Source organism: Drosophila kikkawai, chromosome X (genome assembly GCF_030179895.1).
Source record: "Drosophila kikkawai strain 14028-0561.14 chromosome X, DkikHiC1v2, whole genome shotgun sequence".
NCBI classification, from domain to species: domain Eukaryota; kingdom Metazoa; phylum Arthropoda; class Insecta; order Diptera; family Drosophilidae; genus Drosophila; species Drosophila kikkawai.
The window spans coordinates 20,440,467-20,689,696 of record NC_091733.1 but is presented as its reverse complement, the minus strand read 5'-3'; the positions used below and the strand labels follow the sequence as shown (position 1 = coordinate 20,689,696).

The window sequence follows — 249,230 nt, the reverse complement described above, 5'->3', positions numbered from 1 at the left end:
TAGAATATAGAAGGGCTATATCTCCCATCGCCGATCAATGCCATCTAAATACAAGATAAATAAATCCTTGAGAGGCGGAGAGAAATGGGTTGAGCCTGCAGGGGGAATGCTAAGGCATAAGGCTTCTTTTTTTATGTGTTTTAAAAGATCCTTTTTTTTATTTAATTTAGAAAATGTACCTAAATCTTTGTTAAATTCTTTTTTAAACTTTTTTTTTTAAGTATGTTTAAATTATATTCTTGATTTATTTTTATTTTTAAATTTGTGGCAAAATATATAATTCTTTTATTTATATAATTGTCTAATACAAGAAAAAGTATTTTTAAAAACTAATATATTTTAATGTTTAAATAACAGGAAAGCCAAAAAACTATTTTATATGTACAATAATCATTTTTATTTATTTTCATTTCTTTATTTTAAAATAATATTTTTGTTAGGGATTTTGAAATAAAACACTTAAGAATAATAGTAAAATAATTACTACATTTTTTTAAGACCTTTTTAGCCTTACACATATTATATTTTAAAATCTTAATAACAAAAAGAAAAGTCTAAAGAAATTTTTTTAAAAATAAACTCTTGCTTTTGATTAAACAATATATGTATGTTTTGTTCCGTATAAATAATATATTTCTTTCATGTTTAATAATAATATATTTGTTTATTAATATTTTTAACAAGATAAACATTTTTTAATATTAAAAACTTTTAAATAACAAAAAAAAAGCCAGAGGAATATTATGTATGCTTACAAAAATACTTTTACTCAGTTAAGAAATATTTCCCTTTTAAAAAGTAATATATTTGTTAAAGTTCCCGAAATAACTAACTTTGAAATAATAATTTTAACAAGATATACCTGAGAACAATAACATTACTCAAAATCTACACCAAATATCCTCTATTTAGAACCCAAAAACAAACTGTATATAAGTTTTGAATCTAGCTAAATTCTAAAAAATTCATATAAAGAATAAAAACATCTGTAGTTATGGTATATATATTTTCCATAACCAAAAATCCATTCATAACTCCCCCAGACTGATTATGAAAATTGCAAGATGCCTGGAAACTGGGTTCCATATTTTTTGGCACATTGATTTTTCACTGTCCAGCGCCAAAGGACAAAAGCCGCCGTTGAGGGTCCTTTTGCAAGATGGAAATGGAAAATTTCATGGCTAATTGCGAGAGCGTGTCCGTTGGTCAGCGCAGCTGCTTCGTCTACGTACTTTTTCTTCTCACTTTTCTTGAAGGACCAACGAAAACTAGAGCTAATCGGGGAGCAAAAACCAAACCCAATTCCGACTTTGATGGAAGATCGAAGCCTGACTGATTTGCATTCTCACGATTTGTTTGATCGCACTGTGACACGACGACCGCAGGACAAAGGATCCTCCTGCAAATGAAGTAATTTCATGTAAATTACGAGACAAGCGCCCTGTTTGCCGATCGCTAAACGAGCCATAAAAAATCCACAAAAAAAATGGGAAGAACAAAAAACCCCAGAGAAAATGGTATTAAAATGTAGGAAAAAAAAAATCACCCATAGAAAATCTCATTTATCTTTAAGGTATTTACATCTCCCAGGAGCTCTGGGGGTAGGAGAGGACCCAGCCAGGTCCAGGCCGGGGTAATATGCAAACTCTCCGTTGAGGGTCGCAGGACAATGATCGGCGGTCGCAGGATCTTGGCATTTCATAAATTTCCCTTTGATTTGGTTTACTTTTCCTATGATTTTCCTTTGATTTTCTCTTTGATTTCCTTTTGATTTCCCATTAAAATCTGTTTGTTCTTGTGGTCAGCTCGGCGCAAAAATTCACGCACCGCTGGTCTTTGAAGGGATCCTTACTGATCCTTAGACTTATGACAGACCAGTTTATGAGGACTTTATTAAAAACGATTTAAGATCGCCGTGGGAAATGGAAATACCTATAATAAGCTATAAGATAAAGTATATAAAGTAGTTATAGAGAGAGTACAGTTGTGGTTTTGCTCAGAGGAAGATTAATGATGCAACTGTCGGTAAAGGTGTTATGTGGTGTTGGTTGCAAGCTGCAGGATAATGCAGGACAACCGCATCCAGTCTGTGGCCAACTAACAGACTTGTCACGCAATGCCACCACCACCAACACCCCCAGCCACATCATTAATCATTCCCATCAATCCGTCAGGAATTGAGTCGGGATTGTTGTGTGCCAGGACCTTAACTGTAGTTAGTCCTGGCCAGTCCTTGACCAAAAACCTGGCCCTGACATTCTAATTAGTGACCGTTGACAGTTCGCCCCCGGAAGCACTGGGAGATCGGTGGCAGCACTTCATTTGAATGATGATTCCCGACTCAGATCCAGGGTTAAGTGAGCCATTAAGCGGAGCTCTCGTAGGCGGCAGATCGATCGATATATGGTTGGATCTATATACCATATATAAACAATACAATCAGTTGATCGATCGTTTGTGTTTTGGACATATTCCATTAACCTCTCGGTCAAGGTGTGGGTTGATCCGCAGATCTTTGACCAAAGAGGAGAGGGAGGAGGAAGATTGACTTGGAAATAAATCATATTTTTGGTTTCTTTTATGCACATAAGGCTGGAGATTCTAGGCTACTTATACTCAAAATTTTGTGAATAAGATCAGAGATCAGAGATCATTATAAGAACAAAATATATATATATATTCATGACCCACATGAATGGTAATAAATTGAATAAAATCATTTAGCCTATATTATTACTATAACCTTTGAGATCTTTTTTAAACCCTTCAAAAATGTTTCATATAATTTCAAATCAATTTTAAATAATTTAAAATAACCTCAAGTCATTTAAAATAATTTCTACATTATTAAAATTAGTTTAAATTATTTTAATTAATTTTAAAATAATTTGAAATGTAAATTTTAATTTCTACATAATTTTTAATATTTTAAAATCAGTTCTACATTATTTTAAATAATTACAAAAAAAAAAAAAATGTAATTTCAAATCAATTTAAAATAATGTGAAATAACTTAAAGTCATTTTAGTTAATCTTAAATAATTTCTACATAATTCTAAATAATGTAAAATCTTTTCATATATTTTAAATCTAAATTTTAATATTTTAAGTAATTGTTCAGCCATTTAAAATTTTTAATTTTTAATTGATAAAGTGTTAACAATTATTTCATATTATTTTATATATTTTCATATAATTTTAAGCCTTCTAAATAAATTAAAAATCTAAATTAATCATAAAAATCAAAAGAACATATTTAATCACTTTAAATTGTTTTAAATCACTTTAAATCCTTTTAAATAATATAAAATCTCATCCAATTATATTTATTATTTTTAAATCATTTTAAATACAATCCCGATTTTATTCCGAATGTGATTTTATCACAGTTTTCCCATCATATAATATCACTTTATTACATTATCTATTATTTTGAAGACCTCAACTTCCCAAAACCTCAATATGACTCCACTGGCAATCCATTATTCAAAGTGATCACGATAAACTCACTTAAGGTTCCCCCTCCTTCCCTATTTGTCAGAGGCAGGACCTCAAGGGGACCCCATGGGTAGTTTGCATAACCCAAGATCATGATCGAGATTCCGATCTCCCATATGGCTAATCACGAAGCAAGATGACGAGCACGAATAAGATTGCATAAATATCTGCCACCGAAAGGACACTAATCACATTCCATTCATTGGCTAAATAAATGAGACTGGACGTCCCGCTGGTCCAAGGTTTCTTCAGCTGGAGATCAGCCAGAGATCAGAGTTGGGACCCTCGACATAATCCCATTCCTCGGGGACATACCGACCCCCTGTGTCGTTGCGCTTGACCAGGGGAATGGGCTTGTTGGTTTTTATCCTTAGAATCTTACTACCATTTTTTATGACCCACGATCCCGATGAAAACCCTCCCAAAATTAAGCAAACACTCTCGTCTCACTTTTTACGAGGCTTTTCCCACTTTTTTGTGGACATTTCGCTGCGGTCAATATATGTATATATATATATATTTTTTTTTTTTGCATAATTCTACGACATTGGTTTGGGGATGGATGGCATCGGGCATTGAAAAGAAATTAATGTGAAATTGAAAAAAGGTAGAGGGAAAATGGTAAGGGTAAGGGAAACCCTAAGCATTGCGAAATGGGAAAAAGGTGACATGCAAAATGCGGATGGGAAATATGCGAATGCGAATGAAAATGAGGCGCAGCTCATAAACTAGCTGGCAAACATTGTTTTGATGACACTCAGGGGCAGTCAGTCGGGCAGATTTCTGTCCCCCTGTCCTGGTATATTAGATGTTCCGTATTTAAATTTTTGCAATCCCTGTCAGTCTGTGACGAATCCTCTTCGGCGGGCCCCGATTCGTTGCACTTAATTGGCCTGGCCAGGAATTCTGTTTCAGAAATATTCAGGGGAGAAAGAGAAAAAAGAGAGAGTAGAAAGTGAGGTAAATTTATGCGCCATAAACGTCAATATCTCTGATGATGCCATGTCCTGATGAAAGCGGAAAATAATATTCATAACAGAGAGTATATTCCCTAGGACACCGCCTGGGGGAAAAGGGTTTCACACGGTTGTAGGTGCTCTGCTCAGCTGGAAACTCACTTAAGGTTCCATTGATGAGTGATAAAATAGCGGGGCATTTTATGACCACTCTAATTTGTTGTGGTTTCTTTAAAATACTCAATGATTTCAGCAGAAAAAGTCCGTAAGAGATATTAAATATAAACAATAAATCTGCATATTCTTATTAGTTTCGCTAAATGTTCAAAAACGGATGCGAAAACAGGCGAATAGCGGACGAGTATCGCGTAGACTACCCGTAATGGTGTCGTAAATCGAAATCTTATTCTGGTTCAGAAAATGATGCCATTCGCTGGCACAAAACCCATATCAAGTGCTTCATTTTTTTATCGTTTATGAGTCTAAATCGGACGTCTGTCATCCGCAAAACTATCGTTTTCCTATACCATAAACAAAACGGTTTTGTGTGCTGGGATGATGAGTGCTTTTTAAAGAGTCATAAAACTATATTTAAAGAATTTTTCTGCCTAAATATGATATGTATTTATTACTTGAAAAATTATCATCCAGCTAATACAGATTTTATAATGAGATTGATATCAGATGAGGCTTTGTATATCAAGATCTAGGCCTCACATTACCCTCATCCTTATTCACACATATCCTGGCGATGATCGCCTCCCTGCTGCCTGTCAGGATACGATGTACGATCTCCGATCTACGACTCCCTGTCGGGCGTGTCAGTTGGTCGATCCTTATCTCAAGTGTCTCCAGGAAGGGGTTCTACTACCACTATGCATATTCCGCGTAGAACTCGTCCTCCGTGGGCGCTGACAGGCGACGCTGCTTGAAAATTTATGCGAGTTTAGGCTCTAACTCATCCACAATTGCTCGCCGATCTTTTGGCCATATGTCGCGCCCACTTACTCGTTACGCTTGTTGGCTCAAACTTTATTCATTGTTTTCTTTGTAAAATTTTTAATTTAATTTACATAAATTTCATTGCTGGCTGATTCTTCTGAAGGAGAGAAATTGAAAGAGTGTAGAGCACTTTCCAAAGAATGCGCAATTGTCGCGGCTGTGTAACTTCTTGAGGGGCTCGCGCTATGCTAATTACGCATGTGGCCCACTGTCCAGGGCACTGGAAGAAAAAAATAGGAGTAATAATAATAAAATATTAAAAATAATAATAGTAATCATTGTGGAAATATTGGACAAAAAGCAAAGTAAAAAAAAGTAAAGGAACATAAAATATATGTATTTACTGTCCAGGGTACTGGGAGAAAAAATAGGTGTAATAAAAATAAAATAGTTTTATTAATAATAGTAATCATTTTGGAAATATCAAACAATAAGGGAAGTAAAGAAGGTAAAGTAACAAAAATATATTTATTAAAGAGGAAAACTTTTTTAAATTTTAGAAAGAGAAATCTTTTTGAGTTTGCACTTAAAATTCCCAAGTGGGGATTGTTAAGCCTCTCAAAAAATATATATTTTAAAAAATAAGTTAATTACTTAATGCCAAACTTGTATTATTAGATTATATATTATAAAACCAATAATGCTCAGCTTCTTGCTAAAAACCTCTTTAAGAAAAACCCCCCAATTTTCTCTCTCTGCACAATTGCACCACGTGCCGAAGGTGGAAATGAAAATTAAAACTCCAGCGAAACGCAAATGTAAATGTAAATGCTAATGCAAATGTGAGGCGAAGGGTGCGACAATAACTGTAATTAAACGCGACCATTGTTGCGGTCACTCGGCCAGCATGTCCTTGCTACCCTTGCCAGTGGCCACCTCCCTCTACCAGGGCGAGCACCAAGGACACGTGGCGTTTGTTTTGCTGAATGCCCACACACAAGCACTAAAAAAAATATAAAAAGGAATAAAAGTGTAACAGGCAACGTTTTAGATTAGCACCGATACGAGAGATGTGTATTATTCCGAAAACCCAAAGACCCGAGAACTGGGCGTGGACTGTCCACTCAATGCAATTAGTCCAGTCCCTATAATCAACCAGCACCAGCAGCTGCTGTCCGGCCGGATGATCTATGGCCAGATCGGGGAGGCTGCTGACCATAATAGCCAATTAATCGATTGTTGGATAATCTCGTGTGGATAGCCGCTCTGATTTTATCTAAAAGGTATTAGTAGAGTGATAGGGGATACATGGTAATCTAGAATATTTCAAGGATCAACAAAAGGAATTATGTGATTGTATATAATTTTGAATATGAAGGGAACTTAGGAAATTATCAGTTACTTTTCATGGATTAAAATGTATATCAGGATCTGCTTAGTTATCTAATCCTTATATAAATAAATAAATGCTTAAATTATTTAATAATTACTAATTAAAGTCAAGGCAAGCTTAAGTGAAGCTTGAAGGCTTTAAAATATATAAATATTTTTATTAATATCAAAATAAATATATATAATATATATATTTTTTTTTAATCCCAAAATTTCAGTGGGAAAATCGTACATTCTCCTGTCTTTTTTTTATTCTTTCTTTATTTTTCTATAAAGAGAGATCTTCCTGTGACCCATCTTCCCACCAAATGAGTGTCATTAAAATCGTATAAATAATTTCGCATTGCACATTTGTTACATGGCTTAAGAACTTTTGACAGCAATTAGCAAATGATCGCAGCCCACAGCTGCTTTCTCTTCGATTTCTCTTCTTTTTCTTTCATTTTTATTTTAAGACAGGGTGGCAAGCCATAGGATCGGATCGGATGATCTATGATCGAATTTCCGCGCATCTTGGGACTTTGCCAAAAAAAAAACAAAAAACAAACGCATTTTATCAACGCTTCATTTGCACACTTTTCGCTTTTCTTTTGTGAAAACTCCGCAGAAATGCACCCAAAAAAGAAAATAGCGAAAAAAAAGGCTGAATCAATGGGAAAATGCTTTGTTTGTCTTGCGAAGAAAGGAAAAACAAACCCTCGACGCGAGCAAGTTTAGCAAGGGGTTTGCTGTGGTTGATTCACACACCCAAAAATCATCATCACTTTTTCTCTCTTTTTTTCTTTTTTTAATTTCCAATGTAAGAAAAATCGTTTTTGTTGCGCCCTTTTGTGTTTGTGGTGCGGCTTTTCAGCAGTTTTTCTGCGTCAGTTTTCACCAGGAAAAGCCAGCCAGGGGGGAAGGCCCTTGGCAGCTCATTAAGCGAGCGCAGTTTAATTTGTCACGGCGGCTAAATCAATCTCGCCACCTCATTAATGGCAAACGAATGGATTACGTTGGAATTTGGCATTCAGAGCGGGGTTACAACTATACTATATATGTACTTGTAATCGAACTATAGAAATCGCTGTAAGAGCTAAAGTATGTGAAGGTTGCAGAATTGCGAGCATTAGCTTTGGAAATTACTGGGGGAATTAATTGTTACAAAGAGAATTTAAAATAATTAAGTTTAGTATATATTTTTAAGGGAATTAATTGTTTTAAAGAGAATTTAAAATAATATAGTTAAAAGTATAATATTAATAATAATAATACAAATATAGGCCTAACAGTTCTATAATTAGTTAGAAAAATATGTAAGGGTTTTACTTGAAACTGATTATCACAACTTTGCACATGGGAATTATAAGGTAAGGGGAGCCAAACCGAGCGCCCTTGCTTAGAGAGAACTTTCGAGTGCTTTAAACTTTGGAAAGTAAACAAAATTTCAGACCAAAAATGGAAAATAATATTAATTAAACATAATTAATTATTGATCAAGTTGATTTAAACATTAAAATATATACAAAAACAAATATTTTTAATATCGTAAACCTAAAAAGAATATATTTCCGTTTCTAATTTTTATATTTTGTTTATATTTAATTTGAATATATTTTATTTGATTTTGTTTTATTTTATTTCATTTTATTTTGTTTTACTTTATTATTATTATTATTTATTTATTTTTTTTTGAAAATTGTTAAATATATTTTGAAAAAACAAATATTTACAATATCGTAAACCCAAAAAACACATATTCCCCTTTTGACTTGAAATATTTATGCATCAAAAACTGCTCCCGTTTTCCTTTAACTACATTTTCAAAATAAAAGCACATTCGTAATATTCAATTTACGTGGCATTTCAAATTAATCCCATTGCCGAGTTAATCCCCGGACGACTCCCTGTGACTCCCCGTCATAAAAGTACAACAGAAATAAAACCACTCGATAACTCGAAATGGGGAAACTACTGAGTTGCTGACAGCTTTGGCCGGCTTAGTTTCGTCCTGGATCCGTTCCGTACCGTTCCAAGATCCTTCGGCGTCCGGCAGCGTCACGTGCGCCCAATCAATGGACACACGACGAGTTGCGTTATCCAGTACAGTGGAACCCTGCGCCCGGGGCAGTGACGAGTTAAGTGCCCCGCGCCGCTTTTAATAGCACATAAATTAACATAAACGACGCCGGGCCTTTGTTTTGCCAATGACGTTGCACGGCCACCAACCCACTTTTTCCCTGTTTCGGGGGGAGGGAGGAGAGTGCCGAGTGCCGAGTGCCTAGTGCTCCGAGTGGTGGTGGTGGTGTGCCTGCACCCACTGCGGTTTTTGTTTGCCCATCAGATAGAAATCTGCATTACCCGCGGCCCGCGGACCACCTTCCTCCGCCTCTTACCCTTCTTTCCCTCTTTCGCGATGCGACAGCTTAGCGCCCAAAGTTGCCTTCGTTACCCTCCGACAGCGTAGCTGGGCTAGAGAGTAACCGAGACAACAGCATAGGAAAATGCGAAAGCAGGAGGGAGAGAGCCTGAGTGGGCTGCACAGTGGGTCATATATATACATGTACTGGGAGCTAATTTTAGTGAAGAAATCATTTCCGACCCGAAAAATCACATATATTCTTGATCAGCATCAACAGCCGAGTCAATCTAGCCATGTTTCTAGGAAGAAATAATATTACATAGTTAAATTACATCGTTAAAATCTGCTGAGTTTTACAAAAAATTTAAAAATGAAATGAAAGTAGATAAACATTTTTTTAGTTATTTATATTTACTTTTTTTATACATAAATTCTTAATTTGTTTTTTTTTTTTTTAGATATGTATATACATTTGCTAATATTGCTTTTATTTAGTAAAATGATTTGCATATATTTTCTCTACATATTTTATTTTAATAAATTGCCCACCCATTGTTTTATCCAAATAAATATACTGAGACCACTGTGCCCACTCGCACCCAAGCCGCATGTACTTAGCCAGCGATAGAAAAGCGAGTAAAGCATAAAAAATGAATAAATAAATAAAAGTGCTTTGGCTTCATTAGGCGATTAGCGCAGCTCAAGGGGAATGGTGATCCTGTTCAGCGACAGGACCCGGTTTCGATTGCAGATTCTGATTTTGGACGAGCTCGGCAGAGGTTTTTTCTTTGGCTTTCTGCTTTTACTAGACTGATTTGCTTTCTGGTCTTGCTTTCTGCTTTTGCTCTTTTTTTTTTGCTGCTTTGGCTGAATGCGCGTCTGTGTAGTAAGTCGGTTTCGAATGCAGATTCAGCTTTTGGACAAGCTGGCAGAGGATTTCTTTTTGGGATTCTGCTTTTATGGGCTGCTTTCTGCTTTCTGCTCCTGCTTTCTGCTTTTGCTCTGCTTTTTGGCAACGTTAGCACTTAATGTGCGCCTTTAGCTTTCTGCTCTTGCTTTAACTTTCTGCTTTTGCTCTGCTTTTTAGCTGCTTTGTCTCTTAATGTGCGCCTGCGCAGCAAGTCGGTTTCGATATCAGCTTTTGGGCGAGCTGAGAAAGGTTTTCTTTCAGGCTTTCTGCTTTTACTGGACTGATTTTGCTTTCTGATTTTGCTTTCTGCTTTTGCTCTGCTTTTTAGCTGCTTTGGCGCTTAATGTGCGCCTGCGCAGCAAGTCAAGTGCGAGTCGTCCTGTCAATCATCGGGCATTGGGATGGCAGACCTGGCAGGGGACCGTTAAAAAATATGTGTCGCACTGCCACGCCCCCTCCCCCTTTTGTGATATATATTCCCTTTTCGGTTTTTTTTTTTTGTTTCTGTTATCCTTTTTGTGACGAAGCGAGTGAGCGAGCGACTGACTGGCTGTCTGGCTGACAAAGTGACAGGCAAATGTCAGCGATTTACAAAACGTTTAAGCTCCGAACGCCGCTTGTCCACTTCACTGCGCAGCGACAACAAATACATCCATGGAGTAGCATTTTCCAGGGACTTTCCCTCCACTCGACTTGCTTGCACATACACATATATTTGTTTTTCATAAGCAACAGCCGCCGGAAAAAATGTAAATTTTCACCCAAATAGAAAGAGGGAAGCGGACGGACTGTGGCACGCGTGTAATCGCCCGGAAGCGTTTCGTTCGCATTCCCGTTCCTCTTCTGCATTTTTTTTTTTTATTGTGTGTCGCACAAGTCACCCCCTTTGGCCGTGTGCAACGTGCAACGTGCAACATTGCAACATCGCGGCATTGCATTGTAACCATTCGTTCATAAAGGAGGGTGGTATGCCTGCCCAAAAAGCTTCCTCCTCCAGTTGCCTCATTAGTTTTGGGCTGCAAAATTTGCATGACTCCGGTGCCGCCGCTGCCTTTTGACCTGCGGCAACACTGGGACATGGCACGTGGCATATGGCAGTAGCACATCGCATAATGCACACACTTGGGCCAACTGTCACTCCGGCGGAACTGCGACGTCATCCGCCGATCGTTCATTCCGCATTCTGTCCACTCATCGGAGCACTGCGAGAAAATAGAGAAACTTTAGCAGAAATTTTGTTTAATTAAAAAAAAAAATAGGATTAATTATAGAGTAACAAAAGTGGAAAAGTATTAATAATAGTAAAAAAAGGGGTCTTAATATTGAAAGTACAAAAAATTAGAAAGTAAAGTAAAGTACATTTATTTAGAATTGCCACAATATACAAACTTGGGACTTAAATTCAAATTCTCTTTGTGGCTATTCTTCTAATATCATAAATAATATTTCATAGACTTTCAAAAAACATATTTTAGTCTTGCTTTTTTGTGAATTTCCATTAATAGTTCTATTTTTAGTAAACAAAACTTGTTTTTCTTTAAAATCTCTTAATATTCCAACTTAAAGCAATCAACTTAAAAACCGTCTGACTGAAGCAAAAGAGCTTATGTATTTTTTTTTTCTTTACTTTACATATTTTAATTAAAAATTTAAAAATAGTAAATAAATTTTAACTTATTAATACTAATTAAATATAATTTTAAAAAATGTAAACATATTTTTAAAAAGTAATTGGTACTTATTCTATTAAAAATATATACTTTTTTTATTTTCTAAGACCTCATCGAACTCTTAAAAATTATGTTTCTCTGGAAGCACTGTTAAGAAAATAATATTTAAAAATAGTAAATATATTTGCATTAATTATTAATATTTGAATATAGTTTAAAAATATATTTATAAATAGTTTTATAAAGAAATTGTAACTTATTTGTACTAAAAATATTTCTTTAAAATATTTCAAGGCCTTGACAAGCCCTTAAAAAAATATATAAATGTGGGAGACAACATCATATACTCAATACCTAGGTATTTATTTTGGCAACAAATCGAATTGATTAACACAGAATATGCTAATTTTTTTGCCGTGCAATGATCCGCTGTCCCGCACTCTTGACTTTCGCACTTCTCGAGCGGCCGGCCACTTCATGGGCTCAGAGATTGGCATCAGATCGGGATGGATGGATGGATGGATGCTAGGCCGATTCCGATTGCGATTGGGATCGGTAAGCTAATTAGGGGACTTGCAAAATTCATTTTCCCCTCTATTTAAACATAATTCGCCGGCGGCGACAGCAGCACAAGCATGCGGCGTTGCAACAAAATGTTGCAACCCTTTCACTTCAGTTTCGATTTTTTTCTTTTTTTTTTTGTATTTGTCGCCGCTGTACAGATTGCAGTGGAAAATTTGTTTATCATTAACAGATTGCAGCAGCTCTAGGGGCTCGCGCTGGAAAATGAATTATAATTATGCGAAGCCACCACCACCCTTGCCGGGATTTAAATATTAATGCCAGCGAGTCCTGTGAGTCCTAGGCGATGCCACACGCGGCGAGGCAAGCGGGGATTTCAATTTGGATGCCCATTGTTTGCATAATATTTGGCAATTATTGGAACACACTCACTGACAGGACACCATGGCAGACAGAGAGAGAGAGAGGCCTCCATCCGGGACGGGGAGTATCCTGCCAGGACACAAATGTGGCCTAAGCCGGCTTACCAGCTTTTGGCGGTCCCTGCTTGATTTTTTTCGGTTTCCTCTTATTTTTTTCCTGCTTGCAGCTTGCCGCAGGATGAAAGAAAGAAAGAAAGTTGCTTGCCCTCGGGGCCAAGTGCGAAATAATTTTGATTCGCGAGTTAAGGACTCCGTCGACGCGACTCCGATTGCGACTCCAAGAAAGTTCCCTCAAATCCCAAAAATTTTGCCCGCGGCGTTGGCAGCAGTCTTGTTTGTCAATCAACCATCCGCAAAAAATAAAAGAAATAAACGAAAATGAAAATGAAAACCAGTAAGCAGGAGAGCCGAACGAGTCGGGAGTCGAAGGATTCGCGAATGCCGATGCATCTGGCAAAAATCTGGTCCTGCCCCCGAGCTCTCGAGATCCGCCAGATCGGTTGTTAATTCTGTATTTCAAAATCCTTTTCAGCCGCAGCACTTCCTCCTTTCTGCGGCCACAGCTGTTGATTAACTAACTGCATAATGAAGGATCAGCCGAAGGGCATGGCAAACTGTCAGGAATCGGGGTTTATTATGCTGCTTATACTCATATATATTCACTAGCCTCGTCTGGTGCTTTGTTTGGGATTAATTTAAAATCTAAATACAGATTATATTTGCTAAAAAAAAATAAAAACGATAAAATGGCAATCGATCCATTAAGGAATTTTTAGTTTAAAAAATACATCAATCGGATTAATATAAATACAAAATATACATATTTACTAAAAAAAATCAATAGTGCAGGAAACATTATGATTTGGAGTCGATAAATCGATTTGAAAGGTCCACGTGGCATATCGATAAATTTATAAATTGTTGGTTTAAATAAATACATTTTTTCATGGATTAAGAGCAAATATTTGTTTTGGAACTTAAAAGAAATTGGTAAAATAGAACATTATAAATCAATCTTTTTGATTTATAACTTAAAGAAATCTAAACAATTAGGTTTGTGTATCGATAAATCAATCAATATTTTATTATTATTATTTATTTATTTATTTTTTATTAGAAAAAACCTATTTTAATTATATTTATAAAGGTACAAATATATTCACTCCAAGAATTATACTATAATCGCATATTTCTCGACAATTTAAAATTGTGTATCGATAAATCAATCGAAATTTATTTATAGTTAGAAAATACTTTAAAAGGGCTTTTTGAATTACATATACATATATTCCCTCCTAGAACTAAATTAAGTAAATCTAATAAATCGCATATTTTTCGATAAAAAGCTTATCGATTTGTCGATATATTTGAACGACCAATAATGAATTTTAAATTTCAAAGCATACTTCAATGATATCTTGTCTGTAGAACGTCTAAAACTTAAATAAACCTTTTTTAAACCACTAAGGAATTCCGGTGCTGTAAGTTTTTCTTCAAAATTTCCATTTCCCAGTAGCCCCCAAGTAACCCCTTTTTTTCCCTGCCCCGTCAGCTGTGACCAGTTTCCACACCCGCTCGAAAGGGAACTCTGAGGGAAGCCCCCATAACTGCTGTCCTCACGTAGCATTTGTTGTAGTTTTTCCTTTGTTTTTTTCTTTTTTTTTATCACTTGTACAAGCAATTAATTAAATTTTTATCGATTAACCAAGTGACACGCAACGCAAGAAGCGGAAGCGTTGCCAAGAAATGCTAATGTAAATGCAGAAAGGTAAAAGGCAAAGACAAAGGGTTAAGACGGGGTGTGACCTAGACTGGCGACATTAGGAAATTGGTCTAACGATGCGGGTGAGCACAGCTGGCGGCGAGGAGATCCCCTTCCCAGCCCAGAGCAAGTGTAGCCAGCGGGGAATACGGGGAAGTTGCCAGGAAATATGAACAATAAAAAATAATTCAATTATCTATCGCATCGCAGTCTAAATGGTCTACAAATTAGGGACAAGCCCACAGGAATGTGCTAGGCGATGACAGGTTGCCTGGCATCGCATCGGATCGGATAGGATCGGATAGGATCGGACAGGATCTCGGGGGGATTAAGAAGCGGGTTCCTTCCGCACTGCTGTCCCTGCCTTTCTGCCCTTTCATACGCAACATATTATATGGTATCCTGCAACGGCCTGTATCCTTTGGAAACCCTTACCGCACTCAAATCGAATTACGGTGCCAAAAGCGTGTGCGAGGGCGTCAAAGTGTTAACAAGTGTCCTGCGACAAGGATCAGTGATGATTTTGGTTTTAAAAACAAGCCAGATTTTTATGGGAATATATACATAAATATATAACCAAATAAATATAAATATATATAAATATAAATAAATATAAATACATAAAAATATAAATATACATATATAAATATAAATATATATAAATATTAATATATATACTTCATAATGCAGTTTATTTATCTTTTTACTTGAAGAAAGCCTGAATATTTACTTGGTTTTTGAAGATTTTTTCAACACTTTTGGGATTTGTTTTGGGTTCTGGAATTTTTTTTATTTAAATAAACCCTTATATATTACATACTTTATCAAGATCGTTTGCTAAATTGAAGTACCAAAAAGCCGCTTATAATTATATTAATAATATAAAAGCCTTGCGCGGTTGGCTTATTTTAAGCTTTAATATTGAAAAAGCAAAAATAAGGGTGAGTTTGATAGTGGGATTTTCAGAAACCTTTTTTATATATATTTTAAGAGATAAAAATATATATCAGAAATTAGTGAATATAGTATATTATATACATCTTGTATAAAATATATTTATAAAATAAAAAATACGAAATAAAACTATACAAAAATTTGTATATAAATATATTATTTATATTTATATAAATTTATTATATCGAAATGTATATATAAAAAAAAGGTATATATATAAATGTATATATAAATATATATTTATTTAATTTATAACAAAATAGATCCACTTTTATATTGTGAAAATAGCTACTCAAGCATCTCTGCTGAGGCTGTGTGTTTTCCTTGCTCTTTGAATCTACGTATCTTTACGTATCCACGAGCTACAATAAGACTGTTGGCCAGCTGTTGTATCTATATCTGTATCTGTAGGTGTATCCCTTTGCTAACTCCGGGGGCGTTGTCACGGGACCGCGCGCTCATCCGCTTGATCCTGACCCGTGTCTACCTGTCCTGCCGTCTATTCAACCTGTCTCTCAGCCGGGGGTTCCCTTGTGTTTTCTTGTTTGTTTTGGTCGCCTGGAAAAGCAAAGCAAATCGGTTGGTCAAGCAACTGTATAAATATATATATATAATATACATATATAAAAATGACCAGGAGACGAGCTAAGCCCAGGAAGAAGACAGCAGATGTTTTGCCTCCAAAGAACATGGTTCTTGTTTACTTTTTTATTGGAACAAGAATAATATTAATATATACCTCAAATATTTGCTAGAATACTTATATTCTATATTTTATACTGTAAATAATGAAAATAAAGGTAAGATAACCTCGAAATTAATCGATTTAAAATCTATTTTTGACTTTAACAAATTTTGGTTTATATTTGGATACAAATTTTACTTCTTTTATTATTATTATTATTTACTAAATTTGAGCCTTTTAAATTAAATAAATTTATGATTTATTTATATATTTTATTTATTATACATTTTTAAAACACAAAATGTTACTTCCTAAAAATATATTTTTCAACTCTTTGAACCAGATCCTTTAATATCTGAATTATTTTATTAATATTTTTGAACTATAACCAAAATAAAGTAGAAAAAAATGAAGAATTTAACAACCGAATTGTAAAAAAAAAAATTGGAAGTTAAATTTTAATATATTTAATATATTAAATGTATTAAATACATATAAAATGTATATAAAATATATATATAAAATATTTTTGGATTATATACATATATAGGTTTTCTATTACAACTTCCAGTAATATCCTTATATTTTCTTGAAGAATTTCCTTGCTATTTTCCCAAAACAAAAAATATATATATAAATTTAAAAATCTCTTGATCCTTATCCCTTATCCCCTTTAAAATAAAATGTAATAAATTTGATTTCTTTGCATTTATTTTGATATAAAAAAAAATTATTTATAATTAAATATTTCGCTTAAACTAGTAATAAATAATTGTTTTAAAATTAAATAATGGAAAAAAAAGTTGAGTACACAAAAACTACATAACAGCAGCATTAAAAAAAAGTGAAATTAAATACTAGAAATAAATAATTTGTTTAACTAAAAGGATATAAATATTTACAGGATTTTTGGGGTTTAGTTAAAGGACTTAGGAACTAGTTAAGCGTCATAGTTAAGCGTTTTCCCCCCGTTTGTCAGCTGGCTTTCAGGCTTTTCCCGCCGTTAGCTTCTTTTTCTCTCCAGGATCTCCTAGCAGGATCTCCCCTCACACATATATGGACGATGGCAGTGCCAGTCCCACCTCAAAATAGTTGCGCTCATCCACCTTGTATCTCTTCAGAGGCGACTCCTTTGCCTCCTCCCTGGCAGCCACTCGGCTCCTCTTCAGACTCCTCACCGGCGTCTCTAGGCAGAAGGTGTTGTCACCCAATTTCTGAGGCCCTGAAGCCTTAGGGGTGGGCAGCTGCACCAGGACCTGATGTGGTATCCTCACCAAAGGTGAGGCCGGTTCGGGTGTGGTCATGGTCAGTGGCATTATCATGCCAAAGCTAAGATCGCTGGCAGGATCATCTCCCGGGGCGTAGGAGGGCGACAAGACCTCTGGGCGACCGCAATCCGCATCCAGCTGCTGCTTGACCAGGGTGCGACGGCGCAGATTGAAGGTGGAGCGGCAGCGACGTGGCTTTTTCTTAGAGCTGGCATCCGCCTTGCAGGCAGAGTCCAGGATGGCGTCTATCAGGCGATCCAGTGTCTGGTCACCCATCTGGGTGGAGGCGGGCTGCGGGGTGCTGGGACGTAGGGGAGCAGAAGCTGGAACTGGTGCTGAAGTTGTCGTGGTAGCTGGTATTGGTGTCTCCTCCATGGTGGCCACCAGATCATCGTCCAGCTTGCGCTTGGTTTCCCTCTGGCTTGCCATGTAGCGTGGCTGTCCCAGGAAGGGATCCAGGGGAGCCAGTCCTCTCAGCGCCAAGTGCTGGCCCGGCATGAGCACCCCATTGGGTGAGTAGTCCTCCGCAAAGCGTGGCAGGGTGGTGGCATAGCGTACACTTTGGACCCGCTGCGTTGCTGGAGACACCGTCGCCGCCGCCGTCTCTGGGGTTATATTACGGATATCGCTGAGTGGCGCCAGGACCAAAGGACTATTGCGCAGGCGCGACACCGCCGGCAGAGGCACTACCAGTGGTGTGGAGGTGTAGCCATAGTCGGGCACGTTCTCCTTATTGGCAATGGTGGCACGTCGATGGCGTCGCTGCTGTCTCCTTCTCTGACGCTGGCCTCCCTCTGCAACGTCCTGCTCCTGCGGCAACTCGTTCAGGCGCTGGGCCGAGGCTGTCCACTTTAGCATATTGGGTTAACACTTCGTTCGTCTTTCGAGGGAAAAAAAAAGGGAATGGCTGTTGGACTCTGTGTCCGCTCTCGACGGCTCTGGCTGACAAACTGAAGCGGTAAGGGGCGGCGGCGCTGTTTTATACCCGCAGGAGTCGGCAGGAGACAGGAGTCGGGAGACACAACCAGGAGCCGGGGGTGGCCGTGGTATTTGCCAGGAGTTAGGGGTTGTTGCGCAAGCGCAGCCCTCAGTGGCAGGCAGGACACTCTCTCGGAGGCTTGTCTCTCTCTCTCTCTCTCTCTCTCTGTCTAGCCCTCTCTCTCCCTGAGAAGCATCTTTGACTAGGAAGTATCTTTTGGTGCATAGTATCTTCTAGATGTGGAGTATCTCTTGGCCTCTAAGATTTAATTAAGGCAAACAAAGTTGTTAAAGTAAAACTATGGTTTTTCATTGGTTTTTTTAATAAATAAAAATATATAAATGATAATTTTTAGTAATTAAATAAAAGCATAATTACTTAAAGTTCTGAAACTAAAATTTATATGATTTTAAATGTGATTTGCCTTAGATTTCATATTTTCTCTTTTTTTCTTTGCTTTTATTTCTCATAATGTGGTCAGGAAATATATATAAATGGGTCTTGGCACAGCCAGCTCATCCTTTCCCACAGTATTCCCCCCTCGGAGCCACTCAGCCAGTGCACCAGCTCACGAAAATGACATATAGATAGCCATCGGGGCTGTCCTGCCTTCCCTCGAGTAAGGAAGTGATCGTGGTTCGCTTCCTTCTGTTTCTCCCTCGCTCCTGTTCTACCTCCTGGTTTCCCCCCCCCCCTCATTTGAATGTCATCAGCAACAGGCTTTGCCCAGCACTTGCTGGCTAGGAAGAGGGGAAAATTATAAGGGAAAAGGACGGGAAACCCGGGCTAATTAGCCAGGTTTGCTCACTTCCTGGCCACTTGTGTCTGGTATCAGTATTAATTGTGGCTCTTTAGCAGCCGCAAAAGCAAATTTTTTTGTTTTAATTGAAAAACTTCGCCACTTCCTGGTGGGAAAAAAGGAAAAAGGCATTAGAAAAACGTTATGTAACGAATATCCTGGCGTCAGTTGTTTGGGAAAAGTTTGTGTAAAGTATGATTATTATCGAGTTAGCAAGTTTTATAGAGTTTTAAATTCATTTCCTTTAGGAAAAATATTATATTGAAAAACTGAGGGGGCGGAAAACCCCCTTTGTAATATTGTAATAGAAGTTGAAAGTAGAGTTTTCCTTTCCCACAAACTCTAGTTCATTTACAGAGATCTCTGCCTCTTCAAGGAGTCTACCAAATATCCTTGAAAATATTGAAAAAATATGAACTGCAGATCGATTTACTGATGACAAGATCAAGGATCAAGGATAACTGCCCACATGTGTGTGTGAGAGGAGCTAGAGGGGCTCTCCCTCTCCTCCCCCATTGACCAGCTGTGTCCTGGTCCTGCTCCTGAGTGATCCTCAAGTGGTGTATGTCTACTAAGTGCTGTTCAAGTGATGGAACTCGTCAGAGGTCCTCGATCACTCAAAGTATCCGTGACCATCATCATCGTTGTGGTTATCTAGTGGATGATCTCGTTGTGGATATACTTTCGATATACTTTAGGATCTTTTTCGGGATCTCCTTTCCAAACTAATGCTTTATCCTTTTTCCTAATCTCTTCATCGTATATTTCGCACGTTATCCTTTCCTAGTTTTCTTTATTTCCTTTTATTTTTTGTTGCGGTGAAAGTTGTTTGGTTTAGCAAGGGTTGCAAGGGGTTAGTTAATTGATTGTCTCGTTCCATTGCGATTTTTTTTTGTAGATTTTTGGGAATTTTTCCCTCAATATTTCAACTCTTTTTTTTTTGCGCACATCCCTTTCTCCTGCGGCGTTGAGTTATCGTTGTTTACATAACCGCACAAAAGGATTAAATGCGTTTTTGAGATAGTTTCCTCAAGAAAGAAAATAGGAAATCGAAGGGTCCGTATAGAACTATGTTGATTAATTTGATTTAACGAGGCATTCAGACAAACAAGGCGTAGCCGGATTTGTCTTCGGGAAAATTACCATAATCCTCGCATTTTCTGCGGTTTACAAGAGGACAAAATAACACACAAAAAAAAAAAAACAAAAATGAAGACAAAAAAACATTAAAGAAACACACAGAAAACACACAGAAAAGCCACAGAAAACATGCATAGTAAATGCATAAAGAACTCCGCTGCAAAAACCACTTAAATTCAATTTGAGTTTACGACGATTTTACGCTTAATTAACGAGCTCAGACCGTGGCACACAGGACCCAGGCACAGGCAGCCAGGATCACCGATCACCGATCAGCGATCCTTGCCATGCAAATTGCATTGTGTTTTTTTTTTACCCTCTCAGAGCGCGTCGCCAAGAGCCACTTGACTTTCACTCTCACTCTCACTCCTTTTCATTTTATTTCATTCCGCATATCCTGCATATCCTGATCTGGAAATTTGCATTGCTCAATGGCCTGTGGCTAAAGGTTGGCCACTTTTTTCACAAATCTGGCGAGAGTTGCTCGATTTTTTGTATTGGCTAGTGTAGAAGGGGGTTTTGCACTGCCAAAAAATAGTTGCTGGTTTTACAATTACTTAACAGTCTTAAGGGGAATATATTTTGGAATATTTTTGAATATTTTATAACACCTTAAATATTCAAAATTAGTAAAAAAATTATAGAAATTTATATTAGACTAGTTTTGAAAGGGGTTTTGCACTGCCAAAAAATAGTTGCTGGTTTTAAAATTATTTCACAGTCTCAAGGGGAATATATTTTAGAATATTTTTGAAAATTTAAGGTTAGGTTTAGCTATTGGAATTGATATATGGTAAAGAACCTAAGTAAAAACCTGGTATTTTGGTAAATTATATACCCTTTTTTCTTCGATAAAGTGAGTTCCTATTGAGTTTTATATTTAAGATAATTATAATAAGAAGCATATTAATTTTCTTTTTGTTTTTTTACCTTTTAAAAAAAATAATATCCCTAATATATTTAAAGCTGGTTTCCTTTAAAATTGATTTAATTTGTAATTTATCTAAGAAAATGGATTTCTATTTTTGCAATTTTTTGTAAAAAGATACAAACTTTTTAAAAGATACAAGCTTTTATATTTTTAAAAGAAAAATTAAATTTTTATATATATATTTTAGAGGATATATATGTACATATATATGTATATTTTTAAAAACAAAGTTTATTTTTCTATTTATTTTTTCTGTTTGTTTGTTAGACGGTCCTTTTTCATTTAATTTAATTTCTTTAATTAAAGAATTTAATATATGGAATATATATATTTTATAAATTTAAAAAAAGAGCAAATTATTTGCATTTTTATAGATTTTAAATTTAAATTACGTATTGTATTTCTTTTTTAAATTGATATGTTTTGAAGAGGATATTATTTTCTTTCCTTTATTTATTAAATGTAATCCCCCAAATTAAAGAATTTAATATATTAAATATATTTTTAAGGAGACCAAATTCTTTTCTCCTTCTATTTGTAATACATTTAAAATTGAAATTATGTTTACTTACTATTTTTGTATATTTAAAATATAAATCCCTAAAACTCCACATTGTGCTTAAATTATCAAGTAAAGTGTTAAGGACCACGACCTGACCCTTCTGAACCTGGGATATTATCATTATATAGCCACTTGATCCTCTCCGAGCCGCTCTTCCCCTTTCCGCAGCCCTGTTTCCCGTGTGTTCCCTGCTCCTAGCCCTTTTCCCAACGCCTTTGCATATATGTTTTTCCACTGTCTATATGCTAACATATATTATAATGAACTGGCATGCAGATATAGGGCTGCTTTATGGCCGCTGCCTGTGATTAATGCCCCCGATGTTGGGTATTGTTTGCGGAATTTATCGATATTTGATTCGGATTCGGGAGTCGGGAGAGAGGAATGCCTAAAGTGTATCAAATGTTTGTCGCGCGGCTTTGTTTGCGTTTTGCATAAAGGCAAGGGGAAAGCATTTTACGTTTTGCAAAAAAGAAAATCAAAAAGGGAAAAGTCGGGGAGAGTTTCGCGACTTCATTAGCGGGCAGGATCATCATTTGCGGAACCCACAAGCCAAAAATGCCATTAAATCATAAATGAAGCGAAAATGATTAATTGTTGTTAAAACTTTTTATGCTCTCATTAGATGTCTGCCGTTTTTTTGTATATACTTTTTTTTTTTGAACTTCTCTTTACTCCTGTAAGAGCCCGAGTGAGTTGGCAGAAACATAAAGGATAAATGGCAAAAATGGCAATAACGGGGGGCCCCCTTTTGGCAAATATCATGTTTATGCTCATAACTTTCCAACTCAAAAGTCGACCAACTGTCAACTGTCAAATACGAGACAATTTCGGAGGAGATTCGCTAGGAACCCAGGACGAGAGGCTCAGAGAGACTCAAAAGTGACCCTGAAAAAATAATAATAATACGAAGAAGCTGAAAAAGGAGGCAGGGGTAGCAGGAGGGCAAGGAGGGAAGCAAACTGGAACACACGAGGCCCAAAGGATGCTGCGCCGAAGAAGGAAACAATGGATGTCATAATGAAGAGCAGATACAGCTACAGATACAGATACAGCTACAGATGCAGTCTGAGATACAGATACAAGGATGCGCGACGGGAGATGTCTGCAGCGTCCAACAAGCAGAAGTAAATTACAACAAAGGAGGCTGGGCTGCCGGGGGAAAGGATGCGCCGGGGGGAGGGAAGTGGAAGTGAACTGAAATTATTGCAAATAATTTAGAGCAGAAATCGCATCCGCAAAAAAAGTAAGGGAACCGATCCTTGAGCGATCCCTTCTTTCGGTTTGTTCGTTTGCCATTTGCAAGGACTCGCCCCGAGCAGTGCGAGCGCCTTCGAACATAAATTTGCAACAATTAAAAATAGAGTTAATTAAAATTTATGTGCGACAGTTTTTTTTGCACACTCGAAGCAAAGGATGCAAGGACGAAAAGGTAGCTGCTGCTGCCCAAGAAAGTGCCAAGAATCGGGCCCATTCTCGACTGCCTAATTGCTGGGTGTGTCCCGGCGAATGGGGAGGCATTCAGCCTCTCAACAGGCCACTTAAAAAATAGGGAGAGCCCCGAGAGAAAGTCCTGTCCAAAATGAAGATGTTCTTTAACAAAAAATATATATATATATATGGGCGGAGGACATGCGATGACCATCGAGATGACCCACACAGGAGGATGACCCACAAGCGAGATGACCACTGACTGACCTCATATATGCGGATTTTTATGGCTTTTCAAAACGATTTTTGCACAAAAGTTTTTACGATTTGGATTGGGAGAATTGAAGGACACGGCATACATTTTCATCTTTTGTGGAAATTATTTTTATTTTTAGGGGATTTCAATTACTTTTCATGGAGAAATTACATATATTTTAAATAGATTTCTTAATTATTTTAGAAAGAGAAACATTTGAGGCACAAGAATATTTATTATATTTATTTATTTATGCTTAATTATTAAGGAGCTAATATTATTTGATGTATTTATATTATATTTTTTTATGTTTTATTAATATTACATTTTTATATTATTTTTTTATTATATTTTGTTATTAATTTTTACTATACTTATATTTTATATTTATAATTCATCTATTCAATATTCCTAAATAAACTCTACAAATATTAAAATTACTTGTTTCCTTTCGTTAATTTTTTTTGTTAATATTTATATTAATTATATTTATAAATTCTATTAATTTTTTATATTAAAAAAGAGATTTCCCAGGAATAATATCACTAAAAACTAAAAGGAAAGGCTAAAAAATCTGCATACTAATTTAATTTTTTAAGAAATCATTCTTTTTTATTAATTTTATTATAAAAAAATGTTAAAAAATGTTTTTATCATTTATTTATATTATTATTTTTTAGGGATAATATCCCTAAAATACCCAATATTCTCCAAAAAGTAGTTTTACTATTTTAGAGGTATATGTACTCCATTATCCTTGGACAAAATCATTTCCCAAAATATACAAATATTTTGCAAGGCACATGTTTCCTTTATCCTTTATTCCTTAACCTTTTCATGGACTGCCAGAGTCGGTGGCTCCTCACTCCCGCTGCTTTCGTGAAGCCTTTGGTGGACCGCAATTGGCGCCTCCGGTTTTATGATCCAATTGCGAGCAATATATATGCATATATATATCCTTTTTTTTCTTGCGCCCCAGGATCCGATTCAAATTGGGACATTTGCCGGCGACTTTGTTCGGCTCACGAGCTCTCGAGGCGGACAAAGGGCGGCCTGTCAGTTTTGATGCGTTGCCGATGCGTGGCCGATCGTTGAGCAGATTTATTGGCCTCTGGCTTTGTTTTGGCTGGGGTCCTTCTCTCGTCCTTGGACAGACCCCACCCCCTGCTCTGCCTCTCTCTCTCTCTATCTCTCTCTCTCTCTGTCACGTTCCACAAGAACTAAGAAGCGTGAAAGTGCCAAAGAACCCTAAAGTCCGGCAGCCGGACCTCAACAAAGGCTGCGTCGTCCACTCAGCGTCCTTCCTTTTCGGCAGGATATGAGCCAATTTCAATTTTCAATTGCAATTTTCAATACCAATTCCGAGTCCTTGTGCAAAAATTACCCAAGTATAAGTCTAAGAAACCAAGAGACGGGTGGGGGGGACTCTAAACTAGAGCAACTCTGGTGTTGCGGTGGTTGGACGCAGGACCCAGGACACGGGACGAAGGCAGCTGCGCCAACCGCTGGCTACCGGGATTAGAGACGCTCGGACTCCTTCGGCTATTATCCTTTTTGCTGGGACTTGAAAGGAAAAAGGAGCAAGAATGTGGAAGTGAAGTTTGGCCAGAATTCGATTCGATTTGAAATCTGCTATTGATGGCTATGACTTAATAATGCAAAGGAAGTTTAGAAGAAAGATCCTACAGGATTTAAGGGTTTATATGTGTATATATATATTTTTTTTTTTAAATTTGAAAAAGAGCTTTATTTTAGGTCTAATCATAATTCATTTCGAATTAACCCTCTAGTGCCCAAGACCGCCTCTAGACGGGCAATGTTAAAAACACCGTTATTTTATTATTTTCATTCCTTTTCACACGGTTTTCCGTTTTTTCTAATTCAGGAAAGTCCAAAAATTAAGTTCGTTGCGTTTGGAATACATACTAGAGCTAGCGCAAGCTGCTGTATTCATTTGAAGTTGAAAATTTGTGCAAATCGGACAAAATAATTATTTTGTAGGAAATACAACATGTAAATACTTTTTTTAAAAATTGGAAAAAAAATTAGAAAAAAAATTTGTACTGTGTTGCTGACAGTCTCAATGACATTTATAATAAACATTTTAACAAAAAAAATTTTTTACCTAATTTTTTGTTGGCCTATCTTCCCAGAACTGCCTTCATGCGGTCCAAGGTTTTAGTCATATAAAACTCGATCCGAGCAAAAGTAAAATTTTTTCCAAAACAAACATTCACTTTTGATACATTCTGAATCCAAAAATAATTTTTATTTTGAAAAAAAAAATTTGGGCACTAGAGGGTTAAGAGTCTTAAAGTTTTCCTTATTATTTTTCTAAGACCCCTTCCTTGCCTTTTTTATATAAAAAACACATCATTATTAAAAACCAAAAGGAAAACCATATAAATTCTGAGTTCAGGAAGTCGAAATGAAGCCTTGGGATGAGCATGCGTGTGCTTGGCCAGCTATGACCCTGAGAAGGGGAAAGGTGACCGCAATCATTACGATTGCTTACGATTACGATTACACCCCCGCTGGAGTGGTGACCCTCCCAGAGGATCCTTTCGCTGGCCAGGTAATTGTCGGAAGTGCAACTACTTAGAGACTCCTTGGACTCCATGCTCGACTGACTTCTCCTCCTTCCGCTGCTCCTCGAAGCCAGTCTTTAGGTTAATTGCTGCATTTAGGGACACTTCGATAGGAAGTTCAGATAATAAAAAACGCAGGAAAGGGGGCCAGCAGATGGCAAAAGAATGAAGATTACCACGTTCCCTAAGAAACCTTAAGCGACTTACTCCAGATTTGCTCGGGTTATGTAAGCCTGGTCAGCTCCTGTAACTCCAACTGTAACCCTCAACCCTTTGTGCTCATAATTGAACTGTCTTTGTGTCCTGGCAAAAGGGATTTCGGATTTCGGTTTTCGGAATTCGGAACTTGGGGTGTCAAAATATTTTTGATCCTTGGACCTATGCTAATTCCGGGACAGGGCAACATGGATTTCCGTGTCCGTAAAATATGATTGCGCCTAATCCCTTTGTCAAGGCGATGACAAATAAATATTTCCACGATGTCATGTCAAAATATCATCGAAAGGATTCTCCTTTTTTTTTCATTATTCAATTTTTCATCTTGGCTTCGGATTTTTTATGCAAATTTTTACGGGGGTAACGCTGTGACGGTGACTGTCAGGACTCTGGCTGAGTCCTGGCTGACGTTAAGTCCATTAAGGTGTTACACGGCAACAACAATCTCGCCGGCGAGTAATTACAGGCTTGTTAGCTATGGTTGCAACAACATTGCTTTCTCCTTTCACCTTTCTTCTCCGGGGGGTGCGAGGTTTTTTTTTCCAGCCATCTTCGGTTACGTGGGAAATGTTTCCTTTTTTTATGAATTCCTTGAGTCCTGCAAACATCATTTATGAGAGGGGATCTTCTGCCAGATCGGATCGAGTGAAGATCGGTTGTCAATCATGGGTAATTTCCATATTCCATATTTCAAATTTTACATGCACATATATAGTGCATGTCCTGGCCAATTACCTGAGCAGGATATATGTATATGCGCCCCTCGACTGACTCCTTGCTCATGTTATTATTATTGTTACTGTTATTGCATAATTTGTATTTAATAAACTTTTGGACATAGAGAGTATATTTGTATATTTTCTGCAATTTAAATAATTGAAATTTAAGGGGGGTTAAAAATGATTTGTTTTTTAAATCTAATTTACGTTTACGTTGATAATAAAATACTAAAATTCTAAATGTATAAGAAAATAAATCTCATACCTGAGGCTTAGTCTAACTTCAGATAACCCATTGTCAATCGTTGTTTATCGATTTAAGTTTCATTGTCGCACGCAAAAATATCGATAAAAATATTGAGATCATTCATTTTATACAAAAAAAAAAAAATAATGTCAAAGACTTTTAAAAAATTACAAATTAAGCTTAAAACCTTAAACCTGAAGCTAAAACCATTTATTCAGTAGTAACCGTAAAAACATGATTGCAAATCGATTAAAGATCGATTTCGGGATGCAAAAACATCGATAGCTTCCATCCAATAGAACTAACAAATATTTTAGCAATAACAACTCAATCATTGACTGAAGAACTGCTGTCCATCAAGTACAGGCTCTTATAAAATTAGCTAAACAGCCGTGACAAAACCCACCCTCGGCAGGACCTATGATAGCACCACCCCCGATCAGGATTGCAGGACTCGAAATTAAGAAATTACAATGCGGTGCTTGTCCAATTAAAATGCATTCGTTTTGGGCCCATCAAAAAGTACAACAACTGAAAACATAGTTGAGACAACTACTCACACGCAGGACTAAGCAAATATCAATAAAAAAAAAGGACATCGGTTCGGTTCGGTTCGGTTCGGTTCGGATGGGATGAGATGATATGGTGTGCTCCCTGGGATGGTGTGGGATGATACGGTATCGGGAGAGCGTCATCTGGCCGCTGTGTTGGACAATTTAATGCAATTAGTGAGCGATACGCGATGGTCAGTGCAGCTATCTATCGGTATATCGGTATCGGTATGGCCCATACCCCATCGCTAATTACGTAATTACAGATGCGGCGGCATAGCGCGTGTCCTTTGGGACTCGGGGGTGTCTGCCGTAAGTACCTCTCTCTAACATTAATGCCTCTCCAAGGATAACACCCTCCTAGACGAGAAGGTGGCACATGTCATATGGCCATCCGATTCCCGATTTCGATTTCGTTTTCGATTTCACTCGGCTGATTAATGATATTATGTAATCCCATTAAGGGTCAGCCTCGGGCACAAAAAAAGAAAATCGAAACGAAACGAAACAAAACGGAATCCAGTCAACCGCAATAATCGCGAAAATCGAAAATCGCTAGCAAAACATTAGCGCCTAATGCGACTTAGCTGGGAAAATGTGAAAATAAGAGGCGGGTCCGGGCTTGGGAAATGCTGACAAAAATTAAAAAAAATAGTAAACGGGAAAACTGGAAAAACCTAGGCTAATCGAAAACGAAACCAGACCAGGTCAGCGCCAAGTACTTACCTTCCTCAATGACGATGTGTTAATTTTATTTGATTGACATCTGTCCGAAAGCGAGATTCGTCCTTAAAAAAGGAAGTAAAATTCCCCAGACTTGTCATGTAAATCTCAAGGATACCAGGGCACATCCTCTAGAGGTTCGTGTTCTTGTTGCGGCTGCCCAGGCATGACGCGACACATTTTCCGGGGGAGACAAGACAATGTCCCGATTGAGCTGTCACCGGCGAATGACAGGACACAAAGTCAGGGGAATCGGGAGAAATCAAAACTACAACTTGAAACAGATACCTCCAGGTCCTGTCAAAACTTTACGTTACTCAAATGACAGCTAAAAAACTTGCAAATAAAAGTGAAGATGCAAAGACACAAAGATACCAGGATTCAGAGATTCAAAGATTCAGGGCTTCACCAATTCAGAGATTCCCAAAAAGACCAACAAAGGGTTGTAACTTAAGACCCATTCATGACCTCTAAATTTCGCAAATTGTCAAAAATTATTACATTCGATATGCGCAGGGAGTGAGGAAAATTGTTGCTCAAATGAAAATTGAAAATATTGAAAATTGTGCAATCAAGCTGATGGGCATTTTGCATGCCTAAAAAAAATAGAAGAATATAAAAATCGAACTCAACCCTTCGAGTGAGCCGAGAGCCTTCGTCTTGAGGAGTGTGTGAAAAATTGATAGACTTGTCAGTCGCCGGACGGGGTAGTATCCTTCTTCCTCTTCCCCTTCCCCTTCCCCTTCGACCGTCCTCCTCATAAAGTTGCATAAATGTCAGGCGACTGTCACGACAACCTCTTGTGAACGCCCCATAATTTCTATTATTAATGGGCGGACTTCCTCCGCGTCATAATCGATGATATATCCAATGGCCCAGCCCCAGAGTGTCCGTAGCCTCGCCGCCGATGCCAGCGATTAGCCACGCTGAAAAGAGTTGCAATTTACGAGTAAAAAGGAGTTGAGGCTGCAGATTGCAGATTGCAGACGCCTTGATAAGTTCGCATTAATATTGATTTCTAAATTATTGTTTCGCGAGGAACAGGCAAAAGAAATTACTTTAAATTTAATGTTGTACAAGATTTACAAATTAATAATTTATTTCGATTTTAATCACTTTAATTTAAATCTAAGTAAAATTTTCAAAATATTTATTTGAAACTTTTAAAGTTCAAACAATAATAACTCGTGATCATTTTATATTATTTTTTATAAAAATGTATAATTTTTCATTTAATAATTAATATACATTAATTATACATTTTATTTGATATTTTATATTAAATTTTAAATAATTCCTAAATTATTCTCTGTGTAAGTCTAAATAATCTTTAAATTCTTCTACCAAATATATATATTTTTTCATTTTTATCTTATTATTTTAATTAATTTTTAAAAGTATCTAAAGTCTCTTAAATAATTTGGTTTGTTTTGAATTATATAAATCTAAAACATATAATTTTTTTTTTTAATAAATTTAAATTTAAAGTTAAATATTATAACTTACAACATTTTCAAAGTAATTTTCTAATCAGAATTGTAAACGGAAAAAGTCGATGTTCAAACCATTTAAATTGAACCAAGTTCATCTTCAGGTTGTTGCATTTGCTAGCTTCAGCTGCTTTTCGAAAAAAGTTTCTGGCGGGACACTGCAACTAGGTCTGCTTACTGCAACGTTGTCTGCTTGCCTTTTTTCTTGCGAGCTTTTTTTCTCCGCTTAACAAAACTGCTTACTCAGTTTTACTGAAATTTCTACCTGTAATTTTTAAAGAATTTTTTAAACAATAAATGCCAAGGGACTTTAACACTTTATAAAAAAAAAAAAACCTTAAATGGAGTATGCAGAATTATTAACCTTATTGAAACTAAAACAAAAACGCTTTCAGAATTGAATTTTGTACATTTTTATAATTAGATTTATAGATTTTTTAAGATTTAATTCTCCCAAAAATTATATAAAATTATGGATAAATATTTAAGTTATATTTAATATGGAGATTTATTAACAATTTAATATAACTCAAAACTACGTTAAATTTTTTAAATTTATATATTAATTTTTTTAATTTTTTTTCCAAAAATAATCAATATAAATTGCACAATTTTTTCAATATTTTATAAGCGGTTACATCGTTAAAATTGGCAAAAAATGAAATTAGAAGATTTATTAGCCTTATAAAAACCAAATAAGTTATTGATTTTTTTTAGTTTTTGAGTTTGCCAAACAAATTGAATCACCAATCAGCATCAATAACATACACCCGATCCTATAAATCGGTCGGAAATGACTCATTCTACCTTCCGACTGAAATTATACAATACCCTAAAGGAGGTATTGAAATTTAAAACACAACAAAACTGTTGTACAACAACCCACTTTTACAAAAATCGCCTGAAGGGTCCAATTTGAGTGTCTACGGAATGTAAATTGAAAATAAAGTGTGCGCTCAGTCAGGCTCAAGCAGAAAATGTACGACTCGATGTGATGTAAATGCAAAAGGTTTTATTTCAGCTCGCTAGCTGGGAGTTGGGGCTTATATATGTACAGAAATTAGGACTTTTTTGCTTTACTGTATACAATCAGTCTCGTTTTTATGTTTTATTTACTTCAATTATGTATATACCCATGTGTGTGTGTGTGTGTTTTGTTTATCTACCAGTAATTTACATATATATTCATATATACGCATTCTTATTAACCATAGGATGGGATGGGTGAATAATGTAACCGTTTCAAGGTCGACAATTAATTACAGTGTATCGTTAAAGAATAAAAAAAGAATTCGCATTGGTAAATCCTTCATAGAAAGTAAAAAAAAAGCTGGTAAATCTATTTCATTAAAAATTAAATGACTTTGTAAAAACTAGCTTAGTGAAATATCGTTTGATTTAGCAAAAGCGTTGGCATCGCCGCTCAAAATGTCACATCCTTAAGTTCGTTCTGAGCCTGCGCCTGCATTTTGCACGTTTGTGTTCTTCGGGAGGACAGGGCATTCCTGAGGCAGTGCTGCTGATGCTGATGCTGGTGTTGGTGCTGGTGCTGCTGTTCCACGGAGTCGGATGCCATTACAATTTTGGGTGGCCTTTCCTGCTGCTGGTACTGATGCGCTTCGTGTATCTTCAAACGTCCTTGATAGTATAGTGCTGCTGATGTCTGTTGGGGCGGCGTCGGCGGCGGGGGAGGGGGCGGCTCTATGCTCACAATAAACGGCTGCAAGTTTTGGCTGTGCTCCTTGAAAATGGCCTCCATATGCAGCATGCAATCCTGCAGCTGATCCTAAACGTATATGCATTATTAATCACAGTTATTTCCCCCTAAATCTGTACACTTACCTGCTCCACGCTGGTCAAGTCCGTCATCAGGCTCAAGAGAAAGTGCAAGTTGTGTCCGGAGCACAGATGCCATTTGAGGCCATTCATGGAGGCCGCTATGCTTGATGCAGCTATAGTGCTGGCCGAGTACTTGGCAAATTTATGTTCTTTCGGAATACAAAGGGAATGTGAATATTTAAAGAACACAAAGCACAAGGTTCTTACCTTTTGCTGCCAGCGAAATAAATGCCTGGGCATGTCCCCGTATCTTGCCAATATTTATCTCTGGGAAGTTTTTCCGTTTTATGGGCAAACGCATTAACAAGAGCTCAAGGAAGTCTAGGGGAGTCACCGAGGAGAGGTCCCAGCCCAAGCGGCTCAGCACATACAGCTCCCACTTCTGAAAGGCAAAAATAACGTCGAATGTAAATATATTATAATTACAATTAAAAATGCATTAACCGACATCTCAGGTGAAGTACTTACGATCAAATCATCCTTGTATATACTGTTGTCCGTATAAACAACCAGCAGGTCCACGGACAGGGCGTACGAGCTGGGCTCGCGCAGCTTTGAAGCAAGTAAGAGGCAGGCGGCAGCTAGAATCTGAAGATGGGTTTTGCGCACCGATTTGCTGGACAGGAATCGGTCCATGTAATTTATAGCCAATAGGACCACTTCCTCCTGGCATTTCTCCTCTGCACATACCTGAAAAACAATACATATAAGCGTTAAATATGTATTTGTAATGCATTTTGATGTTATAGACCCCCACCTCCATCATCCACTCGGCAACAATTTTTCGCATGGCCGGCGTTATATCCTTTTGGACCGTTAAGAAATACGTATCGACAATTTGGTTATGCTTCTCCTCAGCCTTCAGCGCATTTTCCAGACATCGATCGGTGAAAAATGTGGGATCCCCGATGGCCATATTAACGCTGACTGTTGCGGGAGTCGCTTTGCCCAGATGATGTTGCTGTGATGCTGTTCTTTCCTGTGTGGAATGGGTAACTCTTTGCAGAGATGGTGTCATTGCAGCAGGTTCATATTGTTGTTGTTGCTGCTGTTGAGGAGGGGGAGGAGGAGGAGGCGGCAACAGCGATTGAGTTTTTGGTGTGGTGGCTGAGGAGTCTACGTCCACGGATGCATAAATATACACATAGTCCTTCATCTGGCACAAAACTGCATTGGGGGACAAGTTATCAGGACTTTCCACAGCGTCGACGTCTGTATCTACATCGGCGTCCACATCACTATTTGTTGGAGCACCGAAGGAGGAGCACTTGGAGGTGGGTTCACTTCGCGCCCCCAAACCCATATTTTGTTGATGTGTGTTCAAGCGATACAAGGTCGAATCAGATTCATAAACTATGCTCTCAGAACACAAAAGATCCATTGTCCTTGGAGACAATTGGGGCCGGCGTTTAACCTTGAATTTTAGATTAGATTGCATTAGACTAAACATTAACTTGAAAATGAAATTAATTTTAAAACTTGAAGGCGTCATGTTGAGAGCTAAAACTACAAGACATAGGGATCCCCAACCGTCCATAATTTTACACAAACTTATGCTGTCTACGGGCACTAGTAATACGTTTCTATGCAAGATCGATCAAATCAAATGCAAGGATTTGCCAGAAATCGCATGTCCATATGTGAATAACCCTGTGAACTTCAACCTGAAATCGATCGTTTCTTTTGGCAATGCACACCATTTATTGACGCACTGTGTTTACTCTTGATCTTGTACAATATCTCTACTATCCTTTGGGGTTTCGCACAATCGATGAGGTCCACGAAGAGCATTCGGTGTGCCAACTGTAAGTGCTCCTTTGTTTTGGCTGGATCACAGTTCTTTTATTATTGCTGTTATGACAAGTGCGTATGTACACACGCATGTAAGTGTGTGTGTGTGTGTGTGTGTGTGTGCAAGCCTTTTCTGTTGATCGTGCATCAAATGAAAAACGTAAACTAAACCCGAAGACTAGGCTTTTTCGTGTTTTCACAGATCAAAATGTGATCCAAGCATTTGCGATCGTCTCTTTTCTTTTTCACAAGCATATAAATGCGACTATTATACATTAAATGTGTAAAAGAAAAAACGGAATTTACACATACGTATATGTTTTGATCAGTTAGATTTGCGATTCGTACTCTGCATGGTAGGGCGACATTCAGGCCAAATCAGTGCAATGTAAAAATACCGGCCAACATACGTTAGGCTATTATCATGTTATTGTAACGGCAACTAGCACAATCTGGATAAAAGCAATATTTTTACAATTAAATAATTAAAAAGACTTTGAGTCGCACACGTTTAATAACCGGCGTGGATAATCGATATGAGCTGCCGATTAATAGGGCTGTTGATAATATATCGATATTTTTTCCGGAAATTATATATTTATATCATGAAACTTTTTTGCCCAAATATCGTAATCACTATATTTTATTTATTATTATTATTATATTTTTTAAGTGATTTTTGTAGCTGAGTTTAATGGATAAAGCATCGATATGAGCTCTGTCGATTAACCTACTGAAATATCAGTTTAGAACCGCTGTCGGCCGCGTTATACACCTTGCGCACTGGACGTTGTGGAAAAGGAAGATAATTGCGATCATTTTAGATTTAGACTTGAAAAATTAAGGCTTTCAATCAATGAGTACCATTAAATTATTGGTTATTTTTTCAAAGCAATTCGAAAGAAATTTAAAAATTAGGTATTTTTACTACTATGATAATTATGTCAAACAGCTGTTGGGTGTAGGAAATATAATGTGTTTACATTGAGAGGCTTTTCATATTATTACGTTATTACGTTTTTGATGATTTTTAAACACCTGTGTACAATCAAGTGTATTCCTTCAGTAATAAAAAATAAGATAAAAACACAAAACAAAAAAATGTTGTAATATACATTAAAAATATATATACTTATACGAAATATGATTACGTGATCACTGCCAAAGATGAACGGTATTTTTAATGTACACTATAAATAATAAAAATACAAAGTAAACAAATTATGCAGTATAGAACATATATTATATCGTATATTATATTATTATATTCTTTTTGTATACTTAATTCGCTAAAAGGGCTGTCATCCCAATCTTCAGCAACACACAAAAACACAAACCAGCTGTTTACGGTGGAATCGGTGGAATTTCACATTCTCCAAAAATCCCAGTCGTTCCACCGTGACGGTGTCGCATTTGGTACTAAACGTACGCGGCTGCTGGCCACACTGATTTTGTAACTGCAATGAGTATGTATATCTATTTACCAATTAATGAGTGTAAATCGTGTCGTTATAAAAAACCTATTTTCGTGTCACCACGGGCAAGAATAAATGCACAAATATAGTAGAATACACAGTTGAATGCAGTTAAACCTCTGTGTGTGCGAAAAACCTATGGACCCACGAACTGAACTCGAAAATATATTGGCAATCTAATATGTAACATATGTACATATGTACGTACGTGCATATATATATGTGTGAATTTGTCCTTTTTTATTTATGTAGCTCGGGGAAAAATAGATATTGAGAGAACATTTTGATGTGCAGTATTCAGCAGAAAATATTGACGTTTTCCCTGCCAGCGAACACAGCAAGGACAAGCCAAATGTAGTGCAAACGTCAGAGGAATCCATAATTGATTTAAAAACAATAAAAGTCCTTGAAAAGAAGAAAAACCATCTGAGCCCTCTGTGGTTGTAGGTGTCCAATAAGGTTTTTCTGCCTCTCTTGCAAAAGAACTTGAGCGGAAAACAATCAAAATCCAATCGGAATTACCAGAAGATGGCTTTTGGCCGTAAGGGATCAGATAATTGCAAACCGAGGAACTTGGCTATTATGAAATACGATACTGCGCAGTCAGAAGAATATTAACTAAAAGCGAACTTCACTACAACTGGTGTCAAATGCTACATATACTCTAGAGAAACGCAAGCAACTCGGAGGATTCTAGGTAATTTCGATACAGCACTTCAAACTGGATGCCATGTCGTCTACATCATCGATTGATACACCAACAACTCCAACGACTCCACCTCAGCAGCATCAGCATGAACAAACTACCACGGCTATTGTAGCTAGTCAACAGCAGAAGCAGCAGCGAAAGTCGCAAAATGCCAAAGGTTCTTCTTCTAATGCACAGTCGTCGGCGACGTCACCATTAGTAACTGAGAATAGTTTTGTCATTGCTCAAGCCCAAGCGCTTTTGCCGTCCTCATCGTCATCTACCAACTGCACGGACACCATTGCAGCCGTGCACCAGCAAAGGAAGTCGTACTCGTTGGTGAAGAAGCAACCATCTTTGCGATATCAGGGGAAACAGATTCAGCTCCTGCCAAACTCACCAACAACAATGACATCTTCGGAGCCTGCGGCGGGGCCATCGTTAGCCAATGACGCCTCCGCGTCCATCCTCAGTCCACCAGATGTTTCATCGCACTGCTGTAGCAATATAAAGGCTAACATAACTCCATTAACATCACAGAAGATGCACCGAACGATTCCATCTGATAAAGTGAGTTTCTCAATATTAAGATTTGATTAGGTTTTATTTGAATTAACTATTAAGCGAGTCCTTAAGTCCAATTATGGATTACGGATTGAGAGTGAGGTTTGAGCATCCCAGCAGACAAAGAAGGGGGCTTTAAGCGGGTGGATTTGAAAAATATCCGCTAAAGATATTAAATACGGAAAAAGAGTCTGACTTTAAGCATTAGTTTCGCTAAACGTTCAAAAACGGACGCGCAAACGGGCGAACAGCGGACGAGAATAGTGAATGATGTCGTAAAAGGTCCGCAACTTAAATCTTATTCGGATTCCGAAAAATATAGCATTTTCTGCTACAAAACTGATGACAGGTGATACACTTTATTATCGTTTATGAGTCTAAATTGGACCTTTTGTCCGCTTTTAATTCGTTTTCAACCCTAAACGAACGTTTTTGTCTGCTGGGCAAGTACTCTAGTATTAGTAAGACTTTTGGGCATTTCGTTAATAATTTTGCAACATTTAAACTATTTTTCATTTCAATAACATACAATACTCATACTCTATTTACAGATTAACCTACGCCTAATTCTCGTTAGTGGTAAAACAAAAGAATTTATATTTAACCCATCAGATTCCGCAGGTGATATTGCACAAACAGTATTCGATAATTGGCCCGAAGGTGAGGAAATCTAGTGAAAGTTTTAATTGAATTGAATTATAAAACTAATTATATGGTGTTAAATGAGTACTAATGCACGTATACATACATCTTTAGATTGGACCCGAGAAGCTGTATCAAAAGCGGACATCTTGCGTTTGATTTACCAAGGGCGATTTCTTCATTGCAATGTAACCTTAGGAGCACTGGGACTTCCATTGGGCAAAACGACTGTTATGCATTTAGTGCCACGTGATAATTTGCCAGAACCCAATTCACAAGGTATGTTTAAATCAAACCAAATGCTTATATTTAATGTGTGTTGAAAAGTTGCGTGAATTGAGGAACGATTAATTAAATTAATTTATTCATTTATAAAGAATTGTCGGGTGCCCAAACACCTTTATTCCCAAAAATAGCGTTGGAATGAGAATGGTTTTTTTTTTTTTTTTTGTTGTGGAAGAAGGAGTTTTGTACATGAAAGTAACTTGAGTTTGCTCCAAGAAAGTCAAAAATTGTCCAAAAATTGAATTTATAAAAATTTAAGTATGCAAATTTATAAACCTTATTAAAACTAAAACAAATGCGCTTTACGAATCGAATTTAGTGCGTTTTTGTCTTAGTTATATATTTTTTAAGTTTTGATTTTCCCCACAATTTATATGCATCATTAAAATAGTTAAAAATTAAAGAACAGTATATATTTACATTCGAAACTCAAAATTAAAACATACGCTGGACATTGTTCCGAATTAAAATGAATGGAGTTGAAACCTAGTTATGACCTTAGTTCGTCTAGAAAATTGCCATGTGAAAATACCAAGTTTTAGTGCGAGAGAGAGATAGGGATAGAGAATCTCGAGGATGGGATTTGTAGAACTTTATCACACGTCAACGTCATCAACTGAACTGAACTCTTGCTTTTAGTATCTATAAAATCTAAAAATATAATATTTGTAAATTCCTCTTTCACAGATCAAAGACAAAACAGTAAAGGCGGTTCGGGACGATGCTGTTCAACCAATTGCTGTATTTTGTAACTAAATTACTATTATCTACTAGCGTAATATTTAAATAAATTTAAAATAAAACCAACTAAAGTTACATTTTTTGTGCAGTTAAATGTATATTTAAACTATGAACATGAATGTCTCGATGAACACAAGGCTTCTCGCTTTACCTAATTATGTATATACAATATGTATTTTAAATATGTACACAGACAGGAATTTAAAGGCGTCATCGAAATGCGTATACTCTATGTTGTATTAAAGTTGCTAGACTGCAAAATTATACCTTGTAATATACAAAATATAACTTACGAATAAAACGCTACATATTTTTAGAAATCAGACTTGAGAAGCTAATTAGAAAAACAATATGTATTCACGAATGTAAAAAAAAATACAAAAAAAAGGAAACAAACAGCAAAACGTAAAAAATAGAAGGAAAAACTAATTAACCGCACAAAAGAGATACTTTTTCCGTTTGCTTTGCTGATTTCAAGCGTACGTTCAACAGAATAATTAAATCCGGTAATACTTATTATGTACACCAGCCAGATCGATTTTCGTTCACACAATTTAGATATTCAAGACCTTATTTTTTGTACATACACACATATTTAATTAGACCCTAAGTGTTTTCTTCTGTTAAGTTTTAAAATATTCTCTGTAAAGTCTAACTTAAAGCCAATACTAAATAAATAATCCCATATACCCTCAAAGTTTGTTTGTGGTCCTGAGATTATTGGTTTCTTCTCAATGTTTTCTTCAAACAAAAAAATCATCCACTTGGAAAAGTGGCTGCAACTTGGACGGTATTTCAAGATAATCTAGATTTGTATGTATTTAACCAATTTTAATTATTGTTTTTTTGAGTTTTATTTAATCGCCCAAAGAATATATATTATTGTTTTTAGCGAAAAAATAATCATTGTTTTTTTTAACGTTATTTCTTTTGGTGAAAATAATAATTATTCTTTGAGCGATTAAGTAAATATGAAATTATAATTATTAATGGTAATCAAAATATACTAAAATCAATAGATAATCATTAAACAATTATTTTCATTTTTTCACTTCAAATGATTACGTGCCCTGGTTTGCAGCTCACAACCAAATCAGGGCGTGCTCCTCGAGTTATTCAGAGAAGTGGAAAAGGCATGAGTAGCTGCTGCTATCCCATTAATGTTGAATATCTTAAGAAAATGTTGTCAAAATTCCACATCGATAGAAGCAAAATTGACACAATGTATGAGTATTAAAAGGTTAAATTCGCTCTCCTGAAAAGTTCAATTTTGAAAGTCTCAAAATCTACTGGACCAATTTGTATTCAAATTCGGCAGATAACTTGTTTAATATTAATTTTTATAATATTTTTTGTTTAACAAACTAACTTAATTTTTTAGTCGAAATTCGGGGTTTTGACTTCCAATTTAAATAAATAATCGGTACAAAATATTAAAAATAAAAACGCCACGTATGTAAGTACCTCGGGACACTTACCTTTTAACGAATGCATTATATTTCTTTGATATCGGATAATTCTGTGGACAGTTTGAACAGAACACCAACCAGATTCATTATAATTTTTATACCTCTAAACATTTTTTAAATACAAAATTAAACAAAAAACTGTTTTAAAGTTGTGTAATTATATGGCATTTAAAAAAAAGAACCAACACTTTGCCGTCTTGCCTCGACAAAAGTTTTTAAAAAGTGTCTCGTTTGCTTCGCATATTCCCGCTGTATTTAGTTTCGAAAACATTCTTCACGAGGTCATTGGTAAAATCAGATGATATTACTTACTAGATCACACCTGGAGAGAGATATGATATATTCATATCCAGGCATCGTCAGGAAAGAAGGTAGATAGGTATAAGTAGAACCTGTGATGGCTTCGCTGTCTGCCTAACCATCCAGTACTCTCCAGTTCCCATCTTCCCTGATGAAATACCCCTGAAACACCCATGAATCTTTGGAATCCTTGGCTCCCAGGTTATTTCTTCTTTTTTTGCATAGAATAAAAGCACTTGTTATATGATATATAGTACTTATTTATTAAGTTATTCGCGTAATGCTAAAATTAATATATATTTTTTCGGGGTTACATAGAAAGAATTTGTTCATGTATTTAGCATGTAAGTTTTACAAATTAGACCAATTATTTATTTGTTGTTTATTGTTTATATGAAACTGGGAACCTTTTCACTTTTCTGTTGTTGTATGTAGTTTAAGAAATTCATTTAATTTGTTTTAAAAGCGCAACAAAAAGTATGACACACCTATTCGAAGTTTTATCGTTTGCTTGATTATACAAATAAAAAGAAATACTCGTGACTGAATACAGCATTGGAAATGAAGGAAAAATGCACCATCAATCGCCTTAAATGTTTTTACTGAATAATTATAATTGATTTTTTGACTCTGCTGACATGTTGTTGTTCCGTTAAACTTCATATACATCGTATACATTGGATAAATTTCATAATGTTCAAGTTTCAAATTTCATACAGATTTTAGTAAACATTGTCGTATACATGCTGTACTGTGTTGCCACAAATAAACATCATGGTTTGTTCATTTTTTGTTTTTTTTTTCTTATTTTTTGTTGTTTTTTTTATATTTTTTTGAATAGTTTAGGTCATTCAAGCCAGGTGGTGCAAATGTTTCCCTGCTTAAAGGTCAACATCTGATCAAAAATACTCGTTTTATGTCAAATATAATACTACAAACATGCTGAAACGGGTAAACTAATATGAAGCTGTTAATACCAGGGACCGTAAATAATGAAAATCATCCACTTGGAAAAGCCGCAATTTGGATGCTCTTTCAAGATAATCAGAAATCTAGATTTATATACCACTTTTATTTATTAATTTTTCAGTTTTATTTGATCGCTCAAAAAATAATTAACATTATTTTGAGTGAGAAAAATATCGGTCAAAAATTAATGCTTACTTTTTGAGCGATATTTTTTTGTTCAAAATAATAATAGTTATTTTTGGAGCGATTAAGTAAATATAAAATTATAATTATTAGTGGCAAGTAATATATATGAAACATTAAATATTGATTTTATTATTTATACTGAATTTCTTACTGATGAATCGGACATAATTTATAGTTACTGCTGTTGGGCTTTCAAAGTAGCTCGCCAGGAAGACCTGTTCGCTGCCAAAGGAATGTCTCGGCTACAATTTCAAAATACAAAAAAAAAAACAAGTGACTGTTTTAATAATAAAAACGAAAAAAAGATAGGTCTACATTTGCACCACGCCCTGAATTACTCTACGTTTATATAGGTATATGCAATTTACGTATATATCCACAAATATAGGTAAATATAGAAATCGATTTGAATGTAAGCGGGATGCATGTACCAATGCTCAAGAGGTGCGCATTTAATTATTATTATATATTTTAGTCGTATACATTATTGGATAGACTGCCAACCTGGTCGTCAATACAGACTCACACCATACACGCACGGACGTAGCACAACAACACCACAAGCAGTCATTAGAAAATATGTATGTATGTACGTATGCATATTGTTATATGGTGCTATCCTCAGGGACTTAGGTCCTGGTGGAGATTGGGATCGTAGCCGCCCATGCTGTTGTCGTACGGCTGCTGCTGATCGTAGCCGCCGGATCCCATCGGGTAGCCCATTGAGTCCTGCGGTGGGGCGGGTGACATCATTGGTGTGGTGGTACCACTCGGCGGCCCGGCCATTGAGTATGGCGAGGCGCCTGCAGCCTTCTTGGCAGCATACAAGTTGGCCTCCTCCTGGGCCTTGCCGATGTTCTTCTTGTAGCGAATTCGCTTGTTGCCAAACCAATTTGACACTTGAGAGACCTGCGATTGGGATTGGGATGTGTGATGATCATTGCCATAAGTGAATTACTTTTCTTTAACACTAACTGTTATTCCGCACTTTCGTGCCAGTTCCTCTTTGGCCTCCTCGGATGGATAGGGGTTGCTCAAGTGACTGTAGAAGTACTCGTTGAGGATCTCCGACGCCTGCTTGCTAAAGTTGCGGCGCTTGCGACGCGCGTCCAGGAAGCGCGATCGAAGGATCATGACTGCCTCGCAGGTCGACTGCTTCAGCTGCATTTGTATGGAGCTGAACTTTTTGTGTATGATCTGCACCATGCGTTCGATCTCCTTCGGTGTAATGGGTCTACAAAAAAAAACGACTTGTATGCACTAACCTTTCGATTTCCTTGGCTCGGGGGAATCTCTTACCTGGTGCGACTCTGTTCGCGCAAGAGGTTCATAACGTGAGTGGTAAACTCGTTGCATGCCTGCTCGTACTTTTCCAATTCCTGATGGTATATCTGGCGAATCTGCGCCAGCTTGGCACGGTAGTCGGAATGCTCTATGGCATTATCAGCCCCATCTATTGACAGAGATCCGCCCTGACTAGCCGCCGCAGCAGAAGCTGCTGCTGCGCCACCGCCGCCCTTTTCTGGTCCTGCCACGCCCTCGGCAATCAGCATGTTGTCCAAGCGCATGAGTTGCGGATCTGGTGGCTCCTCCTCCTGGGTGTTGCGAATTGAAAGGACTGTAAATAAAATCGGGTAATATGTAAGTATTTTGTATGAAAACGATAAGCAAATTCTAATTTCGAATTTCTAAGCAATAAGTACATACCGGTCTTCTCTTTAATTTCGCACAGCACCGAGAACAGGGCCGGCTTCATGCGATGACAGTTGAGCGTATGCTTTCTAGCCTGCGCCTCGTCCAGCGACTGCTCCGAAATGCTCATGATTTGCTGCAATATCTCGCCAATATCCTTTTGCTTGCGCACCTCGTTCTCGCTGCCAGTGTTTTGACCATCATCCTGACCGGACAGACCATAGCCCTGTGGTGCCATCATGCCACCAGTGTGGGCCAACATCCGATTGGGATCCTCCATGCCGCTGTAAATAATAATTTCTATTAAATTATATAGTTAGTCAGGAAAGAATCATAAAAGCTTGTTTTCTATGATTTCTTCATTTTCTAATGTTGCATGTATAATTATTAAAAAACACAACATAACAAAATGAACTGAATTTAACTATTATTGAGCAGTTACAATCCGTTTTTTAATTGTATTTCACTTTTTAATGCAAGAAAATACTGCTCTTTCGACTATTATTACTAGGAAGCACTAGAAATATGTGTATCTAAACCTTTTCATGTGTGTATTTCAAGGGGCTAAGATATGAAACACACTTGTCCCTTGTACAATTTCTATCTGCAGAAATCCATCTCCTTTAGACTAAATATTAAATTTACAAAAATTGACTGCGACTGCACCACATACATACATATTCAGTTATGTACGAACATGCATACACCTGCACATGTGTATATACATGCATACACACGTCAATTAATAAACACATGTACCACACATGTACATTTCAATACATGTGGGTCTGCCGATGCCTTAAATATATTTCTTTTAGTCCAAAGACTGAGCATGAAACGCCACTACCTTTGTTGTTTGTATTTTGTTGTACATACATATATACATTCACAGGTACATCAATATTTTCATCTTAAAATATGTATATCAGTAATTGTGTGCGCTTCAATTGCGGACTTACACCTTTTTCCAATGCGATCCGGGTTTTAAGTGTTCGCGTAATAACCCAATAAAGCTATTGGCACTGTTTAAGTTTAGTTTAAGCCTTTGTCGCTGGTATTTCAATCTTTTTTCGGATGCAACTAAAAACTGTGTTATGTATACGCAGAAAAAAAATCGATATGAAAGCAGGGTTGATATCAAAATATCGCGATATTATTTGACATTTTTTGATATTTTTCCATTGGTCATTCTGAATTTCAAAACGATGCCAGATCAGATAACTTTGTCAGATCTGGCAGCGCCAAATCTCACTCGCCTCGCCGAGCGGCGGTTTTTTTCAAACGCGCATTTTCGAAAAATCAGCTCGTCTTTAACGCCTTGATCGAAGTAGATGAGACGGAAACGGAGGAGCAGGAGGAACCACCCAAGCCACCAAAAGTGCAAGCTGCCATAGGAACGATCAGTAGATTAAAGAAACTTGACATGAGTGGCTCTAGTGAAAAATTGTACATTTTTTATTCAACAGATTAAAAAATAGTGTTAAAAAATTATTAAAATTATGAAATTAAAAAAATTAAATTATTAAAATTACCGTCGTAACTTCAAAAGGGCCTAAAACATCCGACAGTTAGTTGCCGCGTACGGTCACACTCGTGTGTAAGTTCGTGAAAATATATTTGCGATATATTTGGTTGAGTTTGTTAGTAGTTTTCCCAATATTTCGCTTTTTACGCACAAGACACATTTTTCCTTGGCTTGCTAATTGGCACTACATATGTATTAAGCTTCGAAACTGTTAAAAATAAGATTCAAGAATATATATAAAAAAAATACAAATCAATTGAAATCAATTTTTTGTACCGATACACATTAATACCGTTATTACTCTACTAGAACTTTTAAGGTGAGTGCGATTTTGTCCTTAGATGCCAGCAGATTTTTATATTTGAGGAGTTGGCTCTTGGCTATCCTCCCGGATAATCAAGTGCTCTGCTGCCGTAAGGCTGCGCAGACATTCATATGTATAAACGTCGCATATCCTGTTGCCAACCAGATAATCGACCAGCCCACCTTTGAAGGAAGCTCACACATACACATACGTACGTAACGATTACTCAGTAGGTATTTCTTTTTCATTTTTAGGTCAAATGCACTGCAGGCGAAGATTCGTCCTGCTGAGCAAAAAGCCACAATGATTGCCAGTTAGATGCTATTACATGAAACATAATTCCCAAATTCCCTATTGGCTTGGGGGAAAAAGGAAAAAGGAAAAAGGAAAGCTCCCACAATGACAACTACCAGTGTGTGCCGAAGGATTTCCTCGGCAACCGCATCGCTGCCTCTGGAGGCAAAGGAAGCAGGAATGACCAAAGCGGCCTCAACCACCAAGTGTTTAGAGTACTCATCTCCGGCCACATCGGTTATTTGTGAGGAAGTATTTGACGAAGCCTGTTTTCCTTCGCAAGAGGGTAAGTTACATATATTTGCCGATAAGTACGTGTACATACATACATTGAAGGGGCAGTTTTAAATTTACATTCACACTTACATTTACTTTCTATGGGAATCCTGTCCAAAAATCGTTTACAAGAGCTTTAATTGTTGTTGAATTTGTATCAAAGTAAATCAATTTAAAATTTAATCTTATTAAGGAAACCTCTTTTATTTGGATACAATTTTACGGTGGGCAATTTTTCTTGAATTTAGAAAATGTTACTATTTTAGGTAATTCTTTTTTTCCGAAATACGGGAAAACCTTTTTAAAATTAAAGTTGCATTTTTCATACTTTTTAAAAAAGATTTTTTTTTTAGTTTTAAGCCTATTTGACCTTTAAAAAATATATACATTTTCTAAATTTAAAGGGTATTTTTTAGAATTAAGAAAAAATTAAAATACTTTTAGGGTATGTAACTATGTAAATAGCACATGTAATATCACATATTTAGTAGCACATATTTAATAGCACATAATAGCACCATATCTTCCAAACATGTATCCACCGTGTGCTCCGCACTGTGAGATGTTAGAACCAGTTAGGAATTATACTGCCATTTTTTGCCGTGAGATTTTTAGAGCAATTTTTCCATGGTTTTAATGAAAAATTGACCAGTGAAATTCGCCTTTATTAAAAAAAAAAATGAAACTAAACAAAGCAAATCGTCCTGTATTTGAGGAAAATATAATTAAATCTACAAATTTGTCCTAAATTCAGTGGAACTTTTCCTAATTTTAGAAAAATGTTCTTAGCTTTTAGGCGATTTTTCTCAAATATAGTCAAATATTTGAATTGTACTCTTGTTCATTTATAACTCTACAAGATACGATTGATTCCAAATAATAATGAGATTTTTCTATGGATTTCAATTAATTGAAGCGGGTGTCTAATAAGAGTAGTGGTGGGTGGCGTTGTAACTTAATTTGTTTCTTTTTGTCAAGGCACCCCTAACCATAAACACACCCCCTACTTTAAGGGTTGAAGACATTTTGTTCGCTTATAAAACATTTTTGAAGGCGCATAATTTGGGATATAAAATAAATATTGTTTTTTTGACAAGTTTTAATGAGTAATATTAAGTAAAATCTATTAGTTTCGACTCTGCCATGCCTTGCCAGAATGATCTTTAATCTTTAATTATTTATTTTAATTTACTTATATAAATATCATATTTATTTTAACATTCGAATTATCTCTTATTCAATTTCCCATTTTCGTTGGGTAGAAATTAATGACTATGCAACTCTAATTGGAATCGAACCTCAAGGGGAACAGCACTTGCTTTACCTGGCCAAGGAAGGCCTGATGGCCGCCTTGCCTTCGGACTGGAAGATATGGTAAGACGATTAAGGGGTTCACATTGCATTTCACGTTATTCACGTGCCCATTGACAGCTACTCGGAGGAGAAGAATGGCCATTACTATCACAATACGCGCACAAAGGAGTCGCAGTGGGATCATCCTCTCGATGCCATATATCGCGGTCTGGTGGAGCAGACGCGTCAGAAGTTGGCAGCCGAGGGAGGAGCCCTGCCGCCTTGCATTGACAACTCGGACGATCTGTCGCTGTTAGATTCCGGCATACGCAGCATGCAGGGCATCGACGAGATCCCGTCGCCGTCTCCCCTGCCATCGCCCCTGGGCAATCTAGGCAAACAGCTGTCTCTGGCCAAACTGGTGCCAGCAGCAACGAATGCGACCACGCCACGTAAGCTTGGAGGTGTCTCCAGTCGGTTCTTGGACCTGGCCAAGTCTAGGGTCCAAAGCGGCAGTGGTGGCGGGGGGTTGTTTAAAAAGACAACGGAGTCGTCGTCATTGAGCAAGAAACTTGAATACTTCGAGGGCAACGCCGAGTCTCTGGGAAAGCTGCGCAAGGGATTCGGGCCAGTGTCGTATCAGAAAGCGGCTACTGGCCGGCCATTTGATTTTGATGGAGATGTCGCCGTGGCACCAGCAAGTGTCAAGGGTATTCTCCGCGACTCTAGCATAACCGACATAAACCGGCGACTAGAGGGTCGCGATGACCCAATATCCGACATATCGGAGGATAAAAAGAGCGTACGCTTCAATCTGCAGGAGATTTCGCAGGCGCAGCAGAGCGCTCAGGATTCCCCGGAAGAGGAGGAGGAGGACAACGTTGACCTGGATGTCGTGGTGGTGAAGGACCAAGATGAGGAGGAGGAGGGCGATGATTGGAATGAAAATGGCACCGATTCGCCTGTTATAGAGAGCATGCCATACAGCCTAAATCCCTTCTTGTGCGACTCCATTCTAAGGAGCTCCAAGGACTTCCCCCCGGGCGAAGCATCGAAAATGAAAGGCGCCGGGTCTGCGCTCTATCACGATGACACCGACTCCGACTCCAAGGGCAGCTCTGTCCGCAGCTTTATTATAAACAAGTCGGAACAGGGTTCGCTGCAGCTGCCAGAGAACAAGACCTTTGACCTGGACGAGCTGGGTCGGAAGCACAGCTACGAGCTGGAGCAGCTGCAGCTCAAGTCTACCCAGGACTCGGCCAGTGTGGCGGTCGGCGAGAGCCCTCAGAAGTTCACAGAACACAGCCTAAGTGATGGCCAGGCACAAAAGGATCTGGAGACCATCAAGCGTGAGCACGAGGCAAAGGTCAAGGCACTGAGGCATGAGTACGACCTTCGGCTGACGTCCCACCAGCATCAGCTGGAGGAATCATTCGAGCTCCAGCTGGAGGAGTATCGTGAGCACCTGGAAAGCGAGCTGCTGGACAAGCGCGCCCTCGTTGTGACCGAGCACAAGAGTCGCATGGCCACGCTGCAGAGCAACCACGACGAGATCCTCCGTGAGCTGGAGCGGGACTTGCACAGCGAGGAGGAAATTGTGCGGCGCGAGCATGCCGCCAGGCTGGCCCAAGTGCAGGCCAAGCTCAGCCGGGAGCTGGACATCGAGAAGCAACGGTTCCGGGACAAGGGCGAGGACAGACTCTACGAAAAGGTGCGGTGCGAGAAGCGCCTGCTCGAGGACAAGTACCGGTGCCTCAAGGAGAAATATGTGCGGCTCAAAACGGACGTCAAGCTGTCCTTAGAGCGACGCAACCGGCGACGCGAAGCGCAGCTGGCCATCTCGCAGCACAACACCAAATCCACCACCGGATCCGAAACGGAGCGCTCGATCTCGTACAAGCCTTCCATTGGCAACAGTGACAATCGCTCGCTCAGCTACTCGGAGCATGCGGTGGCTGGCGAGGCCAAGGGGAAGCCGCCAGTGCCGCCCAAGGGGCAACTCGCCAAGCCGAGCATCGCCACCAAGTACATAAAGCAATTGCAGCAGCAGCAGCGGCACGACGACAACACCTCGATCAGTCAGTCGGACACAACGATTTCGAACACCTTCAACAACGGTGGCTATCATCGGCCAACCCTCAAGTCTGCCAGCGGTGGCGGTGGCGGCGGCGGTGGCGGCGGACTACTGGCCATTACCCTACTAAGCGACAATGGCAACTCGACTGGCGAGGAACCGACGCCACAGTCCTCCAATCAGGAGAACAACAACAACAGCAACAGCAGCAGGATCAAAGAAACGGCAGCCACTGCCACAGCAGGACTACGGAACGTCGTGTTCTCGCGCACCAAATCGGCTTCAACGTCGCGCCTAAATTCGGACACAAGCTATAACAAGGTGGAGCGACCGTGCACTCCGGTGGAAAACTTGCGACATCAGCTTCAGAAGCTCGAGGACCTGGAGGATCAGTTTCCGGAGCACACACTGGACGCCACCGCCACCTATCACCTGCGCTACCCCTTCACAGACATCTCCATCGAGCACGATGTCATGGGGGTGGGGTCGTCGGAGCTGGAGTTCTTCAAGCATCGCATACACCTGGAACGGGACTCGGTGCGCCGGGCAAAGGAATCATTGCGGACGCAGCGCACCAATTTCAGGCTGCGACAGCGGGAGCTGAGGCAGCGACACAAGGCCACCACCACGACGGTGACGCCAAAGCACTCGCTCGGACAGCTCATACAGGACGAGAAGGAGCTAACCGAAATGGAAGTGAATCTGCACCGCACTCGCTCCCTCCTGGGCGAGAAGGTGATACGATTACGGCACTTGGAACAGAGTCTGTTGCGCATATACGATAAGGAATCGAATCCGGAGGCCAAGGATGACTCGGCAACGCTTAGCGATCTGTCGTCTCACTCCAGCTCTGGCTTCAGCAGCACAGACTTTGCCAGCGCTGCCGGCGGGGACTTGCACAAGCGCAAAGAGTTCTACTTTCAGCAGGAGTCAAACGAATGCATACAAAACCTGGAAATTCTAAATGCCGAAATCCGTGAAATCCTGGATATATTTGGCCAGAAGCAGCAGCAACACCACAGTCTACAGTTCCAGCAGTCTGTTGCGGCTCTACCCATGGTATCGCCACCAATCGTAACCGATCTCAATTGGACGCACATGCTCAACAAGCAGCAGCAGCAGCAGCAGCAGCACTCTTCGATTATGGCCTCTGTGGAGCAGCAGCTTCAGACCAACAGCAGTTCCATGCAAAACTGTCAGATTGCTGTCGATGATGTGGCCGGGGGACTGGCGTTGGCTCACGCCCATGTACCACACTCGATTCCCACTCTGGCGGACCGTTTGGAGACCTATCGTCAGCTGGCTGCTGGGCGCATGCAGAGTTCAATGGGCGGGGCGATTCTCACCGCCAACACCATCGTTTCGCAGAATCCCCGGGCTGTGAACTACACAACCTCGCTGGTGGAGCGCACCCGGGACCTGCGCAACTGGCTGCGGCAGGCTAAGAACGAACATGACCTGCTAGTGGGCGGGCTGGGTGGATCATCAGTTGGGGGTGCTACCATAATAAGCTCTGCCAGCACCTCGGCTATCAACACTGTGGCCGGAGGAGCTGGTGCTGGCGGTGTTGGCGGCTCCTCAGACGAAAAGAAGCATATTTAAATATTGTAATTTACATAAATGATACATATATGTAGTTACTATTTGGGTGTTCTTTTGTTTCACTAACAAAGTGTATTAAAAACTAGAACATAAAAAGGACATACAGTAATTGTATTCTCGTATTAGCCTATTACAGAGCACTGATTGCAGCCCTTGACTGTCGTGATTTAAAGTGGATAGTTTCCCGGTCCTGTCGTGATTTATTTTTCAGGATACTCTTGTCATATCTTTGAAATCCGAAATGATTTTTCCAGACTCATTGACTGCGTTAAGCCTTTTCCGCGTGGTTCCTATTCCTGATTTATAATTTAAACGTGTTGATTCCAACTAATATGAGATCTTTATTAAATATTTATAATTATACATAAATAGGAATACGTAAATAAAGTGCAACACTATATTGAATGTCTTTAAACTGTCTGGAGACTATAGAAGTAAGTATAAATTTATAAATTCAGTTGTCTTTGCTTTGAAGCTTGTGTGAAAACCTTTTTGCAAGCAAGAGTTTATCTTAGAGCCACCTGGTACTCACAATAATTGATTGCAAACTTACAAAAACTAATTAATCTGGTTCCATTATTTGTTTTCCCCTCGGTAAAGCAAACTGTTATATTTTTTGAAAATAACAGTCGGCTGGTTATGACAGTTGGTGGAAATCGATATCAAAGATATACCATTCTAGTATTTTTTGTAAATTATGAAAAATGCAAATGCATTTTTTAAGACAAGTTTTTACACAAGAAGACTCTAGTTTTTTGCAAAAAAAAAACCATTTGTTTAATGTCTATTAACTTATCAAAAGTAAATCGCACTTATAACTCATTTTCGGATGTCCGTCAAATTAGCGTCGGTGAGTTAGCGTCGAAATGGAACGGTGGGAAAATGGAACACTGAGGGATTTTTTATTTTTTATTTATTTCGTTAATAAGGCACCAATTTGAACAAAATAAAGTTTATAAATGCTTAAAAATTAATTTACTATTGATTTTTACTGGGTTTGAGGAAATTTGACCTTTGGGTCTATTAAAAAAAAGCATTTGAAAAATCGTGCTTTCGCAATTTTGATTATATCTCGGCTCACAGAGGATATGCAGCTATACCCGATATGCCAGGATAAAGGATATTTATTGTAGTTTTACTCTGCAAAGTTTCATTTTCTTTTGACCGTCAGTTTTTGAGAAAATCGCATAACAGTTAACCAACCTCGGGTCGGCTCCATACAAAATATGGCAGAAAATTTTTAAAGTCTTATAACTCCAGTTTAAGAGGATATGCCAACATGCACGGTATATGGGCTTATTAGGAGAAGTTTAAAGAATATTTGGTGAAAATTTCAATGGATTTTAACCGGCAGATTTTGAGAAAATCGAATAGCAGTGGGTGGTGTAATTGGGCTGATAACAGAGGCGCGAAGTATGAAAATGGAACCAGCTGTGAACTGGGAACTGTGAGCAGAGAACTAGTTGCTGATCCAAGGAACGGAACCATGTTAAAAAAATACTAGATTTAAAAACGTTAGCCTTTTAAGCAATTTAAAATTAAATTAAATAACTGCCTATTAAACGACATCAGCATTTTGAGCAATTTGGTAGCTCTTTCATCAAAATCGGTTGAGTCGATTAAGAGAAAACGGCAATTTTTCATTTATATACTTATATGTACCAGCAAAAAAACCCACCGACCGCCAGACGTGTGACGTCACACGAGCCGTGTTTCTAACCAATTGAATGCGCCAACCTTGTTTTCGACGCTAACTTTCAATAAATTATTTCTAGCTTAAATGAGGATATGCAGATTTGCACGGTATATCAAAAGAAAGGGAATTCTATTCTTAAATTTCTATAAAAATCTTAGGTCGATCTGACCGACAGATTTTGAGGAGATCCTATTTTTCTTTTCCGACCTTATTATTAACTAACACTGGCTGCATATTGAGCCTAACGCCACGTGCTCCATACGATGTTTTTCGACGCTAACTTTCAACCAAATATTTCTAGCTTAAATGAGGATATGCAGATTTGCACGGTATCTCAAACGAACGGGAAATCATTTCTCTAGTTTCTATAAAAATCTTAGGTCGATCTGACCGACAGATTTTGAGGAGATCCTATTTTTCTTTTCCGACCTTATTATTAACTAACACTGGCTGCATATTGAGCCTAACGCCACGTGCTCCATACGATGTTTTTCGACGCTAACTTTCAACCAAATATTTCTAGCTTAAATGAGGATATGCAGATTTGCACGGTATCTCAAACGAACGGGAAATCATTTCTCTAATTTCTATAAAAATCTTAGGTCGATCTGACCGACAGATTTTGAGGAGTTCCTATTTTCCTTTTCCGACCTCATTATTAACTAACACTGGCTGCATATCGATACGAGCGTCACACGCGCTATCCATGTATTCCCCGCCAAAACATAAGCTCCTAATGGGAACTTAAACAATTATGCCCAATAAACGGAATCGCCATTCTAAGCATTTTGGTACATGTTTCATTAAAATCTGTTTAGCCGATCAAGAGAAAACGGCAATTTTGCATTTATTTACTTTTATATATGTATCAGCAAAGAAAACCACCGATCGCCAAACGTGTGACGTCACACAACCCATGTTTTTCACCAATTGAATGCGCCAACCTTGTTTTCGACGCTAACTTTCAACATAATATTTCTAGCTTAAATGAGGATATGCAGATTTGCACGGTATATCAAAAGAAAGGGAATTCTATTCTTAAATTTCTATACAAATCTTAGGTCGATCTGACCGACAGATTTTGAGGAGATCCTATTTTCCTTTTCCGACCTTATTATTAACTAACACTGGCTGCATATTGAGCCTAACGCCACGTGCTCCATACGATGTTTTTGACGCTAACTTTCAACCAAATATTTCCAGCTTAAATGAGGATATGCAGATATGCACGGTATATCAAATGAAAGGGAATTCTATTCTCTAATTTCGAATTAAATCTTATTGAGTTCTAACCGGCAGATTTTGAGAAAATCAAGTTTTTCTCTTTTCCGACCTCATTAATAACACTGGTTTGATATCGATAGAAGCGGCTCCCAAGCCCTATCGATGAATCCCCGCCAGCTTAAATTCTATTGACAATTTAAAACTTCTACAAAATTGCATAACTCATAACCGGCATCGCCTTTCGAAGTAATTTGGTAGATGTTACATCAAAATTCGTTCAGTAGTTCAAGAGAAAACCTCATACATGCATGTATATTAGAGGTTTACGCCGATGGTTAAAGGCATCGGCGGCGGCGTAGAGGTCAAAATGACTCGGCGGCGGCGGCGTAGTAGTCAGAAAGAACCGGCGGCGGCGGCGCGTCAAATAAGGCAAAAAGGCCATTTTNATGAGTTATTTATTTTTTTTAAAGTTTTATAAAGAACAATGACACTGAAGGCCGCGCTGAAGCTGCGCCGATGCCGCACCAGCGGCGCGCCGCGGCGCGCCGTTATTTTCCTAATTTGGCGGCGGTGCGCCAAATAAGGCAAAAATCGGCGGCGGCGGCGGCGTGGCGCGGCGGCGTATATGTCTAATGTATATGTACGTGTTGAAATACGTATGGAAATAAATGAAAGAATGAGGTTTTCTCTTGAACTACTGAACGAATTTTGATGTAACATCTACCAAATTACTTCGAAAGGCGATGCCGGTTATGAGTTATGCAATTTTGTAGAAGTTTTAAATTGTCAATAGAATTTAAGCTGGCGGGGATTCATCGATAGGGCTTGGGAGCCGCTTCTATCGATATCAAACCAGTGTTATTAATGAGGTCGGAAAAGAGAAAAACTTGATTTTCTCAAAATCTGCCGGTTAGAACTCAATAAGATTTAATTCGAAATTAGAGAATAGAATTCCCTTTCATTTGATATACCGTGCATATCTGCATATCCTCATTTAAGCTGGAAATATTTGGTTGAAAGTTAGCGTCAAAAACATCGTATGGAGCACGTGGCGTTAGGCTCAATATGCAGCCAGTGTTAGTTAATAATAAGGTCGGAAAAGGAAAATAGGATCTCCTCAAAATCTGTCGGTCAGATCGACCTAAGATTTGTATAGAAATTTAAGAATAGAATTCCCTTTCTTTTGATATACCGTGCAAATCTGCATATCCTCATTTAAGCTAGAAATATTATGTTGAAAGTTAGCGTCGAAAACAAGGTTGGCGCATTCAATTGGTGAAAAACATGGGTTGTGTGACGTCACACGTTTGGCGATCGGTGGTTTTCTTTGCTGATACATATATAAAAGTAAATAAATGCAAAATTGCCGTTTTCTCTTGATCGGCTAAACAGATTTTAATGAAACATGTACCAAAATGCTTAGAATGGCGATTCCGTTTATTGGGCATAATTGTTTAAGTTCCCATTAGGAGCTTATGTTTTGGCGGGGAATACATGGATAGCGCGTGTGACGCTCGTATCGATATGCAGCCAGTGTTAGTTAATAATGAGGTCGGAAAAGGAAAATAGGAACTCCTCAAAATCTGTCGGTCAGATCGACCTAAGATTTTTATAGAAATTAGAGAAATGATTTCCCGTTCGTTTGAGATACCGTGCAAATCTGCATATCCTCATTTAAGCTAGAAATATTTGGTTGAAAGTTAGCGTCGAAAAACATCGTATGGAGCACGTGGCGTTAGGCTCAATATGCAGCCAGTGTTAGTTAATAATAAGGTCGGAAAAGAAAAATAGGATCTCCTCAAAATCTGTCGGTCAGATCGACCTAAGATTTTTATAGAAACTAGAGAAATGATTTCCCGTTCGTTTGAGATACCGTGCAAATCTGCATATCCTCATTTAAGCTAGAAATATTTGGTTGAAAGTTAGCGTCGAAAAACATCGTATGGAGCACGTGGCGTTAGGCTCAATATGCAGCCAGTGTTAGTTAATAATAAGGTCGGAAAAGAAAAATAGGATCTCCTCAAAATCTGTCGGTCAGATCGACCTAAGATTTTTATAGAAATTTAAGAATAGAATTCCCTTTCTTTTGATATACCGTGCAAATCTGCATATCCTCATTTAAGCTAGAAATAATTTATTGAAAGTTAGCGTCGAAAACAAGGTTGGCGCATTCAATTGGTTAGAAACACGGCTCGTGTGACGTCACACGTCTGGCGGTCGGTGGGTTTTTTTGCTGGTACATATAAGTATATAAATGAAAAATTGCCGTTTTCTCTTAATCGACTCAACCGATTTTGATGAAAGAGCTACCAAATTGCTCAAAATGCTGATGTCGTTTAATAGGCAGTTATTTAATTTAATTTTAAATTGCTTAAAAGGCTAACGTTTTTAAATCTAGTATTTTTTTAACATGGTTCCGTTCCTTGGATCAGCAACTAGTTCTCTGCTCACAGTTCCCAGTTCACAGCTGGTTCCATTTTCATACTTCGCGCCTCTGTTATCAGCCCAATTACACCACCCACTGCTATTCGATTTTCTCAAAATCTGCCGGTTAAAATCCATTGAAATTTTCACCAAATATTCTTTAAACTTCTCCTAATAAGCCCATATACCGTGCATGTTGGCATATCCTCTTAAACTGGAGTTATAAGACTTTAAAAATTTTCTGCCATATTTTGTATGGAGCCGACCCGAGGTTGGTTAACTGTTATGCGATTTTCTCAAAAACTGACGGTCAAAAGAAAATGAAACTTTGCAGAGTAAAACTACAATAAATATCCTTTATCCTGGCATATCGGGTATAGCTGCATATCCTCTGTGAGCCGAGATATAATCAAAATTGCGAAAGCACGATTTTTCAAATGCTTTTTTTTAATAGACCCAAAGGTCAAATCCCCTCAAACCCAGTAAAAATCAATAGTAAATTAATTTTTAAGCATTTATAAACTTTATTTTGTTCAAATTGGTGCCTTATTAACGAAATAAATAAAAAATAAAAAATCCCTCAGTGTTCCATTTTCCCACCGTTCCATTTCGACGCTAACTCACCGACGCTAATTTGACGGACATCATTTTCGGTACATTTCTAGGTAGGTATTTTAAATTAGCTCATTTTAAACACTGGGCTTCGGTCACACTGCCGCACTACCACGTGCGGTTTGATTTTGATTTGCTTTCTGTTTTCTGTTGATTTGGATTTCCATTGTCCGCAAAGATGGGCAAAAAGAGTAAAGTAGGAAAAACCAGAAAGGATAAATTCTACCAGCTAGCCAAGGAGACCGGCTTCCGATCACGCGCTGCCTTCAAATTGATCCAACTGAATCGGCGCTATGGCTTCCTCCAACAGTCGCAGGTGTGCCTCGATCTGTGCGCCGCTCCCGGTGGCTGGATGCAGGTGGCCAAGCAGAACATGCCGGTGTCCAGCATCGTCATTGGCGTGGATCTCTTTCCCATCAAGGCAATAGCCGGCTGCATTGGCTTGGTGGAGGACATAACAACGGAAAAGTGTCGCCAGTCGCTGACCAAGGAGCTACAGTCATGGAAGGCCGATGTTGTTTTGCACGACGGTGCCCCCAATGTGGGTCGCAACTGGTTGTTCGATGCCTACCAGCAGATTTGCCTCACTCTCAATGCCCTGAAGTTGGCCACCCAGTTCCTGCGGGGCGGCGGTTGGTTTGTGACCAAAGTTTTCCGCTCCAAGGACTACAACGCGCTGCTGTGGGTGCTGAAGCAGCTGTTCAAGAAGGTGCATGCCACCAAGCCCAGTGCCTCCCGCAAGGAGTCGGCCGAGATATTTGTGGTGTGCGAGGGCTACATAGCACCCGACCGCATCGATCCCCGTCTGCTGGACTCCAAATACGTGTTCGAGGAACTCGACCTGGACGCCAAGAAGCCCAACAGCCTGCTCCACCCGGAGAAGCAGAAGCGCATCAAGGCCGAGGGCTACACGGCCCAGGACATTGCGCTGCGCAACGACTTGGCCGTCACCGAGTTCATCAAAGCCGAAAATGCCCTGTCAGCCCTGCAAGGTGTGGGCTCGATCCGCATCGATAGCCAGGAAGTCGCCAGTCACAAGAAGACCACGCCAGAGATTCTCGAGTGCTGCAAAGATCTTAAAGTGCTGGGCCGCAAGGATATCAAGGGACTGGTGCTGTGGTGGAAGGCCCTTAGGGATAGTTTTGTGAAGCCGGAAAAGACGGCGGACGATGAGGCTGCTGGTGACGAGAAGCCAGAGGCTGCGAAACCCCTGACCCAAGAGGAAATCGAGGACATGGAGGAGGTCGAATTCCAAAAGGAAATCGATGCACTCGCATCCGAGGAGCAAAAGGAGCTCAAGCGCAAACGCAAGAAGACCCTGAAGACCAAGGCCAAGTTGCACGAGAAAATGAACCTGAATATGGTGATCAAGGGCGACGAAGGGCCCGTCGAGGAGACAGAGCACGAAATCTTTGACCTGAAGACCATCAACTCTGCTGCCGAGCTGGACGACATGCTCGATGTCCAGCCCGATATAACCGTGGAGGAGTCCACCGACGAGGTGAACAACCTACCCAAATACAAGTGGTACGACAAGGAGGAGAGCCGACTGGACGATGATGCCAACTACGAGGACTGTGATGACGCAGAGGAGAGCGCTGACGAGGGCGAGGAGGAGGAACAGCTGGGCAATCGGGGTCTGGGCCTCAGCGACGACGACGATGATGTTGTTAGGGGCAAAGGCAAGAAGAGAAAGCGCGATGACAATCCGCTGATCAAGTCGGCCGACTTTCGCGACAAGAACACCAAGCGACAGCAGCGGGTTCAGCTCTGGTACGAGAAGGACAACCTCCAGAATCTAAAGTCCGACGACGACGACGAGGAGAACTTTGATCTGGACAACCTGGCCAAGGAGTACAATGCCAAGGGCGTCACCGTATTGGGCGAGAGCACGAGCACTCTTACCCCGGATGCCACCAAGGGCAGGAAAGCGAAGCGTCGCGCACGACACCAGGAAACAGAAAGGGACAGCAGTAGCTCGGAGTCGTCCGACTCCGAGGAGGAAGCAGAGCCGAAGGATAATGAAGGTATGCAATAGTCAATATGTGCTTGTATATCCCCCCTTAACCTTAACCTCATAAATATTGCATATTTTAGCTGCGGGAACCGCGAAGAAGGTACGCCTGTCCGAAAACGAGCTGGCATTGGGCTCTTTGCTGGTCAGCAGCAAGAAGAATCGCCGCGACCTGATTGACGCCTCCTGGAACCGCTATGCCTTCAACGATGAGAACCTGCCCGCCTGGTTTGTGCAGGACGAGGACGAGAACATGAGGCGGCCAGTGCCAGTGCCCCACGAGCTGACCGCCGAGTACCAGCGCAAGGTGCAGGAGCTGAATGTCCGTCCCATTAAGAAGGTGATGGAGGCCAAGGCGCGCAAGCATCGTCGCACTACAAAACGTCTGGCCAAGGCCAAGAAAATGGCCGAGAAGATAATGGAGAACGCGGATGCCAGCAGCCACGAGAAGTCCAAGCAGCTCAAGAAGGTGTACAAGAAGGCCCAGGAGAAGAAGAAGGAGATCACCTATGTGGTGGCCAAGAAGCAGTCGGCGGCCCGTCGAGCACGTCGTCCGGCCGGGGTCAAGGGTCGCTATAAGGTAGTCGATCCGCGAGAGAAGAAGGACAAGCGCTCCTTGGTGGCCAAAAAGAAGCGCGAGAAGGGCGGCAAGGGTGGCGGCAGGGGAGGCAAGGGAAAGCGTAAATAAAAATTCAGAATAGGTCCTAAATATATGTAAAAAAGAAATGTTTTATTACCAAACATATTAAATATATGGAAAAATTAATTACAGCTGTTTATTTTTTACTTATATCTCCTGTGGAGGATGGATCGACCAAAGTTAGCTTCCTCTCTTCTTATTTATTATGTTAAATCACAGAACAGTTTACTTTTAAAGCACTCCCTTTAGATACTCGAGGAATACATGCGGGGATCACTAGCACTTCCAGAGCAAAAGGAGTCTCATGCCACGCAGGCAGAGAGCCATATTGTTGCTTATAGTTCCACAATTTCAAAACCGCTGCCGTAGAAATACATTTGCCGCCGCTGTTTATCGATCAGCATGCCCTTGATGTCAGCTATGCTGCTGTGTCCGACCCGTTTGTGCTCATGTGTCCTCAGATCTATCCTGAAGATCTGCTTGTCTATGCCGCAGGTGAAGGCAAACATTGCGGATTCCGCTTCCGATTCTCCCTCGGAGCAGTGTATGGACAAGGCATTCACCTGGGCATTGTGCAGGTCCAAGAACTCCCTTTTGTATGCCACCGTCATGCTATCTAAGTCGAGGACCGTGTACTTGATATTCTCATCATCCCCGCCGGACAGGATGTGCAGGCGCTGCGGCTGCCTAGCATCCAGGCAGGTGTCTATCGTGTTTATGCCAGTCACGTGCAGCCGGAGTTGCAGGTACTTTGTGGTCAGGGTTCGATCGAACCCGTACACTTCTCCGCCCGTGGTTGTGATCAGCACAATTCCCCTGCTCTTGATCCACTGCAAGGTGAGCGGGCATCCCTCGATATCCACCGCAGATTGCAAAAGGGGCTCGGAGGGTGTGTCCAAGTGCCAGCGATAGTGGCGTATCTCGCCATCTGCCACAGCCACGTACAGGGAGAAGTAAGCAGCTGCCTCCTCCTGGGCCACGTCGATGGCCATCAGTCTGGCCTCCACAGAGCTGGACTTTTGCAGAGCCTGCGTGCACAGCTCGGTCACCAGGCACTGGTTGTCTCCTGCGTTTACGGTCAGTTGGTTGATGCACAGCAGCGATCGTCCGCCGACTGAGAAAATCAGCCACGTTGTGGAGTTCCGGGAGGAGGCTAGCCTAAGGGCCTGCAGGCAACGCACTGTGGAGACATGAGAGTGCACTTCGGCACAGTGGAGCAGGGTGTCGGCCACCACCTTCGTCACCTTGATGACATTATCATCGCCAGCCGACACAATCAGGGGTTGTGACTCCTCCCCGTGGGCGAGCAGACGAGCGGAGTTGCAGTTCCGCGTGTGCCAGCTGTTGAGCTCCAGTTTGGCCATGTCTCTGGCTATCCTATGGTACAGGGGCTGGCGATAAAGGAACACACGTTTCCTCTTTACGAACAATATGGCCAGGCCATCGTCATCGGCTAGGCGGTAGTCCCAGCAACGGTGGCCTCCGCCGCAGGCCAGCTGCGCAAGCACATCGTATCGGCGGGACCAGGCCACAATGTGATCGTCGTTGAAGCCCAGTACGACGTCTCGACGGGGAGAGGCCTCCACCCAGGACAGGGGGACACTCTCGCGCTGCCCGACAGCCAGGGTGCACTCGGCCAAACCCAAATGCAGGTATTTCAGAAGGGGTTCGTGACCCCCGCTCAGCACATAGGCAGTGGCCTCGTCTGCCCTAAGAAGCTTGAAGAAGTTTGTGCCCATTTTGCCATGCAAGTGCTTCAAAGTGGCCTTCAGCGAGAAGGTGTTCTGGTGGCTGCACCGACAGTAGAGCATCACGTGGCCCCGGCGATCGCCCAGCAGGAGATACCTTTCCGATATAAGCAACGCAGCTGTTAGCCAGGCCTCGCGGTACTTCCCAAGCTCAACGGGGGAATCCAGGCTGAGGTCGTGTGCCTTCAGAGACTGGCAGTTGCCCAGGTCGTCCGATGCGAGGTAGAGGTCCTTGCTTAGGAAGTGAAACGAGCGAATCGTTCCCGTTAATCCCGTCTCGCCGTCGAAAACCCTGTCGAAGGCATTATCCCGAGCATTGTGCCTGTAGATTGTCATTCGCCGTTGTCCGCAGGTGGCTATAATGTGGCCAGACACCTCCAAAACCGTCCGTTCGTAGGTGGGAAAGTCACGGTCCACTTGCTGCCACTTATCCTGCGACACTCGCATGTAATACAGACGATTCAGGCTGGTCAGGCCCACGATTAGCTGATCACCGAGAAACTTGACACTTCTAATGAACTCATCTGTGGCGGCACCGTCTATGTGGCTCAGCATATGGGCGGCACTTTTGTGGCCGCCAAAGAGCTCCTCCAGGCTTTCAGCTGCCAAATTACCAGACGAGCTGGTACTATAAAGGGTATAGTCCTCCTCCCTGAAGCCCAGGCGCCATATGGGCAGGCCAGAGTGTTGGCGACGCTTCAACAGCAAGTCACCGCAGAGACTCCACACGCAGACATAGGAATCCTCGCCGCCACTAGCCACATATGCTTGGCCACCTGAAAACACAAGCAGAATTAACAACGAGCCAAGTGGAGTGGAAAATATAAGAATCTTACCAGCTTCAAAGATGACGGCACACATAACCCTTGAGCTGTGCCCGAAGCAGCTAAACAGCGGCTTTATTTTGGCCGTCTGCCAGCCTTCCACTTTTTGGATTTGCCAAAACTTGACTGAGCGATCGTCAGAAGTTGTGACCAACAACTGGGAGGTCATGTGAAAGTCAATGGAAAAAATGACACCGTTATGGGCCTGCAGGCGAAGCAGTAAGGGATACGTCTTGACAAACGCTCCCGCCTTGGCATCGATGGGACTCTGCGTCTGCCATACCAGCAGTTCGCCGAACGCATTGCCACTTATTATGGCCAGATCCTGAAAGCGCTCGCCGTGCAGCCGAGTGCAGTAGAGAATGGAACTCTCGGAGCATCGGGCCAACTCCAGTGGGCGGCAATCGGCATGGGAGGTCAGATCAAATTCCAAGTATAGGAGTGCACTGTGGGCCAGGTGCAACACAAATGTTTTCTTATCCTTGGCATTGTCGCCCAGGAGGAACTTGGCAGCATTGATCCAGTCTTTGGTTTCGCCCTCAAAAACTAGCTGGAACTGATCGTTGGCTTTGCTCCGACTATGCAGTATTATGGAGTATTCATTCTCGCTAAAGATCAGCACTAGATCTTGCAGGTGATTTACAGGACTCAAAGCAAATCCATGTACTTTTCCCTTGCGGAGTCCAGTGGGTAGCTTCACCTTCTTATTCGAGCTGTATAGCACCGCCTGGTTTCCGTGACCTATTGAAGAGTTTTATTTGATTGTATGCTGGTGAATTATACTACAAGTGCATACCTGCCAGCACACAATTGGGGGACACATATAAGCCCAGAGAATCAGATATCAAAACCATTATTTTTGTTTTGAAAACACGTGAACTGTTTGAGCCGGACCTATCGATAGCGCGATTGCCAGACCAGTGCTATCGAAACTTGAGGCACGTTCTGGAGGAACGGCTGGACGTTCAGCTTAAATTTCGTTCATATTAATGTCTATGAACGGGAATGATCTTCAATATAGGAATTACCTAAAAAGTTATCATATCAATCATCAATCATATTTTGCCGCCACCTTTTGAACAACAGTGTGAATATGGTATTTGTAAAATAACTGTTCCATATTCAGTTCTGTGGTATTTTCCCATATACTTATTCAGTATTTCTGCGCGGAACAGATGGTAGAGGGGCGCTGCTGCCACACTGGCCAACACACTGTTATTTAGTTGAAGTTACATAAATAAGGTATTAAATATTTAACTATGACATTTAAAGGCTACTTTTCATTCGTTTTCCAGAGCCAACATGTTGCGTTCAGCTATCACGACCTCGACCTCGACCCTAAGCAAGTGTTTGCAGAGAGCGACCCTCAATTCGAATACAATATATTCAGTGCCTGCCCTGAATGCCACCTTCGTCCGCAAACAACAAACTCTTCCGGTGATTGAGTCGTCGCCGAGTTTGCCGAAGAAGGGCTACTCTCCGTTCGGAACCAAACAAACATCCGTGGCGGAATGGTCACTGGCCAGACTGGATGATCTCCTCAACTGGGGTCGCAAGGGCTCAATTTGGCCCCTGACTTTTGGGCTGGCCTGTTGCGCCGTCGAGATGATGCACATTGCAGCTCCCCGATATGACATGGATCGCTACGGCGTAGTTTTCCGTGCCTCTCCCCGGCAGGCGGATGTCATCATTGTGGCCGGCACTTTGACCAACAAAATGGCACCGGCCTTGAGGAAGGTGTACGACCAGATGCCCGAGCCCCGTTGGGTCATCTCCATGGGAAGCTGTGCCAACGGCGGCGGCTACTACCACTATTCGTACTCGGTGGTCCGTGGCTGCGACCGGATAATCCCCGTTGACATCTATGTGCCCGGCTGCCCACCAACGGCCGAGGCCCTGATGTACGGCGTGCTGCAGCTGCAGAAGAAGGTGAAGCGCATGAAGACCCTGCAGATGTGGTACAGAAAGTAGATAAATTACAGCAAATAAACGTCTAATGTCAAACATAAAAACTACTAGCAGTCTTCAAAGATGTATATGAGCTAAAACCACTTACGTACATATGTTTTATTTGTTGGGCATACAACTGATTGTTGTCGGATTTCGATACAAATAAACGCTTGGCCACTTATGGGCACTTCTAGCTTTTCATTTCGATTCCGTTTCCGGTGCACCTCTCAGAGAGAGAGAAAGTAAAGTAAGGAATCCTTAGAACTTGGGAAAATACCTTTACATTTTGGCATGATACAGACGTAGTCGAAAGTATTTACAGATCCCAACAATTTTTAATTGTTATTCTTGTTGTTGTTGAATCTTGATCTATGCAGAAGCTACCTAAAGAGGTAGGACAATGCTAAAAGCTAAAGAAAATATGCCTCTTTATTTTGGTCAAAGCTTAATAAGCTCAATTCCAGCCAATGGAAAGCCTTCATCAATGCCAAAGCTAAATTTTCTAATTATTAATCAAGTAAATTACGAGATTATGGCTTAAAACATGCATAAAATTGAATAGAATTAAATTTTGAATGAAAACAATTTATGTGTAAATACGAAACTTTACATTCACCTTTTCTTTTGCCTTTAGCAATGTCCTATGAACCCTGGCACTCGTTTTTGGGTTGCTTCTGCATAGATCCAGCAACGCGATAAGAACAAGATTAACAACTACAAGAAGTTGATAGGTGCAAATAGCTCTGTAAACTGGACCAAGTTAGGGGATATAGCCAATCAATTATGGCCAGCACAACAGTACAACAAAAGCCTATTTCCTTAAGGTTACTATTAAAGCCAAAGGGTTCAATATCATATAATTAATACAGAAAAATCACATTGTTTGCTATTGCATTTTATATTTTATTTGAATTTATTGTTGAAATATATAAGGGTTGGTGTAATTAAGTTCAATTAACGTCTATTGTTACAGCAGCTTGGTTAAATGTAATGCTCACAATTGAATGATAAAGCGAAAAATCAAACTAAAGCAAAGTTGGAGCAACATGGCGTAACATGTGACATGACGATGATCCTTACTACGCTGCGAACCGAACTTGACTTGAAAGAAAACTAAACCAGCAGGCGGAGATACCGATTCTGTTCCTTCCTTCTGCTTACGCTCAGCTCTAAGGATTATGTCGCTGCCGCCGTCGCCACAGCTTAGCTCGCTTTAAATATCATCAATATCAATGTCATCAGCTCCATCTCCGTCATCGCCGCCGTCTTGTTGCTGTTGTTTATTATTCTTATTCCTATAGCGGTAGCCATCGTCCTCCTCTTCGGAATCCTCTGGCTGAACGATGTCGTCGTCTTCTTCGCTATCGGAGGACTCCTCTTCGGCGTTCTTAAGCCACTGGACAAACGGCATCACCTTCTCGTGTATCTCCGTGGCAATTTTCTTCGAGACATGACGCTTGCTCACCTTTTGTGCCCAGTCTAGAATGACCTTCTCATCGAGTATGTCCTGGTCATAGAACATCTTGAAGATGCCGGCCACCTTGGACATCAGTGCGCTCGTGTGCAACTCAACGGTCTGCTCGACCCCGCCAATTAGATAGCGTTGTGCCTTCGGATTGTTGAAGGTGAAGCGAAGCAGCAAGTGGCGATTCTTCTGCACCTCCTTGATGATGTTCTCGCTGAAAAGGAGCTCGGCGAGGACCATGGGCGCCTTGTTGAGAATATCCAGACGCTCCGCCTCGATGAACAGCTCCTTGTGCGTGGCCAGATCGTCCAGTTGCTTCTTGTCGCGCTTGTCCTTGACCAGCTCATAGAAGATGTCGATGCGCTCCTTTTCGGTCTTGTCATAGTCATCCGAAATGGTCATGCCCTTGGCCCCGTCGGTTAGATCCTGCAAGCGGGCACGTATGGCCTCCTGCAACGACGGAAACGGAAAGGTGGATACGGCAATAAAACACCATTATTTTTGTTAACTTTCAGCAACTAATTACCTTTGACACATCCACGCTCCAGCCCTCATCATCGTCCTCGGCTATGCTCTTCTCCGGAATGGCAGCACTTATCTCGGCCTCCGTCTGGCTAGCCTGGTTCGAGCCATTGCCGCCGTCCGACTCACCGCCAGAGTTGTTGGCCATCGAGTTGTTGGACATGGAGCCGTCAGAGTTCTCGTTCTTCTGCTTCTGCTTCTTCGAGCGCTTGCCCTCGGTGAGCGAGGAGCCCTGGGCGGCCGGGTTCAACGAAGGCGGATTCTTTACAATAAACGTGTTCACCTTGTGGTTGACCTTCAGCAGTCCATGGAAGCCACAGGCCTTGCAGGACTGCGAAATGGTCTGATTCTTGGCCGAAACAGTCAAATTGGTCTCCGGATTGTCACACTCGGGGCACAGAACAAATTTGCGAATGAAGCCGTCCAACAGATCCTGCAGCTTGTTCACATCGTGAGAGCCATTTACAATAAAACGTTCATTCTGTAAATAAAAAAAATAATTAATAAGTAATTAAGAAGTATATAAAGAAATAAAATTAATAATTAATAAGTAAATAATAAATATGTGAGGAATAAGCAAAGTAAATAAAAAATTAATAAATATGTAAACAATAAATAAAACAAATATGTAATAACTAATAATAAAATAATAAATATGTGAATAATAAATAAAATAAAAAATGAATAAGTAATCAATAAATATGTGAAAAATACATAAAATAAATATTTAATAAATTTAAGAATTAAGAAAATAAATTAATAATGAAATAAAAGAATAAATTAGTATTTAAATTAAATTAAATTAAATATGTGATCAATAAATTAAACAAAAAATTAAAAATTTGAAATTAATTAAATATGTAAACAATGAATATTTAATAAGTAATTAATAAATATATTAAGAATAAATAAGATAAAAATATAAATTATAAATATATGAACAATAAATAAAATAAATAAATAAATATGTGAACAATAAATAATAATTTAATAAGGTATTATTATGGAAACAATAAAAAAAATAAATAAATAACTAAAAAGTAATTTTAATAAATATGTCAACAATTAATAGAATTAATAAGTAATCAATAAATATGTGAAAAATAAATAATTAAATAATAAATGTTAAAATTTAATAAAATAAATAATTAATAAGTATTTAAATAATATATAAACAATAAATAAACTAATAAAACATAATGAATTTGTAATAAATAAATATGTAAACAATACATAAAATAATTAATCAATTAATAAGTAATACATAAATAGGTGAAAAATATAAAAAAAATGGTAATTAATTCGTGAGCACCAAATAAACTCAAAATTAATAAGTAATTAATAATGTTAACAATAAAATAAATAATAATTAAGCTCACCTTATGATCAAACAAGGTTTGGGCGCCCAACTCGCATCCAAAATACTTGGTTGGATACGTGGCCGGTCGTCCGATGGCCCGTGCCACCTCGGCCATGTTGACCAGAACGGTCTTAATGCCATTTCCCTTGCCCTCGACCTTTGCCTGCAGGCGTGGCATCTTGTAGCGGTAGAAGATGTCCGTCACGCTGCGGTTAACGTTCACGGTCGCCATTTTGATTGAAGCTGCTGCTGCTGCTGCTGTTTTTTATACGGAACAACCAACAAAGATAACGCAAATTTTGGCTAACAACAACGTGTCCAGGTTGTAAATGATACTAAATGGAAAATAGAATTGGGGGGGATCGCCGTCGGCCGTTTAAACTAATGCCAATTGTCTAGTAGAAAATTGATTATTGACCTTAGCTTTTTGGCTATTTTTTGATTTTTCCAACTTTCGTTTCCGTTCATTAAATTTGATTTTATTTTTTGGTGCTGCTGCTGTTGCCGGTGCTTTTGCTATTGCTTGATTGTTGCTGCTGCTGTTGGTGCTGCTGCTGCTGCTGCTGCTGCCTCTGTTTGGTTGGTCACACTTAAAAACTGTTCCGAGAATAAACGAGGAGAATTTTGCATATATATATTTGTATTTCCAGAAATATATGGGAGCACTCGAGCTTGAGCCTTTGGAGCTGCTTATTAAAATGGTGCCTCACTTAAACAACTTTCTTTTCTATAATCAATTTTGCATTGAAATTCGGATAGCATATCCCCCAGAGAATGAAAGGATCTGGTTTAGGTTTATTATTCGTTATGTTTGTTTTGCTCTGCTCTGTTTAAAGGTGCTGTTGCCTTCGCTTTCGCTTTCGCGTTCGCCTTCTCGGTGAATATTTGCTTTTTCAGCGCTCCTAATCGGTGCTTTTTGAATGAATAATTAAATATATACATATATGCATATGGGCATACATATATGTGTATATATATTTTACGTTTTCCAATTAATTATTCCGGATATATTTGGTGGCTTTTTTTAATTTACCAATTTGCTGTTGTTGTTGCTGCTGTTGTTGTTAAATATAACAAAATAACAGGCTCATGTGTACCTGAATGGCTGTAACTTCCGATGTCTGTTACTCGAAGTCCTGAAATATAGAAATATAAAAAATCAAATTAATAATTATTGCTATCGCGATCGAGCCTTGATCGATAAAGGTGCAACCGCTAACTGAGCTTCAGACTTGGCTGCCTCAACAAATGAAACTTGAAAACTGATTAGCTGGCAGAAATATGATTCCAGTTTTAGGGAAGAAGAGCCCTGAGGCACATAGAAAAACGTAAACTGTAAATTTCACTTGAAAACACTAGTTGTTTATTAACTAATCTGGCGAAGTGAGAGCTTTCCGAAAAGTGTTCCTTAGCACATATACTTATAGAGTGTATTATACCAGGGTATTACAATTTCGGTTAGTAAGGGAGTCATTTCCGACCTTGTAAAACATATATTTTTTGGTTGGCATCAACAGCCGAGTCGATCTAGCCATGTCTGATGAAAATAAATAGTTAGTTTTCAAAATTTTATAAGGAGTTACATCGTTAAAATTGACAAAAATTTAACAAAGTTTTAATTAAATTAAATTTTAATTAACATTAAATTCAGTATTCAGATTTGTTAATTACAATTATTAATTAAAAGTACCTCTGAACATTTTTTCGAATTGAAATTAATGCCTTTTTAGCCTAATTATTATATAATATTTTCAACTTGTACTTTCCCCACAAAATTATCATATAAAGTTATGGATAAATATTAATATTATTAAATTTAATTAAGTATAAACTGTTTATTAACCTTATAAAAGCTCATAACAGTTTTTCAAATTCAATTTGATATTTTTTTACCACGTTTTTAAACTTAATTTAAAAAAAAAAAACTATTAATATCACTGTGAAGAATCCGAATATCTTAGGGCTTTTCGGGGTCATGAGGTGGCCAAAAAGCTAGTAATTCTAGCTTAAACAAGTTAATAAATAAATATTAAAAAATTCTAAATTAAACCTGGAACATGTAACTAAGCAAGCGCGTATATATAATGTATATTTCCAGTTGTTGTTCTACTACTGCTGAACATAGCAGGCTTTATAAGGACGAGATGTAGTTGTTGACTTACCGGTGACTTATGGTTCGCCCTTTTGAATTCATGCACAGTTCGAACCCTTTACTCCGTTTTTGTGGAATGAGAGGTGCTGCTTTTTTTGCTGGTGTTTCTACAAACAATAACGAATAGTTAAAATTTGATTAGGATCAATAGCTATGATTGAGTATTAAAAATATATACAACTAAAAATGGTAAGTTTTAAATATTCTTCTTACCACCACAATGCTATCACATAAAGACATAAGGAGGTGTTGAGATGCTACTGTTAACACGACAACGTCAAAAATCTATAACGGATGTCTGATTTTTGTATATACCAAATCTTTGGCCAACAACTTGCAACTTAAACTGAGCACGGCCATTTAATGCAAAGCCATATTGACTCGTCAATTGAACAAAATTTAGACCACATGAAAAATATATGCTGAAGATCCAGTGTCCTTGATGCGACCAATTAGAACTCTTTAATAGCTAGCCAAAATGGTCCTGCCCAGGTGATTAACTTTAGAACTTTCGAAAATTAGAGTAGAATATCCAGTTTTTGAGCACAGAGAATTTTCGGGCAGATATTATGTGTAATTTGTCTTTAATTGACACCTGGATTCTGGGGAAACGGATTCAACTGACATAAAGCTCAGTGCCGTTCATTGGATTTCAGTTTCTATTAAAGATCTATGGCCATATGTTCGGCTGTTACTAACTTTTCCTTTCTTTTTATAAATGCCTATTAGTGTGGGGAAATGCAAGATCATGATCATGTATCCACAGCTGTTCGCTGATCCTAACCTTATACGATGGAACCAAATGGGGCCTCGATCGAGATCGGTGTAGTTGCTAACTGAGCTTTGGCTTTTCTTAAAATGAAATTAATAAACTCGCACTGGCTGACAGAAATCGGGTTCCCATGAAACTAAGAAGCTCAGGCCATGATGATGAATAAAAAAGTAAATAAACAAACCTACCAGAAATCGATACTTGTATACATTAGAACTCAATAGCACTAATTCCTCTGATCTGTTTATATTTGTGTTCCCTTTTCAAGTATTATTATTATTTCAAAAAGTTAATGAATTTGACTAATCAGATTTAATATTTTTATCTTTATATTTGCGGCGATGAATTGAATTGGATGGGCAAAACTCGAAATATAACCAACCAAATATAACCAATATATATTTTAAAAAGTGTAAACTCCATTTGCTGGATTGTTAAGCTAATAAAAAACTAGCATATAAAAACTTTTCTGATTTAAATTAATGAATTTTTCACCTTTAAGGCCTTAATTAAAGGAAAACCTTTCTTGAACAATTACGAAAATATATATATGTAAATATATGCCCACTTGTATTTCCCCTGAACAGGCAATTGTGAAATTGTGAATTTCTATAAAAATATGTCAAGAAAGGGACAAGGCCCTTCTTTTTTAACCTTTTGTTCAGCGTCTCTACCAAGTATGTGCATATTATTAGCTTCAACCTATTTTAATGTTAATTACACCCACAAATTGCATAAGGCATTATTAAGACCGATATTAGGCAATAAAACCCGATACTTACCAAATAATCTTTCAAAAGTCATATAAGATTTTGTTTCCCCTCCTTGGGGTGCGCACTGCCAGTTCGCAAATTAGACAAAGATAAAGCACAATCGGGTTTTCTAAAGTCAATTGCAAGTCGACTCGAAAATATAAAGCGAAAACAAAACTATGTAATTACACTGCCAACAGAAATTGCCAAGTTAAAGCAGTGATCCCGTGCCAGATGGTATATGGACGCTTAATGCGCTATCTCTGGAATTTTGCAGTCAACTCTATTCTGAAAATAATAAAATACGAGCGTTTTAATAAAATGAATGCGCATGTACAAGCTTACATTTCGACGATGAAAACGAAGAAAAAAGAAACAGTAATGTACATATGTATGTATTCACAGGCAGGTAGCACCACGCACATACATAGATACATACGTATGTATGTTTATGAACAAAAATACTGCATAATTCGATACGTGTCATATCATTTGGGGAATACATTAACTTGCAAATGGCTTTATCGAAAACAAGACATAGTTTTTTTTCTCGAATTTACTGTGCACGCACGCATGTACACACGAGTGGATAAAAAAGCCACGCCATTAAAACTTTTGAGGTTGTGTTCGTTCATACACATTATGACAACGTCTACCTTTTTTCCTCAATACAAAACGAACGCACTACTGGGAATTTGCAAATCAAATCAATATATTTTTAAAAAACCCTTCAGGACGATATATTTTCGCAAAAATGTACTACTGTTTCTCACTGCTCAGTATGACCATAGTTCACAACCACAAAAAATATAAGTAGTAGCAGGGCTGCAAAAAAAAATCGACCAATAATACATATACTATCGATTCCCGAAGAAACCCGATGAACGATAAAGGCATTATGTGGTGTTCACACAGCACATCTCGGGTAATGGAATTTTTGAAATGTATACATATTCAACCTGATTATCAGGATAATTTGGATGGATTTGAATTTATTTTCTATACTTTATGTGTGTGTGGTGTTTTCCTTTATATTCTTGCTCCAAAATGTCCCCAATTGCTGTTATTTAATATAAAACGCCACCTTCTTATTTTTTTTTATAGATTTTGGGAGCCTATACCATCATACACACTCTTCGGGGCATTTGCTCTTGGATAGAGAAAAATTATTTAAAAAATGAAATAAAATTCCTCTTCATCTAATTTTTTTTAATTTAGTGCGGCTAAAATCTGACCCAATCTGTGGTTTTGCTGTTGGAAAACACCCCAAATAGTTGATAAACTATTCGCGATAAGGGCGAGTGGTGTGTTTTAAATATTTTGAAATTGTAACGGTATAACGGTTTACGTTACGTTTTTGTTGCTGTTTTAACAGAAAATTCATTTAATTAAAAAAAATATCGCGATTTCGGTAATATTTAGGAAAAATATATTGATATTTTGGTATATATCAACAACCCTACTACGAACGATATTTTACTTATTAGCATTCTACATGAGAATTCGACCCCAAGCATGTAAAACTTTGTTTTAACATTTTACTTTGAAATTCAGAGTGAGCAAGGAAAATATCAAAAAAATCAAATATCTCCACCTCTAGGAGAGCTCTGTTTTAACAGAAAATTCTGTTGCTCTCATTCTGCGGAATTCCATTGACAGAATTCTGTTAAAGAGCCAAATTCTGTGATCGAGAGCATTTCTATGTTAACAACTTTCATTTTGAAATTCAGAGTGACCAGGAGAAAATATCAAAAAATTTCGCATGTAATATCGTGATTGCGATATTTGGGAAAAAATGTCACGATATATCAACAACCCTACTACGAACGATATTATACTTACATTTGACATTCTACATGAGAATTCGACCCCAAGCATGTAAAACATTGTTTTGACATTTTTTGCCTTGAAATCAGAGTGACCAGGGAGAAAATACCAAATATTGCGATTTCGGTATGTTGATATACTTAGATTTTTACACTCTACATGAGAATTCGACCCCAAGCATGTAAAACATTGTTTTGACATTTTACTTTGAAACTCAGAGTGACCAAGGAGAAAATACCAAACATCGCGATTTCGGTATTTTGATATACTTACATTTTTACACTCTACATGAGAATTCGACCCAAAGCGTGTAAAACTTTGTTTTGACATTTTACTTTGAAACTCAGAGTGACCAAGGAGAAAATACCAAACATCGCGATTTCGGTATTTTGATATACTTTCATTTTTACACTCTACATGAGAATTCGACCCCAAAAACGAGAATTCGACCCCAAGCATGTAAACTTACATTTTGCTTTGATTCAGAGTGACCAAGGGGAAAATATCACGAAATATCACAAAAACATCGCGATTTCGGGCAAAATGCCGCGATACTTTCAGAAACCACCTTTCGTCATTCGTATTATTTAATTACAGCGAACGGCTCATGGGACGAGAAGTTTTATTAATTTAATGTTTTTGTATATTGTACTCTGCACTCTATGAGCGCTGCAGAATCAGAGAGAGAGGAAGGGAGAGAGATGTACTGAGGCCAGGGCCGCAGGCAGAGAAACAGAGAAAGAGGGATTGCCGCGCTGTCTCGCTCGCTCTCACTCGCACATATGTACATATATTATTAAAAATCAGATTGCGAATATTCGACGACTTTTTCAAACCTATATGTATATGTACCCACACCGCTGAGTCATCGACGAACATAATACTCAGATCAGATGTATGTCACTAATAGCATAGCCGAAACTGAACGTTCATAAGCGTGCCATATATATGCACGTATATATATCTTTCCTACTGTACCACTTCCACATTATGTAAGCGACGCCAACGTAAATTCTAAGGAAAACAACAAAGTACAAACAACAAAACGCTAAAAATCAAGAAAAAGAGAAAAGTTAACCGAGAACGAAAAGCAATGTTATAATCGAATGCCGAAAGTTGTTAATGATGTTCCACAAACAAATCAAAATGCGCACAAACGTAAGATCGAGTAAAGGAAAAATGTTTATTTTTGCTTTTGGGGCTGCAAAGTTCCGAAATATAAATGTATGTATGTCCGTACATGTACCGCGCAGGCTGTATGTACACATGTACGTGCCAGGGCCACGCCCCTAGGTCGGTAGACAGCCGCAGAGGCTCAAATATTTGAGTTTGGTATGAAAGAAAACGGCGTACATATGTTTGTTTGGAAAACATGCAGTTGCCCCGCACCCCGTAGCAATGACAGCCAGAAACAAGCACTTTTCTTTCAATTTACATATAAACGTTTGCTTGTATGCCCGTGTGTGCTTGCTGCGAACTGCGCAGATGTATTCACGCACACACTTGCACGCAACATACAGTCGCATTCAAAGAAATTCGCACAGCAAAGAAATAATAGCGAAGACTTTCGCCTCATTAACGGGTTTTTATTTGTGGAACAGCAGGAACAACTTAACAAAGTGTAAAAAAATGTAATTGAGATTTAGCAAAGCTATATTCCTTGTACTTTGCAATTCTCAAGCAAACCCCAAAAATATGCATACATACACACGCTTGTTTGCATGTGTATTTATGTATGCTTGTATGTACGAGTAGCTGCGCTCCACGCTTTGCTCATGGCGGTGCAAGGGAGACGACATGATAAACAAGCCCAAGTCAGAATGAAACGCGCTCCATACAATTTACGTGTGTGTGCGTAAGAGTTGGAGCTATCAGTTAATTGTAGCTTTCTATTAACTGGAGATCGCATATATTTTGTAAGCGGATTAAATGTACCGTTCCAGATACACGCCCACACATGCGCATCCGCGTGAGGCTTTGCTGCTTTTTCATACGGTTCTTCTTTTCTCTTTCGCACGATAGCGAAAACAAACTCAAAATATCTCAAGTTGTGGAAAACTTTGTTGTTTTTGCCGACTATTTTTTATGGAAACTTTTTACATTTCAAGCATAAGATCTGAATTTTTGTAACTTTGTAACTTGTAACTAAATGCAAGATACAATTTATTGCGGAAGGGTTTACATCTTTAGTTTAATATAATTTTTAAAGAGATTCAAGATTTTAAAACATATTCGTATATGAATTCTAATGAATATAGAATAATTTGAGGGCTGATATCTCTAAAAATGATAACAGTGACGTCGAAACTGAACTTTAATCATTATTTTAATTAATTAAATTCCTGCAAAATTGTATTTTTCATTTTTTCCTTAATTTTTTGTATAAATCCAGTGTCTAGTTTTAGAAAGTATTTTAATATCTGGTAAATATCATTCTCACAGTAATTTTTTCAAGTATTCTAAGATATTCCATTCGTTCATCTAGAAGGCTAAGCCTTCAGTTACAAGTTCATTTTGAGCTTGAGCCTTTCACTATTTATTGAGATTTCAGCATTTGCGCAGCATATATGTTTGTTTTCTTGGTCAGGTAGAAATCGCCACACATATCTGAACAATTCGAGATATATCCGAGATATATATACATTATTGGACGCTATATATATAGGGCTACGACTTATGTAACCTTGTCCAGGCAGCGTCTTTAGCAAATGATCTTTTTCTGTTCTGTTCGCCAGCTAACACATAGTCCTTGCCCGAATTGGTTGCCCTCTGAGGTGCGTAATATATAGGAAAACAGCAAAATGTCCTCCGTTGTGGCGGATGTACCAGTAATTGATTTGGCGGAGGATCTCGAGGATGGCGAGATCGATGACGAGGAGGACGAGGAGGAGGCGCACCTGCAAGCTCAGCAGGCAATGAAGCCCCAGCAACAAACGCTCCAGCTGGCTTCCCCAGCGGAAGAAGATGTCCAATTTGTGGGCGTCGTTGAAGTCAAGAACAAAGTAGCCGTAGCCAACGAGGATGTCTTCGTTGTGGGATTACCACCACCGGGGTCCGATTCCGGTGGCCAACAACAACATCAACACAACCACAATAGTAGCAGCGGCGGCGGCGGAAAGTCAAAGAAACCGCGGCCATTGGAAGGTAGAACTCCCAGCCCCGGCCACATTAAGATTCCTATTCTAAACGCCCTCTTGTCTCATTTGGCTTTCCCTGCAATTCTTTCCTATAGATGATCACGCCTCTAGCATTGAGAACGCCATTGCGAATGCTTTGAAGAAGAAGGGCATCGAGCCGCCAATGCCACGGATGCGTTCCCTTAACCAGGACATGGGCGATGGCGGCCACACGGAGGGATTGGGAATGGCAATGGGACAGGGATCGAGTGAGCCAACCACTGGCGGCGTCCTGCAGCCCAGTCGCAACAGCAGGCGAAGGAAGCGCAAAAAAACACGTGAACGCGAGCAGAAGAAGGACAAAGACAACAGCCAGGTGAGGTCAACTCCAAATTAACACAAGATACTAATCGAAAAAAGCCGATATTATGAGAAAAGCAACTGTAATATCCTCTGAATATGAGAACTGCTTTATTTATAACCTATACCTTTGTATGCCATAGCTTTGACAAATCTCCATATCCTAGGATCCCGTGAAACCCAATCTGGGAACATGGTTAGGCATTGCCAATCAGTCGGTAAATGTGCCTAATCTGCCGTGACTAAGTAACAACGACCAATAAGCTTGTGCCAGCTAAAAGTCAGTCCCTGACTGGCAATCGAGTGGATTGCTTGGCTTGGCAAAACAGTGGCTTCATTGGGACTCAGTCGGGAAGCTTTTAGGGAGGCCCAGAACATGCCTTAAATCCAGCATTCCCCATATAGTGTGATCTCGATCGTTTAGTCCCAAATGATTCTAGTAATTTTCATATCAATTCTATTGTCTGAATCTGAATGTGATCGCTACCCAGCAGACAGAAACTTTGTTTATGATATTCAAAACGATAGTTTTGCGGATTTCAAGCGGACAAAACTTCAGATTCAGACTCAAACGATAATAAAGTTAATCAGCTATCATGGGTTTTTCCATGTATGTATATAATTTTCGGAATCCGAATAAGATTTCGATTGCGGGCCTTTTACGACATTATTAAGCGGATATAATCCTGAGAATTCGAGATTCTCGTCCGTTTTTGAGCATTTAGCGAAACTAATGCGGAAAATCTGATTATTTGTCCGCTTCTTTGCCTGCTGGGCATAGCCGGGGCCCGATAGTGTTTATGGGTATAAAGCTCAGTGGGCCCAGAAAATATAGGAAAGATCAGCGACACAGCTCTGACCCCCTGAAGTATACATACCAATATACCGAGATTAATTCGAGCTGTGAATTCCGTACTTCTTGTTTCTTTTTTCTGAAAGAATGCCTGAAGGGGGAGGGAAGAATTTGTATATTTCCTTTAGCATCCATCCTTTTTAATTACCCGAATCTTTTTTTCAAATCTCCCTTAGAAACGGGCACGTCGCGCTGAAGAGGACGAGACTTCCGGCACGGCGGCCGCTGCCGACGTTAGCGATGACGACATGGACGAATACGAGATGATGAACGTCCGCGGCGGCAGTCCACCGCCCGCTGGTGCAGCAGCGCCGCCCTCAGCCCAAGCCAGCCAACGTTTCGGCGGTCCCGATTGGGATATTATGGGCGACGGGCCGTCGGGCGGCGGTGCAGGCGGTGGCTACGACTCACAGCAGGATCCCTACAGCAGCTACGATTCGTATTCCGAGGACGAGGCGGCTGCAGCCGGCGGCGGACTCAACAGTCAGCAACGGCGGCGCATGCGGCGTGACAAGGAGCAGCGTAACAATCGAAAGCGCAGGGATCGGGATCGCAATGACACCGGCATGGGCGGAGCAAAGCGCAATCGTCGCGACTCCGCTGATGGCGGTGGCAACGGCGGTGGTGGTGGAATGGACAAGATGAGCGGTCGCATCGATCCTCGCAAACTAGAGCTGTGCAAGTTCTATTTGATGGACTGCTGTGCCAAGCGGGAGAAATGCTCTTACATGCACAAGGAGTTCCCATGCAAATACTATTATTTGGGCATGGATTGCTACGCCGGCGACGATTGCCTCTTCCATCATGGCGAGCCGCTGTCCGAGCAGTTGCGCAACGTCCTGCTGAAGCACATGGAAACGGCGCCCAAGGAGATCCTCGGCGACTTCAAGCGCAAGTCTAGGGACGTTGCTCTGGGCCAGATGACGCGGCGGCACGAACAGCTATGCGAGCAGTTCAAGAAGGAGAATACCTGGAGCACAGTGGTGAGCGGTGGAATGGGCAGGCGCCAGGACCAGCATCAACAGCAACATCAGATGCAGCAGCAGCAACAGCAACAACAGCAGCAGCATCAGCAGCAGCAGCAGCAGGCGCAAATGCAGGTAGCGGAGGTGGGCGGGTGCATTCCGTCTCTTTTAGATATTGTGATTAACCCACCTCATCAGGAGAAAAAGCGCAAGTCCCGATGGGAAGGAAAGACCACAGCAAAGGCAACTGGAGGAGGAGCAGAGTCGGACAACGCATCCCTAGCAGCGGCCGAGCCCAGCAAGCCATCGTTGCCGGCCCATCTGGAGCTGGCCAATCTCAGTCACGTCCTAAGTCCCGAGCACATGGCCAAGCTGAACAAACTGGGCATCAGCAATCTGGAGCAGATGATGCAGGTGCCCTTTGGCCAGCTGAAGGAGGTGGGTCTGACGCTGGTCGAGATCGGTGAGATTCAGCGAATGGCCGAGGAAGCAAAGCCCCCGACGCAGCCGGAACAAGCAGACAGGTAAGTGGATTAGCTGAACTGGGATTCCGTAAGCTTAATACTCATCCTCCTTTGCTTTCCAATGCTGGTCATCCCCTTGCATAGCAATCACCCGGCGAAGGCGGCGGAAACGGAAACCAACAGCAACTCAAACAGCAATGGCTTCATCATGGTGGATTACACGCAGTATTTGAAGGATGCCCATGTCAGCTTCTCGACCAACGATCCGCGTGAGTACTGGGGGAACGCTTCCTGGGATATGGGGATACTGGGATACAATGGTGCCACTTTACATTTGTCAAATATTGGGGCGCTCCGGCGAGAAAAGCCTGCTGTTTTTCATTACAAAAAAAATCACGGCACGTAATTATTAAAGTGAAAAAATACAAATCAATGTTTAATGTTAATTTGCTTGCCATTAATAATTATAATCTTATGTATACTTAATAGCTCAAAGAATAATTATTATTTTTTTCGCTCAATGAGTAATATCTTCTTTCTAAGAGGTTTCTTTAAAACAAATTTTACAAGATTTCTGGGATTACCCTTGAAATGTTTGATCAATGTCTCATCTGTCTTACCTTTTAGTGGACGACGATCGGGACGATGACGAGCAGCTGGTAATCGATGATGGCAACGAGTCGGCCGCCGACGAGGAGGAGCAAAAGGCCAGCAGTCCTTCAAAGCCGGTGTCAGCGGGTCGCCAGAATTCCGCATCCGAGGAGGCGCCTCTGCCGTCCGTGTTCGATTTGCCAAGCTTCATGAGCAATATGCTCGGCAAGGGCTCATCGGCGACGCAAGTTTTGCCGGCTAGCGCCACCTCGCCCAGCCAGGAGATGTCGCCATCGGTTCAAGCGGGCGGCGATCTCGCCGGGCTACGACCAGTGCCCGGCGGCAGCAACAGCTCGAATGTGTTCAGCCGCCTTTTGTTCGGCGACAGGCAACCTGATGCGGAGGCCAGAGCGGCTTTCTACCGCGACATCATACGCAATCCGTTCAAGGCGCACAGCGGCGACGGGGAGTCCAGCAATGAGAACTCAAACCACTCGAATTCACGCTCGGTGACACCGACGCCAACGCCGGAGCCGGGATCGCAGTCACCCAAACAGGAGGATGCAGAGACGTCGCAACAGCCTCGAGCCACGTCCTCGCTGTATACCCGCTCTTCCATGTACGACTTCGATCCCAGCCGGGCGGAGAAGCTGCCACTGGGCCGGAATAGCCGACTGGGCGAGGATGAGGATAATTCGCAGTCGCAGGATAGGGACATCGACATGAGGCTGCCGTTTGAGCCAATGAAACACTATATGCCTGCCACGGAAATAGATGCGGCAATCTTCTCCCATACTCCGCTTCGCTGGCAGCTGGTTGAGGTGGCTGTGGAACTGCCGGACTACCGCCAGCAGCGGACCAATGCACGGCACAAGGAGCAACGCGATCTGCGAGATCCGCGAGTTCGTCGCATTCTCGGATTGCCCGAGTTACCAGACATGGTTGGGTCCTTGGGCTCCTCCGCAACTTCCACCGCGAGCAGCACTCAATCGGGGGCAGGCGATAGCTTTGGACGTGCCGCAGCTGCCGGTATAGCATCGCCTGAATCGGAGACTAGTGCACGCGATGCCACGCCCGTGTCGCCGCCGCCAGTGCTGAGTATTCTGCCCCCGATGAATACCCCTCCGCCGTTAATAACTATCCCGCCGCCAAATGTGAAGATGGAGAAGCCCGCTGCTCGAGCCGATCCACGCCGCGATCCCAGGAGAGCACATCTTCAGGCACAGGCCCAGGCCCAGGCTCAAGCTCAAACACCGGCCCAAAGCCAAACGCGTGCCACAAATGTCTCTGGTGGCAGCAAGCAAATCTCCGAGATCCGCAACATAATGCAGAGCTCGCCCTGGTACAAGGATCTTGGCAGCAACAACAAGATCATGGTCAACCAACAGCTCGCGTTGGTGTTCACCGAACTGAAGAAGTACCACCAGCTGCCGGAGGATGCGCCCAAGATTTTCGATGTCAGCTTCATTGTTAACAATGCGACGCTACAGCAGATCTTCGCCAAGCTGTTCATCTTTGTCGACGACAATGGCCAGGTGGTGCAGCTTCCCGAAGAGAGCAGCAATAGCGGCGGATCACGATCAGGCATGGGAGTTGGAGCCGGAACTGGAGCTGGAGCTGGTGGAGGCGTAGTCCTCCCGAACATGTCGCAGCCGCCGCCAAATCTGGCGCAAATGCTGCGCCAGCCGCCGCCGAATGTCATGCAAATGTCCGGCATGATGATGCAGATGGGTAACTATATACCGCCTTTTAACCAGCCGCCGCCTTGTCTTATGCCAGGAGCTGGAGGAGGAGGCGGACCTCCCGTGGGAGTGCCGAACGGCAATCCCTTTAATCCCTTTGCCAACAACAACAACAATGGTGGAGGAGGAAACGGAAACGGAAATGGCGGAGGCGGAAATGGAAATGGAGGAGGCATGGGCAACATGAATTCCATGGGCAACATGGGCGTGGGTATGCCCTTTAACAACGGCATGCCCTTCAAGAATTTCAACAACGGAAACGGAAACAACGGTGGTGGTGGTGGCGGAAGACACTTTGCGGGCGGAAATAATGGCGGAAACAAACGCAATCACCGCGGCGGTAACCAGCGGAATCGCAATAACATCTGAGGATGCACCTCCTCATGCAAAGAGAAGTAGGAGGAACACGAAAAGACTTTGTTATGCCAAAATTATGATGATTATCCCCAAACCCCCGCCTCCGGCCACTGCCCACTGACCCCATGTTATGCCCCATGTTATAATGACCCCTCCCCCTTTTCAGCCTGTCCACAGTTCTTCCCCCACTCCACTCCCCCACCCCACACAAAAGAAATCCGGGCTTCGTTGACTGCTTTGTATATTGTATTCCTTATTCCTATATATATAACGCTGTCACTTTATATATTTTTTGGCTAGGTATATGTGAGGAACTCGAGAGATATAAGCCCTACTTACCAACTACGTACTGATAACGTGTAGTCTTAACAAACGAAACTTAAAAGTTTAAAAAAGTCGCTTAGAAAATGAGCAAAAAGGAGAAAAGTGAAAGAGTAAAAAATAATAAGTCGAAGTGCGACAATTTTTTACGATATTTCATTATTTAATTTTTTTTTTTTATTGTAGGCTAAACAGTTTTATTTGTAACACCTTTGTACACACTTGATAAATCTAGACATACAAGAACTACAAATAAATGACAAGTTGTAATAATAATGCGGTTCAAAATGTAGGATTAGTGCCTAAAAAGGGGGCCGTGCCCTAAAAAGTGAATAATTTTTTATCCCATTTTAAATGAAATTAGCTCGAGACTGAAAAACATTTTTGACTGGCGATTATTGTATCCAATAATATCGATCAACACGTAAGTGAGAAGTTCAGAATTGGCGCGAAATACTAGTTCCTCGCTAGTTAACGATTGTTTGCGCATGAAGTCCTAAGTCATTTTTATTGTATATCCATTTCCTAATATTGGTGTTTTATTGCTTACGGCTGGTACTAACGAGATAAATTTGCTTTCGAAAAGTTGCGAGCGAAATTGCTATACATTTCGTTCGGTAAACAGTGTGACCAAATAATTTAAAGAAAATGTGGAAATGGGGTCACCCTGGCACTTATGTCCTGCTGTTTCCTATAAACAAACTTTCTGAAATCAGCAGAACTTTACAATTCAAACTTTTTAACGCAAAATGAAACCAAATTTTTGAATATATTTATTGATGCATTCGCCGCTATGATGCTGAAGGATAATATCCGGAAGCACCAACGCCGTCGCCGCCCAATAACTGATTATTTTCTTTTGTAAACTAAATATCATATAATAGACCTTATCGTTACGGCATTTATTGTATTAACCCTTGGCTGCCGGCTAGAAAAGCGGTCAATGCGAGACATTTTTTTTTTTTTTTTATTTATGAATTTTCCTCCTGATTGATTTAAAAAAAAAATCAATTCGTTTATTTAGAAAGCAAAATAAGCAAAGCATAGATTTTTAGTTATGTTGCAACATTTCGAAGCATTTTCGCGAAAGTATGTGGAAAAATCAAATTTTACAGGAGAAGCTTTTTTCTGATTTAATCTCTTAGGAAGCACTAGAGAAAAGACAAAATTGAAACTTAATTTTTATCTGAACTATAGGGCTTTCAGTTATAATATTTCACAGGGTGGTGAGACTTTAGATGCCTAACAATTTTGCATTAAAATCTCAATTTCGAAAAAAGCGACATACGATACTTTCGCAGAAATGCGTCGATTTAGTTCGTTCGCAATATTTATCTTATGTTAGTACCCGCGAAAGCGAAAAGTTAGAAAGTTCTTCTCCTGTCCCTTTTTTGCTGTCTTTTTTTATGCGGAGTTTTGCTGCTTTCAGAAAATATAACTCATTTTAGAATAAATAAGCTTGTAGGGATTTGAATCGAGGGAGTTTATTAAAAGAACTGCAAAGAAGTTAACGCTTTTGATTATTCGGATGTGGTTAATATCTAACTGGCTTCCTTACTAGCGTAACAAATATAATTTTAGTAACTTATCATAATATATTTTTTTTATTTTTTAAATGCAGCCACAGTGGATACGGGGCGCTACGATCGAAAGTGCGACCAAAGCACAATGAATGAGATAAGCAACCCTCGTTTCGTGTGTGGGTTTTAGTAGCCGGCGATGTTGGTCACACTGCTTTGTTGTTGCTGAACTGAAGGAAGTCGCGCAGTGCATTTTTTTCTGGTAATTTTTTTCTCCACCTTGTTATGCTCCCGATTCGGTGTCCTCGAGTTTGTAAAATGTAATTAATATCCGCACCGTATGTGAATTGTCGAAGAAAGTTAAAGTAAAACAAGACAAAGACTAAATTTGTGTGCCGACGACGTTGTGAAGAGACCAACAAAAAACAATACACACATAAACACCGCCACCACAACTACATGTACATACAGGGTTTCTAGCGTGACGTGAAGTGTATATAATAATTATGAACGAAAAGAGAAAATCCAAAGAATGATAATGGAAAACACGCAGACATTGTGAAAATGCGCAAAAATCATTTTGCTAATACATGCGTAGTTGTAGTATATATTTATTGCATATAGTACAGAAAGCTTTGGAGTCTTTTTTTCTTTTTCTTATATTTTTTTTATGTGGTTTGAATCCACACACACACACACCCATTTACTTTACTACAACGAGTAAGACGGGAGAGAGAGGTGAAAACCACTCGCTGTATTTGTTTTTTTTTTCCTTTTTTTTTTTTTGTATGCTTGTGAACCGAAAAAGCATAGCCAAAATATAGAGTGCAAAAAAGTAGCGAGCCATGTTGTAAAATTCCATTCAGCCTTTGGCTGGCTCTGCTTTTTCCACCACTAACAGTACTGCCGTAAAATGGCAACGTCGACGCGCTCTCTCTCTCTCCCATACACACACGTACGCACGAATACTCACGTCCTCGTCCGCCACTCGCTAGTGTTTTTGTTGTTTTTCTTTCCTGTGTTTGCGGCTTTGCTGCGATGACGAATATGCGTGTTAGTGAAACGTACGTACACATGCATGTGTGTGTGTGCTAGCGACGCTGGCTGTTTTGAAACCGCCACTCCGTCGCCCTCTCTCTACGTCTTAACATCGTTTTCCGATTCATCCGTTTTTGTATTTTTTTTCTTTAACCGTTGTTATACGTGAAAACAACAATAATACAGCAGCATAATAGTTAAATCGAGCGGTACGGTTTTAAACTGTGTGTGAGTGTTTAATTTGTTTAATCCCAAACCAAATAAGGCATTAACTAGGTAAGTTTTGTGTACTTGAAATAGCTTTTTGGCCGTTCGGTCGCATTGTGTTATACACAAACTACCATTTTGTGCAGGCAAACGGAGCCAATAACAAAAGCAGCAAAAAAATTATTAACACAAAAAAAAACGAAAGAAGGGAAACGACGAGGAAACACACTTGCAACAACACATGCATACAGTCGCATCCAGCAATAAATGGCCGCCTACCTGAATTCGCCTCTTGTAGGTCCTTTAGTTCCGCTGCCGTTCCAGCCGAGTACATATGTATATATTTACCTATCCTGCACTTGTACTTCCTGTTTCTTAATATCTATTTTAGTCACGCGTTTAGAATTGCGTTTTTTTTTTAGAAGCAAAAAACTACTTCGAATTAAAAGGAACAAGAATACAGTTATTATATATCTTCTCAGCTTTACTAAATTCAAATACGTATACATTGCGCTGGTTTTTGTTACCAACGTCCAGCAAATCTCCGAGTGAAAATACTATATTTGTATTATTATTCCCCTTTGTTTCGAGGTGTAGCTAGTTTGCGATACACGACTGTTGCGACCTCATGACGTCGGCGTCGACGTCGACAGCATTGCCAGCTGTTATCGTGGACGGCAACGTGTTTTTGTGTTTTGGTTTTCGATTTATCTTTTCGGATAAGATATGCCAATATATTTGTGCATCAGCCATTATAATAATTGCAATCTTCGATGGGAACGGTTTCGTCAGGATAGGTTACCAATGATATTATGACTTGATTTGATCCCGATTAAGGGACACGCGCCTGTTTTCTTTTATGGCTGTCCGAAGGAAATATATTTTTTCGAGCAGGTAGCGCGCATGGAAGAACAGTGTCCTTGTGTAGGTCTGCACTCTGTTCCTTTTTTGGCTCTCTCAGCTGTCGCTTGTTTTACTTTCCAGCTGCAGCTAGCGTGAAGGGGGGTAGCTGCATTTCAAACCGCCTCTGCCTGTTCTCTCCTTCTCTTGCGGTCATTCCCCTTGGTGTTGGCAATGACATGAATTGCTCGACTCGATCGAGCTTGGCTTATTACATTGGAACGGTAATGCCAGCCGGTGGCGGCTCCCCTCATTCAGCGAAGGTCGTTCCCTGGTGCGAATTACAAAATAACACACTTCCCATGCTCGTTTTGTACCAGTTGCGAATCTTTTTTGGTCAGCGATCAATGTAATTCAATGTACAGTGATCTCCACTGATAAACTCCAAACCCAATTTATAATTGTTATATTATTTTACAACACAAAAGTGTAATGCATTATATTACGGGGGTTGTTTGCCCTGGGGACTACAATATACTGAATAAAAAGTTTTACTTTGTGCTTAGAAGTTGTCTTTCATTTTTAGTAAGCCCTGTACTAGTGCGCCCGCTAAACTTTTCGTGTTTTGTTTTGGCACAAGCACAAATACATATATCCAGCACACACACACTGGAGCCACTTGAGAGTGCAACAACATTTTAGCAAAAACAATAATCATGCGAGCGATCAGCTGGAATGTTCGATGGGATCGTTGATTGCATCTGGCAATGCTCTTCCATCCATGGGATTTCATTCACGCATGTCATATGCAGCAGTCCAACCACCCGCATGACTCACGCAGCTGTAAGCGTTAGAAAGAGATCTATGGGCACCATCCCACTTGCCCTCTCTGTCCCATTACGCTCTTATCAACAGCTGTTCTACACACACATGCGAAATGCGTGTGCATAATATAGGCTGCTCTATTTACACAAGTGTGCTCCAAATTAGTCGATTTCTGTTATCAATTGTAAAGTTTTGCTTACGGCGTTCTCTTTCTCTTGTACACAAAGAGAAAAAAATCAGTGTAATGACTCAATGTTATTTCCATTAAAATCAATATACATGTCAACAGGGGGTTAGGCATTTAATTTTTGTTTCGTTATGTTTTTGTTTATAATAAATAAATATTGTGTCAAAGTTTAACATCGATCATATCAGTTCTTTAACTAATTCTGCAACTACTCACGTCCTTTTTTTAATTGAAATTTTATTATATTTTTTATTTAACAGAGTAACTTACATTTTTAGTCGAACTTTGGGATTTTGGCTTTAAACAAAAGCATTATATTATTATATTAAATTTATGAGTATAAAGGTGTTTTTAAATATTTCCCCCTAAAAATAAATCTGGAATTTTCACTGAAACATATTTGTTTTTTAAATATGCACGTTTTCTGGAGGATTTTTAACACTTTTTTTTCTAAAAAGTTATAAATTTAATTGAAGCTGAAATTACATTTGTTGTTGATATTGTCCATGATATTTTCCATGAGAGCTTGTACACACGTGAGGGACTTTCTATTTTTGTTATGAGGAGGGTTTTGATTTCTCAGTGATTTTGCTTTCACCTCTCTGAATACGAAACCCAAGGCTACTTTCGGTACTCTGCTTTTTGGGTTCTCTATTTCTAAAGAGACCTTCAGGTTACCCTTCTAGTTTGTTTCCCTTATTTTTTTCGCTTTTCTTTGTTTTCCCTTCCCTGTGACGATTTTCTTCCTCCATTTACGCCTGGTCTTTCTCATGCTGTGGATTTTCACGCTGGAAAGTGAGGTACACACGCTCTTTTATATATTCTCTGTACATATTTCCCTCTTTCGTATATATGTACGTATTTTTTTTTGGGCAATCTGATGTATATGGGGAAAAGCAGCCCTCGAAATGGTCACCATCCCATCCACCTCCCATTTCCATTGCACGCTTTTCCTCTCGAGCAACATTGTTCTTGTTGTTGTACGATTTAGGCCGCCCCGCTCCCTCTGCTGCCGCCCCTCTGAAGCTGCTTCCCTCGTTTTCAATTTAGCAACGCTTTCTGGCTCCCGACTTTCTTCTCTTCCTTTTCCCCTACCCTCACCCTTTTCCTCGTCCTGTCTCTCTTCGCACAAAGTTTTGGATAGAAGTTTCCTTGCTCTTTTCAAGTCGGGGGGATCCTGAGATGTACATATGTATACATGTGTATCTTTCGATTTTTTCCTGAAGATATAGCATAAAGCCCATTTAAAATTCATAGAGCTGAAATTTGATTGCAGTATTTTTAATATTATTCTTATTTATTATTCTATTGTTTGTGTTTGAATTCTGATTTATGTTTTACTTATACCAATATTAATATTCAACTTACTTGATTTTATTTTAAAACACAGTCCACTTAAACATAATTTCTTTGAACTGTTATCTGACTTCGTTAGTAACAATGTATATTTGTTGACTCTTGAAATAGTAGTGAACCACACATATTGACTGACTCAATGCTTCTGATGAAAACTGGCTAAGAATTTTCCCTTGCTCTCTATTCTTGGTAATTCGACATTTTGGGCTGCAAGAATTTTTTCCAGCCGGCGTTTTTATAAGCGGGAAGGTCAATTTGCATCTTCACCTGCCACTGCCTAAAATCCGAGCAAAAAGTAGGCAGCTGGAACTGCTGGCTGTAGGATTCTGTAATGGGTTATTTATGGTGGGGATTATATTTATGGCGATTAAGGATAAATATGAATGATTATCGTAGTGAAAGTATGCATCTATGCATACCATTAACGTATATATTTTTTAACAATATGTAAAAAACAAAATGTCAAAAATCTTTCTGCATATTACTTAAAATGAAAAGGCTGATTAAAATATTTAATTTGAATTATTTTTAAATAACTTCCTGCATATTAAATATTTAAATCCAAATTAAATTTAAATTCCAAATTCTCTTTTGAGTAATTTGATTGTCTTAGGTAATTATTTTTGGCTTTGAATACAAAAATCAATCAAGTATCAATCTTGTATCCATATGCAAATTATATGGCTTTTGGATCAACTGCAATTGGTCTTGGGATCTTCATTAGAAAAAACATTCCGATCTTCTGACGAAGCCGGTCAAAAAGTTGCAGCTTGCTGCTTTTCCTAGTAACCAATTTGCAGCTTGCCAATTTCCACATTTCGATATTTTCCACCCAAGTTAGCACCTTGCCGGCATCAGCATCCAGCTTCCGAGAATGCGGAACATCTGCCTGCCTGTCTTCGATCTGGGATTCGGGGATCCGCGAGATGCAGCCGGCCACCCAAGAAAGTACGCCTGGCACGCTTCCTTGCAGGATCATAATATCGGTGGGATGTTGGGATAACTTAGGTAGCCCACGCGACTGGCACGCGCACCTTGCCTCCCTCGATTCTACCTGCGCCTCCCACCGCCCATCGCCCACTAGCCCGAACCCCTCTCCGATCCTTAAATACCTCGGTGGCTGACAGGACATCTTCAGTTGAGTTCCACTCGTGACAAGTCTAACTTGTGTCCTGTGATCTTGTGATTCCGTTGTGTCTTAAATTCAATTTGCCTAAAAAGTATTACCTTGTGATTTAACCATGATGGACTTTACTTTTGATACTGTGACACCCCAATCGACCATGTCGTGTTTCTATAATTTTAAAATGGCCAGGTATGTCCAGAATAGTTTCACTTGATCCGTACCACTAAATTTATGTATACAAGCGCAATTGGTTTAAATAAATTTTGTTTAAGAAATTGTTGATTTCAAATGATGATATGGGAAGTCTGGTCGAGTCTTTGTTGCTAGGAAGGCAGGCGACTGTATGCAATGTGATAAGTGTTAAGCATTTAAGATGTTTGTAAGCACAAAAATATTTTCAAATAATGTCCTAGTGTAGGCAAATTATTAATACTAACATAGGGTGTATTATTACACATATTTATCAAATTTTTACCGCAAAATAAAGACATTTTTGTAGAATGATAAGAAAATTGGTTGAGCAGGCTGTGATATTAATGTTAATGGGAATAATATATCAAAACTTTTAAAGTTAATGTGTTCGTTTTAGGAAACAATTATTTAATTTTTAATCGCGAAGGCAACTCTAGCTTTCAATAACCTTACATACAGGACCACACACATGGCATGAATTTCCTCGATAAGTAATACGATTTATTTGTTCATTTATTTTTGTATTCATAATATGTCTCGTTCACAACTTCGCGTTGCACACAATTTCACGACGTTGTAATGTTTTTTTTTTTGTTATTCGTATATCAATGTAGAGCCCTTCCTTGTCCCTCCCAATAATAATAAAATAAAAAATACAAATAAATTAAAATAAAATCCAAACTCTACAACCACTTAGTACCAACAACAATATCATCTCTTCAACTACTAAAACTACAACACAAAGCTGAGAGCGCGCCACCAACAACAACAGCAAAATAAATAACTGCAAATGAGCATACACTAAGAGAAAAAGAATAACAGAACTAAGAGAGTGTCCATGCTAAAAAGAGAAAGGAAGAATCTGCTACTTAATTCTAAGAGCAATCTTAAGTACAACTACACGTCAAAAAAGCAATAAACAATTGAAGAGAGGAAGAACGAGCAGAATAACAACAACAAACAACAGCAGCAGGCCAGCTGAGAGCGCTGAGCGCCAAAAGTCGAGGAGAGCGCGCGAGATCGAAGCTTTCTCCTCAACTCAACTCACCACTCACCTCTACTCACCACGACTCACCTCATCCCTTAGCACCTTCGGTGTATTTTCGAGGGTGTAATTTTTTGTTGATTCGAAAACAAACACACTCGCAACTCTCAGGATATGTACGGCAATAATAATCCGGGTAGTAACAATAATAACGGTGGTTATCCCCCATATGGTTACAACAACAAGTCGAGGTAAATTTTTAAACCTGAGTTCTCTTATGTTTGATATTCATTTATACGTTAAACTCCTGTTTTTTTTCTCCTTAAAACATTTGCAATTTAAAAAGACAGTTGAATTTCTTCCCATGATTAAAATGTTATAATAATGTAATTCTAAAATACAAATTTAATACACATTTAGTTTGCCTGAAAGTGTAGAAAAGAAAATGTATAAAAGAACAATAAATATTCAAGATACAAGTGGAGAAATTCGACTGTTGATTTCCTTTCCCCTTCCCATCCACTCCCTTTTACCCCACACATAACACACAAACACACATACGAATGAGAAAGTGTACCTAATTTTTTTTTACCCAGATCTCCCAGATGCAGATAATTCTAGCATATTTGTTTGTATAGTTTATACGAAACAGAAATTCCATGTTTGCTAGCAAAGTTCATTTGCGGCCAACGCCTTTTTTTTTGTCAGGTTCTTCGAAGTCTTTCCGTTGGCAAATTTTTGGAGGCTTATATATGCATTGGTATGTGTGTGTGCAGGGAGCATGTCGATGGTCAATCGATAAACTAAGAAACTTATCGATTTGCTGTCGTCGTCACTGTGGCACAAACGAAATTGTCTCTCATCTCATTTTGCGCAGCACACATACACACAGCTTAGTTTTTAGTTTATTTCGGATTTCGTTCATTGTTTTATTTTCTGATATAATCAGAGAGAGTGTGAGAAACAAAAAGAAACGATGATGGATAACCATAACCACCGCAACAACCACAGCTATGGCAAGGAGAAGGATTTCAATAGCGGCGGCATTGTTTATAAGTATAATTAACTGTTACATGCACCAGATGGTGTGCAGCCACTGATAGATGCAAAATCAATAATCAATTAAATACAGCTAAGACATATATACATACATATACAGACACAGGCATATAGATTGACCGAGAAGCAGAGCAGCAGAAAACAGTCAAGCGTTTTTAAGGGAATCCCCCTATATATATATATCCCTTAAAGAATCTTTAGAAAAAAAAAACTCCGCTCCCAATTGTAATGTTTTTTTATTTTACTTTTAGATTCTAAGTTTTTTGTATTACATATCCCCCTTTCATTAGATGTACATAAGTTGCCATCTCGTTCGCTCTAGTTTGGCATTTATCATAGCATACATTCATGCGATCACACATACTGCGTACACCTACACATCCGCTGATTGATGATAGTCTGCGTGTTTTTCGTAACGGCAACCATGCCATGTGTTCTTTATTTTTGTCCTATATTTACAGTTGAATGTGATAAAAGATAAGCAATATGCAAAAATGATACCCGCGAAAACGTAAAGCAACGTAAAGCAACGTAAAGTAATCGCAATCTTCCACAACATATATAGTGTATATATTTATTGCATTTAAACACAAAACTTAATAAGAAGACGAAGAAGAAGAAAACAACAAGCGCCATGTTCGATTTCCGGTGGGAATCGGAACTGTTAAATCTGTTCCCCTCACTCACAACACAACACTGTACTACACACGCGTAGACCAAAGCAGATACATGTATCCGTATCTGTGCAATTCGTTTGTGGCAAGAGGATTATAGAAACGGCCTAAAAACGTTCTCATCGTGCGGCCTGTGCAACTTAAGCAGCCTCACAATGTACCGGTAAATGTTGCTTCACTCTCCTCTGTTTCTTTGTCTCTTTTCCATACTTGCTGCTTGGTGTGACTGTACTAAAACTATTTTCTTTGTTGCCTTAATTGCCTTGAGTTTACTTGATTCTTTTTTCTTTTAATTTTTGTGACATTTTCTTTTCTCTCGCCTAGCATTGTCCATTTATATTCCATCGTCAGATCTTCAGTAGAACGTAAGCTTTAAGTTTTGCCTAAGAAATCACACTTGACTGTTTTTTGCTGCCAAAAAAATAAAGAACAAAAACCTATAAAGAGAGGGGTCAAGTGGTAGTCTGATTTGTATAAAGCTCCTAGGAATCCCCAGGGGGCCGTGACATATAAAGTAAGAATAAGCAGCTGCCGTTGAACTTTTGCATTTAAAACTAGAAAATATGGCGTCATTGGCTCCACTGCAGCTGCTGCTTCTTTTTTCCCTATTTGGGGGGTTCATATAATTTATGGCAAAATATTCGGCGGCAGTCCATCGAAACGTAAATAGTGCAACCACAGCTTTATGCACCACATGCTCTGCGGAAATTGTGTCAGGACCTTGACATGCGATAGCCTTAAGTTATGTATGTAGGGTCGTCCCTTTTACACAGCTACGTATGTATGTGGGGAAACTAGACTTAAGCGTACCGGTTGTTGTTGTGGTTATTGGGTCGCCATCTCGCTTGCTCGCTCACTCATGATGTACACGCACTCCCACACATACATATCCCAAATGCATAGCCAACAAATTGCCCTTACCCCCCAACCTCTCTCTCAATCACTCCGTCTCTATCTCTCTATTGGGAGAGAAGCGGCAGGAAATGAATAAAAGCCAAAAGGCAAAATGCTAAAGCGCAACATTTGCTTAAGGTCATCAAAAGCTAGTAACTACAGCAACTACAACTACAAAGTCCGCAGCAGCAGCAGCAGCAGCATCACATCAATCAACAATTGTCAACAATCAACAGTCAACAGAGGAGCAGTGTGACCTTGCCTTCGAATATTTGAGAATTTTTGTCACACTGCCTTTATTTTTTTTTTGCATCTTTTTTTTACTGTGCTCCAAAATAAAAAATGAAAAACTTAATCAAAAAAGTCAAATATCCGTCCCACACACAAACTCACAACCATGACACACAAAAAAAAATCCCCTCCAGCCAAATTACGTAACCCGCCATCATCGTCGTCGTACCGCAGCTGAATTTAATCGTGTGCAGACATCTTTTTCCACAGCCCAGAAAGAAGCAGCCGCCACCACAAGCGATATCGGCGAAAAGCGAAATCGAAAGACACTGACTCCTTAGATAGTATGTAGTTCATTTTTTTTGCACGGGGGGCAATCGCGCCCCCTCCGCCCCCCAAAAATGTTCTTGAATCGAGGACGCCTTCAATGCCCGTAAGTAAGACTATAATCACCCAAAAATAAAACCATAAGAAAATACAAAAAAATGGGGAGAATCACGCATTGTATTAGCCCTAACGTAGACATAGTAATCCAGAGTCGACGTGGGAAGATGCCGAGTTTATAAAAGAAAACGTCTGCATTATCTTGTTTTTTTTTTTACATTTTTTTCAAGTGCCCTACAAGTGATACATCAAATACATTTTTTTTTAAGTGAAAAAGTGTTGCATACAAAATGGTGTCCGATTATTCGATTTGAGAATTGGGCTTAACAGCACCATGCAAATGCATAATTTTTTGTCTTTTTTTTTCGGTGAATCGAAAGTGCATGAAAAAAGGATATTCAAAATTTGTTTAAGTGACTATTTTTTTAAGTGTTTATTTTTTTGAAGTGAAATTTGATTATTTTTTTTTTTACATTTTCTATGCAAGGGATTTGCGCCAGTCCTTAACGGTGTATATAACCGGGATCTTCTCAATTCAGAGTAGATAAGCCGAGTTGTGTTACCTGAGAATAAGCCAAATCCCTAATCACTTTTCCAAAACTTCTATTTGAGTTAGCAAGTATTAATAAGTTTAGGTCGAATAAGAATATGCGGGTCAGGTTAGTTAACAGCGTGCTGTTAGCCAGCTAACAGTATGCCTTGTGACTGTACCTCTGCCGCGTTTTTATTCAAATTAAGTTAGCTCTAAGCCTAAGTTAGTGATATTCGTCAGATCATCCAACGCCAAAACATTTCTTAATCATTTTAAAGATAATTATAAATATAAAACGTAAATTGCGCTTTATACATTTAATTTTGATAATTTTAAATAGTATTTTCTTCAATAAAAATACCAACAACATCATCATATTCCCGTGTACTAATCGATGTTTTCTCTTTCCCAAATGAAATCGATTGGATCGACGAACAGCGGTGGGCGTGGCTTTGGCATGTCCCATTCACTGCCATCTGGAATGGTTAGTATCACTCACGTTATCTCTCTTTTCACGCCTGAAATTTATAATTATTGTTAGCGATCAAATTCTATTGCATGAGCAAACCAAACGGAGAAAAACACAAAAGAAAAAATAAAATAAAAAAAATAAAAATAAAAAAAGCAATGCATTTGATATTGACTGATTTTGTACTTTGTTTTGTTCGGTTCCGTTTTTAATAATAATTATCAACAATGACAATAATAATATAAATTTTATGCCTTTTCCTATCAATAGTTGTATGATATTGAGTTTGTCTCATGAACGCTCTGGGGACACACGCTTTTGATTACAATTTTCGAGCAAAAAAAAAAAAAAACAACAAATAAAAAAATACCAAAACCTAACTCAATTTTTTTATGGATGCTGATAAATTTCATTTTGGTTTATAATAACAATAAAAATCAACAACTTAAAGTTTGCATTTTAAACAACAAAACCTAAACAAACAAGAACAAAAACAGAAACGAAAACAACAACCCTAACAAACTAACCAACCAACCAACCAGCAACAACAACACAAAAAACTTTTTAATAATACAAAACCCTTAAATAGAAATAACTAAACAATCAAACACACAGAGACTAAGCTATAAAACACACACACACATCTAACCTGCATGAGACATCAACAGCAAATGGCGTACCTTAAGGTATCGCCCTGCCACCTTGTGCGTCCTCCTACTTCCGTTCCTCCGTTTCCATTTCCGTTTCCGCCTCAGCTTTGGTTTCCGTTCGGCATTCTGCCCTCCTTCGCCTGTACAGTGCTTGGCATAACGATAGCAACAGTTGTACAGATGCGATAATGCCCGTCACTTTAAATTATGGTTTTAAAGTTTTGGAAAAATCATAAACTTTTCTTTATTTGGGATATTCAACAAAGAGAGTTTCAATTCATATTATAAATATGAACAAGTAAAATATAATATGTATACAATATTATATAATATCAACGTTTTATATTTTCAAAGATATTAATATCTTGAAATATATCGATCGATACCTTGCTGTTTTGTTACGCACTGTATTCCCCCCCATCGCACACCCACTACAAAGCGTATACACACCCACACAAAACACTTGAGAATTTCAGAAAACTACAAAAAAGAGACTAAACTTTATGCATTTCTTGCAATTCGATTTTCTTTTGTCTTTCGTTTTTGCAACCCTGTGAATGCCGTTTAGCTCACACAAGACAAATGCCATCACCACAAAATACTTACACGGATGTACAGCGATTATACAAGGGAATGTTTCAATTCAGAGCTTGAATCCAAATAAATTCAAATACCAATTGCTGCACTGGAGTTTCTCAAGCACGCCTTTAAGAACGCCTCAACTAGCCACACAAAATCAATTCGAGAGCAAAAGAGTTTAAACTACGGTTTAGGTTTTCGATTTTGAATGCATTTGGAATTGCCGTTGCCGTTTCCATTTCGTTTTGTCCATAGGTTTCTACGTTTTAATATCCAGTTTTTGTACCTTGTGTGTGTCACCTCATCATTAACAGTTTAACAGTTAACAATTTAAACTTAACAGTTAACAATTAACAGTTGTGTGTTGTTGTTGTTGCCCGTTGTTCGAGCCAACTAACTGAACAAGTGAGCAACGTTCAATCAGCTAAAGTGAAAGAATCAAGCAGCAGCAAACCATCCAATCTAACCAACTAATACCCAAACTAATCAATCAATCAATCAACCCCAAGACAGCGATATGAGGCCTTCTCTCAACACTAGAATACCCTTTGTACAATCTGATTACAGTCACGTTATGCGTTCTCGCCACAGGATACAGAATTCTCATTTCCAAGTTCCTCGTCGCGTCGCGGTTACAATGATTTCCCCGGATGCGGCGGTGGCGGCGGTAATGGCGGTAGTGCCAACTCCCTTGGCGGCAACATTATCAACCTGCCGCCGATAACCAGCAACAATTCGCTGAACAATCTCTGCGGCCTGTCGTTAGGCAGCGGCGGCAGCGACGATCACCTAAACGATCCCAGGGCGAGCAACACCAACCTGATTGTCAACTACTTGCCGCAGGATATGACTGATCGCGAACTGTATGCCCTGTTCAGAGCCATCGGACCCATTAACACGTGCAGAATCATGAGAGACTATAAGGTAGGTCTAAGCGCCCAACCGTGCCAGGGGAAGAGTTCCTGTGAATCTCTGCCAACGAACTAATCATTGACCATGATCTTTCAGACTGGCTACAGTTTTGGATACGCTTTCGTGGACTTCACGTCCGAAATGGATTCGCAGCGTGCGATCAAAGTGCTTAACGGCATCACAGTGCGAAACAAGCGGCTAAAGGTGAGTTTTTTTTTTGTTTTTGTAAATCAAAATGTACAGGTCCAGAGACGTAACACATCTATCTCTGTTCTCTGTTCTCGGTTCATTTTCAGGTTTCCTATGCTCGTCCAGGCGGTGAATCGATCAAGGACACCAATCTATATGTAACCAATCTGCCGCGCACCATAACCGACGATCAGCTAGACACCATCTTTGGCAAGTACGGTTCCATTGTGCAGAAGAATATCTTGCGTGACAAGCTCACGGGTCGACCGCGGGGCGTGGCGTTTGTTCGGTGAGTGCCAAGTTCTGTTTGTAATCCTACATTTAAGTAATCAGAACGCTTGAGAGAAACTATTCTTACAAACAGTCGATGTTCTTTGAGTCGAGCGATCGCTCTGTATCTCTTAGAATATTCAAGTTGTACTTGAAATCAAAGATGCATTTATAATAGTAAAAGAGGATTCATCCCGAAGAACTTTGACTGAATTTTCTCTTTGACAAATTTGATATGATTTTTTGCTTTTATTTTTGACACTCCCGGCTCATATGTTTTCTTTCTTTCTCTCACATTTTCCATTGCTCATTTCTATCGCAAACCATCAATGTACTTACGTACGACGTGTGGTGTACACCCGATAATTAAAATAATAACGAAATATAGCTACAACAAGCGCGAGGAGGCACAGGAAGCCATATCGGCGCTGAACAACGTAATACCCGAGGGCGGATCGCAGCCGCTGTCCGTTCGGCTGGCGGAGGAGCATGGCAAGGCGAAGGCGGCGCACTTTATGTCCCAGATGGGCGTGGTCCCACCCAACGCCCCTCAGCTGCCGCCACCACCACTTATTGCTCCTGGACATAACAATATGGTGCACAGAGGTAGATCAATAAAATCACAACAACGCTTCCAAAAAACGCATCCCTATATGGATGCGAAAAAGTTAATTTAAACAGAAAATAATGATAATACAAAACAAAACAGAATACAAAAAACAAAACAAACAAAAAAAAGAACAGAAACGAACAAAGGCCACAAGATGAAACACACAAGAAAAGCCAGACACTAACTGAAATATATGGAATATATACCTTATGTATATGATTTTTACATCTGATCCCTTTTAAGGATTCCTTTTTTTTTTCGTTTTCCTTTTTGTATTCGACTATAAACAACAACAACAAAACAAACAGCAACAACAACAAACAAAACAACAACTCTAACTAACAACACACAACAAATGCATATTTAGTTTAAATTTTCTATTTTAACTTCGTAATTTTCCTCGTAACACCAAAACAAATTCAATTAATTGTTGCAATTTATAAACAAGCATATATATTATAATAATATATATCTTGTATTTTGAAACAAAACATAAAAAAGAAACAAAAATTGAATTGTACATTTTTTTTCTTTTAGTGTAATTACATATTAACTTGTATAAAAAGATCTTTCAAAACAAAAAACAATATATTTTTAGAAACACAACCACCCCCCTGACCCTTAAAACGTACATTTTTTATACTAACTTAAATACGGGAATTTCCATCAACTTGAGATTTTATTTTGTGCAGTGTCCACAACAACAGCAAACACACATACATACACACACACACACACTCACACCCACAGAAATGGTAACGAACAAACTAGTTCTTCAAGGATTTTGGGTCCTAGTTCAAAAGTGTAATTTTTTTTACAATTTTTTTTTAAGTGTGTGTGTCGGAACTTAAAGCGGAACCAGTTCGTTTTAGGAAATAATTTTTTTCTCCGATTTGTAGATGGTTTTATTAGGCTAAAACAACAACAAACAAACACAGCACAACACAAAAAATATTTTTTTTTTTATATAAAACATAAAAAGTAATACACCATGAAAAAGCACCTAAATTGAGAAATATTAATCACAACAAATGGAATCGCAACTAATGTGAATATACCACCACCCACGGACTGAATCGATACCTACTAATTAAAAAAAAAAAAATAATATACAAAAAAAAGAGTAACAACACAAAGAGTAAACAAATATTTCTACAAAGGAGAGTTTATGCATAACCCACATAAACCCAAGCATAACCAGCTCCAGTTTTTTTTTTAATTTTTTTCCCCGTTCACAAAAGACTGTGCGAAACAAACGATGATAAAAATAAACATTGCCGCAATGCAAACAGAACTGAAATAAAAAAATCAACAAAATATAAAAATTTAAAGGAGTAAAAAATTAAAAAGCGTTGCCCGTTCAAAACTACCTAACCCACTTAGCTCTTCCCCTCTCTTCAGTCTCTTCAAATCGCATCAATATATATTATATCAGCTATCAAATATCAAATTTTTGAATCACGTCCTGTTCCTTTAAGTTTTAATTTCTCATCGTCACCAGCTAAAAAAATACAACAACAACTACAGCTTCTACAATCCACAGCAAGAAAAACAACAGAAATAATCTACAAAAATCGACAAAATAACGCAATTGTTTCCAATTATTTTAACCCTTCATCCAGTTTTTAAAGGAAAAGAAAAAAAATTTACTTATATAGAGATACGTATAATATACATATATATTTAACTATATACAATCTATTCTATAAAATAGCGTTAAATTTTAATAATTATTTAGTTTGTAGTGCGTTAAAAGCAGCGTAAAACAAGGAAAAACCAAGTAAAAAAGCCGAAAAAGTGTGACCAGAGAAAACGAATATAATAAAAAGGCGAAACGCAAAACGAACTTAAAAACCAAAACCAACCAACAACTTTTTTTTATTTTTTTTCAAGTTCCAAGCAAATTTGAAAATCAATCAGTGTTGGAAAACAACACGTGGCCGTCAATACTTTGCAACGGGAAGTTTTTCTCCCATTGTTCTGATAGTTTTTCCTATTTACATTTTTTGTTGTTTTTGTTTTTTATTTTTGAACTTGCTTATCTGCCTTACCGTGCGTGTGTGTGTATATGTGGGAGTGAGAGAAAGAGATAAGAGTGAAAGAGGTAAAGAGAGATAGCGAGTATTGACAGGATCCCAGTGCCCATGCCCCCATCCCATCGCTTATGCGCGTGAGTGCGAGCGAGTACGAACGAGAGCGCGAGTGCAGTATTTCTGTTTACAGCTCTTGTCCCCAGGCGAAAGAGACAGAGAGAGGCGGACGGCTGTTTGACAGACAGAGACAATGAGAGAGACACTATGAAATTGAATAGAAAGAAGTGAAAATGGCGCATGGTAAGTATGCGCGCACTCAACCGAAACGATAACGGGGTGCTGCCAAAAGATCACACCAAAAACCACCCTCTATAAACCTTCAGAAATATGATACCAACTCCCCCTTCATCAATCATATTGTTTTTTTTACTCTTTTTTTTACTGTGAAAAATTTATTGATGTTTTTTTTTTAATCGCCGAAAAAAAAAATAAAAACAATATGACCGTATTGTTGACTCTCTTCTCCCCACACCCCTTTATCGGTTCCAGTGCAAAAAACTATCAAATAATAAAGGAAAACGAACCTTAAACATCGCTACTTATTTTTTTTTAACTTTTTTTGCCAGTGTATTTCATGCATACGACGATACCATTCTCTTCCAAGTGATACTGTGTGCAGAGCTGTATTTTTTTTATATTTTTTTTTTGTAAATCATCTATGGCTAGTGCTAAAAAAAAATTTAAAAAAAAATTAAAAATCGCATAATCATATCTAAAATAACCATATTTATTTCAACATTTTTTTGTATACGTTTTTTTTCTGTGCCTGTCAGTGTTCAGTGTGGATTCGAGAAATCAAATCATAGAACTACTATAAGAGTAATATTTATAATTGTTTCTACCGAAGCCAAGCAGCAAATGTGCAAAAACTCTATCGAACTTTCTTGTAGATTTTGCCTAACCGACTTTAAGTTTGACATTTTATTACAATATATTTATTTGCTTTTTTGTTGTTGTTGTTTTGCATTCCCAATCAAAAAATATACATAAAAAACACTTAAGAACGAACTATTATTTGATATTTTATTTCTTATATTTATTTCCATTGAGTATCATTTGCATAATTTAGTTGACCCATTCAACAAGATAATAGACATAGACATGTTCGATATTTAAGCTTGTCGAAATACGTTGTTTAATTTTTATATGGGAACATAAAAAATTTAAAAAACAAAAGAAAATAAAGCCAGAGGGTATGCAACGTTTTTGAAAAGCTATTAAAGCGAACTTGTAAACGATATCATTGCTAAAGCATATGATGCCCAAGATCAATTTCAAGGCAATCGACTTCGGATCTTTCGAAGACAGTATTGGAAATTCGCTTAATTTTTAGTTTGATTTAATTTGTCATAGCCTTTATTTAGTTGCTGGACTGCCATTCCAGTTTAAAAGTTGAACCCGTTGCCAAGTTAAACAAGTAGTTTGTGTTCCCCATTGTATTTCGCATTTGTTGTTTCCATGCCGTAGACACTCTACTGTATTCTGTAATCTACTCAAAGCACTAACCCGAGTCGGTCGCTTTTCCTTTATCAACGTCAGTGTTGTAAAGAAAAAAAGATCGATTCAACTCATTTTCATTGATTGTTGTTGAAAAAAGATCTTAATAATTGAAAAAAACTTTTAAAACAAATCGATCTTTTATATTCCCCCCATCAAAAATCAAGCAAATCAACCCTACAACAAAAAAAAAAAACTTTTTGCGCCGCAACTAATCCAAGTTGTACAATTTTTTTTTCGTTTTGTTCCTTTTTTTTATTATAGACGGAGCTATGGAAAAATTACGCTCATTATTCGATGCTATATGCGATGCTATCTTCGGTCTCGATAGTAATTATTCCTTTTTTATATATATACATATTTCTAATTAATTACTCCTAGTCGTAATCTATCATAGATTATTTGCTTTTCCGCCTGAGGGAGAGCTTAAAGGTTAAGCAGGGCTACCACGAAAATGGCATGGCTGATGGGCTCAAATACGTCGAAATGTTACCTAAAAGTATGCAACAACTTGGAATGCTCAACTGCAAATTGCCTCGGCATGTGGTGAATTTTTCTAAAGCACACTTTTAGACAGCATTTTAATTGATTTCCAACCCGTAGCGGTTTTCTGTGGCATCCCTGAGTAATTTTAAATTCTTTTTTTTTTGTTTTTAAGAGCCCTTAAGAATGAGATCTAGTTGAGAGATCGAATAGCGCTATATAATCGTTATAAGTAGTCTATCAATCTATCAAGAAGAGAGCACACACACACATATATACACCAGCAGTCACACAGAAACACGCACACTCATGCGCTCCCACATAATTGAGAAGGCAGAACAAAAATTCAAATTTCAGTTTTAAAATTCTTCATAATCTATAAAAGCATAAAATTAACACAAAAAAAAAAAAGAAAAGAAAAAAAAAGACAAGATTTTTCTTTTCAAAGCGTGCCATGTTTTTCTTTATTACTCTTTCATATGCCATAATTCAGCTAGTATACCCATATTATCTCTCTCTTAAAAAAAATCGATTTAGTTATAAAAATATGTGGCCTTTTTGGCAGTCGCTCCACTGATTTCTGATTATTTTTATTATTATTTCTGAGCGAGTGCCAAGGGCGTAGAGCGTTATTTGAAAAAGTTCCAATTGAGTAATTGCCAAAAAAAAAAAATTGTACTTCTTTATGGAAACCACCCAATTCGAACTCCAAATTTAATTGGAAAAGAAGAAATAAAATAATAAATCGGAATGAAATTTGTTGCTGGCCCTTAATAACTATTTGTGCTAACTAAAAACCTTGTTTGCTTGCGCTTCATATTTTCACCCCCTTTAAAAATAAACAATTAACAAAACCAAGTTCTTTTAGACTTCCTCTTTGGAAAGATGTTTTTAGTGTTCTACAATAGCAACATTTTTTTTTTGTTCAATATTCCCATCCATGGTCTGCTTTGTCTGCTCTGCGAACGAAGAATCACTATCAAAGACCCCAAGATTCCTCTGATTTATAAAACGAACTAGATGCTTACCATTAACCAATATATACCGACTTGTTTTGCTTGCTAATGTTCCTTGAACGCACTTGACTTTGACTTTTCTTCGTGTATGTGAGTGTTTTATATACGCAACAGTTCAGTCACATCATATACTTTACTATATATACACACATATATAGAGCCATCAAAGAATCAGTCATCAATCTGTTCAATGACACTCCAATCCAAGTCCCCATCCCATCCCAAAGTTCCAAGAAAAAATAAAAAAGAAAACATGGCACGTTAAATGAAAATTATGAAAACCCTGCAATCGTGTTAAAGGAACAACCGAATCGAAAGTGGGAAAAAACCTCTGTGATTAAAGAAACGCTAACAATGAAATTTGTAGACACAGCGACATCGAACCGCTAACAACCAAACTTCTGCTTGATTTATAACTACAACTACAAATCCCGAAAGTAAACAAAAATTAACAAAGCAAAATCAAAAGAAAAATTAAAGAAACAACAATAAACACTAACCCAACACCATCTAAACAAGAAAAAGGCAAACGAAACTCTCTAAACGAAATACTAAACATAATTAGTCTCTCACCTAGGCTAGTTAAGTCAGGGCTCAAGCAGCATTCAGGGCCAAAGGATATTTAGAGATTTAGAATACGTTTTTTTTTTTTTAAATTATATATATAACTTTTTTTTTTTTAGAGGCATGACTAAGTAACTAAAAAGATATAAATTGATAAACTTACTAATTAAATATATTTTCTTAACCGTCTTTGTCTCTCCCTCCTGAATTGCTCCCATAGGTGAAAACTTTGCCGAGTTGCTTGACGGACTGTACCGCAGGAAGTACCATTATCCCTACTTATAATTGTCACCGCAACAGCAGCAGCAACTTCTCCAACAACAGCAGCAGGCGTTGGGATTCACCGGTAGTACCAACACTAGCAATGCCATTGGTAATGGCACTGGTAGCAACAACAACATGCTACTGTATCATCAGCACTACTATCAACAACAACAACAACAATCGCAAATGCCACGCCTGGGCAATGTTGCTGCTCACAGCTCGAGTCCGAATGGAAGCAATAACAACATTAATCACAATAATACCCACACCAACACCAACACCGCTAGCAGCAATGCCAACGCCAACGGCAACACCAACAGCTTAGGCTTTAATACAATACGCCAGAATGGAGTGGCTGCCCTGCATTATCTGCAGGAGCAGTTGCAGCTACAGCAGCCGCCGGAACCGCCGCAGCAACCGTTACAGCCATTGCAAATGCAATCACCGCCGCCCTTTCAACAACAACAATCGCAGGCGTCCGGACATTATGGCAGCAGTGGCAGCTTAAGCAATAATTTGCTTTCGATTGGAAACAGCTTCAATTCCAATGCCTACGGTGGTAATTACAACAATGCCCATGATGCCAGCAGCAGCAGCAATAACTTCGAAAACCATCCCAGCCTCAGAGTTAACCATTTTGCCACCAGCGGCATTTACCCCAGTAGCAGCAGTGGCTTCACCAACAATCCCCCTAGCAACAACAACAGCTTCTCCAATAGCCGCAGCAACAACACTGGTGGCAATCCGCAGCCACGCACTAGCAGTACCAACAATTCTAACAGTCAGAACAACAATAACCACAAGAATTCGCTGCAGAACGACTTTAGTTTTCCCATGTCAGCAAGTGAAATGGAACTGCATCAGCAAACTCTGAAGCTGCAGCAGCTACACCTCAGTAATAGTTTCAACAACACCACACCAACGGCAACAACATCAGCGGCAGCATCAACAGTGGCAACAACGGCAGCCACATCCACTCCAACGACATCTACGGCGACAACCACAAATCAATTTTTATGGCGGACATAACCTGAGAGTTGAGAATCAATCTTCAAATTATAACTTATATATAACAAACGTATATATTTATATAAAACTAAGAAACTCTTCGATTGATCATCGTAGTAGCAGCAAAAGCAGCAGCATTCATCGAAACCCAAATTTTTATGTTCTCAAATCCCCAAGAATTACCTTATTTTTTTTGTTCCTCACTCTAACCCTTATGTTTTAGTCGGTTTTTTTTTTCTTTTTTGTGCTTTTTTTATATATGGGAGGAAACTTTTTTTTATAATTGTAATTATCTGTAAGACAAGACACGTAGTATATATATATGTAATGATTGATGAGCCTGCGAAGGAGGTATTTTTTTTTGGCTACACTTAGAGAAAAACAAAATATGAGAAGTTTTTTTTGTCACATATTTATAACGTATAATCATAAAAAAATATATACAAATATATATATACAACATACACATAAATATAAACACATTTATATATCTACTACTACTATATAGCTATAGACGTGAATACATAAGCTTTGATTGTTTTTTTTTCTGTGTCTGAAACTGATTTTTTTGGCGCGAACTATGCCGCAAAAACGTACACGGGGCCCGCTCGTGTATGTTTATAGCTGAAGTGAAACCAGATATATATATGAGTATATTATCTCTTTTTTTTCATAATTTATAAACCCAATTTTTTTTGTCTAAATATACATCTATATATATTATGTGTAACGAACGATGGAAATGGCTTAAACAATGTGTGGCTGGGCATGCTCAAGTTTTCAGGCTGTTTATGGATAAATGAAAAACAAAAGAAAAACACTTGGCCAGAAATGTGCTTGAGTGGCATGGACAGGAAGGAGGAAGGACGATAGGAGAAAGAGAACCCAGACAAAATTACACTACACATACAATTTTTTGCATAGCTATAATGGAATGATACGTGTTTTTTTTTTTACTAAATATAAATACATTTTATGAAAACATTTTTTTTGTTTAGTTTATTATACGAAATAACTAGAGCATGTTGCAGCAAGAAACAAAAAGAAAAACAAGGAAACGTGTAAGAAATAACCGTGATAGAGAGCCTGAAAATCAGAGGAGACAGCTAACAGTACGGAAGAAAAATTGGAAAAAGGATAGGAAATGAAAGGATAATAAAAACAAGAAAGATAGCACGCAAAATCCAAGGCACCTGGAGTCGACCTGAGTTTATTATTTTTGTTTCAAAACAGCACCCGCCCCGCTTAAATATTTTATTTTTGTATTTTATTTCGATGTTATTGTTTTTTATATTTCATTTGTGTTCTTTGCCGGTCACTCCTAGGGCCTAATCAATTTTTTCGGTGTTGGTGCATTAACTTATAATGGAACAGAAACAAAACAAGAAGAAAAACGACTATTTGATGATACTTTTGTTAGTTCTATATAAACCCACATTTATTAATTATGTTTTCATGAAAATTGTGAACAATTTTTATTCGTTCGAGGAACCGCCGCCTACTTTTCTGAATTACAACTTTATTTTATTATTTAATTACCCTGTCTCTGGCCTACAAAGAAAACTTACAAAAAAAAAAAAGAAGAAAAAATCAGTTATTTAAGGCAACCTAATAAACATTTTCACTACAAACAAACCCACATTTACCTTGAGTTTTATTTTTATTTGAACCACATGACGTTTTCCAATTTCCAAAAACGTTTCGACGGCACATTGAGTCAACGAATTACGGATAAAAACTGAAAAACCAAACTAGATTTAAGTGAGACTAGACACACAGTAAACACTCGATATAACTTACAGCTTGGTTGTGCTGAATACTAAATATTACGATTCAAAAGAAGAAAAATATAATTCCAAATATACACAAGTGCGAGGACGAGAAGCGTTCGTTAAAACAATATGCAAGAAGACACTCATTCTAAAGCCTCTGTCCCATCCAGAGGACTGGGGCGCCCGGTCACTTAAATCGAAGAAAATACTCTCAACCAATGTAGCCTTAGTCTGTAAGTGAATTTACATAAAAAATAATCGGTTAATTGGAAGAAGAACTCATATATATGTATACATAGCACCTAGAATGCGGTCTCGTGTAACTTAGGACGACTTTGCCAAGGCAACCCAAAAATCGAATAATTGAATATTCATTTTTTTTTGTCTAGAGAAGAGCATCATTTTTGTCAACTTTTTTTGAGCATGTGACAAAAACAACAAAACCAAAATCATAAATTTTTTTTCTCGAACGTCAGAGTATAGATATTTACTTTACTTTTTTTGTGCGTAATTCTTTAGAGAATTTTTTCTTTACTCATAAGCAGCCAAGCTAATTTTGTTGTAATACCGAGAGATCGCAACTTAAGATATTTTTTGAATAACTAACGTTGTAGAACATGAGAACCTCACAGAAGAAAACCTAATCGCAAATACATTTAAAATGTTGTTCAATAAATTAATGCAAGAAAGTAATTATGTAACGGAAATATACATTATACATTATACATTTTTTTATATCAACGTAAATGTGTCTAGAAGGTAAAGATCTTTTATAAAAACAACAACATAAAACCAAAATACCAGAAATATGCATACAATTTTTTTTCTAGCCTAAGAGAAAGCGTTTTTATATAAACATATTATACAAAGAAAAATTAAAAAAAAAAAAACATAAAAATTCAAGCAAACAACCAACAAACGACTTGAAAAGAACCTCAACACAGCGGAAAGTAGTGAATCGGTGCTTCTAGGGATCCCAAAACCCAGTTAGGATTGCAGATCCACATCCGCGAGAGGATGGAGATCATGGTTAGACAGAATTATAGACGCTTTATCTATCCTATGGAACTTTTGGTATTATTTCGTGGTTTCAACTTCGACCATCTCTCAAATCTATCTCCGCCTTTTTCGTCTTTCTCCCTTTCCCTATATAGCATAGCGTTCGTTCATCTTTCATCTCCAGAGACAAAAACACCGACAAATTATATAGAATTCGGAGAATATAGCGATATGTAAACATAGATTTAGACAAGCCAGGAAAGGTACCAGGAAAGTTACGATATTACCGTAGATCAAGAAGGTGAAGGAGGAGTGTTTTTTTTTGCAAGCAAAGTACGAGTAAGGTCGAACGATCGGCGTTGGCGAAGATTGATGTGAAACGTGAACTGCCCTATGAAAGATTTTCTAAAAAAAAAACAAAACAAAACCAAACACCAACAAAGAGCAGCTAAGACGACAGATGAAAAAATTTAAAAAAAAAAGGAAATCAAGTTAGAATACTGAGAATGCCTACAAATAAATGCATCATATACCTAAAAGCAATATACATTCATACATAGAACAAGATTAGTGGAACAAATAAGAGAAATAAAAACATAAAACCGTTTAAATAGCAAGCAACAAAGCAAACAAAGGGAATATATTCGACAAATGCAAAACAATTATATTAACTATACCGTATACAAGGCGTATATACTATATATACTATATATATATATATACACATACAAACAAACATATATAGAGATTATAACGATTAAGTCCCGAGCGGAAATTTTTTTGAAATAACTAAACATTTAAATAATAATTATGATAATAACGTAATGTACCCCGTAATCGTAATATACCGAATAAACGACACACACACACACATAAGCAGAAACACAGAGAAGACGCAGAAGATACACAGGACTCGTGGGATGTTCGTGGTCAAAGGAGTCGCAAATGCAAATGCAAATACGAAGAAAACTTGAATTTTAATTCGTTTATACAAAAAAAAAACAAAAAAAAAACAAAATTAAGAAAAACACATATATACATATATTGAAATAGCGCTAATTGTTGTACTTAAGATGTCACATTACGAAAAGAACAAATAATAAACGAAATCATTTAAAATTCAAACAGCAGAATGGAAAAGTAACGGCTCTTCTCTTAGGGGTGGCACACATGTGCGCTCAACAGCACGCGGGCGCCGATAACCGATAGGCAACGCTTCGATCGTTTTCAGTTAATTTACTTGATTTTAAAATGGTTCGTTTTTTTATAATTGTTTTTATTTTCGCTTTTATTGCAGATAATAAATATGGGGCATTCTATGATGTCTGAAGACTGAAAACTGAAGAACCTCATGTCCCAAGACTTTATTTTAATTTTACAAATTCTAAAACGTATAGCTGCTGGCGATCACTACCGTTATTAAAACAAAACATCCTCTTCTTATGATGTTTTTCACCAAAATAATAAAATAAAGAGTTGGCTTGAATTTGCATTCGAATATTTTGAAACTTGTTTTAGAATTTGATCAATTCTTTCAATTCGATCAGTTCGAGCATTTCTTAATGCAATTTTTTTCCGCGGTTGCTGTTTCTGTCTTTTTTTTTCAAGGCACAAATAATTATTAATCTATGAGTAACTCTTAGTACTTTAAACGTAGATATCAACGATTTTAACTCAAGGTTGTCTACTTGAAAAATCGGAAAACCACGAATAGTTACTCGTAATTCCGCAACCCAACTAATTGAGTAATAAACTATAATTGTTTAGAATGAAGCTGGTGATGTTAACAAGTAAAGCTATCGGTTTCTATTGTCCAATTCGCAAAATCTTACAAAATGGCATACATGTAATATACCTCTTTATCGGTCACCACGAAATACACACAAAAATGAAGGACTTATCACTTTGAGCTGTTCCACAACAAGCCACTTGAGGTCGCCTTGCGGTAACATATTTCGCACTTTGCTCGAGGATGTCTTACCTGGCCAATTATATCACCGGAGCAGGAGGCGATCTCCTGCCTATAGCCCAAGTGCCAAACAAATCACGACAAGTGCCTACCCGTCCAATTTTGGCCGCATTACAAGTGTATCGATACGGGCAAATACGGCTACGTATGGCATACATAACATACGAGTACTATATAGAAATATTATATGGGCATTGCTATCGGTTCGAGTGGTAAACAAAGCGCTCGACTGACACTCCCCTTGGATGTGATGGGACTTTTTTCCGGATCGTTGCCTGCTGATAGCTGGCGACACGTTTCCCCCAACCGAATCCAATTAGTGGGTTCCAGAATTACGTCAGAGCACGCAATGCCAGGCTAGATAGGGGCCGACCTTTTCACGCGTCTTGCGATCCTTCGCCCCGTGATCCGCGATCCGCGATCATCCATCAACGTGTCACGATCGCACCTCCCGGAGACTGCGATAGTATATGGTGTATATGTTTATATAGGGGCTTAATGAACTATCAGGTGGCGATAATGGCCATGTTTCGAGTGGCTTTTGGCCAGTTATTGTTTGTATTGCCGCCTGGGCAGCTTGAAGGTTGAATCTTCCCTTGGAGTTGCATAATTCCCGGGCCAGAAAGTGGGCCCGACTGGGGGAATAGGCACGCGCCAACGATACCGAGACCGATCTGAGGTTGAGTATTGGAAAAGCGGTCGCCTTAATAGGTTCTCATTTCGTTGTTACATCTATTTTTATATATTCTCCATTTGATGACCTGATTTTCAGATGCATGTCGCGTCCATTTCAAATCTGTGTTATCTGGCACGGACGCCTCCATTGCAAATAAACACTGAAATCGCTGAGTAATATTCTGTGTAATCAATAACTCACTCGTCATCGAGGTTTGAAGGCAACATTCGATGGCGATTCCTTGGGGATCGATGGTTGCCTGCCGTTCAATGACCTTGAAATTCCTGACTTTGGATATCAATTTTTTCCAGGGCACAAAATTAAAATTAATGTTTAATGATTATCTAATGATTTTAATATATTTTGTTTGTCATTAATAATTATAATTTTATGGGTGTTTTTTTTTCTTTAAAGAAAACATTGATAATCATTATTCAAGGTCCCTGATTTCTTCTTTTTTTTTTCTCATGTAACTTGTCTGATTTATTTCTTTAATAATGCAAAAAATGTATAAATATATAGAGAAAAGATATATAATATATATAGAGATTGTGCATTGTTTCTATACTTTACCCGCCGCAACAGCTGCACCCTGCACTTCAATTGACTTTGTTTACTTGGTAAATGGTTTTTATTGTTCATCAAATTGTCTACACGCCGCATTCCATGGCCGCCAAGGCTGCTAAGTACTTAACACATCACAGATTGAATACCCCGGGACCCGTTTCAAAACTCTATAGCCAGATTCCACTGATTCCATAGCATCCTTCTTGGTTTTTAAATTAAACTTTTAAGGAAAAAAAAAAAAAAAAAAAAAAGGGAACCTATTTTTCTATCCAATTATTTCGGAAGAATTTAACTTAAGATTAATAAATAATAATGAGGCGTGTCACTGGAATCGAGCTATAACCCCTTCTCTCCCGGGACTTGTCCTTGCTTCTCGATTAATTGGAATCTACACATTCGTTGATTACTTCTTCAGGAAGACCTCATGCAATTCCACATCCTTCAGGTTGTTCACTGTGAGGCGTCGCGAGAACTTGCCCGTCTGCCAGCGCTCCTCCAGCTCCTCGAGCGTCCGACCTCTTGTCTCCGGCACAAAGACGCCAATGAAGGCGGCCGCCAGGAAGGATATGCCGGCATAGAAGGCAAACAGGTTGGCGGTGCCGAGGGCCGCCTCCATATTGGGATAGATCTTCAGCATGACAAAGGCCAGGATCATGCCAAAGAAGACGGCAATGCCGGAGGCACTGCCTCTCGCTCGCTGCGGGAACACCTCCGAGATCATGAAGAAGGGCAGCGTGAGCATGCCCATGGTGGAGAACACGATGTGGGCCACGATGCACAAGACGGGCAGCCAGTGGATCATGCCCACCGACTGCGGGAACCAGCTGCCGGCGGCCAGCAGAAGCATGCAGAAGCCCATGCCAGTGGCCGAGAATATGCCGGACGGCTTCCTGCCCCACTTCTCAAAGATGCCGCTCATAAAGAAGGTGGTAATGATCCGGGCCACGCCCAGCATCACGGCCACCAGGACCGGATCGATGGTTACGCCCGCCTGCTGGGCAATCTGCACGGCGTACACAATGATCACCACAACGCCGCAGGCTTGCTGGAAGCCAAAGAAGGTGGTCATCATCAGCACGGGCTTGTAGACCTCCGGTCGGTGGATCATCTGGCTGAGGGACTCGCTGGCTGCGGTGCTCATGCTGGCATCCGCCACCTCCTTCATGTGCGCCAGCTCAGCCTCGAATTCCGGCACGTAGTCCGCCTCTGCAAGGTTAAGATTGGGACTAAGTAAGGCTATCTTGTTGTGGAAATAGGTAAAAGGGCTATAGTTTTATGAGGTTAAATAGATGAGGATGCTTGGGCTCTAAAACAACTTCATATACCGACTAGACTCCTTGATTTTAACCCACTTAGCAACCAATCAGGCAGGTCGCCCGTAGTAATTTCCTCCCAAGCACTTGCTTGGTGTCGCAACCCAGCAGACAAAAACTTTGTTTATAATATTGGAAACGATAGTTTTGTGGATTTCAAGCGGACATCACCTGTCATGGGTTTCGTGGCAGAAAATGCTATAATTTTAGGAATTTGAATAAGATTTCGATTGCGGATCTTTTACGACAATATCAAACGGGTATAATCCTGAGAATTCACAATTCTAATCCGTTTGCGCATCAGTTTTTGAGCATTTAGCGTAACTAATGCGGAAAGTCTTATTATTTGTCCGTATTTAATATCTTTAGTGGACATTTTAAGGATCTATCCGCACTAAGTCTACGCCTTTATGTCTGCTAGGAAGGGCCATAATTGTTGAGGTGTCTACATCAGAATCTTGTTAAATAAAAAGTAAATAAATTAACAAGTTATTGCTGTTATTTCTGACCTGACTAACATCACCATAAATATATTTTAGGCTTCTGATATTAAAACGAATTAATACTGGCAAATGAATTAATCACTTACAGTGCTTGACATTCGTATAATCACTTGGCTTAAATGGCACATCAAAATCACTTGAATTTCCTTCACCATTATTGTTATTGTAAAGCCACCCACTTAAAAAGTCTCTATTCGATGGCCACAAATTGCTGACCACACTGAGAGAAATGAAAAATGAGTCACCCATTGATTACTATGCATTAGTATTGCTCGCCCCCCCCCCTGGTTTTCCAATCTAAATGTAAATGAATTGACCTGCATGGCGATTATCGCTCACTCACCCTTCTTTGGCAGCCCTCGGAAGTATCTGAGCGATGTCCTGGCCCGCTCTTCGCGCCCCTTGGTCAGCAGCCAGCTGGGCGACTCCGGCATGGGGAAGACGAGCAGGGTGGCCATCAGCTGGTAGCCACAGCTTATGGCAAAGATCAGCACAATGTTGTGGCGTATGAAGTAGCCCAGGCAGTACATCAGCAGGATGCCACTGGCCAGGCCCAGCGAAGTGCCCAGAATGAGCCGGCCCCGGATCCGCGGCAGGCTGATTTCCGCCGAATAAACGCCCACCGGCGACACAAACATCCCGATCATAATGCCGCCAAAGGCGCGACCCAGGAGCATCTGGTAGTAGATCATGTCCCGATTGTCGTGCATGAAGCTGGTGACCAGCAGGATCCAGCCAATGAGTCCAATCAGGTTCGTGAGCAGGATGGTGTATTTGCGTCCGATGCGGTCCAGGAAGTAGCTAACCAGGAGTCCGCCCAAGGGACAGGCCATGTTCTGGATGGAGGCTGTGAAAGGGGGACACCATAATTCCTCTATTAATTACGGGGCACTGACAGGGTAATCCTAAGTTAACTCATAGTAGATGGCGCATCTAGGAGGCTTACCGAACCAACTGGACTCGTCCTTGTTGAGCCAAAAGGGCTGCGTCTCGTCGTGCAGCTGATTGAGAGTGACGGCCGGCATGCTGACCACCATGCCGGAGCCGAGGACACCACTGTTGCCCAAGAAGACCATTAGCTCCTGCCGCAGCACGGCCAGCTTGCTCTCGCCGAGCGGCTTGTCCTTGTCCAGCGGATCCTTCTCCTTGGCCACATCCTTGACGATGACTGTTGGCTTGTACGGCGGCACCAGCTGCTCCTCCTGCGCCTCCTGTTGCCCCTTCATGGCTGTGTCCGGTGTCCTTGGTGCTGGTTGCTGGTTGCTGGTTGCTGGTTACTGGGTACTCCTAGGTACTAAGTACTGTGTGCTGCTTTCCCAGGAACGTTTCTTTAATTATTGAATTACTTGTGTCCGTGTCCCGCTGAGGGGGCGTGTCTGGAGCTGGTGGCCGTCAATCAATTAATGGCCCACAATTAGCTATAGTGGCAACGTCGTCGACTCAGTACACCGGGTTTCCCTGCGGCTCTGATAGCTGTGGCTCGACAAGTGGAAACTTCCGCGCATTTCAATCAAGGGCTCGCGCTCCAGTATCAATTTCACCAGTTACCAATGACTTATCAGTGCCTTCCAGAGCCGTCGGGAGAGCTGTCGCTGCCTAGTCTGCCAGTTCTGGCTGTTCTTCTTCTCTGGCTTGCCAGCAACAGAAAATGCATAGTCTTTTGGGATTCGGTGGGATTTTCCAACTCAACTGCCAGTGTGTGGTATGGCCACGAGGCACGTCCGTGTGGCTCAGCGATTCGCAGGCAACTGAACTGAGTTTCTCGATTCTGAAACCGAAACTGAAACTGAGCAGCAGCCAGACACCATAATTTGCAAATTAAAATTATTATTGTTTGCATTTAATGCGACGCGTATGCGGGGCGTATGCGCGATTAGACGATTTCGAGTTCGATTTCGATTTCGGCGATTACGTATACGCCACCGTTAGCACCAGCTAGCGTGCTGTGAGCGGCTTTTAAACGCAATTAGCCATCTAATCGATCCACCAACACCCGTAGCTGACCCCTCTCATTCACCCGCCATTCTCTCGCGAATCTCCCCATTTCCATCTCTCGTTTTCTGTCTCTCGTGTCTCTCTCTCTCTCTCTCGATGCTCTCAATCGAACGACATTGGCAACGAACTTGACATTGGCGCGGGGTCAGGTGAAAAGAAGGGGGCTTTGTCATCGGTAGCTGCTCGTACACCCTGAACCAACTCGGGAAATCTCTCTATTAATAAAAAAAAAGAGCACAAAAAATACCACAGGGCGTAAACAGTTTAATTTGTTTTTATTTTATTTATGACTCCACTAATCTGCTGATAATTGCCACTCACGTTTTAGGAGTCCACTCTTTGGATTTACGATATTATTTCTGATTGAGCCATAATGTTGGCGCTTTTCCAACTTTTCAGAGAGTCAGAGGAACACACTAATTTGATAACTTACTATTGAAATAATAATATTATGTAAACTGTTTGAAAAGGTTATACCTCTTATAGAACCTTTTCCCCACCTTTTATTATACAAAGTTATTATTTAAATTTATGTTATATTTTATTTTGTAATACCTTTTTCATTGCCATTTCAATGTCCACCAGACACAAGAAAAATCCGCTAGACTCTTCGCCTGAATTCAGGGTATGTCTCTGGGGGTAAACACAAATGTTTCGTTAATGAAATTTCTGTTTTGTTTACGTAGCAAGCGATCACAATCGGGCCGAGTGTTGCCTGCAGTTGGCCAAGAGCCAAAAGCCAAAAAAAAAGAGCGGTCAAAATACTTGGCTTATCAGGGCCTCCTCTCTCTCCCTGTCACCTGTCTTTTTTGCCACTTTTTGTTCTGCGGAAGAGGTGCATAAATTATGCGAGATATCGAGCGGAATGTGTTAATTCTAATGCCGGCGCTTCGGGTTGGACAGCGTTTGGACAGCTGCGGACGGTTTTTGGACCCCCAAGCTTATCGGGAACGATGCACGCCGCCGCCACGCGGCCGTATCGGGTCTAGAGTAAATAATACTATAAGGATCGCATTCGATCGCGATGCTTTAATTAACGAAATCCGAGCCACAAATTGTGGTAGCCCAGGGGCTGCGTATGAGACCACAGGTTCGTGTATACAATACATATATTGTAATCACGAGTTCAGAGCCCAAAACTTTGTTTAGCGGCAAATATTTAAATTATGATTGTCCCAATTTGGACAATTTGACAGGTTCAAATATTTATGGCTTAATATTTAAACAAATCAACCCATTTACACAAAGGCCCTGGGCCAAAAAAAAAAAAAAAAAAACCCAGACAGCGAAAAAAACCGGAGACAAATTGGATTGCCATTATTAACAATTAAAATTAGTATAAAAACTGCTCTATTAAATGTATAAAAATGAATATATGTCTATACGTTATATTATTAAAATAGTAAAAAACAAGAAAAAAAGCTTACTCAGGGAAGTCGAAGCTTGTTTACCCTTGCAGTTAGGAATAGTACTATGGGATTGAATTGGAAATCGAGCACAACTAAACCATAAATTTTATATTTTACATTTAGAAATTTTGTTCTGTGTTGATTTTTAATTGGGTTAATAAATAAATTTAAATTATAATAAGTAATACATTGAATATGCAATTATTTTAGAATTATATATTTTTATGACCGCTCGCTCATTGTCCACAGATGCTTTTAAAGACTCAATGTTTTTACATTTTCTTTGTTTTTTGATAGTTTTGTTTACAAATCAAAGCTTAAAAATTACATAACAAAGCCTAAATGAACTAAATTTTTGTTCAATTTTAATCCTATTTTTTTCATTTAATTTATGACATGTTTTATGATAGATTTTGAAAAAAAAAAAATGAGAAAAACGCTCATCTTCTGGCCGATCATGTCTAGATCGGCTCCGCTGTTGATGCTAATCACAAGCTTCTGACAATGGTATAAAAAATCCTCCCAATTAGCCATATTTAGATCAGACAATATGGCCAACTGAAATCGCAAAAACAACTTAAATATCCCTTAGAACAATCGAGTTGTTAGCTCCACATAATACAATGGCCATTAAAAAACACAAGGTTCCTATAATTTTTAATAAACAACCTATAATTATCTTAATTTTTTTCTGTGCACTAAAAGTAAATATGCAGGGTCTGTGTGAAATTTAAGCCGAGCGAATCGATAAGTAATTTATGGCAAGCAACTAGCGACAAGGGCCAAATGATAATTTGATTTTTGGTTTCGCATTTCGACTGATTTATCGCTGCCGCAGGCAATTTTGGTTGCCGACTCACGTCATTCCCTGGCCGATAATTGTAGTGCCCTTTCTCCCAAACGGGTTTTTCCCCTAAAAAAAACTGCCTAGTTCTTGCCAAAACCAATCAATCAACCCAACCGAAGTTTCACTGTAAGCGGACATATTTAAATCAATTATTCGCGGGGATCTCTCAGCCACAGCCCAAATAGTAATAAATAAAAAATGAAACCTTTCGAGTTCAATTTAAAAATGTTGTACACATTCTCTCGAGTCGTGGCAGACAGCTGATAAAACAATCAACACCGAAAACGTGAGATTGTCTGCCAAGAACAGCTTTCGCAAAAGAAATACCACCTCGTGGCTGAGGTCAACATGATAGCACTTTTAATGGCTTTCAAAAATAGTATTTTAAATATATATCAAAACAAACTAATGATTATCTGGCAATAAAAAATACACAAACATCAGAATAAACTATATAATATTCCCACTATTTAAAGTTATTTTTCAATACTATTATTTTGACGCCACCTGTTCGACAGATAACAGGCTTTGGGTATGCCAAATCTATTTCTTGATCGGATAATGGCGCTACGTAGGCGTCTGACCGATTACGCATTGTGTTTAGAACAAAAGAAAAAAATTCTCAAGGCAACTCCTATCTTGAGTTATTGCGAAACGAGTCAAGAGAGCCCTATACTAACATAAATAATATTATTTTCACCATGAATGGGTGTTAACTTCAAATAATTTATTCAGATTTTGGCATGTTCTTTACAGTATTATGTGAAATTCGTCCAGTGAAATTATAAATTCTTTCTTAATAAGCAAAATAAATAAATGTTCACTGAAATTTTCAAGTATCTCTTACCTAAAATCCGCAAGGAACTGTTCAAAACTGGTTATCGGAACCCCGTGTCTACGTAAGCAAAACTTAGAAGCTCAGAAGTTCAAATTCCAGCCTAGCAACGAGAATCTATTTACAGCTTTTCGGTCTAGACTTCCCCGAACATCACATTTGTGTTAGTTTTAGAATGCAAAATTATTCTGTAATTTCATGTAAATTCGAATTAATGATCTTGCTCTCGTTGTATACACAAGCTGTTATAGGAATAAAAGGAACGAAGATGCGCTGATATGATCTCTGGAGATGGAAAATTGGTAAAATAATGGTTTGCACTTAAGTTAATCCGTACTCAGCTGTCTGCTGTTTGTTACTGGTACTGGAATCCGAACAGTTGATGAACTTGTACTGCAAATGTCAAGATTGAAAGTATGCTAGACTTAGTGGATAATTACTTGGTGCTTTCGAAGATACCCAGTTTATTAAAAATATTTTCATTACAACATGAAATTTGAGATATATACATATATAGTAGGATATATTTCGATTTATTGACGATTTCAAACATATACTTAAAATTTCTCGCATTTAATTACACTAACTAAGTACAATACACTGCCCCCTCCGACCACGAAATGTGGACGATGGTGTAGGAAATAAGTACCAGAGCGTTTTCGTCAAATGCAGTTATCTGTTGTTTTTTGTTGATTGTATTAAATACCCGCCCAATTTTTAAATCAAAGTTGTCAGCAAACTTTTTTACTATGGTGAAATTATCGATAGGCCGATTGATGTCCTCTAGTAGCTTTAAAAACATCGATACAGTTGACGCAAAAACACTCGATATACAGTCAAAGCTCGAACCATCGATGTCATCGATTCTGTTTCATCTCTAATGCTCACTCGAACATCTTTTTGTTTTCTATTAAATTTTTAATTAGACCCGATTCCCGAGATGGTGTTCTACTTCAAGAGCAACCTGGTGCAGCCGGCGGCAATGCTATACATGGGACGCGACAAGTACGAGAACGAGGAGCTGATCCGCTGGGGCTGGCCAGAGGACGTCTGGTTCCATGTGAACAACCTGTCGTCGGCGCACGTTTATCTGCGCCTGCACCGCGGCCAGACGATCGACGACATTCCCAGCGACGTGCTGGTGGACGCCGCCCAGCTGTGCAAGGCCAACAGCATCCAGGGCAACAAGGTGAACAACCTGGAGGTGGTCTATACCATGTGGGAGAATTTGAAGAAAACGCCGGACATGGAGCCCGGCCAGGTGGCCTATCATGACGAGAAGGCGGTGCGCAAGATCAAGCTGGAGAAGCGCGTCAACGAGATTGTCAACCGTCTGAACAAGACCAAGACGGAGGAGGAGCATCCCGATTTCCGTGGGCAGCGCGAGGCGCGCGATGCCGCCGAGCGCCAGGACCAGAAGAAGCTGCAACGCGAGCGTCGCGAACAGGAGAAGGAGGCGGCCAAGCAGCGTGAACTGGAGGCGGAGCTGCGTAGCTACGCCTCGCTCCAGAAGACTGAGAATATGCGCACAAACTATGATGCCGGCAACGAGTCGGACGACTTCATGTAGTGTCCCTCATCCTCATCTCGCTCTCTCTCAAAAGCTCTCCACTCCCCAGCTCACCGCTGTCCCATTATTCTTATTGTTTTTGTATTAAATTATACGAAACTAGTTTCTGTAAATAATCCAAATTGTACTTTATTTGTTGTGTTATGCAGTGTGTGCCAAGGAAATAACATATTTTTCATGGCAACATTGAAGGATATGGTTTCATCCCTGCTCCTACCACTCCCACAAATACTTGAAGGTAATTTTATACAAATTGTTATTTGTACAAGTCCGCCAGCAAGCTTTCGTTTTTGTTTATTTAACAAGAGATTTGTAAGCAGATTGTTTTAGATTTATTTAGGGATATCATAAACGGAGATTAAGGGAGAACAAGGTATCATTTGCTTTTCATTTTAATTAACTAAATGTGACAGACAAAAAAATTCTGCTAATAACTTTATTTAACTAAACATTACATGGAATTTAAAAGCAGTTAAAATTCTGCAAATAATTGTATATAACTAACTAATTACATGGATTCTAAAAGCAGATAAAATTGTCCTAATAATACGTACCTGACCATTTCACAGGTCGACCAAATCTGCAAAAAATTGCAGAACCAAAAACCTGAATGTACCTTTCTGGAAGGTTTTTGATGTGCTGAACTTGAATCCGGCCTCAGAAAGTTTCCTATACTTATATCAGGTTTTTAAGATATTTCATCTTAAAAGTGCATCAAATACGGTTTTTTAAAATCTGTAAATTCAATACTATTTATTTTTTCAAGATACATGCATATATGGTCAAAAGATAGGGTACAGGGTTACAAACAAAACATAAAGATTCACAGCTTGCCCCGCATCATGGGCAACAGGTGGCTGTGGAAGGAGGCATTGACCGGCTCCTGGTTCAGCGGATTCCTTCGCGCCTCCGCCATGAGGCGCTCGTACACACGGCCATCGTGGCAGCCCAGCGTGGAGCCCAGGACGCGATCGTGGAAATCGAAGCCATCGACCAGAGCGACCGCATTCGGGCGCAGCTGGGACAGCAGCTCCTCGTAGCGACTCTCCACGAATCGCAGCTGGGTGCCTGTGATGCTGTTCCAGCGCAAAACAGAGCCCGACTGCCGCAGGAATGTGTCCAGCACGAACAGCTCTACCAGTTCTCCCAGCACAGAGGAAACACCTTTCGAAAGCCCTGTCTTCCGCAGGCGTTCCAGCTCCTCGAGAGCGTTGCGTGTGAAGAAGGCGTGGGCGTGGGCAACGGCGGCCGCGGTTAGCTGCCTGCCAGCCAGGTTACTAGCCATTTGGGCACTAACCTTGCTCCGCTGGTGGGTGCTCTGGGTCTGCCACGCCTGCCGCACCTGCTCCAGGGCGGCGATCTCCAAGGCACGGACACAGTTGGCGCTGAGACTCTTGCTCCAGACGAGCCGGGCCGTGTCCCTCAAATATGAGACGCTGGGCGGCAGGACCTTTCGCTTTAGACTGTCCACATACTGGCGGATCAGGAAGCGAGCCGTCTGGAGCAGAAGGACTGTGTACTCGCCCTCGTACGTGTAGGCGGCCGCCGTCAGGCCGTGAATGCTGTCAAAGTTGGCCGAGGAGAGATAGCCGTGACCGCCGCAGCTCTTCCGTAGTCGATCCACGCCCTCGGTGGCTTCGTCGGTGGCCACCGCCTTGAGGCAGCAGCTCAGAGCGTGCAGTTCCGGCAGCGAGTTGCGAGGGTTATTCGCCTCCAATTGCTGCAGCACGCGCTCGTAAAAGCGCCATAGCCAGTCGGCCACCAAGCGGTAGGACACACCGCGCGCTATCTGCGGCAGGATCTTGGCCTGCTGCGTGATGTGGTCCAGCACGGAAACCTCCGGTTGATTCTCCTCAATGGGACTCTGGCGACGCACAACGGAATATCTGGGCGAGAGGAGGGGAAAGTCTTATAAGAACCGTGGAGGATGGAGCCGCAATCTGGCCAGCTCACCTTGTAGCGATGGTGGCCGCCTGCAGCAGGCCAAAGAGGACATCCCTCAGGGTAATGACCCGCACGTAGACCATGGTCCCGTAAAGAAGCAGTGGCGGGCGTCCTTGGACAAAGGTTCCATCCTCCAGCACTTGGGCGTTCTTCATCAGCATTTGATTGCGCGGAATCCTAACGTCACGGAGCCCCAGAAACCCATTGTTGACCCCATTGCCGCCCATCCGAGGTCCTATGTCCCCCACATCGACACCGGGAAGTGGTTCGTGGGTCCTTTCGTCCCGGATTCGCACCAAAAACGACTGCAATCCATGGTGCTTGCCCTTCACATAGAGTTGGGCCAACACGATGATGAGATTGGCCGTGTTACCCAACCCGCCGGGCCACCACTTGTACGAGCTCTGCGTCGGTGTATTTAGAACGAACTCCTGCCGTTCCGGATCGTAATCTGCCCGGGTCTCCAGGCCACGGACAAAGGTACCGTGGCCCAGCTCCGTCTGTGCATAGGTTCCGATCACGCCGTCCATGTGCCAGGCCCGATTCAGCCACTGGGCCTGCTGTTCCTCGGTGCCCTGGCTCAGCAGCGTGGTCATGAACATGGAGAAGTGCAGCCGGAGGGGAAAGCTCTGCTGAAAAAGTCCGGTGCCCAGGGGCCCGGAGAGGAGCAGCCTAAAGTCGCGAAGGAGATTGACGCTAAGATTCAGCTGCGGCTGCTTCTCCCGCTGCCACTGACGCAGCTTGGCCAGGAAGCGCGTGGACCGGGCCACCGTCTGTTCGTAGCGCTCCTTGTAGGACAGGCAGCTGGGATGCACTGACTCCTCCAGCTCGGGGTCCTCGTAGAAACGGTGCTCCAGGGCGCGGCGCTCGGCGAGCTCCGAGGCTCCGCCGGCCCACCAGAGGGCAAAGTCCTCGCTGTCCAAGCTGGCCGCCGCCCGCTCCCTCTGCAGATCGCAGTTCACTGACATGGCGATAGCTCGCTTTCCCGCAAATAATCTGATCTGACGTTTCTATGTATATTTTTCCGCAACCTCCCCTGCCGAGCAACTGGCTTGCACTGATCAACATTCGTGTTCACCAATTGTGGTTTCGCAGCAAATCCAAGAGCAGTGCCACAAGGCAGAGAGCGGAGACTGTCAAGGGCGCTACGCAAAGGGGATCCATTCATCCTGAAGACCCACAAAACTTGCAGGCGAACAAGGAAAATGACGTCAGTGAATCTGGTTTTTATGACAGTGGGCGGCTTCAGAGAACTTGTAATTACATTTTATTTATTCAGTACAAGAATAAAAAACAAGAGCTTTAAATTCAAAAATCCCTTTAATGCAAACCCCTTTTCGGCCTTGGTACACTGGGTGCCAGCACCACTGCCTCGCTTGGCTCTTTGCCACTCCTGAGTTCAGTTGCTCAGCAAGCATCGAAATATGCTTCAGGGTGGACCAATTAAGTTTAAATTATTATTTAAAAGTACAAACAAATTTCAAGTTTTAAACATGTAAACTTGTAAATTCAAAACCAAAATACAAAAATCTATGTAAAAAAAAGTTTTAAATATGATTTAATTTTATATTAAGAATATTTTTTCAGTTTTTGCTGGTTATATTAAAAAACAAAAAACATAAATAAGTTATAAACTTGTTTAATCTTTTACGAGGAAAATAAGGCAAAACTTTGCAAAGCAATCAGGGAGTCATTTCCATATAATTTCTTAATCAGCATCAACAGCCGAGTTGATCTAGCCATGTCTGGCAAACAAATTACCTTTTCTCTCATTGTTTTATTTTAATTAAAATTAAGCTTTGTATGCCTTACCACCGATTTAACTAAGAACAGTAAGGTTATACAAAATTCGGTTTTCCCGAAGTTGGCTTTCTATCTTGTTTTTATTAATTTTGTTACAGTTTATATTCAAAAATTGCCAAAAATGAATATGATTTGATATGTACATATATAAAGAATATCTTTCATATTATATAACAAGAAAGGAAGCTAACTTCGACACGCCGAAGTTTGTATACCCTTGCAGATTGCAATTGGATCACTAAGAATCGAGCCATTCTGGTTAAATAATTAAAATTATTCGAATTGAATTTCAGGAACTTTTGACTGAGTTATGAACCTTTGAAAACCAGTTTCTTGCTCATATTTGTTTAAATAATTATTAAAAAATTACAGGTAAGTAGGTAAGTAGGTAGGTAAACTAAGTAGGCAGTTTTGTTAAGCTTAGAATAACCAACTTAGAACAGCTTTCCGAATTAAATTTCATGCGTTTTTGGCCGAGTTATGAGGGTTTTTGTAATTTTTTGTTGATATTTTTTATAAATTATAGGTAAGTATTTTAGCAAAACTGAGTATGCAGTTTTGTTAAGCATAGAAAGGGCAACTCAAAACAGTTTTCCGAATTGGATTTCATGCGTTTTTGGCCGAGTTATGAGCTATTTAGCAAAATAGCTAGATGAGCATCACTGGCAGCTAGTGAGATGCCTATAATTTATAAAAAAGCCCCATAACTCGGCCAAATATGCATGAAATTCAATTTTGAAAGCTGTTCTATGCTGCCTTTTCCAAGCTTAACAAAACTGCATACTCAGTTTTGCTAAAATACTTGCCTATCAAAATGTGAACCAACACAACTCGGCCAAAAATGCATGAAATTCAAAACCTAGTATGCAGTTTTGTTAAGCTTAGAAAGGGCAACTCAGAACAGCTTTCCAAATTGTATTTCATGCGTTTTTGACCGAGTTATGACGGTTTTTGTAATTTTTTGCTTATATTTTTAATAAATTATAGGTAAGTATTTTAGCAAAACTGAGTATGCAGTTTTGTTAAGCTTAGAAAGGGCAACTCAGAACAGCTTTCCGAATTGAATTTCATGCGTTTTTGGCCGAGTTATGAGCTAAATAGCAAAATAGCTAGATGAGCATCACTGGCAGCTAGTGAGATGCCTATAATTTATAAAAAAAGCCCCATAACTCGGCCAAATATGCATGAAATTCAATTTTGAAAGCTGTTCTAAGTTCCCTTTTCCAAGCTTAACAAAACTGCATACTCAGTTTTGCTAAAATACTTACCTATCAAAATGTGAACCAACACAACTCGGCCAAAAATGCATGAAATTCAAAACCTAGTATGCAGTTTTGTTAAGCTTAGAAAGGGCAACTCAGAACAGCTTTCCAAATTGTATTTCATGCGTTTTTGGCCGAGTTATGACGGTTTTTGTAATTTTTTGCTTATATTTTTAATAAATTATAGGTAAGTATTTTAGCAAAACTGAGTATGCAGTTTTGTTAAGCTTAGAAAGGGCAACTCAGAACAGCTTTCCGAATTGAATTTCATGCGTTTTTGGCCGAGTTATGAGCTAAATAGCAAAATAGCTAGATGAGCGTCACTGGCAGCTAGTGAGATGCCTATAATTTATAAAAAAGCCCCATAACTCGGCCAAATATGCATGAAATTCAATTTTGAAAGCTGTTCTATGCTGCCTTTTCCAAGCTTAACAAAACTGCATACTCAGTTTTACTAAAATACTTACCTATAATTTATAAAAAATATCAACAAAAAATTAGAAAAACCCTCATAACTCGGCCAAAAACGCATGAAATTCAATTTGGAAAGCTGTTCTGAGTTGCCTTTTCTGTGCTTAACAAAACTGCATACTCAGATTTCCTAAAATACTTACCTATAATTTATAAAAAATATCAACAAAAAATTAGAAAAACCCTCATAACTCGGCCAAAAACGCATGAAATTCAATTTGGAAAGCTGTTCTGAGTTGCCTTTTCTGTGCTTAACAAAACTGCATACTCAGATTTCCTAAAATACTTACCTATAAAAATGTGAACTTCACAACTCGGCCAAAAATGCACGAAATTCAAAACTTAGTATGCAGTTTTGTTAAGCTTAGAAAGAGCAACTCAGAACAGTTTTCCGAATTGAATTTCATGCGTTTTTGGCCGAGTTATGAGGGTTTTTCTCATTTTTTGTTGATATTTTTTATAAATTATAGGTAAGTATTTTAGTAAAACTGAGTATGCAGTTTTGTTAAGCTTGGAAAAGGCAGCATAGAACAGCTTTCAAAATTAAGCTTAGAAAGAGCAACTCAGAACAGTTTTCCGAATTGAATTTCATGCGTTTTTGGCCGAGTTATGAGGGTTTTTTATAAATTATAGGCATCTCACTAACTGCCAGTGATGCTCATCTAGCTATTTTGCTATATAGCTCATAACTCGGCCAAAAACGCATGAAATTGAATTCGGAAAGCTGTTCTGAGTTGCCCTTTCTAAGCTTAACAAAACTGCATACTCAGATTTCCTAAAATACTTACCTATAATTTATAAAAAATATCAACAAAAAATTAGAAAAACCCTCATAACTCGGCCAAAAACGCATGAAATTCAATTCGGAAAACTGTTCTGAGTTGCTCTTTCTAAGCTTAACAAAACTGCATACTCAGTTTTGCTAAAATACTTACCTATAATTTATAAAAAATATCAACAAAAAATGAGAAAAACCCTCATAACTCGGCCAAAAACGCATGAAATTCAATTCGGAAAACTGTTCTGAGTTGCTCCTTCTAAGCTTAACAAAACTGCACACTCAGTTTTGCTAAAATACTTACCTATAATTTATAAAAAATATCAACAAAAAATGAGAAAAACCCTCATAACTCGGCCAAAAACGCATGAAATTCAATTCGGAAAACTGTTCTGAGTTGCTCCTTCTAAGCTTAACAAAACTGCATACTCAGTTTTGCTAAAATACTTAAAATAATGCAAAATAGCTAGATGAGCATCTCTGGCAGTTAGTGAGATGCCATTTTGTCCCAATAATGCAAAATAGCTAGATGAGCATCTCTGGCAGTTAGTGAGATGCCATTTTGTCCCAATAATGCAAAATAGCTAGATGAGCATCACTGGCATTTAGTGAGATGCCATTTTGTCCCAATAATGCAAAATAGCTAGATGAGCATCTCTGGCAGTTAGTGAGATGCCATTTTGTCCCAATAATGCAAAATAGCTAGATGAGCATCTCTGGCAGTTAGTGAGATGCCATTTTGTCCCAATAATGCAAAATAGCTAGATGAGCATCTCTGGCAGTTAGTGAGATGCCATTTTGTCCCAATAATGCAAAATAGCTAGATGAGCATCACTGGCATTTAGTGAGATTCCATTTTGTCCCAATAATGCAAAATAGCTAGATGAGCATCACTGGCATTTAGTGAGATGCCATTTTGTCCCAATAATGCAAAATAGCTAGATGAGCATCACTGCCATATAGCCCGATTTTATTGCCCCCAATATTGCAAAATATAGCCAGATGAGCATCACTGATGCACATGAGCATCACTGATGCAAGTGACCAAAATTTCTAAAATTTGGCCGCTTTCCAAACTGGGGTAACAGGCGAACAGAAACCAGCAGCAAGCAACTGAAAACTGGTATAAACTGTTATAAAAACTTTTGGGCAAAAATAATAATTGGTATAAACTGTTATATTTCATTTTATGCATTTATACCTATTTGTTGTCGACAACAACAGCTTGATGGCAACAACAACCTTTTTACAACAACATCCCTACAGCAGCCCATCCAAATTTCTGAAATTTTCCATACAAATTGGCCGTTTCCCAAACTGGGATACCAGGCGAACAGAAACCAGCAGCAAGCAACTGAAAACTGGTATAAACTGTTATAAAAACTTTGGGCCACGAAAAACGTGCCAGTGTGACCATATTGTAAATTTTGTCCAAGTTTCAAACCATTGATCTTGGAGTAAGCACAGACTCAAACCAGATGTGACCATATTGTTAATTTCATTTAATGCATTTATACCTATTTGTTGTCGACAACAACAGCTTGATGGCAACAACAACCTTTTTACAACAACATCCCTACAGCAGCCCATCCAAATTTCTGAAATTTTCCATACAAATTGGCCGTTTCCCAAACTGGGATACCAGGCGAACAGAAACCAGCAGCAAGCAACTGAAAACTGGTATAAACTGTTATAAAAAGTCCAAGTTTCGAACCATTGATCTTGGAGTAAGCACAGACTCAAACCAGATGTGACCATATTGTTAATTTCATTTTATGCATTTATACCTATTTGTTGTCGACAACAACAGCTTGATGGCAACAACAACCTTTTTACAACAACATCCCTACAGCAGCCCATCCAAATTTCCGAACATTTCCATGCAAATTGCCCGTTTCCCGAATTGGGGTAACAGGCGAACAGAAATCAGCAGAAAGCAACTGAAAACTGGTATAAACTGTTATAAAAAGTCCAAGTTTCAAACCATTTAGGAGCCGGCACAAGTTAGCGGAGACTCAAACCTTTTGAATCCAAATTTAGGTGTTATTTTACAACTGCACCTGGGCACTCTGAAACTGATCGTCGTTAAATTCAAATTTGGCAGTTAAATTCAAATTCAAATTTGGCAGTTAAAATATTTAAAAAAATTTTAAAAATTATAAAAAAAAATCTCAAATAAGTATAAAAAATCTGAAAAAAATGTTAAAAATTCAGAAAAAAAATTTTAAAAATTTAGAAAAAAATTTAAAAATTTTGAAAAAAATTTAAAAATTTTGAAAAATTGTAAAACATCCGAAGAAAATGTTTAAAATTTAGAAAAAAATTTTGCTTTCAAAATAATTAGGTTTTTCCCCAAACAATCCCAAATAAATGCCGCCTTTACCAAAAAATTGCCATTGATTTCGCCATCTTTTATTGATTCATATTTGTGTGTTCCATCAATTACATTTACATATTTAAATTTCATTTATAAATATAAATAAATAAATTATCTACGCCTGCTGCAGGCTTTCATATAGCCCGGAGCCAAGATCCGATCACCGTCCTCTACTGCCATCCGGTTGAGGTCTGTCCTGCCAGCTGCTCGCTCCTCCAGCTTCATCTCTGGCGATCCTAAAATTATTTAAAATTATTGGTAGGTATTTAAATTAATTTAAGTATGCAGTTTTTTTAAGCTTAGAAAAACTAACTCGGAATTATGAACCTTTAAAAATCAGTTTCTTGCTCATTTTTGTTAAAAAAAAATTATTTTAAAATTACAAAAATTATCAACTACCATTTTGTTTAAAAAAATAAAAAAATAATATATATATATAAGTTATATATTTATTCATAACATAAATAAAATGCTGAAAACACACACAAGGGAAATAAATGCGTACATACCGAGTATAGGTCCACCTCATATCACCTCATAGAGGGAACAAAGTGCGATCCAGCTCCAGGGGGGCCTATGTCTATCCACCGGCCGATCCGGCTCTGCCGGTTAAGTTATCTGGGTCAGTGGCGATAAGGAGCGAGCGTAAACATAAACAAAATAAAACAATAAAAAAACATTCTCTTGACGATTTCTTTCGTTTTATTTCGTTTAGAAAAAGCGACACACATTAGTTTACTCTTAATTGTTTCTGTTTCATGGACTTGTTTGTGCAATATTAAACAAAATATAAATATTTGATTTTGTTTTCATTCGCTAAAACCGTTTTCTTTTGCGATATTCCTTAGCAAATGTGGAATATCCAATATATTTTCTTATTTTGTTTTGTTTCTTTCGCAGTGCGCAACAACAATATTTATCATTAGCTCGCTTTTATCTTTATTATTTGTAGAACATCATTTCTTTGGGTTTCTTTTTTGTCACCTTGACTTGTGTCGAAACAAGTATTTCTTATAATCAAAGATAACCTTGGAGAGGGGTCTTGAAAAAATAAAAATAAACAAAAGATTGATTATAAAGGGACAAGTTTTCTTCTGGCAATGGCAACTGTCGTTATTCGCTTAGCATAATAGTTACATTTTCTGCGGTATCTCTTAGTTATCATCTTTTGTTTAGTTTTAAGTTTTAAGTTGCTATTTTCTGTTTTTGTTTCGATTTGTTAACAATGGTTCTTCCAGTTGGATCGCATCCGTATCCGTCTCTCGTTGTTCTTCTTCTCCTTCTCCCCAGTCTTCTGCGTGTTCCTGCCGGGTTCCTGGCTCCATCGTCCTTTAAAAGTGATTTTCCGTGGTACAGGTAGCAAGTTAGAGAGAGATGGTCTTAGACAGCTAAAGGTACACGAGTACAAACACAATTACAGCGGCTAACACCTTGATAAACGTTTGTTTTTTGTTTGTTTTTTTTTTTAGATTTTCTTTTTGCATTTCAACAGATATTTCTTTCAATATTTCCCCATTCTCGCGCCTTTTCGGGACCTGCCCAGGCTGTATTTGAGCGTGAGTGTGTGTAATGTGTGTTTGCTTTTGTTTTTTATTAAAATGGTTCACGTTGCTCCGTGTTTTATTTACATATAATAATAGTTTTACTTCATTTCAGACATTTGTTGAACATCGTTATCGTTAATTTACGGCCACATACATACATATGTGCATTTATTATAATATTGGGTATTATTGTAACAATTATTAGGTATACATACGTATATAAGATCTCGGCAACATTTAACAACAATTCTTTACTTATTCGTTTTAGCTTTTTGTGTTTAGTGTTTAAGTTTTAGTTTTAGTTTCAGTTTTTTTACGTTTACGTTTAGGTATAGGTTTATGTTTTTAGCTTTCACTTATTTTGTGGCTTTTTGCGTTTCCGCCTTTGCTCCGCACTCACATTTATTGCACAATATATATATATTTAGATATATATAGACTGGTTTAATTAAATAATATTATGTTGTACTTGAAACTTGCACTAAACTATAAATTGTACAAAAAAGATTTCTGAGTTTCCGCTTGTCAGAACTTGTCCTATTCATGTTGCTACTTGTTCAGCTCAGCTCTCCCCCCGTTCTTCTCTCCTCTTGTATTCTCTTATATTCTTCGTTTATCAGCTAAAGCGTTCTACAAAACATGTAATCCTCTATCGCTTGAGTTCTCGCTCTCGCTGTCTCCCTGTCTGTTTCTGTGTGGGCGCGATATCCTTTGGGGAGGGGATACTGTAGAAGAAACACACAGGATCTTTGTGTGTGTGGGGGGGGGGTTATCCTCTTCAAAAAGAAAATGATAATATTAACAAAACGAATCTCAAAGAATTCTACAAGCTAAATTCTCAACATACATAGATATTCTACATATAATAATCATATATCATAGATCATATATATATATATCTTATATATTCATATAAAACTCTTAAGACTTTATTGGTTTTCTAATTATTATTATTATTCTTTTTTATTATAAGATTTCTTTTTTTGGAGGCACAGCCACCAATTTGAACTTTAGGCCCTGTTCTGCTTCTTGTTTTCCTTGTTTACCCCTTCGATGTTTCCCAGCAAAATATATATTTATAAAATAAAGGATCTTAGGGTTCAAGAGAGAGAGCGAGAGCGAGCGCCAGCGTGAGGAGGCATGGCTATAAACGATGATTGACAACGACAACAAATTTGCAAGCGAGCGCCACAACAACAACAGCAACAACAATCAATTCAACTACAACAAATATAACTAAATATGTGCATTGAGCAGCTATTCCCTATCCCCATCCCTCCCTCCCTCCCTTTGCCTGCCTCGTCTCCACATCCTCTGCCTCCATCGCCGTCTATTTGGTTTCGTCCTGATCCATCGGCTCCTCGGAATCATCGCGTGACAGGGTTCTGCATGATAATATAGGCAGTTTATATATATATATCGGAATATATAGCCAAAACCCACCTGTGCATCGACTGCATCGAGAGGCCGGCCATGGCGTTGATCGTCTCGGACTCGTCATGCTCAACCTTGAGCGTTTCCAGAGCGGACAGACCCACCGTGTGCTCCAGCATCCGCACACACGGCCAGTGCGTTTGCTGCGGATCAGATAGAGAGGATGGAGAGTTAGAGTGAGACAGGGAGAACGGTCAGATGCTGGCGAAACACACACACCTGAATGGCTATCGTCTTCTGGAGCGTGTTGATGGCATTCTGGCAGGGCGGCCGCTCCAGCTCGGCCTTGGCTATCGGAGCGGCTGGATCGCCGAGCAATGCGCGGACACACTCCTGGGCGGAATCACAGATGGCGGCCAGATCATAGCCGCCCTCGAGCGCAAGCACCACCTTGCCGCTGGCCAGCTGGAGGAGTTCGCGGGTCATAAAACCAAAGCAGGCCGGCGAAACGTGGTAGCCGCCCAGCGGAGCCGGATGGCCGGTGGCCGCATCGAAGCCGGAGGAGACCAGCACAATGTCCGGATTGAAGCTCCGCGCGATGGGCATCACAACGGTACGGAATGCAGCGATATATTCGGCGTCGCCCAGGGGTGGATTCAGTGCCCCAGACCACGAGATGTTCACGTTGAAGCCGAGACCGGCACCGGATCCGCACTGTGGACATGACATTCAAAATCAACGTATCCGGACGACGGGCAATCGTAATCGCAAAAACTTACCTCTGTGGGTCCGCCTGTGCCGGGGAAAAAGTTGCCGTCATCGTGTCGATGTATGGAAAGATATAGAATGTCGGGACTTTGGTAGAATGCTTGCTGTGTGCCATTGCCATGGTGCACATCCTGTAAAGACAGAAGATCGTGAAGCCTTTGGTTATGGCTTAGTTCTCACACATAATCCTCGGGTTTTCTGTGGCAGAGGAAAAGCCAAGGGAATAATCTGGATACTCACCCAATCGACGATGAGAATTCGCCGCATCTCGGGCATCCGCTGACGCAGCAACTTGGCCGCAATGGCGATCGAGTTGAAGAAGCAGAAGCCCATGGCCAGGTTCGCCTCCGCATGATGACCCGGTGGCCGGACCACTGCGAAGCCATTCCGTAGATCCCCCTTGGCCGTCTTGAAGGCCAGATCGATCACGCAGCCGGCAGCCATTCGGGCGGCGGTGGCCGTGTGGTTCTCGTTCCACGTCGTATCCAGATCGACGCCCAAGCCGCCGCACGATAGGCGAACGAAGCTCGCAGAGAGCGTGTTCTCCAGCTTGGGCCTGCTCAACTGGCACTGGTTGGACCCGAAGAGCATGGCATGCGCCTCCGTGTGCACCGTCTGCAGCTCCTCCTGCGTGGCCTTGCGGGCGCGCAGGCGATCGCAACGCTTCACCAGATCCGTCTCGATTAGCCGCGCCCACACGCTCTGCAGCCGGCCGCTGTGCTCCGGATGCTGGGCGTTGTCGCCGCAGATGCACGAGTGCTTCATCATCAGGGGATCGTAGGCCAGGCCCGTGGTGACCTTATGCGGCGGCGACCCGCTGGCCAGCGGCTGTTGATGTTGCCGCAGATGCGAGGCATACAGGGTGCTCATCAGCTGTCGGTGCTGGCGATGCGGCAGCGAGAGGTTCACGGGCGGTATGTGGTCGGCCGACGAGGAGGTGGCTATTGGCGCCGGCTGCTGGCCAGTGTCCGGGATCTGACTGAGACCGTGCGGCCCCAGCGGCACCAGCGGACTACTGAGCGTCCGCGAGAGCGGTCGCAACAGGCCCTTGGCCAGCTCCTCCTCCTGCTGCAGAAGCAGGAGCTGCTCCCTCTGCTGCTGCAGGTATTCCTGGTCGCGCAGCTTAATCCCCGTCTTCGTGGAGCTGCTGGCGGATGAGGCGGCCACGACGGACGTGGAGGGCGGGGTGCGATAGGCGGCAGCTGCCGCCGCCAACGCCTCGGGCAGATTCTGGGACGTGCTGGTCGCTATAGTGCTCGTCAGCACCGTCTTGGGCGGCTTTTTCTTGTCAGTAAGGTCCATTACCTCGGCGGCCGAGTCGTCGTCCTCCTCCTTCAGCTGCGCCTCCCGCACCACGCCCACTCCGGCAGCAGCGGCCGCGGCAGCCGCTGCCCCGCTGCGGGTGAGAACGGTCTGGCGAAGTTTCTGGTTCAGCACCTGGTGCTCGTAGGCCTGCCGCTCCGCCTGGGGGATAACGAGACGGGGAAACTGTGTCAAGCAAGGTTCAACTTCATCGTAGCTACTCTGGCACTCACCTCGCTGTTCTCGTAGTGCGTCTGCACCAAGTTCAGCTGCCCGGCGCCCGTGAGCATCGGATGACCCAGAGGCAACGGCGCCGACTGCGTCCTTCCCAGCGGCCGGTGTCCCTGCTTGTGGAGATGCACCTGCGCCACCTGGGCATCCGTGATGGGTACATTGTGCTGGTGGCCTCCGTACAGAGCATGGCCATGTCCGTGAGCGTGGGCATGGGCATGGGCATGACCGTGTCCGTGCCCATGGGCGTGACCGTGGCCATGGCCATGACCGTGACTATTGGTGGGCGCCAGTGAGCCAGCAGCCGCCGCAGCCGCCGCTGCAGCCACGGCATGGAGATTAACCGCCGATCCGGCCACGCCGCCCAGCTGCTGAATGTAGGACGAGGATGAGGGCAGAATGGTGGAGGCGGCATGCGCCTGCGGCGGCGCCACATCGCCCACAAGAGAGGCCTGTGACGAGGACGTGGAGGTGGCCGAGGCGCTGCGCACCACCGGCGACGGTTGCTGTGGCGCTATCCCAGTTGCCGGGATCATGGCCAGCGGAGCTGGCTGTCGGCCTACGAACGACATACCTAGTGGGCTGTAGTAGCCGCCCGGCTGTCCGCCGCCTCCGGTTGCGGCCACATGATGCAGGGCCGCGAACATCGCATAGTTGACCTGGGCGGCCTGCGCCTGAGCCTGGGCCTGGGCCTGCGCCTGCGCCTGGGCACTAACCTGGGCGTGCGCCTGCGCCGAGTTGGGTAAATGCGGTCTGCCCAGCGAGATGTTCGGCAGCGACGGCGAACTGAACAGCGGCAGGTCATTGATGCTGCTCCTCTGGCCCGGCTGGTATTGGCTGCCCTCCTCATTCTCCTCCTGGATTGGCGCACTGGTGGGCGAGCCGCGGCTCCCCACCACGCCCACAGTGAGGGCAGCGGCCGAGGGCGGTGAGTTGGGTCCCGAGTCCGGAGTGCTGTTGCAGTCTGGGCGAGGTGGGAGGTCCAAGAAGACAAAGCGATTAGTTGGAGTCACAGAATCAGTGGATAATACGATCAGTGGGGCATATAAGGCAGTTGGTCGTGGTAATGTTATTTGAAACAGCAGTAAAACAACAGCCATAAAAGCGGAAACAACGATTAAACAAAAAAGACAACAACGTTAAAAAATTTAAAAACGAATTTTAAATCTAAAGTTTTACCAATATAAGTGTTTTATATAAAAAAAAAAATAAACATGAATATACACTTTCTCTGCTAATACTTATCCCCATTTGGGAAAATATCGAATTATCGATATTTTATACCAAAATTCGATATGACAATTGAAACTCTAACGTTGCGATTAATCGATGTTGAGTGTAATATATCGGATCAATAAATTTGGCTAATCAAATAAATACAATTATGTGGATATTTTTAGATAAAATCGATAAGGCGTTTTTTTTTTTCAATAACTAAAATTTGATTTGATTTATTTATTTTAATATCCTGATGCTACAAATGATAAATATTAAAATTAAAAAGTCATTTATGTACAAGTTCTATGTTTAAACTTATTCCCGTTTAGGAAGATTTCGAATAAACGATATTTTATCGATAATTATTTCAAGCTTCGATATGGAATTTGAAATTCTAACGTTGCAATTAATCAATATGTATATTTATTTTAACATTTAGGCAATAAATCAGTTTTTAAGATCAATTTTTATAGGGCTACAAGGTAAGCCTATTTTCCATTTTACGCAACATCAGGATATTACACTCTACCCAATGATAGATATGCCCGATCCCAGCAGAAAACCCTTTCGGTTCCTTTCGATACGTACTTGTGAGAACAGAGTTCTTCTGCTGCCTGCGCTGCGCCGCTTGGAGGAGGCGCTCATGGCGCCTCGCACCCGCCGGTCCGCCGATGCGGGCCTTGCGGTCGATGACGCTCTGCTTGAGCCGGATCTTCAGCAGGTTCGGTTCGGATGCTGTGTCGAGAGCGGTGCATACAAGGATGGTGGTCAGGGGTTAGTTTTGACGGGGTTAGAGTTAAGATTTAGTTAAGATTTAAGCGAGACTAGTTAATAATCTTGCAGTTATTATTTAGTAGACTTTTTTAGCTGTGAATGTTCATGCCTTTGTAGCTACTGTCTACCATCCTAGTCTTTCTCCCCATAATCAATCTTAATCCTGTTTGCCACCGAAGAAATTTAGTTATATATATACAAACTTCGGAGTGCCTAAGTTAGCTTCCTATCTTGCTTTTTGCTATTTTACGTTCAGTTCATTTAAGAAATTTATAAATGTAAGCCTACAAATGCCTTAAATAACCATTCATTCCTTGTCTATCTATCTGTATTTGTCGTTAAGTAACATCCCAAATCGAGAGTTTCGTAAGTGACCCTAACCTGAACGAAAGTCTTGCCAAAAAAAAAAACCCCATTATACAATGTATATATATCGGAGTGCTTACTTAAGCACCTTACGAACAGTACAACTTATCTAACACCAAAATTCATGATAATAACTCTCTGTTTCCCTTCCCCCGTAACATTTTTCTACATTTTAGTGCATTCACAGTCTGTGGTTAGGCAATAAATCGGGAGTAACATCCGAACGTGGCAGGCAAAAAGGCGCAAAAATGCGAAATGTACAAGAACTCGGGCGGCAGGAGTCCATGGCCATGGCCACCTGCTGGCAATCAGCATCACGTTTGCTATTCAAGGGCGAAAGGCCGGTCACAAGCGCACTCACCTGTCTTCCTCAGCGGAAAATCAGATTCATATTTCAGCAGTGAGGAGGGTGGCTGAGGTATTTTGTACGGATGCGCACTGGTCACGGTTCCGGCTGGGAGCGATTCGCCCGAGGAGCTCTTCACCACGCCGCTGCAAGTGCGAAAAGTACCAAAAGGAAGTCAATAAGCAGGGAAGTCGGTAAACAATTTAAAAGTACAACTATTTCCTCCCTTAAAGACACCTTAAATATTGCATTCTTACCGGTTCCTATAGGGGGAAGTTGTCGTTGTGCCATTGGATGCCGCCGCCTGCGACTTGCGGCTCATGATGAAGCACTGCCAAAGGAATACGAGAATTGGAGCTGTGTAATTGGGTCTTCACGGGAGATGGGGGGACATGTGGTCTGGGCTTACGTTGAGAATCTGTTTGACCTCGGGACTGGCATTGGCGCTGCAGTTCTCCTTGCGCTTCATCACCTCCCGTTCCCTGCGATCGCGCTGTTGCTGCTGCTCGCGTTGCTGCTGCTGCTGCTGCTGATGTTGTTGTTGCTGCTGCTGGTGTTGCTGATGGCGATGCTGCTCTTCGGCCACTGCAGCAGCGGCGGCGGCGGCGGTTACCATGCTCTGATCCCGCAATTCCTGGAAAGCGCCATGTGAATTCACCGCAAACTGAATAATTACAATAAATTCGAGAGATATTCGTTTGTTTGTTTGTTTTTTAAGCTTTTCGTGGTGAAGGAGGGAATTAAAAGAGATTAAATGCACAATTGTCTGTTTAGTTCTGGTTGTTTCTGCTGCTGCTGCCAAAGAGTTGAGCGTTTCTCCTCTCATAAACCGAAGAGGAACCGGATACCAAGTGTCTATTGAAACGCCTTTATTCTGCCAGAATTATGAGTGCCAACGACGCTTGGCCTTAGTCATTGGGCATCGGACAGTTTAATGCTCAGTTCCGACACTTCCGGCACGATAATATTATATTATATTATATATACGTACATATTTATAATTTCATTCCATTTCAATTCTCTTTTACTTCTTGGCTGTGTGTTCGGTTTGTTTTTATTTTCGATTTCGATTTCTGTCTGCCCACACACAGCCGTCAAACACATCGTCGTCTCGCCGTCATTATTATTATTATTGTTGAAAGAGTTTTAAAAGCAGCAACAACAACCAGAACCTAAAATATGTACAAGAGGCCCGGCCTGTGTCCTCTACTCACTTGATACTTGTGCTCCAGCTGGAGTTTGTGCTCCAGTTCCATCTGTTTCGATTGCTCCTGAAAAGTGTGGAAAAGCCGCTGCTTCTGAAGCTCCTGGCTCTTCTTGAGCTGCAAATAACCGGAAAAATTGGTTAGAAATAAATTAATTTGGGTGAAATGAATAGAAATAGAAGCACTTGTAGCTCGCAATAAGTAAAACTTATCGGTTATCAATTTCCATTATCCAACAAACGAACGAACGAATTCAATAGTACAAAACTGGGAACCCCCTTGAGTTGAAGTTTAAATTAAGTTGTATAAACTTGGAATAATATTCCACAAACACACCTGCCCAGAATTAAAACGACATCCCGAAAACTGTACTTTCGACCCTCGTAGGAAAGTCGGGAAGCATATTACAACAAAATCAAGTATGCAGAACTAAAGCTTAATGAATTCTGTTTAAAATCTGATTTTCTTATCTCAGATGGGATCTCGCGTTTTTAAGTAGCGTTAACAAAAAGCACAAAAGCCTGTTTTTTGGCATGCCTAAAACTGTAGCAATGTTTTGGGGAGAGCTCTTCATGCTTCTGGAACGCATCACCGCATCAAGATGAACAGTGGAGAATTAAAAAAAGTATTGCAGGATCATATTTAAACATTTTTTGAACAAAATATGGCAAGAGATCTTGTTTTTATTTAAGATAATAAACATATTCACCATGTTAAAAAGACCCAGCGCTTCAAAAATGATCACCATTTAAGTGTTTTGAATTGGTCAGCTTACTCAGCTGACCTAAATTTAATTGAAAAATGTTGGGGGTTTAAGTCAGACGAATTTAGGCCAAAACAAGAAATTTGAGAAGGTCGAAAGCCTCAAAAGTGAAGTGTTGGGGTACAAGTTTCCTTTACAACAATTGTTACCCAAACATTTAGTGAATTCAATGCCTAAAAGATAGGCTTTTAAGATTTTTAGAGCTACTCAAAATCTAAAATAAAAAAATCAGATGTTAAGCAGGATTTATAAATGTAATTCAAATTTGCCTATTTGATTTTGTTGTAATATGCCTTCCGGTTTTCCTAAAAGTGACGAAACTAAAATTTTCTGGGTGTCGAATAATTGTGGTTAGGGTAATAACTCCAATGGTCACCATTTTGCTGTTGTTATTTCTATATTGCAGCATATAAAAACAATCTTGATATCATTTAACCTTAAAGTATGTCTATCCCAAAATTGGTACCTCTAGATCTTATAGTGTCTGAGATTGCCCTGTTTATACTGTAGGTATATAATCAGAGCTACCTCCTCTTAAGCGAGAATAACAAATTTTATATAATGTAACTACATTTTCAAGATTTCATTAATGAGGCGGTACAAGAATGTTGCTATCACGCTGATACATTTCAAAACTAAGATTATCTTTTATATATGAAAGCAGAGATCGAATTAGTTGGTAGAATCTGTAGTAGAATCAGAATCTACGCACAAGATTTTGTTTGACTTGATCTTTCAGTTCAAATTGAATGTAATTTTTGAGTAATCGAATTTCCCCAATAATGTATAACTTATATATATTATGCATACAAATAAACACAGAATCTGGCGGCAATTGACAATAAATTAAATACTTTAATTTAATATTATTGTCTGGTCTGGGTTTGGTTCTTATTCGTATTCATATTTTCTAATTGTCATCTTCGCGAATTTCCCCATGACCTTCCCCTCTCAGGTGACTGTATGTGTGTGTTTGTGTCACCACCCCCCACACGCTCATTTATATTTACATATATTACATTATTTACACACAACTTGTTTATATTCTGATTTGTCTTCGTCGTTTTAGGATCCGATTTGAAGATACTTCCTTTGTTCCATCACTCACTTCACTCAATGCTCAGCAATGCTTCAGATTTCTTTGTTCTCTGGATGTTAGTTTCTGCCGTGTGTGATTTTGGTATTTGTATTTTCTTTTATAGACGCTTGCCCAGGCAGGCACACTTTCGTGGATTTTCGCGTGGAATTTTCGAAAAACTGCGTGTTTGGTTTTCGTTGAATGGTGTTATGGTTTTCAGTTGTCCGTTGTTGTTTTGTTTCCCATTTCCTATTTGTTATCCGCTATTCCGTTTTGGGCTCGACGTTCGCTGCTGGGAAATGAGGAGAATGGGGGAAATGTGGCGCTTTCATTTCAGTTTCACTCGGCCGACTGGCCCAACTGGCGAAAAAATCAAATATAAACACGAATTTCGAAACAGTTACGACGGCGCGGCGGAAAATCTGAGAAAGAGCGACCAAAGCGGAAGAAAGGTGGAGAAAAATAGAACTTGGCGAGAGAGTAGCCGAGGATTTGGGCAGACAAATGGGCGGTCGTCGTGAGATAGAGAATCATCCATCTTCAACCTCATCAGCGATCGCATCTTGCACGGGTTCGAAATGAGCTGATTGTTCGAGTCCAGATTTATGTGGATTATCGAAAGCTAAAGCTCAAATTTTCCTTCCATTAAAATAAAACATAATTACAAAATCATTAAACTACGTTTTTCGATTTCGATCGATTTCTATTTCAATATCATATCGATATTATGATCTGTGAAACTTTCGATAGTTTCGATTGCTTGTAAAGAAGTAATCGTTTGTAACGAAATTAAATATCGATCTACTCAACTAAGGCCAATTTGGCGCAGTGCAATGTAAAAAGAACCTTATGCCATATGGCATACATCGCACCGATTCCTAGAAAACTGCAATCCACACCCCACCCCAGCCAGTCCCACCCAGCAACACCCACAACCCCCTGCAGCTTGCACCACAGCATACATTCATATATTCGCCAGTTGCTATGGCAAGTGTGATAATTATAAATACCTGCGCTATAATTATAGCGGGGCAGAAGACAACACACAGGCACGCCCATAAAAATAGAAGCAGTGCGCCGCGGAGCGGGTAAAAAATACACAAAAAGGGAGTGGGGGCGTGAGCCACAAACAAATGAAATTAATAGCGGAAAAATGCAGTCCACCTTGCCCAATGGTGACGAGGAGCGAGCGATGTATTTCCGGAAATTGTAAAGAAAATAAGCTCATCGAATCGATCAGTAATCGATGTCAGCTTAATTTATTTGATGACCGTGTTAGCGCTTGTTTTCTAATTATATATTCTTGAAACAAAAATTAAATGCTCATGTTAGATGATATATAATTAAAGGAGTTTTGAAGAATTTTACCCAAATTCATCTAAGATTTAGATATTTACAGTTGCTGTCATATTACAACGTTTACAAATAAAACTTACATTACACACATATTCTAAAAACCTTAAGATTTATCTTAAACATCAACACCAAAGCCAATAAACGTACATATATATTCCCTAGCTTTCAACATAACATGGAAGGAAATCTGATCAAAGATCCATGGATAATACTTATACTGGTATATAAAGTCTTTTTCATCTACCAACCAAATTCCATTCTTTGCCATTCGCTATTCTTGCCTAATTTGTGGACGAAGATCAAAGATCAATGATCATCTTCATTAAGATCTTGTCAACCCACCCTCTCTCCCACCACCGCCGCCCACTCTACCATCAATGTTTGCTAATTTGCATTTTGCTCGTGCCACGAAACCACAAAAATAAAATACAGAAAAAAAAACAAAAATTATAAAATAGAAAATAGAAAAGACAAAAAAAAAAAGAGAACACAAAATACTGAAAGAAAAAGGATGGCGGAATTCTATAAAACATTTTCACTGATTGGCAATTGTTGTTATTGTATGCGTGACCTAACCAGCCAAGTGTGTGCGCCGCCTCTGTATGTGTGTTTTAAAAATATAACCCGCAGAGTTTATAAAAGAACAAAAATAAATTCAAAGGAAAAACTGAAAATAACAAAAACGGCAAACGCGTTGATGATGAAAAACGAAGGCAACTCAAATGGGATGTAAATGGAAAATGGGCAAGCTACACAGAACAAAAATAATAGTCATTGTTTTCTGCTTCATTTTCTTAAACAAGAGTTTTATTTTTTATTTAATTATAATGGAGCATACGCATTTCTGTATAGCTTTTGCTTTGCGTATACAGTTTTCTGACAGAATAAAACAAGTGAGAAAGCTACTGCCAATATAACTGCTATTAAGAAAGGATATACAATTATTTAAAATTTTTAAAGAATAAAAATATATATATTTATGTATATAAAAATAGCCCGGAAAGTATCTTCAGGTTTATCTTATTCAATTATTTATAAAAACCTTATAGCAGATTAAATTATTCAATTCATTTCTCTCAGTGTAGCCCGCCGGGCTGATGGGTGGGACAGTGGGCGACGGCAAAAAATAGGAGGAACAAGAAGACCATTGGGTCGCATATAAAACACTCTTTAACCCTAAAAATAAAGATTTCAAACGAAAACAAAACAAACGAAATGCGACGAACAGCATCCAAGAACAAGAAGGGAAGCTAACTTCGGCACACCGAAGTTTGTATACCCTTGCAGATTGGTTTTGATGTTTATATTATAAATTAAAATGCTGAAAACACTCACAAAACAGAGTTTCATTACATTTTACTTTTACTTATTATGTTTACAGTTTGACAGTTAAGGTTTTACATTCCCAGCTTTACATTTTCTCCACATTTACAGATCGTTTATATGACAGCTATATGATATAGTTGACCGATTTTCATAAAATTTTTACCAAAATTCTGAAATAATAAAAGAAGCTTATATCTAAAAGTAGATAAGAATATGTTGAAAAACAACAAAGTTATAATTTTTTTCCAATTCTTTTTCCGATCGTTCCTATGGCAGCTATAAGATATAGTCGTCCGATTTTCATAAAATTTTTACCAAAATTCTGTAATAATATAAAATGGCTATATCTCAAAAATGATGCAAAAATATTGAAAAACAGCCAAGTTATAATTTTTTTTCTAAAAATTTATCGAACATTTGTATGACAGCTATATGATATAGTCGTCCGATCCGGCCCGTTCCGACATATATAGCAGTGAGAGTATATAGAAGACTATATGCAAAGTTTCATTCAGATAGCTTTAAAACTGAGGGACTAGTTTGCGTAGAAACAGACAGACGGACAGACGGACAGACGGACAGATGGACAGACGGACATGGCTAGATCGACTCGGCTGTTGATGCTGATCAAGAATATATATACTTTATAGGGTCGGAAACGTCTCCTTCACTGCGTTGCAAACTTCTGACTGAAATTATAATACCCTGCAAGGGTATAAAAATCGAAGAAGAAGCAGAGAAGAGAGGAAAAGTCGACAAAAATAAGAAGGCAAACTGCAGCCAAAAATCGAGGCATAAATAAATTCTCGAGACTATAAATTGAATGCAAGCAGCACCAGAAATACGGGGAAGAACAAGAGCAAAAAGTTGCACAAGGAGCAGGGGCGTCGTTGGAGAAAGGGGGCGTCTCTCAAGCAGGTGGGCCAAATGCACATGCTGGCAATTATATGCCCCAGCTACAGTGGGCTCAAAGAGAAAGAGATAGGGAAAACTAAGAGATGACTTTAAAACTATACAGAAGAAAGGAAACCTACTTTGGGAAGCCGAAGGTTGTATACCCTTTTCAATTTCCTTTTTTATTTATGCCCTGCAAATGTTATAAAAAGGGTTCAAAAACAGAATGTAACTAAGGCCTACATTTTTGTAGTAATATTTTTACAGAATATATGGCTTTGAAAATCCACAGCGATTTCTACTTTCCTTTCTTTTTTTACCATTTTAAATAAATTTCCAAGCCGGTACACAATTAATTATTAAATTAATATCACTATCATTCATATAGTTTTTGCAACATCATCTTTCGAGAATGTCCATCATAGGCAGCGGCGCCTTCGCATCCCACCGCTCAAACTTTTCTCGCTCACTGTGCAGCTCTCTTGACTCGGTTTCCGTCTATTTATAGCGGATTTTATTTAAAAAATGCGCAAAAACTCATACATATTTTCGTAGTGAAAACAATAAATATAGAATCATTGAGTTGTACACGCGTTTAAATTTAGACTCTCAACGAGAGGAGCCGCAGCATCGGCATCGGACGCACACAGGCGGCTATGGAGGAGAGTATGGGCATGGGCTTGTTCAGGGGGCATGAGAACATGGCTAGAGCAAGAGCCAGAAGAACCAGGCAAATAAAGTATAAATAAAGCGGAAAGCAAAAAGCTCAATAAAAATAAAACAACAGCGGAGCATCAGCAGCAGTCGCAGCAGCCACAAAAACAGACCAGAATCGGGGAAAAAATGCCAGCCAGCTGGAGGAACTGGACCCAAAACTGTTGCAACGAGGTGGAGGAAAGTGGTCCCATTATGCAGAAGCTGAGCATTAAAAACTAAACTTTACGCAAAGTTTAGCGGAAACTAATAAACCTTACACTTTCTGTAAAAAATGTAATTTTAGATTGCGACTTGGTGGTTATCTTAATTTGATTTGATGTATAAGTATAACAGTAAGACAGATTTGAATTTTCAGTGGAAATGGGATACCTAAGCCTGATTTTCGGTTTTCTACCACTCTCGAGCAACTTCTTTATATTAACTATATTGGGTATTTCCCAAATATATCGTTCAAAATCGATCTGAAAATAATTTTGTTTGAATTGACCCGTCGTTCCTATAACAGCTAAAGATAAACAAAAGGTTTTTTGGACCAGTAATATATCTGCTAGAAATATCATTCTTTAGTAAATAATAGGGATTTACAAAATATGATCGACTAAGTCAAAATAGTCGCTACATTTGTGTCCAATGCTACTCTTTTCATCTGATGTAATATTCTAATAAAATGTGATCTCTTAAAGAATATGACAATCCCAATAATAATTGTCGTATTTCATCACGGATCAAAGGCGTATAGAAGAAAATAAAACGGAAGGAAAGGGGGGACACCAGCGCGATTGGATTCGAGACTTACCTCCATGATCTGCTGATCGATATCCACCGCTGGATGGGGCTTCAAGTCCAATGTCAGTGTGCCCGGCGTTATGTGCAGCAATCGCTCATCGCTTCCGGCTTCTGATGGCAGATCTGCGAATTGACAATGTAAACACAAAACTGAGCGAGCGAAATTGAATCGTTTCAGAGCGGGATATCTCTGCATATATTATATGTTTATATACATATATATCAGTATGTATTTTTATATAGACACATACATACGTATATGTAGACCGGAATCAAGATATAGACAGTGATATCATTCCCGCTTTTTTCCCGTCAAAATATGCTTTTTAAAAGTATGATTGCTAGAAAATTGTGAAAACAGCTTGCAGCGGGAATTCCTTCCCATTAAAAGTCAGCACCTGGCGTCGTCCACCCCAAAAGGGACTTAGAAACAAAAGACATTTTATTTTCAATTTATAAAATAAAAGTTATTCGTCAACTTTTATTTTCATAATTGAAAAATATTTTATGTTATTTCTTAATTTGTATTTTACTCATAACTCTTATTTGCGATCCCTGTTTTTAATATAATTTAATATAATATATTTAAAATTTAAAAAACAAACAAGAAATCGTTTTCCAAATATCAGCTTTTTTGTTAGCCTTTTCCACCTGGATTTCAGTTTTTTAGCCTTTTTTTTTTTTAATCCAGCTTTTTTTTTTGGTCAGATTTAAATTACATCACTGGCTATAGAGTGAGCACGAGTGAGCATTGAGGAGGTGTGACACGGGCCACACACCTTCGTTACCGCTACCTCTACCTCTCTCGCTCACGGCTCTCGCTCTCGCACTTGCCTGATTATGTAGATAAGGCCGCGCTTATCAGACGCTTTTAAAAATAAATCTAAAACGTATTTAGTCGACAGTTGGACCTCAATGGTCTGTTATTTGTGTGCGAGTATGTGCACTGAGAGAAAACACACATACATTCATATGTATATATGTAATTTTTAAGTGTATGTATGCTGTTAAAAAAGGATAAAATTGCTTGGATTCTCTTTAAACCCAATTGGCCAAATTAAATGTACATACAGCTGCGGCAAAAAAAATAGCACTATGACATATATTTTTCTTCATTGATTATTTGTTTTATAACTATTCATATATTTAACTTGTTTAAGGCTTTTATTTTTACTTTAGGCTCTAATTTATCGAAATACACTGCAAGTGTCGTCGATAATAACATTAAATTGAAATATTTACATTAAGAATGTGAACGTTGAACATTTTAGGCGGCAACAAAAATAGCACTATTTCAAAAATAACTTAAGAAAACGAAAAAAAACGAAAAAAAATACGGGAAGTTCTGGAATATTTGTATTCATTTGTATTCCTTATCGATATAGTGTATTAATATTTCGTTGTAAAAGCTTTGGCAGCAATGACAGCAACACAACGTCTCGGCATAGAATTGACCAAGTTTTGACACCTTTCCCGTGGAATACTGCTCCATGATTCTTGAATGGTGGCCCAGAGCTCCTGATTAATCCTTGGTTTTGCATTGGAAACATATTTTTTTACATCAGACAAAAGATTCTCTATCGGGTTTAAGTCTGGAGACTGAGCAGGCCAATCCATTAGGTGAAGGGATCTGTCTTGAAACCACTTAGGAGCTTTCTTGCTGGTATGTTTAGGGTCGTTATCCTGTTGGAAGACCCACAACAACGGTATTTCGTATTCTGCATAAGACAGCATCACTGTTAGCAAAATATCGCAATAGACATGTTGATCCATAATACCTTTTATCCAATGTATTGGACCCACTCCGTAATAAGAAAAGCATGCCCAAACCATGATACTCGTTCCACCGTGTTTTATGGTCTTGCAGGTGAAACTTGGGCGGTATTCCGAATTGGGGGGTCGCCGTACATAGGATCGAGATCCTCTTCCTCCAAATAGCACGATTTTGCTTTCATCCGACCATAGGATGTTTGGGCATGCTTTTCTTATTACGGAGTGGGTCCAATACATTGGATAAAAGGTATTATGGATCAACATGTCTATTGCGATATTTTGCTAACAGTGATGCTGTCTTATGCAGAATACGAAATACCGTTGTTGTGGGTCTTCCAACAGGATAACGACCCTAAACATACCAGCAAGAAAGCTCCTAAGTGGTTTCAAGACAGATCCCTTCACCTAATGGATTGGCCTGCTCAGTCTCCAGACTTAAACCCGATAGAGAATCTTTTGTCTGATGTAAAAAAATATGTTTCTAATGCAAAACCAAGGATTAATCAGGAGCTCTGGGCCACCATTCAAGAATCATGGAGCAGTATTCCACGGGAAAGGTGTCAAAACTTGGTCAATTCTATGCCGAGACGTTGTGTTGCTGTCATTGCTGCCAAAGCTTTTACAACGAAATATTAATACACTATATCGATAAGGAATACAAATGAATACAAATATTCCAGAACTTCCCGTATTTTTTTTCGTTTTTTTTCGTTTTCTTAAGTTATTTTTGAAATAGTGCTATTTTTGTTGCCGCCTAAAATGTTCAACGTTCACATTCTTAATGTAAATATTTCAATTTCATGTTATTATCGACGACACTTGCAGTGTATTTCGATAAATTAGAGCCTAAAGTAAAAATAAAAGCCTTAAACAAGTTAAATATATGAATAGTTATAAAACAATTAATCAATAATGAAAAATATATGTCATGGTGCTATTTTTTTTGCCGCAACTGTACATATGATCAAAAAATAGTCAAGAATTAAAAAAGTTTAATTATGACACACAAGTTAATTCTTTTACTTTAGACTGCCTGCCTGTGTGTTTTAAATATTTTCAGTAACCTTGTGCAGTACAAGTCAACAGCGATTACAACGATTTTCTCATCAGTTGTCGCACGTGACGTCCGATCAACTTGTCTTCTCTTCTCCCTCGGTCACTTACTTTATTACTCTTTACTCTATGTATATTTCATTCACTTGCTGTCCCTTCCCTTTCGCGCTTTGTATTTTAGCACCGCTCAATTTATTTGATTTGCTGCCAAAAAGAAAAATGTTGATGAAAATTCCGCCATAATACAGGCTAGCGGAAAATCGGTTAAAAAATGTTTCATTGATAAATATTTTGAGGCTCTCTCCTTCTCTTTGCTCTCCCATTTTTCCCTGGAATAATTGTCCGCCAATAAAATGCAGAGCAACGAGAACAGCAACAACAACACGACAGTATGACTAACCAAAAAGTCCAATTAGTAATGATGTCTCTTGCTCTCACGCGCTCTCTCTCTCTCTCTCTCAATATTATTTCTTGTGGCCTCTCTCTGTCCCGCGCTGATCTAATCAGCAAAGTCGAGTTTTTCGTCTAGAATTGATTCCAATTGAATATTGGGCCATGTGGCTATGAGGCTAAAAATAGAACAAGGAGCAAAGCCCAAAGCAGCAATAAAATAAAAGCACAAAAGCATGTACATATGTACATATAAGCATTTCTGTAGGTATGTACATATACATACATAAATACATACGGTCAAAATTATAGGATAGTTAATTTACTAGTTTTACTAATGAACATGCAAGGGACCAACTACACTACTGGTCGATAATAAAAAATACTGTCAAAAGGATTTTTCATTTCAAATTTAAAGACAAGGATAGATTTTATACAAAAAGCATGAAAGTTGATTGGTCGAAATAATAAGTACAGACATTCCTTGGAACTTGGATTAAATTGTCGAATTTATTTACTTACATCATTTATTCATAGAAGTATTATTCTTTTGTACATAACTGAACCCCGCACATGTGTGCATATCTAACTGAACAGGCCATGACCTGCTGCGCTGCTTGCCGCTCTGCTTTGTCGTTCTATTTTTAGACGCATTTATAAATCGTGCATGGCTTTGGAAGTATATTTAGAAGTGGCAACGCACTGCTACAAAAGCGGCAACAGAAACACATAATTGCATCGCATATTGCAAAAAAAAAAAAACACGGAAAACGGCTAAGCGAGGGAAAAAAGATAAAATGTGTTCATATCATTACCCAGCGTATTGCGTAGTATTGTGTGAATTTAAGACGTGAAGCCGAAATCCCAATTGAAATTTCATGCAAATGCAACTGGGAAATGTAGGGCGAAGTAGAATTTCGGATACCCTTCCGAAAAAGGTATAGCAAATCAAATGCAAAATTAAATAAAAATTTATTAATTAGAACATATTTTTATTGCAACTTTTACTCTTTTTATATACTTTATAACAGAAAATTTAAGTTTTATTTTGATCTCCATATATGAATACAATTCTAAACTTTCCGGGAGGCAAGTGTAAGTGATCGCCAAAAAATAAGAGAAAACCATTTTGCTCTTAAACCCTTCCTCTCTCTTTCTTGAAGTGCACTCAAATTGCAGGTGTCACAAAGAGATTGGAAAGAGTTGCTTGCAATCAGCTGTTATTTTCATTGTTATTCGGCGTCAAGGTTTTTAATAGAAGTATAGAAATGAGTATCAACCAGGCTCCCCTGTTCTTTCCCGCTCATTCTATCTCCTTCTAACCAACAGTTTCCCTTTCCACCTTCCTTCTGCTGGCTTTTTCAACTTCAAGGTCAATTTCTGTGTTGACATAGAAACCGAGCAACCAAATGGCACAACAAAAACAAAAGCACGTGTATGTGTGTGAAGGCAGAGAGGAAAAGGTGGAAGGACAGAAAGAGAACATGAAAAGCACAAAAACGTTATAAAATTTTATGAGAGGGGCGCTGGTGTCATTGAAATTGAAACTGAAATTCAATTGGAAATTGATACGACAAAAACAGAAAAACAGAGAGCGAGAGAACAGCTTGAAACGCTCCTTCTTCTCCTCTCTCACCCTGTTCCTACCTATCACTCTCTTTCGTCGTCCCTCTGTGTTTCCTTCCTCAATAAGTTTGTTTTGAGTGATAGCACCGTTTCTATGTACATGTGTATGTGTCTGCGCTGCCTGCGATTGTACGCGTACTGTATGGGTAAATTTCCAGCGCGCGCATTCTAAAAATAGAAACGACAACAGCAAAAACAAAACTTTTGGGCCAGGCCAAAACAAAAAAGAGCGCCGGCAAACTGATGTTTTTTTTGTTAAATGGTTGTTGTTTCGGAAAATGGGCGATGAGGTAAAGGGCGTGGCATTTGATAAAGTTTTAGGCTAAAAAAGTAACTTTATTACATTGCATACATATGTACATACATACATATATGTATGTATTTAAAACTGGACTGTTAAGGAAGTTATTTGATCTACGTAAAAATTTATACTATTTCTAGAAATTTTGCAGATCATTTCTATGGCAAGCTATATGATATTAGCTTTCGATCCGGCCCGTTCCACTGAGAGAAGACTATATGAAGTTTCATTCAGACAGCTTCAAAACTGGAAAACGGACGGCTGGACAGACGGATATGGTTAGATCGACTCGGCAGTTGATGCTAATCAAGAATATACATATGTATGTACATATATACTTTATTAAAGGGTCGGAAGTGTCTTCTTCCAGGCGTTGCAAACTTCTGACTAAACCTATAAGGGTATAAAATCTAGTAAAATGGCAAAACTGATAAGCCAGATTTAAAAAACAACAGTTTTTCCAATCATTTAAAATATCATCGCACTTGTGTCAAAGACCAAGCTGGACACATTTTAGGAAATAAGTTAATATGCTGACTAAACTTTTCCTGACTAATTCGATTGGTTTAATTTGTTAAAATAGCTTAAATAAAAAACATTAAAGTACACAATATGTATGTATTAATTTTAATTAATTGCAATGGGTTCTATATGTTTTTTTTTGAGCTGGCACTGTAAGTAAATGAAATGAATAAATAAACACAGCGGCGGCGATGCCGCTCTCGATATGATTACCCCCACGAAGACAGTGGTGTGTTGTGGGGTTCTTAGGTGGGTTTTGGGGGCTCTACACGGGTAAATTTCATACATACATACATAAAGCCCTAACGATTTTATATAACAGCACAAACGAAACACAACACACAACCAAACCGAACCAACCAACACCGAGCCAAGTTTTATTCTTGGAATGCCATTACAATAAATGCTCCACTGGCACCGGAGAAATCGCAGGGGCGGCGACTACAGGGGGCATAATGGCCTAATGGAGGGGGAGAGGGGATAGGCAGGCTAAGGCTAAGGGGACTCAGTCAGTCGACCTTCTTCTTGCAGGTGCTGCGTGTTTCACAATGAAAACACAAAAGTAGCAACAAACCAGGGAAAAAACTTTTCACTTATTGCGTCTTAGACAATCAATTTCACTCAACTACGAATGGGGAGGGGATGTATGCAGCAATTAATTTCTATATATAAATATTTCTTCCAAAAAGGAATGCTGGTAGCAACACATAATGAAAATATTCAATTTTAAAAGGCAATTTTATGGCAAAACTGCCGATAACTACGATCACTCCCAATATATCAATTCACAAAATGCTTGATTACAAGTTTGAGTGTTTTAAGGGAGAAGAGGAAACTTTTGCACATTGTTCGGCAATGCAAACAATTTAACAATTAAAAGTTGTTAAGGAGACTTTGTAAATAGTTTTCATTAGCAAATCGTTGATGCAAGCTAAAGTTTGCTTGCGTTTTTAATGAGTTTTGTTGTTGTCAGTCATTCAAAAAGACCGTTGTCAATTGACCATTTAAAATTTGCAACCAAAGTTTTAATTACAGTTCTAGTTCAACAATAATTGACTCATTGAGAAGTTTTGAATAATAATGGAAAAGTACAATTTTTTAATTGAATATCTTTAGCAATATAATAGTCTAATTAATTATTGAATAATTGAATACAAAATAACTTTCCTTTACATTGAAGATACAAGCTTTATTCAGAAAGATAAGTTTTTGTACGATTTTTGATTACTGTATAAGAATTGTTAAACCATATTCTAAGACAACTTCAAAGTGCATAACTCTTCAATGGAGTTTTTGTAATATTTTTTATGTCTTACATGAGTGCCATACAAGTGGTATATTATAAATAAGGATATCGATGGGAAGAGAATTTTATTATTATTACATGGCGCCAAACGAGTATTTTTGAGGCTCCGCAAGCTCAAACAATTAGGCTTGGGCATTGTCCGTGGTAAGATGGAGGAGAGCCTCGGTTTTTCCGGGACCTCCGGACGCGTCTGCGGATTGCACGTGGCCCAAAAAAGAGCCAAGAAGCTCTGGCCCGGGTCTCCGGGTCCGGCCGTCAGTCAACATTGCCTTTACATTACACACACCCAGTACACACACACACTCATACACATTTACACCACTCATTTGAAAGGCAAGTAAATTTTGTTGCTGTTGCTTTGTGTCTAAAAATAGACGAAAATCGATAAGCGAATGTTTTTCTTTTTGGCTGCAAACAGACACAGAAAGAGAGAGCGAAAGCGAGCTCAGAGGGAACGGGAAGAGCGCTGAGCACGAAGCGAAGATTACGGGGCTCCAAACCATCTCCCACCCCCAAAATCCCACCCATCCATCCACGTGCTTGGCATTGGCAGTGGTTTCGATGGATGGCCAAAAGAAAAAGCGCTCAGGGAACCAGTGCTGTCAGCTGAGCTAGTTTTTCGGCAAATCTGGCTTGATAAGTAAAAGATAAAGCTTTCCAAAAAATGTACATACATATATACATATTTTCTGTTTAAAGTCAATTTATATCGTAACTTTAACTTACAGCCATTTTAAATTAAAAATTGTATTTGAGCTTTAGAACGAATAAAACATGTTTTACAAAAAAAAAGGCTACTTGTCTACACAATAACCAATTTCTGTAAATAAGCGAATAACTTTAAGAAATGTCATGCCTAATATTATATATATATATTTTTATTGCTTTATATTTAATTTTAGAAGCCTACTTCGCGGCAAATATTTTTCCCACTTAATAACAAGTAACTGAAACCCTTTGCAGGCTAGAAAAACCACTAAATATCTATCCCTGACTTAAACGTTTTTTGTTTGTTGGTTAGCTTAATTTCTAGGAGAGAAAACCAGGGCAGCACTGGCCAATATGAAGACGACAAACCACCTCAGCCAAGAAGCCTCCCATTTTTCCCCCTGCCCATCTAGATATATCTATATCTATCTGCGTGCCACGAAGAAGACGAAAGAGACGTTGACGACCCGACCATGGACAATGTTCTTGTTGTTGTTCTCGGCCAGCCCGGGACAAAAAGTTAGTAGGCAGCACTGTCCCAGTCTACACCACCAAACAGGAGCAACAAACGCACAGTGGTCCAAGCTGTACTAATATTTAATTGATTTGATTGACAGCCGCAAAAATGGTGCGAAAGAAAAACAGTAAAATTCGTAGTATTCTTTATCACTACAGAACAACATCTGTCACATAAAACAATCGCAACTGGAGTTAGTTACTTAGGGAATAGTTTCAACCATTGTGCTCCACGCTATTCTGTCAATTTGACATCGACTTCGGCCTATATAGGGGCTTGAACATTTGCTTAAATGGCCATAGACAGAATAGATTAAATCAACAAAATCGTAAGGCATAAAGACAGTAATAACTATACTCCATGCTCCAAGCAGATTTGGCTAGAGCAGCTAAGCGTGCCATTTGAAAGTAAGTACAAAGTTCAGCAAGTTTAGCAAGTTCAGCTTTCTAATGGAAGTCGTGTTTTGTTTATAATTGACAGTTCAAAATATGATATACTAAAATTTAAAAATACTAATTTAGTTTTTTATAATCTATTTTTAATAGCATTATAGATGGTTTCAATAGACTTATGCTTTGCGTTCCAAAATTGTTGTTTGCACAGGGCGATACAGAAAGAATTTAATCAATAGAGACTTTAATTTCGCGGGCAGTTTTATCTTATTTCCATTACAATTTCCAAGTTGTTTTTGCCAACTTTGGACCAGTGTGCATCATCATTGACAGCGCAGTTATGGCCCGCTTTTGTGTATGTGCTTATTACAGTTATTTTTGGAAGCCAACAAACACACACACAAGCACACGTGCTGTGTAAGCTTTTGTTTAGGCATGTGTATGTCTGTGTGTTATGCGCGGTCTGTGTACATTTTGAGTTATGTACTTCGAATGTTTTCAATGCTATATATGCAGGATACATACGAACATCTAACAATGGAGGAGGAGGAGGATATAACATAATAACCGCCCAGCACTGCCCTGAACTAAAGCCCAGTTTATCTAGGGTTGGATTGCAGGGACCTTCGTTCCCACTTACCGTGTATTGGTATTCTATCGTCGGGACTAGACATTTTGCATATGGAATTGGGGGAGGGCGGAACCTGCAACAAATCAGAAAATCAAATTAAACAATATTCGACAAAAATCATGTTAAAATTTGAATTCTTAAAAGGATTTTTTGATTAATTTCATGGTTCATGGTTTTACTAAGATTGCACCAATCTACAATTTACAATTGAAGCTCCCTCTTACACCCAAACATAGATCACTAAAGAGTATTAGGATTACAGAAATAGGGGTTACCCCTATTGCCTTTAACTTTTTTATAAAATAATTATCAGGCCTGTTCTAATTTCCATTTCCACAAAATCTACTTGGATTCGGATTTCCCTGACCTGTTATAATTTTCACATAAAAAAAATCCCAATGAATTCGTATTTCCCTCTGTTAAGCCTCTGTTAACTTAAGACCTAAACCGCTCGGAAACTTTTCGACTTTTGCCTGGCGGATTCCAGAAATTAATTTCAATTTTTATTCTTTGATGTTTTCGGAACATTATTGAATAACTGAATTAGCTAATACCAGGCAAATTAATCTACTAACTGAACTAATGTTATGCGAAGGGAACTTTTTCTACAACCTCGGCAACTCTACTCTCCAGCATTTTACCACCAGAACAGCTGATTGCAATTTAAAATATTTCAAAAATGCTTATTTGCAGCTGTATAGCTGTGATCCATTACCATACATGATTTGAAGACTACAGCGGGCCAAAATTTAATCAGCCCTTTATTAGAAAATCTCAGACAAAGCAAACCCATTCGTGAGAGGGGCTGAAAATATTTGAGAATTTAAGGGAAATTTACCAAAATTTCCTTAAATCAAAAAGGGAAATCCGCCAATGTTATGAAATTCACTTCCGTGTGGAATCTAAAACAGGCCTGAATGGTGTTGTTCTCTTATATTTTATACATTAAAAACCACGGTACTTAAACTATAAGCTGTATCCCTAAAAATATAAATTAGCAAGTAGTCAGCAGATTTGACAAAGTGTTCTTGCTGCTTATTTCTACCGAGAGCCTCTTGCTAACTGAAAGATTAACACTATCTGGACCCTGGGTCTCTTCTGACTCATTCCACCAAGAATCACAATCATAGGAAATACCCAACATCCTCCAACAAAACAAAAAATATATAAAAAATTGCACATCATTATATGCATATTCTTAATAAAGCGAAATTTCATTCAAAATAAAATCACAATAACAGATAAACGACATACAAAACCAACCCCAAAAACAAGTGCGTTTCACTTGCTGCTGATAAGAGAAGAATTTTTGGAAAATTTTTGTTGTCATTTTCAGAATTCCGATAATGATATATGCAGCACAAACTCTTGTTTGTTTCTCTTTCGGTTTGTTTACAGTGTGGAGAATATGATGATGGAAAGAGGATTTACTGATCGGAAATAATTTGAATATTTTTTGTAAATTTTTTTTTTGTTGGTTGTTGCTCTGACTCAGGTAAGCCTTTGCGGAGGGAGGAGTGGCTGTAAAACGATAACGAGTTGCCCCATTGACCTTCACACACACACACATGAGACGCAAAAAACAATTTCCGTTCACTAATTACACGAGCAAATAGAATAAAAGCAGCCGAACCCAAATCAAAAAAATTAGGACAGGCGGGACAAAACAGGGATGGCTGAAATTGCATTGTAAATAAATTACCGTTAAATCGTTTCCAATTAAGGCCAAATCCGATCGGTCGAACTCATAAATAATTATAGCAATTAAATCCATACGGACCTTTTGCAATAGGTGAAAGGTTCGAATAAGGGCAAGGGGGAGAATTCAAAGGACATTTGAACTATCAAGAACATGGGAATTAAAATGGGAAATTCACACTGGAAATGTAAATTTCTTTTTGTCAAGATCACTCTGTAGATATAAAATTGAAACAAATAACACTCTTAAATGCACTTAAGTAATACAAAAACAATATGATAATATGAAATTTAAATTTAAAGTCGGTGTAAAAAGCAAGTGATATTAGACAAGGATCTATACACTATTCAATAACTATATTAGTAGCAGATCTAAAATGTAGCAACCGAGATGACAAAAAAAAAAATTTCTCTGCTTTCTATACAAATCGGTGCCAAATAAAGAAGTAGCCAATATTTTGGGATCTTAGGAAATCATACTTCATACTGGCTACTATTTTAGCATTGCTGTGTACTAGTCCTTAACTTATTAAATTATTGCTAAAGATAAATAGGTCACTCTGGAAAGACGAGTGAATCATGATCAGAAAAATGAAACATAAACAATTTGTCATTGTTCAAAATGAGTTTTCTCTAGATGTTTCAAATTTAAAAATAGCATTCTTTTGGTACAATATCATACCGGACCCTTTATAATAGAAATTAAAATGTAGTTTGGTCTTAACTTGTTTAGGCAAAATTGGAAAAATTAGGTCTGGCAGAGAAAGAGAGTCGGCTCTGCTCATATGTACATACATACATACATATGTATGTATGTGCAAATGTATGTATTTCGTGCCAAGTCGGATTAATTATAGGCATCAGTGGGCTGCATTATGAGCCGTAGTGCATGTTTTTGACTGAGGAAAAACTTTGCTAAAGAAACTATTTTCAATATACATACATATATGTAGTTTAAAAACAAACCAAAATTACGATCCTGGTTGTACTTTTCCATTTTAGGATTTTAATCCCAAAAGGTTCTTTCTTATCTGAACCATTTTCAATGTAATTAACCAAAACGTGGAACTTCTCAATGTGAAACTTCCTACGCGTATTAAAAGGCATTATGTTTTCCTAATTTTTTACTGTAAAATTATGAATAAAGAAGAACAACATAATTTATTTTATAAGAAAAACATAAGTATTCGTGTAAATATAACTATACGATAAAATTAATTTATAATTTAATCAACATTGTGAGATAAAAAAAATAAACATAAATAAATATGTAGAACTAGACTTTATTTTTAAATTATTCTTTGGTATTAGTTATTACAATAATATTATAACACAAAAGATATTGACAGTATATTTCAGAGTAACCACTGTAGTTGAATGGATGGATAAAAGTGGTGACAGAAACGGGGAGCGAAGAGTGTGGAGTGCAGAAGAGAAATCCCATCCCAAAGAATGAGAAGTTCGGCTTAAAAGATCCGCAAATTTCGCTCTGCTGCTGCGCTGCCACGCCGCTGCTTTTGTCGATGTTTCTTCTTCTGGCATCATTGTCAATGTTGATAACCAAGCGTAAGAGCGAGACAGGTACAAAAAAGAGACAGAAGAGGAGAGGAGAAAAAGAGCGGAGCAGAAAAGAAGCGAGCACAACATAAACCAGTTCAATGCGCTTTGCGGTGGAGCTTTTATTATTTTTATTTCTTTTTTTTTTTTTTGATGGCAGCCACATTTACAGCGGACAACAATAAAAAAAGCAACTTTACTAAGTGAACAAAATCAAATCATCAAATACAGCGAACGAAAGAGAGAAGAGGGGGGAAGGGGCAGGGGAGGCAGCGGCAGTGGAAAGAGAGCAAATGAGCGAGCGAGAGCACTTCATTTAGCACGCACACACTTGTTACATAAATAACGGCGAATCGAGTGAGAAGCAACAGAAGTAGCAAAACAGACGAAAAAGAAGTCGCTGCTGCGGGCTGATCTAATAAGAATATTTCTGCTCTTAGTGGACAAAATGGGGAATTGGAATGGATTGAAAGCAAACGAAAAAAAAAACAAACATAAATACCTCTTCCAAGTGGTGCAAACTGCTTGGCGCTGCTTTCTCTGTTCTGATGTGTGCTCTGCTTTTCCGTTGTATTTATATTGTAGTTTTATTGTCGCTTTTCCACCTTATTCGCTAAATGCGAAAAATGATTAACGAAAAATAAAATAAATAACGCACAGCAGCAAACACAGAGCGCTCGCTCACACCACTAGACAAGCTCACACATGTGCAGCGCGTCTATGTACGTGTGTGTTTGCATTGAGTGTGTTTGTGTCAGTGCTTATGTGGATGTACTGTACGATGAATTCACGACTTTTGAAGTTAATTTTTTGTGTTATTATTTATTTACGTTTCTTTTTTGGTTGGTACGGATTGTTGTTGTTATTATTATTATTATGATTGTTGTTGTCACTTCACAAGCAGTTTTCGCGGTTTCTTTTTTGTACTAGTGCTACGACAACTGCCTCTGCTTTTGCCTCTTCTCCTCATCATCGCTCATTCTCTTTTGCTTGTTGATTCGCCCACAATTTCTTCTTTTTTCTGCACGCGCACGCACTTTCTTGTTGTTGTTGTTGTGGCTGTCGTTTCTTTTGCTGTGTGTGTGTGTGTTAACTATATTTCAATCCCAATAGCAGAACCACGAAAAATTAAGTACAGGTGTACAAACAGAAAAAAAACAAGAAAAAGCTGTTGAATTTTTCGGGTTTTAATTCGCCACACGCGGCCGGAGCGACGCAAAAAAATTCGAGTAATTGTTATCGTAGCTTTTAATTTCAGATTAGACTGACCGCAGGGAGTTGAAACCTCAAAATATCGAATATCGATATTTTTAAAAACATTTTTTTATATTTCCTTACTGGTCACACTAATCTCAATTTGTGGTTCAGAAAATAGCTGGAAAAACGAAGAAAAATGGGTCTAAATTCTTGACGGTATTTCTTCTTATTGCCGAGAACACTTTTATTGGAGCTGAAATATAAAATAAAATAAAAATGTACCTATAATAAAATTAAAAATATTTTATAAGAAAATGTAATAAAGACATGGACGATTGATGTCATTATTAATTCCATTTTCATAATAAATAATAAATACCACCAATCCCGGAGGGTGGGCGTGGCAAAATATTTCCATTCCAATTTGACCAATTCACTAGTCGAATGTTTTTCCAATTAGCGCCTTGAGCGCTTTCCATTTAGAAAAAAGACAGTGTGACCGCCGGCGTGATCGACTGATAATGCTAAAAATCCAAGAAAAGGCGCAAAAACCCCTAGAACTGCTTTCTCAGAAATCGGTTACAGTATTACCGACCGTTTTAATTTGCGAATTTATTTATCTATGTTTCGGTCACACCGGCGACTTTAGCTCAGACCCGAACCGTTTGTTATTGTTTACTGCCCCGCTCTTGGTTCAATTCTTTTTTGTTGGTGCCCAAAACGCACGACGTGGACGAGACAGAGAGGGAGAACAGAACGGAGATCAGAAGAGACCGAAGCTCTCTCCCCGCCTGACCCCCGTCAGCACACCACTACCAGTTTGCTCCAGGTGTTTTCACAGCTTACCTGTACAGTGTACACTGTTCTGGCTCTTCTGTTCGCCGCCAGCCCGCTGCTTACACAGCATCTGGATCTGGATCTAGCGGTCTGCGATCAGAATCCGATCTGATCTGGTGACCTGGCAAACTGACAACGAGGCGAAACGAGGCGCTCTGACCCTTTCCCAGGCCCGCCGCAATCTAGTTTCCCATGAGCGCGGAAACGATGAACGGACGCTCTATACGCATCAACCGGCTGCCGGCCACCATTGTGGCCATTCTGCTGACCATCGTGCTGGTCTACTTCCTCAATTTCCACCAAGAGGAGCGGCCGGCCATCTATGGCATGCTGCGCAGCGACAATCCCAATCGCGTCAATCTCCGCAAGATGCTGATCGCTGCCATCCAGGCGGCGCAGCGCGGCGGTCTGGAGGTGCTGGACGTGGCGCGATCCCGGCAACTGAAGGAGCGTAGCAAAGGCAAGACAGACGAGGGCGTCAACGATCCATTCACCGATGCAGATGGTCGGTCGCACTGCGTGATGAAGCTGGGTCTGCAGCGCATTTTCCCGCGAGTCCGCATCTTCTCGGAGGAGGACAAGGAGCACTGTCGGCAGTCGCACGGCTACGACCTGGATCCCACGGTGCTGCACGAGACCGCCCAAGTGCCGGATGTGAGCGTCAATGCCCAGGATGTAACCGTCTGGGTGGATCCGCTGGACGCCACCAAGGAGTTCACAGGTGAGCATACAGGCTCTTGCCTTTGAATGTTCATATTTGAAAAAGACCTTTTTTTGTGATGCAACTCGCAGAGGAGCTGTACGAGTACGTGACGACTATGGTCTGCGTGGCGGTGGCTGGGAGACCCATCATCGGTGTGATCCACAGTCCCTTCAACGGACAGACGGCTTGGGCCTGGGTTGGCAACTCCATGTCTGAGTACCTGGCCAATCTGCATCCGCAGCACGCGTCGGACAGCCAGGCGCCCATCATCACGGTGTCCCGATCCCACACCGCCGGGGCCAAGGATCTGGCGCGGGGCATTTTCGGGGAGGATGTTAGCCTGCTGACGGCGGCGGGTGCCGGCTACAAGGTGCTCCAGGTGGTGGCCAACAATGCCACCGCCTACCTGCACACCTCCAAAATCAAAAAGTGGGACATTTGCGCCGGCGATGCCATTCTGCACGCCCTGGGCGGCACCATGACCACGCTGACTGACCAGTTGATCGATTACGGGCCGGAGGAGTCGCCGGTGAACACGGAGGGACTGCTGGCGACGCTTGAGCGGCACGACGAGTACATGGACAAGCTGTCCAGGTACCGGACGGCACACAACGGCAAGCTGGCGTAGGAGCCCTCGCCCCCTCTCACTGATCGTTTAGGCAGCATTCAAAAATAGCTCTAGGTTCTAAAGATGCAAACCTGTTTTCCGCAATCTCAATCTTTGTTAGTGTGCTTCTCTTTTTCCTTGTTTGTGTTTTTTCTCTTTCTTTTTTTTTTTTGCATAATTACGTTGGTTGTGCGGCGGCGGCAATGGCGATCGGCGGGGTCATGAACCCCGGAGCCAAAAGGCGCCCAGTTAGCTCAAAAAATAAACCTATTTTAAATGATAAGCATTCGCTAGGTATTTTCTTTTTGGGACTCAAAACAGGGATCGCAAATAAGAGTTATGAGTAAAATGAAAGTTACTACCAAAACATTTACATGGAAAGATGAAACATTTGCCAGTCACATTCACTGTCCACCACGATAATATGGCTCGTTATGTGCGTTTGTGGGCTGGCAAACCTTGAGAAATATACTTTTCTGCATCCACCCCAATCTCCAAATCGAATCCCCATCGAAAAATGTTGGGAAGAATTGGACAGAGAATTGGGTGACTTAAAATGGGAATGGGAACCACCAAAAAGTTTGGTTTCTTTGATCCCAAGCGGTCATAAAAAATAAGAGCTTAGCCACAAAATATTAATTTATATTAAAAAGGGGTTAATTTTGATCATACAAGAATAAAATTTATCAATATATTTAAATAAAATTTGTTTCATTTAAATATGGCTATATTTACGGGAGAAAAACTGTGTCAAAGTCAGACATGTCAACTGTGCCAATAATTAAGTTCGTCACTGTTCACCGAAAACCATTTTTTTAAGGGACTCGGAAGATTCCCTATTACTTGTAGACCTCTAAATATATTTTAATGAAAAAGTAAAATTTTCAAATGTTGTGTCAATATGTGGTATTTAATTCGTTAAGCTAACTTTAGCCATTTCGCCACAAAATATTTTTGAAATGTGGGCAGTTTTGCCCCGAAATTATTAAGAATCAAAGTAAATTTCTGAAAATGATTTTTATAAATTTTTTATTGTGTGATTTGGTGATTTGCAATTGTGGTTAAATAGTTAAATAGTGAACGAATTAACGTTTCCAGCCATCTTTAAAAATGATAACATAAATATCGATAAAGCTACGAGTATCGATATCGCCAGTTGCAGCCGCACTTATCGCTCACCGACCGTCTCTAGTTCTAAAAAATAAATAATTAGAACATTCGAACAGTAGGGCAACACTGGCTCCAGTCTTTTTTTTGTTGTAAACTATTTGCTGTGTGTGTGTTTTCTGTTGTTGTTTATCATGCATTGGTTTGGAAATTGTTAATTAAATGCGCGCCACCCGCGCCCGGCATGTAATCAATCGAATCCATGAATATGGACGGCCAAAAGAACGCGGGGCGTGGAGATCGTAGCAGCAGCAGCACCCGCCCCCCTCTGCTGGCGTCGCTGTCGCTGCTTTTGCTCCTTGCGCTGACTTCGACGGCGACAGAGACTGGTGGAGCAGGAGACGGAGCAGCCGCAGCAGCAGCAGCAGCAGCAGCGGGTCAGGTGCAGAATCCGGATGGCCAAGTTCCGGAAAGTGGAATCTCAGCGTCCTCAGCCGCCGGATGCCCGCGCAAGTGTAGCTGCAGGAACATCTCGGAGAACATACACAGCCTGCGTGTGCGCTGCGACGAGCAGCAGATAGCCAGCTGGCGGGAACTGGACTTTGGCGAGGATGTCGCCAGCAGCATTGTGGGAATGTAAGTGTGCCCCCTCTCCCGGTTGAATCCCCAACAAGACCATCAATCAAATCGTCGTGTGTTTGTGTTTTTAGCAACGCCAGCAAGAACGCCATTGCGCACATAGGCGTCGAGGACTTTAGGAACTTTACGGAGCTGAAACGCTTGGATCTCTCCTTCAATCTGCTAACCGAGCTGGACCGGGAGACCTTCGGCGACAGCCTGGCCCATGTGGAGAAGCTGAAGCTGGCGGGGAACGCCATCAGCCACATATACGAGGGCACCTTCGATCAAATGCCCAAGCTTAAGCAGCTGTAAGTTGTCTGCTTTTGCCTTTGCCGAGTGCAGGTTCGCAGATATCACGGTCCTTTCTTCCGCTTTCCTTTGCAGCGATCTGAGCGGAAATCCGCTGGCCTGCGACTGCGGCCTAATCTGGCTGATTGCCTGGTCGAGCGGCCGGGATGTGCGCCTACAGCCGCCCCCCAAGTGCGATTCACCGGTCAACTTTCGCGGGATGCCGCTGAAGAAGCTGCGCGTGGGCAAGGACTTCCACTGCGAGACTCTGCTGCAGCCACTGCTGGAGCTGATACCCAGCCAGAACCAGGTGGCTTTCGAGGGCGACGAGCTGCAGCTGAAGTGCTATGCGCCGCGGGTGGCCATCGGAGTGCCGCGGGAGAGCGAGGACCTGCCCACACGGGCCTATGTCTTCTGGGGCTGGTCCGAGAAGATTCGGGCCAGGAACTCCACCGAGGACATTGTGTACCAGGATCCCAGCAAGGTGTTCGAGGACGTTAGCCTGGAGACGCGCCACTCCACGGACTCGGGCATCCTGCAGTCGATCCTGCGCATCGGCAGCCTGACGCAGAACCATACGGGCATGTGGGACTGCACGCTGCGCAGCCAGCAGGCGAACCTCTCGCAGGCCATCGTCCTGCATGTGGTGGCCAAGGGGACGCTGTACTGCGAGGCGCGGGTGGTGCACACCAACAAGGGCACCTACCACTGGCCGCGGACGATGCGCGGCGAAACGGTGCTGCAGGAGTGCGTGGAGGAGCCCAGCGACGCCACCCAGGCCCGGCGAGCGTCCCACGAGTGCGGGCCGTCGGGGGACTGGCTCAATCTAGACACCGAGAGCTGCGTGTATGTCAGCGAGACGACGCGCATCCTGGAGCAGTTCGCCAAGGTGAATCTCACGCTGACCAAGGGCCAGAATGCCCTGGAGATAGCCCGCCGCCTGCACAACTTTACGCAGGCGCAGACGCAGCTGAACCGCATCCGGGACCCCATGGATCTGGAGTACATTGCCCGCACGCTGGTCAAGTACCTGGACCAGCTGGAGCAGCCGCAGCAGCAGCACGAGATCAGCCACCTGCTGATGGACATCGTTTCGCAGCTGCTCAACCTTCCGTATCACCTCTTCAGCGCCGCCCAGTCGGAGCAGGGCACGGGCCAGCGGCTGCTCCACGTGGTGGAATCCTCCGCCATGCGCCTGGCCCTGGCCAGCACCCAGGCGGAGCTGCTTCCGGCAGAATTGGTCCCGTGGCGGGGCTCCCTCGCCCAGCAGCGCAATCTCTTCGTCGAGTTCTTCAACATCAGCGTGGAGGCCTTCGTGAGCCTGTCCTGCGTCTGGCTGGAGCAGAGTCCGCGGGGCTTCCAGTGCAACAGCGCCAACGACACGATACCCATGTACGAGCACGGCGACGTCGACGCCGCCATCCAGCTGCCCTACAGCGTCATCGGCAACAGCTCCCTCAGTGCCTCACGAAGCCTTCGCCTGCTCATCTCGCTGCACAGGAACGGAAAGCTCCTGCCCAACCTGAGGGGCAGCCACAACGAGTCCCTGTCGTCGGCTGTGATCGGCGTGCTGGCCTACAGCAGCGAGGGAGAACCGCTGCACTTGCGGTCAGTTGGCGACCTGGACCCGGAGGAGGATGTGTACCAGCAGCGGGTCACGGTGATGCTGCGGGCGCATCCGTACCACAACCAGCTGAGTGCCCCGCAGCCGGCGTGGTGGGATGCGGAAGAGCAGCGCTGGGAGTCGGGCGTTTGCCAGCAGCACTACCAGCACCGCACGCTCGTCATGTTCAGCTGCAGCCGGACAGGCTACTTCGGCCTGCTGCAGCGGAGCCGCTATCTCAACGATTTTCGCAGCGAGGAGGCGGGCGCCAGGTTCCGCCACCCGCCGGCGGCCGTCTATGCCGGCTGTGGCCTGCTCTTCGCGTGCTGCGCCTTCAACGCGGTCACCTTCGCCGTCTTTGGCCGGGCGGTGAGGATCAACAGGGTGCAGCGGCATGCGCTGGTCAACACCTGGCTGGCCCTGGGAGCTCTGGCGCTCGCCTTCTCGCTGGGCATCTACCAGACGGCCAGCCAGCCGCAGTGCCGCCTGCTGGGCCTACTGATGCACTACCTCGGCTTGTGCGTCCTGCTCTGGGTGTGCGTCAGCCTCAGTAGCATGTATAAACGGCTGACCAAGACGACGACGACGACGGCATCGGGCCAGGGACAGGGCCAGGAGCTGGAGCCCCAGCGGGAGAGGGAGCGAAAGCCCATCCTTGGCATTTACCTGGTCGGCTGGGGTATCGCCTTCCTGATCTGCGGCATCAGCAGCGCCGTGAACCTGGCCGAGTACGCCGCCTACGACTTCTGCTTCCTGCACAGCGCCACCACGCTGAACGCCCTCCTCGTCCCGGCCGTCATCCTCGTGATCTTCTGCGGCATCCTGGCCCTATGCATCTACTACCAGCTGAGCCAGCAGGCGGTGAACGTGCTCCAACTGCAGCAGCACCAGCAGCACCATCATCATCGTCAGTACTCGGACAACAATACGCAGGCCACGGAGCACATCGATTTGGACTGGCTGGACGCGAATGGCAGTGCCACGACGGCGGCCATTGGCCATCCCGGCGGCCGCAAGGAGCACGATCACATGCAAGAGCAGTATAGCACGCTGAGCAATCCGCTGAGCAGCATAGTGGACGACTTCGAGCGCTCAAATCTCTCCCACTTGCGCGGCCACTTCATCTTCCTGGTGCTGTACGCCGGCGCCTGGCTATCGGCCGCCGGCTACGTCAGCAGTGGCCAGGACCTGTACGTGATCTCCTTCGCCGGCTGCTGCTCCTGCCTGGGCATTTTCCTGCTGATCTTCTACAACCTCAGCCGGAACGATGCCCGACAGGCCTGGTCGCAGGGCAGAGACGGCCGGAGCGGCGCCAGCTGCAGGCCCATTAAACTGGTGACCTACAACAATGGCAGCCAGGCAAGGAGCAGCCATCCCGGACCCGGCACAGCCATGATCAGTAACTCGATAGTGGCCTACAAGGCGAATCCCGGACCCGGGAGCCTCTACGAGGCCAATAACTCGGCGGGCTCGCGCTCGAACAGTCAGTGCTCGCGGAGCATGCGCAGCCAGGCCCGCAGCCAGACGAGGAGCCAGCAGGAGCAGCTGCTGCAGGCCAACGGTGCGGGCGGCATGACCATCATCAACAACACCAGCGCCCACGGCGGCCAGCAGGGAGCGCAGGGCGGAGTCGCAGCAGCAGCAGCACCTGCCACAGCATCCGGCTCGGGCAGCGTGGTGCCGCCGCACAGCCTGAACGCGCTGCTCCATGGCTCCAGCCACGACCTAATACCCTCGGCGGAGATTTTCTACAACCCCAACCAAATCAACGTGGCGCGCAAGTTCTTTAAGAAGCAGAAGCGCTTGGCCAAGCGCAACAACTTCGAGCTGCAGCGCCAGACGATGCCGCAGATGCAGCTCCAGATGCAGATGCAAATGCAGCTCCACAGCCAGCACAGCCTGAGCGACGCCAGCTCGGAGCAGCTGTACAGCAGGCACCACAACGCCATGACCCTGCTGGCCGGTGGCAGTAAGGTGAACAACACCAATCTCCACTACAAGAACCATGGATCGCCGACGGCGATGACGCCCAAGGAGAGCGGCGCCGAATCGCTGCAGTTTAAGCGCTTTGTCCCCGCCAGTGCCTCGTCGGCCACGAAGATCATGCAGGCGAACATTTACACCAACATCCCGGAGACGCTGACGCCGCAGCACGAGGTGATCAAGCTGAGGGCGAATGGACGCACCAGGACGCCTTCGCTGCTCGACGAAACGCTGCACGAGCAGGATGACGACGACGAGGAGGAGGAGGAGGAGCAGGAACAGGCGGCAGCTGCAGCCACGGCCGAGGAGCCAGAGCAGGAGATGGAAGAGGAGGATGCCAGCTCCCTGGACGAGCACGCTCCACTGTATGCCAACACCTTGCCGCCGGCCAGCGGAATGAGCAGCCTGTTCCGCAGCCGAGGCCCAACGTCCACCCACCAGCAACCCATCAGTTCCACGCCCGTGAAGCAGCCCAGCCTGGAGGCCATGAACAGCCTGGGCTTGCCGGAAGTCAGCCTCGAGGAGCCGTTGCTTCAGGTGCACGAGATATACGTGTCCAACTCATTGCAGGTGACCACCAACAACAGCATCGAGCTGGACGACGACTTTCCCAGTGTCCTCATCCGCTTCAGCCAGCAGCAGCAGTCCAAGTCCCTGAACAACATCAGCGAAATGCTGGCAGGCGGCGCAGCCAGCGGAGAAGCCAGTGGCAAGTCGCCGGAACTGGACGATGCGGTTGTCCCTGAGGAGTCCAGTCAGGAGGCCAGCACCCTAGAGGAGCAGCAGCTGCGGCAAGCCTACTCCTGCTCCAGCAACAATCTCTGCCCGTTAAAGACGTCGACGCACCATCCATCGGCGATGGCGGAAACGGAAACAGAAACGGAGGACGACGGCCGCCTTCTGTCCGGCAGCCCCACCAATGAGAGCGATCTGAACTACCAGAACTCGGAGATTAGCATTCGCAGCCACGGCCTGTACGCTCCTCAGGCGGACAACGACCTAAACTTGACCCTGACCGACGACTTTCGCTGCTACCAATCCTCGAATGCCAGCGACGCCGATGTGGACGTCCTGAACGAGTTTGACGATGAGTTTGTGGCCGCCACGAGTGGCGACAGGGTCGCCGGGGATGCGGAGCAGGAGCATCACCACCATGAGCACGACCAGGACACCTCCATCGATGAGCTATACGAGGCCATCAAGTGTCGCAGTCCGCTGCGGAGCAAGCAGGATCAGGTCGCTGAGCGCTTCGAAAGGGAACGGGAGCGAGAAAGAGAGAGGGAGCGGGAGAGGGAGAGGGACAGGGAGAAAGAAGCCAAGCCGCTGAGCAACTCTCACATCGAGAATCTCAACGAGACAATCGAGGACGATAGCAGCCAGAGCAGCGTGATCTCGTACATCGATCCAAGGGCCGCCAACGACCCGCAGCGTCCCTTTCCCAGCTAGCTCATGCACACCTTAGTTGTATATAGAACATATACAGCAGCAGATCGGTCCACACCCAATGTATTCCCCTGCCCACCAATATGTATACTTATAGTATATATGTGGAGTGCACACTTGTAGGTTCGCCCACTCAGAGCTCCCCACATAAACAGAACTTGTAATTATAGTAAGGCCCCTCTATTTATTATGATTAGTATTATCCCATTGAGAGCTCGCCCAGTCGTCGCAGGATATTAACCACCAGGGACGCAGACGCAAAAGATAGAGAGCTGGTCACTAGGCTAGAATCGTTTCCCATTTCATCACAACGCATAAGCATAACGCATAGGAGTAGACACCTACCCAACCCCCTGAGCACATTTGGATAAGTTTTTATTTTCGGAACAGCAAACTGCATTTAAATGTAGGCTAAGTTTATAATTAGATATAAATAAATTAAATGTTCACATAAATAAGTTGGTTTTTACTCTAATTTAAACGGGAGTTTTAGCTATTTCTTAGCTATTATTACGACCCAAGTTCAAAGTCCTACGTCCTTCATACAAATATGAAAGAATTTGCTTATGATATGAAGTTTGTCTGAGCATCATCAGGCGAGTCAGTTTGTTGAGTGTGAAAGGAAGATGACGACGATAGTAAGTCTAAAAAAGCGTCCAGTGAGTCCGAAAGATTCATTGTGAATCAATATAATGACATTTAACTGAAGATCTCAATTCCCTCGATATATGTTATATGTTTATTTCCCAACCAAAGTCCGAGCTCATCTATTTTGAGCTCATCTCGAGGCTTTTCAAGAACTATTTGACTCCCCCTGAAGACTGTTGGGCATTTTTTAGCATCATAAACGAAGATTTTGTCAATATATGTACATACACCCGCCCTTTTGAGGTCATCTTAAGCTATTTGACCCCTCCTCAAAGTGCAAACCAATTAAACAAGCGCGTTAAAGTTTATAAAGAGATTACAAATGTTGCACTTTATTTCGAGGACAGACACTGAACACACATTCAACAAGCTACTTGTAAAGTAGATACAGTTTCTAATAGCAATTCTTTGCCGTAATAATACAATAATATGATATCCGTTCAACGTCGTCAATGTCAATGGAGTGTGTGAGTGGGCGATGGATGCATGAATGCTGCTGATCCGTGCCCGGGTGACGTGGTGGAGCACACTCCACCACCTTCCCCGGGCTATAGCCATCGATGGCTTGATTAGCTTCAAGGGTTCAATCTTAAATTGGTAACAATAACAAGAAATTGGTGTGTAAACTATAATAGATAATACGATATTGCTGATGCCCGGAGAGCAGGCTGCTACCCCGGGGCTGTTGTGCGTGTTTCTCATGGCAAATGCTTCTCTCACTCCGAATCCGATTCCGATTCAAGCAGCTGATTATCGCTGGCGGGAGATTCACAGGCTGCGTATGGACTTCCAGCGTCGCAGCAGCAGGCATGAGGACGTCAGTCCACTGGAATATTGGCTAAATTCGCTAATGTTTATGTTGCGTGTTGGAATGTCGATTTTCTCTTTTAGAGTCTGCGAAGAAGAGCGACCAATTAGCATTTCGGCAGACTCAATTAGTCGGGGTGCTGCCCCCGCACTAACCTTGTAGGCTTCTGGAATTTCCGTCGGCGATCTGTGGACAATCGTCCCGTTGATGTACAGCATGTTGGCCGCGCTCTCCTCGGGCAGCGTCAGCTTCTGGTAGGTGAAGCTGGCCTCCCTTTCCATCCGCTTCACGATCTCCTGGCAGGTGGGGCTGCTGCTCACGCACAGCACGTCCGGTCCGGCCATTGTCACATAGTATTTCAGGCGCTTCGCCCCGTTGACCTACAATAGCAGCGGAGGATTCACAAGTGACCTTAATTACAACCAAAGGAAAACTCACTCGAATCGGCGTTACTGGATATTCGGGATAGGCCATGGCCACCGCCCGGGCGCCCTCCTCGTTGGTGTACCCCGAGATGCCAATGAAGAACTCTCGACCTGAAAGGACCGGCAGATTAACACACCGCCAGCGAAGGGGCTTCCAGCCACGCCGTACCCGTGAAGAGCACATCCCCGCCATCGAGCTGGGCGTGCGGATCCTCGATCTCGATGACGGGAATGTCCAGCTCCTTCTTCAGTATGATGGCCATGCTCTCCGCCTCGCGTCGCCGTTTGGCGTTCTCCGATCGCCCGATCAGAGCCACACCATTGCATATGACTGCGCTGTTCTCCACAAACACGCCCTCCGGCAGTTGGTCGTCCGGCGGCAGCTCGATCACGTCCAGGCCAATGGTCCGCAGCAAAGTGCAGTACTGTTCGTGCTGCTGCTTGGCCAGTTGCACATCGAACTCTCCGTTCTCCAGCAGGGCGTCCGAGATTCTGCATAATGAGGAGTTGAAGGCGATTAACAGCCGTACAATGGATTCATTAATGGAAGTGAGGATTGTGTGTGAAATGTATATTCGAATACAAACACTGCACAAATTTGTGTTGATAGCCCCAAGAATGGTTAAGGAATTCTGAACTTTAAATTTGATTATTTTTTATTAATTTATTTGGATTAAATCATTAAAGCCCTAAATCCGAGTGAACATTTTCTTAAGATTTAGCCTCAAATACCTACCAGTCATGAAACTGGAATAACTAATGCAATTAAAAACTGAAATGTAAATATTAAAAGCATTCTCCCTTACAATTATTTTCATTAGCCCAAGAACAATCAGGTAAGATTTCAGGATAATTAAAACAAGAAAAATGTCTAGGCGCTGTAGATGCATCCTGATCCTTCGCAGTCCCTCCAGCCCCGAGCTGCCCCACCCACACCCTGGCATGTGTACACCCACGAAGAATTGGCTGGGTGACCTAATTCCCTGCCACTGGGGGGACATGACACTCCCTCCTCCGTTTGCTCCACATGCGCGCCTAAATTCGGGAAGATCCAGACTCCTCGCCTTCACTCACCTGGCCACAATCGCGTGCGTGTATTTGGGCGACATGATGGGCGGGTTGGCCACTGGCTGCTGTGGTTCCTCGGTTGCGGATGCAGATTTGGTTTGGGATTCAGATTTGGTTAGCCCAGTGTCCAGTGTGACCAGGCCACAGATGCTCAAAAATGCTCTTGGTATCTGGCCACACTGGGTGACTGTCACTGTAAAAATACCGAGCTCTAACGAAAGCGATAGGCCGGTGCGATAACGATAGCTGTAACGATAGCCAATGCATACACATCGCCAATTTTGGCATTTTCTCGCACGTAAATTGTAAATTCTGGGCCACTTTTCGCGCGCACAAACCGACGGCAGCTGTGAAATTGATGCTCGCAAGTGTGGAGCAGCAGTAGGCATGGACGAAGGTGAGTGTGCATCACGGCCGTCTGGCCAAGATCCGTTCATTCACGGCGGCGTCTCGCTTCCTCCCTCTCGCATTCTTCCGGACGCAGAGTATTCGGCGTCATCTTCGGCCGGCGGCGGCGGTGGCAAAAAAGCCGGCGTGGGCAAGCAGCACAACACGCTGCCCTTCTGGGGCAACGAGACCTCGATGAACCTGAATCCGCTAATCCTGGCCAACATCCAGAGCTCCAGTTACTTTAAAGGTAGGTAGCCCGTGTCCAGCGTGCTATTTCACAACTTGACCGCCTTTCGTTCTTGGGACGCTGCAGTTCACTTGTTCAAACTGAAAACCTACCACGAGGTGGTCGACGAGATCTACTACCAGGTGAAGCACATGGAGCCATGGGAGCGCGGATCCCGCAAGACCTCCGGCCAGACGGGCATGTGCGGCGGTGTGAGTGGTTTATGAAATGTAGCGCTAATCGTTGGCGATGCTCTGCGTAGCAATTGGGGAACAGCGAAATATATTAATCTTGACTGTCCCTTCCAGGTGCGAGGCGTCGGCGCCGGCGGTATCGTGTCCACAGCGTACTGTTTGCTCTACAAGCTGTACACGCTCCGTCTGACCCGCAAGCAGATCAACGGACTGCTCAACCACACAGACTCGGCCTACATCCGGGCACTAGGTAGGTGTTGGTAAGTCGCATGAGTGCAGCCGTCACATGCCGTCGCTTGCTCCTGCTCCTTCAGCACACCACAGCCCCTCCCCTTTTCCCACAAAACCAAAAAAACAATATAAAAAAAGTGAACCAGGGTGGGTCGAAACACACTGGTGAACAAGAAAAGGCCTGTTCTGCAGGAAGACTGCAATCTGGTAATCTGGTTTCCCTTGAAACCAAGTTGCGTGGTGCACTCTTTGTGAAGAGGAAGATACGCGAGGCATCCTATTCACATCTGCCTGCTACCGAGAGGCTTTCTATTCCCGTTAATAAATTCGAATAGTTACCAGTCTAGCCCCCTTGCCAAATACACCCAAAACACACACTCCTCCCCATCCGCAGTTCATTTAATCATTAACCCCAACAAAATGTGATGTCTTGCTTCCGTTGCTTACCCGCAGGATTCATGTACTTGAGATACACGCAGCCGCCCGGTGACTTGTACGATTGGTACGAAGACTATCTGCAGGACGAGGAGGAGATCGACGTCAAGGCGGGCGGCGGCCAGGTGAGTCAACTGTATGAGCCACCAATCACACGTACCCAGCAGCACCCTGTGAAGCGAACGTTGGCCACTAACTGACACACTTGCAGGTCCTCACCATCGGCCAGATGGTTTACCAGTTTATGACCAAGCTGGACTGGTTCTCAACGCTCTTTCCGCGCATCCCTGTGCCCATCCAGAAGCAGATCGAGAAGAAGATTGAGCAATACTGCAGGGAGCAGGGCATCACCATCAACCAGCTAAGCTCTGGACGCTCAGCAACGGGCCCGGGTGCTGGCAGTGGCCCTGGAGCTGGAGATGGCCAGGACGGAGATTACCAAGAGTATGAAGGAGGAGGAGGAGGAGGCTCCTCTGATCGTGGAGGTGGTGGCGGACGTGGCGGAGGGCACGCTATGATGGGTTCTGGCTCAAGAGCTAGCGCCTATCCACCGCCGATGAACTATCGCAACGATCATGATGATCGCGCCTACTACCCACCCGCCTCGGGATCCTCCTATGGCCGCGGGCGCGGTGGCTACGATGATTACCCACCGGCCCCGCCGCCGCCACAAATGCCATATGGCGGTGTCAGTGGCGTTGACCGGGAAAGGGGGAGAGAACGGGATAATGACTACGACCGCCATCGCAGCAAGCACAAGAAGAAGCACAAGCATAGACAACACTCACGCAGCCGTAGCAGAAGCCGCAGTCGAAGTCGCCACCGTTCCGATCGGTACGATCACAAGCGAGAGGCCGGTGGCCACGAGCGGAGCAGTAAGAGCCGCCACTACGACGACCGGGAGCGACGCCACCGGTGAAAGTTGTCGATCCTGCGTCCCGCCAACCAACGACTCCAGGCTACGTTGTGCTGCTTCTAACTGACATTGTTTCACCCTAACATTATACATTTTTTTTTTATTGTAAAACTCTACTCTACACTTTTGAGGCCACGGACGCGTGCCCCAGCCTCTTACTCAGGTTAAACACTTCCCGAGCCCACGACATGTTTTACAAATCTAGACACAATCACACACTCTGACACCCCCGGCGCAAGCAGGCAGCAGCAAGGCTACAGTGGCTCATGTCTCATTGGAAGCAGAGTTACAATTTAACTTTAAAGCTGTTTAGCGTACTATAGATGAGATATAAAGAATATGTTAATGCCGTTTTAATTGCAGTGTTTTCTTTTTTACGGATCCCTGGTTTGGTTGCCTTTATAATATCACATAAGATAACATTTAAGACCAAAAACTACATCAATTAAGGCAATAACTTTCAGAGATTTCGTCAATTACCAAAACATTTATCATCGTGTATTCTATTGATTGCTGCACACATTTTGCAGCATTTCAGGGCTTTACAACATCTATTGTTAGGTATACAGGAGGTAATGTCAAGGTCTTTAGGCATACGAATCCTAGTCTGCATTGAAACGCCTATTAACAATGGAGATTTTACCTAGTTAACGAACATAAGACATGTGCATACGGAGTATATATTGTGAAGTTTTGGTTAATTTAGAGCTCTCTTTATATATATTTTCGAATATTTTCGCATTTATTGGTTAAGAAGAGATCAATAGCCAATAGAATTGAAAAAAACACTAACATACCTAGGAAATTCAAGCAAATCACATTTTAATAATGGGATACAAAAACAAAGGAAAGTGGTAACATGGAAACGTTCAATCATTTTAGTTTTGTTAAGTATTAAGTGATATTTTTTGCAAAAATTTTAAAGCAATGTAACACCTTTACGTATGTACATATGTATTACAAACTTTTCTTGGATATCTTGCACAGTATATGCGCTGAACTAAACGGATTTTTGAGTTTGTACCTCAGCTGTAAGCCAATGTATATTACGTTTTGTTTTTACACTTTTTCAAGTTGTGTTTTATGCAAATAAAGTAGAAAAATAGTTTTTTATAAATCTTTAATTACCTTGATATATAAAATTTGTATATAGAAAGATCTATATAAAGCAGGGTATTCTGTGAGTCGTAAGCCGAATTCCTTGTTCGGGCGCCGCTTGGATATACAAAACTTAAAGCTTTCGAGAGTTATTGTTTTATGTCCTAAATAACAATTTTCGGGCAATTGAACAGCTAGCTAGCTAGTAAATGTGTTTAGTTTGATACTGTACTTTTAAAAACTGTACCTACATATAAAGGATGCGATAGATGCTACAGCATCAAAGGTCCTTAAATGTTAGTGTTTCATTCCTTAAATCTGTTGGATACAAAAAAAAAAAGTATTAAAGGTTCGTTCCACTTGGTAACAGTCTACCACCACCAAATGGGTGATGTGGGGGGAGGCTTGGGGGCTCGGAAGCTTCGAAGCGAGCGCTGAATTTGTAATCAACAGTGCTGAGCAGATTATCAGTTGGTTGCCGCGACAGGTGGGGCGAAGTCAAGCCAAGCCTTGCCTCCTGGCCCCTGGGAGTCGCCGGTGTCCGAATTTCGAATTTCAGTCAGTGTGCAACGCCTGCGCCGTGTTGTCGCCTCTCTCGCCGACCGTTACGAACCGCGTCGGGGCGCACAAGCGAGTAACCGAGAGCCAAGAGCCGAAAGTAAATGTAATTAGCATGGCCAGCACTTAACTAACAGCGCCACCAATTCACCAGAGCCTCCAAATTCGTACCAAAATCCCATCCACTTCCAGTCTCAACTATCCCCATCCCCCCCAGCAGCCGCCACACATCAGACAAAGGCAAAATACACAGACACAGACGTGAACACGATGGCATATCAATGTCAGCCAGTCGGAGTGAATGAGACGGCCATAGAGAGAGAGAAGAACAGTAAAACGGCACACAATTCACGCGTTTGCGAATGCGCGCGTCAATCGGCCCGTTTTGACCATTTTCGAAAAACCAAAAGTTCTGTGTGTATGTGCGTGTGTGTGCGATTATGGCCATAAAAAATGGATACCTCGTAAACAAATGTGCAAAGTTTATGGTTGGGCCAGCACCTTTTCATCACCCTCCTCCGCTCCATCTCTCCCTTTAGCTCTTGTTATGTGTAAGCTCGGTTTAAAGCAGTGCAGGCAGGTTTTAGTCGCCAATAAAGCTAGCTTTTGAGGGAAGTGATCTAAAAATAGCTAAATTGAGCATATAATAATAAATTTCTAATGCGTAGAGTCTAGTTTTGACTTAATATTATATATGTACATATGTGTATTAATTACCATATACCATATATATCGAAAAGTGATAAAAAAAAATAGCTAAATTGAGTATATAATTAATAATTACCCATTCCCAGAGTCCAGTATTTGTTCTTTTTTATTTTTGTTATAAAATTTACTGGTTCATATAATAACAAAAGCACTTATAACTTTCTCTAGCCCCCAAACTCAGCTCTTTTTCTTCAGTTTTAGGGCCATATAACTCATACGTCATGTTGCCTTTTGTGTAGTGTAATATGTTCAGTGGCCTACGTGCCGAATGAGTAATTTTGGGGAAAACTTTTAAAGGCCTTGCTAATGTTAAACCTTTTGTAACACAGATAATGAAGCATTTCCGATTAAATTAAAAATATTCTTTGTTAAGAGAGTCTATAAAGTTTTGAAAACTATAAAAACAAACTTTTTATACGTGCACAGATTAGGCATCGGACTATTATATATATTATATACAGTCCTGAAGAAGCAAGCGTTTGAGGATTAAAATAAAATTGGTCCAGAAATATAAATTGATCCGTTGCTTAAATTTAAATCTGAAATATAAAAAGCGAAACGCTGGACTGGTAGAGCTGGTCTCTGAAAGGCTTTGTTGAGCTTTCCAAAGCTTTAACGCCGATTTCGGTCAGTGGGGCAGAAGCGGTAGCCGTACCTGCCGCCGGCGGAAGGGGAGGAAAAGAGTGTGCGAGCGAGCGAGAATGCGAATGCAACTGGTCATTATCCTTCACTATTTAATTTTTTTTTTCGATTTTTTTTCTGTTCTCTCTGTTTTTTTTCTGCCTATTTTTGATTCGGTTTAATCTGACTTCTCCGTTTCGTCAAATGCATTGACGTAATTGCCCGAGCGCGAAACTTGGCCGTATATCGATCTCGATCGCAGGTGTGTAAACCCAAAGTGGTTTTGATTTCACAACTACCGACGGCGACGCATCGGGGGAGGGGGTGGGTGGCCGGGGGGTGGCGTACTTTGAGCTGTTACCACGTCATTCTGGCGGATGGACGCCCAATCAACGTCAGCAGAGTCAGCAACTAGCGTCCGTGCGTCTTGTCAGTCAAACAACACAAAAAACATACATACTTAAAACAAAAAATAAAAACAGAATCAGAAAAAACAACAATGAAAATGAAATAATCACATAAAACAATAAAAAATCGCATTTTTTAATTGCCCCTTGTTATTTATACATATAACGCATACGACGTGGGGGATAGCGATGGCGGGGCCTGGTCGCGGCGTTGAGTAATCACACCGCGCCCTTGCGTACTCCACGGATAACTCACCCCCCTCCATCCGTCTGTCTCGCAGCTCAGAGCTCGGAGCTCGGTGCTCGGAGCTGTTGCGTCTGCGTTGTTCACCGCCTCCACTGACGTCATGGCGTTGGACAAAGTGCGATGCCGCACCGTGGTCACCATCATCGTCATTGTCAGCATCATTATAGTCATCATTCCATCACCATTAACATCGTGCGACTGTCGCGCACCGTGGACCTGTTGCGGGGATTTCGCAACTCGTGAATCACGTGCTATCATAGATTCCGGGCACCTGTCAAGATAATATATTGATATTGGTATGTCAATACACGGGTCGTTGGGGCAGTGGCGTTATTGGTTGGGTATTGGTAAAGCAACAAAAAAGAGTATTATCTGAATATTGTGGCTTTAATTTAATAAAATAGCGTTAAAAAAATTTGATTTTTATATTTAAGTATTTCTTTTACCTATAAAGTTTATCTGGAAATATCAATGACCGCTTTAAAGTCCTTCGTTGGTTACGGTTTTTATTAAATTAAATTAAATTCTATAATAATTTGTACATTGTTAATGCAATCGCTAGGCATATTGAGCACTTAATATAAGTACATATAATGTTACTCGTAACCATTTCAATAATTGCATTGTAATTTTTGCTGGTACAATCTGCTTTTGACGTCAGATTGCTTGAGGGGCGATGAGTGCTTTGGACACTTTATAGGTGATTGTTGGCTAAAAGGGCAGGCGGGAATGTATTTTTAAATTTAGTTTTAAGAATAATAACTATAAATTGTTTTCAAAGCTATTGTTGTAGTCAGACAGTGTAGTTAATCTTCTTTTTAATGGGAATAGCAAAGGTGTGAATTTGAAACTAAAAATAGTTGTTCTCCTCATTTGTTTTTATTTTTTTTTTTAAACAATAAATCACCTAGTTGTCCCATTGTGCGTCAATCGATGTGTGTGTGTCTGTGTGCACTCTGCATCATGCATCGCCTGTCAGTCTGTCACTGTGTGTGCTGGTGTGCGTGCGTGCGTCTGCTTTGCCACCGTGTGTGTTTTTGTGTTTGTAAGTTCTGTGCTCAAATGCAATTTACAATTACGCGCTCAGTTTAAAAAATACGAGCATACGGGCAGCAATTGGAGCACTTACGTCTAAATAGCGGTTGCCCGCGTATGTGTGCGTGTGTACGTGCGGGATCATTGCACATTGCGACAGCGTTTCAAGATCACAACAACAATTCCCCCGCAGCTACCGCTACAGCAGTAGCAGCAGCAGCAGCGCCTGTAAATTACGAAAACGGCGCAACCAACTTAAAAAAAAAAAAACTATCAACAGCGTACGCCCGCAACAGCTGCTCTGCTCTGCTCCTCCCTCTTCCTCTCTTCCACAACGTCTGCTCCTCCCCCCGCCTTGACTCTCCGGGGAAACGAGCAGAGCTGCAGAGCCGCAGAAAGCGATTTCAGTTCAGCGACAGCAGCGCACAGGTGCCATTCGGAAAGTGCGGACGTATAATGCTTACCGGCGTTTCCACATCCATATCCATATCCATTTCCAGCCACCATTGCCCTACCATCCGTAGCACTTACCTTTCCACTACTACTTGTCGTCCCTCATCCACTGGCACTACCGCTTATCATTATCACACTCGTACCCATTCCCTTTCCAACCGTACATTTCACATTCCACATTCTACATTCCACACTCTTCCACACTCCTTTTAACCAGACCACATCCATGTGAGATGAGTGCGTGCGAAGCGTCGGGTATGGAACCGTTAGTTTCGCGAACGTCTGCCGCCCCCGCTTTCCAATTCGATGTCATGCCAAAGATAACGACAGCGACGCCCGCCGCGACAGCGACAGAGACAAAAACGCCGGCGCTGGTGCGGGCAGCGACAACGGTTAAAATTGAAAATAAATGGCCGGCGGCAGAGGCAGCGGCTTTCAGTTATCAGAGAGCAGCGAAGCAGATTGGAGCTATAGCACCCACAAGGCACTCCCTGGAAACTGGAAAGGAAAAGATAGCGTTGCCATTGCCGTTACCGTTACCATCTACCTCCCTTGCAACTCGCGAACCGATATCGACACCGATAACGCCTACCCTCATACCGCTTACTGGTGATAATCCATGTGAAAAGCTCTCCAGAAATTTGGCCCTTCGCAAGGCTCAACTGAAGGCGGCCTTTTTCGGCAGCAAACAGCCAGAAAGAGCTGTGATCCAGGCACCATCCACTAGTTACCGCACCCCCTACCGACGCACCCGTGTTAGAACGGAGGCAAGGAAGCCGGTCCAACAGCTGATTGATCAGTACGAGGCCATGATTGTCCAACAGCAGCAACAGGAGCAGCAGCAGCAGCAGCAGCAGATGCTGGGCGAAACGAAGTCTGCGCCGGGAGCCATTGCCTCCAACTCGGATGAAGGCTGCAATGTGACTGGAAGCGGTCTAAGCCCCTACAGCAGCGATGGCGAGGAAATGACGACTAGCTCCTCCGGCAAGCTATCGCCCGGCCAGCGGAAGCTCAAGGTCACTCGCTGTGCCAGCAGCGACTCCGCCCTGGGCCTGGAGGTGGACGATGCCAGCATGGAAGTGAGCCCGTCCAGTTTGCCCGCCCAGCGAAGGATGACTCTGACGGTGACGGATTTACCACTGAGACCAGCTCTCCTGCCGCTGGCAGAGCCCACAGCCCTGCCAGATTCGCCGCTAACCTCGCCCACCGGCAGTGCCGCCGCCGCCGGGGCAGCCATTGGTAGCAGCAGTGTGCCCACGAAGGTGCTGCTGGAGGAACGAGTGGTTGCCGCACCGGGATCTCGACGCGAGTCTACCCAAAGCTCCTACAGTGAACTGGGCAGCAGCGGTTTCCCCTTGGGCGTTCGCTACGTCCGCACACCGTCGGTGGTGGTCAGCGACTACTCCGATGATATCACCGCCTGCGGCATCAGCATGGAGGAGATGGAGTACTTTCGCCTGCAGCGGGCACGCTGTCAACGCCGCTGCTCCCTGGAAGCGGGACATGGCCATGGCCATGGAGCGGGCGGGACGGGATCGGGAGCGTGCGGAATGTCGCCGGGATGCGCCAAGGACGAAGGCCAGTCGGATGTCAGTGCCGCGAGCAGCTGCAGCAACTTGTACTATTGTGGCTCCACCATTTCCGCCCTGGATGGGGGCGAGTGCATTGTGAACGGCATAAGGGTGGCTCTGGCCAGAAAAAACAGCACGCAGAGCAGCAGCCTGAGCGGCGAGGAGGAGGACGACGACGACGAGGAGGAGGAGCGTGACTTGGAGCTAGAGCTGGAGCAGGAGGAGGAGTACGGTCGGGGGGATCGCGATCGGGAGCGGGAACGTGAACGTGAGCGGGAGCACCAGCTCAGTGAACTCCTGGCAGCCACGCAGCTGGGCGACCGCCAGATCAGGGATCGCTCCAAGAAGGTAGGCGCCCGCGATGACGTCACAAACCAGGGAAATCTCAAACTAGACTAAAAGAAGGAAAAGGCCTAGGTCGCCAAGAAGATTTAATTTTTTTTTTTTTTAATTACAAACACACCGTACCTTTTTTTTCGGTGCAAATCGGTGCATATATACACACGGGAAAAAATCAGAGCCAGCAGAGCGACAGAATTTTCAAAAAATCTAAAAATTATAATAAGAAAGTCTCAGTATGGAAGTGCTATATCATCGCTAAAGACTCCAGAGAGTAGGGTTTCTATATATTAGAAAAATCGTATGAATAATTTCAATTAATAACGTATAATATTTTAATTAAAAGTCAGCTCCATCTTGTTTTAAAGGTGGACTTTAGGACGAGTGTATTAAAATCAACAGACAGAGATCGTCGGGTCTTTGCTTTAAGATTTTCCACTTTATTATTTGCCGACTTTAGCTGACGTTTTTTCCCAGCGTGTACGTGCGTGTGTGGTGTGTGTGTGTGTGTGTGTGTGTGAGTGTGTGTGTTAGCTTAAAAGGCTGTTAATTAATTTGATTTTTATCTTATCACAAAAATGAGGTTTTGCTGTGCGGAGAAGTCTTTGTTTTTTTTTTTTTTGTTCCGCTTGCTGTTGTTATTATTATTATTATTTTTGTGTTTCGCGTGAATGGGAACGATATGGCCGATGTTGTTGAAAATTAGGGGGTGCCTATTGATAAAAAAAAACTAAAAAACAAAAACAAAACTCAAGCTGAACAAAAAATTCAAACAGCAAAAGGGAAAACCTCGACTCTGCTCTTCTGATTTTGTTTTTGTACTTTTTATCGAGAAGTGGAACAGCAACGGCGACGACGACGACGACAGAGCTTATCTTAGTTTAACTGTATATTGTGTACTATATAGATAAATATATTATGTACGTATTAAGCCAGCACATATTTACTATACATTTATATAAACTGTACAATGATGGCATATTTTTTGTAGCGCAGCAAGGCTGCAAAAGTCAAGTCTGTAATGCAAATAAAAGTATTAGAAACCGAATATTCGGAGTTCAACAACGACGACGATGATAATAATAAAGCAATCCACATGGATATGTCCCCTGTATACACACATACGTATATGTAAATATGTATATGTGAAAGATATGAGCCTCTATCTGTGGGCTGTGTGTCTGTGTTTGGTTAATAATGTTACGCTCTTATCAAGCGGGGTTTATCTCTAGCTTTATAGTACTATATATGTCCGTGCATACAACCGCCGTGGTCGCCGACAAAAGCAATAATCGGAGGGATCCCAGAAATGTGGCCGCCTGCTGCTGCTGCTGCTGCTCTTCCTCACTTCACGAGGGCGGCGTGTGCTAAATATATACATATATACATACATACATGATGGGGTTATATCTATGATTATCCCATCCGAAAACCTAGTCAATTATATAACCGCTCAATTAGAGCCTACCTCTTATTTTTGATTCTTTTCTTGACGGATGAGCGATATTGCGCATACGTCACCGTTCCCATTACAATCTGCCAGAATGTAAATGACACACGAGCCCTCAAGGGGATTACTCCATAGGTATACACATGTCACGGGAATCGTGTTTACCAGAACCCCTGCTCTGTTGACAAACAGTCTCAGATGGCGAAACTTTTGCTCCCGATAAACATAGCCACATATTTCACATTTAATTACGCCTTACATGTCATATCTCTTTACTGAAATTCAGTTTAGCTTTAATTCTATGTCAAGTTTCAAGCTGATTCCAAAAATTCTGGCTTAGCAATTCGGTTTGTTTTGATCTTAAAATACAGAAATCGCTCTAAAAAAAAGGCTTTTGTAAACTCTAGGGTGGTGTTATTCTTAGGGGTATAGACTTTCCATATCATATATCTCAATAACATTTAATCCAACTCAACAAACTATTAATAATTTGAAAGCTAAAAGCTACAAATCGAGTTTTCCTTAGGTATCTATGGAGCTCAATATCCAGCCAGATTGATTTGGTTTCTTTTCAGGTTTTTAAAAACCCTAGTAAGTTAATTTAGTTTTTGGTTAGTTTCATGTTCAATATTATTAGAGTTTATGGAGACGCAAATGAAACTCCCATTCAATGGGACTTCTCAAGTTGAATTTATTCTTACAGTTGTAGCAAGTCACGGATTTATCTGAATTGGCTATATATCATTATTTACAGAGCCAGAGCCATGACCATAGGCCCACATGGTGCTCGGAGAGCATCTCTGAGCACTGGTATCTGGGATCTGCTGGGTGTTTGTAAATTTCGACTCGATATCGCCAGTGTGTTTGACATTCTCGGGACCCCCGTTTCCTGGTATCCTACTCACCCGGCCTGTCACCGGGCCTTATCACGGTTGTCATTACGGCGACAGGGGGCGGAGGAGCTTGTTTAGTTGTTCTTTGCATTCCATTTCGGTACTGGATACTGGGAACTGGGAGCTGGGTACTGGGACTGAGACCGGGTTCCGTCACTCTCTGCGATCTGCTGTATTGTTTTGTATTTAGTGGGCACTCCAGAGTCCGGACACTGCGGCGTGGGCTTCATAGGAATAGTTAGTGAATGCCTTTTTGCTTGCTTTCAGATAAAGCCCCAGTGCCGTCGTCGTCTGTCGTTTGTCGTCTGTCGTGTGTGTGGGTGCCCCAAAGTCGCCGACAAATCGCCTTTTGACGTCACTAGAGGGCCTTTGTTTACGATTCGGGTCCGAGTCATGATCATTAATAATATCAGCTCAGCCAGCAGGGACTTGCGGGAGAGGGGGTGGGGCCAAGTCAGCGACAGAGTGTCTTCATGTTGGCGGGAATATCTTCTACGGGCTTTATGGCTGGAAGATATTGATACAAATTAGACCGTAATAAACAGGAAATATGACGCAGATGGGAGCATAAATAAGTTTAAAGGAACACAAATTACAATTGGGCCATTTTATTTATTTACATTTCCCAATACAAGCCCATAAAGTCATTGTATTCATGTGTGCAAATAGAATTAAATACGTAATGGTGTCAATATACAGATGATTTATCACGAAACGGGGTATACTTACTTTTATATAAATAATAAAATAATTATTTTTACAATAAATAAATTTTAAATAAATGAGATGTTCAAGTTTAACATGGTTTTCAGACAGAGTTCGCAGCTATTTATGTTCTATATCAAACTGTGATTTTAATAATTTAATTGGTTTAAAGCAGGATAGGCATTTCGGTTCGGTGTCAAAATCGTATGTACATATATCTCTCGGTTAAAGGTAATATCCCTGGGGATCTAGGGTTTATTATAGAAGCCACCTGAATCATACGTTCCGATATCACTTGTCAGCGGAAAGCGTAGCTGATCTTTGCCTGTCATCCGACAGAGTTTACCATTATGATTGAAACGTGTGCTGCTATTTTTTATATACGTTTGTATTGTTTGTTGTTCTTTTTAATAGCCTTTATGGCCTCCGTGGGTCGTGCACATCCGTCACAGCCCGATCAGCCCGTCCCAGTCCCAGTCCCATGCGCAGTTCCATTCCCAGACCCATTCCCAGCGTCATATCTAATCAACACATCGCGACGCTGACTGGCGTTCGGGGGATTCGTCAGAAGAATTGAAATTGAAATGGGTATGGGATTGGGAATGGGAATGGGAATGGGAATTATGACGCCCACTAATTGTGTGAGAAATCGATTTAGCCGCGTAACCCCTCTGTAAGTCGGATCTGGGAGCACTTCTTGGCAAAATCCGTTGACCTTCGCGCAAGCGACCACTTCCGTTGACGTCAGCAGCTGCCGCCGCCGCCGCCCATCAGCGATCGCGGTGAAGATCGTCGCAAGTAAATTATATTGCCACAGCCATACCACCCGTCCCACAAGGTCCCCTACTTGCCCGCTTGCTACTCAAAAGCCACAAATAAAAAAACACTCATAGGAATTAAAGACCCAGCTTGGGTTACCCTAGAGATGAGAGTCAAGCTCGGGGCTGAACGGTTATCGATTGTATCGAACTAAAATGTTATACTGGAAGATAAAATTATCGACTTTATCGGTATAAAAACTTTATACCCGAATTGGGAATTTTTTTTGTTACTAATAACTTAAAATTGTTTGTGCTTATGGCACATGTTATCGAAAAAATCGATAATTTTAAAACTTTATTAACTAAAATCGGTTACTATGTCATCACATGTCGGGTTATTTACCTTCTGGAAACTTGAAAAAACTAGTTAACCTATCAGTTTTATAAGCCTCCTGCTGATGTCACCATTTATCGATTTCTTTATCTGCTGAATTTAGTGTCCCTGTCGATTAGAATGGCCTATCGAAATTATTGGTAATTTAAGTCAATTATGGCAATGAGTGATCGATGCAGGTGAACTGACGCCACAAATGAAACGTCGCATGCATCTAGATTCTAGAAAGATAATACTATTATTAAACACACACTTATGTGCAATTATTTAACTATCGATTGTTATATAATATTCTACAATATTAATTTAATTATTAATGTTATTTTAATCCAAACAAATCTGTAATAAAGACACAATGTTTTAGGCAAGACAAAGTTAATGATTCAAATATTTTTAGTTATTTTAAGAAATAAATTTGACGAGGGCTTTGCTTTGGTGATAGCTAATTTTCAGCTCCCAGCTTCCAGGCCTCAGGTCCAATCCGAATCGCAATCTTAGACCGAAGGCCCTTTGGAGGCGTATCTCGGGTGTGCACAATTTGCGTCATTTCTCTTGTCGAAGTGGTTGTTGTTGTTGTTTGGGTATCTGTTTTAATGTTTTTTTATATACTTTCTGCTGGTTTACTGATTAAATTTCCACTGAATTGAATCTGAGCCGCCGATCTCTGGAGATCCAGTCAGAATAATAAAATGAGATTTTTCTTTGGAAAAATTGTTAGTGATTTAAAAGTTTATATTCTGTGATAGTTCTGGGTAGTTTTAAATGCTTTTTTTTATGATTTATGTATGATGATTTATGATTTTGTATGAAGTTTTAAAACAACGTGTTGTATTAGGTAGATTTTACTTATATTGGGGTTACTTTTTTAATGACATTACGTCTGTAGAAGGTTCTTCTTTTGAAGTTTACTTATTTAGTATTTTCTCCCAGTGCACGGCAGATTGCGTGCCAACATATTTGTCATTCCTGTAAGTGTAGGCAGTAGTTGCCCCGCCGCGGCGATGGCCTTAAAGGTTATGTACGTTGCTGTGCTGTTGCATGTCTCCGCCAAGCGACACACGCGCCACCAGCAACATGCAACATGCAACACGTGGGATGAGTACTGCGTATACTGGCCTGCCAGGGTTTCGGCCTCTGCGCGAAACCAAATCGGTGTGGCGATAACCAGAATTTCCTGGTTTTACGATTAGACGCAATCGTAACGCCAAAACAAACCGAAAATGTTTGCATTATTCGATTCCAGTTACTTGCAGTTGCTCTACATATGTATATACCGAGATCAGGTGCAGTTTACAATATATTTGATAATAACAGAACAAAACAGTTCCAAATAGATACCTTGCAAGAGTATAAAATTGAAATAATGGAAGTCCATCATATCTCATGAACTTGACTACTACTTTATTTCGCAGTGCCAAAAATAGATACTCGAAACTTTTCCATGTTATTCAATTTCAATGAATTACCATAGCAATAAAAAACCGACTGTAAATTAACAGATATCGCCCGACAATGCCCGAGAATCTACCAGTACGGTGAGGCATCAACTCCGAAAGACTTTCCCAAAAATTCCTGCCTGCTGTCGATAAGGCAAAAAAATACAATGCAAGTGTACTTCTACAAGGCAATAGATATCGCTTTCTAATATTAGATGGCCCCAGTGGAGATAACCGAAGAGGAGATAATGAAATTGGATAGGTTGCTCTTCGATCAGAAGGAGGAGCAAACGTGGGGGAGGGCAATGTAACTACCCTTGGCGAATATTGATATTTTATAGATCATCTTAAAATATTCAGTTGTTTGCTTTATATGACCAAATTTACAAAGTCGTGAAGCGATTTATATTGTTATTTTTTTGTAAATATGTATTTATACAACTTATTTAAGTTAAACATATTATTGAAGAAATAAAAATGCTGGAAGTTTTACTTTTTTTTATATTTTAAAACAGATTTTTAAGGAACCTAAACTTTTTCAAGAGACGAAATACATATGGGAAACCTTTTATTTTATACATAGAGCATTTTAAATACTTAAATTAGAGAACTAAAATTCATTATCAATAACTTAATCTTTCTGCAATGCATATTTGTTGCCTTTTGATTAGTTAAAAGTAAAACAGAAAGCGTCATAATTTTGTATACCAATAGTCCGATTCCGATTCTCATTCCTATACCCCCATTCCCATTCCAATTTCCTGCCTCATTCCGTATGTATCTTTTCATCTTGGCGGCCTTTTCACTCGGTTATGAGTCTCGGAATGGGTCTGGGTCTTGGGATTGGATTTGGGACTCCGTCTCCACATCCATGTCCAGCTGCATGCAGCAGCCTGAGCCTGCCTGCTGCCTGCTTATCGGGCTGAACCATCACAGCGACTCCATAAAACACTTAGTTTAGCCCAATTGGGGGCGTGGCAATTGAGGGGCGGGCGTCAAGTGGTCAATTAATAGTATACAAATATACAAATATTGTGACAGCCGCCGATCTCGCGATCTCGTCATAAAGCCGGGTTTCCCATCGAAGGCAACTTGGTGTTCCAGGGCGGGACGACGCACAGTGGCGATATTTCTAATTTTTCGTTGCAAAAATCATAACTTTTGAACTAAGTAAGATAATCATATAATTTAGGCAGCATTTGAAAGGTAATTGTTGTAAAATGTATATGTATATGTACACTGATAAAAAAAAACAAGAATTTTGGTCATAAAAACGAGATTTTTCGGTCACGAAAATGGCTTAAGCATATTTTGGTCTTCTTTGGATATTTTCGGTCATCTTTTAAGTACTTTTTCATTCTACATTTGAGATTTTTCAAATATTATTTCAATCCTTAAAAAAGTTTAAAATAAGAACGATAAACGACCGAAAATCTTAAAAAATGACCATAACAAGGCTTAAATTAAGAAAAAAAAAAAAATTTGTTTGAATCCTAACGAGACCGGCCTTAGTTAATACTACTAAACATTCGTAATACCAAACATTTTAAATTAAACATTATTGTGAAAGAATTTTTATAATCTGTAATTATAGAGCTAGAAATGATTATTGTAAATTAAATTAGTATTAGAAATTTTATTAAAAGCTACTTACATTTTTTTTCCCGGCTGGGATCCGAACCCATGTCTCAAAATTCACAGACCGACCGCTTACCAACTGGGCCACTGAGGCAAATCAAACACTAATGTCGGGAACGTGAATACATACAGTTCCAAGGACAGAGAAAACAAAAAAAAAATGTATCTCCCCTCTGAGCTAAAAATAGATTTTTTAAGAATGGTCGTAAGAGCGAGACGGCACTATGACTTCCATTTTTGTGTGAGAAAAAAAGAGACAACACTAGAAGCCGTCTCTTCTGAATTTTTAAGATTAACAAAAATCTTAATTTACGATTTTTATTTCTTAAAATGAATCATTTTCGGTATTACTTTATGATTTTATCTTCTTCTTATTAGAATATTTGGTCTTTTTTTAAGATTTTTTTTTTAAGAATGCCAAAAAATGTGCAAATCTTAAAAGTAGATTATTTTGTTCGTAAATACACCCTGAAAAATCTCCTTTCTAGAATTTTTGGTCTTATAGTAAGATTTTAAATTAAGAATGCGCAAAATCTCAAAAGAAGATTTTATTTTTTTTATCAGTGTACTGCACAATGTGTCACGCCCACTAATTTGCCTTTTCATAGGATGTCAAAGTGAAAAAGTTAATTTTTTCCTAAGAAAAAGAATTTTTAAAAACAAAGTTGAATAATTGTTTAGCTTTATTTTTCTTGATTTGATAAAAAACAATATTTTGAACACTGTAAAAAAACAATTTATTATCTATTTTTTTATTTTCTTTTGCCATTTTGACTACTTACTGCCAAAAATAAGCTTATTTTTGGGAAATATTTAATAGACTGACCATTTCTGGACTATAATCACTTCATTCTATTTTTTTTCGTGACATTACATGCCGCAGAGATGCAATAAATGGGTCAAATGATGCAGCCAACATAGTCAACTATGTCCTCCTGCAGTTGCAAATTTATGTATATATATTATATATTATATGTATATATAACTTATGGGCATAGTGTAGTTGGTGGATTTCATCGGCTTCATCTTTTAAAGACTACTTTAGGTAGAAACAGGTGAAAAAATAGACACCTGGCAGGTAGCAATTTACCATTAACAATTTACTATGAATAAATCTACCATATCAAGTAAAAACCATGACCATTGGTGTTATGGTTTTTGTGTAGTATTACCTGAAAGTCGATCAATTTACCCATTTTTAGTGTGATGAAAAAACGAAACAAAGTTCAACTTTGAATGCTCATATCTTTTAGAGAAAAAATCCTAAAAATTTTTATTTACATTCGGAATCCTTGGAATATTCTCTGTTGGATTTGTAGGTAATTGACTTTTCCTATTTTTCCAACGGTATTTGTTCGATAGACTCTACTGTGCGACGACGGAGTGGGGACGTTGGAGCGCTACCGATTAGAGATGAAGGTAAATTTGCATTATGCAAATCAAATGCCAGCGGCAATTTGCCGACGCAATTAGTAGCCATGTCAGAGGATCGGCGACAAGGAGTCGGCTTTGGTTTAAGGAGTCTTGGGTCTAGCTCGGTTTTACACACGGCGAAATGAAAAATGAATAAAAAACAAAACTAATACAATTTTTTCTTTTAATATAATATAGAATATAATTAAACAGGTGAAATCAGACGTTTGGGTATTGTAGATTCCCTTGAAATGTGTCTGAAACTGTCTTACGAAATGTTTCTATCCCCATTGTCAAAATATCTAATAGTATTTTGTCCCGAAAAGAGGGATAAACTTATTGTTAAGAAAGTTTTATACTTGCTTAAATTTATCTATATGTTAAATAATAATATAGTGATGTTAACGAGTGTTGCTGTCTGGCTATCAGATATCAACTGTTTTATTTTTCGCGACGGTAAACTTTTGACAGCGAGTCTGGGTCCCTGTCAAAATTAACTCCCACATTTACACGACCTTTACTAGAGCCTTTTGAGTACAGCAGAGCTTTTTTTTTTTGGTACACGATTAACAACCGAATTTCCTTGGCAGGCACTTAATCTGACCGTTAAATTTTGACAGGGAGGCTAGAAAGGGGTCTTAAATTATAAAAGAAAATATATTTACACTACAATTTGCGAACTCCAAAATTTGAAAGCTCTCTTTTTAACACCTTTATATCGGATTAATGTAAAATATAAATTTCAAATAAAATTTAAAACTGAAACAAATTTAAATTTAATGTGCGGAACCCATTTCTCTGAGTGCATCAAAGGAAGTGTGGAGCCAAACTGGCAAAGGGACTTCGCATCTTCGCATCGAACACCCGAGCCTTGGGCTGGGCCTTAGGATGCTTCAATCAGCGTCATTATTCCATCATGTTGTCGGTGCTGGGATTTATATTTGGAGCTGGTTAGTGGTGGCCCAGGATTAGTGGGAGTTCAGCATGACCGGGTCCGGAGGGGCTCCCAGTTCGAGTCCCCAACAGAAATGCGAAGTGCGATCGTCTGGCCGCCGCTTCGATCACTTCGGTTCGGTTTTCAACTTCGTCCGCCGCTTCGTTCGGTGCTGGCGGGCCTGGGAGCTTTGCTTGCGGTCACATCGACATCGGTGCCTCAGTTGCCCGAACGCCGTGCCAAAGTCAACAAGCAGCGGCCCGATCGCTGCTCCCAACCTAACCGATCCGCTTCGATTCGATCCGATACCGTACCCATTTCGATACCTTACTGCGATCCGACGCGAAAACAATTTTTGTTTGGTGATTTTTTTTATTGACTTTTTTCCGTGTCGTGAAACTTGGATTTCCCAGTGAGGCGAGAGCAGTGAGTGTGCCTTTTCGGGTTTATCCGTCTGCCAGAAACTATATATTTTATAAGCTGACCCTAGGGGCCTTAGCCACTGGACACTGGACGCACACTGCGGACATGCAACTACCATAAACAGCAGTTGCAGTTGCAGTTGCTGTCTGCCATGGCAGCTGCGCTTTAATGCACTCAAAGAAATTGATTTTTCTATGGTTTCTAAAGGGAATTCTAGGGTTTATTAATGTTACATTTCTCAGGTGATATGAAGCCAGCGAGAAAACCTTTTATTTAGTCAAGTTTAAGAGAAATGAATGTCTTGAGACCCATTATTTAGTTTTGAAATGAAGCGATCTTCATAAATCACAGCGGCTACCAAGCCATAGCCATATTGCCAAAGGTGTATAGGCTAAAGCCAGGGGGGTTTCTGTGGGGGGGGGGGCTTTGGTTGGATAAAACAGGTGCACTAACTGGGGACTCATTTGATTTATGGGATTTATGGAGCTGCGGCTGCCCGCCGCCAACAAGTTAATTGAAAACGAGGCGTGACAGTGAAATTTGCCACCGCACGCCAGCTGGGAAATATATGGCCAAAGATGTCCCGCGATCGCAACTGGATCGCTAAATACACCGACAAAAAAAAATAATAAATTTGAAGTAAAGATATTTTCTTTTAAATTTGTTGATAAACTTGGTTTGCTGCTAAACTTTGAGTTTCTGTCGATAACAAATTCTTCTATTTTATAACTGAACATTTTATAAATCCTTTAATTTAATATTAGTTTTGGTTGCGTGTAGACGGGAGTTAAGGGGACCTTCCTCTGGATTTTCTTTTTTCCCCTTACTTTTTTTTTATTAAGCACTTTTCCAAATGTGCCACTAAACTGACAGATTTGGCCATAATAAAAAATTTAAAAGCCAAATACAAACCGCCGCACACACCAATAGACAAACGGACGGACAGACGGACGTGGTTTGCGGAGTTGTGTGGAGTCTGGAAAATAAGTTGCCAACTTTAATTTATTGTGACATAACGGTATAATCTGACATAAATTATTGATAAGACGAGCGCCCATAAAAGTACAAGACAGTTGGCTTAAGCAATACAACACAACACAACACAACACACAAGCACAAGGCACACACGAACACAATGCACACACATATGCGAAGCGGAAAAGCTGGAAAACTAAAGCTAAGCGGGAAAATCGAAAAGAGGGAGCCAACTTCAAGGAGAACCCAACACGAATGGCGCTTGCTCTTTTCATTTAAAGAATATATTAATTACTTTTAAAGGAATTTTTAATTCATTAAGTTTGCAAAAAGATTTTCTAATGAGTTATAATATAAAAATATAGTTAATAGAATTTAAAAGGATTTATAATTATATTTTTTTTTTTAATTAAAATAAAATTAATCTAATTTAATTTAATTTTTTCCGCAAATATTCTATTAACCTGAATTATTAACTTATTAAACAAGGTATTACTATCACATTTGAGTTAAGTAAAGATACTGTAGATACATTAAAGATATATCTTTGAACCAAAGGACTTGTTCTAGACATTGGTCACAGCCAATAATAAATATTTTAATACCTAGCAGATAAAGAGCGTACTTAGTGAGGATGGATCCGTAAAATGTCCGCTAAAAATATTAAATTCGGACAAAGAATCGGACTTTCCGATTAGTTTCGCTAAATGCTCAAAAACGGAAGCATAAACGGACGAATAGCGAACGAGTATCGAGAATTCTCAGGATCAGTTGAAAACTTATTCGGATTTCGAAAATTATAACATTTTCTGCCACACAATCCATGACATTTGATTAATTTTATTATTGTCCGGAAAACTTTCTTTTGCAATATCACAAACGAACGTTTTTGTCTGCTGGTTAGTTAAGAAAGTAATTTCCAGAATTTATACATTATCTTTTGTAGAATTCAATAGTCAAGAGTGTATTTTGTTTTAAAATAAATTACTATCTTTTAAGCAAAGATGCTATTACATTTAAATTCAGTAGTTACGATAGATTAAAACTACTTCCATAATAGTACTTTCGCGATCATTCTTTCTTTCCAAGACTCTTTTCCGGGCTTTTCTTGATCATTAATTGGGGAGAGCTGTAGCCGGGGAGGGTATAACAACGGGCAAAGGCACCTCGAGCATCGAGCATCGAGCAACAACAGCAACAGATACCAGAGCCGCTTATAAATCATTTGGCTAACAACAACAACTGGCGGGGCAGCAACTGGTCGGAGCTGCAATTGGAGTTGGAGTTGCAGTCCATCGTCCGCTGTCCGCTGTCCGCTGTCCGCAGTCCAGCTCCGCAAAAGTATCTTTTGGATCTATTATTTAACTTTTATGTGCGCATAAATGCGGCGATATGATGCCGATGACGACTGGAAAACTGGCTAAGGAGGCAGAGCCAGTTTACCCCACTCCCCCATGCCCCATGCCCCATGCCCCACACGCCACACGGTCGCAGCATTTCAGGCAAAAATCCCGGCCGTGTCTGCTGCACTTTCAAGTTAATTAACAAGAGACTTTTATCAGCTGTGCGATTAAGCGAATGCCACTTCTGACGCCCAAACTCCCAATTCCCAACTTCCAGCTCCGAATCCTCCTCCAGGGGCCGTTCCCCCTGGCCAGGCGATCATCCACTCAGATAAGCGCCGACACACAACAAATTGTGGTCCATAAATTTGCGAATTTTGCGGATAGAAGCCGAGCGGAGATAAGATTCGGATTCGAATTCAGATTCGGACGCCGATTCGGCCTGGGTGTGGAGGAGATCGCAGCGGATCAGAGACCGAGTGGCGGAATGCCAAATGCTCAATATTGATACTGCTAATGTCAGCCGGGAAATGGATGGCTATGATTAATTAAGTCTGGCGGATATATTCAAGATACGCAATCGAATCTCGGCCAAATATTGATACCACCTGTCATCTCGGCCAGATTGAGGTGATGCATTTTGTTTTCTGGGTGTGGAGTTGAAACTAGAGCTCGAATAGTTTGAATATATGGCAACATATTCATAGGTGCTCTTCCTACTATTTGTGTTAATTATAGCCAGCATTTTGATATGGGGAAGTAATGTGGTTAATGGTATGGGCTTGTCAGCTGAAATTCTGGCTGATTCATTTTGTTTTGTAAACATTTCGAGGCGGATTTTTACTGGAATATTTATTTATGATGAATGGGCTTGTAACAAATACCAAACATATATGGCGGTAATTTATAATGAAAGACGGATGACTATTCCACGAATGAACAAAGTTAAAACTACATTCTTATTGTTACGACATTTAAAATTAATAGTTTCTGTTTGCGAGTTCTTAAGGGGTTTCCCGTAATGTCTTAATTTATGATCTTATTTGTGTTTAAGTTAAGCGGAAAAGTATGCTTCGAAAATGGTAATGAGTTTCCGCTTTTAGCCTACTTTTTGGAGTGCTTTTTTATTAGAATTTGAAAACACCAGCGATTTTTCTTTCCACAATATTAAATATTTTTGTGAGATTTATATGAGTTTGTGTTTTTGAAATCAATAAAAATTAAGCAAAAAGGTGTGTGGAAGAATTCTTATTAATTTTCCACTGGATATACAATTTGGAAACCTTTGAATATAATCAAAAAACCCCCAACAATTTACTTTTTAAAATTATACAATTATTTAAATTTAAGCTATGTCAAAATAAGGAACTTACTAACTAAAAAATATTCTCTTTTTATTTTCAGGTATGTTGCAACTTCCATGTAAACTACGAAAATCGCGTTCCGAATAAAAGATCAAAAGTTTTATTAAGTGGCAAGGGAAGAGCAAACGAAAGACTTAGGCAAAGAACTCTGCTGCAGCGGCGGTGGACGGAGGACCAGGAGCGCCAGGGGGGGCAGGGGCAGGAGCTGGAGCAGGGGGGGCATCGGGAGTGGGAGTGGTAACTGCTCGGCCAACAGACATGGCCCTGTTTCCTTCCTCCTCGCGGCCGCGGACGCTTATGGAGCAGCTGCTGGCCCGCAAAATCGAGGCGGCCGCCGCATCGGGCGGTGCTCCCGCTCCCGCTACTGTTTCCGCTTCCTCATCCGCTTCAGGCGCCGCCACCGGCTCAGCCACAACCTCACCCATGTCACCCACATCACCGATGCTGCCGCCAGTGGTCGGCAGCAGCGGCGGTACGGGTATCGGGGCAGTGGGACTCGGTTTGGGCCTGGGTCTGGGCATGGGCGTGGTCAGTCGGCTGAGACGCACCGACTCCCTGGACTCCACCAGTAGCTTGGGTTCGCTGGCCTTTGGCGAGGATGTGTGCCGCTGCGACGACTGCCTCCTGGGCATTGTCGATCTCTACGTTATAAGTGCCGCCGAGGCGGCCAAGAAGAAGGTAAGCGCCCCTCCAAAGTTGGCTAGAATATTTTAGATTACTTTGTCTAAAAGTAAGTTATTTAAGCCCGAAGATTTCTGTGTTTGGTTATAGGAACATGTTCCAAAAATTAATTAAATTATATGTAATCTATCATCGTCTTGTAATCATCGAGAGCGTTGGAAATGCCTTAAAACGCTGCCGACAAGGCAACAGAAACTGCACTCTTCTACATATCGTTCAGAAGAATTCTCTCAAAAGCTCTTCCTGGGTTCAGGTCTTAGCTAAAACTAATCTGAAAAAGCTTTCCGCTTCAAATGGTGAGTTTCGATCAGTCATGCCAAAATGTTGGCTTAAAAATAGCTTAATCCAAAGATTTCAACTGATTTAGTGGGTAAAGATATGGGGTTTGTAGTTCCTAAACTTATGTATGCTTGGGGTTTCTTTGTTGTTTTGTTTTTTCTTATTTTTCTAAGTTAGGAAAGCGCCAGAAAACCGCCAGGATTCGAAATCTAGTTGACTCGAAACTAAGAAAGTTAAAAAAAGCATAACTTTCATTCAAAAAGTCATTCGGTGTTGTAAATAAATCTGTAAATACTTTTTTTTATTAAAAAAAAATGTAGTAACTAATATGTTATGATTTTAATTGCGAATTTGGCAATTATAATCTTTAAAATCTATAAAATCGATTTTAACCTTCAAATTTTGTATGGGAAAATCATACTTATAAATACCTATAAGTCAGTCAAAAGCATTAATTTTAAATAGCAATCTTTTTCGGTGTTAGTTGTTATTTAACTAACAAATCTGCAGATTGAATTTAAAATTTATTAAAATTCACATTTTTGACCATTTTTAAGAACAACCCTTTTTAAAATAGGGCTAAAAACATTCGTAATGTCGGAAATGGCTGAATTGACACGCCTGTTGATGCTCAAAAAAATATATATGTATGTTATAAGTTCGCAAATGACTCCCTTGCTCCTTTGAAACCTTCTGACTAAAAGTTTAGGTTAATATTATAATAATTTATAACCTGAAGTAAACCTCATATAAAATTAAAGACTCAAGTACTTTTGAAATTACAAAATTGTTGGATAGACTTTAATGCCTAAAATATCAAGTTTTTATATTGAACGTTCAAGAATCTAGGTATTACTAGCTAACACTTAAATTATATACAGTTGATTTTTAAAAAGATAAAATAAAAGACAAAAAACTAGCCAGAGGTACAACACTAATGCAAACTGTTAGACCGGTCCAGCCGGAAAGCTCTGCTCCCGCGATGCGGGCCATTGACGTCACTGTGAATCCGTGAGTTCGCGAATCCGTGAGTGCGGCGAAGAGCAGCCGCTCATGCGTAAAAGCGTGGATCGTGTGAAAATGAGATCGTTCAACTGATAAGCCCCAGAGCCAGCCAGAGAGGGGCCTGAGAATTATGCGGGTGGTGGGGGGGGTAGCGAGCGGATCTCGGAAGAGATTGCTCTCTCTCGGAAGATCGTTCTGCCGACGAACTGCCTGCGGAGATTCATGTGACGCAATACCAAGGATTCCCACGTAACTTAATTTTGTTGTAATTTTTTACATTTAATAAAGGCCCACAGCTTTCTCCTGGAGAAAGTTCGAATACTGTGACTCATATTTAATAAGGATCTTGTTGGTGTTATTCAAAAAGTTTTTCGCTTTTGGCCTTTTATCACTGTGACTTTGCGTTTCTCTGAACTTTTGAGCTTGTGTTCACTGATTCGCTTCCCATAGGTAAACAATGATGTACAATTATTTGAACAACAGGTTATTCTTTGTTTTTACCACTCGAGGAGTTTACTAGCCCTAGTAAATGGAACAACAACCAATACATTTTGTATAGGTAAATGATATTCTGATGTAAGGAGATTTTTACAGGTTCTATTGTTATACATTTTGTTAATATATATTTTGTATCGCTTAAGACTTGCGTTAAAATTTTGTTTTAATTTCGGGAGTAAGTTTTTAATTGCTAAACATTTATATGAAATGAAAACAAGCATTGTTTTTATGTAAAAAATGTTTAGGAATGCCACAAAATAGCTCGAATTGAATGAGTTTAAATAACAAATATTATATTAGTGTATTTTATATTTAGAAATACTAATATAAATATATAAAAGCAATAGCACGCACAAAGATCTTTTGGCTAGTGATTTCAATATCACTTATTGAATATTATGAATTACAGTTATAGTTGTTCCCTGCGATCACTGATCAATGATCTTTGAACACAGACTTTTATATGATTTTTGTTTCACATTTGAATGTATATATTTGGTGACACATTATTTTGATCTTTGAGCCTTTCAAAGGATCTTCGACAGTGGCGTTTGTCGTTTGGCATTTTCCACTGATCTCTGTTGTAGGATCATTAGCATTGACGTCACGAAGCCCGTTGGCGGCCTTGGCTTCGATCATTAAACAACGTCACCGCGGGTGAGTCTAGGCCAACTAATGAGCTTTGTTCCCCGGGGCCCCAGGTTGGCCGCCCTGCGTCGCCTCGGTCTCCCTGGTGATCTTCGCTTTGGTGATAATTTTGAACCTCGCCCCCCCCCCCCCCCCCCCCCCCTCCGACGCCCCTAAATCCCCGCCAATTATTTAGGTGTTATCAGGAGAGCACTCCTGCTCTGTGTCTCTCTCTGTCTTTCTCTGGGACTTTGATTGGATTTCGATTTTGATTTGGATTGGGACTTGGACTGGGACCTGGGCGGTGGACTCGTGTGAGGACCAAGCTGCAAGCTGAGTGTGATGATAGTGATGATGCCTCCGCATTAAAGACTACTCATTGCCGTGGAGCTCTTGCCAGCTGAGAGTTGAGTTGAGTTGAGTTGAGATTCGGTGTCGGTGTGTGGTTTTCGGTGTCTCGGCCGCGGTGTCGGTGTCGGTGCTGGTGCTGGTGCTGGTGCTGGTGTCGCTTTCGGTCTCGGTTCGTTTGGGTTCCGTTTCCAGAGCAGAGTCTCGACCAGTTGAGCTTTTGCTGCGATCGCGTGCGGCTGGCTCCCGGGGTCTCTCGTCGCGTCTGCTCCCTGCCCGTCTGCCGTTTGTTATTGTTGCTACTATATCATTGTTATTGTTATTGTTATTATTTAGTGGTATTTCCATCGGTATTGTGCGCTCTCCAAGCGCTGCGAGCAGTGCGAGCTGGTGGAATCTCTCCGGGCGCCAAACCCAATGCCAGGGCATCAACAAAATATTATTAAACAGAGCTGCTGTTTATCATATTTTCGGCATTTTTTGTTTAATTTTCCTTTTTTTTTTTCGTTTCGTTACATTTTTGATAAATTGAAATTTCACCGCTGCGTTTGCGTGTGGCTAATATAATTATTAATTAAAGATACCAAAGGCGTTTAATTATTCTTAATTAAATGTTAATTACTGCTATATATATGTGTGTGTGTGTGTGTGTGTGACTGATCAATTAATTCTTAATTGAAGATTTACTTGGACTGTGAAGCGTGTTTCAAGGAAGAACCCTAAAAAATATATATTTAAAATATATGTATATATAATTAGGCCTTGTTGCGTGATTTAAATGTTTTTATTTATTCATTTTTAGCAAACAAAGTTGTACTTTAGTTTATTTTTCTTCAAAAAACCACAAGGCCACAATTTTATAATTAAATTAATTTTTTTGTCTGCTTGTTGGTAAGTTTTTCTTTGAAGTTTATCCCAAAAAAGCAATAGAAAGAACTTTTAAATGTGTGTTTTTTTTTTATTTATTTTATTATACAATTTAAACTCTTAAATTCCGTTTCTTATTATACATTATAAAACATTTGTATTCAACTTTTCCCTTACATTTTCAAAGTGAATTTTGTATGTGCTTTTCCTTAGCGCGTTGCTTAATTTTATTTGATGCATTTAACTAAGAAAAATAACACGGTTTGGTGTTAAACGAATTTGTTATTTATATTTACAATTAATTAATTACAAGTCTCCAGTGGCAGCTCTCTGGAATCTGCAGTATGCTGTTGCTGTTGTAAAAGTGTGTTAATTAAAGCACGCGCCAAATTCTCCCACCGTGGAAAGAGATAGTGCGATCTACAGAGAGAGAGAGAGAGAGAGAGAGAGATCGAGAGAGAGAGGGAGGGAGAGAGGGAGGGACCCAAAGAGAAAAGGGGCAACTCTTATACTAGGTGAGGGAAATAGAGAACTGACTTTTGCACCGAAAATCCGAGTGCTCAGGTTTATGTAAACATTTACACGCCAGCGGCAGCAACAATAAACGACGACGTCAATGAGAATGAACCCCTCTTTGAACCCCTTCTGGAACCCCCCCTCCCCTCTTGTTCGCAGCCCTAAATAAGGTGCTACGCAATTTGGGAGCAACCTCCACATACCACCCACCACCACCCACTGCCCACCTCCTCACCGAAAGGTGAATTATATAATTGAACAGGCATCAAAAGCACCAGCAGCATTTGCGTACGAACAGCAAATTCGGCAATTGAGGCTCATTAAGTTGCTGAAAATGGAACTGAACGCCGCCTTAATTGGCGCTTGATCGTTTCGATAACATCCGCCCCAAAAAGCCACCCACAATTCCATCCCCATTCACATTCACATCCACCTCTCGAGGGTCCCAAAAAACACATCCAAAACCAAAGCCAAAATCCATTCTGTGCGTCAATGGTACACGGCAAAAAATTACAATGTATATTAGGATCGCAATATAGAATTATTTTATATGAAGAGAGATCTTAAAATATTGATGGAAAAAAAAGATTTACTTACGAAATTAAAACATTTTTTTTTTAATTTTTTAACATTATGTGGCTTGCCTTACGGAAATATATTTTAAAGTATATGAAATATAAAATAGTCACTAAGATTTGTGGGATATATGTAGGATCTAGATAGACGATTTCTGGTTTGGTTCGATTGATATCAAAAGAATCGTCGTCAATCGACTAACCTCACTTAATAATTTAATATTTTTTTAGAACTCTTGATTTAAGATAAAAGAAGAAAATTGTGAAATGCAGATTCTAGATCTATATTCAATTTGTTTTAAATTTTCAAATTAAGTTTTAATCGATATTAAAAGAAATCGAAGTCCATCGATAACCATTAAAGATATATGTATGTTCTCAATTATTTTGAGATCTCTAAACCTAAAATATATATATTTTTTTTTATGTAGATTAAAAATCTATATACTTTACAAATAAAATTGCATTCTCGGAAGTTTTTATAAAAACAAAAACAGAGAAAACATCCATTTGGTGTTTGTTTATTGATAGTAATCGATAAGTATTTAAGATGTATCTATGTATTAAGAAGATAAAATCAATATTGGCCTGGTTCTCGCTACTGATTAATATATTCTTCGCATTCAAGTTGAATGAATATTGATGATGATAACAGAAAGGAACATTACAAATTGTTTTCAGTGCAATCAGAGAAACAAAAACTGGCATTCAGAGAAACAGAGGCTGTTGAAAGATGGCAGTGGGGAACGGACACGGGCATGGGGGCAACAGGGGCTTGACAACAAACTCTGTTTACTTTATTAATTTTAAGCTTTTGGCAGTTAAAAAAAAAAACAAAACAAAAAAAAAAAGAAATACTGAGAGAAATTGTTATGCGAATGTGAATGGCGGGCATTAAGCGCGTAGTGTCCATTATGGAGAGTGGGTGGCGTTGTGAGTTTTGGGGGATTTCTAGGGGGATTTCAGAGGGGATTGGTTGCCAATTATTACGTATGTTATAAGTAAAACTCACACACACACTCACTATATCTATATGCACAGTACATGCCGCAGTATATCTAGTCGTTATCACCATTGTTGTAGTTGTGGCTAGTGTTGACGGCATCGAAGATTGTACAATTGTTATTATTAGATAACGAATACAGCAAATTTGTATTTAAGGACGGATCGGTCGACGAAGCCAAGCCCTAGCTACATAGCTACTTAGATTGGGAATATAATGAATAGATAATAGAAGACAGCCAAAGCTATAGATATAGGTCTACCAAAATGTAAAATTAAATGTAATCGATAGATATAATATGCTGCGTTTTAATTTATATACAAAATCAATTCATTTATCTAAGTAGAAAGAATGGTACATAGAGCATATATGTATACATAAACAAAATGCTCTTAACTATATCTAAACCTAGGCTTACAGCAACCCTATAAAGTGGTTAACTCTATAGATCATTTGAAAGATTTGATCCCACTTGACAGTATCTATGGTTAGTTTAGAACTAAAATTCTTAAAAAGAACTTGGAATCTTGCAAATCCTTTGTTTACCATCATAAGATTTAGAACATTATTTGATGTCCTGGAAACGATATTGAGCTTGGCTGTAAAATCTCCCCTATAACACTGGATCCTAACTGAACCGTCCGATCTAAAGTACATACATAGGTGGAGAAGAGCACCACAATGCACTCCCTAGAAATCGTAAAATGGTATAATCCGATGCTAGGCATTAACTGCCTGTAACTGTAAGATCTATTGTAGATGTGGAAGAACCGATGTTCTCCAAGGTTTCCGTGGGCTGTCGCGTGGTTGCTGCTGTTGCTTCGTTATCGCCTTGCTGGGCAACGCCGTCAACGTTTGCTAATGACGTCAAATGTTATAAAGAAATTTCAGTTGGTATATAATATGGCTGTAGATATACCTATATAGTGGCTGGCTGGTGTATGTACATACATACATACATATGTACAACAATCGGCTTTGTGCAGTGGCGTAACTGGATAGCCGCGCTCGCTGCCATTTCCATTATTATCATAATGTGCTGTTCGATTTTGGTTTCTGTTCGCATTGGCTCGGCGCGGGTTGGATTGGCTTGGATCCGATGGATCGCCTTGGCTGCCCGACTCTGGGCGGTTTTCGGTATTGCGGTGGTGGCCACCATCTCTGTCCGTCTCCGGCTTGAGATGCCGCAGATGGAGCTGCGGTGCTACCCAGATGCCAACACGCTCCGACAATGCCTACTTAGTCCCGTCCGCCGTCCGCCGTTCGTGTGCCGTGTGTTACATGGCACATACACATGTATTCAATTTAATCAATTTTGATTGATGTGTGCGCATTACAGCGAGCTGTAGCAGTGCAACCAAAAGCAGTAGCAGCCGAAAGGCCAAAGGCCCCAGCAGCAACGAAGCGATAATACCCTGATCGAGGGTATCATCACCATCCAAAGCAGGTGTTCGGGCTTATCTCTTTGCTAGATGATCTATCCAAAAACTGTATGGAAATTAGGTAGTTTAAACAAATAGAACAATAACTTAAAGTTTAACTATTTGATGGAAGATTTCTCGAAGAACTTTAGGGAAATAAACAAAATGTTAAACCCGATGTTAAAGCTAATATTAATAATATTAATATTAAAACGTCTCAGAACTTGAGAGATAGAATAAACAGTATTTTGAGCTGCTAAACCAGATGTTAAATTCTATATATAGAAATATCCCCCAAGATTTCTAGGGGAATATACCGAATTTTAAAGATAGTTCTTTTAATAATAAAACCCTTCAGGACCTCTAAAAGAATAGGTCTAATGTTACATTTGAAAGCTCTGGGAAAAATTGATTGAATGATATGAAAAATGATTGAAGAATGGAACATATATATTTGGGATAATATATATCTAAATTAAATTCAAAACTGATTAAATATTAAAGTAAGGAAAGTAGATATTTTAATGTTAAAGCTTCCTAGGTACTTCGGAAATCTCTCTCTCTCTGTCTCGCTCTCTGGCATATCTCTTTGACTTAATATGAGCTTTTAAATAAATAATATTGTAACTACCAAATTGAAACCTTTACAAATGCAACACTTTAATGCTTTTTAAATTAAAGAAGTGACATTCATGCATATCATTTAAGATTATAATTATCACTTGTCACGACAAATTGTTATAATAGAAGTTGCACCGCCCTCACGACCTCCCAGGCCGGGTCTTGACATAACACATCAAGCATCAAGCATTTCAAATGATGTAATCATAACTATACTTAATTATCCTTCATAACACAACTAGGGACACATTATAAACTTAAAATTGATTTCGAATTAGGTTAAGTTACCAAAAACTTAATTATTAAATAACAGAAGTTGAAAATTACCTTGAAAGAGTATTCGGCTGCCCGGGAGTCCCATCAGCTCGTAGGAGGAGATCCAACCGCTCGTTATGATCACTCAACTCGGGCCTGTCAGTGGCAGAGGGAGACCCAATAGGATGGAGAAGGACAGAGGAGGAGACTGGTGTGGTTTTAGGCGCGAACGGGCTCGCAAATGTGCGCAAAAATCAAAATGCAGCGTCAGCTCCGTCTCTGATTCCTTCTCCGTCTGCGACTTCCTCCGCTATCTCCTCCTTCAACTCCATATCCATTTGTGTTTCCCAGCTGCAGACTTAGTTACATTCGCCATCAGTTCGACGCGAGACCGCTCCCCGGATGCACTGAGCCGAGTGCCGCGGGGCCAGATTCCATGTAAGATGTCCGTGTGCGCCCTCAGCCAGCCACAGAATCCGAGTTCGAGTCCCAATCCGAATCCAAATTCAAATCAAAAGCAGAAGCCACCGCCCCAGCGACCCGCTGGCATCACTCTCAACGGCAACGGCAACGGCCACGGCAAGGGAAAGGGCTCTGTGACGCCGCCAACGCCGCCACCCTCGCCGCAGGTCCGCATCTACGAGGACTTTGACAGGATGAGCGCCAAGGAGGTCTACTACAACGAGGCTGGCAAGAAAGTGACCGTGAAGCTGCTCCACTTTCCTGACGTGCCGCCCGAGGAGATCGCCAAGCTGAAGTTTGACGACGACGACGACGACGACGATGAGGACGTTGAGGATGATGAGGACAGCGATATCGAGCGGAAACCCACCTCGGCGGACAGCGAGGATGCCGGCAGTGAGGCGGAAACCCAGAAGGGTCAGCCGGAAGCCGAAAATGCAGCTACCAATTCCAGCGGCCCGGGCACCGTTAGGAAGATATTCCGACGCAAGCTATCTGGCAACAATATGCAGCCCAGGAAGTGCAGCCTGGCGTTTGCCCAGGCCCACGGCATCCGGCAGCGGGCGGAGAAGAAGCTATCGATGCCCACCATTAGCATAACGGCCAACTCCGGCGACCATGTGGCCACCCATAACTGTGGCCTCCGTCTGGGCCTTGGCCGGAAGCTGTCGCAACAGCACTCCCTGCCCTTGAGCTCGCCGGGATCCCCACCGACTCTTCTGGGGCCGCGGCGCTCGCATTCACCGCTGGGACAGAGCCTCTGTCCCGGCTATATCCAGTACTCCAAGTCGCTGCTGGAGGTACCGATGCCCAGGGATTATGGCTATGCCAGCAGCGATGATCTCAGCTCCGAATGGGACTCGGATGTGTCCACTTCGGCGGCGGGGTCAGCATCGGGATCGGGTTCCTCCTCTCAGGCTGCATCGGGCAGCAGCAGCAAGAAGGTACGATTGGTTCTAGGAAATGTTTTTATATTTATTTTACATTCTGTTTGCTTAAAGTTAAGAAACTAAAGCTAGTCATAGCTACTAAGGCTTCAGGGTGGATTTTTTTTATATAGACATCTTTAGTTCCTTAAGTTAGGTTAGTTACATATAAGTATGTATATCGATTCAACATAATGTTGGTCGCGGGAACTATATTGCGCTTGGGCCTACCTGTCGTTTTAGTAATATTCTCATAAGTTCTATATTACTCATACGACATGTATGCCCCATACAAATTTTGCTTTGTACCATTTGAAAAATTGTTCTGCATTATTAGATTGATGATAGATACAAATTAACCTTTACTTTTTATAATCCTTGTTATAAGGAGCAGATCCTAGATAGTGTGTTTATTTTCCTAGGATAACTCTCACCGATTTCTTATTTATTTCGTTTTCTTCCTAGGCCTACAGTATTTGTATTGTATTATTATGAAACATGTAGTAAACACCAGTCTGAAATTATATCTGTACTACAGTTTTTCGTTGAACCCCAGATCAGAGTGATAAAATACGTCCGGCACTCACCTGATTTATCAGTCTGGCTGACTTAAGATTAGGTGATGACAACTCGGCTGAAAAGACAGCTGTCAGCTGCATTGTGCCCTAAAAACCCTTAAGCTAGACAGATTAATAAGTGGGTAATTAGGTTGCTTTGCCTTTTTCCAAGTCGTATCTTTAAAATCAAGATAAAATGGATTTGCCCATCTGTTCCATCTTCAATTGAACTTGAACACAATTTAAGGGGAAAGGAAACTCGCCGGATGGGTTGTAAACAATTCGCCGGGCTCTTGCGTATACAAAATAGCGTAAATAATCAAATCACAGAGCAACAGGCCAGCAATTTGCGATGATTAACTTAAATGAATGTTAATTAAAAGTCTGCGTTCAGCTTTAATTCAATTCCAGCGGGTAGTGCGAGTTATTTTTAGGGAAAATTCGAGCAATTGTTACTGCAAAATAATAATAAATGTATTAATTAACTACATAGGATCTGTGTTCCTGAAATTAATCCCTGTTGTATCTTGAATCTTTGTAGAGCTCCGGCTGGCGAAAGATCCGCAACATTGTCCAGTGGACGCCCTTCTTCCAGACGTACAAGAAGCAGCGCTATCCATGGGTCCAGCTGGCCGGACACCAGGGCAACTTCAAGGCGGGTCCCGAGCCGGGTACCGTGCTCAAGAAGCTTTGTCCCAAGGAGGAGGAGTGCTTCCAAATCCTCATGCAGGACCTCCTCAGGCCCTATGTGCCCGTCTACAAGGGTCAAGTGACCAGCGAAGATGGCGAACGTGAGTATTGCATACAATGGTTTCCCGGGGATCCCACTAATCCTTGGCATTCTCTGGCAGTTTATCTCCAACTGCAGGACCTACTAAGCGACTTTGTGCAGCCCTGCGTAATGGACTGCAAGGTGGGCGTGCGCACCTACCTCGAGGAGGAGCTGTCCAAGGCCAAGGAGAAGCCAAAACTGCGCAAGGACATGTACGACAAGATGATCCAGATCGATGCCCATGCCCCCACCGCCGAGGAGCATGCCGCCAAGGCGGTGACCAAGCCGCGCTACATGGTCTGGCGGGAGACCATCTCCAGCACAGCGACGCTGGGCTTCCGCATCGAGGTAAATTTCCTTGAGCTCTTGAAATATACATTGAAGCTTCCTCAAATTGGAATGCCAAGGTCCTTATCCTTTCTATTCTTTGCAGGAAATTCCCAATTAGCGTTTTTATTAGTGGAAAATTGTAGATTGCAGAGAAAATCGTATAATTGCATGAAATATTTATATCATTCGCAGGGCATCAAGAAGAGCGATGGCACCAGTTCCAAAGATTTCAAAACGACCAAGTCACGCGAACAAATCAAGTTGGCCTTTGTCGAGTTCCTTAACGGTCATCCCCATATTCTGGTGCGTATTAAATCGATTTCAGTTCGAGTTCATGCCATAAGAAGGTCATTATCTCATGAATTATCCAAGGATTGGGTGGTAAAAAAGGCAGAAAGAATATCTCAATGAATCCCTACCGCCATTGCCAATTTAAAGTTATTAAATCTTGATTGTTTTTTACTTTGTTTATTAATTTATTAAACAGCCCCGCTATATTCAACGTCTGCGCGCCATCCGTGCCACCTTGGCGGTCTCGGAGTTCTTTCAGAGCCACGAGGTCATCGGCAGCTCGCTGCTCTTCGTCCACGACCAGAGTCATGCCAGCATCTGGCTGATTGACTTTGCCAAGACGGTGGAGCTACCGCCGCAGCTGCGCATCGATCACTACTCCGCCTGGAAAGTGGGCAATCACGAGGACGGCTATCTCATCGGGATTAACAATCTCATCGACATCTTTGTGGAAATGCAGGCCGCCATGGAGGCGGAGGCGGAAGCGGAAGTCGCCGTTTCTGGCCTAGATGGGGAAAGGGACCACGACGACAACGACGACAGCAAGCCCTGATCGGTTTTCACACGGGGTTTGGGGCTGGGCCCCAATTCAAGGACATTTCCATATCCCCGCATCGCGCAATTAATCCCAAAAAAAAAAAAATTCTAGGCTAAGCTTCCTAGTTCTTCTGACCCTATTTTTTTTTTTTGTTTTTTTTTCATAACTATTTGTCAGCGTACATTTAACCCATTAAGTTTAAAATCAAAGACTGAAAACACAATTTACGCATATGTATGGGAACTATAGTCCTGTATATCCTAGCATAGATGTGCTGCTGCTGCTGCTGGACCGCTCCCTGTCGCTGTTTTGTAGTTAATTTATTTATCCAGAGAAAGTCGAATGAATTCCCGAGAGAACTGACAAAATAGTTGGAGCCGAAGCCGCTGACAGTGGGAACACGCGACCCGCAACAAAAGCTTAGCTTAAGTTTATAATATTATATATTAATGCGACTACCTACTAAATACTACTAATTTGTGCACTATTAAATTCAGTTAAACCAGAAACTCAAAGCCTTCTTTATTTAATGGTAAAGGATATTTAATTGCAAACCTCCAATATTACAAATTTTTCAAATTTTTTACGAAACAATCTTGTTTTTTTGTTCTTTAAATTCACAATTAAATAAAATTAAAATTAAACTTATTACAAGACCTTTTGAAATTCGCGCGAAAATATCCCTCTTTCGCAGTTGGTCACTCTTAAAATCAGTAAGCAATTAATCGATTTAAATATGCGATATATCGATATACATTTTCAGAATCGATTTAATCTAAAAAATTATATTAAATTACTTTATTGATTTAATTTATTGAGTCGTATACGGATCCACGGATTAAATGTATAAAAAGAAAAATTCAAGCGGCACCGCCACCTTTTTTTATGAGTTTTTTTTATCGGTGCTTCCTAACGATATTTCGATAGATATTTTGCACATCCCTAAATGGAAAAGCAAAATTCTGTCAAAAACAAGAAGAAAACAGAAGCTGTACTTCAAATACGCCGGCGCCCTTCGAGCAGAGTATCCTCTAATTGCGGCCAGACCCCAAATATCCCGGAGAATGATGAGCGGCAAGTCGGGCGGAGGCGCCAGTGCGGTGGTGGTGCTCAACTGCAGGACATGTACGCGTGCCTGCAAGCAGCACAAGCCGCTGCAGGAGGAGATCGAGCTGGGCGCGGAGGGCAGCACCACTCTGGCCCGAATGCTTATGTACTGCTCCGGCCTGTCCTTCGAGCCGCAGGACGGCGCCGCAATGCCCCAGCACATCTGCCTCAACTGCCTGCAGCTGCTGGAGCAGGCTTTCAACTTTAAGCGCATGGTGATTGACTCCGACGAGCTGCTGCGCATCGGTCTGGACGAGGCCCATGGAACCAGCCATCACCAGGCACAGCAGCAGCAGCGTCATCAACAGCGACCTCAGCAGCAGCGGTGTGGCGATCCCAACGAGGAGTACGTGATGATTGAGATGCTCAACGAGGAGCAGGAGCCAGGCACTGTAAATAGAGATTGATTTATTATTTATTTCATCGAGACAATAATGGATTTTCTTTGTCCCTCATACCTTTTGTCCAGGTCTCGGAGCAAGATGGTGAAACAGAACAGGAGCATGGACACGGGAAGCTGGAAATGGTGGAGATCGCCAGCGGCGTCGCGGAAGAGTTCGTCATCGAGGAAGTGGCCGAGCAGGATGAGGAGGAGGTGCTCCCGGATGACGAGGAGGGGCAGCAGCACACACTAGAGGGTAGCGCTGATGAGGAGCACATCACCATGGAGGGTGTCCATGAGTTCCAGCCCGCCGAAGTGGAATATGTGACGATTAAGAACGAATACGAAGCATTGGTTGCCGAGGAGGACGAGATCGAAGTCATGGACGAATCGGGCGCCCATGGCGAGATCATCGAAGGACAGATGATTGTGATACCCGCCGAGGGGGCCATAGACGAGGTCATTGGCGAGGAGACCCTCGAAATGGACGAGGAGGAGCACGAGGAGCATTTGGTAGGTGGACCTTCGAACATTCTCACTTGGAGATCACATTTGTCACAAATTACTTATACATTCCACACAGCTGGCCGAAACGGACGATGTCTGCACCGAGGAGGACTTCCTGGAGGAGTCATTGGACTCTACGCAGATAACCACGGGAGAGGTCATGCCGTTCATATGCCACATTTGCCAAAAGCCGTTTCGCCAGCAGTGCCGCCTCAACCAGCACATGCGCTCCCATGTGGTCGAGAAGCACTTCGAGTGCGAGGAGTGCGGTAAGCGGCTGAAGCACCTGCGCAACTACAAGGAGCACATGCTGACCCATACCAACGTCAAGCCGCACCAGTGCAACATCTGTGCGCGCTTCTACCGCACAACGTCGAGTCTGGCGGCGCACAAGCGGACCCATGCCGAGGAGAAGCGCTACAGCTGCGACCAATGCGGGCGGGGCTATGCGGCCCTGGATCACCTGCGCCGCCACAAGCTGACGCACACGGGCGAGCGCCCATTTGCCTGTGATCTGTGCGACAAGGCCTACTACGATTCCTCCTCGCTGCGCCAACACAAAATAAGCCACACCGGCGAAAAGGCCTTCACCTGCGAGATCTGCGGCGTTGGCCTCTCGCAGAAGTCCGGCTACAAGAAGCACATGCTGGTGCACTCCGGCGAAAAGCCGCACAAATGCCCCATCTGCGGCCGGGCCTTCACCTTTACCAGCAACCTCAATGCCCATGTGCGCCTGCACTCGGGCGAAAAGCCCTTCAAGTGTGACATCTGCACAAAGGCCTTTCCAACCAAGAAGCGTCTCAACAGCCATTTGAGAGTCCACAACAAGGAGACGCCCGTGACCGCGATCACGCCGCTGGCCATTGATAATCGCAGAAAAGCAGCAGCGGCATCCAGCGGCGTCAGTGGCCGTGCAGGAGTAGCCACTCTTCATTTGCCCGATGTACCTGAAGTACCGATTTCCACCTCCAAAGTTGTTGTGGTGCTCTGAGGGGCTATTATGCTTATGGGGCTGAGGATGCTGTTCTAGAAGTCTAAGACTAGCCTTAGGACATTATGATAATAATTGCACGTACATTATATATATAAATATATTGTTTATATATTTTATACAGAGCGCGCTTGAGAATCAAATAATTAATATGACACTGTACTATGTACAAGTACTGTTTTACACTACACTACAAAGTGCCTGTTTTCATTTATTAGGGGGTTTCAATCGGTAAACTGCATATGTACATATGTATAATACGGATGATTCTGTCTGATCAATGACTTTTACGATGTTACCGAGCCAAAGTTGTTTAAAATGTTTTAAAATTTAAATAATTTTTAATTTGAAACGATTGTCTCTTTAATGATTTGTGAAAAGCATATTGTTGCAGCAATATTGTTTATTACCATTTACTAATTGCAAGAACTCGGCATTTTAACTGATTTAAAGAGAGATAGAAACATGCAAGCAAAGGGTTGAACCAAAGACATTAGAGTCATCTTGAACCATCTGACCCATGTGAACCCCTTTTTTTTGGACCGTCTTTGGAAAATTGTTCATGAAAAGCGCTTAAGACTCGGCAATTAAGTAAAGTATAAAGTATTTTTCAAAATTGTTTGTATGTCGAAATATTGCCAAATTTTCGAGATACAGGAGCGGAAGTACTACACTGGAAAAAAAGGGACTGCCATGGTAAACACGATTCTGGCGAACTGGAAAAGTCAATTTAAAAAATATACATATATTCAATTATGATTTGAATGAATGCGGACACGGAATAGACTGAGATATTTTGAAAATATTGAAAATACAAATTTAGCGCAACTTTGATTTTTTTAACGCACTTTTTTTTTTTGTCTATTTGCAGTGTAAAAGAAATTAATTTTTTTGTTATAATTTCTTTTAAATTTTTTAGGTTTAAATATATGTAAGATAAACGTATACCATTGGCTTGGACTTGGTCTGTTCGATGCGTTGCGCCTGCTCCATTTGCTCGGCCAGCTTGCGCTGATTCTCCCTGAACTAGTAGATTGGAAGACTGTGAAGCTGCCAGTGGGAAAATGGTTTAATACCCTGCCCTATAATGGCTCACGACCTACCCCAGCTTCATGAGCTGCCAGGCGCGCTCATTCTCCTCTTCCTCCTCCTCCTCTTCGCGCCTCTTGCGCTCCTGCTCCGGCGAGGTCTGTGGATACAGCTTGGACAATAGTTGGCCATTGGTATTTGTCTCTTTCGATCCATATGCTGCTCCTGTTGCAGCGGTGGTGGCGTCTCCCGACCCTGTTTAGGATGGAGAAGGCTGCGGATGCGAAGAGGCCTTGATGGCACAATGCGGAATCGTTGAAAACTCACTGCGGCTTGAGCTACAGCTGCGAGTTGTTGGGAGCGGAGGAGGAGGGTTCAGAGGCGATGTGAATTTTGTACGGCGCGAAGGACCGTTGTAGCGGATAACTTTGTGGACTCGCGCCGTTCCTAGGCTGCGCAGCATTTTGAGAATACTGGACGGGGGCGCCATAGTTATGTTTCTTTTTTAGCTTGTCGTTGTGTTGGTCTATCTTGAGTATCCTGCTTACTGGAGCGGTGAGTTAAGTTTTATACAAAAGTTCTAATACAAATTTCTATAGGCGGAGAATCATATGTAGATTCTGGAAGCAGGAAATAAATAAATATATAAAACTAATATAAAAAAACCCCGTTTGCAGGTAACTTTTAATTGATGTTTATTCCATTTCCTGTCTGCTTGGATTAGATCAGTCGTTCATGTTCATATTCAGGTTTAGGTCGTTGGCGCCCATTGCAGGGTCAAGCATGTCCTTGCCGCCCGCGGCCAGGACGCCCAGCATCAGTTCGCCCTTGTCCTTCCGCTTGCTGGGACGCACTTTCCTCTGCTGCTGCAGGGCGGCCACCTGGGCGGCGTGCATCTGGCGACGGTGCTTGTGCATGTTCCCAGAATTTTTGAAGGTGCGCTCGCAGAAGGCGCACTCGTACAGATCCTGGCCGGTATGCGTTGCAGTGTGCTCCTCGAGACCGCGGCTGCTCTTGAACTCCTTGCCACAGTGCGAGCACTTGTGGTACTCCTTCGGATGGTGGTACCGGATGTGGGCCGCCAGCTTCGCCCGCGAGCCCTTCTCCAGGCCACACTGCTCGCACTTCCACTGGCGCAGCGAGGTGGCGTCCAGATGCATGTACATGTGCTTGCGCAGGCTGTTCTCGTCGGACAGCCACACCTGGCACTCCTGGCACTGCACCTCCGGCAGCTGGGAGCCCTCGCGGTGCACGGTGCGCTTGTGCACCAGCAGGTTCTGCTTCGTCTTGAACTTGGCGCCGCACGAGTCGCAGATGAAGGGCACGAAGGCGGGATCATGGGTGCGTCTCATGTGCAGTCGCAGGTCCACGGCAGTGCGGAAGCTGTGGGATGGACATGGGTGAGCTCTGCCGCTGCTACTCATGTGTATGCTACTCACGATCTGTCGCAGTGCTTGCACTGCTCCTTTCGCTCCTGCTGGTGCACCCGCGAGTGAATGGTGAGCAGAAACTGCTTGGAAAACCGCTTGGAGCACTGGTCGCAGGCGAAGCTCAGCTCGTCCTCGTTGGAGTGGAAGCGTAGCATGTGCACGTCGTAGCTGATCCGGCTGACCAGCTGCTTTGCGCAGATCTTGCACCTGCAACGGATGGATTAGCATCAGGAAAGCCCTTGGGTTGCAATATAGCGTATAGCGAAGGTAATCCCCCACCTGAAGTAGTCCGGATCGTTGTGCATGCGCAGGTGGTCGACGTAGAGCGCGCGCTTCTTGTAGCGCCGCTGGCAACACACCACGTAGCCGGCGGACTGATGCTGGTTGCGGAAGTGCCGTTTCATCTCGGCAAAGTTTTGAAACTGGTCCTCGTCTCCGCCGCACAGACAGCACTCCAGGCGTCCGTGCACCGCTATGTAACTGTCCATTTCGCGGCTGTGGCTGCTCCGGCTCTCGGGATCCCCCTCGCCATCGCCGTCGCCATCCGCGTCCTCATCCTCGTCCGCATCGTTTAGCTGGTGTTTCGTCTTGGCCTTGGTCTTCACGACCCTGGGTTTTGGCAATGCCCGAGGACGCATGCTGCGTCTGATGGGCGACGGAAGCCGTGCCTTTCGCCGCGTTGTCGTCCGTCCACTGATGATACTATTGCAGGTGGCGTCCACATCGATCTCGTTGTACTCCTCGTTTTCCGCCGCCGAGGGACTCACATCGATTTCCGGCTCGCAAAGGATGTGCGCCTTTGTATCCGTGTCCTCGGCCTCTCCGTCGTCGTCGGAGAAGGGCTCCAGCTTGAGGTGCTGAAGCCCCAGCTGCTTCTTCATCACCATGGTGCAGAACTGCTCAAAGTCGGCCAATTGCTGCCAGCACTGGGTGCACAGGCATCTGGACACCGCGTCGTTCGGCTGCAGCTGTGGAGGCACATAAAGATAACCAAATTGGAGCGGAGCCGGAAATCTAAAATGGTTATGCTAGCCACGACTTACGACCAACTGCAAGTGCTTCTCAATCAGTTCCGCCAGGTTGGAGGGCGGCGGCTGGTCGTCGGCCTCCTCCTGGTCGAAGATCGGGATGCTGTGCACCGCGTCATCCAGGCAAAGTCGGCAAATCATTTTATATGGCTGTGGCGGGGTGAGTTGCTGGAAGCGTGGCGCTAAGCTGGCGTTCTCGCCCGATCCTCCCCAGCGTCACTCCAATTGGTTGTTCTAATATATTATTTTTCTTTATTTTCTTTTGGTTTAATTTTTTTCTGGAATTATACGAGAAATCCCGTTGCACCGGAAAGTTTCAATTGGTGTGCCTGGTCACACTACGGCGATCAGCTGTTCTGTTCAGCGGCGCCACGATAACTATTCGATAATTAAACGGTTTAACGGTTTTTTTTTTTTAAAGGGGTTTTATTCTGCCATTGCTTGAGTCATTCCATTTCGCTGTAAAACCTTTTTCTATTGAAATCACAGGCCTAGCAGCCAATCGTATTGGCATTGATGAACTGGACAAACAGCTGCGGCACCTGCTCCACCGGCGTAGGCGCTGTCTGGCTTGCGCGACACGTGCTCGTTATGAACTTCTGGCGGAGTCGGTTCAGCTGAAGGGCGTTCATCGATGTGGTCACCTTTACGGGAGTGCTGCTACCCGGGACACGAAGCTGGCCAAAGGCCTTGATCTTGACGGCGCCGAGAATCTCTTTGATGATTGACTGCATGATGTTGTCCAGCTCGAATAGGTAGTTGGTGGCTCCCAAAGGGGCCTGAAAGAAGCGGGTATTCAATGTACGGTGCCACGGTAAGGGTGTCGGAGCCTAGAAACGCTTACATTCTGGGTACTCAGGTTGGGTGGCAGGGGCTGCGTCTCATACAGAGCCTTGTAGATCGCCTCGAAGTCGAGCGTGTCCTCTGGCAGAACCACCACCAGGGGGCTGTCCCAGCGGTTGTTGCTCTGTGGCTCCTCGTAACGCATACACAGGGCATCAAAGATCTCGCGGGTGTACGGCACATTCGAATTGTCCAGCGTCTGTCCGGTTGCCTCGGCTTCCGTTTCCTGTGGCACCTCGTCCGGCGCAGTCCTCAGGGCGTTGAACGTCCAGGCCTGCTCCTGGGGAATGCAGCAAAACAGCGTGCACTGTGTGGTCCTGGCAGCCTTGGTGGCGCAGTAGAGCTCATAGCGATAACCTGAGATGGGATTTCCGTCGTTGGATCTTAGAAGATTGCTTTAGGCCAGGATTTCCAGACATCGACTCACCCTTAATGTAATTGCCGGCGTCTAGGATGACCAGATCCTCCCTGTTGGTGTGACGCGAAGCCTCCGACTTGAGATCACTGCGCACCACCTTTTCCTTTTGGGAGTCGCTTGCGTGCAGGTTCTTGCCAAAGAGCGCCTTCGGCACAGCCTCGTTTTCGCTGATCAGATGGACCTTCTTGCCCCGTTTGGAGAAGTAATCCCGCAGCTGTCGGCTTCGTGTGGACTTGCCGCTGGCAGGCAGACCCGTAACCACCACGATCGGCATGGCAAAAATAAATTAATAAAAGTAAATAAACAAAGGCAGTGTTGGAAAAGAGTTGCCGACAGTGCCGCTGATTTGGTTTATTCCAAACTAGCTTTTTAGCTAGTTCTAGCTATTTTTTTTAGAATTTCTAGTGTTGATTGAACTTTTAATTTACCGTTCCGGCCTTTATTCTTACATTTATTTTTCTTAGGGCTACAAGTTATTATTAACCTAATTCTTTAGGAGTTAATATTTAGCTTACTTTTAGCAACATTAAGCGACAGCTCTGCTGATAGCTGCTGGCGTGGCGCGGCGCCACTGGCGACAGTGTTGTAAACGCACCGAAGACGGAGCTTCTCCAAACGTGTAGAACTAAAAACAATAAAAATACATTTTCTAAACGCCGCCAATGGCCGACTTTCGCCGCCGAAACCGAAATAAAAAGCGGGATGACCAATCCTCTGCCGTTCTGACGCCCGTCATTATAGCCCGACGCGAGGATCCTAGGATTGTGCAGCCAAAGATTCTCCTAAACAAGGATCGGGACAGGGACAAGGAACGCGAGCGCGACCGGACTACGGGACGGGACAGGACTAGGGAGAAGGATAGGGAGACGGAGCCGAGCCCCAACAGCACTCAGAGAACGCCCTCGACCATTAAAACCCTCTACATCAATCGCACGAGCGATGCCGTGCAGGCAGATAAATGTTACCTGGCCTTGAATGGCCCAGCAGCTGGCGGATCCCCTGTCAAGGGTAGCCATCTAGCGTCAGTCCCGTCGCCCACATCCGTTTGCTCAGCTCTCGTCAGCGCTGCACCAAATGGCCGTGATAAGAACAACTGCAGCCCGGCTAGTGGAGCTGGTACGGCCGCGGCCGGGACAGCAGCCGCTCTTCAGGATCCGCCACGCATGAACCGTGCCACACCTCTCCTCCTAGCAAATGGCATTTTCAACGTCAATGCCCGCCGGCTGTTTCACAAAACCAACACGGATTTCACCGTCATCGGTGTGTTGGGCGCCCAGTGTTCGGGCAAGAGCACTCTGCTTAATCTGTTGTCCGCCGAGCGATCGCTGGACTACGACTACTACCAACACCTGCTCTCCCCGGAGGCAGATGGCTGCATCTTTGCCACGCGACACAAGGTCAAGCCAAAGGAAGCCCAAAAGAGTGTCTTGCGTCCGCGCACGGAATCATTGCAGTTCTTTATCACAAGGGAACGCCACATATTGCTGGACACGCCCCCGCTTCTGACGGTAGCCAACGAGCCGGACTATCTGGATCTGCATTCCGTGGCCGAAGTGGCGCAGCTCTTGAGTGTGTGCCACATCCTCATCTTGGCCATTGATGGCTTGGCCGTTGAGCAGTTGCGCCTTATAAACGCTGCGCTAAGATTGCGACCGAGATTTCCCTGTAAAGGGTACGTGCAGGATCACCTGCCGCAAGTGCTGTTCGTGCGCACCCGTGCCCAGCGCCAGGACTTCGAGCCGCAACAGCGAGAACGACTGGACAAGAAACTGGCTCATCTATATGGAGTTACTGGACTGCCCATTTACCGCGGTCGCGGTGAGGCCCGCGCCGTGAACACCTTCCTGCTCCCGGAGGTGAGCGCTAACGGAGCTACCGCTTACCATGCTCCCTTCGGTGAGCTGGTGCGTCAGTTTCGGGAGCGAGTTCTTGGATCCACACGAGTCTCCATGTGCCACACCAGCACGGAGCTCAGCGAAGCCATCTGGTTCGAAATCCTGGCAGAGGGTACTCGCAAATCAGCGCCGAATTTTGAAAAGATCTACGCGGACCTCAAGCTGCGTCACCTGGACATGCGCCAGTGGCGCCCGGATAACTGGCGCGCCACAGAGAGCTGATCTGGGGACTGGAGTTAAACTAGTGGAACACTGCATAGTACGTGTGATGGGGTGGGGTTTCTATTTTATAAAAGGCAAGTTTCCTGTGCAAAATTCGATCTAAAATAGGTGATGTTCAATGTTCAAATGCAAACAGTACGTGTTGAACAAATAAAAAGTATTTATTTAAGTTTAACGTCTTTGTTTGGTAAATGTTTCCACTCCTGTAATTGCAAGGTCCAGGTCCAGGTCAAGCCTGGTGTTACTTTTGAGAATTGCGACCGAGGTGTAAGCATGCCATTACAAAGGTCTATACATATTGAATACATATGTACGAAACGTTTATTTTACATTGGCGAATCCTTGGCGTGTTGATTCGAGCTCTGTGATGGCATCTGTAGGTGGGCTTGGGGTTTGGTGTTACATGACTATCACGTTGGCTGGGCCAGCAGCTCCATTTCAGTCTCATCGTCGGCCGTGATCGGCTGCTTTAGCTGCTCCTCCTCCTTCTTGCGCCCGTCCTCCTCTTCCTCCTCGCTATCCTCGCGCACAATGAGATCATGGGGCTCCCGGGAGGCCTTGCGCTTGCCGCGCTGCTCCTCAAACGGATCTGGCTTGCGGCAGACCCAGAAGAGGCTCTGGTACTCGCTCTGCTTCATTGAGGCCGGATTCTGGGCATACTTGGTGTGGATGCCCGTGCGCGACTTCTCGATAACGAAGCCCACGCTCTCCATGATGATGCACAGGTCCTCGAACGTCGGCTCGATGCTGTTCTGTCCACTGACGTCGCTGTAGTGGTACAGCAGCGGTCCGAGATTCACCCAGATGCCCCCAGGCACTAAGATCCTGGAAGAGGCAAGTATATTTGAATTATAGCTTATGGAATAACTGATGCCCTCCTCGGCTCACTTGTAAATGGTGCGGATGAAATCAATGACGTTATTGGCACAGTCGATAAAGAAGCACGTGGCGACACAGTTGTAGCTGTGCGCAGTCTTGTAGATCTCCAGGAAGTCGCCAGCTGCTATTTCAAAGTGCCCCTTGGGTGGATTCTTGCGCGGACAGACGTCGGGAAAGCGAACGGCGGCCACCTGGTCCTCGCGTCGCAGGTTGTTTACATATTGGTGCACCCAGGGATACAGTGCGTATTTGTTTTCGTAGTCACACCTGTTGGCAGATAGAGGGAAATGGATAGTGGGAGGCATTTCTCCTTCTCAGTTTTCGATCAGTTGTCTTACAGATTTAGCACAAAGTTCGAGGCGATCAGCATGAAGTAGGAGAACTCGTTGCCCTCGCAGGAGTACCCCAAACATGCAAGCTCGTATGTAAGACGCCCCAGTCCAGCTCCTGGCACTAGAATCTTGATCTCCTTCAGCTCGCTGCGTGACGCAAGAGTATTAATCGGGCGGGAGTATAAGCGTATGTAGTTACTCACTAATCACTGGGCTTGTAGTACTCCACTATGCTGTCGATGATCGGCTTGTAGGACTGCTCCCGCTCCAGGGCACCGTCGGTGCTCCAGTCGCGCGCAATCAACTTTAGCGTCGACTGGGCCTTTAAAATTTTTAGAGGTTCAATGTCAGTATCCTCAAGTCGAATATCAGTCTACGATTTTGTTGGGTTAGGGCGGGTGCGAGATACGAGATACAGGGTGTGCGAGTTTGTTTGAAAAAAATTTAGATACAGAAAAAGGTCTTGTGAATGCCAATTGGGTAGTAAGAAGTTAATGAAGAACACTCTTAGTTTTTGTTAGTAGAAATTTAGTTAGAAAGTCCAGAAGAATTTGTGGGTAAGAATGTTACTTTACATGTGTAATAATGAAATACTGATAATAATATGCCCTTGCGGAGACAAGATACATATATATGTATGTATGTATGTACCAAAAATGTGCGCTATACAGAGGACTTTCCCTACCTGGTCCATATCGCCGTGCCTTACGTTTGGCGGCGGCTCGTCGAACTCCCAACTGTCCGTCGATGGATTGACGGTGGACTCCTCTGGTGGATAGAGGACACGCTCGCGCAGAATCTCTCGGATGACGGCTTGGTTGCGATCAATGCACGTGCGGACACACTCCAAATGCGCCCGGTACTTGGCCAGCATGTGTTGATCCTCGCCGGACAGGCTGTTCAGGTAATCCATGGAACGCTTCAGACGCTGGCAGGCATACGGACTTATAGGGGGATAAGTACATAAGTTAATTGATTTCCATTATCAGTCAATGCCACTTAAGGCCAACAACAAGCAGGCTTATCGCCAACGATGACACCCCATTCGAAAGCGGCTAAATAAGGCATTCTGGGTTTTGAAATCTATTAAAAGAGCGACCAAAGAAAGGCTGCAAATAAAGGTTATAGTAAAAGAGCTAAACCTTTTAACCTTTAAATTGATTTCACAACATATTAAGCCAAAAGAATTGCAAAATTAAAGAAATTTGAATTGTGTAGTATTAATAGATTTCTTACTACATTTCACAAAATATAAGCAGTTGCTTTTTTAATAAAAATTATTATTAAGAAAACCAATATCAAATAATCGGACAGATTTGATCGAACTGGGCATCACTGACATGCACGCACAGGCAGTGACGAAACGGGAGTTTGTTGACAGCTTGTCTGCACATGTCGCTTCTCTTGTTTCCCCTGCATCCCCCACCATACTCTTGGCTCCAGCGCCAACGAACGCCATTCACCGTTAGCCGGTGGGCCGTTCATTCAGCATGTGCGTAGACCAACAACAACAACGGCCCCCAATCACTTACCCGTAGTAGAGGAAGGCGTTCTGCACTTTCTGGATGTGCTTCTCCTCCTCGTCCTCGTTTGCAGCGTAAGCCTGGGCCTGCTGCTCGTCCATTTTGGGGTGCATGGGGAACATGGCGTCCACGGTTTAATTTTTCGCGGCGTGCCACCAGCTACAGTCTGAGGTAAATTCCAGGAAGTCTAGGTCTAGTTCTATCCAAAATAAAGTGTCTTTAGGCGGGACCAATGCGACTGTCGCCGGTCGCTGGATAAAAACCACACACGAGGCAAAGGTGGCTTTTCTCCTTCATTGTGATTTGGTCACACTTTCGATCGTAGCCGGACGCCCCGTATCCACTACGGCAGAATTTCTCAGTGGTAACATTGCATTTCTCTGTTTTCAAGTGGGGCTTTGATTTTATTTTAATTTTATTATACTTTTTATTTAAGAAAGTAACTTACATTTTTAGTCAAAACTCGAGGTTTTGACTTTTAATTTTTATAAAAAAAAAAAATAAATAAACAATAGAAACGCCACTTGAGTATCTCGGCGTATTTATACTTTAACGAATGCGATATATATGTATTTTTGAAATCGGATGATTCTGTGGACAGTTAGAACTTTTTTTGGAGTCGCCATCAAATAAAATTAAAACAAAGTTAAGTTAGAAAAAAATAATAATTCCAAATATGAATTTGATGTATTGAAAACTTTATGAAATGAAATAATTTACTTTTCATTCAGTTATAAGGAAACATAATAATAATAATATAAATTATTAGCAGTTTTCTTTTTTGTATTGGGTGTTGAAAAACATTTTTGTTTTTCGAATTTCATTGGATTTTCACTTTTACCTAGTATATATACATATATACCATATATACTAGGTAAAAAAATATACGAGATTTCTTTGTTTTTTCAAAATTTCACATACACATTCGTCTGATCCATCTGCTCCGACTGTTATATATCGCTCGAAAAAATTTAAGAATAACAAAAAATAATAACAGGATACTATAATCGATACACTAATGGCTTCAATAATAGGTCAATAGTAGGACTCTATATAATAAGATGGGCATTTGAGAGTTGAAGACAATAAATTTGAATTTTTAACGAAGATATCCTATAATGCAGTTTAATATTTATAATATTTGGTTGTTTTTTGTTTTTTTTTTTTGTTTTTATACAATTCTAACTTTGTAAATGATTTAGTATGTAAGTAAATTTATCACTGAGATGCATACGCGGCATGCTCGTGGTCCTACCCTAGCTTTTTTTCAAGTCTTTTGAATGGGAGATACAGCTGCGATAGAGGGTTGAGCACCCCCAATCACCACGATTCCATTTTGTATAAGTAGGGGTAACAGCTAGGAACTAAGACGACTCAAAGTATCCAACACTGGAGCCTGAGGTGCTTCCGATTCTCTATTATATGTCCTCCTCCTCCTCGTCTCCGCTTATATATTCCTCACTACTGTCTGGCGGCGGCGACTTGATGGCGCTATCGTCGCCCAGGTCCAGCAAGGGCTGAACGTCCACGTTGGGAGCAAACTGTTGCAGGAGGCGTCCCACTACGGTGCACAGACCCATGAGGCGCTTTTCCATGCGCTGCTCATAGCCGAGGCGGTGTCTGTAATGGAATTTAATGTTAGGATTAGTGTATTATGTACTCTGCCTTCAGAGCTAGTGGACTTATCTTACTTGTAATACTTGTCCTTCGCACTGAGCCCTTTGCGTTTGGCTTTCTTTGCTGTTTTGGCCATTGGCTTTGGCTTTTGCGTTGACGGTGACGATGGCGTCGACGGTGGGGAATCGTCAAATTGATTGTAGCGACTGTTGGACAGCGATACCTCGCCGCCGATCATCACTGGACCGCACTCCATCTCCTCCAGCAGGCACATATCTTCCCCGCCGCTGTCTGCCTCTTTTCGCGCGGTTGCTTCGGCCAGCAATCTGTTTAGCTCATCGTTATTATTATTGTTGTTGTTGTGCTGTGTTGACGGGGAATCGTCCACGTCGTCGGTGGCGTCGCCCGCATTCGGCGGTGAGCGCTCGCAAAAGTTGTGGTCGTTGAGGACGCCTAGCATCAGCGGCGAGAGTTCCTCGCAGGAGTAGACACTGGCGATGGCCAGGTTGTGGCTCGGCGGCTCCACATTCGGCTCCTTGAGCGCGTACGAGTGCAGGTCGGCCGTTTTCTGGTTCATGTATGCGTGTATGAGGCCGAAGAACTCCCACTCCTTGTTCATGTCATCGATCTTCTGCTTATTCAGCGTACCGGACACTGTGTTGGCCTTGTGGACGCGGTAGCGCTGCACCATGGAGAACCACTGCTTGCGGAGTGCAATCTCGCTGAAGTCGCCAATCTTGGCCATGTCCTTGAATTTTCTGTGAGGAAAATAAGGTTCAAATTGAAGCCTCACGTGGCCAATCCGCACTTAACCAAGAAACTCACTTCCACGGCTCGGCATGCTTCGGAGAGTACTTGGAGAACAGTTCGTCCGCCGCTATGCGCTGTACCACTAGCTGCCGCTTCTCCTCAGCGGACCCTTGCAATGCCAAATTACCAAGAAAGAAATATAATCAGAAGACCGGCGCCCACGTGTTGTTGTAACGGGCTTACATTTTTTGGATCCACTCTTGGCGTATGTGTGGTGATCCATGCTCGCTTCGCTTGCCCTTCCTTTCCTGTTGCACGATGATGAGCACGCGGCCCGGAGCTACGTAAAAAAAATTCAACTTTATTAGTTCAGTGTCGGCCAGTGTGGCGGATGAAAAGTTGGCTCTCCCCCTAAAAAATCCACACCTAATATTCGAACCATACCTGAAACTCGAATCACATCTGATACTACAACCCCTGGTAAGAGCTGGGAAACTATCGATTGTACTATCGAGGTATCGAATATTGATAAAAAAAACTATCGATGGTCAATCGATCATCGATCAATCAAATCTACTTTGCGCAATTTGAATTTCAAATTTATAAAGCGAATAATCAAAATAAAGTTATTCGCAGATATGAAGTGCAAATACTGAATCAGATATATTCGAAATGTATCGTGAAATAAGAAGTCTCCCAAATGAAAAGGACATCATCATCAGCTAACTTGTTCTTTCATCGTTATTTTTATTTGAATTCAATTTGTAAATCCATCTTCGTTGCGTGTGTCTCTATAATTAAGTACACTTTTTGCCGGGTTGTTTTTCGTTTAAGTACATTTTTATAAACGTTAAATACATAGTTTAATTTGTTCAGTAGTTTCTGTCGTTGCTGCTCCTGCCTGCATTCACATTAAAAGTATTACTTATACATTTGATAAAATATATATTTATATGTACGTATAGGCATGCAATGGTTAGTTAAATTTAATTTCGTTTATTTTCCGTTTATTTTTAGCTTAAACAACGCTACATACGCGAAATGCTTTGGTTATTGCTGTAAGAAGTCCACTAAATTGTAATTATGCTCTTGTATGCTGTATATTTAAATAGCTATAATATTTAATGTGTGTGGAATATGTGGTAGGTTTGTGGGTGCCGTGAATGAGTTTCGTTAAATATATAAGATCCTAAACAAGAAAGGCCTAGAGTCTAGAGAGCTTACAAAATACTTGTCTTTCCTCTTGACTAAACACTTGCTTGTGTTTTCCTTTTTCTTAAATTATAAAGTTTAAGCCACGCTGCGGTTTCTCAAGTCCACTATTTTTAATGTACATATTATTTTTATTTTATTTTGTATTTTCTATTTTAGCCGTGTGTTTTTTTCTCTATTTTTGTGTTTGGTGTCAAGTCTTTGTTGTTCTTGTTGTCATGATGCAAAATGTTCGTTGTATTTTTCGTACTTAATGCTTTGTCTTTTGTTTTTAAGCTACTTAACCCTATGTAGTTGTAAATTAAATATATTTTGTATTAAGGCTAGAAAAAAAAAGTTGGTAAAAAAAATGTGTATTGGTTTGTCTCTAAGGATTTTGATTAGCTTTTAAGTTGTTTGTTTTGGTTGAACCGCTTAAAATAAAGGTTGGCATAAATCAAGGTCTACAAAAAAAAAATGGGAATGTTTAAAAACTTGGTTTCGTTTTTGTTTTTTTTTTTTAAGACTACACATTACTGAAATTTAAGCTTTGGTATACATAAGTAAGGCGGTAAAACTGCTTCGTCTGCGTCTCGCTCGCGTCCTTCCCCAGGATATATGGCTCTTGATATTGACTCCTTGCTCCTCACTTGTTTTCCACGCCCAGGAGCTTGGCCGCCTCATCGGCGGAGGACAGCAACTTGTTGAGTATGCCCTGATCGCTGATCCCCAGAAGGTTCCCAATCAGATCCGAACCAGCTGCCGCCGCTCCCGAGGGCGTTGCCTCGCCCAGGTTCTCCTTGTGCTCGCCCAGCCGGCTCGCTCGCCACTCGTTCGCCTTGTCCAGCAGCTCGTGCAGCTTGGGCAGCTTCAGGCCCAGCTTGTTGTTGTTATTGTTATTATTATTGCTATTATTGTTGTTGTTGTTGTTATTATTATTCTGGCAGCTGTTGTTGTTGTTGGTGCTGGAGGGGAGGGGCATGGGAGAGGGGGCTGGTGTCCCGGGCGGACTGCTCATCGCCTGCTCATCGTCGGAGCAATCGGAGCCGGGCGTATCCCCATTATGGGCCCGTCCACTATGCTTCTTCATGTGGCGCAGCATGCTGTGCTTGAGGGTGAACTTGCGCAGGCAGATGTCGCACTGGAAGGGACGTTCGCCGGAATGGGTGCGCATGTGGCGCCGAAGATCCTCGGTGGACCAGAAGCGGCGCACACAAAAGGCGCAGATCACCTTTCGGTTGCTATAATCCGGATACTTGCCACGTCCCAGGCCATTGGTGGCCTCGTCGTCCGAGTGCTGATGTTGTTGTGACTGCTGCTGGGGATTCAATGAGTCGGCGGAGTGCAACGACTCATTCTCGATCGCCCCCTTGGCGAGGAGCAGGGCGAACTCGTGGGCATGGGTCTGCTTGATGTGCTCCAGGCATTGCAGGCGCTCGGCAAAGGAGCCCTCGCACAGGTGGCACTTGTAGGGCAGATCACCGCCGGCCGAAAGATCGCCTCCGGCTCCGGCAGATGACCCATTGCCCGGCGAGGCACACGAGACAGCAGCAGCGGCAGCGGCAGCTGCCGCGGCGGCACTCATCTGGGCGGCCAGCTTATGAATGAGCTGCTGACGTTCGTGCTCCTTTTCCTTCTCCAGTTCGCGCTCCCGCTCCAGCTCACGCTCGCGCTCAAGCTCCCGCTCGCGCTCTAGTTCGCGCTCCCTTTCCCGCTCCGCCTCCTGGCGGCGACGCTGCTCCTCCAGCTCGATCTCCTCCACAGACTTGGGCACCGGAATGGGCTCGCTCACATCCTCGGTGGGCACATAGACCGACATGGCGGACTCGACGTTGCCGTGCTTGCGCAGCAGATGGCGATCGCAGTTGCTCTTGGTGGTGAAGAGCAGTGGGCAGTGGGAGCACTTGAAGGGCTTCTGACCGGTGTGGGTGAGGATGTGGCGGCGCAGGGAGCTGCTCCACGGGAACATGCGCTGGCAGTATGGGCAGGAGACGCGATTCGGGGCCAGGCTGTAGGCGGACTTCTTCTTCGGCTCGCTGCTCGAACTGGAGCTGGTGACGTCCTCCGTGCCGCTGTTGTTGCTCTCGCTGGCACTGCCGGAGGCCACCAGGCCCTCCTCGTCGCTTTGCTCCATGTGATTGGCCACATCGCTGGGTCGGAAGTAGCTGTTGAAGCTCATGTTTTGGCTGGTGGCGTTGTCCACCAGCTTGGCCACCGGCACCAGGTCCTGGGATTCGTCCTTGAACGGCGAACTAGCCACCTCCTTCAGCGACTTGCCGACGGACTCGGCCTGGGCTATCATGGTCTTCAGGCTGCTGGGATTACTGCTGGGCTCCTGCATGGCAGCCGGTGGTGTTACGGCAGTTGGGGGATTCTCTTCCTGGACAGAGGATGCCGCGACGGACGGCGGAGTCGTTGCAGATGGCTGCTTGCCAGCCTTGATGGCCTGCTCCAAGATGGTCTCCGCCATCTTTTGGGCAGCCTCGTTCTGGCTGGGGCTGGACTTTGACATCGAGCTTTGCTGCTCCAGGGGCTTGGGAAGCTGCTCCTCCTCCGGCGCCTCCTCCTTCTCGACGCCCGCGGCAACATAGGGCTCGTCCAGAATCACCTCCGGCTCATCCTCCGGCTCGTCCTCCTCCTCATCTTCCTCGTCCTCGTAGTCATCCACATCTTCCGGCTCCACCTCATGGTCGTGCTCGTTCTCATCCTCATCGATGACCAGCTTGGGCTCATCGTCGTCCATGGCCATGGGCGTCTGGCCGTTTCCCTGACCGCTCACATGCGGAGCACCGGGCGCGGGACCCAGTGGGTAGCCGAAGTGCAGAAGGGGATTGCCTGCCACACTGCTGGAGCCGTGAGCCAAGGCCTGCTGCAGCAGATCGGTGTTCTTGTGCGCCTTCAGCTGCTGCGCCAAAATGGCGTACTTCACCTGCTCCGATATCGGAGCATGCCCATGTCCATGGCCATGGTTGTGGCTGTGGGCGTGGGCATGATGATGGGACGATCCCCCCGCCGGACCAATAGCAGCCGCTGCAGCGGCAGCGGCAGCAGCAGCAGCAGCGGCATTCGAGGCGCCCCTGCCCCTCATCACATGGTGACCGCTGCGCTGTCGCTGGGCATAGAACTGCGGATGCTGTTGCTTCACGTGTCGCTCCATGTTGGAGCGCAGCGTGAACCGGGCGGAGCAGTGCTCGCAGGCGAAGGGACGTTCGGTGCGGTAGCGACGCTGCTTTTGCTTCGGCATGAGGACGCCGTTTTTGATAACCATTTTGACCGGTCCGCCGGGCGGCACTGGCACACCAACGCCCACGCCCACGGGCAGTGGGTTCATCCGCGATGGCGGACTAACCAGAGGCACCTTCTCCTGGCTCACCTCCGGCGGCGGTGGCGCCATGAACGGGAAGAAGGAGAAGCCCGGCGTCTGCGACTGGAACACCAGGCTGCGGAACAGCTGCTGCATATACTGGGAGGCAGCGTCGCTGGCACCGCCGAAGAGCTGCTGCTGTGCCAGGAGCAACTGTTGCTGCTCCAAAGCGGCGGCCAGATCGGCAGCCGGAGCAGCCACTGCAGCCGCACCAAGGGGCGCCGGCGTGAGCGAGGGCGTGGGTGTGGGCGTGGGGGTCGTCGCTGCACCCGTTGGCTTCTTACTGAGATCCAACACATCCATGCTAAAGTCCAAGGCGGAGCTCTTCTCCGGCTGTTGGACTGTCGCTGGTTTCTTGTCAACCAGCTGGTCCAGGCTCTTCACCTGAATCTTTAGTGGCGGCTGAGCTGGCGCCACCGGATGATGATGATTATGATGGGGATGGGTCTGGGAGTGATGCTGCTGCTCGCCCATGAGCATGTGCTTTAGCTGGGAGCTGCTGTTCTCACCAACTGGCGGCAACGGTGGCGGCGGCGTCGGACTTATTGAGCGGAAGCTCATGTCGGCCAGATCCTCACCCAGCCGCGACTTGCTATCCTCGCAGCCGGCGTCCTCCGCGGGATGGTAGACAATGGCGCGCTTTACCTCCTCGCGACTGGTCTTGCCGTGCCGATTCCTCAGGTGGCGCTCGCAGTTGGCCTTGGTGGTGAAGGCGTAGTTGCAGACGGCGCACTCGTACGGACGGTCACCGTTGTGGGTGCGCATGTGCCGTACTAACGCCGCCTTGTCGCAGACGGCGTAAGGACACATGTTGCACCGGAAGGGTCCCGCGGGTCCAACCGCTCCGAGGTGCACGCGGTTGTGGCCCTTGAGAGCGCGCAGATTCGGGAAAACGGCGGTGCAGAGCTTGCAGGGGAACTCACCGCGCAGCTTCATCCGGCGGAACTCAGAGGTGAAGGCATCCTGGGCCTCCTCCTCCTGATCGCGCCCATCCAAGCTGTATTGGCTGGAGCTGGGCGTGTTGACAGACTGCTCGAAGTTGCGCAGGAAGCTGCTGGTGCAGCTGGAACTGGTCATGTTCAGGATGCTCTGTATATCGGCCAGATCCTTGCTGTCCGCCGGCTCGTGCTTAATTGGTGACGGTGGGTGGGAGATGATGCCGCCGCCACCGTTTCCTCCCGCTGCTGATGTTCCCTTGAGGTATAGCTTGTGGAAGAAGTCGTCGCGCTTGTGCTCCATTTCCTCGTCGTCTTCGTGATCCGCCTCCTCCTCGTCTTCGGCATCCTCGTCGGCGTGCAGAGGCGAACTGCTGGCGCCAAGCATAGGCGGCAGTCCCGCTCCCAAGGAAGGTCCCCTGCAGCAGTGCGCCTGCAGCTGGCGATGGCTGGCAAATATCACCTCACAGTCCCGGCACTTGGCCGGTATATCCGAATGCCGGGCATCCAAATGGGCGCACAGGGCAGGCAGCGTCTCGAAATCGGAGGCTCCGCAGGCGGGACAACTTAGAAGCAGACCGGGCGAGCCGGGTGGCGAGGGCGAGGGCGAACGGGATGCAGCACCGGAGGCACTGGCTCCTGCCAGCAGGGTGGCAACATCGGGTGTGCTTGTGAGCATGGCCACATCGTCGGCATCGTCGGCGTCCTCCTCACCATGCATATCCTCCTCGGCATGGTTCTCTTCACCGATGACATTGTTGTTGATGGTAGTCTTCAAACGACGCTGAAGCTGCTGCTTGTCATCCTCCAGCTCCTGCTCCTGCATCTCCTCCAGCTCAAGCTTGCTGTTCCTGTTGTTGTTATGAGCCTTGTGGGAGTTGTTGTTGTTGTGGAGGGAGCTACTGCTGCGACTGCGACTATTACCGCTGGACACATCAGTGGAACAACTAGCGTCGCTTTCATAGCTCTCCGCCCGCACTGGCATGGAGCTGACCAGCGTTTGCTGTTGCTGCTGTTGTTGCTGCTGCTGTTGGGCGGGATGAGTTTGCTGCTGCTGCTGTTGACGGCGCTGCTGCTGGGATTGGGCTTGCGTATGGGACTGGGACTGGGACTGGGACTGCGCCGTCTGGTGCTGCTTATGAGTGCGCATGTGGCGGTGCATATTGCCGTTGGTGGTGAAGGTCAGGTGGCAGTACCGACAGTTGAACGGCCGCTCGCCCGTATGCACCAGCACGTGCCTGTCCAGGGATGAGGCCGAAGATAACACCTGTTTTCGAGCAATTGATAGAGAGAGGGAGAGAGAGAAAGGTGGAGCACAGGTGAGTAATTGAGTGAGAGAAGAAAAGCGATTAAGAGATCCCCATGCCAAGCCAGGACACCTGTCTATTCCAAGAAAGGGTACTTAAATAGAGGAAGCTAACAAGGGAAAAGCAACCAATCAGCCCTAAGATACACCTTTCTGTTTAAAAATTAGACTTTCAATTTATATTTAATTTTAAAAAATCGCACAACCAATAACGACATGTATCCTTCTCGAAAGATTTTCATGTGCTGAACTTGTATCCGGTTTTAGTAAACTATCTAAACATTAGGTTTTTGAGAGAGAAAAATAATGTTTAAAGGTACTTTTGTGTTTATGTAACATTAATACGATTTTCTTAAATAATAAAGCACTGTTCTTGACCTTCAAAAACAATTTTTAAAATTTAAAATAAATTCTAAAATCCGCCACACTCATAAATATCTATGGAAAAATATCTATATACATTTAAGACGCAATATTTATTCAATAATAATTTTTTTTATATAAAAAAGAAACTATTTATTAATTCATTTGTAAATTTTGAAATTATTTCTAAAATCCACACTTAAAAATATATGTAAAAATATCTATATAAATTCAAGAGACGATATCTATCCAATAATAGTTTTGTCAAATAAAAAAAAAGATTATTTATTAATTTACTATTAATTAATTTATAAAATTTGAAATATATTCTGAAATCCGCCACACTTAGAAATATATCAATATAAATTTAAGAGACGATATGTATCCAATAATAATTTTTTTCATATTTAAGAAAACTAGTTACTAAGGACAAGAACAGTTCTTCAAGATGTCGTAACGATTGCTTAGAAAAATAAAACTCATTGCAGTCACAGCACCTCAAAAGTACCCAAAACAGTATTCATTCTTTACTTTTATGCCCAAATATTTTTAAAATCTGACGTATAGAAAATTTGTAGATTCGTGTTAAGCGCACCAAAAACCTTCGGAAAAGTATATTCCGGTTCTTGTTGACCAGTGTAATACAATGTATATAATTGCCTTTCTATCCTAACCTTTGCAGGGACTATATTTACTACATAAATTGTAAGTAATATATAATATTTTACAATATCTTTTTAGCTTTATTTTATTCAAATTTTTATAAGATCAACTCAAAAATAAAATAAAATAAAAAGAAAACAAACCAAGCCCCGTTGGGATCTCTTTAATTGCATTACTTACCTTGGAACAGATGCGGCAGGTGAAGTTCTCCGTGTCCCCGTTGGCATAGTTGTGACATCGGATGTGATTGGTGAACTCGTGCGGCGTGGCGGAGACCACCTCGCAGATGGGGCACAGGTATTTCATGTGCTCGTCGCCTGCACCGATGCCAGACTCACCGCTAGAGAGGCACAGGCCCTGTGGCGAGGAGCCGCCGGAACCGCCGCCGATGCTGCTGCTGTTGCTGCTAGTGCTGGTGCTGCTACTTGAGGCGGAGGCAGCTGCTCCACCAGCGGCGGATGTGGGGGCAGAAGGCACTGCCAGGCTTGTGCTGGCGCTGCTGCTGTTGTTGACCAGAAAGCCGCTGTGGGCCGTGCTGCTGGCATCCACGAATCCCGACTCCGAGAGACTGGCCGCCGAACGATTGAGACGGAACTTCTTGCGCAGCGAACTGGCATCGCCGGCGGAGTAGTCCACCACAATGGAGGCGGAAGAGGATCCCTGGGCGGCGGTGGCGCCGCGTCGCTGTTTGTGCCGATTGAGGGGACGTGCCTCCTCCTCGTCCTCGTCCTCATCGCTGAGGAGATCCCGACTTTGCTGGTGGTGGTGCTGCTGCTGGAGCTGGCGCAACTTGCGCTTGCGCGACGTTGCAGCCACCTCGTGCGGCGTCGATGTCGACTGCACGGCACCGGCGCTGCCGCCGAGCTTCTTTGGCGTTCGCCCGAGGTCGAGATGCTCGAGAGAAGATTCTGACGTTGTGGACTCTCTCCGTTTCCGCTCCATCTCTACTACGTCTGTGTTGGTGTGGGTGGCGGCGGCTACGTTATTTTTGCTGGTGCTGCTGCCACTGCCGGGCTGCGGTTGTTGTTGTTGCTGTGTCGCGAGCATTGTTCCCGGTCTCTTCGTTGCTTGCAAACACTTCACTTCACTTGTTAGGCACACAAAAAAGTTAAAAAAATAACATTTGCCAAAATCGAGCACTTCGCCCGTCTTGCAACGCACATGCAATGAGTTCACAAATCCAAATCAATGGCTAATAGTATTGCCAGACTTGAAAAAAATTGGTGTTGTGCTGTCGTCGTGGTTATCCAAATTGCAACTTAAAAAAAATACTTTTTAGGAGGCGCCGCAGATGCTTTCGCGTTGACGCGCACGAGAGTTCTGAGCGCAGCCGCAGCGCAACCGTTTACCGTTCGCGCAGGATGAATATTAGTCGGTCGGGCCAGACGCAGTTGCTCAGAACGTCTCCGATTCGCTACCCAAACTGAACTGAAGTGAACTGAACGCTGAGCGCTGGACGATACCTGAATCCGAGTACGAGTCGTATCTTTTGTAGTCACCACCACCACCACCATCTGAACGAATACCGACTCTCAGGCAGAAACTGCCTCTGCCTCCGTCGCTGCTGCGAGCGCAGTATCTGCTCTGCTCTGCTCTGGCAGATGTGTGCCTTGGTGTGCGTGCTTTCCCTCCTTGGTGTGGGTTAGATAAAACTGCAGAGAGAGTCCGCGTGCGGCTCGCCTAACTCGAGACGCCGGCAGCGAAGTCGACGCAATGGCAGCTTCTGCTTCTTGTTGGATTTTTCCTTCTTGCCTTTATGTCGTTTTATTTTTGGGCGCAAATAGGATTACACACACATTGGCATTCGGTGGGGCGCACGCATGTGCGTGTGCGCCAGAGCGAGTGGGAAATATATCTGCTTTTCTCCTCTCTCATCTTGCAGGAGAAGAGCAGAGCAGGGCAGAGAAGGCGTTGACGCAGCAGAAGACTTCTGCTTCTTATTTCTCATCCTCCTCCTGGTTTTCCTTTTGCGGCTTGTTCGGCTTCAATTTTAAGTTCCTTAACTATCCTAGTTTTTTGCCAAGAAAAATAAAACCAAAAACATATTGTTTTATTAATAATATAATATAATATAATATAATAATAAAATGCCCACGTAAATACCATATATGTACATAATAACACAACATTTGAACAATTTTTGTTAATTTTTGTATTGAAAAATATTTAGAGGTAGAGGAGTTATAGGGAACCTCCAGAGTCACCTCCAAAAAGATTTGGTTTGCGGTGTACATCCTAACTGTCCACAGAATCATCCGATCTAAAAAAATTATACCTCTAACGTTAAAGGATATTTACTCACTTGGCGTTTTTATTTTTAAAAAATTTCTCCGATTTTTTATAAAAATTGAAAGTCAAAACCCCGATTTTTACATTTAAAAATTAAAAAAAAAACTCGACGTAAATACCTGTGGAATTACGTAAATAAGTTATGTTCCAAATTTCAAACCGATTGGTTCAGTAGATTTTGAGTTATCGTGTGCACCGATTTTTAAAACCAAAAACATATTGTTTTATTAATACTTAATTTAATAATTGATTCCTTAAATATTTTATATATATAAATAATTTTTAAGGGTCACTTAAACAAATTTAAAATATCTGTATACTTTATTTTAAAAACTTCAAGATTTTTAAGGGCTTCGATATTATTTAAATGTGTTAATGATTTTTTATGTACTAAACCCAAGGCCAAAAATTTTGCCTTTGTCATAATGAAAATATTAAAAACAAAACTTGATAAATAATATTTTAGGTTTAGACTCCAATTAAGTTTATAAAAATTCATGTATGTATGTATGTAAATGCATTAAGTTAAAAATAATAAAAATCTAAATTTCTTAGGTTCAAAGACACTAAGATTTGAGATTTTTTAAATGCTTGGTAAAAGTGACTTTCAGGGTAAACCAGTTGATTTTCTATGTACATTTATTAATTTACAAATCAATTTGCAAAAAATGTTTTTCATTTCTAGATAAACCTTAAAAAATGTGTGTTATCTTATATTTAATTTCTTTATTAATTCCCCTTGAAGTAATGTTTTTAAATCACTAACTTATTAACCAATCTTTAAAGATACTTACAAAAAAGTTACGTAACGTAAAGAAAAGTAAGCTTAATTTATCTACATATTTAAAAATAAAAAAAATGGTTTTAATATCTGTAGAGTTTTTTGAAATACTGCTTTCTGTTTCAGAGATTTCTATACATTTATGAATATCTGAGCCATGTACTGATTCAATATAAAGTCTAAATGTCTTTCAAAATTACGAATTTATATCATGCAACGCATTATAAGAGCTTTGAATGAATAGGCTAAAAATGATTGTCACTAGAAGAGAAATCAATAAATGTTTATAACAAAGATAAGGTTGTTGCCATTTCATCAGTTTCATAAATATTACAATTAGCGTTTAGATCGTGCTGAACAATGTCCCATGTTGGACTCCACTGTACACAGCACCCGCACACACACACAGATAAACATACATATACATTCATATGTACATATGTGTTTGGATGCATTTCGGATTTTGGTAAATCCCGTTGCCATTGGTCACCAGTTTGTTGCCTTCTCTCTAGGCCGCACCATTTTCCTCCCGCTCTAACATGCATATGTATGGTATGAATGTTTGTATGTATATATTTGCGGGGGGAGATGATTTCATCATACCATCCACATACATATGCATGTCCAAGTGCACAGTCACATCTACTCCATTAACCCCCGTGCGGACACTTCCTGGGCAGTTCCTCAACCTTAACCTCAAACTTTGCCCAAAACGGAAGTCGGAGACGATCGGGTCTCTTCTTTCCCGGTCCCTTTTCACATTTTCACCTTTGCGCCTTTTCGGGGTGCGTCATCGGCAATCAGCAAACATTCAAATTAACATCAACTCACTGAGGGAAATTTGTAATCTAAACAGCTTTGGGTATGAATAGATAAAAATGTCTTCAGAGTGTCCATCTAATATATAAAAAGTTTCCAAAGTATTTTATTTTTCATATTACATTGCTGGAATCATGCAGAAATATGTATAAACATACATACATATATAAAATAGGAAGCTGCCTAAATTCCAAAAGTGGCTATACATATAAACACACATATATACGTACAGTACTTTAAAACATTTTAAATAAATAATTATATGATTATTTCTATTTCTACCCACCCTCAATTGCAATTGGCTATGGTTTTTCTCACAGTGCATTGTCGGGAAGAGATGAGCAACAACTTTCGGCGTTTCAGTTGACCGCCTCGAGAAGAGAAAGAGGTTTAGGGCAAGCAAAGGGTCAAAAGAGCAAAGGTGTCAGCTGCCGTGCCGAAGAAGAGTGGTTTTCGATGTCAGCTTCCCTTTTAAATCCATAAATTCGATCGCATTTCGACACTCGAAACAATTGTAACAACAGTGCAGAAATATATAAATAAATGCAAGAAAACACGGCGAAAAATTGTGAAAAAAAAATGCAGCAAGAGTTCAATACACTCGCCCATCGCTCACTCACACCCACGCGCACACGCGCCCCTACGCACGCACACATACATGCAAAGCTAGCACGTGCAATGCGCTCTGGGTTTGCACACAATTTAATAATATTTACGTTTTATTTATAATGAACTTGAAAAAGTTCGCACAGTGGAATTTATCAGTTTGAATACAAAAATATATATTTAAAAAATAATAGTTAAAACTAATGAAAACAATGTTCCCTAATGGGTTTATTGGCCTTGCAAATTTTCTTTCTTTATTTTAGTTTTATATTTAAAAAAATTGATTACCTTAAAAGAAACCAATTGTAAAATTCAATATTAATCCACGCACACGCCACTGTAGTTGTTGCTGCTTATGAGCGTGGGTGTTTGGAATAAAAAAATATTAGTAATAATAATAATAACAAGCATACATACACTGTGTTTCCAATGCGTGTTAAATAAACATTAAAGGCACAACAAAAACAAATGGCAACAACAATTGCATTTTTGCCATATGCAAAACGCTAAGAAACAGTTTCAGCTGTTCTTCTTGTTGTTGCTGCCCCGTCTTCGTCACTGTTTCAGTTTCAGTTTCAATTTCCCTTTCAATTTGGAGACGGAAAGTGCAGAAAAGTGTAAAAGCAGCAGCAACATCAGCAGCAGACAGCAGCTGCTGTGGCAGCATTAACATTAACATTAACATTTAATTGCTAGCATTTAGTTAGCATTTAAGTTAGCATAAAACAAATGGCAAACAATGCTAAAGCAAACAACGAACAAAACAAAAAGATCCCACGCTCTGATCTTCAACATTGAAAACACTCGCCCCTTTTCGCTGTATCTAACTTGGTGCTTTTTGTGCACTGAAAGAAACTTAGCAAATAAAATAATAAGGTTATTGCAAAAATCTTGTTCGAATTATCAAAAGCAAAAGTAACCGAAATAATAAAATACTATTGCAAGCCAAACGAGGGTTTGATTTGATTCTTATAAATATGGTTAAAATTAAATACAACAAATAAATACAAAAGGAAGCTAATTTCAAAAAGCCGACATTTTTATACCCTTGCAGTTTGCAATTGGATCATTAAGACATAAGTTCATTCAAAAAGCTTTAAAACTGTGTAGAAACGGACAGATAGACATGTCTAGATCGACTCGGTTGTGATGCGTATCAAGAATCTATAATTTATAAGATATATTGCAATATTCTGACTAAAACTGACTAAACTAGTATAAATAAAAGATTGCAAAGCGGCACATAAAAATTAAAGAAACCCATACATAATTGCGTTCAGTGTCGAGCCAAGAGTGTAATATTTTCTAGCTCCAACAATTCCTGAAATTCACTTTCGTTTTGTGTGATTTTTTATTTAATTAATGCAAAAGCCAAAGCCAAACAATAATTGTTTTTAATTCGTACTACTAAAGGTTCAGTTAACGCGCATAATGGTTGCAAGTGGGGGTAGTGTTTGTTGTTTGTTACCGTTGCCGCTGTTATTATTTGTTATTTGTTGCTATTGTCACTAGCGACATGTCAAAGTGACTGAACAGGCACCACTCCACCCACATGCAGCCACGGCTAAGATATTAGGACTAATTGTATTGATTTTATTATTATTATCATATTTATATATGTATACATATATATATTTGTTAAGAAATATTTTTTCCTTAAGGTATTTAGAGTTAAAAATAAATAAATAAATAAATATATACATACACCTTTAGATATGTAAATACATATGTATATAAAATATAATAAATAAATAAATGAATCCATTTATTTTATCCGAAACTATACACCCAACGAACCCACTAGCACTCGCACTGGTCAGCTGATAAACGTTATTAAAAAAGGCGCGCGCCGCAATTTATTTCATTTTTTTCAAATTTTTTATGTGTGTCTCTGTTACTGGACTCGTTCTTTTATGCTTTTGCGTAAACTTTGCAACCTCCACCTCCGTCCCGCAACAGCAAAAGAACAATAACTATGACCAGGCAACAGCTTGTTTAATAATAACAATAAAAGCTGGAAAAAAGCAAACCAACACCAAAATCGTAAAGAAAGACAGGGACATATCGAAGAGCAGTTAGGCATACCCTGTAATATTTTTTAATACACTGATATTTATAACATTGTCCCTACTTCATTCATTCTTTCTTTATTATGTCATTTGGGTAGGAAATATATACGTATATTGGTTTAATTTTAATTTTAAAAATCAAAACAAAATCTTTATTCCTTTGGGAAAACAGATGTAGATGCTGGTTTTAATTTAAGTTTTTTAATTAGCTTACAACAATTTTATGTTTTGTAAAGGACATACATATGGCCTAATATTAGTAAAACTCTTGTCAAATTTGAATAGTATTTAATATATTTTTTTTACAACCAATATACCCCTTATGATACAGGGTATTCAACGACTTGTGGCCAAACAAATGCCGTTAGCTAGTAGAATGCGTCAGTTTACGGTTGGCCTTCTGGCAAAATTCCCCGTTTTTTTTTTCTTGGGGGCCAGGGGAGTGGGTGCAAACTGTTTACTGCCACAGAAAAAAATAAATAAATATGACACAACAAGTGGGCCAACGCCACCACCAGTCCAGTGCCAGTGCCAGTCGGGCCCCCCGCTTTATTTACCGAAAATGAACACTATTGTAAATGACATTTGATTCGGCGAAAGTTCTTTTTATGCAGATTGCAGTCTTATTGCGTTTGGGGGAAGTCCCGAGATGTGGTTCATGTGTATCCTTTAAAATGTGTTTATATTTTTCAAAATAGTAAACTTCAAATGTATGTTAATAGATAAATATGTATATAGATAGATAATATATTTTACTAGCAGCTGGTTAAACTTGCCAGTTTCGGGAACTGAAAAAATCTGATATATATCGCATATGATATTTTCCAAATTTTTAATTGTTTATCATTTAGGTAAAATCCTATGGTACTGTCAAAACTCTCATGCAAACACACTCTGCTTAATGAAGTAGTCTTACAATAGTATTAGCATTTTAATAGTTACGGAAAATAATGACAAATAATGACAAACCTCGTAAGTTCCGAGTTTTCCTGGTAATTAAGGAGTTATTCATTTAAAAAAGGCATACCAAATTGCATATCAAAGTCCTGTCTTGGTTAATATTGCGTCTGTTTCTTGTTGCACTATTCAGACGCAGTCGGTACTCGTTAGAAACCAATTGACTTTGTCGGATCAACGACACTACTCTGGGACAGAGTCTGGCCATCATTTGTGGCATTGTGTGCACCCGAAATGCCTCGACAGATAGTCACCTATTAGCGCACGCGCCGCACTTCCTCGGATTTTCGCAGGTAGAGATGCCTTTTCTTTAGGTACAGATACACAGTCCTCAGCCTGTCCGGCGTTTTTATGATACTGTGGCGTCGGGAATTATGACGGCGGCGCAATCAATAGATGGATGGATGGTTGAATGATTGCTGGCTTGGCTGGCTTCTTGGTGCAACACCGGCTGCTCTATCGCTAAATCATGCCGTGCGGGAATTGATTGCCCTGTGATGAATAACCTATACCCCACCCACCCAGTATAACAAGCCCCCGGGGCCCGCACCCACTCGTACTCCACTTCTTGACGGGGTCTCTGATAAGACTGTCTTAGTTGGCCAGCGGCCACGCAGTGTATTTGCGTTTATTTTTGGGGCTTTCCAGCGTAAAAGACCTCGTGCCGTGCGCTAATTTCGTCAGCCATCAGCCGGTCCATCCGTCTAATCACCCAATCACCTGGCCCGGCCGCCACCGCCTCCCTATTGTGCATCATCATCATGGTCAGTGGGTTTCGGGGGCTGCTTTTCTGCTATCGGCACTGAGAGAAAAATGAAGTCGAATGTGCTGATTCTCTATACCCAAAACTATAACACTGATCGGTTAAAAAATAAAGGAAAAACAAAAATTCAAGACAAACGCAAGAGAAAATATAACTTATAATACATTTTATATATTTATATTTCACCAAGAAATTCCAAAAGAATTTTTTTAAGTGTGGACATGAATCAGACTCCATTCAGCGGGTACAAGCAGCACCACCTCGTACCCACTTTCAGAACTAGTGCCTCCCGAGTGGCAGCGTCATCGCCATCCGCCGCCTCCCATTGAGTATCGAACGGAGAGCTTCAGCCATCCAACGATCTAACCATCTAACCACCTCCATAAACGATAAGCAGCTGGAGCGTAGAGTCTCATATACATCACATACCCTTTATATATATATGTCTATATATGTATATATAGTGTCTGGTGGACACGGGCGGGAGGAATATGGATGGGGCGGCTAGGGGGGAGACAGATAGGAGCTGTTTGAGTACTTCGCTCGAAATCGTTGTCGAACACACTCACTACCAAGTTCTGCTAACTCGATTGTGGTTTCACATTATCTGGGATCTTGGAATTTTGTGAAAAATATTGGTGCGCCACAGGGCGGGGCGGGGTGTGCCGGAGAAAGGGCGCTGCGAGTAAGGGGGAGTATCCGAAAAATGCCTTGTAAGATCTATCGACACACTTAGTCAGCGGATAAGCAAAGGTGTGTGCTGCGATAAGAGCGGGAGTTTCGCGATACCTTCTAGCAGGTGATCCATTCAAAAGTCACTGCAAGTTTATCCCATGAGTCTCCTTCGTGATGTCCAAACGAAATGCAATCTTTTTTACTATGAGTCATACATTGAAGAAGATTTTCTGTCGGGCTTTATTTAATTTTCGAAATAGTTGTAAGAAGAGTCTATTACTGGGATTTTTCTGTTGATCGGGGAGGGCAAAGTCCTTTACAAACGAAAAGAATTATTACAACTTGAAGGTCAGCGCGAGGATCGTAAGCTTGCATGAAACTAAGTAGATCTTAAAGGCGGTTTTCAATTGTCTATATATTTCTTAAAGTGATCTATTAAGTAACTGGTAAGTGTGATCTTAAACTGAGAGATAATTTGAATTGAAGTTTTTTGAAATATCTAAAGAATTTCATGTTCAAGTCCCGTTGACGGTCATCCACAGTGAACTTAATCCTTATTTCAGTCACAGATTACAGCTATTTTGTAATATATTAAGCCTCAGAAACTAGTTTTTAATTACTAAAAGTATGTAGGATCTGGGAAAACCATTTTAAGATTCTAAAGTTTTGAAATAATCGTTTATTTTAAAGCTCTTCTGTTATCAAAAGGTGGAAGTGAGTCACAGCTCCCAGTTCCGAGATCATCTCAGTTTCAGTTCCCCTCAAAGTTCCAGTTTCTGTTTCCGCTTCCATTGTGGGCCTATATAAGTATATACACCATAGACAGTACCCCTATCCTAAGCACTTTCGGCGCGGTTTTGGCCTTGACTCCGATGATCGTGTGGATCGGATTGTTTGGCCAACGTTTTTTTTTTTTTGCTGCTTTGATGTTTTCGTCTTTCCCACAGTCGCAGTCCCAGTCCCAGTCGCATTCGCGGTTTTCGCAGAGAGCGAAACACAAGCCGGCCGCTTATCAGGCAATAAAATATAAACTCAAAACTCTGCGAGCGGCGTCGATTGCAAGATTTATCACAGCGCCAACGGAGACGATCACGGCCAGGCATCTGCTCCGCACCGGCACCGGCACCGGCATCTCACGGAGTCGGAGTCTGGTCGCGTTTCGCCGGAGAGTCGCGTTAGTCCACCCGAAAAAAAAACATGAGGTAAATAAATGTATGAAAAATCTTGATATTTAGTCTTGAATTAATTTGAAAAAATCTTAAAATATGTATAGATGAAAATATGAACTTTATACAGATGCTCAACCTTTATATTTATTTATTATTTGAAAGATTTTATAGTATTCCCTATAAAAGTACCCAAATAATGATGTTTCCAGGCAAAATTAGTTGAGATCCCAAGTGGCATTTAACTATTTTTCTCTATGTGCACTCTCGTCTCGTCTTCTCGTATTGCTCTGCCAAAATACATTGCTCATTAGGTTTTGGGTTATTGTCACCGGCGACAACAGAAACAGAGACAGCATAGCGATGAGGTTGGGCACATCATCGTCTTGGCTGGGTGCTGATGTTGATATTTACTCAAGTGTAATTGCGAATTGTAAATGCGACAACACAGATGCTCTCGTAATTGGGATTGCGATGGGAGGATGGTGAGTGGATGATGGGTTCGGAATGTGCCAAGAGCGGTTTGGTCAGGGGCGGATTCTCAAACGATTTGTTATGGGAATATCTATCAATACTTCCTCTAAAGCTGGTTGTAGAAGTTCGAATAATCCTTAAAGGGCTGTCATAGCTCAGAAAGAATTCAAGAAATAAAAAAAAACGTCTTTCTTTTAATAAAAGAATACAAGAATTTATTTAAAAAGTTCATTTTACAGTACTTCTCAAAATAAATTCAACAAATTGCGCCACTAAACGTGGAAGGAGATGACTATGATGCCTATGAGCTTTGGTCCAAGTTGGCAAAGGTGGTTTGTGCCCCACTATTGACTAATGAGTATCTGTATCTGCCTTGCGCTATTTGTATCTTTTATCTGTGAAAATAATCGTTCAAAGTTTTGCTTCTTTTCTTTTCCTTTTTTTTCGACTTTATTGTTTGAACGTTGATTGTCAACTGATCGGTATTTACCATTCGAGCCAGCAGAGCTTCCCCTCATCCACTCTCTGGTTATCTGGCTGTCTCTGATGTGTGTTGCTGTGTATCTGTATCTGGGCGACTGGAGTTTTCGATTTCAGCCGCATTGAGGTACACTTAAGCAAATAATCGCATGTGGCGGAATACTATATATCTGCATCTGCGCCAGTATCTCAATATCTCTCACGAAACACTGTTTTCTTTTGGGCCGCGAAGCATTGGATTTCTATTTTCCCAACTCGGATGAGTTTTGTTTTGTTTCCCCTCCCCCATCCCCCGCCCCTGCCGTTTTCCATTATCGATTATTGCATCTCAACCTCACTTGTATTTTTCCCGAGTGTTCAGTGTGTTTCCTCCTCTGGTTGCCAGTTTGTTTTCCCAGCGCCAACACAGACATCTCCATCTCTATCGTCATTATGATGATAAATTATGGCGATCATCGACATCGATGTTGATGTCGACCCGAACCGAGTTAAACTAAGCCGACTGACTGATAAGAATGTTTGCTAATAAGCTGGGCAAACACAGTCGCATCGAGCACCCAACAGATACTCCTTCTCGACTCACCGTTTGTAGACACTCTCATCTCGTTGGTTGTATGACCAACATCCTGGGATGTTAACGGGGAAAACAACAATCTGGTCATTAGTTAGGACTTGGGAATTACGTATAGATTTTCTAGAGTATTTTGTTATTGTTAAGAAACGGGATAACCCTACTTTTAGTTGCTGCAGTGTAGCACATGTGACATCTGATCCGCCAGTGCATGTGCCGTGCCTCATCGCCATCATCACCTCACATCGCCACCCACTGTTGGGAGCTTCAAAGGCACCGCCTGTCCGCTGATAACGCGGATGTAGATGCGGATGTGGATGCGTAGGTGTAGCCGGGTACGTGTGTGGATGGGACGGAGGGAGAGGTGCCGACTACGCAATGTGTGTGTATTTGCACACCTCACACTCCCTCTCCCTTATCGTGGACTACATTTTCACAACTTTGGGTGGGTGTTGGCCACAGATGTCCCTCTCTTAACCCCATATACATACATACATACCACACCATACATACCCCTATTTTTTGTGCCTCCTCATGTGTCATTAGCTCGCGACTCATTAGCAGCCAGCGAGATAAAGCCACGCTGACAGTAAAAAATCAGATCACAGCCATATATTCTTTGAAACAAATTCTACGGAATTAATAATAAATTTTTACTTTGGACATCCCTTGATCATATTTGATAAATTATTCTTTAAAACATGTATTTATTCATTGCGAATGCCAAGCTTATCTTGAATAAAATTTACATTTTTAGAAAGTCTAAAATATGTACATTTATTCCTCTGAGCTTCCCATTTAGAACGCATATTTGATAATCCCAGCTTCATGGGCATCCAACATCTAGATTCTATGGCAACAACTGTTGTATCTTGAATTGTATTATTATGAAATCGGTCTGTCTTGTTCAAAATGGGATTTGTAAATATTTTGTTAGAAATAAAATCCAAGTAATTGCCGCAATGCCTCATCTTAAAATATTTAATTCGAGAATTTCACAAAGTAACTCTCATTCTCGGCGACTCTCTGCAGCCGTTTATCTTCAAAGTTTCTGTTTTGTTGACGGGCGCAGAGGTAGTAATCTCCAATGGCTGCTATATCAATCATCTGACCAAACTGGAGGAGGCCTTCCAGATACCAGTCGGAGGTGGTTGTGCCGAAGGTGCACATATTTCGTTGGGGAAATAGAAAATGAACGCGCTCCGCAATCGCTGCAGAGCCGTCTCTTTTTGGCCTTCTGGCTGCCTTGATAAGCCACGTCCATCGCAGGTGCTCTAATTGAATTTCTGTTCTGGGCATTAATGAGAAAAATCATTCCAAGCAGCGCCGAGTTGGGCGATAAGAGAGCAGTCCGAAAAAATAAATATAATATATAAATAACGAAATGGGTGGCGACGGGCCTTGTTATCGGTTTATTTTTGGCAACGAACTTTGAGATGTCCGGACGAAGATCGGTCACGAATGCCTTCTCTTGGAGAATTAACTGCGGGGAAACACCTGCTTCGGAGAAAGGCTTCTCGTTCTTATCGAGCATGTCACGGGAAACTCTAAAGAATTAAGCCAAATGATGACTAGCGTACTGATACAGCGTACGTAGGCTTGTCTGCATTTCTGATAGTATCTATTAATATCATGGAATATGGAATTCAACAAATGATTAAAATTATGTATTAACTTTAGTTATATTTTTGAATTAATTCGGTGTAGTTTTTTCCCAAGTCTTAGCTCAACAAATAGCGATTATCTAACATTAAGCCAGGGCATGTTCAATTTTTCCATGAAACACCGAAAAGGGAGTTCCGAGCTCCGACCAAGTCATCAGGGCCGACCTATAGGTATGCCCATATACTAGCTTTACCCTATTCCCATTGATGATAACACTGGGATCCACCTGGCGACCTTCCGCCGATCCGCGATATCTGAAATGAAAGTGCGACGGTATTTCTCCATACCATTACGTACGAGTATATAGTATATAACCCTCGATCGGTTTACATTCGTGACTTGGCATCGTTGTCATCAAACAGCAAACAGAAAGCAGAAACCAGAAAACCGTGAGACTTCTAAGCCCGAAAGCCGACAGCTTTATGGCTAGACAGCGAAAACACATCGGGAGAGTCGAGTTGGAAGTGGAAATACCATATATACAAATATATAGACCAAGTTATCGGTGATAGTTACAGGCTCTCCAAATGATAATTTCGATTCCAAATCTGATTCTGATTCCCCTTGAAATCAAACAGTGAGAGATATATGTACATATGTGGTTGCACCTTCTCGAACCGAGATACTATACGCTTTATTGCCTGGGCATTGAGATCACGAAACGCCCGGCGACACTATTCTTGCCTCAGATCCGAGGAATCCGAATCGATGACGCCGAAGACTGCGATTTCGATTCCAATTCTTTTCAGCCTGTCCTCTCTTGCGCCGATAAGATATTTCGCTTTGAATGATGATGTGCCGTTGTCATACGTATGTCGTCCCCCTCGAAAAGCTTTTCGGGGGATTTGTCGGGGCGTTAGATAATATCTGTGCTGGCTCAAAGCTGTTGCCAACTGCGTAACGAAAAAGAAGAGCAGGCCTCATCGATGGCAAAAATATGTGATATTTATTTTGCGCACTAAAATTGCTCACAGCCTGATGTCATTCCGGGGCTCGGATGCTCGTGGAAAGTGGATTTATTGCCCAGCATAAATGTATCTTCCGTGAGAATGATTCGATCCTCTTATCTACAGGTTATTGAAAAAGGTACACAACCTCAAGAGGTCAGGCGTACAGGGCTTGAAGTCGACAAATAACTTCTTAGCCTGAAGCTATCTACAGGAAGCCTATTATCTGTATATTTTTATTGAAGAATGTTGTGTATCTTTTAGATATCAGCATGGAGGATGCAGGCATATATCATAAAATTCAAAAAGAGTAGGAAAATGTGTGACAAAAGTATATAAGACAGGGATGCCCCTTCGAGGTGGCAGTTATTGCTATAAGAAAACCACTACTCTTATAGTTTGCTGCTATCAGGCCAGAGTCTGTGGAGTGGCGAGTAAACAATTAAAGTGCTTAAGGCATGCGAGAAGTATCTTTTCATCTGAAGAACCAATAAGGGGAGCTGATTTTCCTGGTTCTATCTCCCCCCCAATTCCCATATTTTTAGGTGTGTTCCGTCTATAAGGTTGTCCTCCCAGAACAAATCCCAGATTGTTATGTGCGCGCCCCCATTTATCAAATGTTGAAAATCTGGCGTCGCCTTCGATAAGGGTAAATAAGAAAATGGCCAGCAATGTGGGTCGCCTCACTAATGTGTATATAAGTTTGTATCTGTATCTGTGGGGTGTATCTGTGGCCGAACAATCGCCGTCATTGAGGGAACCTTAACGTCAGTCGTCGCCGTCTTCGTCGTCGCTGTAGTCTTCGCCTTCGCCTTCGCCTTTGCCTTCGCCTTTTCTCTGGAAGCTCAAGTGGCTCATTATAATTGAGGGAATCGGAATCGGCGTTGTCGCTGGCGGTATTTTCCTAAAGCTGCTTAGGCGCCATGAATAATGCCACCCAATCGCACAGCAACCGAAGAACAGCACCACACCCACCAAAAAATGCAACAAAACTTAATTTGTTTTTTAAGTACAAATACACAAACTTCGACGAGACACGACAGATCCCAAGCTCGTGGGACACTCGACTCGAAATTTGTACAATGAAAAGACCAAGAAGTCATATCAACGTCCCGTCGACCCGTTTATCATTATTTTTCGCCCCTCGGTTTATGACCGTCTCATGTGATAAATATATGGCAAAAGCGTTCGAAGTTCACCCAATACCAAGTGACTAACCCCAAGATAGAGAGGGAAGCCATAACCGAACCCCAGCGAAACGATAAACTCATCGTGTACGGGCCCTCAATCAGTGACTGGGTCAGATCTTTGCACCTAGCCATATCCTAATTTTATCAGGGGAAAAAAGTGAGGAAATACCCGAACATTTATAAAATTATAGTTAGAAATATTTCAGGAAAGTTCTATTAATAATACGACTTCTTTAAAGAGAAAAGCTCAGTCTTAAGTGTACCCATTTGTAAGTAGATAGCAAGGATAACATGATTGCCTTTCAATGTTGTGAAATAATCACTTGGCCAAAGAAGCAGACAGCTCTCACCCAATCTGTATTGCAATGATTTGACTATGTATATATGCAGGTAGAGCCAAGCATATGGATATAACGATCGATTGCACAGAATCAGCGAATTTCGGCACAGCCGAAATGTGAAAAAAGCTCACTCAAGTGGAAGTCAAAACCAGAGCCATTCAAAATATTAGCCTCTTTCAGGTTCGGGCGGTAATACGAGATGCCCCCTAAAACGAAAATAAAAAACATCATCGAAGTCCGCATAGAATTCGAGTACCAGAAAACTGCATTGCCAAGATAAAATTCAGGCCAACAGCAAAAACTTTGGCAAAAGAGACGAGTTCAATTCCATAAAATCGCATATAGATTCGTATTGGAGATCATCGGACATCATGAAAGCGGAGAATGGGGGGCCACTGATCAGGTGGGTCAGACGTGGATGCATGATTAATATCCAGATACCAGATACCCGCTCCACTTGCCAGACACGTGCTGACGGAGCACCAGATATCCAGAAAAGAACAGAAGCCAGCCGACACCCACTTGCTCGATGTCGATTCTCCCGCCGATGATTTGTTTACTCTGCGTGGAGACTACGCGGGTCAATGGCTTTCACGGTGCATCGTTGCACTGCAAATGAAAATGGGACAATTGTCGCACTAGGAATAACTAAATGAATAAATAACTACAACTTGTTGGTCCTTTAATGCTCTTCGAGACCAAAATTCGGACGTTTTTCTGGAGCTTAGCAAGAAGATGTCTTAATTGAATACTTTAATTTACTTGATTTTACTTTACTTTTTCAAATCGGTCCTAAATGATAGCTATAATATATAGACGTCTGATTTGGACCGTTCCGAATAATATACCAATGAAAACAGAATAAAGATTAACTGCACTTGTCTAGATCGGCTCGTCTGTGGATGCTGATCAAATATATATACTACAGAGGTTTGGAAATGACTCATTACCTTATAAACTGCAATCATGATCGTGTAAGATACAGGATATATAGTATAGAAAGTTAATTTTTTATTCACAGTGGGATGATACCACTTCATAAAACCCTATATTAAGATAATATTAAAATAATATTTAATTAAAATTTATTATCAATTCGAAATCCATTAAGTAATGAGAGATCTATACCTTTCATTATAATAAGTTTCCTGTTTCCAAACTAAAATATAAATAGCTATAGCATATATTCCTGTAATCTGATGAGATCGTGATCACACCACAGTTGCTTAAATAAACGGAATAACTTCAATATCGTTACTGCGTCTTGGCTTACCGCCTCGCTGTTTGGATTTCGCTGATGCATCGCATTTCTTATATAGATCAATGATCGCCATATGCATCCACGTAATTACCTGGGTGCCTTGTGTGGATTTTTCTGTCCACTCATGAATTATATGGCGAGTGAGCGGAGGGCTTCTCGTTTTTGCATGGCAATAAATTCCTGGAAGCGATCCGATTCCGATTCCAATCCAATCCAATCCAATCCGATTTAGTAAGTTCGCATCCAGTTCTCATGGCGCACAAACAGATGACCGCAAATTTTCAATCTTATCGCTGCGATTTTGGGCCCCCGAGTTACGTTACTCGACTTAACCGACTTCTGGCCCGACCCGAGTATTATCGAGTCCCCGGTAATTATAGTAATGTGCTGCTCGCTTGGCTCGTTAAAACTGGTCAACCGCAGAGGTCCGGGGAATCTGTTTGAACTCCACCACACGAGTGACAGTTTTTTGTGCATTAAATTTTATAATTTGTATTATTTGGTTAGGGGTCTACGGGACTCTGTTGGCTCGCTACAGAGACACTTGGCTATAGCGAGATGAGTTTAAGCAAATCTCTCTCCATAGTTTTCCATCTACGGAATTGAGCCATAAAAGTAATGGCCAATCTGGGGTCAAGATTAAGGCTTAAAAATCAACTAATTGTTGGATCGGAGGGATATGCCCTCACAGTGGGAAGTAGGGTGACCAGATTTGCTTATCGGCAGGGTCTCTGCGGCATCCACACATTGACTGATGCTTGCTACGGCCTGACTTTGTTTGTTTTTGGCTTTTTTCAGGTCATTTATGTATGTCATTTGCCTTTATCAAATCGGTGGCCAGATGGAACCCCACCGCAAATTTGTGGGCACTTCTTTGCCTGATTACGATGCTGTCCCATTAGTTTGCACATGCCTCGGGGAGACCTCGGGTGTACCCAGAAACTTAAGGATCGCGCAGCTGTTCCACTGACCGCAGAGGAGAGTCATTGCATATTTCCGAGTTGGCGGGATAAGAGGGGCCCCACAAGTGGCAGATAGTTCGATTGATTTGCACTGTTTACATAAACGCACAAGGTTCTTCCTTATGGGGCCCATAATCTGGCGGCGCCTCTTCACGAAGAAACCCAAATCTATACACAAATAGTTTACAACCAGCGACGGCAGCGAAATGCAATTAACTGGAAATTGCAGCCAGCGCGCTATCGGTGTTTAGGGGAAAAAAATAATAAAAAAAAAATAGATGGGAATGGGAATGGGAATGGCATCGACTGGCGACGCCAATCAGTCGGATGAGCTTAGCTGCCGCGTGTCTCGCAGAGTAGAGTGCACCTCAACAGCTACTCCCACTCTCAAGGCCCCCACTCCCCAAGCGCGTGTGACACAATCTCCAAAAATTAGAAAACATTACATATTATTAGGGAAACATAAGTTACAAAGATACATTAATATTTAGTGTCTTAATTTGTATGTTTATTTTCGTTACTTGTTCGAAAATACCCCTAAGAATGCAGGCACGTTTCCTTCTGAAAGCGTAACTTAAATCCAGACGATCTGGCTAGAGAATACCCACAGCTTACTCAATTCCAGGAGGTAGGATTCCGTGTTATACAGTCTGAAGTGGCGGCGACTCTGTTCGATTATCGAAATCGGCCGGGAATCGTGTTTTCCTACTGGGGCTGGGCCATAAAAAGAAAATAGTACTACGTACACATACATACACCTTCACCAGAGTCTCCGGCTTCTGCGTCTTTGACTCTGTCCCAGATATACATATACATAGTTACGAATTCGAATTCTGAGGGCTATATAGATAGATCAATTGCCTGCCGCTGACTGCCTTGTTCTGGTATGGGGTCTCTGGTTCTGGTTCTGGTTTAGTCACGGGGACTTGCTTAACAGATGTGCCTGCCTGTGGCTGCTTATCGCCGGCCAGATAGGGGCTACGGACGGACTCCCTCGCCCCGAGCAGTTTCAGAAATATAAATAGCGCATACGCAGTGGTTACCCATTTCCCAATGCGATCGATTTGAGGACCGACTGGTGAGTCACCACCTGCCGCGAAGCAGATCTAAGCATCGCATAAGCCCGTACTCAGTATGATTTGATATACTTTGGAAATTTAACTAATATTTTAAGGTCATATTCTTATTTAAATCTTATTAACTTATTACCTAAAATATCTGTTGTTCAGCCAACACAACCTCACTTGAGTTTGTTTTCTAGGTGGCCATCACAAGAGCAATCAATCAAATTTATATACTTAAAGCTGAGCCAACACACGATTTTTCCAGTATAGAATATATATCTTAAATAGAGCTTGCAAAGCAAGATAACTTACTCACATACTTAACGAGTTCTTTTTTAGTGTGGTGGCATGAGTAACCTCAAAATGCATGTGCAGCTTTGGCCCCATTGAGTCTGTCGGTTAAACATCTATCCGGGGATATGCATATAGCCTTGTATATATATATTCTTTGTCCATCCATATTGATTTTCTTCAGCTGCTGTTTTTACTGCTCTTCATTGCTGCTGCCACATAATGCTGCAAAGCGCTTGGGCCCCACACCTCCTCCTTTGGCTTTCTCTTGCCAGAGGATATAGAGAGGCATATATATGTACATATATACAGACATCGAAAAGGGGGGAAATGTGTGCGAGAGAGCAGACTGTGACAGAGAGGGAGCTAGCGAGAATAGCGCAGTGAAGTATTTATCAGAGCAACATCAGGAATTCAGAAGAACTTTTGCCACGACGACGTGGCCATATACACTGCGTTTCACTTGAATAGCACATTTTTTTATGCAATTTCAAATCTTGAAATCTTTTAACCAAAAAGAAAACTCGCTGATGTTTAGGTTTCTATTTATAGTGTAATCAATTTTAAATATAAGAAAAGTAACAAAACTTAAATTAAATTAACAATTAATAAATGTTAACAAAAAAACATAAAAACTTAAAAAATTGCACAACAATTTTGTTTCACATGAATAGCACTTTTTTGTTTTAAAGTATATTTAACGAACTTAAATATTAGGAAATGTGTTTTTATTCAATAGTGATTAATAATACATATATATTTGTTAATTTAGTAATGGGTTGAGCCTCCTTTATTCAATATAAACTCGTAGATCCTGTTGGGCATCGAATCATATAGACTTTTAATGTAGTCTAAGGATATTGTAGCCCAGGCCCTCTGAATGGCGTCAATTAGTTCTTCTTTTGTTGAAAATTGTTTGCCAGACTCATAAACCTTTCTGGCCAGCCATCCCCAAACATTTTCAATTATATTCAGATCCGGCGAGTATGGTGGCCAGTTCAGAGCTTCAACATTTTTATCTTTTAAAAAAGGTTTTACAATACCTGCAGTATGTATTGGCGCATTTTCGTGCTGGAATGTCCAAGGCAAATTATTGAAAAAATTTTCCAATGGTGGAAAAGCGTTTTCAAGGACGTTTAGATACGCTTTTGCGTTCATGTTTGAGGATAAGAATTGGAGCTCACAAGTCACATGGTAAGATATGGCTCCCCAAACCATAACTCCGCCTACTCGACTATAAAAACGCTCCAATTGATGCGTCTCTTTCCTCAGATCATGAAAATAATAATTGCAGCCATCTGGCCCCTCCAAATTGAACTTTTTTCATCAGAAAACACTACGCGCTCCCGCTCGTTACACCATGACATATTGACGCGGCAAAAGGTCAACCGTGCTTCCTTTCGTTTGGGGTTAAGCGGTGTTTTTTTTTTAAGTTTCAAACGTTTTAGATGTTTAGCTTTCGAAATAACTCGCCAAACAGTAGTTTTGCTCGCGTCAACACCTGCTTTTCCCTTATTTTGCTCACAGAGTCATAGGAATTTGAGGCTTCCCGCAGAATCGCACGCTTATCTGAGTCGCTAAGAACACAACTTTTGCGACCTTTCATATTTTTTCCATAGTTTTGTTTGTTTTTTATAAAATTATATACGACTTTTCTGCTTCTTCCAATTTTTTTCGCTATATTAGCTACAGAAAGGTCACAATCAATATAGCTTTGTATTTACATCTGTTCTTTGTGACTTAGTGACGTTCCAAGATCCATAATTGCACAAAATGATTAAACTATGTTTAACATTCATAAATTAATCAAAAAAAGTGTTTGATTCAATCTCCTTGGCTGCTGAAATGACACGTAATCTAAAATGTGCTATTCAAGTGAAACAAAAAGGTGCAAGTTATTGAAGCAATTTGAAAAGAAAATTACGGTACATTTAAACGGTACATTTTCAGACTTCCAATTTTTGCTGGAAGAGAGTATATAATATGACGAAAATAAAACACCAACAATCATTTCATTAGATCAAGCAGTTGCTAAGATATAAACAAGTAATTATGAAAATGTTTTTGTGCTATTCAAGTGAAACGGAGTGTACACCACATCTACATCGTATAAATATATATATATATATATAAAGGTGTATGTACAGGGGGGTGGTTCTTTGGGATGAGAGGGGATGGGGGTGCTATGTACCAGCGGAGAATCGGCCAAGGCAACAACAACAACAACAAAGCGCACGACGAACCAACGAAACCAACGACGAGAAACGAAGACCGACGACGTCATCATCCCTGGATGGGTGGCAGTAAAAAAAAAAAAAACAAAAACCTGAGGACCATGCTGAGGGGTGGGGGTGCCAGGTGATGGCAGGGGGTTGTTGTTGCACAGGTGGGCAGAGGTCACACAGAGGGTAGTGGCTGAGCCAAGCTGAGCCGAGCTGCTGTGCGGCACCTCTCCCTCTCTTGAACACCGCAAGAAAATGGAGACTAACAACAGCAAAATGCCTAATATTTTTTTGTTTAAATAATTATTGAAGCTAAATACAAGTTCACTTTCTAGAAGACTAAGCACAATTACTGTAGATACTGTTTGTTGCGAATAGAAACTTCAAAAAAGTACATATAATTCCCTGATACAAAATGTGTGAATGTTGATCAATTTTATTATCATGGAATTTCATAGCAAGGATATTAACATTTTTGTGCTGTGTAGACTCCTTGGGGAAGGTGGTCCTCGTCCAGGGGTTGGCTTTCCGCAGAAGGTCGCCAGCCACAGCCACATGGAGAAACAGAGCGAAAGAAGAGGAAAAAATAACAACATACACATCCGCAGAACAACTGGAATAGAAACAAAAATTCTTTTCTATAGATTTTTTCTTAGAACCGAGGGAAAATCCAATTAGAAATGCCCGCAGAGGGAAATAATTCACCTGTCAGGTGGCAGCGTGCGCCAGGGGATGAAAAGGGGGTCCGGAGGAGGCGGTTGGCGTTTTAGGGGGTGGCTGCGTTGTTGTGATGTGGATGGAACCTGAAACTGAC

At 41.4% G+C, this 249,230-nt stretch overlaps 29 protein-coding genes across 50 annotated transcripts; 13 read left to right on the top strand and 16 right to left on the bottom strand.

The window, feature by feature from the left end:
• Nucleotides 1–17,100: 17,100 nt before the first annotated feature.
• LOC108084646 (uncharacterized) lies at nucleotides 17,101–18,180 on the bottom strand. The gene has a single exon (XM_017180937.3). The coding sequence runs from the start codon at nucleotides 18,178–18,180 to the stop codon at nucleotides 17,101–17,103; it is 1,080 nt and encodes a 359-aa protein (XP_017036426.1).
• Nucleotides 18,181–30,946: 12,766 nt separating this feature from the next.
• Nucleotides 30,947–34,122, bottom strand: CycD (cyclin D). Of its 3 annotated transcripts, none has more exons than XM_017181016.3 (6): nucleotides 33,897–34,122; nucleotides 32,551–33,207; nucleotides 32,262–32,483; nucleotides 32,001–32,175; nucleotides 31,797–31,942; nucleotides 30,947–31,740 (listed from the first exon to the last, which is right to left on the bottom strand). In XM_017181016.3, exons 2-6 carry the CDS (start codon nucleotides 33,172–33,174, stop codon nucleotides 31,378–31,380), a joined length of 1,530 nt encoding a protein of 509 aa, XP_017036505.1. In that variant the 5' UTR covers nucleotides 33,175–33,207; nucleotides 33,897–34,122; the 3' UTR covers nucleotides 30,947–31,377. The 3 variants fall into 3 exon arrangements, with proteins under 3 accessions (XP_017036505.1, XP_070144541.1, XP_070144542.1); XM_070288440.1 differs by having other exon boundaries at nucleotides 33,933–34,122; XM_070288441.1 differs by having other exon boundaries at nucleotides 33,995–34,112.
• Nucleotides 34,123–35,059: 937 nt separating this feature from the next.
• On the top strand, nucleotides 35,060–38,299 carry UBL3 (ubiquitin like 3). 3 transcript variants are annotated; one of them, XM_070288362.1, is made up of 5 exons: nucleotides 35,060–35,242; nucleotides 35,312–36,317; nucleotides 36,863–36,971; nucleotides 37,068–37,232; nucleotides 37,926–38,299. In XM_070288362.1, exons 2-5 carry the CDS (start codon nucleotides 35,790–35,792, stop codon nucleotides 37,988–37,990), a joined length of 867 nt encoding a protein of 288 aa, XP_070144463.1. In that variant the 5' UTR covers nucleotides 35,060–35,242; nucleotides 35,312–35,789; the 3' UTR covers nucleotides 37,991–38,299. The 3 variants fall into 3 exon arrangements, with proteins under 3 accessions (XP_070144463.1, XP_017036507.1, XP_017036508.1); XM_017181019.2 differs by having other exon boundaries at nucleotides 35,067–35,180; XM_017181018.2 differs by having other exon boundaries at nucleotides 35,060–36,317.
• A 1,685-nt stretch (nucleotides 38,300–39,984) lies between these two features.
• On the bottom strand, nucleotides 39,985–43,713 carry exd (PBX homeobox extradenticle). 2 transcript variants are annotated; one of them, XM_017180995.3, is made up of 5 exons: nucleotides 43,555–43,713; nucleotides 42,611–42,879; nucleotides 42,203–42,521; nucleotides 41,879–42,137; nucleotides 39,985–41,812 (listed from the first exon to the last, which is right to left on the bottom strand). In XM_017180995.3, the coding sequence occupies exons 2-5, from the start codon at nucleotides 42,873–42,875 to the stop codon at nucleotides 41,525–41,527; spliced, it is 1,131 nt and encodes a 376-aa protein (XP_017036484.1). In that variant the 5' UTR covers nucleotides 42,876–42,879; nucleotides 43,555–43,713; the 3' UTR covers nucleotides 39,985–41,524. The 2 variants fall into 2 exon arrangements, with proteins under 2 accessions (XP_017036484.1, XP_017036486.1); XM_017180997.3 differs by having other exon boundaries at nucleotides 42,611–42,895; nucleotides 43,555–43,709.
• Nucleotides 43,714–44,205: 492 nt separating this feature from the next.
• Cep164 (centrosomal protein 164) lies at nucleotides 44,206–50,363 on the top strand. The gene is made up of 4 exons (XM_017181002.3): nucleotides 44,206–44,439; nucleotides 44,679–45,004; nucleotides 46,257–46,368; nucleotides 46,426–50,363. The coding sequence occupies exons 2-4, from the start codon at nucleotides 44,824–44,826 to the stop codon at nucleotides 49,961–49,963; spliced, it is 3,831 nt and encodes a 1,276-aa protein (XP_017036491.1). The 5' UTR covers nucleotides 44,206–44,439; nucleotides 44,679–44,823; the 3' UTR covers nucleotides 49,964–50,363.
• Nucleotides 50,364–56,006: 5,643 nt separating this feature from the next.
• On the top strand, nucleotides 56,007–58,704 carry LOC108084718 (pre-rRNA 2'-O-ribose RNA methyltransferase FTSJ3). Its single transcript, XM_017181054.3, has 2 exons — nucleotides 56,007–57,946; nucleotides 58,017–58,704. The coding sequence occupies exons 1-2, from the start codon at nucleotides 56,098–56,100 to the stop codon at nucleotides 58,619–58,621; spliced, it is 2,454 nt and encodes an 817-aa protein (XP_017036543.1). The 5' UTR covers nucleotides 56,007–56,097; the 3' UTR covers nucleotides 58,622–58,704.
• On the bottom strand, nucleotides 58,645–62,136 carry LOC108084709 (tRNA (34-2'-O)-methyltransferase regulator WDR6). Its single transcript, XM_017181048.3, has 3 exons — nucleotides 61,942–62,136; nucleotides 61,158–61,886; nucleotides 58,645–61,097 (listed from the first exon to the last, which is right to left on the bottom strand). The coding sequence occupies exons 1-3, from the start codon at nucleotides 61,997–61,999 to the stop codon at nucleotides 58,909–58,911; spliced, it is 2,976 nt and encodes a 991-aa protein (XP_017036537.1). The 5' UTR covers nucleotides 62,000–62,136; the 3' UTR covers nucleotides 58,645–58,908.
• Nucleotides 62,137–62,232: 96 nt separating this feature from the next.
• Nucleotides 62,233–63,282, top strand: ND-20 (NADH dehydrogenase (ubiquinone) 20 kDa subunit). Its single transcript, XM_017180393.3, has 2 exons — nucleotides 62,233–62,387; nucleotides 62,441–63,282. Exon 2 carries the CDS (start codon nucleotides 62,448–62,450, stop codon nucleotides 63,114–63,116), a length of 669 nt encoding a protein of 222 aa, XP_017035882.1. The 5' UTR covers nucleotides 62,233–62,387; nucleotides 62,441–62,447; the 3' UTR covers nucleotides 63,117–63,282.
• A 687-nt stretch (nucleotides 63,283–63,969) lies between these two features.
• Nucleotides 63,970–66,674, bottom strand: eIF5 (eukaryotic translation initiation factor 5). The gene is made up of 3 exons (XM_041774923.2): nucleotides 66,462–66,674; nucleotides 65,087–65,563; nucleotides 63,970–65,010 (listed from the first exon to the last, which is right to left on the bottom strand). Exons 1-3 carry the CDS (start codon nucleotides 66,672–66,674, stop codon nucleotides 64,309–64,311), a joined length of 1,392 nt encoding a protein of 463 aa, XP_041630857.1. The 3' UTR covers nucleotides 63,970–64,308.
• A 226-nt stretch (nucleotides 66,675–66,900) lies between these two features.
• On the bottom strand, nucleotides 66,901–70,926 carry LOC108084845 (uncharacterized). 2 transcript variants are annotated; one of them, XM_070288503.1, is made up of 5 exons: nucleotides 70,775–70,926; nucleotides 70,149–70,406; nucleotides 68,605–68,701; nucleotides 67,540–67,578; nucleotides 66,901–67,039 (listed from the first exon to the last, which is right to left on the bottom strand). In XM_070288503.1, the coding sequence occupies exons 2-5, from the start codon at nucleotides 70,168–70,170 to the stop codon at nucleotides 67,033–67,035; spliced, it is 165 nt and encodes a 54-aa protein (XP_070144604.1). In that variant the 5' UTR covers nucleotides 70,171–70,406; nucleotides 70,775–70,926; the 3' UTR covers nucleotides 66,901–67,032. The 2 variants fall into 2 exon arrangements, with proteins under 2 accessions (XP_070144604.1, XP_041630858.1); XM_041774924.2 differs by lacking the exon at nucleotides 66,901–67,039 and having other exon boundaries at nucleotides 67,412–67,578.
• Nucleotides 70,927–72,534: 1,608 nt separating this feature from the next.
• Nucleotides 72,535–80,979, top strand: su(sable) (suppressor of sable). 5 transcript variants are annotated; one of them, XM_017181013.3, is made up of 7 exons: nucleotides 72,535–72,840; nucleotides 74,681–75,089; nucleotides 75,178–75,437; nucleotides 76,451–77,374; nucleotides 77,438–77,763; nucleotides 77,848–77,972; nucleotides 78,331–80,979. In XM_017181013.3, exons 2-7 carry the CDS (start codon nucleotides 74,747–74,749, stop codon nucleotides 80,403–80,405), a joined length of 4,053 nt encoding a protein of 1,350 aa, XP_017036502.1. In that variant the 5' UTR covers nucleotides 72,535–72,840; nucleotides 74,681–74,746; the 3' UTR covers nucleotides 80,406–80,979. The 5 variants fall into 5 exon arrangements, with proteins under 5 accessions (XP_017036502.1, XP_070144603.1, XP_017036476.1 ...); XM_070288502.1 differs by having other exon boundaries at nucleotides 76,451–77,383; XM_017180987.3 differs by having other exon boundaries at nucleotides 76,451–77,763.
• Nucleotides 80,980–82,481: 1,502 nt separating this feature from the next.
• On the top strand, nucleotides 82,482–107,260 carry Sxl (Sex lethal). The gene is given in 9 exon segments (XM_070288740.1): nucleotides 82,482–82,554; nucleotides 88,703–89,241; nucleotides 93,203–93,248; nucleotides 95,054–95,386; nucleotides 95,471–95,578; nucleotides 95,671–95,852; nucleotides 96,222–96,439; nucleotides 100,298–100,363; nucleotides 102,317–107,260. Coding segments are annotated over 8 exon segments (2,103 nt in total). The 5' UTR covers nucleotides 82,482–82,554; nucleotides 88,703–89,164; the 3' UTR covers nucleotides 103,390–107,260.
• Nucleotides 107,261–109,188: 1,928 nt separating this feature from the next.
• Nucleotides 109,189–112,934, bottom strand: LOC108084975 (facilitated trehalose transporter Tret1). The gene is made up of 3 exons (XM_017181401.3): nucleotides 112,114–112,934; nucleotides 111,511–112,014; nucleotides 109,189–110,557 (listed from the first exon to the last, which is right to left on the bottom strand). The coding sequence occupies exons 1-3, from the start codon at nucleotides 112,391–112,393 to the stop codon at nucleotides 109,755–109,757; spliced, it is 1,587 nt and encodes a 528-aa protein (XP_017036890.1). The 5' UTR covers nucleotides 112,394–112,934; the 3' UTR covers nucleotides 109,189–109,754.
• Nucleotides 112,935–117,099: 4,165 nt separating this feature from the next.
• LOC108084279 (coiled-coil domain-containing protein 25) lies at nucleotides 117,100–117,939 on the top strand. The gene has a single exon (XM_017180439.3). The coding sequence runs from the start codon at nucleotides 117,194–117,196 to the stop codon at nucleotides 117,821–117,823; it is 630 nt and encodes a 209-aa protein (XP_017035928.1). The 5' UTR covers nucleotides 117,100–117,193; the 3' UTR covers nucleotides 117,824–117,939.
• A 614-nt stretch (nucleotides 117,940–118,553) lies between these two features.
• LOC108084242 (acyl-coenzyme A oxidase 1) lies at nucleotides 118,554–120,979 on the bottom strand. Its single transcript, XM_017180380.3, has 2 exons — nucleotides 119,777–120,979; nucleotides 118,554–119,709 (listed from the first exon to the last, which is right to left on the bottom strand). The coding sequence occupies exons 1-2, from the start codon at nucleotides 120,733–120,735 to the stop codon at nucleotides 118,647–118,649; spliced, it is 2,022 nt and encodes a 673-aa protein (XP_017035869.1). The 5' UTR covers nucleotides 120,736–120,979; the 3' UTR covers nucleotides 118,554–118,646.
• A 7,051-nt stretch (nucleotides 120,980–128,030) lies between these two features.
• Nucleotides 128,031–156,230, bottom strand: HDAC4 (histone deacetylase 4). 5 transcript variants are annotated; one of them, XM_017180938.3, is made up of 15 exons: nucleotides 155,811–156,230; nucleotides 155,483–155,593; nucleotides 151,735–151,798; nucleotides 142,517–142,629; nucleotides 135,596–135,703; nucleotides 134,791–135,045; nucleotides 134,639–134,712; nucleotides 134,397–134,527; nucleotides 133,484–133,630; nucleotides 131,680–132,641; nucleotides 130,385–131,608; nucleotides 130,156–130,275; nucleotides 129,656–130,090; nucleotides 129,446–129,579; nucleotides 128,031–129,387 (listed from the first exon to the last, which is right to left on the bottom strand). In XM_017180938.3, the coding sequence occupies exons 3-15, from the start codon at nucleotides 151,766–151,768 to the stop codon at nucleotides 129,333–129,335; spliced, it is 3,792 nt and encodes a 1,263-aa protein (XP_017036427.2). In that variant the 5' UTR covers nucleotides 151,769–151,798; nucleotides 155,483–155,593; nucleotides 155,811–156,230; the 3' UTR covers nucleotides 128,031–129,332. The 5 variants fall into 5 exon arrangements, with proteins under 5 accessions (XP_017036427.2, XP_017036435.2, XP_070144001.1 ...); XM_017180946.3 differs by having other exon boundaries at nucleotides 134,791–135,015; nucleotides 155,483–156,230; XM_070287900.1 differs by lacking the exon at nucleotides 151,735–151,798.
• Nucleotides 156,231–156,839: 609 nt separating this feature from the next.
• On the top strand, nucleotides 156,840–158,610 carry LOC108085036 (putative inositol monophosphatase 3). The gene is made up of 2 exons (XM_017181487.3): nucleotides 156,840–157,735; nucleotides 157,807–158,610. The coding sequence occupies exons 1-2, from the start codon at nucleotides 157,207–157,209 to the stop codon at nucleotides 158,343–158,345; spliced, it is 1,068 nt and encodes a 355-aa protein (XP_017036976.1). The 5' UTR covers nucleotides 156,840–157,206; the 3' UTR covers nucleotides 158,346–158,610.
• A 939-nt stretch (nucleotides 158,611–159,549) lies between these two features.
• On the top strand, nucleotides 159,550–165,810 carry Remo (Remoulade). Its single transcript, XM_017181032.2, has 3 exons — nucleotides 159,550–160,067; nucleotides 160,142–160,360; nucleotides 160,437–165,810. The coding sequence occupies exons 1-3, from the start codon at nucleotides 159,694–159,696 to the stop codon at nucleotides 165,370–165,372; spliced, it is 5,529 nt and encodes a 1,842-aa protein (XP_017036521.1). The 5' UTR covers nucleotides 159,550–159,693; the 3' UTR covers nucleotides 165,373–165,810.
• Nucleotides 165,811–166,315: 505 nt separating this feature from the next.
• On the bottom strand, nucleotides 166,316–168,488 carry LOC108084235 (N(G),N(G)-dimethylarginine dimethylaminohydrolase 1). The gene is made up of 5 exons (XM_017180367.3): nucleotides 168,325–168,488; nucleotides 167,420–167,742; nucleotides 167,264–167,361; nucleotides 166,981–167,205; nucleotides 166,316–166,911 (listed from the first exon to the last, which is right to left on the bottom strand). Exons 1-5 carry the CDS (start codon nucleotides 168,357–168,359, stop codon nucleotides 166,786–166,788), a joined length of 807 nt encoding a protein of 268 aa, XP_017035856.1. The 5' UTR covers nucleotides 168,360–168,488; the 3' UTR covers nucleotides 166,316–166,785.
• A 70-nt stretch (nucleotides 168,489–168,558) lies between these two features.
• LOC108084995 (pre-mRNA-splicing factor 38B) lies at nucleotides 168,559–171,067 on the top strand. The gene is made up of 6 exons (XM_017181425.3): nucleotides 168,559–168,715; nucleotides 168,803–168,955; nucleotides 169,022–169,146; nucleotides 169,243–169,378; nucleotides 169,813–169,919; nucleotides 170,006–171,067. Exons 1-6 carry the CDS (start codon nucleotides 168,706–168,708, stop codon nucleotides 170,711–170,713), a joined length of 1,239 nt encoding a protein of 412 aa, XP_017036914.1. The 5' UTR covers nucleotides 168,559–168,705; the 3' UTR covers nucleotides 170,714–171,067.
• Nucleotides 171,068–174,133: 3,066 nt separating this feature from the next.
• On the bottom strand, nucleotides 174,134–175,929 carry LOC138929066 (uncharacterized). Its single transcript, XM_070287945.1, has 2 exons — nucleotides 175,916–175,929; nucleotides 174,134–174,620 (listed from the first exon to the last, which is right to left on the bottom strand). The coding sequence occupies exon 2, from the start codon at nucleotides 174,605–174,607 to the stop codon at nucleotides 174,257–174,259; it is 351 nt and encodes a 116-aa protein (XP_070144046.1). The 5' UTR covers nucleotides 174,608–174,620; nucleotides 175,916–175,929; the 3' UTR covers nucleotides 174,134–174,256.
• IP3K2 (Inositol 1,4,5-triphosphate kinase 2) lies at nucleotides 175,632–204,549 on the top strand. Of its 5 annotated transcripts, none has more exons than XM_017180837.3 (6): nucleotides 187,607–187,797; nucleotides 191,517–192,154; nucleotides 202,659–202,908; nucleotides 202,969–203,237; nucleotides 203,412–203,522; nucleotides 203,707–204,549. In XM_017180837.3, exons 2-6 carry the CDS (start codon nucleotides 191,735–191,737, stop codon nucleotides 204,061–204,063), a joined length of 1,407 nt encoding a protein of 468 aa, XP_017036326.1. In that variant the 5' UTR covers nucleotides 187,607–187,797; nucleotides 191,517–191,734; the 3' UTR covers nucleotides 204,064–204,549. The 5 variants fall into 5 exon arrangements, with proteins under 5 accessions (XP_070144044.1, XP_017036326.1, XP_017036317.1 ...); XM_017180828.3 differs by lacking the exons at nucleotides 187,607–187,797; nucleotides 191,517–192,154 and adding exons at nucleotides 195,127–195,252; nucleotides 200,524–201,578; XM_017180819.3 differs by lacking the exons at nucleotides 187,607–187,797; nucleotides 191,517–192,154 and adding exons at nucleotides 195,129–195,264; nucleotides 200,524–201,578.
• A 425-nt stretch (nucleotides 204,550–204,974) lies between these two features.
• Nucleotides 204,975–207,199, top strand: dwg (deformed wings). The gene is made up of 3 exons (XM_017181464.3): nucleotides 204,975–205,547; nucleotides 205,625–206,050; nucleotides 206,121–207,199. The coding sequence occupies exons 1-3, from the start codon at nucleotides 205,113–205,115 to the stop codon at nucleotides 207,033–207,035; spliced, it is 1,776 nt and encodes a 591-aa protein (XP_017036953.1). The 5' UTR covers nucleotides 204,975–205,112; the 3' UTR covers nucleotides 207,036–207,199.
• A 677-nt stretch (nucleotides 207,200–207,876) lies between these two features.
• On the bottom strand, nucleotides 207,877–208,727 carry LOC138929283 (mitochondrial import inner membrane translocase subunit TIM50-C-like). The gene is made up of 2 exons (XM_070288736.1): nucleotides 208,392–208,727; nucleotides 207,877–208,319 (listed from the first exon to the last, which is right to left on the bottom strand). Exons 1-2 carry the CDS (start codon nucleotides 208,552–208,554, stop codon nucleotides 208,135–208,137), a joined length of 348 nt encoding a protein of 115 aa, XP_070144837.1. The 5' UTR covers nucleotides 208,555–208,727; the 3' UTR covers nucleotides 207,877–208,134.
• A 16-nt stretch (nucleotides 208,728–208,743) lies between these two features.
• Nucleotides 208,744–210,841, bottom strand: LOC108084585 (transcription factor grauzone). Its single transcript, XM_017180862.3, has 4 exons — nucleotides 210,538–210,841; nucleotides 209,774–210,462; nucleotides 209,504–209,701; nucleotides 208,744–209,447 (listed from the first exon to the last, which is right to left on the bottom strand). The coding sequence occupies exons 1-4, from the start codon at nucleotides 210,661–210,663 to the stop codon at nucleotides 208,790–208,792; spliced, it is 1,671 nt and encodes a 556-aa protein (XP_017036351.1). The 5' UTR covers nucleotides 210,664–210,841; the 3' UTR covers nucleotides 208,744–208,789.
• An 88-nt stretch (nucleotides 210,842–210,929) lies between these two features.
• Nucleotides 210,930–212,131, bottom strand: LOC108084623 (protein KTI12 homolog). Its single transcript, XM_017180915.3, has 3 exons — nucleotides 211,793–212,131; nucleotides 211,367–211,722; nucleotides 210,930–211,301 (listed from the first exon to the last, which is right to left on the bottom strand). The coding sequence occupies exons 1-3, from the start codon at nucleotides 212,055–212,057 to the stop codon at nucleotides 211,014–211,016; spliced, it is 909 nt and encodes a 302-aa protein (XP_017036404.1). The 5' UTR covers nucleotides 212,058–212,131; the 3' UTR covers nucleotides 210,930–211,013.
• A 161-nt stretch (nucleotides 212,132–212,292) lies between these two features.
• Nucleotides 212,293–214,075, top strand: LOC108084595 (protein SMG9). The gene has a single exon (XM_017180874.3). It carries the CDS (start codon nucleotides 212,446–212,448, stop codon nucleotides 213,898–213,900), a length of 1,455 nt encoding a protein of 484 aa, XP_017036363.1. The 5' UTR covers nucleotides 212,293–212,445; the 3' UTR covers nucleotides 213,901–214,075.
• Nucleotides 214,043–219,404, bottom strand: LOC108084602 (carnosine N-methyltransferase). Of its 4 annotated transcripts, none has more exons than XM_017180887.2 (6): nucleotides 216,644–216,878; nucleotides 215,797–216,055; nucleotides 215,315–215,484; nucleotides 215,118–215,258; nucleotides 214,789–215,046; nucleotides 214,043–214,725 (listed from the first exon to the last, which is right to left on the bottom strand). In XM_017180887.2, exons 1-6 carry the CDS (start codon nucleotides 216,754–216,756, stop codon nucleotides 214,311–214,313), a joined length of 1,356 nt encoding a protein of 451 aa, XP_017036376.1. In that variant the 5' UTR covers nucleotides 216,757–216,878; the 3' UTR covers nucleotides 214,043–214,310. The 4 variants fall into 4 exon arrangements, with proteins under 4 accessions (XP_017036376.1, XP_017036384.1, XP_017036392.1 ...); XM_017180895.2 differs by having other exon boundaries at nucleotides 215,315–215,433; nucleotides 216,644–216,877; XM_017180903.2 differs by lacking the exons at nucleotides 214,789–215,046; nucleotides 215,118–215,258; nucleotides 215,315–215,484; nucleotides 215,797–216,055; nucleotides 216,644–216,878 and adding exons at nucleotides 218,079–218,254; nucleotides 218,326–219,009; nucleotides 219,077–219,170; nucleotides 219,245–219,404 and having other exon boundaries at nucleotides 214,043–214,432.
• Nucleotides 219,405–219,724: 320 nt separating this feature from the next.
• Nucleotides 219,725–228,284, bottom strand: peb (pebbled). The gene is made up of 2 exons (XM_017180926.3): nucleotides 227,004–228,284; nucleotides 219,725–225,758 (listed from the first exon to the last, which is right to left on the bottom strand). The coding sequence occupies exons 1-2, from the start codon at nucleotides 227,868–227,870 to the stop codon at nucleotides 220,839–220,841; spliced, it is 5,787 nt and encodes a 1,928-aa protein (XP_017036415.2). The 5' UTR covers nucleotides 227,871–228,284; the 3' UTR covers nucleotides 219,725–220,838.
• Nucleotides 228,285–249,230: the final 20,946 nt, after the last annotated feature.

Bases quoted from the DNA above. Each gene is read 5' to 3' on its own strand.
- LOC108084646 (XM_017180937.3), bottom strand. From the start codon at position 18,180: ATGCTAAAGTGGACAGCCTCGGCCCAGCGCCTGAACGAGTTGCCGCAG.
- CycD (XM_017181016.3), bottom strand. From the start codon at position 33,174: ATGGATCTTTTGTGTTCTGAGAGCATAGTTTATGAATCTGATTCGACC. The intron at 31,943-32,000 runs GTAAGAACCTTG...GTATTCCGAAAG, and splicing joins TATTTCGCTGGCAGCAAAAG to AACATAAATTTGCCAAGTAC. The intron at 31,741-31,796 runs GTAAGTGTACAG...ATATACGTTTAG, and splicing joins ACTTGACCAGCGTGGAGCAG to GATCAGCTGCAGGATTGCAT.
- UBL3 (XM_070288362.1), top strand. From the start codon at position 35,790: ATGTCGTCTACATCATCGATTGATACACCAACAACTCCAACGACTCCA. The intron at 36,318-36,862 runs GTGAGTTTCTCA...CTCTATTTACAG, and splicing joins GAACGATTCCATCTGATAAA to ATTAACCTACGCCTAATTCT. The intron at 36,972-37,067 runs GTGAGGAAATCT...ATACATCTTTAG, and splicing joins ATTCGATAATTGGCCCGAAG to ATTGGACCCGAGAAGCTGTA.
- exd (XM_017180995.3), bottom strand. From the start codon at position 42,875: ATGGAGGATCCCAATCGGATGTTGGCCCACACTGGTGGCATGATGGCA. The intron at 42,522-42,610 runs GTATGTACTTAT...TTTTATTTACAG, and splicing joins CGAAATTAAAGAGAAGACCG to TCCTTTCAATTCGCAACACC. The intron at 41,813-41,878 runs GTTAGTGTTAAA...TCCCAATCGCAG, and splicing joins CACGAAAGTGCGGAATAACA to GTCTCTCAAGTGTCAAATTG.
- Cep164 (XM_017181002.3), top strand. From the start codon at position 44,824: ATGACAACTACCAGTGTGTGCCGAAGGATTTCCTCGGCAACCGCATCG. The intron at 45,005-46,256 runs GTAAGTTACATA...TTCGTTGGGTAG, and splicing joins CTGTTTTCCTTCGCAAGAGG to AAATTAATGACTATGCAACT. The intron at 46,369-46,425 runs GTAAGACGATTA...GCCCATTGACAG, and splicing joins CCTTCGGACTGGAAGATATG to CTACTCGGAGGAGAAGAATG.
- LOC108084718 (XM_017181054.3), top strand. From the start codon at position 56,098: ATGGGCAAAAAGAGTAAAGTAGGAAAAACCAGAAAGGATAAATTCTAC. The intron at 57,947-58,016 runs GTATGCAATAGT...TGCATATTTTAG, and splicing joins AGAGCCGAAGGATAATGAAG to CTGCGGGAACCGCGAAGAAG.
- LOC108084709 (XM_017181048.3), bottom strand. From the start codon at position 61,999: ATGGTTTTGATATCTGATTCTCTGGGCTTATATGTGTCCCCCAATTGT. The intron at 61,887-61,941 runs GTATGCACTTGT...ACTCTTCAATAG, and splicing joins CCCCAATTGTGTGCTGGCAG to GTCACGGAAACCAGGCGGTG. The intron at 61,098-61,157 runs GTAAGATTCTTA...TTGTGTTTTCAG, and splicing joins TGCCGTCATCTTTGAAGCTG to GTGGCCAAGCATATGTGGCT.
- ND-20 (XM_017180393.3), top strand. From the start codon at position 62,448: ATGTTGCGTTCAGCTATCACGACCTCGACCTCGACCCTAAGCAAGTGT.
- eIF5 (XM_041774923.2), bottom strand. From the start codon at position 66,674: ATGGCGACCGTGAACGTTAACCGCAGCGTGACGGACATCTTCTACCGC. The intron at 65,564-66,461 runs GTGAGCTTAATT...TTTTATTTACAG, and splicing joins AAACCTTGTTTGATCATAAG to AATGAACGTTTTATTGTAAA. The intron at 65,011-65,086 runs GTAATTAGTTGC...CCGTCGTTGCAG, and splicing joins GGAGCGTGGATGTGTCAAAG to GAGGCCATACGTGCCCGCTT.
- LOC108084845 (XM_041774924.2), bottom strand. From the start codon at position 70,170: ATGACTTTTGAAAGATTATTTG. The intron at 68,702-70,148 runs GTAAGTATCGGG...TATTGTTTGTAG, and splicing joins GACTTTTGAAAGATTATTTG to AAACACCAGCAAAAAAAGCA. The intron at 67,579-68,604 runs GTAAGTCAACAA...TCTATATTTCAG, and splicing joins GGGCGAACCATAAGTCACCG to GACTTCGAGTAACAGACATC.
- LOC108084975 (XM_017181401.3), bottom strand. From the start codon at position 112,393: ATGAAGGGGCAACAGGAGGCGCAGGAGGAGCAGCTGGTGCCGCCGTAC. The intron at 112,015-112,113 runs GTAAGCCTCCTA...CCCCTTTCACAG, and splicing joins GGACGAGTCCAGTTGGTTCG to CCTCCATCCAGAACATGGCC. The intron at 110,558-111,510 runs GTGAGTGAGCGA...TTAACCTTGCAG, and splicing joins CCGAGGGCTGCCAAAGAAGG to AGGCGGACTACGTGCCGGAA.
- LOC108084279 (XM_017180439.3), top strand. From the start codon at position 117,194: ATGGTGTTCTACTTCAAGAGCAACCTGGTGCAGCCGGCGGCAATGCTA.
- LOC108084242 (XM_017180380.3), bottom strand. From the start codon at position 120,735: ATGTCAGTGAACTGCGATCTGCAGAGGGAGCGGGCGGCGGCCAGCTTG. The intron at 119,710-119,776 runs GTGAGCTGGCCA...CCTCTCGCCCAG, and splicing joins GCGGCCACCATCGCTACAAG to ATATTCCGTTGTGCGTCGCC.
- HDAC4 (XM_017180938.3), bottom strand. From the start codon at position 151,768: ATGTCTAGTCCCGACGATAGAATACCAATACACG. The intron at 132,642-133,483 runs GTACGTATCGAA...CACCTCGCCCAG, and splicing joins GAAGAACTCTGTTCTCACAA to ACTGCAACAGCACTCCGGAC. The intron at 130,276-130,384 runs GTGAGTATCCAG...CTGTCTTTACAG, and splicing joins GAATTCTCATCGTCGATTGG to GATGTGCACCATGGCAATGG.
- LOC108085036 (XM_017181487.3), top strand. From the start codon at position 157,207: ATGAGCGCGGAAACGATGAACGGACGCTCTATACGCATCAACCGGCTG. The intron at 157,736-157,806 runs GTGAGCATACAG...TGCAACTCGCAG, and splicing joins CGCCACCAAGGAGTTCACAG to AGGAGCTGTACGAGTACGTG.
- Remo (XM_017181032.2), top strand. From the start codon at position 159,694: ATGAATATGGACGGCCAAAAGAACGCGGGGCGTGGAGATCGTAGCAGC. The intron at 160,068-160,141 runs GTAAGTGTGCCC...TTGTGTTTTTAG, and splicing joins GCCAGCAGCATTGTGGGAAT to CAACGCCAGCAAGAACGCCA. The intron at 160,361-160,436 runs GTAAGTTGTCTG...TTTCCTTTGCAG, and splicing joins ATGCCCAAGCTTAAGCAGCT to CGATCTGAGCGGAAATCCGC.
- LOC108084235 (XM_017180367.3), bottom strand. From the start codon at position 168,359: ATGTCGCCCAAATACACGCACGCGATTGTGGCCAG. The intron at 167,743-168,324 runs GTGAGTGAAGGC...CTCATTATGCAG, and splicing joins ACGCACGCGATTGTGGCCAG to AATCTCGGACGCCCTGCTGG. The intron at 167,206-167,263 runs GTGAGTTTTCCT...CTGCTATTGTAG, and splicing joins ATCCAGTAACGCCGATTCGA to GTCAACGGGGCGAAGCGCCT.
- LOC108084995 (XM_017181425.3), top strand. The intron at 169,147-169,242 runs GTGAGTGGTTTA...TGTCCCTTCCAG, and splicing joins AGACGGGCATGTGCGGCGGT to GTGCGAGGCGTCGGCGCCGG. The intron at 169,379-169,812 runs GTAGGTGTTGGT...GCTTACCCGCAG, and splicing joins GGCCTACATCCGGGCACTAG to GATTCATGTACTTGAGATAC.
- LOC138929066 (XM_070287945.1), bottom strand. From the start codon at position 174,607: ATGATAGCACGTGATTCACGAGTTGCGAAATCCCCGCAACAGGTCCAC.
- IP3K2 (XM_070287943.1), top strand. From the start codon at position 176,071: ATGAGTGCGTGCGAAGCGTCGGGTATGGAACCGTTAGTTTCGCGAACG. The intron at 203,238-203,411 runs GTAAATTTCCTT...TATCATTCGCAG, and splicing joins CGCTGGGCTTCCGCATCGAG to GGCATCAAGAAGAGCGATGG. The intron at 203,523-203,706 runs GTGCGTATTAAA...TTTATTAAACAG, and splicing joins ACGGTCATCCCCATATTCTG to CCCCGCTATATTCAACGTCT.
- dwg (XM_017181464.3), top strand. From the start codon at position 205,113: ATGATGAGCGGCAAGTCGGGCGGAGGCGCCAGTGCGGTGGTGGTGCTC. The intron at 205,548-205,624 runs GTAAATAGAGAT...CCTTTTGTCCAG, and splicing joins AGGAGCAGGAGCCAGGCACT to GTCTCGGAGCAAGATGGTGA. The intron at 206,051-206,120 runs GTAGGTGGACCT...CATTCCACACAG, and splicing joins AGGAGCACGAGGAGCATTTG to CTGGCCGAAACGGACGATGT.
- LOC138929283 (XM_070288736.1), bottom strand. From the start codon at position 208,554: ATGGCGCCCCCGTCCAGTATTCTCAAAATGCTGCGCAGCCTAGGAACG. The intron at 208,320-208,391 runs GTGAGTTTTCAA...CATCCTAAACAG, and splicing joins CAGCTGTAGCTCAAGCCGCA to GGTCGGGAGACGCCACCACC.
- LOC108084585 (XM_017180862.3), bottom strand. From the start codon at position 210,663: ATGATTTGCCGACTTTGCCTGGATGACGCGGTGCACAGCATCCCGATC. The intron at 209,702-209,773 runs GTGGGGGATTAC...CATCCGTTGCAG, and splicing joins AACGATCCGGACTACTTCAG to GTGCAAGATCTGCGCAAAGC. The intron at 209,448-209,503 runs GTGAGTAGCATA...TCCATCCCACAG, and splicing joins TGCAAGCACTGCGACAGATC to CTTCCGCACTGCCGTGGACC.
- LOC108084623 (XM_017180915.3), bottom strand. From the start codon at position 212,057: ATGCCGATCGTGGTGGTTACGGGTCTGCCTGCCAGCGGCAAGTCCACA. The intron at 211,723-211,792 runs GTGAGTCGATGT...ATCCCATCTCAG, and splicing joins CGCCGGCAATTACATTAAGG to GTTATCGCTATGAGCTCTAC. The intron at 211,302-211,366 runs GTAAGCGTTTCT...CGCTTCTTTCAG, and splicing joins CCAACCTGAGTACCCAGAAT to GCCCCTTTGGGAGCCACCAA.
- LOC108084595 (XM_017180874.3), top strand. From the start codon at position 212,446: ATGGCCGACTTTCGCCGCCGAAACCGAAATAAAAAGCGGGATGACCAA.
- LOC108084602 (XM_017180887.2), bottom strand. From the start codon at position 216,756: ATGTTCCCCATGCACCCCAAAATGGACGAGCAGCAGGCCCAGGCTTAC. The intron at 215,047-215,117 runs GTAAGACAACTG...ATCTGCCAACAG, and splicing joins TCGAACTTTGTGCTAAATCT to GTGTGACTACGAAAACAAAT. The intron at 214,726-214,788 runs GTGAGCCGAGGA...TGCCTCTTCCAG, and splicing joins TTCATCCGCACCATTTACAA to GATCTTAGTGCCTGGGGGCA.
- peb (XM_017180926.3), bottom strand. From the start codon at position 227,870: ATGCTCGCGACACAGCAACAACAACAACCGCAGCCCGGCAGTGGCAGC. The intron at 225,759-227,003 runs GTAAGTAATGCA...GCTCGAAAACAG, and splicing joins CCTGCCGCATCTGTTCCAAG to GTGTTATCTTCGGCCTCATC.